Source organism: Paramisgurnus dabryanus, chromosome 20 (genome assembly GCF_030506205.2).
Source record: "Paramisgurnus dabryanus chromosome 20, PD_genome_1.1, whole genome shotgun sequence".
In the NCBI taxonomy this organism is placed as follows: domain Eukaryota; kingdom Metazoa; phylum Chordata; class Actinopteri; order Cypriniformes; family Cobitidae; genus Paramisgurnus; species Paramisgurnus dabryanus.
The window spans coordinates 27,051,665-27,315,808 of NC_133356.1; the positions used below are offsets into that span (position 1 = coordinate 27,051,665).

Below are 264,144 nucleotides of genomic sequence, written 5' to 3' on the forward strand. Positions count from 1 at the left end.
CTCTTTACCAGTATTTAAACAGCTGTTTGCTGGGTGTATGGTGGCTAGGACAGTTATTATTATTTATATATAATTTTCTCCTAAACCTTAAGAGTAAGGACTTTTCGGTGAATTATTTCTACTTGTGTGATTAATTTAAATCCTAAAATGATAAACACACAATGGTTCTGAAGCTCTGATGTTTATGTTTGTTCTGACAGGGGCTGAAGCCTGCGGTGCCATCTCAATCCCCTCCCATGATCTTTGCCATACCTACAAAGGTGGTTTCAGAAAAGGGACCAGCAGTCCACTACTTGGGAGTAAACAAAGTTCCTGAGCTGCAAAAGATCTTTCAGGTATTGCACAGTAACATTAACTACTTGTTGCTGTCATTGTTGAGCTGTTAATCTTTGTATCTAAGCAATTCTAGTCAATATTCTCAGATGTCAATATTTTGTGGCTTGGCAGGGCTCGAAAATGCGCCCTTATTTCTCAATGGTGCACCTTAAAAAAATATTAGTTTGCACCAGTGCGACCAGCCGTTCGACGGATTAAAAGTCTCTACAACTGTCTCTGAAAGTCTCCCTTTGGTTCAAAACAAGCACACATTAGGTCCATGTCGTGGTATAACCCAATCAGAGATAGTGAAGGGCGGACCCCTCCCTTTGATTGTCCGTTGTCCAGATATTCCTGTACGTGTGTGTTCTTTTAAAAATATGCGTGGCATGTTGCAGTCAAAAGTGCCAAGAAAGGCGAGTGGCCCATCCGATAAACAGAGTGGATGTAGCCGCAGATGTCAAGCCCCGGTCCCGGCATTAGGTAATGAACCACATACAATCGAGTCCGAGCCAGAGCGTAATTCTTATAAAGAAAAATGTCTTGAATGTAAACCCAAAGTACAGCAATGTTTTTCAATACATTGAAAAAAGTTTATACTTTTATACTCACAAATATCTATTCAGGGTTTTAATCCCTCATTTCGTTGTATTAAACGCCTTAATTTCAAAAAGAAGCTTAAGGTTACCTAAAAAGAAGCTTTACCAGTCGAAATTATTCCTAAAACATATTTCATATCTCCAGAGCATGTTTACAGCACATGTAACATTAATGTTATACAGTACAGCCAGTAACATGTTGGATTAGCCCCCCATTAAAACACGACAAATAAAGGGATTTATAATAAAACTTATTTTGAAACATCAAAAGTCGAGTGATTTTTAAAAAACCGTGTGTGATCTGGTGTGTCTTCTGATCACAAAATGATATGGAAAACTATTTTACAGAACTATTTTATGCTATTTATGCTCGGTTAGCATACCATTATAAATATACAGTATTGTTATAAAATACCCGACATAGCGTGAAGAACACAGATAAACCATATATCATCTCAATCGTGTTTATTGTCTCCATGCTTTAAAACATCACAACATCTTAATTTGCCTGTAAAGTGGCGATCTCTGCGTGACACTACGTCGTCTTCATTAAGTTGTCATAATGAGACTGTCTGTCACGAGCGCCCTCTAGCTTCACGTATGAATAAAACAGACAAACAGAGTGTGAATGGCTGTAGCCTTTGCTGTTTATGGAATAAATATGGATCAAATATTACTCAACCCTGCAGACATGTAAAGTAATTATTTAAAATGGAATAAATATTTCTCCAAATATGCACACTTTGAATAAAAAAGCCCCAAATGAACATTGAGTTGTTGAGTGCTTTCATGACAACTAGGGCTGCACGATTCAAGCTAAAATGTGAATCCCGATTTTTTCCATGGGAATTGAGATCCCGATTCTCTCACCCGATTCTCTTTATTTTAACAAAAACATTTATTATGCACTTAACTAAAAAATGTGCTACAGGACTTTCAGTTATAATAACGTTTCTTAAAAGTCTCTTTTTCTTATTTTAGACCCCTTAAAATTTAGAATAATTGAAAATTTGTTAGCTGTTAAATTGCACCTGTGCTTTTTGTACTATCAAACTGGCCAACCTTAAAACTTTAAAAACACTAACGTTAAACCTTTAAAAGACTAAAAGATCAACATTTTGTGGCATCAGAGAGAAACGCAGACATGTGTCAATGTTCCCCTCGTGCGAAAAACCCTTTCTAATGGGGAACGCACAGAGGCCGTTTCTCAATGTGAAGGCTGCAGCCTCTCTGGAGGTCGCATTTCTAAACTGCGCATCATAAAGACTGTCTAATTTCAGAGTATTAACAATTAACGTTATAAAGATGACTAATATTTTTAGTTAATAATAAATTGTTGAAGTATGTTAATGACTTGCGAATGTAATGCTCCGTTAACTCAAATGAACCAGGCTTGATGACGTATACAGCCTGCATGCGACCTCCTGAGGTTGCAGCCTTCCGATTTAGAAACGTCCGGAGCCTGAGGTAAATAATTTCCTTGCCTTTTTTCGAAACCAATGTTGTTGCATCTTCACTTTCTCCGTCGCCACCAGGATTTTCCACAGTGACACTCATTTATCCTCTCTTTTTTGTGAAAATTGCCGCTCCAGATCCACCAAGTAAACGACTGTGTTTAGGTCTGCCGCCTTGTTATACGTCACGCGAGTGACAGCGGAACACCGCAAATGAGATGAGAGAGAGGAGAGAAACGATCGGGTCTGATTGGTGAATGAATAGGGTTTGGTTTTACCCTGTATGAGTGTGTGTTAGCAAGTTTGACTGATATTCTTGGGTTGTTGTAATGTAAATACGTGAACACTTGAACGCAGAAACTGAATACAGGGAAATACTGTAAATGCAAGTGAATCGCCGTCATTTAAAATGAAGATCGCCTATATGTATGAATCGAGATCGTGATTCTTTTTCGATTAATCGTGCAGCCCTAATGACAACCATGCAGGAGGATTTTTCTCAATGACCGTGACTGAGGGTCATACTTAAAAATTAAATACAAATTCATACTCCTGACAAAAATTGAGACATTACTGTCACTAGAGGATTTTCTGAAAAAAGTAAAGGTCAAAAACTGAATCTTAAGTCTTTTTAATGCCATATAGTTTTTTGAGGTAAGTCCATTTAAACTAACTAACTAAATAAAGAACTCTTTAGAATGCCAGTGTCCTCGTGCGGGTTAACAGGGTTGGGTGCTTGTAAAACTGCGGCTTAAAATGGGATGAATAAAATTTAGGTGCACCTAACTTTTGTTCTGGTGCACCTAAGAAAATTAGGCACACCAGTGCAACCAGTGAAAAAAGTTAGTCTCGAGCCCTGCTTAAATAACAATGCGAGGTCTCTGTTTAAGTTTTTATTTTCCATAGTTGGGTAAGTGCAGCTTTCAGAATTGTCAAATCAATGACAGAGAAATATCACATCCATAACATTGTTTATTCCTCATAAATGCACACATGAAAATTAAAATGCAATTATTTGTTCTTTGAAGAACCATCTTTTCTCCATTTATTAGGTATTACTTATTCTGGTTTGTGCATTTTAATTCACATAATTCCTGCAAAGTATGTTTGTCTCCCAAAAACCTGTGTCACATACATAACGCGTGTATTTTTTATTTACCATTTATTACCAATATATTGAACCATCTCTGTTTATATTGTCCTAAACCCTTGATGATTCTTGATGAACAGATTTTCAACTGTTAAACTTCCACGAATAAAAAACGCATCCAAGTTACGTATTTTAATTTTCATTTAAATGGCATAAAACTTGACATCCTGATATTCATATATTCCTGTTCTCTACTTCAGAAAGCCGATGGAGCACCAGTTCACCTGAAGCGTGGAGTCATGGACAAAATGCTGTATAGGACCACAATGAGTTTGACAATCGGTGGAGCCCTCTACTGTTTAATGGCTCTCTACATTGCTGCACAACCCCGAAAAACACAGTGACCTGACCTGTCTGCCCCCTGGATAATTTAATGCAAAACTGTTTTATGTAGGACTGATGACATGGACTATTATAATTCTGCTCTCATAAGCACAGTCACAATTTTGTTTGATTGTCGTAATGCTTTCTCACGTCCCTTAAACCGCTTTTATTTATAATAATTACAATATTTTTGCCATTTCCTCCGTACATCTTGCCCAACTGTCATGTGTTTAGTCCAAAACTTTAATGCTGCGGTGTTCATTGTACACATGCATTCATTTTATAAGAGGGTTGTTTTGGTTTTACTGAACAATTTACAATATTTATTTACTTTGATAAACTGTTGGGAATAACTCAAATTGAACGTTAATAAAAAAACCATCTAACTAATAGATGTTGGCTACACCCTTTTAAATTTACCATGACTACAGCACAGCTGGATTAAATATTTGCATTCTTCCCCATTGAGTAAATCACAGGGAAAACAGCTGTATGTTTTCAGCCTGTAAATTATGTCCTTGTATTTAGGAGAATAAATATATTTTCTTTGTAAAAAGTGAGTGTCTTTAGTGTTGAACTTAAACAGTCTCTATGGTTCGTGTTATTATGTATCTGGCCTTTTTTTGTGTTGCCATACAGGATATGAGTACATAAAAGCATTTCAAAAGCTATGTTTCACTGAGATTAGATTATGTCCTTTGAATATAAGATTAGCAGTTGGGGACCAGAATCTCGAGTACTATCCGCTTGTTAAGTCTGACGTCATGTACCGCTTCCCGGCCATGTCAAAAGCTCATATCATTATGCAAACTACCAAAAACATCTTCATTTTTATCTCCATAAAAAAATCAGATAACCAGACATATATATCTGTTACACATAAAGGTCTTTAATGTAAAAACAGGTTCTTCAGATAATACAAATTTATGAAGAAAATGATTCTTAAGGAACCTTTGCTAAATGGTTCTTTGAGAAACCAAAAAAGGTTCTTCTGTAGCATGTGAAGATCCTTTAAAGCACCTTTATTTTTAAGAGTATATGAACCAGGTGGCTCTAAGTGATTACGCTACCAAGTAATGTATTCCACGTGATTTAATTATACTTGTTAAACAACGCATATATATATATTATGGTATGCCTCTGATTACATCATAGATCAGTGGTTCTCAAACTGGGGTCCGGGGCCCCCAGGGGGGCAGTGAGATGGTGCCAGGGGGGCCCCAGATTTATGACATTTTATAAAATACATTCATTTATCATGAATTCTGTGTAATTAAACCTAAAGAAAATAAGGCTACTAACCAACAGCACTACTTTTTATAACTTAATATGTTTTGTTTAATTGAAATGTTAAATTTTAGAACTGTTTTTTTGTCATAAATTTTCTTTGGGGGGGGCGCGAAGGAATGCACCATACACAAGGGGGCCGCATGCGGAAAAAGTTTGAGAACCACTGTCATAGGTGAAAGGACATACGGGTCACAAGACAATGAAAACATGGCGGACGCAATATGTCCAAAATGTTATCATACTGCACCCACACATACTATATAGAACATACTGTTTTGATGATAAAGCAGTTAATGCTTCATCTTATTCTCAGCACGCAATTTCAGATGCAGGCTATGACTGCATCTGACGGCTTATAAATGGTGCTGATGTTCCTGTGTTGGTTCTTGTGCTCAGTCGACTATAAACAAGATGCACAATAAATGTGATGACAGCGCAGTCTTTCATCTACCCAGAACTACAACTAAATCATTAACATACTTGTTTTAAATCCCTCGCTGACACAATGTTTACATTAACAGCTTGCATTAAACATAATGTGAACATCTACAGTATATGATTTGTTTCTATCTATGTATATGCATTATTAATATATTCACTCTCCAAACACATCAGACAGCCATCCTCTGTTCAAATAATGGTGTGGTGAAGAGAGCTGGTACTCAACATTGCTGCCACCTGCAGTGATTGAAGCCTGCTGGGTAATAACACAGCTAAGCCTGCTGTGATGGTCCCGTCTCTGCAGATAGCGATTACTGCGGGGCGGAGCACAATGCCCCGGTCACCAAGCCCTTTGTTGCCATTAACCAGAGAGCCTGAAACTAGACAGAAGTACCATTAGAGTTATTGAAACCATCTTATCTCTGTTTGCTATCGACCCATACAGCATAATTGCATATTTGTTAATGCCTATTAGACTAACAGATCATTTATTTGCTAAAGGATTAATGTGGCAGCGGTTCTCATAGCAACAGGGTGTGATAATGTGCATCACCACATATATATATATTGCCCATATAAAGACTTAGAGTGAAAAAGTAAAAGAAGTTTGAAGTTTTATATGAGAAATGTCTCCTTGGAGTCAGTACACAAGAGCCGTGTGCTTAAAGAGCTATGACCATCTTTGACAAAAAAGAGCATGCGGGTCATTGAAAGCCTACCAATAAAATCGCTTTAGTGCCTAAAGCTGCTCACGAGTGTTAAAGCTATATACCACCGAAAGATTAAACAATCCTGGGGTTAATGTAGCAAAACCCCTTTATCACCACAGAGCAGCTTAATATTCAAATCCCAGTCCCTAGAGTTGAGTCTTGTACTGGGCTTTCATTAAAACCTTTCCTGTACACCTGTTTAACGCAAATTTTTTAAAATCATTACTTTTGAATTGCGCTTCACACGCGTGCTTTCGTGTTGAAAACCTAAAGGGAATGATGCAACTTGATGACTTTTCATCTCCTGTGTTTAATTTTCGGAAAAACTCTCAGCCGTGTTCCAATAGCCTCGATGATGCCGCAAGGTGATGTGTTAAGCACATGGAGTTTGTCCTGAGGGGCTGTGAGTGACACGATCTTCAATGTTTAAAGTGTGTCTAAGTAAGTGCTCCTTGGAATAATTGTGTTTTGTGATTTTATAAAAGTTTCAACACAGTGTACTCAAACCATCTGCTGCAGAGTCAAATTAGCATCAAAATGAATAACAAAATGAAACACATGCATCATCCAAATTGACGTTCACTAAAACCAATTCTAACACAAAAGCAAAACATTGTTAACAAACACATTGTGATTTCTTGAGCACAGTGACATTAAAGGAATATATAATGCAATCATAGAGGTATATGATGTGTCAAAATTAATCGATTGTGCGATGCATCGCAATGCGGGGGTGGACGATTCTGCATCGATGCAGTAATAACCCATAATCGGTTATAGCCTGCTGACGTCATTCGTCGCGTACAGGTATGTGGCGGTAGAAAAAAAGGTGGAGTGTTGTGAGACATGAGTGATAAAAAAATGCACCGGGTATTTTAAAAGCCGATGTCTGGGCTCATTTCGGCTTCTATGAACATGCTGGTAAGCACGAACTGGACAAGACACGCTGTGTGTAAAGCCTGTCATGCACAAATAAAATATGTAGGCAATACAAGTAATTGAAGAAACCACGTTAACCATTTTCACCCCGAGCTGCTAAAGGATGCAAGTGTTGATAATGCTTTAATTGACAGTTTTATGCACTTTTAGTTTTTCCTTATGTTTTAGTTTTAAATGCTGCTGTTGTCTGCTGTTTACAGAATAAGTTTGTCTTGTTTCCTATTAAGTAGTATACTTTAGTATACTTCTAGAAGAAAACAAAATAAAAAGGAGTTCATATACTCAGGGGCGATTCCAGGATTTTATAAATGGGGGGGCACAGGGGGGACCAAGAACCAGTCAGGGGGGGCCAATCAAAAAATTCAAATGAAAATAAATACTGGTTTAGAAAATATTAAGCATGGTTCTTGTGCAATGCCACGTGCTCTAATATAGATGGTATTAATTTTTTGTATTTTGCATGGATTAAACAACAGTTCTGTTCCAGAATAGTTCACTTTAAATAAATTGTCATAATTTACTCATCCTAAAGTTATTTCACACCTGTATGAGTTTTTCTTCTGCTGAACACAAAATAAAATATTTTGAAGAATCTTAGTAGCCAGAAAGTTGATGAACCCCATTGACTGCATGTTATTTTGTTCCTACATATGAAGTCAATGGGATCCATCAACTGATTTTGGTTACAGACATTCTTAACTCTTTTCTTTTTTGTGTTCAGCAGAAGAAAGAAACTCATACAGGTTTGAAACAAGTTTATGTATATGACCATTTAAATTAAGTGAACTGTTCCTTTAAGTACATTGCGTGTAGCTGGTATTAGTTAACATTCTGACATATCAGGATTTTGTTTTTCTACTCTGTCTGATCTGACTTTCATTGTTTATTAGCCTATATTGTATTTTAACACAACTGAATGCTATTTTTTTACATATTATCTGTTCTGTTGTCAGACAACAAGAAAGAGTTTAAGCTAGTGACTAACACGACCCAATAACACCTCGTGTTTAATCCAACCAGCTGTTACTTTATACTGCTAAAATCCTAATTTAAATGTGACATTGTCTGATACAATTTACATTGAAGAGCTGATACGAGGTGATTTCGGATTACCTGTGTGTCTCATGCAAGGTTGCTCTTCTCATCTGATTGTGTTTATGAGCGCTTTTAATTTTAAATGCGAGTGATAGTTTTATTGTAGATCGCGCATAGCAATTCAGCGCAAATTCAAAAATATCAGAGAATACTGTTAAGCGTGCGCGCGCATAAAGCACCATAGGGAGGGAGAGAGAGTGCTCGTACACAGAGAACTGGTGTGTGTGTGTGTGGGGGAAAACACTAACCTTTCGTTAAGTCATAATACTCGATCAACCGTATTCTCTGTCAGTAACATCTGTTGGCTGTTAACTTTTACGTGAAAAGACAACAGAGGAACCCAGGTGGAAACACCGCCAACTTTTAACTCCCTCACTCAGTGTCAGAGAGGCACTGTCGAGGTTCCGCACGCAGCAGTGAGAAAGCGTGCACGCGAGAGAGAGAGAGAGAGAGAGGCGCTGCTGAGCGCTTGCAAAAGCACATGAAGCCGTTTTAAATAGTAAAATAAAATGTAAATGGTAATCATGGAAAATCTTTTTGATTTGTGCCAGTGTTGAGTCTGTGGCGGCTGTTGAGTCTGTGGCGGGGCGCCCTCCTTCTCGTTTTCACGAGTCTCAAATCAAACAGTTGTTGACAACTGGTCCAATTGTGCGGTGGGTGTCGTGGTGTCTTTTTCCTCCTGTTTTAAAAACGCGCAACTACTGTGCTCGCTTCGCCTTCGCGTTCGAGCGAGTCTCAAATCAAACAGTGATTGACAACTGGTCCAATGGTGTGGTGGGTGTCTGACAACTGGTCCAATGGTGTGGTTGGTGTCATGGTATCTCTTTCCTCCTGTTTTAAAAAGGCGCAACTACTCTGCTCGCTTCGTCTTCGCGTTCGCGCGAGTCTCAAATCAAACAGTGATTGACAGCTCTCTGGTCCAATGGTGCGGTGGGCATTTTCAGGTTGACAGTAAATCTAGCTGGCCCAATGAGATTGGAGGGGGGGCACCAGGGGGGGCCAATCATATTCCAAGGGGGGGCGGTGCCACCCCATGCCCCCCCTCTAGACACGCCCCTGCATATACTGTATCTGACTTCTTACATTCATCAATGTAATGTGCATTAATAAAAAAAGGATGCAATGCATCGTGATGCATCGTAACATCGAATTGAATCGAATCGTTAACTTAATAATCGGAATCGAATCGAATCGAGGAACCAGTGAAGATTCACACCTCTAGTATATGACTTTTTATAAAGAAAGAAACTTTCTTTCAGTTTTGGTTAGCTTTAATTCTGGGCTGAACTAATCCTCGAAAATCTCATTTGGACTCTAAAGGACACATTTTGGAGGAGTTAAAGCAATACTCGAGCCAAATATCAAAATTTCCCATATGATTTACTCCCCCTGAAGCCATCCGAGATGCATATGTCCATCATCTTTCAGACAACCACATTTGGAGTTATTTTAGTAAATGTCCTTGCTTTTCCTAGCTTTATAACAGTAGAAAACAGGTAGGCCTATCAGGGAAAAAATTCTGACTTTAAACCCCAAAAAAGTGCATTCATCCTGCACAAAAGTAATCCACATGGCTCCAATGGGTAAATAAAGGTCTTCTGCCGGTAATTGGTGCAATTTTGTAAGAAAAATATCCATATTTGAAACATTATTAACTATAATAACATTAACAACGCCATCTTGGACGATTTATGCAAGAGTTATTGCCGTAGTGAGTGACTCTTAAGAATCGCGTGAGTCCAAGATGCTAGTTATAATTGTTTATACAGTTTATGGAATTTTTTCTTACAATATCACATCAATTAGCCTACCTGCAAAAGAACCTTATTAACCCCTTGGAGCCGGATTACTTCTGTGAAAGATGGATGTACTTTTTGGCGAGTTTAAAGTCTGAAGTTGTTCCTTGATCCTGTTTTCTCCCATTATAAGCTTAGAAAAGCAAGGACATTTACTAAAATAACTCAAAATCAGACTGGACATCAAAGACCTATCCCCATTTCATGTATTTCATCCTACGCATTTATCTAAAAACATGGGCTATTTTTAAAAATTGTTCACTCGGTAAGGTAGTCCTACTACAGTATGACCTCCCACTTTTCATTCCCTGTGTAATTTTGCTGTCACATCTATCACTCACCCTCTGTGAAAATTAGAGTTACTAGACCACCCGAGAAGACACTTTGACGTTCCAATGCCTCATTAATTTCAATTTTGTGGTGTCTGAATAAATCCTGATTTGCATAAAATAAAATAAACAGCAGATGCTGTGACTGGCCATCTCATGAAAGGCTGATTAGAGATCTAAACGAAGATGTGAGGGGGAGGAGATCTCAGTGACAGTGAAATGCAGTCCCAAGAGACAGACAGTTACTGTAGGATGTACAGTATATTATGTCTACGAGTTTCACAAGAATGCTCAATGTGTGCTTTAGGAGAAGGAAGCTTCCAGTAAATTTCTGAGTCTGGAAACTATTCGCTAGCAGTCTTGATGTAAAAGTAGATAAGTCAGAAGAATAACCAAAAAAGTGCTGGTACAGGTCCGCTGTGTAGACCACTGTGACAAAATTAGGATGAGATTGTTATTCAGTCCATAGCTCACCCCTTCCTTTCGAAAGGCATAGAGAAGCTACAGTAGCCATGTCATCAGTACATGAACAGTAACCAAACGTCTCACTCTAAGGTAATAAAAACCATACAGTTTATTATGTAAGGTCTTTATACACCACATACAGTTGAAATGTGTTGATATTCTGGTAAGATAGACTCTATGTGCTGGGATATAAGTGATCTTGACATATCACGGCAGCTAACAGACAGAAGGTTAAGCAGATATTACACTGAACAAAATTATAAACACTTTTGTTTTTTCCCCCATCTAAGACTTGTATATGTACACAAAGGTCCTATTTCACTCAAAACATTTTCACAAATCTGTGTTAGAGAGCACTTCTTCTTTCCCGAGACATTCCATCCACCTCACATGTGTGGCATATCAGGACAGCATGATTATTTCAAAGGTGTGCCTTAGGCTGGCCACAATAGAAGGCCACTCTAAAATGTGCAGTTTTATCTCACAGCACAATGCCACAGATGTTTTGAGGGAGCTTGCAATTGGCATGCTGACTGCAGGAGTGTCCACCAGAGCTGTTGGCCTGTGAATTGAATGTTCATTTCTCTACCATCTCCTGTCTCCAAAGGCGTTTCAGAGAATTTGGCAGTACATCCAAGGGGCTTCACAACCGCAGACCACGTGTAACCACACCAGACCTCCACATCCAGCATCTTCACCTCCAAGGTCATCTGAAACCAGCCACCCATGCAGCTGCTGCAACAATCGGTTTGCATAACCAAATAATTTCTGCACAAACTTTCAGGGAAGCTCATCTGAATGCTCGTCATCCTTATCAGGGTCTCGACCAGACTGTAGTTCGTCGTTGTAACTGACTTCTGTGGGCAAATGCTCACATTCGATGTCGTCTGGCAATTTGGAGAGGTGTTCTCTTCACGGATGAATCCCGGTTTTCACTGTGCAGGTGAGATTGCAGACAGCGTTTATGGCGTTGTGTGGGTGAGCAGTTTGCTGATGTCAATGTTGTGGATCGAGTGACCCATGATGGCGGTGAGGTTATGGTATGGGCAGCTGTATGTTATGGACAACGAACACTGGTGATTTAATTGATGGCATTTTTAAGGAACAGAGATACCATGATGAGATCCTGAGGCCCATTGTTATGCCATTCATCCACAACCATCACCTCATGTTGCAGCATGATAATGCACGGCCCCATGTTGAAAGGATCTCTACACAATTCCTGAAAGCTGAAAACACCCCAGTTCTTGCATGGTCAGCATACTCACCGGACATGTCACCCATTGAGCATGTCTGGGATGCTCTGGATCGGCGTACACGACAGCGTGTTCCAGTTTCTGCCAATATCCAGCAACTTCACATAGCCATTGAAGAAGAGTAAACCAACATTCCCTAGGCCAAAATCAACCACCTGATCAACTGCGTAAGGCAAATGGTTTTGAATCCCCCCCGGACCCCCTCCCCAATACAGTAAAACTGCACATTTTAGAGTGACCTTTTATTGTGGCCAGCCTAAGGCACGCCTGTGCAATAATCATGCTGTCTAATCAGCGAGGTGGATGAATAATCTAGGCAAAGGAAAAGTGCTCACTAACACAGATTTAGACAGATTTAAGAACAATATTTGAAAGAAATAAGCCTTTTGTGTACATAGAAAAAGTCTTTGATCTAAAAATGGGGGCATAAACAAAAGTGTTGCACATTAGGTATAACATTAAAATGTTATACCTAGCACTTTAGCAGTCACATTGTTCTTTGATCTTTAAATAAAATTAGGTCAGTGTGACCTGGTCTGCATGGCCTCTCTCGCTGTAAGCATCATTCTGTAGAAGAGACCACAATGTCCTTGAGATGTCTGATTCTAAACTCTGAGACTATCCGTTTATAATTTTGTTCAGTGTACATTGCATTTCTCTCAAGAGATCCTTCTTCAAGTTACACAATGCAAAGGTGTAATTCACCCAAAAATTACAATTCTGTTGATAGCTACAATTTTCCTTGTTTTAGGAAAACATTTTCAGAAGTGTCCTCATTTGTCCAGATCACCTGCTGCAATGAAATGTTTCCTTTCGTATCATTTCAAGAGAACTAATTGTCTTTCTTTTTCGTTTGACTTTCCCCTTCGATTTCTCTCATGTTCTCTCACCTTCCTCTCTAAGCTTCAAAGCAGCAGATCCCTGGGTTGAGCCTCCATGCATTGTGGTCTCACAGATCTTCGGACGTGTTTGATAATGAAAGAAAATGGTGTGTTAACATTATACTGCATAGGTCTGTTAAAAAATTAGTTAAAGGGATAGTTCACCCAAAAATACAAATTCTGTCATCATTTATGTTTATATTGTGTATTTATCTGTTTCTTATATCTGTGCAGCACTTTGGTTGGCATGTGGCCATGTTTAAATGTGCTATAGAAATCTATGATGTTAGGTTTTGGATCAAAGCATGTAAGTTTGTTTCTTATCTGTCTGTATGCCTCACCTGTTTGTGTGTGGGTGTGTTTATTTCCTGAAAACAGGTTGTGTAGTTATCATCCCTCCTATCGATTCCTATTTCAAACTTCAAATGCTAGATACCTACATGGACCTATCCTGGTATATGAAGCCCACACAATCCTCACAATTCCTAGTAAAAAAATGTTTTACTGATTGCATATTCAGATTTGTTTAGTAATAAATACGTATAATGAAATGTACACTCTCAGAAATAAAGGTGCAAAAGTTGTCACTACATGGTACCTATTTTTGACAGTGTAAGCAGGTTATTCTCACAAAACCATTGAAACACCACGGCACTAATGATTTTAGCTATAAAATGTGTAATATAGTAATATTAAAAAGCATCAGAATTAACACAATACTGTGTTCTGTGTTCTACCTTCTACCTTCAACATAAGAATTTATAATTTGTCAATTTTATCTCATTTTCTGCTGAAATTCTCATTACCGCAATGTGTCCGGCTGTGTTTGAACATGCGTTATGTTGTAATTTAGAATAGTATTTAGAAAAAAAAATAAATGGATGTTTTGCTAGACTACTTTAGATGACTGAAAAATATTTACTGAATATTCATGTATAATAATAATGAAGAAAAATTAGGAAAATGATGTGTCCATGCCTGATGTTCTCATCCTCCGCAACACTTTTTGAGTACAGTTTAAGCACACATACAGAATTTTAATAAAGTTTGATTTTGAGTGACCAAGCACATGGACCAGTTACTTCAAGATGGCTACCAGGTAAGATCATTTTTTTACAGTTAATTTGAAATATTGTCTTGTCAGAATGCTTACACGACATTTTGACTATCATTACCGCAACAGATGCTTATTAAATGTTAATTTAAATAATAGAAGCATAATACTTTGATTTTAAATGCATGTGCAGAATCTCCATATTATGTTCTTTCAGGTTTGTCATGTCATTTTGAAAATATGTCAGTGTTGATGTTTTCTGACTGTTGCGGTAATGAGATTTTTTAGGACTCATTTTTTAAATTATGTTACAAAAAGTGTTAAATGATAAGTAAAAGTGTTTAAATTAATGTTCCCATTTTCTCCAGACTTTGTTTTTCAATGTCTGCTGGGAAAAAAAAGTAAATTTAAGCAATTTTTACATTTTCATGCTTGACATTTTTAAAACCAAGTTTTCGTGAGAATCACCCAAGCAGTATTTTTTAACACTAACTTTATACACTTATTATACACTATGCGACTGGATGACCTACTTACTACCTACATGATTTATTCAGTTTGCCACAATATTAGTATATGCTTTCATTTCAAATGAGTCACGCTTTGTATTTTTGTGTGAATCTGTGACCCCATTGAAAAATACAATGGGAATGTACCATGATTGTTCATGCATTAATGTTCAAAAGCGTGTCTATAAGTGGCAGGGTTCAGGAGAGTGGATATTTGTAGTAAGACAGTGATGCAAATGTAAATGACCCGAACTAGATTCTAATGGAGGATTGCCAGAGCTGCTGGGATGTAAATAAGCCCGGAGCTTTTAGGGCTTTTCCCGTCTGCATGAGTTCGGAATCACCTCACGGCTATTTTCAACCATCCGCTTTTATTGCCCGACACCACTGAGCTTTCACAACTTCATAGCGCTCAATTTATCTGAGATTTTTCCAAAACCTCATTTCAATGCAGCTCCGTGTGTGTTTGGAGAGCTCACATTAGGGCTTTGAAGCCGGCCTTGGAATGAGGTTGAGAGAAGAGGGAATAGAGCAAAGGGTTTCAGGATTTGTGAAAAGTAATAACAGATGTCTCTGATGAGAGACTAATAATCCTGGTAGGCTGCAATGGTCTGAATGAGCTCTCCTTGCTTTGTGCAGATGTGCACACACATACTTTATAGATCTTAAATTCGAGTCTCAAGGGTGCATCAACTGTTGCCATGGATACTGGTACAGTATTTGGTATTGTATGCTCAATAGTGACAAGAAAAATAAGCCAAGGTCACGGCATCAAATTCATCAAACATAACCTCTGTGCTTCAGAGACTTCAGATGAGTCAGTGTTATATTATTGAATGCAAGTTATTTTGGCGGTATGTTAAAGGGCACAAGTTTTTGATGGATTTTAATTTAAAGTGATGCATTTAAAAGGAGTCTGTATCTGTATAAGATTGCCCGTTGTTCTTTAAATAAAATTAGGTCGGTGTGACCTGGTCTGCATGGCCGCTCTCGCTGTAAGCATCATTTAGTCTGTAGAAAAGACCACAATGTCCTTGAGATGTCTGATTTGTAACTCTTATTCCTGAAAATATCAGTGCTAGTGCAGGTGCACATTTTAATTTTTAGTAGGCATGAATTTATGCATGGGATATGCATGTACTACATGTGCTCCGGGTGGTACTCGTGTGTTTTTAATTATGTAGAAGGGAACAGGAGCGTCATCCAACTTAATAACAACTTTCAGTGCAGTCTGTCCTTTGGTGGTGAAAGTTGAGACAGTTTTAGAGAAGTCTTATGACAATGAAACCACAGGGACTGATTTTAATTTTCTCCTCTGGAAGTAGGACAGCGGGATGGGGGCCGTGCTTTGGACTTTTCTGCATAATCAATGAACTCTCAGAAGCAGTCAAAAACTCCTTTAAAGTAGGTTAAAAACCGAAAGGTGACACGTTTTTATTTAGAATTGTGCACTCGTACCCGAAGGATAACCTCTGAGAGGCAGACAAAAACCTTGTCACGATGACTTTCTGTGGCAAACTGGAACATCTCTAAAGAGATCCAAATAGAAAGCTGGGTTATTTTCAACCCAGCGTTGGGTCAAAAAAGGACGAGCCCAGCAGCGATGTTGAAATTAACCTAGAAAATGTTTATATTTGATACAACAATGGGTTAAAACAACCTAGCATTTTGGGTTGAAACAACCCAGCATGTGTTAAATTACAACCTAGCGGGCTGGGCTCATCCCTTTTTGAACCAATGCAAAGTGTTTGAAGAATCCACAGAAATTCAATGAAGATCCCACAGAGCAAACTGAAATTAGTATTTTTCTTTATCGTAGAAATTATGTTTTTACTATTTACTGTTTCTTTAATGGTACACTGTAAAAAAAACTTGCTGCGTTAGGGGGCGTGCACACCAAAGTTTTTACGCCCGAGACCGGCGCATGTTTTTAATTGTTTCCAATGAAAGCTCTGCATTTTCAAAAAAGCCCGCAGCTAGCGGTTTTCTTCCGTGCTGAAAACCGGCGCTCTGCGATTTTTCCATGCTCAGCGCTGAGCTCCGAGTTTCAACTATGGGTGAAAAGCTCTGCTCGTCAATGTCAGTTCTTACACGGCCGTCCAATCACAGTGGAGCAGGGGCGGGACATTACCACAGCAACCAACTGGCTCACAGCTAAAGTATCACAGCTACCAAAGCGCTCAGCTAAAGAAAGCTGGCACTCAGCTAAAAAACAGCTGGCATTCAGCATCCTCCAGGCGTTTCAGCCGCGTTTGAAAGTTTTGGTGTGCACTCCCCTTTAAAGGAACAGTGTGTAGATTTTTAGGGTCATCTAGTGGTAAGACACAGCTCACCCCTCCCTTTCGAACCGCATAGAGAAGCTACAGTAGCTGCCACAGGACAAACAAGTCATCGTCTGAGACAACGGTGTGACAAAATGCACTCTGTTGTACAGTTTGTCTGTTTATGGCTACTGTAGAAACATGACTGTTAAAACATAACGGCACAAAACATCACTAAGTCTGTCAGATAAGAGAGACGTACAAAATGTGCAGAGCAGTGGGCCTCCAGGAACGGAGTTGAGAACCACTGCTCTACCCCACTGTTAAACGCTTTATTACTTTTAGTGTTGACACGCACTGGTGTTTCAGTCTGTTCTTTCAGTTATTTCAGGAGAGAAAGTGATAATGCTATTGACACTGTGCAAATACTGAACAGGTTTAGGAAACCAGCTAGACCACACGCATCAATGTTTTTGCAGCAGGGTAAGCAGAGCAAAGCAAAGCTGACAGTGCCCATGTGCATTTCATGGTAAATTATACTGTAATTATTATTCATCTACCAACCACCACTTATCCAATGTGGCAGTGAGTACAGGTATAAAACAGGGACTAATTTTAGGGGCAGCGGTGGCCGATGCTTTGGGCAAATCATTTAATTTTAACAGTCAAGCTTTTCTAGCAATTTTTTTAATGAAAATATGAATAGTTACCCATACTTGAAATGTGACTTCTGCATTGACCCATCCCAGTGAGTAGTTAAAACACATACACAGAGCAGTGTGTAGCTATCACTTTCGTGATGGGGTTAAAGGTGCCTTGCTCAAGCACACATCAGTTGTTGCCTGCCTGACTCACCAACCCCTAGGCCAGGGCCAATCAACTGGTGACCCATGGGCCAAATGGGGCCCTCCAATCATCTTTATTTGACCCGCCGGCCACCTCTGTCTGATTTTTTTAAATTAGCGTGGTTACTTTAAAACCACCTTGCCAATGTACATGACACATGATGGACAATAAACCGGAAGGAGAGTCGGAACAGGGCTGCGTGGGGTGCCAACCATCTGCTGGTGTGTAATTTTCGGATCCAATTTCAGTTTTGGATTGCAAAACACCAGGTGAAAATTATTAATCTTTTTCTTGTTCAACTTTATTAGTAATTAACACTTGAATCCTTTAAAAACTATCAATTACTGATAAGTAAATTATTAAATATAAAATATTCATAAATTAAAGGCACTGAATTGAGCTTCTCTTCCATGTTGACACGTATTTACGATTAAACAGAAATTTCATTACGACTGCCACTAGGGGGCGAATTTCGACAGTCACATCCGAATGTAATGTACAATGGAAAGGCGGTTTAGCCTATATATCTTTTTAAATATTATAAAAGATAACATGAAGTGCAATTTTAGTCATTAGGAGAACACCGGCTATATGTTTTAAATACTTTAAAAAAAAATAACAATTTATAAAAGTCAAACAGTTATAAACAAGAAGTTTAAGAGCTCAGCATTACAGTTAGTGCTATACAAAAATAGATGTGTTGATTAGTTACACTTGCACTTTTTAGTTATAAGTTTGGCCTGTATCATATTAATAACATGCAATGTTTCTTTTTCATACTAAAGCTTTTGTTTGCTCTTAGCTACATCTTTCATCTGAGATATCTAATAAAGTACGTACACTGTGCCAACCTCAGACAATTATCAGTATCTATTGCAGTACCAAGCCATCAATCTTGACTATGCACATAAACAAACAGACCGTGGGCATGTCACATGAGATGAATTGGTCAGTTGCTCAATAACTTTTTAAAAAGCCAAATGGGAATATTAATAAAACTCCTAAACATCTTTTCTTTAAAAAGGAAAGGCAACTCAAAAGCATCTGAAGTTTCATCATTCCATGTAAGAAGTGTTTGTGCCGATCTGTTCCTGCTAAACCTCTTTTGATGTACGAGATCTCATAAAAAGCACCATTCTCTGTCGTGTTCATAGCGTGTTTGACCTTTAATAAAAGCGAGTCATTGCCTATCTTCAGTCTGGCACAGCTGCTGTACACAGCTCCAACACTAAGTGAGAAAAAGAGCCAACGTTACTCGCGGACGCTCTCGGCTTATAAACACGGCTCTGGGAATTAATAACACATGGTGCTGAACCAGGAGAACCCTGGTAAACTGTTCTGCACGCTGGACAATCCTGCTGAGGGATTTGAAGTTTATTTGTGTAGGAAGCTTTAGAACTGTGATCAATGAAGAAGTTTTTATTAACAGGAGAAAGGGCGAGCGTTGGAGAGAATGACAGAGAAAGAGTTGAGAATAGGAATAGGTGGTCAGGACACTGATATGATCCATCCAAAGGGGTCAAGATTTGGGTGGTTAGCATGGATCAGATCTGCTGGTGTAACTGTAACTACATCTGCAGAAAAAATAATGGCATATACTGTATCTATTCTGACTAAATAAATCTTTTTAAAAGCAAAATATACAGTATATACAGTACATGCCAATTACTTCATATTATGGCACATTTGTTGTCATTTATTGATACTTGAAAGGCTTTCAATAGCGTAATATAGCACATTCAAGTAAATCACAGGGGTAGGCAACGTCAGTCCTGGAGTGCCGATTTCCTGCAGATTTTAGCGTCACGGAGTGACCAGACGGGGCGGAACCAAAATGAGAGCGAAGAGGTTCCGCCCGGACCGGTTTGTACAAACACCGACACTTCCGGGTTTCCCGGGAATCCCCGCAATCGCCGAAACAAGGCACTGCGTAAACAACGCGGTGCACGATGATTGGGCGAGTCATGCTATGGAGGAGTATAAAAAAGAGGGCCACCAGAAGTTACTCCTCAGTGTTCGGTTGCGTTGGATAGACGCCGTGAGTATCTGCTGGGTTGAGTCTTCTGACTGCTGGAGTACAACACTGTTAGAACGTTCTGGGATCTGTGGAGAGAGAGAGAACAGTCCAAAGTCAAGTAAGGGTGAGCACCGGAGTTGAATAAACGCATTGACATCTCTGTTACTGTTGTGTCTGCATGAAGGTCTGGGCGAGTCGTATTGAAGACGTTGTTTACATTGGAGAATGCCTAATGTAAACAACGAAGAAATAAGAAGAGAGAGATCGATTAGAGACTTTCCAGCCATGAGTAACAGTAAATCATTGGTGTATGTTGAACACTTACATTGTTAAAGGAGAGTGTAACCTGTTTATGAGCGGCCCCACCAGGTGTGTGTGATAGGTGGGCGAGCCGAAAGACGTGCATTGTGTCGACGCTGGACAGCGAGGGTTTCGAACCCGGTTGAGACACCGCACGACGTAGCGAAGTTAATCTCACTCCCTTACCCAGGCATAGTCCCGCCAGGAGAGGAGTACGGACCTTAACTTATTCACTGGAGTGTGTGCTGTGCAACGTGTGAGTGATCTATTTTGACGTGAGTACACAAAGCTTTTGTAGTGTTGTGCCGTGTCCTTGTTGTTTGTACTCACCTCAGGAGGGATTGGACCCCTGTAGAGACCATCGGGAGCCGCCACGACGGAGTACGCCCAGCCAAGCAAATTACGCCCTGTAACTGTGTCTGGCAGGAGTCTGACGGGACCACCAAGTGAGGTACTGTGAGGAATACCATAGTAATACCTGATCGCCTAGCAGCAGAGGAAGTGCTAAAGGAAATAGGGGATCTGGGCGCCTGTATGTACGCTGTGTGTGTGACAAGTGCATGATAAATACTGCCTTCTCGTCTAGATCTTCGCCTGCCCTAGGGAAGAGGACGTGTGGTCATCGCCTCTCTGAAATACTATCAAACTGGACGTTGTTACTTCGGCCACAGCTGAGTGCCAGAGAAGACCCCTCCCGCTCCCTGCTACGTCGGATGGTGATGGTGACGTATGGGTTCAGTTCTGTTGTATTCCTGTGCCTAGTTGACGACACGCTTACTTCATAGCCATAGAAAGCCTGTAAAGAGGAAGATACTTACGTCATATCAAGCTAAAGCTAACTTACCCAGCAGCGACTCTCAGCCCTAGAAAGCCTGTACAGAGGGAGATAGTTACGTTATATCCAGCTAAAGCTAACTTACCCAGCAACGACTCACCGCCCTAGCAAGCCTGTAAAGAGGAAGATACTTACGTCATCTCGAGCTAAAGCTAACTTACCCACCAACGACTCACAGCCCTAACAACCCACACAGCAAAAGGACTCCGTGGCGGATCAGTCGCGGAGGTATCGCGGCTTCCGGAACGGACCCGCGAAACGGACCCGGGTCGGCGTCCACTTGCGCGCAGTGACGGATCCGCAATGAAGGCGGATCGCGGACCCGCCGTGGCTTCGGGCTGCATACGCTCCGCATCCGTGGCGCAAATTCATTCATATATCCGCCGCGGACCCGCAACTGACTCATTAAAAGTCTGAAATAATCTCCGGGACGGATCCGCAACGGATGCAGACCGGAGATACTGACTCCGGAGCGGTTCCGTTACGAATCCGCTCCGGAGCTTATTGCTATCAGGACCGGGTCCGTTTTGGACCCGTTTATCTCACTTTCAAATTCAAAATCCCTTACTGTAGGATAAAATAGGATAAACTAAACTACAGGATAAAACCAAAACTATCACTAGGCCTGGCTACTGCAGCAATATAGAACCTTAAATCTGCATTGTCTTGTATTTTTAACCTAACAATATTGTAAATAGGCCTACCAGAAAAGTTTCACTAAAATATATCAATTTAATGTACAAAAGTAATTACTACTCAATGAAAATATAAAATTGCCATTTACATTTATGGACAGTTATAGCATATTCTGTTTTTGTTTAAAAATATTATTTTTGGGGTCAAAACCTAATTTAGTGCTTTATAGGTCAATGCAAACATAAAATACTTGATCTATTAGGCTACAACTTCAATGAAATGCTGCACTATGCACAGCTAAAACATCTGACAATAAATAACTGGAGAAAGACAAGTTGTACAACAAAAATGTTTTTTATTATTTAATCATTTCTCCCATTACACGTCTCCTTGTTGCCCGATCTGTTGCCAGGTTGAACACAGCACCTGTAATCAAACAGACAGATATGGTATGTATGCATCCAAAGTCAAGTATGCTTATCATAATAACACCACAGTAAAAGTACAGTTTTTTCACTAGAAATGTACTTGAGTAAATGTATCCTTAAAAATCACTTTAAAAGTACTAGTTACCCAAAACTGTAATTGGAATTCGTTACACACCTCTGGTTAAATCACCCTGTTAACAGCCGCTCAAAATAACAGAAGATTGTCTTTACCAACCACACAGTCGCTCTGAATGACACCTGCATTCATTTAGTCACTGACTGACACCTGCATTCATTTAGTCCCTGATTAGGTCACATGATGGCATCTTGCAGTGTGACCGTGAGTCTGAACCGAGTCAAACAATGATTAAATTGCCAAAGATTAATTTTCATTATAAAGATGGCAGATACACTACACCAAAATTGCCAACATGTAAACTTAATAATGCACAGTTGGGCTAAACCATTATCCACGAGTGAACATGCTAAAAGTTTCCTAATATCAACGTCATTCCAATCATTAGTATACAGGATATTTAAAAAACAATGTTTACTGCCACAATTATATCAATAAATCAAAACTTACTCAAAAGAGGGTTCAGCTCAACCGTGTCCCAGCAAAGAAAGTCGATTGACAGGTGTGCATAGTTAAACCGTTAAGTAAAGGCGCGTCCGAGGATCCGACATGGGTCCGTTCAGGATCCGCTGTTTGACAGAAGAATTTACGGCGCTACCGGAGGCGGAGCGGATCCTCTCTGCGGCTCGAAAACGAATGTGACAGTCACGCGGGTTTGGCGACTTGAACGCGGATCCGCATAGGAGTCTCCTGCTGTGTGGGAAGCCTGTAGAGAAGGAAATACTCACCTTTGTCCCGAGCTAAAGCTAAACTCACTCAGCAACGACTCGTAAACCCAGAAAGCCTGAAGAGAAGGAAATACTCACCTTTGTCCCGAGCTAAAGCTAAACTCACTCAGCAATGACTCGTAAACCCAGAAAAGCCTGTAGAGAAGGAAATACTCACCTTTGTCCCGAGCTAAAGCTAAACTCACTCAGCAACGACTCTTAAACCCAGAAAGCCTGAAGAGAAGAGAATACTCACCTTTTTCTCGAGCTAAAGCTAAACTCACGCTGCAACGACTCGTAAATCCAGAAAAGCCTGTAGAGAAAGAAATACCTACTTGTGTTGCGTAGTGTTCCCCCTGAGGGCGAGAAGCTATATTTTAGATTCCCTTCCCCATCTCCCTTGATTCTTTTAATTAAATTAAATAAAGTTACTGTTTTTATTATACTTATCTCTCGTTGTTTGGTCATTGGGGTGCCTTTGGGACCTCCTCGAGGTGGAACTTTGGGAGGAGCGTGACGCACACAGTCTGTGGTCCGCTCCGGCCTGTGACCAGTGCTGGACTGGTAATCTGGCATACCGGGCAAATGCCCGGTGGGCCGACGTCCTTGGGGGCCGGTGAATATAATATGATTATTTTTTTTATTGGCCAACGACCGGCCCATAAAGCAGGGACAGCGGCCCATTGGTTCATTTTCCATACTGACACTGGGCTTGCCCAATCATCTCTTAACAAGCTCCACCCCTCTGTTTCTTGTGTCAGATGGACAGAGCGATGATCTGACACAAGAAACAGAGAGCGAGTATCATACAGACGTAACATACATCTCACACTATTGTTGTCTGACCAGCCCATAACACTCGTACATCGCGCAACGCAGCCCGTTGCTTTCTTTCTTTGTTTTAATGTAATTCATTAATGGCGCTAAAAGGTGCGGTGGCAATGTATCGCATTTTCCAAAAAAGTTAGCGTAATATTTTTTTTCCGAACAGACCGGCCCAGGAGACACCTAATCAGCAGCCCATTGTTTCTTTTTTATTTGATATTTGGCTAGTCCAATCACAACTTTTAGGGCATTTTATGAAGCATGCAGCGTCAGTGTGCGTCTGTCAAAATAAGAGACTACTGAGTACCGAGTGGACGTGTGGTAAGCAGAACTGCATCTAAAACACTGTTGTTAGATATCCTCTTGATAAAACACAGTCAAAAACACAAGTGATAGACCAATTGCTGTTTGCAAAATGACTTTGATGATTACGCTGCAATAAAATACAGTGTGGGCAGAATTATTAGGTAGCTACATAAAACTTTTGATCACAGTTTTTATCAAACATATTTTACTAATTCCAAACCAAATTAATCTTAATAACTACCATTCATTTTGTAAATAAGGCATTTATAAGTAATACATTATTGTTAATGATGTCTGGCTGGAGAAAAAAACACCTTATATTCAAGTGTGCAGAATTATTAGGCACATTTTCTTTTCATTTAAAATGGGCAAAAAAAATTTAACACACACACTGGAAATTCATTATTTGATGTCCATAACAAAGATGCCATGCATGGAAATTGCAAAATTGAGGTATACAAGAAATCCTGATTCGGGCAGCAAGGGCATTAAATAGGATAAAAGGAAAAGATATATACAAAATTAATGTTGGTTATTAAAATTACCGTGTTTTGGAATTGGTAAAAGGTGTTCAGAAAAAAAGTGATCAAAATATTCTGCACACACTGTAATGGGACTCAGCCACGAGAGTGCGACTTCATTGTAACATTTATCAGGTCTTGGTTTTATCATAAGGTGTTCAGAATGGTTAGTTTAAACATTGTGCACTCACTGGCTAATACTATTATTTTTAAAACCTGCAAAGCCTTTTACAGCGCTTACATTTTTGTAATGTCACGTGTCAGCTCTTATACTTTTCTACTTAATCATTGTGTGGAGTTGGTAGTCAAGTTTGCACAGAGATTTGGGATCCTATGTAGTGCAATTTTTTGTCCCAGTCCAGCCCTGCCTGTGACATTAGCACCAACCCTTATAAAACCTTGGCTATAGTTTTCAGGTTACTTTTTAGACCTTGATTAGCTTGTTCAGGTGTGCTTGATTAGAGCTGGAGCTGGAGCTAAACTCTGCAGGACATCGGCACTCCAGAGCCGACGTTGCCTACCCCTGTCAGGTATAGAAACTCTTTCCAAAACTAAGTGCAAGGGATGTATCTTGGATTGGGAGATATTGGGTGCCCAGCCCAAAGTCATTTCTTAAAGGGGAAAATCTAACACTTTCCATTTTTTAAATGCTATAATTGGTTTGTAACTCAGGTTTGGTAAACCATTTTCTGCAAGTATATTATCAATATATCAATTATGAAAAAAATAGGTCATTGATATTTGGCTCCCCTTGTGATGTCAGATCATCTTATAATAATACCGTCCCTTAATCTTGCACCCACAAAGGCTGCTTTTCCTCGTGAATCTGACTCCCTCACCACACCCAATTTCAGCCTGCCGGGGAAGACAGACAAAGAAAAAACAAACTGTTCTCCGCTCATCCCTGGGAGCCCTGCAGTTCCTCCCTAGTACTCCTCCACTTCACATATGGTTGACTTCACATAGCATGTTATAATGCTTTCTTAAAAACAAATCATTAATAAAACATTCATTTATAAAAAACATAAGCTGTAAGATGAAAGTGATTATTATGTAAAACATATTTCAATATCATGACATCATTTCATTATTCGTAAAATTGGTTATATGAATAAGGCACACATTAACTTCTTCAGATAGATAAACACATATTAAATCTTTTACTGCAATACTACTTCTAAGCAAACACTTTAATCATTATTAAAAACCATCAGTTAGGAAAGAAAACACACACACACAAAGAACAAGCACAGGAGATTCTGTTCTTCAAGGTTGAGCTGCCATGCCCCCATTAGGTTATTCTGTATGCAACCTTCATTTCATTGGTTAATACAAATTTATAAAAGACAACATCTTATATTTATTACATCAATTATTCAATGATTAATACTGATTAAGTAAGAAATACATTGCATATTTTATCCTGTGAATATTAAAGCATTGGTTAATAACATGGTTGCCTGTTTACTTTTCCCCCTCAGGCCTCTTTTATCTTGATCATCTCCAGGCGTAAATTCCTCGCTAATCCTCCTTGCAGCTTTTTACACACACACAAAAGCTGGTAACTTTCCACTCTCAAACACAAACACCTCATTTCTACATAATAGCTCAGTGCATATATGAAACACACAATGTTTATAGAATAAAATGATTAATTAAAGAAATATAAAATGGAACAAAATCAATTTCCACAGTCCTTATTTGGATATCTTTGTAACTTTAACACTTTTAGCAATCAGCATGAAATGTAGGCAGTAAATATGTAAAACATAATTATTCAACAACACAACAGTACTCCATTGTTCATGAATTAGTTAAATGCATTCATTAGTTAAACATACTAATTTTCACTTTCTCTAAATATAACATAGTTATAAAGCAAACAACTTGTTTATTGAAACCATCTGTTCTGCGTGTTTTCCCTTCAGGGCTTCGTTATCAGCGTTTGCGGGTTTCTCCCCCAACCGAAACCACAGCCTCTCAACTTTACACACAGACAGCTTTCTTGTACTCAGCACAGGAACCATTATTGTAATAATACACATTAATTAAGATTATAAACAGCACGATTAGTAAAACAAAATCAAATCCCACATTATAAAACCAATTTCACAAGATAAGCAAACGTTTCGTAAAGAAATTAAAACAGGTCACACCACAATCCTAAATCCCGCCCATCTGTAACAGATCGTTTTATACAAAGCTCATTGTTGTGAGAAAGCGCTGTGTAAACGGGTGTGAACCGATTGGCTAGCTATCCAGTGCGTTATGATTGGCCGAATTACGTAAACAGAAATGTGACGTTCCTTACCATGCTTTGAAAAAAGAGCTCCCAAAGCAATAGTTAGAGCCAGGAGATACTATCATATTTACTAGCCTGTATGCAATGTGAGCATAACGTAACAAATTTGTAAGGTAAGGGTACTAAAACATAAAACCATGTCTGCATTTGTGATCGTAGAAACTACAAACAAGTGCTGCTCTGCACTGCACAAAACTCGTGTTTGAATCGTGAGTAGGAAATTAATTCAATATGAAAACATCGGCTACTTACAGGATGTCAGTCAGCAGAACCAGAGTGTAGTTGCAAAGTTGGAATTGCTCCACTTTTTAGCTGAAGCCTTTGCGTATATACAGCCTTGTAACTCCCCTGTGTTTAGAAAGTAGTCCTTTCGTAAAATGTGCAGCACACAATCAAACATTTGAGTTGTACGGTTCTGAAACAGTGTTGTAAATAAAATCTAACCATCTTAATGTTTACTCTATTTGAAGGCCAAATAAAGTCATTTGCCTTTCGCAGGGGAAAACGCAGCCTCTCCCAACATGGCGGCAGCAACAATACTACAGCGTGATTGAAAGTTACACCATCTATCTTTGCGTATACATTAAGGCGGTGTTATTTAAATGTTCAAACAAATATGACGTCTAACTGCATGGGCATGTTTGAACGAGACGTTTTGGGTAGGCGTGGATGAGGCTTCACTTTTAAAAAATAAGATCTCTTTGGATTTAAACTTAAATTTTTGCAACTTTAAAGATAATTTATGTGCACAGACATCCTTTAACTCTCAAAGAAAAACATGAAATCAGGTCATATGACTCCTTTAAGAACTTTTGACTGAAATGATCTTTGGAGAATCAAAATTTGATCTGGCATCGCTGGAAAGAACTCTTTTCAGCATCTTTATTTTTAACAGGGTACTGTTTCTCTAAACTTGGAGACAGGTAATGATTTGATGGTGGTGCAGTGATAAAGAAACTCAATAGAAAAATCTGTACTTCTGATGAATAGGCAAGGTAGTGGACAACATTCTCCACATACTGTATTACAAATGTCCTTGGATTAGTCGTACAACCTTTGTTGCGGCATTGATGTTGAATCTCATGACAACATTCCTGGGGACTGCATATATGATTGAAAGAGTCGGTTGATTACCTGCATTTAAGGTCAGATTTGGCTGCCATGTTTGATATTTCAATTCTTAGTATTTAAATCTCCTAAGAGATAGAAGCAAGCTGTTTTTAGTTTCTTTAGTTATTTTAGATTCTTCAGATAATAAAGGTTCTTTATGGAACCATACAGCCAGAGATGGTTCTTCTATTGCATTTTGTAGCATCTTGTTTTTTGAGAGTTTATTATTCATCATCATGCATTTGCATATCCCAGCGTCTAATTAGTCTTAAAATAATGATTAAATATATTTTTCCAGGTCAATCTGACTTTAACATAGTAAGGGCAACAGTTTGTAATCCAAGGTCACTGCTCCCTATCTGCACCACTCAGCTGGCTGATCCCAAATCACAGTTCGAGAGGATTTATAATTTAGGTTGACCTACAAATAGAAATCCTCTATCTCCCCTCTTCTCCTTTTCTAGCTACTCGTTCTCTTGAGCTTAAAAAACACAATCGTGTACGGCCTGACCACACAATATAAAGAAAAACAAGAAAAGGTTAATGAGAGAGAAAACAAACTGGTTGTGGGATGGAATAAGTCAGAGGACCTTTTCACCACTGACCTGTCAATTAACAGCAATTGCCCTAACAGACCTGGTCCTTAAAGGAGCATTTCACCCGTAGAAACATTAATCTCTATTGAAAGTGCATCATATTTGTAGTGTAAATGTATCATACATTTAGAATTTGGTGCCTATTTGAACGAGAAAAGGGGTGTTTGTAGTCTCACCCCCCTCAACAACAGGCATGAGAATCCCTCACCTTTCGGCGAAATTCGCCGTTTTGAAGCCAAAAAAGGTGACCCACGTGAATCGTGTAGATTCGATGAGAAAACATTTTTGGGGGGGAGGGGGGTATGCGCGGCGTTGTTTGTAGACGCGCCCCTCGCCGTCATCCAACATGTATACCAGACATTAGGTTGAGTTCGTGCTGCGCTGCAAAAACCGACAGGCAAGCAGGTGACATCAAAGTATCACGAGAGTGAACCGAGAAGTCATAAGGAAGTCTGCGTTCGAACGGCTCTCGCGCTACTGTGATGTCATCCGCATTTCTGTGTTCTTCGTCATACACGCTTGTTGAAGATGCGTAGAGCGACTGCCTTCGGGACGTAAAGTCAACACAAAACGCTGTAAAACTATCATTGTAGAATTCTAATTCGTCAATCAATTAAAACAACACATCTACACAGACTGACACTGCAAAGTGACCTGAAAGATTTTTTTGTTGGAATGGATTGGAACGAATTATGGACATACTCATCGCTTGTAAGTCACATTGGTTTACTAGTCTATGGCTGTAAGTACTTAAATGTAAATATGGTGAAACTGCTAAATATTGCATGAAATGCTGTAATAAGAACATACTGACATACTGTTACTAATACTGTTAATAAGAAAGTTTATCGTTTACTGTAACATTTAAGCGATTTTAGACTATTTGAGCCACAAAGATGCTAAAGTGAACTGTTTTCAGTGCGCATACACGCACAAACTCCAAAGCCCACGGACTGAAACGCGCGTTTCAAAAATCGCGCAAACACATAATCTTTTTGGCTTGACAGGAGATATACGCACAAACTATATTGTAATACCACAGTCTCTGCAAGTATTCTCATAAAAACAGTCGTTTATTTTACGTGAGCAGTTGATTATATGTGTCAGTGTATAGATCAGCGCTTCTCCACCGGTGTTAAAGGGACAGTTCCTCTTATAAGAAATGCTTATGTTTGTGTCACTACGTTAATCAAACTACAGAAGACAAAAGGAAAATCACCTTTACAGCTTAAAAAAGATCAATTATATTTAATTTATAGAATGAAAACAGTGTTATGTTAATTTGATACTGTTTCTCTACCTAATCAATACTGTTAGATCTTACTTTATTTGTAACTTTGTTCTTTTCTATTTTATATGCTTGTAATTTCTTGATTTGTTCTTATTTTATTTTCCCACATCACTTTTTTGCTTATCTGAAAATTATTCAACCCATGACTCAAAAACCATAATGTAATTCATTTAACCAGTACTATGTTGAAAAATTAATTCATTTTAAATTAGATGTAGGCATTCAGGTCCACCCTATTCCAAGGCCACCTTAAAATTGTATGGCCTAACGACTGATGGTCAGATTATGGCAAAATAAAATTATTGCAGATGTAAAAAGTTTAAGGGAATGCTACTTGTTACAGCTTTCCACATTTATCAATTCATTTAATTTAACATGGTTTCTGTTACTAGTCAAATGTTTACATTTTAAATTTGAAATCTAAATTGTCAGTCAGAATGAAATAATTGAAATAATGGTCATAATGTATTTTTTGCGTATGTTATTGTGTGCATTTTGTTTCGGCGCATGTGGAGGGATGTTGAGTTCCTTCCTTCTTTTTTGTCCTTAGCCAATCACATGCCTGAAGAATAAATAAGTTAGGGGCTGGACACACCAAAACTTTTAAACGCGGCTGAAAACGCCTTGAGGACGCCGAATGCCAGCTGTTTTTCAGCTGAGTGCCAGCTTTCTTCAGCTGAGCGCTTCGGTAGCTGTGATACTTCAGCTGCGAGCCGGTTGGTTGCTGTGGTAATGTCCCGCCCCTCCTCCACTGTGATTGGGCGGCCGTGTGAGAACTGACATTGACGAGCGGAGCTTTTCTCCCAAAGTTCAATCTCTTTCAACTCTCGATGCTCAGCGCCGAGCGCGTAAAAACCGCCGAGCGCCGGTTTTCAGCGCGGAAAAAACCCGCTAGCTGCTGGCTTATTTGAAAAACGCCGAGCTTCCATTGGAAACTATTGAAAACATGCGCCGGTCGCGGGCGTAAAAGTTTTGGTGTACACAACCCCTTAAGTCACAGCATGTTCCCTAATGAGGCCTTATATTTATTCTGGGGGGGTCCTCCCACCTCGCGGCCCCATCAGAGGCCACATCGCCTCTCGAGCACCCTTCTCACCTTTTTCACCCCTGACCCGTTTTCATGCCTGCAACAAAGATATTGCACTTCCTTCTTTCAATGATGCAAAATGATGATTTTTACATCATTGAAAGAAGGAAGTGCAACACTAAAATCTGTATTTCTCCTGTCTCAGCGGCAACTGAGAAAATGATGCATGACCATTCAAAAACATGACTGGGGTTCTAACTATACAAACCTTAATGCAAATGGGTGAAGTGTCCCTTTAAGATCCGGAGACAGGAGGAGTAATAGGACCCAGAAGGTCGCCGCTCACATCACATGAGTGTGTGTGTGTGACCTTGCTCCACATCACTGTCATGTGTTCGGTCAGGCAGCATTAACATTTAAACACAGGATCAAAGGGGACGACTCTCCGGGAACAAAAACGAATCGAACAGGACAGAATGCTAACAAAAACACAAACATCGACTGTACTGGAGCATGAAGCCCCGGAGAGGAACACACTGCCTGGCCACATCTCTCAAGCTCGGCTCTAGCTTTCACTTAGTTTCAATCCCAATGGGCTTTCAAAGCTCTCGAACCTCCGGTGCCACTCCTGGCGGTTCTCTTTATGGACCGTGAGTGGGTGAAGCATGTGTTCAGTGAACTGCTACATACAGACAAGACTTGAAAGGAATTATTTTTTAATGATGGCTAAAGGCGTCGTGAGGTTATCTTAAAAGTAAAATGGGTCATTTCCAAACGTCCACCAGGACCAAACAGATATGCACTGACTAAAGTGTTCATTGTACACAATTTAATACATGTTGGTGCCTGTGTGTACACTGCCCCGAGTCAAAAGAGCCCCTAGGGGTACATTGGCTCCAGTCATAATCTAATCTTTATGATATTCTGGTGCCACAACAGGCAGAGGGCAAACACAGAGCCTCAGGGGACCCATGAAAGGGATCACTACACTGCCTCCGAGGAGAAAGAGTCCACCTCCATCTCTCGGTAATATTCTGAAATATGGCTGAGAAGTGTCACTGTATTGTGGCTATAAAGGAAGGCCAAACAGTCAGTATGGTGTTTGTAAATGGCTTCTTATTGGTCTCAAAAGTCTAAAAAGGCCAAGTCTTTATGAAGTTTATGACCAACTACTCCTTCAGATCCATTTGAGTTGCTTCTCTGACTGAACGCCAGTGGGCAGAGTCAAAAATATGATGATGTGCTGTGTCTTTCTCTAGGGCCGGTCATATGAATTTTAATCTATTTATGCACATCGCTTATACAGACATTTTATATAGATTTTTTCTAGAGAATGATTACATAAATGCTTTTAAAATTGAAAAGGAGAGTGTTTTAAGCTAATAAACTGGCAGAATGTATTAATGATACCATGAAAGACCTGTCAAAAGATCAAGGAAAATATAATTCCTCATTTCATGGCCTCTTTAATACCGTAGCAGATGTAAATAGTGTTTATATCATCATTTATTTTTGTGTGTACCTACTTAATTATTTTTTGGGGCCAAATGTGTACCCAAAATTGAGCAAAGCCTGACAAACCTGAGCAAAACCGTCCTTTGAAGCCTTACTCATTTGTAAAAACTATATAAAAAAGCAAATAAAGGTTGTTTTGTTTTGTTTTTATTGTAAAAATACAGAAAGTTTTCTGTTATGCTCAATTCACACCAAATGCTGTAGAGTCGGTAAAAATGTGCTATTCGTGCGTAGTTGGACGCTTGAACATTTTGAGTTTACTTGCTTCCTTTTTTTCATGAAATCCGCGCCATTCCAGACATTCACGCAGAAATTTGCGTCATGGGAGGGACTTCCGCGACTCTGCTCACTTCCTGTAATCACTAGAGCAAGCTCCTGATTGGTTAACGCGGCACAATTTTCCACCAAAGTTCAGATTTTTCAACTGGTGAAATTAGATGGATTCGCGTGACCTCCAGAAGCCTGTACATGTGTCTTTACATAGATTTAACATTGAAATCATTCGCCCCAGATGCTCTATTCGCGTTTGGTGTAAATGCAGCATAAGGGTTAAACCAGTTGTCAAAAACATAGTGCCGGCCAAAGCACATTAAATGTTTTTTAAAATTGCACATTAAAAATTTTATTCATAGCCTTAATTTTCATATTTATTTATTAATAAAATAAAATAAAATAAAATAATAAAATAAAATTGTTTTGTCATTTTTGCCTATTTCACAAAAAGGTTGGCAACCCCTGGGTTTGAGTGTGGGTTAGGTCAGTGGTTCTCAAACTTTTTCCGCGTGCGGCCCCCCTTGTGTACAGTGCATTCCTTCACGCCCCCCCCCAAAGAAAAGTTATGACAAAAACTGTTCTAAAATGTAACATTTTAATTAAACAAAACATATTAAGTTATACAAAGTAGTGCTGTTGGTTAGTATCCTTATTTTTTTTTAGGTTTAATTACACAGAATTCATGATAAATGAATGTATTTTGTAAAATGTCATAAAACTGGGGCCCCCCTGGCACCATCTCCCGGCCCCCCTGGGGGCCCCGGACCCCAGTTTGAGAACCACTGGGTTAGGTTACAGTAAGTATATCTAGTGCTCTATATAAACAATAGAAGTCTATGAAAGTTCTCATTAACATAGAATAGATAAGTAAAAGTGTGCGGGTATCTATGCGTGTGTGTGAATGCGAGAAACTGTATGGTTGTGGCAATAGAGTAGAGGTCTACACGGGTCCAAAAATTCCTACCCGAACCCGATCAGACCCGCAAATGTGCTACACTGAACCGACCCGGACCCGTCTGTTGTTTTGAAAGCTGGACCCGGACCCGACCCGGACCCGTCTATTATTTAAAAGCTGGACCCGGATCCGACGAAGACCCGTCTATTATTTAAAATCTGGACCCGAACCCGTCCGGGAAGACACAGACCCGACCGGCAAATATTCTTAGCTAAATGTTATTAATAAGTCAATAAACAAGTAGCGAAAATTAAACTTTTTGTCTTACCCATAGAAGTTAGTCTTCTCCCTCCTTGTACCTGTCTGTGTGATGCACAATCCTTATTTCCAAGAAAGTTCCATCCATGTTATTCCTCTCTTGACGATTGAAATGTTTAATGCTTATTCCAGCTTTTAAAGTCCACTTTACAGTTATGGTGATAATCACGCAGTTTTACATCGGGTCAACTTGCTTAATAATGTTTGCCCATTTGGATTATAATAACGATTGCTCATTCAGTGCCATGGCTGCTTTCGTTGCTTCTTTGCTATCATCTCTGTGCTCTTTGAGTCGCGAAAACTTTAGATATAACAGCAAGACAGTCAATTTATAATATTATTATAAAAATAAGAGAAGTCAGTGCAAAATGCGCGGTACGGCGGAATAGGTCCCGCCTTCTAAATAAAAGAGCCAATTGTCAAAGTTAAAGTCATTGCGTCTCACTGCAGAAGCTCCTGACTGGTAGCCAGAGAAACATTACAAGAGCACATGCGCGTTAGCTGCCTGGTTGGAGCAACCAAATATAAACTTTTTAACGCAATTTTAGCGTCATAGAAAAAATGTATGCGACAGTTCATCTAAGTTTTTGTTGCTGATTTTGAAATATTTTATTTAGATGTGAGTGTGTGTTCTCTGAGTCCGATTGACCTCGGGTATTACCCACAATGTTAAACAGACCCGGGACCCGAAGTAATAGATTGAGACCCGACCCGGACCTGGCTGATCATTTAAAATATAGACCCGAACCCGTACGGGTCCCGGGTCGGGTCTTCGGCTCTCGGGTCTTCCGTGTAGACCTCTACAATAGAGAGAGAAAGGTAAAAAGAACAGACCATTGTTGTTTTTATTTCTGTAATATCAAATCATGATGCTGCCACAATCTAATAACAAGCAGGTAATGTGGACCCAAGAACGCCCGCTCTCATTCACAAGTTCACACTTACAAATAAGTTGGATAGATTAAATTTGTAAACGTATTTGTCATGCTGAGAGGGCTCTGAGCTCGGAAATGGGCCCGAACGCAGAGTATCCCCCCAGGTTTAGGGAGTAACCTGGTGAGTGAGAGGAAACGGGGTGGTGGAGGGATTCTGAAGACTGTAGAGAATCCTTAGGTGAGTTTGACTGTAATTATATATGGGCTTGCCTTCATGCTGATTAGGGAGATATGTTGATTACTGATAGTAGACAACTGGTGATACTAGAGTATTTGTCGATTACTGATTGTAGACAGCTGGAGGCACTTGAGAAGTTTATTTGACGTGTTCCTCCCGAACTACGTTAATAAAACATCATTAAAAGAACCATTTACAGTGTTCCTGGCAATGGACATGAAATTCACAAAGCTTTGACCTGTGCATTACACAGGGATTGTTATATATATGACAACAAACCTTCAACACACTTTAACAAGCAAACTCAAAATCTGTGTTAAGATTTATGTGCTTGCTGATTCAGCTATAGCCTTCACTTTTTGTTACACACACGCGCTTAACAACTTGTACTGAATGCATTAACAGCTGGTTTATTCTTCTTCCAACCTGGTCACACCTGTCTTTTTTGAACACGTTGGGATGCCAGGACCCACGCTGAAGTGTTTTTGAATTTATGTGTGCTCTTTGAAAATGAAACCCATGATCATGATGTTGGAAGCACTACACTTTAACTGTGCCACAGAACCCAGTCATATATCACTGTCATATGAACTGATGTAGCCCTCATACTGTCTTCGGAGAATTATCTTCATCACTTCATCATTACCAATGAAATGTCACGTCAGGGAACTCTGACATGTTCCTCAAGAAGAAAGTCAATCATATTAGAACAGCATCTTGAAGAAAAGAGATCCTGCAAAGGTCAGTCGTCAGTGTGGAAAAGACAATGGCTGTCAAAACTTCAAAATGCAAATTAAGACCATGTATCTAATCATTTGTGTGTGCTGAAGACATTTAAGGTTAAGTCTTCAATTAATGGAAATGTCCCATCTATCTGATTTTTAACATTTGGGGTTGGGTTAATTGTTCAACTTTATATTTTATCAGTATATTTTAGATAATTTACTTGTACAGTTAAGTATGTGTCTTGTTGTCCTAAAGACACTCCCAAAAGTATTTTGATTCCCGACCCTTGGGAAGAAGTCACCAGCCGCAACTGGTTTTACCACATATCACAACTTCAAGTTTATAAAAGTTTCATTTTTCAATCAAAAGTGCCCCTATTGAAAGAAACCCCCATTATGTACGCACACTGAGACGCACAAATGGAAAAATGCTTGTTGGACAGCCACACACACACTCACACATGTGAGTCCATACTACCCACCACCTCTCTCACACCTCGTGTGGTGTAAATTATTCACCAAAGCAACACAAACGAAGGCTGTGCGACTTTAGCACAGGAACAAACAGAGAGTGAGAAGCAGTGTGTGTTGAGGAGAGGCGTAGGAAAGACAGATGGATGTGAACGGGCGCACCTGTCGTTCTGTCGCTCTATCCTTCCTCTCCTCCTCTCTCTCAGTAACACATCAAAGTGTGCAGGGTCATAAAAGGCAGCACCAAAGAGAATTGACAGGTTTGTGATTAGTGTGGACTGAGGTTTAACCTCACGGGACCTCGCCTCTTTTTGCTCTATAGCCGCTTTATTTTGGTGCTATTTCTGACCATATTTTTCCTTTCAGAATACCTCTATAGGTAGGAGATGATTGCTCAAGCATTCTGCAGCTCTAAATTCCCTACCTTACGCCTAAGCTTAAACTGGTTGATGTGTTTTCAGAAATTGGTAATGTAGGTCATTTCAAGCGCATCTTTTTCTGCTTGACCAGCCACTATATTTCACATAAACAGCTTGACCACCATGGCATGACCAGCTGGTGATATGTTATAGGTCCAAGATGGTCTACTATTGTAGCTTATACCAACTGATTACCATCTTGGACCAGTAAATGACCAGCTAGAAACCCAACGACTGTGTTATTGTGCGAAACTTACGGTTCTCATTAAAAACAACAACAACGAAACCAAACCCCTAGCCTCGCCCCAACCCTGCACCTAACCCCAACCTCACAGGGGTCAAGGCAATTCCTACAAAAACTTAGGAATGTGGTCGTATGAATTAATACGAATTAGCCAACTTGTAAAATCTGTACGAATTCTTATGAGATAGCGTTGAAAACACAGCTACCATCATAAAGATACAATATGTATTTTTTGTACTACAAAGCAGGCACTACTGCACCGTCTGTAGCTAAATTTTGGTTCAACGTTTAAAAGTAAAGTGAACAATCGCATCTTACACTTATGATAGATACACTGAGTTTGTGTTATGGGATTGTGTGAGTCACCAAGTGTAGCTGAAAGATGACTGAAGTGTGATTCTCCACATTTCAGGGAATGAAACAGTACACATATTTTTATATCTGAACACTTATGAATGGGTAATAAACCCCAAGGTTACTATTAACTCTTGGTGATAGGAACTATTACTGTAACCAGTTGAGATATGGTAGAGTAACAAAAAATCTCATCCATGTTTATCTACTGTATTGATGAGACTGTCATCCAAAAATAACCACCTAATTGTTTGTGCAAGCACCCTAAAGGCCGTTTCACATGGTACGCGGCAACCGCGAGTGTTTAGTTCTTTTTCAATATGAGACTTGCGGAAAGCGGCAAAACGGGGGCGGTTACAGAGGTGAAGCGGAGTTGGTCCACACGCCTTGCTCGTGCACACAAAATCCTATTCCTTCTCCGGACATGGTACTTCATGACAGGCGCCTTTGAAGATAAACATATTTGCACTAAATGCTGCACAAAACGCTTCCAATACAAGAGAAAAGCTGAAGCCGCGCGGCGATTTTGCCGCTTACCGCGTACCATGTGAAACGGCCATAATACAATGTCAAGGTATGTGTAAAGAGATTACTGCAATCCAGCGGCCTGCAGCTTATACAACCTGTGGTTACGTTTGAATGTTTTTGCCTTATACGTCAGAGTAGATGCCTGTTGTTTTCTGCATTTGTAAATGTAGAAATGGCTTCATAAACATTTATGGTTTTAAAGATATTTTGGAGAATCTATCCCCACCCTTACCCTAAACCCAACCACTTCTCAACCATATATATCACAACATGCGTAATAGTACAGTCACGTGTATTTATTGCAAAAATTGACAAAAAAACACTATAGAAGTATTACAAACAATTTGCATTGCAAATCTTGCAAATATATTATGTGTCACCTATGTTGCCTAATTTAGTAAATGCATCTGTTGGTCGTAATTGGGGGAATAGATAAACGACCAATACAATTGTATGTTTTAGTAGATATGCTGGTTTTGATTATTGCTAACTAGTTGTGATTGGTACAATAGGACAGTCTGTTTGTGTCTTGTGCCTATTTATGTGGCTTCATGCTGTGTAGAGCCATCCACCACCATTAAATCAATTTAAACAAAACATATCATCTATCTTCTTGTTGGCTGTCCAGCATTTTGCTTTTTGCACAGACAGACAAGTTCAAGCATGGTTTGAAAATGGTTTAAGATCTAACTAGATGTCAGGGATGTGGCCTGTTTCAACCAGCCCAGGATCATTTTCGATGCTTTTGCAGAACAAGAAAAACTAAATTGTACTCATACTGTAATTATATACAGTAAGTACAGTACTCTTCAATCAAAGCATTAAAAACAGAAATCTCATATTGAAATATTCAACGCATACAGTGAAAGTTAACTGGACTTTTGTTATTTTTTTCTGGTAATGATGCACGTTTAGTTAATCACAAATGTTGTTCTTGTTGTTGTGTACAAACCAAGACAGTTTACAGATGATGAGAATGATTCAGCACCTGTATAATCAACACCTGCTCAGATCAGCACTCCTGGCCATCTTAAATAAAAACTATGAGAGGATCTGACTCACTTTTAGTTTTACTCAGAACCAATTCCCTCTGTGACGTGCTTCCACTTTATAAAACTAAAATGGTTTGGTTGTTACATCAGCCCATACAGGTACCGAAATTTCTCGAACAGCAAATACCTTGGAGCTGTACGACCCACAAACTCAATAAGATGCTTCACCTGTTTTTTTTTAAGATTCCACTTGCTCATAGGCATCTGTTATGTTTTAAAATATTGTTTATCATATGTATGTGATGATGACTCAAAATGAAATTTTTCTCATTGACCATCAAGTTCATACTTGAAAAACTGCCCATGTGATGGACAGCAAACTGAAAAAATTTAAAAACTCTTGAGTATCATTTGCAGCTCTTTAGTTTTTATATTCTAACTGAGGTAGGCTATTACACATCAAGCATATGGTTTTGGTGGGTGCTAAATATGATTTAATGTAAGCTTTGTAAAAGTAAATGGAAGAACAGTGTTGGTGTTTTTAAAGGGACACTCCACTTTTTGAAATATGCTGATTTTCCAGCTCCCCTAGAGTTAAATATTTGATTTTTACCGTTTTGGAATCCATTCAGCTGATCTCTGGGTCTACCACTTTTAGCATAGCTTAGCATAATCCATTGAATCTGATTAGACCATTAGCATCGCGCTCAAAAATGACAAAAAAATCGATATTTTTCCTATTTAAAACTTGACTCTTCTGTAGTTACATTGTGTACTAAGACAAACGAAAAATTAAAAGTTGAAAGACAAAGAAAATTCGGAAACAAATAATCTCACATTTTGAATTTAATGTAACAAAACATTAAGGTGCGGTTTCCTGAACAGGGATTAGTTTAAACCAGGACTAGACCTGAGTTTAATTGGGAAATATAACTAGTTTGAACAAACATGTCTTACTAAAAACATAACTTATGTGCATTTTGATGCAAATCAAAGGGCACTGATGTATTTTAAGATATGTCAGTGCAAGATGTTTTGAGTTTAGACAGCTCTTACATTTATTTTAGTCTAGGACTAGTCTAATCCCTGTCTGGGAAACCGCCCCTAAATGATCAATTGCTGTTGGTTAGTAAACTTATTTTTCTGATGTTTAATTACACAGAATTTATGATATATTTATGTTTCTTACAAAATGTCATACATCTTGTCCCCCCAAGGAGGGCCACCCCCCCCCCTCATGGTTATTTGCCAAATGATTTTTTTGTAATAGATAAAATGTTTTTTAAATGTTGCACAAAACATTTTGATTTCAGAAATATGCTATTGAGAAATTTTCATATAAAAGACCCATCTGAAAAACCTTGGCCTATTCAAGGATGTTCCAGTTCAGGCCACAGCCTTGGATTAAACATTGTCTTATCTAAAGCCACATTCATTACCAGGAACAATGTTCATTTACACCGTTCCAGTAAGGTAAAAAAGGGCTTTGACACAAATTAATTTAAGTCTGTATGAAAAACATCATTGCTGATTCTTTTGAGCTTTTTGGTTGCTATGGGAAGGGTCAAATCATGACATTGAAATGAATGTCATTCCATTAAGTAACATTTTGACATATGTCTGCGATGGATCCTTTTCAAATTTCATGGCCATTAACAGCTGTATTTTTGCTAACATGCAGGTATTATCATAAAAGCTTTTTTACCAATTATAGAAATCATTCTCTACTAGAAGTAGACCAATTTACCTAAAGGCTATAGCCTATTAAGCTGCAAACTCAACTTTGACAAGTTATTTCCTATACTACAGTACACTAAGCGACAAAGTAAATAGCTAGATAATATATATTTTTACTTTTAATTATATACATCTGCCTACAAAGAAACAAACTTATTATTTGAAATACTATTTCAAAAGCATCCACTATCCTGTTACTGAAAAAATTGGTTAGGTCAGTAATTTCACTACTTTTAATGATCACTGGAGCAGATGAAATAATGATTGAAATCATTGCAGGGTGCAACTTTAAATAACTCTCACTTTTTCATTAGCTATTGGTTCGATTACACAGTGCTGCCCAACTTTGTCCCCATTTAGGTTTCATTTGGACTCTGCTGGGCTCAGTGCCATGGTCTCAGATCTGGGTCTCCAACTTTTTGAATAGTCAGATGTCTTCTGTTCGTTGTTAATGGCACACCGTACATCTTCTCTGACGGGTGGATCGATGACTCAGGTAAAGTTAAGCACCAACAGCAGGATTAATTTTCGCCATCTGATAGGCAATTGAAAAGTATGTCTGCAGAGAGCGTGTGTGTGTCTCTCTCACACACAGCCCACTTCCATAAACAAAGTGTTAGCTGGCTATCTGAGCCCTAGCAGATAATCAAAGGGTTTTAGTTTGTTCAAGTTTGTTTGAGTTCCAGTAGGCCACATTTATCGATCACAGTCTCTGATCGCTTTTCTCTGGCACTGTTGCCTCACTGACTCATGGGATGTGTCAGTGGAAGAGAAACCAAAAAATGCTTTTTTGCACTACCTGCAATGTCATTCTAAAATCTTAAGCAATTTGGGTTATTAAAATGCTTCTATTTTGCATTTTCTCTATATATGAAGAGTTTAGATGCAAAACAGTCCATCTGAGATATTTTCTTGTAAATGAGCATTTTTATCAGGCTCTTATGTTTCGGTTCAGTAATTTCACTTTAATGGCAATGAAAATTTTGTTACTCAAGAATTTAAATGCCTTATTTTTCAAGTGTCACTTTAGTCATTAAATTGGCAATTAACAAATCTTTCGCTGCAAAACCCTTGAAGTGCATGCAAACTTTTTTTGCATGCAATATCCACTTCTTTGGACAAGACATACTGTAGAAAACAGTTGCAAAATCAGCAAAAAAGATGCAACTAAAAAATCTACAACGAATCCTCACCCCAACCAGTGTTGGGCATCTTCATTTATACTTCAAATATTTGTAACATTCGACCATTATAACATTATAACTTTTTTTAGTTAGTCTCTCTATAAAGTCTACTGTATACTTTACAGGTTCTCTTACAGTATAAGTTTATTGGTAGACCATAAGCAGTACTAAGGTCAGGAAATACTACCTTACAAGTTGTGTACCTTAAAAGAACTGCAAATTGCTCTGGATAAAGCATCAATGTAAACTCAAAGTAACTTTTCATATGTACTATGAGATTTTTTTCTTTTTTCAAGATGACAGGAAACAACTGGAAGTCATTCAAAACAATAGGATGGATAAATGTATGAACTGGCATCATCCACACCACAGTAACCAAAGTGAGTAAGAACATGTGTGCCAACTGCAAAGCCACAGCTCCTACATAAAACATGTAGTTTTATTGTACACGTACATGTACATTGTGATGCTGACAATTGGTGAAATCTGCACATGAAGTTCTTTACAGATGAACAGTTCAGTGAAGTTCCTCGCTCAAGTTTACCCAGCTTACAGTTTGATTGACAGTCATTAAAATGTCATTCTGCACGACGTGCTCATCTGAATGACCTCGTTTTAATTAACTAACATTCAACTGGCATTTATCATACAAACACAAAGAGGCAGTGTCCAATTACACAGATATTTTTACACAGCAGCCCAGCTGTCTGATAATACAATGAATTAATGAATTACTTCAAGCATGTATTCATAGATCTCACTAGAGCTCATTAAGTTTAAAGACTGAGAGAGGAAAGCAGAGAACTATTACAACCTTATTAATTATATTATAAATTACCATTGTTCTAATAATGGGAGAAGTACAGACAACGTTAATCAACAGAAATTATAATCAGCTCTAACCAGATGTACAACATTTAGCAAATGTGCTTCCGGCCAGTTGGATACAATATAATGCAATTCTGTATACTGTAATTGCAATAAAACACTAATTGAATCCTGCATCACTGCGCAGAAAAAGCAGCATCCGGACTGTTGAAAAGAGGATTTCATCAGCATGCTTTGCTTCGAGTGAAGCATCTCCCTGCCGATTTGGCTTTGTCTTTATGTTAGACACACACACACCTACATGATGTTTTGAAGCATGTTGAATCAGCCGATCAATGGTCGATTACTGCCAAGACAACAACATGTGCTTTCTTATCCTTTACCCTGCTGTATGAGGTTCACGGCATGAACTCATAAACGTTGTTGTAAATGTTTGCGAATGCACTGTTGGTTGGTTTCACTGAAAAAAGTGAAAGGTTCCCTTCATCTCAGTGGAATAAGATGTTGTAAATTTTCTACATTATCTGTTAATATTCATATAAAAAACTGGGCTTGATTCGTTTGTTCTGAAGATGTTAATTTTTTTGACAAAAGAGGTCCTTGGGGGTCAATATGACCCCAGTTTAATTTTTGTTCCACACAGAAAAGGTCTGGTACTAGAGCACAAATGCAATACAGAAAAGACATGTTCAATCACACAAACAGACACACACACAACAAATCCCTGCTGAAAAAACAGCATCAAACCATGGACCAGCATGCGAATTATGCTGGTCTATGCTGGTTTCATGCTGGTTTAGCTGGTGGTCACCATACCAGCACCAAAACACAACATATGCTGGTGTGATAGTGCTGGTTTGGTGCTGGTTTAGCTGGTGCTGATGCTGGTTTGGTGCTTGTTTAGCTGGTGTTCACTAGAAAACCAGCACCAAAACACAACTTATGCTGGTCTTGCTGGTATGCTTTTTTTCAGCAGGGATGACTGCCACAGATAGCATTTTTTACAGAATTTGGCAAAAATTCTGCTACAGATGCAAACAAAGATGTAAAGTGGTGGGCTCTAATGCTCACACAGGTGCAAGCATGCACACACACACATTCTGGTTTCCATGTTTTGTGGGGACATTCCATAGACGTAATGCATTTTATACTGTACTGGTATTCCTATCTTTTGGTCCCCACAATGTGATAATTAAAGGCGCAAAAGAGGATGTTTTTCGCCGACTGAGAATCCAAAAACGGTTACTGAGTTTTTTAAATGAGCGCATGCGTAAGAACAGCCTCTCTCCTTCACAGCTCATTTCTAGGGAACGCCTTCCAAAACTCGTGCACAAATATTTGAACACGAGTGTTTGTTTATCACCGGCATATGCTGTGTCGCGTGACTCGCGTCAGTGGATTCATTATGTGAAATGATGATAATAAACAAATAAGATGTTAAAACTTTAGATCATTCTACGCTACTCCCATTTCAACTAGCATGTAGCAGACTGGTCACTGCCTTACAACTACAGTACAAGAACAACGTCAATATACTTGAATAACAGTACAACAATAATTATTCCCCAAAGAAAGAATAATCAATGTTACCTGTCGGGAAGAATTTTGCGAACTGCGCGTCTGTCTTGACACCTCTCTGTTCCTTCATTGCTCTCCAGCGTTAAAATGTTTCTCCAATAACGACTCTGTTTACATTACGTTCTTCTGACAATTTTCTCCTATTCCCAGCGGCTTAAAAAAGTCTTTCTTTTGCGTCCTCCTTCGAGTTTCTTCTCTACCGTGGTGCAAATTCGAGGAGGAAAGCAGGATCGACAATGAAAACAAAACGAAACTTAAGACGGAGTTTCATGCGCTATGCGCATGCGTCGCCTGTGTTTAGTTACTGGAGCGCGCACGTCTCTCACAAGGATCGTAATGGCAGTGATTGACAAGCCAGATGGCCAATCGCTTATGCGATGACCGCATGAGCAATTGGCTGATGTTTTTAAGGCCCTATTTTGTGCACAGATGACGTATATTAATAATATTACTTTCAGTGCAGATAATAAATAGTCTTTTATCATTTAGTAAAGACAGTTTCAATAATATTGCAAAAGTGTATTAAACAAACATCCTCTTTTCCACCTTTAACAGGTACACACACACACAACATTTTGTAAAAAACGGACATTTAAAAATGCATCAAAAACTACAGAAAAATTACTATTTGAAATAATATTTATTTTTTTAATGGCCTTTCTAATGTACATAAATTCACAAAATGTATTACTAAAGTAGTGATGTGAGCAGTTGCGGAATTTAGTCGTAAACAGGTACAAAAAGTACTGTATCTCCCAAAACACAACATTAATGTATAGATGGGAAGTAAACAAAAAGTAGTATTTGTATCATTAAAAATGTATATATGTTTTGTAATCACTCTATCAATTTCTGGGGCCATTTTGACTCCCAAGCACCCTTAGTGTAAACAGGAAAATCTGGGTTAATGAAAGTAAATGCTTGAAGAGATTTCCACATCCCTAAATATGTAGTGGCACAAAACATAACCATGGTCGGTTGCTTTTTATGTCAGTCTAATGGCCTCTCGGGTGGTCCTTCTCATCCTTCTGTAATCAGGCTATGTAAGAGTATTGACATGAATACAGAACTTCCAGTAGATTTTTAAACATTGACTCATTGCAATGATGTATAGTTGATTTCAGGTGTCTGTTAACAAAGGGTATAAGCTTAAATAATAGCCAAACATGTTACATTTTTTGGCTTTTGGTTAAAAGGTTGGCAAATAAATGTGAAAAATAAACTGAATGGGAAAGCACACATTGAATGGTTTAAAAGGCCTTTTAAAAATCTTTTTACTGTAGAAGACATCATGTTAAAGTAAAAAATAAAGTTTTATTTATTTTGTCATGCACTGGACAGGTTTAGCACATGGTGCTATTTATTATTGCATTCACTGCCGACAACATCAAACCCACATTGTCCATTTAGGGCTTGAATTTGGTGTCTTTCTGTAGTAAGTGGGTCAGTGTAATGACACAATGTCCAGCAAAACTCTTCACTGTAATGACTCTCCAAAGAATTGCTTGTAATTTGGTGTGAATGAGGCATTTGTTGGAGGACACCTATTGTTGTTGTAAGTGCATCACGGCCTCTATTTCCATTTTTCCAACCTTCCTGGAATTCTTCCCACATTCCAATCGAAATCTTTTATTTTAGTAGAATGGGTGGTTAAAGGCACTGTTTCTATTTTTTAGGTCAATATATTGACATGACCTGAAAAAAACTTTTTAGAAAGAAAACGAGAGAGACAGCAAGAGAGATTGGAGGGAGGGAATTCGTACAGTATAAAAATAGAAAGACAGACTTGCAGTCTGTGTGAGGTGAACCCTTAAAAAGAAAAGTAACCTGTATTCAGATACTGTAGACATTTATAACATCATGTCGAAGCAAAAGTGCACTTAGTTTATCAGCGGCATAGCAAATGGATCCAGTAGTTTCAGGCTAGAAAATCATTTAAATTTTTTATCAGCGACTCCAAAACAAAGTGATTTATTTTGGGGGAAAAGTTCAGAGTAGCAAGTAACTCATTCAGTGAGGGTTGGCTTTAGATGAAGCTGTCTCTAATTCCTAACAAACAAGACTTCGCACTTGGGAAAAGCATTTTTCATGGTCATGTAGAAGCATGCCTTGAATCACCAGGAATTGATTGGAGTGATGCAAAACTCAACTCCATTGGACTAGGAAACTCATCTTCAAGCCTCACCATCTGGCAGTCAACAGACAAATTTGATTTTGGGAGTTGGCAAGAAAAGTGCTGCCTGCCCAAATGCACAGTGGCAACTCCAAAGTCTGGCAGAGTGGGAATAGTGGCCTAGATGATCAAAGTTTCTGGCAAGGCTGGCGGTAAATACCAGTGGACAGGGTGAGACCGCCAAAAAAATTTGCATGATAAGGTTCAAGATGTTTTCCCAACAGGTTGTCAATTGACTTGCAAAATCAAATTTTTTCAGTTACATCAATTATCATCCCATTTGTCACCTTTAGAAACAGATTTCTCTACAAAGCTTGCATACTGTAAACCTATATTGTATGTGATGAAGAATATTACATTACATAAGATCTGATTTACATTTTATTTGAACTCAAAGGAGCAGCTGAAATCTTGTGTGCTTTACCCAGACCTGCGCTGGCTTTCACATTCCTTTTAGAGGCTCACAGACTTAATCCCAGAAGATCAAGGACAAATAGATCAACATGTCTAAGTCAATTAGAAAAGCACAACAGAGCATGACCGTGACCTGAATGAATCTGCCAGCCAGTATTAGTGAACACACGTTCAACATCTCCCACTATTTCTGGAGGAGCTTTCTTTAGACCTGGCAATGGTTTCATCTAAAGGGTGCCAATAGCAAGTTGATCTTGAACATATGGTGATAGGTTCACACATGCAATACGTTTATTAACACTCACAGCTATACATTCCCTCTGATGGTAAAGAATATGACTTTCCTGGGTCAACGTATCTGGTAAGCTAATAAACCAGGTCAACCAAAACACCACTGTGCAAAACACAACCGTATGCTAGTGACCGCAATCCTGTCTAAAAGCGAACCCAACATGCTTAAAAACCCAGTAAAAAGGAGTGTTCTCATAAACATTTATCAGGAGTGTAGCACACACCTGTTTAATTCCACTCAACTGCAATTGCAGGCTCCTACTCGGCAGCAGAAGAAGAGCTGTTTAATTTAGGAAGAGAGGGGTGCATGGGAAAGAGCTCTTTTGGGTTTGTTGTTGATAAGCGTGTCTCCTCATTGAAGCAGGCTATTCCTGGAGTCCTGGCTGGAGAATCAATATGAATCAGTGTTAGAGAGGCTGTCTCGCTGCACTGTGAGGAGTGAAACAGCGGGAGACTTCTGTCCCTCACATTTTGATGTGTCTGTGCTTTCAGAAACACAGATACACAGCTAGTGAGATCACAGGCCAGACTTTCCTCTTGTTTTTGTATTTGTTGATTTTGACATCCTGTTATGTTCACGCAAAAAATAAAACACATGAGATGTTGCAAAAAATCTCCCTTGTTAACCCACTTCTTGTTTTAACCCAAATAAAAAAAGTACACTTAAAGGACAGGTTCGGTATTTTAAACTTAAAGCCCTGTTTTCAGATTGTTTATGATGAAATAGAACGGTTTTGACTGAAATTATGCACAAATTCCATGATTTCACTCATTCAACATGAAATTTTGGGTTGAATTAATTTATTTTAGCTTATTTAAATATCTGGATTTTAAAATTGTACCTATCATGCATGCAGCATGCATAAATTAACTGCTACTGTTATACAAGTTTTGCTTTGCTGTTTGCTGTCTTTGTTCATACTACTGCAGTTGTTATTGTTGTTGTTTTTATCATTGTTGCTTGATATTTTTGTGATGAAGTCAAGACAAGAGCTTATCTTTTCACTTCATGGGATTTGATTACAAGGCTGTAATCAAATCGCAAGGCTGCAGAGAACAGTTTACTATTGCAGATTTATGTAGGCTACTGAGGATTTAATTATATTATTTTGCACGAGTTGCATGCCGAGTTGCATGATACCCATTTCAGTTGCTTAACTTGTTCCTCCATAAGTGCGACCAACTTTTGCCGAATCCCATAGGAAGGACGGCAAAAACATCTTTCTGATCAGCAAATGCCTTGCTCGCATTTCTCTGTTCCTCTTTTAAAATCAATGCTCTGTCGATATCTTTTAGAACAGACTCAATGTCAGAATCCATACATCTGAATTCTACAGCGGCAGCCATTTTGTTCACACATGCTCTTTGGTGACGTGGTTGATTACGTTAATGTTGATCATCATCGTTTAAAGCCCACCCTGACAATTTGGTTGGTGCTAAGATAGGCTGGCACCCAGGCTAGCGCTTGATAGTGCATCCAGCAGCATTGAACTTCACTGCTCATTTACCTCGCAACGCTGGAGCTCAAGCCCAAGCCTGGCCCGAGCCCATGAAAAATGTTAAAAATGAAGCCTGAATCCGACCGAACCCGCGGGTCCCGACGGGTTCGGACAAAGTTCTTCATCTCTAGGTCTAATGCATAAAACTCCAGGGCTGAAAATAAGTCCCACTCCGGTCCTGTACAGTAACAACAAAATTGGCTCTTATTGGTTGCTTTACTTGTTGCTCAGATGTTCTTTACTAAGTAGCCAAACTAAACTACTGTAAAATATGCAGACTCATGTCTCTGGTCAAATCTTTTGGCTACACAAGATCAATCCATCTAATGACATTTAATTCAAATGATGACTTCTAGCTTTTAACCGTAAGTGAGATGACACACATATGTAATTACACTGATACATTTTTTTACTGACTGGGAGTTAAAGTTAACATTCATCTACATGTCACAAGAGGCACAGTAACATTCATCAACATGCTTAACAGAACAACATTAAATGAATAACAAATCTCTTTTGCCACGCTGGCCTGCACTCAGTCTAATGACTAAATTAAACTCTCATCTGTTCATTTTTCTGCCATCCGTATTGATTAGACTGAAACAGCTGTACCTATTTTTCCCCAATCAAATAACACCCAAACTATAGACCATCTGTTGCTACTAAACAAATAACTCACTTTGTGCTGAATTTCAGGTGTCCTGATGCGTTGCATGTGTGTGTGTTTATGAAATCTGAGATTAGGGTCAAGAGTAAGAATCATCAACACTGCTGTGACAAATATTCAATTCAATTCAATTTTATTTATATAGCGCTTTTCACAATTGTTAATTGTTGCAAAGCAGCTTTACATGAGTAGATGTAGAGGAGAACACAGAAAATCAATAGATAATATAAGAAGTAGAATATAGCGGCTAAGGTTAAACCGTACAAGCGAGCGTATTAGTAATGTAACGTTTACAGTAAAGTGCTAAGTTAAGCCAAAGTTGGCTGACTCTCCCTGGGACGAAAAAACCCCTAGGAGAAAACCCAGTGGGAAAAACTCCTAGAAGGACAAAAACCCTTGGGAGAAATTAATATATATTTATATATATAGATACGGTAGGGATAGGAAGTGGATAAGCAGATTAAACTGGTTCAGCCGGTGGTTCCAGACAGGCTAACTATTGCGGCAATAGTATATTACCCATATGAGGTATGTGAGTGCTTTGTTCTAGACAAAATAACTACTACGGGAAAAGTACATTATGAAAGGACATGGTGGATAAGTCGTCATCACTGCTAGTTTTATTCTTGAATCATTGTTTGTTCTGATATTATAAACAGACCTTACACTGTCAAAGTTTCAGTTTCTTAGCATTGCTTGGTTAAAGACCTTTGTCTGCTAAAATGTATATATACAAAAATGTACATTAATATTTATTATCTATATTTTTTATTTAATTGTACACTATTTTGCTATTAAACCACAAGCAAAACATTTTCTCATTCTAGCACATCATTCCTCATTGAGACATTAGGGGGTTGGGTCTTTATCTCCTCAGGTGTGAATCACATCAGCATTCGTGACCATTGACACTACAGTACATTGCATATTGCCTTTACACAACAAAAAGTGTCTTACAAAAGTTAATTTGATATATTATTTCATGTGAATCCCAATCAGTGGGTAAAATGGTTTTTACATCTTTTTGTAGCAAATTCGCAACTTTACAAGATCCAGTACTTTTTTGTTTGTGAGCCAATGTTTAATATGTTTTTCTTGGCCTTATTTCACCAATTTTTCAAATATTTTTTACTAATCATGCATAAACAAAATTTCCTTAAAAATACAAACATGTACACACATGTTACTCACATATTATTGTTTTTAAGGCTTAAAGGTGTAGCGGAGGAATTTCTCGAAGTTTAGAAAAGAACCGCCTTCTCCACTTTTAAAAAAAAAAATGCAATTGCGCAACACTCCTGATTGACAACTACGAGGACCAATAGTCTTGTTGATCCACCTGGAAAAAGAAAATCCTCCGCAATACCTTTAATAAAATTTATATGGATAAATTACAAAAAAAATCACTCCCCTCACAGTTGTCATGAAGGGTAAAACTAGCTATATACTGTAGACCAGAATCACTTTTTGTACCAGGCTGTAAACATATTATTTTCTACTGTAAAGTTGGGTAGCCTGACTACGTCAGACTTTGTACTTCCGCTAAATTTCATTACGCTTCTGTACTCAGTCTGAGATACCTCCCATTCAAACCGTTTTCCTCAGGTCTCAAAACAACCGGCGAATCAATGAACAGAGGGCGGGCTGAGAGCCGTGACGTAGACGCTAAGCGCCAAATGTACGGTTGTAGTTTGTAGTGGACATGGAGGCACAGAAAGCTATTTGCTCTGTTGTGGAGAATCGGCACTTGCCAACTTAATCCCGAACAAGAAAAGTGTTTGTTAAACATTTTGAATGGAGATTATGTTGTTGCCCTACTCCCGACAGGTTTTGGGAAAAGTTTAATTTATCAACTATTATCGATCGTCAGCGAGAAACTGTGTGCAGCACAGCTTGACGTGCACAACAATCGAGATATCATGGAAGGAAATTTCATTGTTCACAGTTAATGGTGGAGGACGCGTGGGCAAACATTCTTTGGTGACGTTCCTGATTAACCAGAAAAAAAGGTAGGAAGATTTAATTTACATATGGTTATGGCCGTCTGGTGGAAGAGTTTGAGAGGAGAGAGGGGCGTTCCTCCACTTAGACGTGAGTGGAAAGACACCGTAAGGATAGTGTTCAACTAGCTCTGGCCCGATTTACTTTACATAATCTGCAGAAGTCGTTCATAGCCATGTTAACTTCGGTATTTCGCTCGATGGGTTTGTTTTCACATCATGCGTGTGTTTTACAGCAGAAATTTGATGCGGCTGAGCTGGCGCATAACGCACATCATATCCAAACGTTATGTGATTGGCTTACGTTTAGACCAATGATTTTAAACTTCAGACAAGCCCCTCCCATGAGAAGGAAAACGATTGTCAATTATGCCCAGCCAGACTCTGTCTATGAAGCGAAGCAAAATATTTCTCATAATGGCACTGTTTTAACAGCTACAATGAAGACGCAAGATAAACAAAGCAAATAACAACAGCGGGTTATTAGTCATGGTTTGTCGTATAGCAAATGTATCTGTTGTTGATAAATAGCATGCAAACGCATAACAAGGGCTGCAGGTACAGTAATGGGTCATCAATATCTGCAAAACGAGATATGAAGTTACAAATTACTAAATCAAAAGAAAATTAATGAACAATAGCTCATTCGCAGTCATGAAACTCATATTTCATATGCAAATAGGAGATATATGACATGCGTTATCCCGTATTCTGCTAAATGTGATATATTTAGCTGTCAACCAAGAGTATTTTGTTTTAATGCTTCCAGGAGTTCATCTAAAATCTGCGTAATGTTTTTTAAGCCTATAATGTTTTAGGGACTTTTAAAAGTGATCATGTAATCAGCACAGTACAATACAAAGAGTTAACATATGTCCTGATTTACCAGTGCCAAATTTTGTTTTACGATTGTGCATTTCATACCAAGGAGGTGGAAACTAGGCATGGAAAAAGACACCCGTGTGATGTTGGAGGTTTTAGGGCTCTGGCATACAGACGCTGGGCTTGGTGTGAATGACGACACATTGATGGATGAACCAGAAAAGAGGTTCAGTCAGACACCAGGGTCCCAGGTGACTCACAGACTGTACATGGCTGTGGCAGACGGTCAGAGATCACAGCACCATTGCTGTTGTCATGTGATGTCAGTTTCATCATTCACACAAAGTGGAAAGAACACACAACCGATCTATTTTATACAACACACACCCATCTGCACAGTTTAACAGGAGGCTAAGTGGCATCTTATCAGAGATAAACCCCAGGTCTGTTTGGATGACAGGATTCTTGATGGCTGAAACGAAGCAATTAATCAAAGATATCACAGGTTACTTATTTAGTTACACCCAACACAGTGTTTATTAAAAGCCCATCTAGTCGTCCCAGAGTCAGTTCCCTAAATGTCTTTTCTCATCTGGTATTTAGATGAAATGGCAATAAAGGGGCCACTGAAGTTGCCTTCTAAGTCAGGTGTCCAGCATCTCTGATGGTCAATCCTCTTTCTCTACCATCTTTCTTTTATGGCTTCTCACATCTATGACCTCTTAATGCCCTTATGCATCAATCTGAGGTTAATGTCTCTTGTTATTCAAGCCACTCAATTACCGTCTCCATAAAAAACAGCCTCCACCAAATGTGTTTTATCAGCTAACGCTAGAAAATGTCTCCCTTCAGTTGTCTTATTTGAACCTGCATTAACGACGACAGTGGGGCTTTAGGCCTTAGTCAAACGGGTCTTCAGGTTTCATTTTCTCTTAAAGATCGGAAGGTGACCCTTATTTACCATATATACCCTCGCATTGGGCCCCCAATTTGCTAAATCCTCAACTGTGGATAACATAATTATGCCGCAATATTTAGTCTGTCTGGAACTAAGCTGAGTTAAACCACATCACTGTGTGACACTTCAATACATATGAACGGCCGCTACGCTAATACGATTTTGTTTTTCTCTCCCTGTCTCGTCCTCGACCCGAGGACGAGACAAACAGACCCAGTCCCGGTAGATGTGAAAGTCGGCACACCTCTGATCTACTGGCTGTCCTTCAACGTTATGCCCAGCTGATACCTGACCAACGATCACCGGCAGAACCGCTAAATCTCCATTTCCGTTCTCCCAAGGGTTTTTCCCTCCTAGGACTTATTTTTCCTCGGATAAAAGCCCGGGGTTTTTTTTTCTCCTAGGGGGTTTTTCACCCCGGGGAGGCAGCCTTTTTGGGCTTTACCTAGCTTCCTCTTCTATACGTTGCTTTAGTAATACGTGCAATTATAATATTGAGTCATAGCCGCAGCAAATTTAACTGCTCATGCTATCATGTATTCTGTTGTGCTATCTGTCGTTTTCTGTGCTTTTCACTGCTTCTATTTATGTAAAGCTGCTTTGAAACAATTGACTTTTGTGAAAAGCGCTATATAAATAAAATTGAATTGAATTGAATTGTATTAACTAAAGGAACAGTCGTATGCAATGCTCCCTAACAGAAGGCTTCTTGTGTCCAGGAACTAATTTAAGGGATAAGATAATGAGGACATAGCAAAGTTAATCCGGCACTTGTCCCATGGTTGATTGATACAGCGTGATGGTAGGATGGGGACCAAGCCTTATTTCCTCTGAGACTCACATATTGTATTTATATGGAAAATTCATGAATGCAGAGCTGAATGGCAGCGGGTATGGGACAGTGCACTCTGGATTAGCCGAAAAAGATTGGTGAAGAAGTGTTGGGTGCTGTGGAAGGTGCACAGAAGCTGTGTTATAACACTTAACGAGTTTGGCAAGAGTCCAGGCCACTTTGAAGATCGATTTGAATTACAGTGCAGTTAAAAGGCATTGCTGTACTGATGATCCTCAAATATTTCAGCAAAGGGTTTCTAAACCTCATACCTTGTCTTATACTGTAGTACCATAAAACATCACAGAAATAAGACGTGACAGTGTAGGTACAGTATCACACTGAAGGGGCTTATTTCATGATAACAACCGGCTGGTACATTATCTCGCTTATTACATGGCTATTTACCTCATGAGTAAGGTATGGAACAATACATCTTGATTTTAAATATTTTATTAGCTCATTTTTAATGTATGCAGACCCGTTTACTTTCGTTTTTAAGATAAGACAAGATGTTCAAATGTCACGAAAACACTATTTGGTTTAATCATTTGTAAATATAATGTCATATTGGGGCGGTTTCGCAGATATGGTAAATTAATTACAGGACTAGCCTTAGTTATATTAGGACATTTATGTAGTTTTTACAAACAAACCTTATAGAGAACATTACTGGTGTGATTCTTGAGACAAAACAATGGCGCTGATATATGTTAAGTTATGTCAGTGCAAGGTGTTTAAAAATTAAGGCAGCTAAAAAATGCATTTTAGTCTGGGACTAGAATAAACCCCATCCGGGAAACCACTCCGTAGGTTATTAAAAGACATATTTATATTTCATTTTTGTTTAATATTAAACTGCACCTGTCAAAATGATTGGCAGCATCAGGGTTATCATGTTGCTTTCTGGAAATAACAAACCTGCAAATGTCGCGACTGGCAAATCAGAATCAAGCATTCCAACGCATGTAATAAGACTTCACATTGCATTGAATGGTAATCGAATGCTAATCTTTTTTGGTTGAACTATGCCTTTAAACATGTTTTCTGGGTAATAAATTCAATCTTGGGTATGAAACCAATTTATGGCTTTATTCAAAATTAAATATGAATAATATAATTTTACATTACCTTAACAACATTTATAACATTCAAAAAACATACATTTTTAAAATTATAATACTGTATACTGAATTCTGATTGATTGATTTTTTGTATTAGTGTATCCATTAGGTACTGTGTATCACAGAAAAAGCTAAGCATTTTATGAATCCACAACAAAAGTAAACAAAAGCCAGTAAACCTAAATAAATGCAACTTTAACATTTAAGATTAGAGTGTATAATAGATATATTTTTAAATTGAAGTAAAAAGTTATCTGCAGTTTGCACAGCATGTGATTTTTCATCCATCCATCATTCTCCAAACTTGCTTGTTTTATTCAGGGTCACAGGAAGGCCGGAGCCATGCAGCATCTTAGGACACAGAAAGTGTACACACTGGATAGATGGCCAGGCCATAATGACCAGTGCATATACTTTCCAAATTTTCAATTTTTTTTGGAAATAAGCTTATTTTCCAGCTCCCCTAAAGTTAAACATTTGATTTTTACTATTTTGGAATCTATTCAGCTGATCTCCAGGTCTTGCGTTAGGACTTTTAGCATAGCTTAGCACAATCCATTGAATCTGATTAGACCATTAGCGTCGCGCAGTGCTTTAAGTGGGCCGGAAGCGCCGGTACTCAGTACCGCCACTTCTAAATATAGCTCTTGAGCGTACCACCACCTCTCTGTGCGCCCAGAACGTGCTTTTGGCGTACCGGAACGCTCATTTGCACATCTGTTTAATTTAATCCTTTGGCTGCGCTGAATGTACGCTTCCTAATTCGTCCCACCGAGAGCAGAGACTACATTACCCATATACCCTTGAGTTTACAAGTTAAAAGCGCATGCGCCGCTTTTGCTGCTGTCAGTCAGGTCTGGGGAGGTGTGTGTTTGTGTGGGAAACGCGCAACCATAGCTGCTCGGTTAAAATGAAAATACAAAGAACACTTAATATGCCCTCCTTGTTTTAGACTCTGAGTAGTAAAAGAACAAGGTCAGAATCAGAGGACTCACTGCCTGACATCCCACCAAGCCAGAATGATATCACTGCAGGTCAGACGCAAAGCTTTATCCAATACCATTTTGTAGGTACTGTACGTGATAATCTCCGCTGTCCCGGCTGTCAATTTGGTTCCCCTCTACGCAACTTCGGATTTTCTCAGGCGATGTGCAGGGTAAAAACATTCTTGAAATTGTTATAGACATTTAGTTTAATTTCTAAACTACAAGTGAACGAGATTTCAATGAATTTGAACGACATGCAAAGTAGTTTTACCACTCGCAAAATGGAAAACAATGGGACAAAATAAAGTCATAACTTTCTAGTTTCAAATGGCCAGTATTTTGTTATTCTTGAACCCATAGATCATGGTCTTGGTGTCATTTTAAAGTTTTTTTTAAGCTCTTTCTATCTGAACAACTAGTTTTAGCATTTAACCGTGCTGAAAATTTTACTCACATATCTACCTTTTGCACATTTTATTTATGTTCAATAATAGCTCTTTCTACAGTAGCTCTTTCTAAGGGTATTTTTTTCAAAATCCTTTTGCATATTTTATTTATGTTCAGTAGCTCTTTCTAGCTCAAGCAAATCCACAAACTTATAAAAGAATTTATTATGTTTTACAATGTCGTCTGTTGACTGCTGAATATATAAACCCCTTCAATATAGAAGTAGAGTCAGCAAAAAAAAAAAATATTGGAGTACCGGCACCTCTTTTGGCCCATTTAAAGCACTGGCGTCGCGCTAAAAAATAACCAAAGTGTTTCAATATTTTTCCTATTTAAAACTTGACTCTTCTGTAGTTACATCGTGCATTAAGACCGACAGAAAATTAAAAGTTGTGATTTTCTGGTCAGATATGGCTAGGAACTATACTCTCATTCTGGCGTAATATTCAAGGACTTTGCTGATGTAACATGGCTGCAGCAGGCGTTACACACTGCCCGAAAATAGTCCCCTGCTATTGAAAGTAACCAAATGACCAGAATCAAATGTTTAAATCTAGGGGAGTTGGAAAAAGAGAATATTTTCAAAAAAAGTGGAATGTCCCTTTAATGCAAGCCAATCATTTGTTGATATGCAGAAACAATGCTCAGCATAACAACACATAAAACATGAAGATGCAATTAATGCATGAATTGTGCATTGTTTTAATGAGATTCATATTTTTAAGTGTGGTACAGAATACAAGGACTTTTTGTCCCCGAAAATTGTAATTATTTCAAATGTTCGGGATTTGGCACTTGATGAATAACACAACAACAGACTGTTAGCAATACAGAACACCTAACATCAAGCATCTTTCATCTCTGTCAAGTACTATCAGTCCCTTTTCTCTTTATACACACCGCAGGTGTCCCATCTGTTTTAAGCTGAATAATTTGTTCTAAACTAAACTCATTTAAATCAAGCATCTCTCATCTTGCTCAACATCAGCATCATTTGCTTTGTGAGTTTGATCTAGTAATTATGTTATAAATGTTTTATTAGTGAGAGGTTCTTTGCCACCTACACACAATGTCTCTAAACACTTATAATATCTTACCTTATGTTTACTGATTATAGCCTGTGAAAACTTTCCCTCAGACTACACAAAGTTAAGCACAAGGTGTTAGCTATCAATACTGTACAAAACGAGTTATGAAGTTAAAGTAGATGGTGGTAAGGGTTTGGTCTTGTGCCATGTATATGTCTTTTATTTTGAAGTTCTAGTTTTCATGTTAATGTCTTTTATTTTGAAATTATGTCTTGCCATGTTGTCTCTTGTTTCCCAGTTCCCCTGTCATTTTCTGATTGTTTCTTTGTCTGTATAAATAACCCTTGTGTTCCCACTGTCCTTTGTCAAGCTTTGTTTATGTGTAGGTTCTGCTTTAAAGAGTTTTCATAGCCATTCCATGCCATTTGTTTGTTCTTGTTTTATGTGTTTATTAAAATGCTTTACATACCATGAACCCAGCAGTTAAACTACTGAGGCTACGCCAGGCCAACCAGCCCATTTTGGAATATGTGTGTAAATTCTTGGGTTTAAGCAACTAGAGTTTAATGATGTGGTACTCATGGATATCTTTCGGTTTGGACTTTATGAGACTTTGAGTCATTTAATGCGTAATACCTCACACTGGTCCTTAGAAAAGTATATTGACTATGCCTTATTGTTGAGTGGCTCTTCTTTAACTATGGGAACTCTGGATGAGGGGGCTCATAGTCCCACAGTCATAACCATGCCAGAGCCCTCTCATATCATGTCTGCTTTGCCACAGCTTGCTCATGTCATGCCTGTCTTGCCACAGCCTGCTCACATCATTCCTTCTATGCCCCAGCTTGCTCACATCAAGCCTGCCTTACCACAGCCTGCTCACATCAAGCCTACCTTACCACAGTCTGCTCACGTCATGCCTGCTATGCCACAGCCTACTCATGTCAAGCCTGCCATGCCACAGCCTGCTCAAATCATGCCTGCTATGCCACAGCCTGCTCACGCCATGGCCGGCCTTGCCACAGCCTGCTCACGTCATGCCTGCTATGCAACAGCCTGCTCACTTAAAGCCTGCCTTACCACAGCCTGCTCACGTCATGCCTGCTATGCCACAGCCTGCTCACTTAAAGCCTGCCTTACCACAGCCTGCTCACGTCATGCCTGCTATGCCACAGCCTGCTCACATCATGCCTGCTATGCCACAGCCTGCTCACTTCAAGCCTGCCTTATAGCAGCCTGCTCACATCATGCCGGCTATGCCACATCCTGCTCACGTAAAGCATGCCTCACCACAGCCTCCTCACATCATGTCTGCTATGCCACAGCCTACTCATGTCAAGCCTGCCTTGCCACAGCCTGATCAAATCATGCCTGCTATGCCACAGCCTGCTCACGCCATGGCCGGCCTTGCCACAGCCTGCTCACGTCATGCCTGCTATGCAACAGCCTGCTCACTTAAAGCCTGCCTTACCACAGCCTGCTCACGTCATGCCTGCTATGCCACAGCCTGCTCACATCATGCCTGCTATGCCACAGCCTGCTCACTTCAAGCCCGCCTTATAGCAGCCTGCTCACATCATGCCTGCTATACCACAGCCTGCTCACATCATGCCGGCTATGCCACATCCTGCTCAAGTCAAGCCTGCCTCACCACAGCCTGCTCACATCATGCCTGCTATGCCACAGCCTGCTCGCATCATGCCTGCCATGCCACAGCATGCTGACGTCAGGCCTGGCATGCACCCGCTTGCTCACATAATGCCTGCCAAACCAGAGTCTGTTCACTTCATGTCTGCTACACTAGATCACAAGTCAGGTATCTCCAGAGGCATCAGAGATCTATCCCTTGTATGTAGTGTTACTGTGGTGGCTACAGCGTTGTCATATGTTTGGGCCACACACTGCACTACAGTTCCAACGGAGTTCAATGCAGCCCATTTACCAGAGTCTCCTAAGCCACCTGCCAAACCCAAGATGGCCACCACTCCAGCGCCTGTTCCCAAGATAGCCACCCCCACATCTGAACTTGTTCCCAAGATGGCCTCACCCACGTCTGAACTGGTCTTTAATTTTGTAGTTCTAGTTTTCATGTTCATGCCTTTTGAAATCATGTCTTGCTATCTCTTGTTTCCCTGTTCCCTGATGTGTTCCCTTGGTTCTTTGTCTGTATAAATACCCCTTTATGTTCCTATTGTCCTTTGTCAAACTTTGTTTATCTGTAGGTTCTGCTATCTTGAGTTTTCATAGTCATGCCATGCCATGTGTTTTATTAAACTGCACTAGGGATCTCACTTCACTCGCCTTGCAGTGGAATCATTACAATGGCACTAAATCACAAAGGAAATAATAACTGTAGATCATTTTGACTACTCATATTTCAGATAAGGGCTATATTAGTTGATGCCCATATTTTGGCTGTCAACCAGAATTTATTTTGTTTTTCAAACAAGTGAGTCACAAACTATTGGGTTATTTTACCCATATAAGTGCAGCATGTGAATCTCCAGATCCGGTCGTAATTTGATTTTAAAGAAGAGTAATGCAAGGGTGTATTTATCAGTGTTTTAAGAAACACTATTTAACGGTATTAAGGGGGAGTTGTTAGCAACTAATATATTCAATTCCCTTTGGGACAATCCAATAAGATTGCTGAGCTTTACAGTCGAGTTGTGAATAATAATTACATTGTAATTTGTTTGTGTATTTGAGCAGTCAGGCATTTTCAGACCCAGATGAATGGGTGATTACAGGCTTCTGGTAGTTGACTTAGTCCAGTGGGTTTAAAAGTTAATCTCTTGGTTTTCTTCATGCCGGGTTTATGTTGCTGAGCCAGCAGCCCAGCAGTCACATTAGCTCTTTTTTTATTCAAAATAACAGGTGCATATTGCCCTGGCCAGAAATGGCTTTACCTCTGCAATTTTCAAACCTCGCAGGCAGTTGCTGGAAAAAGTTGGCTCAACGATTTATTAATACATCTGGTAGTGACTGTACAAAATTGGTTATAAAATATAATAGTTTGTTCTAATAATACACTGAAGAAATCTCCAGTTGCACATGATTGAATTAAAAATGATGTTTCTTAAAAACATTGTTGGATCTACGTTATTGGTAACACTTTATTTCGATAGTCCCCTTTAGACATTTTACTAATTATAAGTAACTTTGCAACTACATATCAACTACCAATCTTTAGAGTATTAGTAGACTGTCTGCTTAATATCTACTAACACTTTATTGTGATGATATCTCAACAGACATTCAACTGCCTATAAGTATCTTTGCAGGTGCATGTCAACTTATTCCACTAACCCAAACCTTTTCCCTAACCCCAACCCTTACAGTCTACTAATACACTAATGACAGTTAGTTGACATATAGTTGCAAATTATTGAAAGTTAGTTGACATGTAGTTGCAAAGTTATTTATAGTTAGTAGAATGTCTAAAGTGGACTATCAAAATAAAGTGTAACCACGTTATTTAACTATGTAAACCAGTTCAACATGATTGAATCAAGTTTTCTTAAAAAGTTTTTCTCTAAAAATCCCACCACTCCCTGACACACCCAATTGATGCCCCTGCTCAGCACAAGCAAAAAATGCCAAGCCATTCTTAAATGTGTAATCAGGATGCAAAAATATGTATTTTACTTGTTATTGTATTGTAATGTAAGAGATTTGCTTGATGACAGTGGCTTTCAATAAGAAAAAGCTTTTATAAAGTTCAAAGGTATCATAGGCATTTTAAACTCAAACACATTTTCAGTGTCAGGAGGTCAACTACAGACACCCACTCCTTGTACTTAAGTTATGTGAAGTAAGATCTGTAACCCTTGGTAGTAAATTATGTTTTTGAATTGACAACAGAATTTTGCTTCGGTGAGTAGGCGGGAAATGCCAAACAAATCTAAAATGAAAGATAAAGAGTAAGAGGAGATTTGGGGATAAAGTCGCAAACCAAATGCTGCAGCTTTCAGTAAATGTCACTCCCATAGTTCACAGTTAGAAATGTTCATGAGAAATGGCAATTACACTCAATGGTGATCGTTTCCAAGTGTTCTATGTTTCTTAAAATTCATTTGTCAGGGATTCGTACCTCCAGTACTGGCCTTTGTGCTCGGTATGAGGTTTGTGACTTGATCATGAAGTAAATGAATATTTGATGAAAAGCTTTTCTCTTCTTTCAAGGCTGAGAGTTTATTTGAGAGCAAAGACTCATTTCAAAGAAAACTTTCAAACAGGAAATCACAGGGCTCATGTTGAGAGCAGAGGTGGGTAGTAACGAATTACATTTACTTCGTTACATGTACTTGAGTACATTTTTTGTGTAACTAGTACTTTTAGAGTAAATTTAAGGATAGGTACTTTTTACTCTTACTCAAGTAGATTTCTAGTGAAAAAACTGTACTTTTACTTCGCTACATTCGGCGGCGTTACTGCGCTACTTTCAAATGGTAATAATTAATGAATATATATATTTTAAAGTTTATAGCGCGTGTTCGAAAGTTTCGCGAGACAGGCTGCGTCACCCTTTAGCGCGCGCGACCGCGCGGTCACCCTTTAGCGCGCGTGACCGCGCGTAGATGATAAGAGAAGCAGATGAGGGCGCGTGTGCGTTGTGCGAGATATCGGAGGCAGATCATGCATGGGGGCTTCAAGTTCGGTCTATGTTTTCACTCCAAGAGGTCAAAAAGAATAGTTTCATGATGCGATGCATGCTTTGTTCAATGAACGAGCTGACATCTCAGCTTACAGGAATTCAAGATCCAACCTGAAGTAAGTGTCACAGTATTGTCTATTTGAACACTATTAACGGTCATTTAACACACTGTCTGAGTTTTTTAGCCATATGCACTCTTGTGCAAGCGATGACAAAACCTAGTGTAAGTTAAACCATACAAACAGCACGTTCATCTGCACATTTCCGTATAATTTCCCCACAACTAAACAAACTGAACAGCAAAATGTAAGGACGTCTTGCATTTAAACACAAATCCGGACACCTCACTAATGTGTAGAAAATACATTCAAATAAAAACGGGATTGTATTTTATTTAAATCCTTCCTAAAGAATGAATGAATAAAAATAAAAGAATAAAGTTTGATTTTAAAGAAACATGTATTTTATATTATAATAAATGTAGAGTTGATTTGCACAAACAGATAAGTTCCATATGAAATTCTAAAATGACCATTTTTATTAAGCTCCTGTTAATGTTCAGTAATTGCACTTTAATGGAAATGAAAATAACCTATTCATATAAAAACATGATAACAAACAGACATACACGTTCTTTTTTGTTTACTGTTTGCATGTTTAAAGGCAGACGCTGACAAGTTTGTGTCGTGAACATGAAAATAAATACAGAGTTAACCGTCAGAAAAATATCTGTGTGTGTGTTTGAGATTTTTTATCAAATGACACGTTATGTGATGTTAATGTACCCATTGCAGGACTGAGATAGGCTGCTTTACTTGTATATAAGCAGAACAATGAGACTTTTAAGGAGAGGTTTGTGAAAACCCTCCAAGTAGTCTGAAATTCAGTGCTTTTGCGCTACTTCTCTATCAGATCGGAAGTAACGAGTAACTAACTACTTGAGTAGTTTTTTCATCTAATACTTTTTTATTCTTACTCAAGTAAATAATTAGATTGATACTTGTACTTTTACTTGAGTACAGATTTTGGGTACTCTACCCACCTCTGGTTGAGAGAGAAATTAGATTCTGCCTCTCATCCCACGTCTTCATTGACTTTACAAAATAAACTTCACTCATCACAAATCAGATAAAGAATAAAGAAAGGAAATAGATTTATATGTATATTTTAATGGCACAATATGTAACATAATATTTGCATTAGATCATTCAAAAATCACTGGCACTGTTCACGTGTATACTTACATTATCCCAAACAATGTTTGAATCCAGAAAAAATTCACAGTTTAGGACAATGTAGTGTATCTCCTCAAGGCATGCCATTCGTTGTGTCATGGCCTGATTATTATGGGTTTTCACTTTTAGGTGTGTTCAATTTTATGCAGTGCTGCACACACCGATTGGCATTTGACATCAAAGTATTGGAAGAGCGATTCGAAAAATGGACGCATCTCCATAGACTTCCATTGTAGATACAAGCACAAATCAGAAAAAGTTGGGACACTGTAGAAATTGTGAGTAAAAAAGCAATGGAATAATTTACAAATCTCATAAACTTGTAACAAATGTTGAAAGTAAGACATTTTGAAATGTCATGCCAAATTTTGGCTTATTTTGGATTTCATGAGAGCTACATTTTCCAAAAAAGTTGGGACAGGTAGCAATAAGAGGCCAGAAAAGTTAAATGTACATAAAAGGAACAGCTGAAGGACCAATTGCAACTTATTAGGTCAATTGGCAACATGATTGGGTATAAAAAGAGCCTCTCAGAGTGGCAAGTGTCTCTCAGAAATCAAGTTTTCTGATTTGGGGTTATAAATAAACCCGAAATCTTCCAAATGCAGATGATGTCATTTGGAGTCTGCACAGTACTGATCGTGAAGTGGAGCCATCAAGACCCTGCCTAAATTCCAGTTTGACTCAATCACAGATACACAAATAATTGTCGTCAAACCCCTTTTAAATTGAATCTTACAACTAACTTAAACCAAATTAATCGAAAAACTAACATTTAAATCTACACCAGCATAAAAAAATAACATAACAGAAACTCTCTCTGGGAAAAATTTATTTGAAGTGTAATTACATTTTTAGGTTTGGCTCACATCCTATTCGTTAAAGCAACACTATGTAGTTTTTTTTACCTTTAAATAATGTCTCTAAATTTATTTCAGTGATAGAACAACTTTTAACTGGACAAATTGTACTGTTGCTGCAACCTGAGCAGCCTCCTAGCTGCTACAAGCACACTCTGAAAGTGGCGGTGGAGGGTAGGAAACACAAACCCGCCTCTCCCCCTGCCTGCAGAAGAGTGTCTGATACCAGGCACTGTTGCACTTTTCAACCACATGGGGGAGCTGTAAGTCATTTTTACATGGAAACTACATAGTGTTGCTTTAACATAAAGAGGGCATCATTTTTACCTATACTGCAGCTAGCCATCAGGGGGTGATCGTATTTGTAGTGTCTAGCACATGGGTGGGCATTTCTGGTCCTGGAGGGCCACTGTCCTGCGAAGTTTAGCTCCAACCCTAATCAAACACACCTGAAAAATGGAATCAAAGGCTGCAGGATTGCTTGGAAATGACATTTAGGTGTGTTTGATTAGGGTTGGAGTTAACTTTGCAGGACGGTGGCCCTCCAGGACAATAAATGCATCCATCTGGTTTAGCACATTACTTTGTTGTCGTTTCTGTCAAGTGATTTTGTGAAACTTTATTTTATTACATCATCCATGAACAATATTTGTCAGTCTCATTCAATTGGTTTGCATCAGGAGTGAAGGTATATGCTGCTTAATGGTACATTCACACCGGGCGAAAGCATTAGCGCTTGACGGAAGCGAGGCCAACAGCCAATCACAGTGGCTGCAACACATGCCCTGGTCTTCCATAAACATAATTGGCTGGCTCTGCATAGGTTATTTGCATAAGGTGATCTGATTGGCTAATGAACGCGTTGCTGCTTGAAAAGTTGACAAATGTTCAACTTCTGCCGCGAGCAATGGCACTGACGTTGCGCTGAAGGATCCACAATTCAGTTCGGCAACGCATGACATTATCCATTAAAAGTGAATAGGAAGCATTAACACTTACACCCCGTGTAAATGTACCGTTACAGCCTAGCTACACCTTTGTTATTGTTTTGTGACCTCTAACAGATAAAATTTCATTTTGTGCCTTTAAGAAGGATTTGTCAACTGGTATGGTATAGGTAATAAAAAAAAGTAATTTACCTGTATATGTTAAAGTAAATACATTACATTACTACATTTACAAATTAACAACACCAATTATGTTTTCATGTTAAATCATATATTCAGTATATTCACATTTTTTTCTATAATTAATTTCTATAGCTCGTTTAGTAAAGCACTGCATTGGCAGCACAAAGGTCATGGGTTCGATTGCCCTGGAACACACACACTGATAAATGTATAATCTGTATGTAATTTACTTTAGATGAAAGTGTCTATCAAATATCAATTTGTAAGTTACTGTTGATTTTACAACCAAATAATAACACTAAACTTTGCAAAACTTGTTAAGGCAAAAATCTGTTTTGATATTTTCTTCTCATGTGGATGAAGGGACAGTAAGTTTTGTGCCCTTCAGCCTCCACCTGTCCTGCATGTCACATGAAAGCTTTTGATCTGAACCACAGCTGATCAAAAAACACAAGCAGCTGACGCAGGGAGAAAAGTCCCTTCATATGCATGTGTTTATAGGACAATCTCAGTGTTCCATCTAAATGCAAATACACTCTTGCCGAGTCAGATTCTTTCTTACACGCCTGCCCAGTGACCAAAGAGCAGCAGCACGTCTCTGCTAATCTCTATTAATCATTCAAATCCATTCTTTGGAGGAGAAACAGAGGAGGATAAGAGACAGAAAGAAAGAAAAATGACACAACATTACACAAAAAATTACCCATTGTTATGTTGTATGCTGCAGTTTTTACTTTGTAAAACACAAAGAAATAATTGTTTGTGTCTGTGTGAGAAGCAGACTGAAATTATTATTATCATTACTTTTGTGAGTACGCGATCAATAAAATGTTTTTGTTTGGCAAGAATAATGTTAACAATCTACAAAATGTTTTGTGTTCAACAGAATGACAGAATAACAAAGGAAATGCAGTCTTATTAAAAATACCAGCTGGTTTTAGCATAGTCTCCCAGCCTGGTTTTAGCTGGCCAAGCTGGTCTTATCTGGTCAGCTTAACCAGGCTTGGCAAACCAGCTTTAACCAGCTACTTCCATCCTAACCAGCAAAGACCAGCCAACCAGTTTAGCCAAGCGGGCCAAGGTTCCACCTGGACTTCTAGCCTGCACATTACGAAAGCCTTTGCCATTTGCACAGTTCTGAATTCAAATGAATTTAAATGAAATAACTAAGTTTTATGTAAGGAATAATTGACGACTGGCAGTCAATATAAATCAAAGAACCCGGAGGCAATCATTCTGCTTATACCACAGTTACCACAAACATTGCTAAGAGTATTAACACTTATTGGCATTTTAATGACAATTTCAATTTGTACCACTGTAGTTGAGGTCAAGAAAAATATTTATGATGCTGTTATAAAACTATTTGAAAGAGTAATAACACTTAATGACATTTTAATGACAGTTTAATGTAATGTTAACCCATAAAGCTAGTTAGTTTCTTAAGTTTGATAATTATTCTGCTATGTCATGTTTATGACAGATTTATAACAAGTTATGATGTATTGGTTTATGTCAAGTTATAATAAAGTCATCTCAAACATTGTCATATTTGCATTAAAAATGACATAATTGAACAAATGACACTTAATGACAGTTTTCATAAAAGTGCATAAAATCTCCTTCATGTTTATGTCATGATTATGAAGGTGTCATGTCAGTCTTATGCACACCTCTTCAAGTAAAGTGTTACCAATAAGGATATATATATATATATGTATATATATATATATATATATATATATATATATATATATATATATATATATATATATATATATATATATATATATATATACAGGGTCGGTTTCCCGGACATGGCTTATTCTAGTCCCAGACTAAAAAGCATGTTTGAGCTGCTTTAATTTAAAAACACCTTGTCCTGTTTAATTTTAACATATATCTGTGACATTGTTTTGTCTTAAGATGCACAACTGTAGTGTTTTTTGTAAGGTTTGTTGGTAAAAACTTAAATGACCTAATAAATAAGACCTAATCCTGGATTAATCTAAAGCCCGTCCGGGAAACCTCCCCATAATGATTTATTGGTGTGATCTCTTACTGTTAAGCCTTAAAAAGCCCACTGTTAGCATGGCCTGTTAGACACACCATTGTCTTGTTGATTTAAGTATTTATTTTTTCCATAAAAACAAGTCAAGACTTTATACTTTACGTCTACCTTTGACTAGACATAAGATTTAACTTACGTAGATGCTGCAACCAGGGCCTGAAGTTAACTTTTTTGACCACCAGCCACTGTGGCAGGTGGATTTAGAAATCCACCTGCCACAGAGACTTTTTACCAGCCAGTTTTTTTTTTTGCCCGAATAGTGAATTATAACACTGTCTTTATTGTATGAATTAAATATAATTTTTTTCAGAGCTACAAAAGTGAATTTCTCTTTGTCTTAGGTTGTTTGATTAACATTAATGACACAGACTTAAGTAGGTTAATTGAGGTTACTGTCTCTTTAAGACCAGCACAGACTGGTTTTTGACTCTCTATACATACACTTAAGACATAAAGAAATGTTTTATTAGAAAATGAATACTGTTGAGATCATTTTATTTATATGTGCCCTGTCAAGAGCAGAAAGATTTTATGTACGCATGCTTTTAGGAACGCATCTCTCCGATGTGCCCTATTGAGTCCCCTTAAACCCGCGCACGCACACAGAGACAGAGGGGGCACAAACTGCGCACATAAACGCCGCACATACGTTGTTTTTCATTACTATATTCGCAAAATGCATGTTACTATATTCGCAAAATGTATGTTAATGTACTACAGTATAAAGCATAGTAGCGAAACTCTCTCTAAAGTTTACACATCAAGAGTTCTGATCCATCACAGCAGCACTACACATCTGTGCAACTGTGATTGTACAGTAGCATATGTCAGCATTGCATTCTCATCCCATCTCACCAACAGTTTAATACTTACTCGCACATCCAAACGTAGTCAGGAAAGTGCCTCATCTTCTTTCCAATCGCATGAACGTTGAGAAACAGTCGCATCCTCTCAATGAATCACTCAATTTGCATCGGTGATATGTGCAGGTTGATAAGAAATGAGCGGGTGCCGGTTACGAGTCATCCAAAAATATTTTAATGATATTCAGGCCGCGGTCAGTCGGTCGAGTTTAAAAACTATTTTGAACAATTGCGGGCGGGGCGGGTTAGTTGAAAATGTCGGTCGGGAGTGGGTTGTTTATACAATGACCCGCGCATCACTGATTCGCATTGGCTACCCGCCAATGTGGCTGGTAGATTGACAGTGTTACCCGCCAATTGCAAAATCCACCCGCATTTGGCGCGTGGTCGGGTGTTAATTTCATGCCCTGGCTGCAACAGGTATAAATTCGACTTGAAAAATATTTTACATCCAGACTAGTCTTATGACCGGCCCGGGTGTATGCCCAGCTGGTGCAACACCCCAGTATGAGCCCAGCCTAAGCCTTTCTTAGAAAATTATAAATATATTTATAATGGGTTGTGCAAGCTAAAACAAGGCAAAATACATTCTTTAAAATCTCACATTGAAATGTTTAATATTATTAAGATACTGTAGACACTTTTAAGAATTCTCAGGTAAGATAAAGAACAATGGACGTGGAAGCTGTCTGAAGTGATTTAGAGTCAGTCTCTTTCCTTCATTCATCATTCATTTATCACGAAAACACACCAGGACCTAATGACTTTCACCAGTCGGATTCAACTTACTTACCATAGATACAGTATTACTTCTGCATGGCAATTCTAGTTTTTTATTTATTCTGATATTTTTACAGCTCATGTGCTATTCTGGGTCTCATTCTCCAACTCAATTTGTTTTCTGATTGGTATGGCCACAGGTCAGCCTCTGGGTTTATCAGAAGGAGATTTTCATTTCTGGGGATAATCCTATGCAGTCTCACAGAGAGAGTTTTGCAGAAACTTTAGCATAAAATCTTGTCCACACTGCAGCTTATTCTGGCCACCTTTTTTTTTTTTACAGAAAACCTGATAAACATGTACACTTATTAAATTATTTTATGCATCCACTAATTCAGTAAATCAGACATCTATAATAAAACAGTATTTGGTTGTACTGTCAGTGCTGGGCATGCAATCCCACACTATGTTTTCGTTTTAAAACGCATTTCTTGTGCTACGGTTACGCCTGGCATCCAGACTACTCCAGAGTTTTCGATCCTAATAAATTGAGTTTTATAAACGCTGCAGACAAGTGGAAGCTAGTAAAACATTTTTTGGAAAGGGCACAACAACCTGAAAATCATTTAATGGGACTAAAATCTTTTTTTAAACCGTAACATACAGTAGTACAAATTAAGGTATACTCTAAAAAAAATGGTCCTGGGGATCCATTTTACATCCATGTAGAACCTGTGTAGCACTATATTGTGCTATTTTAAATTATAACTAATGCTATAATCATGCTTTAGCACAACTTGCGGTTCTACAGAGGTGTTAACTCTTTCCCCACCATTGACGAGTTATCTCGTCAATTAAGAGAATATATTTGCAAGAAAAAAAGTGTTGCTAATGAGTTTTTATGTCAATCTGCAATACCGCAATTATCCACTTACCCAATTTATAAAAAAAACTATAAAAAATGTATTTACTTATTTTATGTGTATGCTTTGATAATAATTCTGAATTTGATCACTAACAAAAGTCCTTCACAAAAATTGTATTATTTCACCTTTTTGCTAAAAAAATATTTTTAAAGAAAATACTCATATTTAAGAGTTTATAAGCAGAGAAAAAATATAAAGAAAGGACGACACGGTTTTTTTCCTGTTTTGTTTGTTTGTTTGTTTATTGTTTGTTTGAAAGCAGAGGGTCTGTTCTTTCATTCGATATATTTGTATGTTTATGTATTTTTAGAAGAACATTTTCCTGTAAGGCATTTTGTAAAACTTGCAAAAAAAATGCTAGCGGGCAAGGCTGGCAGGGAATGAGTTAAATATGTGCTCTTTAGCGCTAAAAATGGTACAGACAAGGATTAAACGAAAATGGTCTAATGTAAACAGGGCTTCAGTGTTGTACCCTCCTATATATAGACCTATAGCAGGTTAGCGAGGTTAGCATATTATCTGTTATCATGCCATGGCAAGAATGCTTTAGTAGTTTTATGGAAATGTGCTTTGTAAATGGAAATTGTGCATTTTGGCAGAAATATGATCAATATTGCATGCACGTGTGAGAGCAGTTTTTTTCCATTGCACCTTGGACCTGTATAATTGCGGCATTAAAATGCAGGCTAAATAAAGTGGCTGACACCACCTTAAAGATTAATTAAAGTTTGTGGTCTCTTGTGTGATGACTGTTTCTAGGGAATTCATTGAAACCTTGAGTCCAAAAATCTTCATCTTTGTCATGTAACCCATGCGCATGCATTCATTATAAAAATTTAAAAGATTTGAGAAGGCTTTGTGTTTTCAATATTATAAATCTGAATAAAAATATACTGGAACCACTCAAATGCATTTCCTTTAAAGGTAAAACAGGAAATTATTCATAAGCTTTCATGAAACCAAGACTACTGCTTAGTTTAGATTACTCCTAGTAATGTACCCCTTTCTAAGTTGTGGAGAGACCATAATATGTCCAAACATTTCATCTGAACATTTTAAATATGTTTTACTTTTCAGAAATGCGATTGATGTTACCTATTGCGTTATTAAGGAGACAGCATTGGGAAACATATTTGTGAATAGATTGTCAAAGATGAAAAGCATGTTCATTTTCAAAAGAAAAATAAATTTTGATCAGACAAGCCTTTAAAATTTGCAAGATGATGATGGTAACTCAGTTTAAAGATAATTGTATTTCATGGACACAAAGTATTGCAAATATCTCCCCTGTGGGCAAACAAAGAGCTTCATTCAAATGAATGCCTGCCATTAAATTTCTGTGAGTCATATAAAGGCAAAAATCATGCCAAGAAAATAACATTTACTAGATTGTATCTCTACATTCAGATACACCATTTCTGAAAAAACTGAAACTCTCATTTAGTACAGACGTTGCACTGTTTACAGGCATAGCATTGGATAAGCATTGAAGCGATGGACAAGGTCATATTGTATAAATAATATACTTTTACAAATAGAGTGAGATTTATCTAACAGCAGGCATCGAACGAGCATGACCTCTTATAGATGGGATTGATGTGAATATTGAATGGGTATTTTTTTAAATGGCAATTTTTTGGAAGTCAACAGCAACAATGTAATGGAAAATGTTTTATTTTCACTGATGTTTGTGAGGGTACAAAACAGGAATGAAATGGCAATTTTTGGGGGGATGGTTATGGTTACTGGTCAGTAAAAGAATAATACTGTTATCAGTTTTGAAATGAAGCAAATTTTTTTTATTTTTTGCAACCATGATACCAAAAGTGAACGTTGACGTCAATGTCAAATATACTAGCTCACACTTTTACCCATCCCAGTGCAAGTCATGAACACACACACACACACACAGAGCAGTTGGCCAGCAACCTGCCGGCCTCTGGGAACTATGGCCCCCTTTGTAAGCCAAGGACCAAACAATCATGTTTTGCTTTGTGCTGCATCATGTTTAGGGGTTTGGAGCTGTCGCCACAATAACAGACTGGTGTGTCACCATCTTTCACAAACATCTCTAAAGTTTATAACAATTAATGGCAAACATGTTTAATACATTGCATACCTTTGAACATGGAGGCTTTATTCGATCTTGATGAAGCATATTGTCACCAATGTACAGTGGCGGATTTAGCAAATTTGGGGCCCAAGTCGAAGGTATGTATGGGGCCCCCCTATCCAATCTATAAAAGTTTTTTAAAAGTTTTATTAAAAAAATATACTCCAAAATGAAGATGGAAAGCAGAGAACACAAACCAATAGAGAATAAGTCAATGGGGCAAAAATGGCCCCGAACAGTAAATGAGGGAGAAAAAAATAAATCTGATGCTGCACAAAAACTCGCAATGCATCAAAGCCAATGTTGTTACTAATATTTCACATGCCCAAAACTGTGATAAAAGGTAAAAAAAATCCAGTCCACAATCACTTTTTGTATTGAAAATAAGTAATTGTATGTGTGTTTACCCAAATCAGTTTTGAGTAAATGTTTTATTAAACATTTAGCAGTTTTAATCAGGACTGAGGTTGATAAACAGATTTATGCAAAAAAAAATGAAACCAAATATTTATCTGATTTTTACAGCAGTTTAATATAGTGGATGTTTTCTTCACGAACATAACAGGTTGTGAATTTGCCCACGGTGTACTGTTGTTTTCCAAAATATGTGTGAAAATAATATTTGTCACCAAAAATCATTCCATTTGCTTAAACACAGAGAAAGTTGTGGCCAAATTAAGACTCAACAGCACCCCATAGTGGACAAAAACATCCCCAACATAACATCAGGGTTTTTTCTGTAGTAACGTTATTTACTTCACCACAAAATCATTTTTATCAGTGTAGGGCTAAGGCTATTACTAGCAGAACAAGGCGGTTGACCCCCATTAGCCCCATTTTCGCTTTACATTTGTCTTGATTCGTCTCTGCTCGTGTACTTTCCCAGTCCTCCTGTCACTCTGTTTTGTTTATCTTTCGCGCCGCGCAGTACGCACCGTTACGGAAACAATACGGACTAGTCCATTTCATTGTAAAAGAAAGGGGTGTATGTGTGACAGATAAACATGAACTGGACATTTTAACTACTATTTCAAAGTTTCAACTTATTTCTTAAGAATATTAACACAATTTATAATGCTTTTGAAGTGTTCATGATGATAAGGGTTTTATTTATTTATTAGTTAGTTTGGCTTGGGGCCCTCTAATGTGACCACTGGTATGGGGCCCCAAGCAGCCGCCTACCTATCCCTCCGCAAACATGAAAGCTTTTTTCTTCGATCAAACGATTTTTTCTTCGACGCAACGCATACATCTCCCGCAAATCCTGTATAATTCAACCAATCAGAGGACGACTTTGACTTTTGCTGAAGTGTTTCCAAAGAAAAAACAAACTAAGCCTGTCCTTCAGTCGGGTCGGACAGCGGAAGTCCACAAAAGAAGACTGACAGGCACACTGAAGCAAACACTTGTTAGTTTCTCTGTGAAAGGATCTGTGCACTTCTGCAGTATTTTACTGATTGTGACATTCTTTTCATCGACGTGTACCACTACACAAACATCACCCGAACAGTTTGAAAAAAACAAAGAAAACAAAGAACAAGAGAGCAGGCTGAGTTCAGCTTTTCACATAAAATTGGATAGACGACAGAATTGACCCTAGCTACACTGCCAGAGCGTGGCCTATTTAAATACTGCCAGGCCAGTCTCAATGAAAATGATCTAGTTTTTACATTTATGTATTTGGAAGATGTTTTTTTACATGTGCAACCGTGGCGTCAAGGCACAGCCTTCTTGATGGCATCACAAAGGTCATGGGGTTAATCCAAGGGAACACGTATGTATAAAATGTATATATTTGATCTGTGTGCTTCCTGGAAAATCGAACCCATGATCTTTGCAGGGCTAAATCATTAGAGCTAATGAAAACTGTGGTATTAATATAATGCTGCTATCTTAGTAATACGTGGCATCAAATAATAAATAATTCAAATAATATGGTTGCTGGCATAAACCACCCATCTCTTTATGAATATACATGCTTTTTGCCTTCATAATGGTGATTTACCAGCTGAGAGTACTTGCTGTGCTAAACAGCCCAACCCAGACCCTCTGTACTGATCGTAGTCAGGGTTCGTGCCATATTTATTTAGACACAAATGAAAACAAGGCTGTGAAGGACAGATGTTCAATCTGTTCAATAGTGTGTACTGTCACAAGATCTTCAGTCATGTTTTATTTTCACAACACACATTTACTGGATTTTTTGGAACGATTTTTCTTTTGCTTGCTGAGCAATTGACACCAAAGCACACAACAGTCCCATCTGGCGTCCTTCTGTCTCAGAAGAAAATGGATTTTGCATCTAGTGTCATTGACTTTTATTTAGGTCTGCACTCATTTCAAATAGTCCACATTTAGTGCAGATTTTGTTGCAGCTGTTGCAAATATAAACTGAACGAGATAGCACGGCTATTTTTTGCAGTCTCTTTTATATATATATATATATATATATATATATATATATATATATATATATATATATATATATATATATATATATATATAAAAGAAAGAGCGTTTTTAAGAAGAGAGTAAAATCTGAAGCTACAAAAATGTACGGTATATGGATTATAATGTGTCTTTTAACCATAAACCACGCGAACACATTGTATTATACTAAATACATGAAATAACGTCATTTTTAGCAATGAAATAGATGCTCTTTAAATCAGCTGCTTATATTTGAACAATTTTATTCATAAATTAAGATAAAGTAATATATTAAGTCATATTTTAATTGCAAATTTATAAAAGCTTTGTTTATTGTATACAAATTGATTTCTAAACAAATCACACATAGGTAGGATTCCAGGTTTAATATTTAACAGCATGTAAAGTGAATCATTATAGTGAAGGTCGTTTCATATTTCTTGACAAGTGAATACACGTCGTGTCTAAATAAAACCATGAGTTACTGACATTTATCATGCAAAAGACAAAAGCAGTTGGGTAGACTTTGTGCCAGCTGCAAGATTGTACAGTGATGTAAAAATGTCTTTGTGATGAAAAAAATGATTTCAAATGCGTGTCTGAGTATGCATGTTAAACAGGGGTGTAATTGATTTATTTCACTAAAAGGAGATCAGGCATATAGTAACAGATGGATGTATAGTACTACATACTGTACACAATCAAATGTAAAGTTTCTGTACACCTGCTCAATGGATTTTATATGTGTATACTATAGGACAATTACACATGTAAAAAGATTGCAACCGATGTATGGGTTGTTAGGATAGGACAATATTTGTCAGAGATATATGCCCAACTGTTTGAAAATCTGGAATTTAGGTGTGCAAAATTTTTTTTTTGAGAATATCGCCTTTAAAGTTATCCACATGAAGTCCTTAGCAACACATATTACTAATGATAAATGCATTTTTATGTATTTACCGTATAGGAAATGTACAAAAAAATCTTTATGGAATAAGATCTTTACTTCTTAATGATTCCTAATGTTTGGCATAAAAATCGACAGCTTTGACACATACAATGTATTGTTGGATATAGCTAAAATTATGCCTGTCCTACTTATGACTGCTTTTGTGGACCAGGGTCACAAATAATCTGTGAGGGTGGTTGAGGTGATAGACAAGCACGGCTGAAGCCAGTGAGGAGGTGGATTCAGCATCTAGCTGTTTATGGTTATCAACAAATTACATTTTCTAGGTTGTGACATTTGAATGCCCAATGTTGTGGCACGTGCACCCTCTAGTGGTAGAAAATGACATGACAACAGAGCAAAGATAGGAATTCAATGAAGTTTTGCTTCTTCAAAAACTGCTAATATATTTAATAGTGCTTATTGGTAGGGAGCATGTACTGTATAGCTACAGTAATAAATACTGTATGTGTTTCACATCATAGTGATTCTTTTATACTGTATTTTATCAGAACTGATATGCCTTTATTGACCAATTAGCAAACAGTTTTATTTATAAATATGTATATGAATTTTCATATTAAAAAGCACATGTTATGTTCACATATAAAGATGCATACAAAAAGTAATGATGCTAAATATTTAACATAATTATTATAATCAATTACATTACTTTTAATGCAAGCAGTACATTTGTTTGTCTGTTTACGGAGTAAAAGATGAAGCCTAAACCTGTATTTGACAGGAGCACCTGTTCTGACCCAAATACAAATCTATTAGAGCTAAAACCCAAAGATATAGATATCATTATAGGTGTTAGTCTATGAATCTGCCTTATATGACCTGTCTGTATGGATTTCTAGAACATACTATATATGTCATGCATCTTAAACCCATGCAAAACTAAAAGTAATTGTGAACAACAAGGAAAGTTATTTAGGGGACCAGTCAAGTCTGTACTGGATGAGCAGCATTCTTTAATGCAGTCTCTTCGAAACAACAGGTACTCAGCCAGTCAGGCACAGAGTTTGGCAAAACTTCGAAAAAGATTTCTCCAGCAATGGCTTCAGTGTCATTTCCAGAAGAGGATCTGATTTGTCCCGTGTGCTGTGATTTATTCACCGACCCAGTGGTTCTGGATTGCAGTCACAGCTTCTGCAGGTCATGCATGGAGCGCTTCTGGAGCAGTCAGCTGATAGACAAGAAAACATGTCCGGTTTGCAGGACTGAATGTTTTAATGAAAAGCTCCTGAGTAATCTGGTCCTCAGGAACGTAGTGGAGAGTGTTCGAGCGAGCAAACAAACAAGAGTAAAAGAGAAAAAACTAGAAGTTGTCAAAGCAAGAAGGCCGGAATCAACGCAGAAGACAGGAAAAAGAGATGACCTCTGTAGTCTTCATAGAGAAAAATTATTCTTCTTCTGTAAGGAGGACCAGGAGCTGTTGTGTATGGTTTGTCAGCGGTCTAAGAGGCACAAGGACCATCACATAAGTCCAGTGGAGGAAGCTGCCCAAGAACTTAAGGTTTGTAGAGTAATGCAGTGAATTTATTATTGGGTTAATAAAACACTGTATTTTCATGTTAGTAGGGTAAGAACTGCTAATAAATACTGTATAAACCATGCTATATTGCTAAGCAGCTAAGTAAAGACTGTGTTTCATGTCATGGTGATTCGTGTTTACTGTATTTTAGCACAACAGGTATGCCTTTACTGACCAATCAGCATACAGCAACAGTTTTATTTATAAAAATTGACAAATGGGCTGCTTTTTCATTTTAAAAGAACATAACATATATATATTAAGATGAACATAGGACATTACTACAGATCTAATAAGACTAACTGGTTTAGTTACAGTCAGTAATGAAACCAAAATTAAGGTCAGAAGGTATGAAACACACCCTGTAAATATTCAAAAGACAAACCAAACAGTGTATAAACAGTTTGTAAAAGGTTGTGAGTATAACACTAACAATACTTGTAGTTTCACTTGCGACGCCACACGATTAATTAAACCAGATCATCTCCGTTTACTACCTGGGGAACTAAACTAACTACTGTATGGTACACAATCAAGTCAACAATTACAAAAAGTTGTTAGATACCTGGTTAAATGTGCTGTTTGTAGATTTTAGCGGCATCTAGTGGTGAGACTGTGAATTGCAACCAACAGCTCAGTCCACAGCTCACCCTTCCCTTTCGAAACGCATAGAGAAGCTACGGTAGCCACCACAGGACAAACATGTCGTCTAAAACAACATAGTGACAAAACTCGCTTGTAGAGCATTTTGTCCATTTAGGGCTACTGTAGAAACATGACGGTGCAAAGCACATTAAATAATTATCTATAAAAAGTTGACAATGTAACTGGTCTGCTTAGCTTATTAAAGGCACACTGCAGAACTTTTTGGCCACTAGGGGTTGCTAGACATGTATTTTTCACATCTAGCGCCCCTAGAGGCCACAAGCGCCGCAGCACTGTCGCAAAGGAAAAGAAGCCAACTCTTTAGGTCACAAAGTGTGCCTTCCAACATGTCATATGAATATAATTTCATGGGTTTTATTTTTTTCAAACGCCAAAAGATTGCGACGCTCGCGTTTACAAGCCATTTGTAACGGTGGTCGCTTGGTTAAAGTTTATATAAAAATTATTGCCTTAAAGAGGAATCAAACCCAGATTGCCCGTGTCCTGGGCCCATGACGCCACCACGGCACCACAATGTCACATGATATATAAGTCTCTCTCTAAACTCTCTAAGTAGCCTCCAGTAAAATTCAGGTATAAAAGTGTTTGGGCACCAGACAGGACTTATATATGCAAGCAATTTAACATTACTTACTAATCCCAAAGCATGACGGCCAAGAATGAAAAACCATTTTTACCTTGTCTTTGTTGAATAATGGTAATCTACCCGCATTCACGAACATACAAAAAGTGCTAGACATGCTAAACATCTCAGTCTCATAGAACTTCCTCTTTTAGAAATGTCAGCCAGAAAACGGCCCAATCTGAAAAACTGATGCTTATGACATCACAGGCATCTCACTGCACCTCCACTTTAAAATAATTGGCTACATTTTTTGAGTGGCAGCAAAGTCAGCCAATCAGTAATGAGATTGCAAGTTAAGCCAGTAGGGGGAGCCAAATAGGTGCAAAACCACTTGTTTAAAATCCCCCACCCTAATAGAGCTATCTGAGAGAGGTTTTTAGGAAGCTTCTAAGGCATTACAGACCCATACAAAAACAATTTTGTCTAAATGTCACATCACAGAACAAGGATAAATACTCCGTTCAATCATTCTATGTCACCTTTAAAGAAACACGCACAGAAGAAGACAAATAGAAAAAAATGTTCCTTCAACATGTTAAAAATATGTATGTGTCTCTTCATTTAAGGTTTCAATTAATAAGCAAACCAGTTACATTTTCCACCTTTTTTTAACTTATTATTTAAAGGGGCCATGGCATGAATATCTGACTTTTTGCATGTTGAAGTGCTATAAGACATCTTTAAAAAGTCTTGTGACATGGCCCCTTTAATTTGCTTTGTGTTGTGTAACTTTTAGGATGATCTCTTGACAGAAATGCAATATAATCTACCTAACTATATTATCAGTGGTGTATAAAGACCTTATAAAATGAACTGTATTGTTTTTATTACCTTAGAATGAACCATTTTTATTTTCAAATTCACAATCTCACCACTAGATGCCGCTAAAAGCACATTACACCTTATAAACCTATAAAATAACACCAAAAACTCATGTAAAAAAACACCTTAAAAACACTAAATAGGTTTGAAACCAGACTAGAAAATATAAGAGAGCTGATATCATTAAAACCAATATATTTGTGAAGAAGGCAGAAATTAAACGTTGTACTTGGCAAAACTATATCATTATTATTTTTGTACTTTTTGCCTTTTCAGGAAAAGGTGCGACTCTCATTGGGGAAACTTTCAGAAGAACAAATGATCTCCATTGCCAAAAAGGACGAATGTCTCAAAACGACACACCACATCATGGTATACACTGATCTGGGCACAACAAACAACACTATAACATAGCTTTAGACTTTAAAAACCTATAAAACTCTTGACATAAAATGTTGAATAAAATATATATCCTCAGGATCAAAACCGTCTTACTAAGGCTCAGATCAAAAAAGACTTTGAGCAGTTACATCACTTCCTGCGGCTGGAGGAAACGGCTCGGATTTCAGCGCTGGAGGATGAAGCTGAGGTGAAAAATAACATCATGAAGAAGAAGCTTGAGGAGGTCAGCAAAACAGAAAAGTCAATCTCCAACACCATTCAAACTAAACGGGCAGACCTGGAACGAGATGATATTCAATTCCTTCAGGTAATCGATCAAAAAAGCAATAACAAATTTCTTTAAATTTTTTTGTCAGTCCTCCCCTAGATTAATTTTTGTCCTGATTTGTCTGTTTAGGCTTATAAAAGCTACAAAGACAGGTCAGTGAACATTATTTTATCTAGCTTATACTGTAGGTAATTCTTTAAATAATTGTATAACCCATTCTCTGTTACAGTGCATCACCTTGCAATCTGCATGATCCAGCGTTAGGATCAGATGCCCTTATAGATGTCGCTAAACATCTGGGAAACCTTAGGTTTAACATATGGCGCAACTTGCTGGGTCAAGTGCAGTACTGTAAGTGTTAAAAAAAAGCTTTTGGTATTTATACTGTCATCCAAAAAACTCAAAATGTGCACACATTTAATAATAAATCAATAGACTTTCATACATTTATGCTCATTTAAATCTATCCCATACAGACCCGATAATAATGGATCCAAACACAGCTGCTCCATGGCTAAAGCTGTCTGAAAATTTGACCAGCGTTCATTACACAGACTTGCAGGCAGAAATTCCTGATAACCCGGAGCGTTGTGACCTCTGTGTGTGCGTTCTGGGTGATGCAGCTCTGGATGCAGACACACACTGGTGGGAAGTGGAGGTTGGGAATAAGACTAAATGGGACATGGGTGTTATGATAGAGTCGTTGAGCCATAAAGGCATTCTGAACGTCAACTCCGAAAGTGGATTCTGGGCTTTGGCTTTGAGAGAAGGAGGCCAGTACAGCGCCTGCACAAAACCGTGGACCAGGCTCAACCTGAAAAGAAAACCTCATCGGATTCGAATCTGCTTGAACAATGTTAAAAACGAGTTATCGTTTTATGACCCACTAGATATGACAAATATCTACACCTTCGAGCATCTGCCCACCCGAAAGCTCGTTCCTTTTTTCTCTCCATGTGTGAGTGACCAGCGCAGTAATACAGAACCACTGAGGGTCCTCCCATTAAAGGTTGATGTAACCATCACTGCAGAAACAGCTCACTGAAATGACCCACTTCATAGAGTATCAGAGTTTGTACTGATTATCTGCTATTATAAATGTACCATAACATTAATGCTACACAAGGTGGAGCCAACTCATGAAATAAGAGGAAAAGTAAATATTTGTGTATACAACTTAGCAAAATAAAACTTGTAAACAAATAAAGCCTTTTATTAATGAAGTGTGTACACATGGCACACGTGACATCATCGAATAGAATTGCGAATACAGACAGGTTCTCAAACGGCAAGGTTTCCAGGAACACTCATCCTGTCTGCCAAACAAAGGCAGTTTTTGTGCCATCGGTCTGGGCTGAATCCGTAACCCTTAAACAAAGTTACAGTGTGTGTGAATGGTGTGGCATAACAGAAGCACACCTGCTGCTGACACATTTCTGACACTTTCGCGGAACTTTGACGTCATCCGACTGTCGGTTCTTGCGGCGCCGCATGAAGTCGAACAAACCTGAAAGCTGCATCGGTCAATGGTTAGTGGGTGGAGCTAATAACTCAGTTTCGTGCTGTGCATTCTGGTTAATTGAATTTCTTTTTTATCTCATGTAAAATGCAAAATGGACCTAAATTACCAGTGATAACAGGCAAAAAATGTCTAGGGTTCAATTCCCTTTGAAGGTGCAGTGTGTGAATTTTAGCGGCATCTAGTGATGAGGTTGCGAATTGCAACCAACGACTCAGTCCACGGCTAACCACTTGCTTTTGAAACGAATAGAGACGCAACTTTAACCACCGCAGGACAAACATGTCATCATCGGAGACACATGGTTAACAAAGTTTGTCTGTTAAGGGCTTCTGTAGAAACATGGCCGCACAAAATGCAACTTGCATGTAATATACGACTTGCACCTCGGTGTATATAGATAAAACGTCTCATTCTAAGGTAATAAAAACAATACAGTTCATTATGTAAGGTCTTTATACACCCCAGATAATATTAGTCCGATTAATTGCATACAAAATAAAAGTGTTTTTTTTTTTGTTGCATAATATATGTGCGTGTACTGTGTCTAATTATTATGTATATTTAACCACACGCACATTCATATATTCATTTCAGAATTGTTTTATTTATATATCAATTTTATTTATATTTAATATAGAATATATATATATAAATATATATATATATATATATATATATATATATATATATATATATATATATATATATATATATATATATATATATATATATATATATATATAAAGAGTTTGTTTCCAAAACGCAATAAATCCATTTTGACAAATTTCGGTAAAAACGTGTTTTCTATACCAAAAAAAGTGACAAGATGAAAACCACTATCTTCTGTTACAAACTTTCACATAGCATTTTTAGGTTATAAAAACTTAAAAAATTCAAATCCATAACTTGATTATTTTAAAGATTTATTTTAAAAATGAATTATTTTTTCACAAAATGCAAAAAAGTTTTTTTCTAAATTCTATAAATCTATTCAATCAATGTATAAATGTGCATTCATCTTTGCCATTTTATATTCATTTAGTTAAACAGTTGTACACAATGATAAAAAAATAAACATTAATGGCAATAATGAAAACACTTTTGATATTAGGAACACTGTCATTGCTGCGCGGTTATACTTGACGTAGTCGCTTAACATTTTTCACAGCGATCAGCTGTGATTTTCGTTGACTTTGAGTAAAATTATGGAAAGTTTTTCATAAGATCCCCTGTGTTCAATGTGTTAGCATGACAGAGCTTGATGCTGTCGGGAGAACAAGCGATCGTCTCCAGAGTGCCTCTCACGTAAATTATTAGATGTTGCTGGCTTACGTTTTTTCCCGTCACAGAAAACCAAGGTTTATCAATGCTATTAAAGTATTATTTCGTTTTTGTTTGTTTGTTAATCACGAAGTAACTAGATTCTGTGTACTCAACGCGCTGCCATTGTTTGTTTACATTGCGTGGAATGGTGCGCTGTAATTTCTGGAACGGATTTATGGCATTCTGTGGAAAAGGAGGAGTGGCGTTTATTGGGTTTTGGGAAAAAAGGGAGAAAAGATGACAGAATAACACGGCTAATATTGGATTTTGCGTAAATTTAAGAATTTACTTTTAAATACTGACCTGATATAATACTGATTTTGGCAGTAATTCATTTTTTTTCCAAAATGGCGTTTATTGCGTTTTGGAACCAAACTCTTCATTTATAAACATGTAAATGTTTCCTAAATACATACATGAATGTGTGTGTATTTATTTATACATAATAATTACACACAGCACTCATATATTATGCCAAAAATCACTTTAATTTTGTATGCAATTAATCTTTGCCCAGCACTAGATAATATATTTATGTATATTACATTGCATTTCTGTCAAGAGATCCTTTTTAAAGTTACACACTGCACCTTTAAGGACCAATTTTGTACCAGTTAAATGCTGGGGGTACAAAACATTTAACTGTACCTTTAAAGGCACACAGTCGGTACAGTAATGTACACAAAAAAAGGTGCAACATAGTTTTATGCTTTGTATACGGTGTCTGAGAAGTGCAAAACAAAATGACAACATGTAGGTGAGGCATGAGAAAGTCTAAAGCAAGCTCTGGCTGCAGGTATTATAGTGACTAGCTAGTGATAGTTTATTTGTTTATTTAGTTTTCTGATTTGTTATTTTTTCTTTGATTAGTCATTTTTGTGTTTTTAATTTGTTGTTTTGATTTTAGGTTTGTTGTTTTGTTTTGCACTTCTTGGCTACAGTAGTATACCCATAAAAGTGTCAACAGAACCTTAGGGTGCAACCACGTCAACAGAACATTTTTAAATATTTTTTTTGACTGTGTGGGATTAGTTGTCATGGAAACCTGGCAGATTTGCATGTTGGTTTCAAACAGGGTCAAAGACATGCAAATGCAGTAGATCCAACATGGAAAAACACAGGAACAAAAATAATAAGGCACACAAAAACCAGGAAACAGCAGAGGGTAGCTCTCAGTATGCTTTCTCGTCTCCTCACTACTATACATCCTGCATCCTATGACCTGGAAACCGATCGAGCTCTAACTCAAGTATGTATTGAACTTTATTTTTCTTGTTAAATATTTGCTGGTTTAATGCACTTGATAATTTGATAAAAGAGAATAAACGTTATACAGAGAATAAGGAAAGAGGATATCCCATTTCACTTAATACTCTATCCTCGCGTTTTTCTTCGCTTGCATCCTTGGAGGATGGAGCTAAGATGTGAGGAAAGGAAGCAAGGAAAGGAAAAGAGCATGCACAAATAAGAATTGAAAAGCACCCAGAGACTTCGATGCAATTAACCTCTCCTGACTGGCAACCAGATGGTCGGATGAATTTCTGACATGTTGGTCGCTCCTTGTAAGGGTTTCACGTAGTTGAAGCAAAGCTACAAACCGATTGCCCTAAATTTAGTGTTTTTGCTCTCACTGCACCTGCACGCTTTTCTTGATGCTTTACATATGATGAAACGTCTACTGCCACCTGTTATGCGGCCAGGGATTATTCAAGGAAAAGTTTTTCCCTTTCTTGGAAATCATGTGGTAAACACATACAAACTGCCTACACCTGTGTATATACACACACATATATAACTGACACTCCACTGAGAATCAAGTCCCGAGTGCACACGGTATCATCCGGCGCTGCACGCTCTATTGCACGCTTCATGGGACACAGAAAGCATAGGGCAGTTTTTTTTCATAGGGAGTCTTTACAAATTTATTTCAGACATGCATTGTGAGCAAGTCACAGCTCAGCGATCTGATAGTGTGAGTACAAAAATTATGAGCTTTGACTTTACATCACATGCTTGAAATCACAGTGTATGTCTGGCTTTAAAAAATGACTTTATTTGGTAAAAACCTAAAAAAAATATGTTTGTTCAACTTACATTTTCTTACTGTTGTCTAGCCACATAAAATAGTTAAAGGATTAGTCAATTTTCTTAAAAAAAAATTTTTTTTTACTTACCACCATGTCATCCAATATGTTTATGTCTTTCTTAATTCAGTGGAGAAGAAATTATGTTTTCTGAGGAAAACATTCCAGGATTTTTCTCATTTTAATGGACTTTAATGGACACCAACACGTAACAGTTTTAATGCAGTTTAAAATTGCAATTTCAAAGGACTCTAAACGATCCCAAACGAGGTATAAGGGTCTTATCTAGAAAAAAGATTGTCATTTTTGGCGAGAAAAATATGCACTTTTAAACTGGCTGTGTGTCAAGCTAGCGCGACCTCACGTAATTGCGTAATGACGTAGGGAGGTCACGTGTTACATATATAAAACGCACATTTGCGGACCATTTTAAACAATAAACTGACACAAAGACATAAATTAGTAACATTCCACATACAACAACGTCGGAACAGTCCTCTTTCAACATACTTGTAAACACTGGTAGTTTTGATACGTCATCCGTGACCTCTTGACGTGATGACGTATTAAAGTACGTAAGGTTGCGCTGGAGGAAGAAGAGAAGTTGTGGTTTAAAAGTGCATATATTTTATTTTTCTTGCCCAAAATGACAATCGTTTTGCTAGATAAGACCCTTATGCCTCGTTTGGGATCATTTAGAGTCCTTTGAAACTGCAATTTTTCACTGCATTAAAACTGTTAAGTGTTGGGGTCAATTAAAGTCCATTAAAATGAAAAAATCCTGGAATGTTTTCCTCAAAAAACATAATTATCTTCTCGACTGAACAAAGAAAGACATCAACATTTTGGATGACATGGTGGTAAGTAAATTATCTAGATTTTTTTTTTAAGAAAATGGATTAATCCTTTAAACTTCTTCTGCTTCTTTTTTTTGTATCCAACTCTTTATATAGCTTTCTACAGACCTTCAATATGGTTTAACTTAATTTGCGGACCTTTAAAGTATATCAAACTTCTGGAATTCCTGGAGTAACTTCTTAAAATGCCTAAATTCCCATACTTACACTAAAGTTTATCTTCAAATTTTAACTATATAGTCTTTTATTATCTCTAAACACTGTTCATGTAAAGTCATAAAATATCTTATAATACTAAGGACTGGTTTCACATATAAGGCTTAGCTAAAGCCAAGACTAGGAATTAGTTAAGCTGTTTAAGCAGCTTTTATAGAAAAAAAAATTATGTTAGTGGTAAAATCGTAAGACAAATCAATGCCACTGGCATATTTTAAGATCTGTCAGTGCATGTTCGTTTTTGTTGCGACAGCTCAAACATGTGTTGTTGTCTAGGACTATACCAGGTGTTCGTGTTTTAAACGCCTAAAGTTATTATTAACTGTTACCCATTTGTTCTCAAAACATATCTGTCATACTTTCACACAATTTCCAGTTTCAGCCAGCTTCCTATTGGTGCCACTCATGAAAACCTCACAAAGGATTCACATACATGGCACAGGACGTCCTTTATTTAAAGTGTCTCAAAGACACTGCATAAATTCTTCAACATTCTGTTCAGACAAGACACAGATGAACACAATGTTCTCACAATGATAATAGTGTTGATAATCTCAGCGTTGATTAAGATCATCCAGATCTGGCATCTTTTGGATCAGACCTCACAACGCTTCACACATGAAATCTCATATGACATTAAGGAAATATTTGAAACATGTTAGCTCTTGGACTTTTTGGTTATGAACTGCTTTACAGGATGTTTTGTGAAGCTTCTCAAAGTTTCTCAATGTTCATAGTGAACTTCTACAGCATTTATTAATTATGTTTTATTTATTTACTAATACATTTTTAACATCAAAAGTTTTAACTGTTTATCTTTGTCTACTTTTTTTCTTAAAAAACAAACAAACACTGTTGCACCTTCTTACAGATAGCATCTGATTCTTACAAATTAGTTAACCGAAGTGAAATGCAAACAGAAGAGTTCACAGAGACAGACGTTTATCGGTTATTTAGCAGTTAAAAATATGTAACTGACTTTATTTACAGTTCTCAAACCATGACTAATCAGTTTATACTGACTCGTTGAAAGAATATGTGGGTGTGGTTTGTTATAACTTTGACTCTGTGCCTTGAGGGGACACTCATTTCATAATATCTTTCTAGAAGAATCCCATGAGATAGGATTGTTTACATTTTGCACACGGTGTGTGCGTGTCTTTTGTGAGCATTTCAAGCACGTGATGCATGTTTCCTCTACAGTAGAGTATATATAAGAGCTCAGATACAGACATCTCAAAGTCGTCGATCATACAACAGTGAATTAACATCATAAAAATGATGAAGGCCTGGTTTGTTCTGTTACTGCTGTTGCCTATCTGCACGGGTGAGTTACTGCCTGTTTGTCTTAACCAAATCTTTTCAGATGATTAGTATTGTAGAATATGCAATATATGACCCAGTCTGTGAAACCCCATTTAAAGTCATTTTTTTGTGATTTACTGTTTTCTATAAAATCATACCACATAATATAAAGAACATACTGTGAAAATGTAACCTTAATATCTTTATTATTTACAGAGTAAGGTCATGTCAAAGATTGTAATTAATGTAAAATCAAACTTTGATGCTCAAAATTTTATGATTAGGAGACTTTAGCCTGGTTTTCAAAGACAATGTCACATTTGCTCAGAAGAACTATATTTTCAAAATATTTTTTTCTTATTTGTTTTTCTTAACTTATTGAATAAAAACATTACTACTTAATAAATGTAAATGTATATATTCTGATGTATGTTACATAAGCAATAATTGACAACAGGCCATTGAATTTGTAAGGAATAATTGACGATGGGCCGTTGAATTATAAGGAAGTAATGAACACCCAAGGTGGTAATGCGAGTGGGGTTACACCGCGGGTTTGCATTATTTTCGAATAATTCAAAGGACCGGAGTCAATTATTTCGCTTATACCACGGTTACCAAAAACATTGCTCTGGTGCTTATTTTTAAAGCATTTGACAAGTTAGCCAATTCAAGTTAGCCATTTGACAAGTTAACCAATCAGAATAAAGCATTCAACATTCCCGTGGTATAATTTGATGCACACCCAAGGTAGTAATGTGGCACAATGCGAAGCGAACCGCGGGTGTGCATTAATTTCAAATTATTTAAAGGACTGGAGTCAATTATTCCGCTTATACCTTGGTTACCACAAACATTCCTCTGGTGGTTATTTTAAAGAAAAACATCAGTTTTTCAATATTTGACTATGTTCTTACCTCAACTTAGACAAATTAATAAATTAATAAATATATATCTTTTTTCAATGCATGCACTTAATCTTTGTAAAGCATGTTGTAGATGTGTTAGCATTTAGCTTAGCACCAATCATTCCTTAAACGGGGATGAATTTAGAAACCACCAAACACTTCCATGTTTTCCCTATTTAAAGACTGTTACATGAGTAGTTACACTAGGAAGCAGTGCTTTAAGTGGCCCAAAAGAGGTGCCGGTACTCTGTTTTATTTTTTTTTATTTTTTGCTGACTCGACTCCTATATTGAAGGGGTTTTATATTCAGAAGTCAACAGACGACCTTGTAAAAAATAATAAATAATTTTATAAATTTGTGGATTTGCTTGAGCTAGAAAGAGCTACTGAACATAAATAAAATGTGCAAAAGGATTTTGAAAAAATACCATTAGAAAGAGCTACTGTAGAAAGAGCTTTTGAACATAAATAAAATGTGCAAAAGGTAGATATGTGAGTAAAATTTTCAGCATGGTTAAATGCTAAAACTTGTTGTTCAGATAGAAAGAGCTTGAAAAAAAAACTTTAAAATGACACCAAGACCATGTCTATGGGGTCAAGAATAACAAAATACTGGCCATTTGAAACTCTAAAATCATTTATTTTGTCCCATTGTTTTTCATTTTGCGTGTGGTAAAACTACTGTGCACGTCGTTCAAATTCATTGAAATTTCGTTTACTTGTAGTTTAGCAATTAAACTAAATGTATATTACAATTTCAAGAATGTTTTCTGCACATCGCCTGAGGAAATCCGAAGTTGCTTCGAGGGGAACCAAACTGACAGCCGCGACAGCGGAGATTATCACGTACCTACAAGGCTTGCGTCTGACCTGCAGCTATCATTCTGGCTTGGTGGGATGTCAGCGAGTCCTCTGATTCTGACCGTGTTCTTTTACTACTCAGAGTCTAAAACAAGGAGGGCATATTACGTGTTCATTGTATTTTCATTTTAACCGAGCAGCTATGGTTGCGCGTTTCACACACAAACACACACCTCTCCAGAGCACGTTGACACTGACTGACGGACGCATGCGCTTTTAACTTGTTAACGCAAGGGTGTATGGGTAATGTAGTCTCTGCTCGCGGTGGGACGAATTAGGAAGCGTACATTAAGGGCGCTCTGAAAAGCAGCAGCGCAGCCAAATTATTAAATTAAACCTCTGATTTTTAAACAGATGTGCAAATGAGCGTTCCGATACGCTAAAAGCACGTTCTGGGCGCACGGAGAGGTGGTGGTACGCTCAAGAGCTATTTTTAGAAGTGGCGGTACTGAGTACCGGGGCGTTCCGGCCCACTTAAAGCACTGCTAGGAAGTATGGTGGCACAAAATAAACGTGGCAATTTTAAAACGGATAAAAAATTTGATCTATATCGTATAGCGGAAGAGCACTTAGTTTGCAGCACTTCGACCTCAGGCGCAGTAAAATATTGAAAAACGATGGTGTTTTCCTTTAGAACTTTGACGGGTTGGTGTGCGTTTATCGAAAAATAATGCATACCCGTGGAACATTTCTCAACCAATCAGATTAAAGCATTAAACAGCCACGTGGTATAATACAGTGTAATAATGATGAAATTAATAACCATAACATTAAAAAAAAAAAAATAGCAGTGTGAATCAGTGGCTTTGCGGGCGGGGGTTGTGTTGTGTCAAAAGCTTCGATCTTTTGAGGATTGAAAACATTTTGGTTTACAAAGTAAATTGTTCTTATTATTTTCTACTTTCAAAAACCTGTCTGTTTGCGGTGGATCAGTGCGTATTTTACGCATTATTGATTCTGTTAAAACCGCTCGTTGTTGTGACGGGTTGTTAAACTGTGCAGTATCTCTTCCGGCCTGCAGGTGGCAATCTTGACAACATACACTTCACACAGTCATTCATTGAACATCGTCTTATATCAGGTAAAAAATAAAACAACTGTTCCGCCAAATCAACAACTTATTTAAAGGTTGTTTATACCTTTAAAGCCTAATAATATAATACAACTTACAATGATAATGTAAGTTACATACATATGTAAAAAGGAAATAACTTTAACCAATACAATAAAGTCCTACAGGAGAAATATAGCCTATAAATATAGCCTAACTTTGTTAGAGTAATGCCATTGAAGATATTACAACCTAACATTTATCCAGGTTAAAATAGCCTGGCAACAGAATTTAGAGAAAAATATCCAAAAAAGTAGGAATGCAATAAAAGAAGAACAGACACAGAGTTCATCAACAAGGAAAATGACAGCGGAAATGACAGAAGTGAGGTGAAAAAGAAAAAAAACACCATGAGAACAGAAAGACCAAAGATAAATACGGACAACTAAAACAATTTTTTTCACGCAAATATTTGCTGTGTTCGTGGGGTGATGTTCTCAGGGGCTTAGCCCCTCATCCCATCTGACCCCAGCAACACCCCTGGTGTGAATACTGGAAAGTGTGCTTAACATGAAACACATGTTGTTGTTTAACAATGATATCAAATACTGTATTAATACCATAGTACTTCTTTACGATATATCATAATGCATTAATTAGAGATTAAGCATTAATAAACATTGTACCAAGGTTCTTTACTGCTACACTACAGCAGATGTCCAGAAACTAAACATATTGTATTTGTGTGTGATCTAGCTGACTATTATATTGAATGCTATGGGGAGGATTTTCTGATGGTGAGGAACATGGTTCTTCAGTGCAGAAGTAAAGTTCCTCAAGCCTGTTACACCAGAGGTAAACATCTCCCAGACAGATCGCACGAAAAATCCTGTCATAGTCACGCAAAATTTAATTTATTATTGTGTGCATGGCACGAAAATTCAGCTTTTGTCTTACATTGAACTCAAAAAGCACAAATTTCTATAAACATTTCTTTACATAGTTTTGTGTCATTTCATGAATTGTTTTCTCCTATTTTCTTACCATTGTCGCTTGGGTTTAGAATCACTTTCTGTAACATTTCTAGACATCATAACCCAAACCCTACCTCCAAGCGAGAATAGTTTTAGAAGTGGAAGAAAAGCATGTAGAACCAATACATAAAAGTACATCCTAACCCAAACCCCAAATCTAACCCCAAGCGACAATGATTTAAAATTAGGAAAAAACAATACATTAAATGACATGAAAAACTGTTCATAGAAATTTGTGCGAGTGACATGAAAAAGGCATTTGTGCTCAAGCCAGGAAAAAAGCTGAATTCGTACCATGGACATGAATAAATGAAACAAATTTTGTATAACTATAACACGACTTTCTGTGAGATCATGTTGACATTTCCACACCCCTACACTAAATCATCCATAGTTCCAATACAAAAGCATAACCAGTTTATATTTACTGCTCAAACAAGCCGATAGATTCATTCGATTTCCATCTTCATGGTTGGGTGCATGGGTCAAAAAGGGACAAACCCAGCTGTTGAGATAAATTAATCCAGATCATGTTCAGCCTATATATGACCCAACAACACGTTGAAATAACCCTGCATACCTTGTTGACCCATCACTGGGTTGAACATATTTGATTTAAAAGCTTTTTTATATTCCTTATAAACAATCACATTTCTTGATAAGAGTTAAAACTTAACTTTAGCTTGAGTGAGTTTGTTACAAAAACCACTGTGTGTTTTGATGTTTCAAACCCTGATATCTGACCTGACTTTTTTCCTTAGAAACTGGAGAGAAAGGCTGTGTAAGCTTGGATTTCTGTGAAAGCAAAGGCTGGAAATGTTGCCAAGAGCACCACTGCAATGCTTAAAGTTTACATCAGTGAAAAAGCTGCTAAAGACCACGTGTTATGTCTCGATTGCCACTTTTAAATCTTTTAGTTTGATTTAAATGAAAGATTTGATTTCTCTATCTGATCAGCTTGTGATATAAAGGATGTGTTATCTTTAATACAACTGCAGAAATGGATGTTGTGTCTTCTTGTAGTCATACTATGTGTGAAAAAATTAAGAATTCTGTCAGAAATGGATGTGTTGACCTATTAACAAGTCTGCACAGCTAACACAGTTGGACAGATGAAGATGTTTATGTGTGTAAGACAGAACAAAGACTTTAGCCTAGTGAGTTATTTATTTGAAGAGTGAAAGAACAAGCAGCTTCACTGCGTCATAAAGTCATTGCCTCTCTCTATGAGGTATAGGGTCCACCAGTTCACTGCCAAATAACCTCTATGACTCTCTCTCTTTAACACACACAAACACAGACGTAATCAATAAAGAACATAAACACAATTCAAGGACAAGTTCAGCATCTGATATGTTGTTTGTTTACTGATCCAAACTTCAAGTGTACATAACTTCACATGGATGAACTTAACATGTAAGGGGTTTCACGGTTTGCTTTTTCATCTAATTTAGGCAGAGGCATCATGCAACATTTTTTTAAGGGGGCACAGTGTGCACAGCTCACAGAAAGTTGTGCATACACAGACATCAAACGAAATATTATAGAGCTTTCAGTCTTTTCCATGGCATTTACATTTCTAACAATCTGAACACCACTGCCTTCATGCAAAAACCTCCAAAATAAAAGTGTTGACTAACTTTTATATCAAAAACTATTCAATCCGAATAATTACATATTGGCATCATATTTACAATATTTTGTTTTATTTATTTACTTTTGTTTAATGACTTGTTTAATTGTGTCATTAATGCATTTTGCACAACAACTGCATTATCCTATAAAATTAATGTAATTTTAAACCCATAAAGTATATAAACAACGAAAATTACATAAGCTATAGCAACGTGATTGAGTTTAACGTTTAATAATGATAAAAAAATGTTTAGATAAAATAATTAGAGGAACACATTATTACATCAAATTTTACCTCATATGTGAGCATGTGTGATTCCGCGCCCCCGTGAACTCTGGCGAACTTTGGCGTTGTACCAAGAAGATGAATATAGAAATCTTTACTACGTTGAGATGGTCACATTTTAAACCATACATTTTCTACACAGAGGAGGTTAACTGCACATTACCGTACTGGGGTTTGGAAATGTTGTGAGCGTTTCTTACACGTTTTAATTCTCCTCAGATAGCAAAATGCAACAGCAGCAGCAAAGAGCTCGTGAGCGCACTCAGACGCTGATGACGTCTGCGACTGCGCTGACTGCAGAACCTGCCGCCAGAGTAATGTAACACGATTAAAACTCTCAGAATGGCAAAAATCTCTGAATAGTGACAAGGATGCAGCACGGAAATTGTAATATTGTGCATATTAAACAGATGAAAAGACAAATATTAGATTAATGGACGCTTCTTTGATTTTGAGTTTACAAGCAAAATCCATTCAGCTAAAAAATCCGCGGGGGGAAGTTAAGTCTAAAATTTCTTATTAACTGAAACACACAAAAATCCTTGTTTTCTTCGATGGATATATAAGACAAAATGGGTGAACAAGTCTATAACAAAAAATCACATGAATGTTTTTAAAATGTTTCTTTATTTTCGAAAATCTGCCCATTAACAGGAATGCATAAGAGACAGATTGGCTCAAACTTTGTCACAAGAAAGAAAGGGGGTTGCCTTTTTAATATTTAACATATTTTATCATTTGCATAATCAGGATCATCTTCATAGTTATTTTGGTTTCGTATTTCCATCATTCTTATCAAAAAAGCTAATATGGAAAATGAGCTTTATGTGATGGTGATTTGATGAAACGGCCTCAAAATGCAAAGCATTTGGAAGTCCGGAGATGTAGTCAAGCCTGATATTTCCACTAAATGCACTGTAGATACAATCACTGGCAAAGAATCAAAATATATATTTTTTCACTCGATGTTGGAAATCGCATCTCTCTACCGGTGTATGTGTTGGAAATTAGCTCTTGGATATAAACGGCAGTCTCTTTCTCCTCAGTTATGATCACTTATACATGGACAATCCATTGCTATCATTTTATTTGTGAAAGTGGGAAGCATCATCTGTTTTCAAATACCGAAATCTCTCACCTACTTCAACTAGGGCTGGGCGATACGGACCAAAAATCACATCTTGGTAATTTTGAGAAAAATGTGCAAAACATGTGAGCCGGTTGCAAAGGTTACATCTGACCTCAGTATACTGTAGATTTCTGTTGCAAAGTCATATCAGACCGCACTGATGTAGACGGTATTGTCTTATCCCGTATCCCACAATGAAAAAATACAAAAACTGGGTATACCGCCCAAGCCCTAACTTCAACAAAATGTTTTTAAACCAAAAACAATGTTACATTTCTGTATGTGGTGCTCATTTTGGCTAACCTGTCTTAGCTGAACAAGTTAAGAAACCACTGGTATGATCATTCTTTGAAGTGACACAAATCCACAGAAAATCCAATGACTTAATGTCCATGTAGAGCTGAACCAGGCATGGTGCGAAACATTTCCATGCCACAAGGCCACTATCCCTGCATCTGCAGGTTAAACAATCATTGAAGTTTTCTGATGTATGCAAAAATCTCCTCTTTGTTACTAACTGATGTAGAAGAAACATTCCCTCCTGTATTTTATAGTACCTCCCTCCCTCAATAAGAGTTACAGTATATACATACAGGTACATCAATATATACACAAAAAAAACAGCTCTGATCGTAACAACAAAGATGACAAAGAAGTTTTGTGAAGAGTAATACCACATAATCATGCCCCCTTGAACTAGCGTAAAGCTTTTGAGGGTTGCAGTATCAATGGATTCCTGTCGTTTGGAAAGGGATGGTGAATAAAGACTGAGATGTAAAATTACATGGAAATATGACAAGGCAATCAATGTGAAAACCTTCTTATTTGCTTAAAAAACTGGAGTGCTCCATAAAGCATCGTACATAAAAAGGTATAAAAAGTTAACTGCAGGCCAGCTGAGGGACACATTTTGGGGAAAATTCACAAAAAACTAAAAGCTCCTGCCATGCGGTGTCTATCTTTGCAGAATATAGCTGTAGCTGTATTCCTTCTGCAGTCGATTCACTTAAGAAAATACAACCCCAAAACAGAAAAAGTTGGGACACAGTAGAAATTGTGAGTTAAAAAAGAATGGAATAATTTACAAATCTCATAAACTTATATTTTATTCATAGTAGAATATAGATAACATATCAAATGTTGAAAGTAAGATATTTTGAAATGTCATGCCAAATAATGGCTCATTTTGGATTTCATGAGAGCTACACATTCCAAAAAAAGTTGGGACAGGTAGCAATAAGAGGCCAGAAAATTTAAATGTGCATATAAAGGAACAGCTGGAGGAGGACCAATGTTTAGGAATGGGAATGTTGTCCTATTCTTGTCTAATACAGACTTCTAGTTGCTCAACTGTCTTAGGTCTTCTTTGTCGCATCTTCCTCTTTATGATGCACCAAATCTTTTCTTTGGGTGAAAGATCTGGACTGCAGGCTGGCCATTTCAGTACTCAGATCCTTCTTCTATGCAGTCTTGATGTTGTAATTGATGCAGTATGTGATCTGGCATTGTCATGTTGGAAAATGCAAGGTCTTCCCTGAAAGAGACGACGTCTGAATGTGATCATATGTATCTAGAACTTGGATAAACCTTTCAGCATTGATGGTGCCTTTCCAGATGTGTAAGCTGACCATGCCACACGCACTCATGCAACCCCAAACCATCAGAGATGCAGGCTTCTGAAAAGAGCGCTAATAACAACTTGGGTTGTCATTGTCCTCTTTAGTCTGGATGAAATGGCATCCCAGTTTTTCAAAAAGAACTTCAAGTTTGGATTCGTTGGACCACAGAACAGTTTTCCACTTTGCCAAAGTCCATTTTAAATGAGCCTTGCCAAGGGAAAACGCCTGTGCTTCTGGATCATGTTTAGATATGGCTTCTTTTTTGACCTATAGAGTTTTAGCTGGCAACAGCGAATGACTCGGTGGATTGTGTTCACTGACAATGTGTTCTGGAAGTATTCCAGAGCCCATGTTGTGATTTCCATTACAGTAGCATTCCTGTATGTGATGCAGTGCCGTCTAAGAGCCCGAAGATCACGGGCATCAAGTATGGTTTTCCAGCCTTGACCCTTACGCACAGAGATTGTTCCAGATTCTCTGAATCTTTGAATGGTATTATGCACTGTAGATGATGATAACTTCAATCTCATTGCAATTTTTCTCTTAGAAACTCAGAAAACTATTTTTCGCTGCAGCATTGGGGGAATTGGTGATTCTCTGCCCATCTTGACCTCATAGAGACACTGCCACTCTGAAAGGCTCTTTTTATACTCAATCATGTTGCCAATTGACCTAATAAGTTGCAAATTGGTCTTTCAACTGTTCCTTATATGTACATTTAACTTTTCCAGCCTCTTATTGCTACCTGTCCCAACTTTTTTTGGAATGTGTAGCTCTCATGAAATCCAAAATGAGCCAATATTTGGCATGAGATTTCAAAATATCTCACTTTCAACATTTGATATGTTATCTATATTCTACTGTGAATAAAATATAAGTTTATGAGATTTGTAAATTGTTCCATTCCTTTTTTACTTACAATTTCTACAGTGTCCCAACTTTTTCTGTTTTGGGGTTGTACAAAACTTAGGTAATAGCAAGACCAAAAAGAGTGCTATCAAAAATTGGTGCAACCGTTTAGTGAATCTGCCGCAAATGTCACAAACATTATAGCACACACCAAGACCACATCAACAATCAAATATCTTTAAATTGATCTATCCAAACATCGCCAAAGTCAACTAGTCATCTATTATGACCATATCATGCACCTGAACCTACAAATCACACCTGGATCAGACTCATTTCCTCCAATACTGAGACTATCTGAATGCTGGTATTCAATTATACAAACATAATAATACAGAAGATTGTCATTCATTCACTATAAAAACAGGGAGAACAAAACCCAACCCATGTATCCGAACCAGATCTCAAAACCACACATCTTGGAAATTTCTTGGAAAATAAATCATGATTTCAGTCCCAGACAGCAGACGACTCAAGGCTGGATTCACACTGGAGCTGCCGTCTTCATCAGCTGTCTGCGGTATCTCATGCCTCACACACCAACAACCAAAACTGTAGCTGTGTTTCCATTAAAGATTTGCACAGAACTTTAGCATTATTTTCTAAAAGTCGACAAAAAAACAATTTCGAAATGACACCGTATTTTATTAACCAATGTTTTGCGACTTAAACAAAAAACATTGTCTTGCGATAAAAAAAACCTGCCGACAGTTGTGTTTGGCTTCCTATGGCGCTGTGCAGACCGACATGTGGACGACATTAAAATACAGTGAGATTGCTCTCACGGTAGTTTGATGTCATGCACTTCTTGCGACGCCACATAAACTCACATCTCTTTCGTCTTGTCCTCCAACCAAACATACAGCGTCACATTCAAATAGGCTTGTTTGTCTTCATACGGCATCGCAAGAACCGACAGGCGGATGACATCAAAGTTCTTACGGTACTTTGACGTCATCCACCTGTCAGTTCTTGTAGCCCACATGAAGTCAAACACATCCATTGATAATGTGACTTTTACGCACATCAGGTGACCTGTAACTGCGAATAAAACGGTTTCCTGTCCAGTTTTGCGATATATTCATTTGTTGAAATCCCTGAAAATACCTCACTAAAGCGTAAATAACTTTTTTGCGATATATGGCCGTTTATGCTAAATTGCTGTATTTCTATTGGCCGCATTGTCAATTTGTGCATTTGAAGAGTAATGGAAACAGCTAATGTGTTTTAGTAGTCTATAACAGCAGATCTAAGATCTGTGTTTATGTGGCGCTGCACTGCATAGGTCCATCATGTTTAAATTTTTTTCTCTTTCATCGTGATAGTTACTGCGGTAGTGCTAAAACTAGTAAATCATTGCAAATTTGTTGTTGATCAAAACATTTGCGGTTCTTCAATATTTAACTCAGCGGCCGTGCCCTTGTGTCTCTATAAACATCGACTCTTCTGAACCGATTCATCTCGTAATACTGAAGCATATAAGACAATCAATACTGAAAGGGCAGCAGAGGAGTAAATCTTCATCTTCAGGCAGAACTTTCACATATCCATCTCTCCAAGCAATGTTGAGGGAAACAAACTTCAGTGGTATTGCCTTATTAAAGGTGCAGTGTGGGAATTTTAGCAGCATCTAATGGTGAGATTGTGAATTGCAACCATCCGCTCAATCCACCCCTCACCCCTCCCTTTAAAAACGCATGGAGAAGCTACAGTAGCCGCCACGGGACAAACACGTCATCAACTGAGACAACCTTGTGACATAACACACTCTGTAGAGCAGTTTGTCCATTTAGGGCTACTGTAGAAACATGACAGTGACTTCCATGTCAGAGGATTCGTGGTTTATGTAGATAAAACGGCTCATTCTGAGGTAATAAAAACAATACAGTTCATTATGTAAGGTCTTTATACACCACTGATAATATCGTATTGCATTTCTGTCAATAGATCTTTCTAAAATCCCACACTGCACCTTTAAATGACGGTGGCGGTATCATGTGTAAATATATTTATATGATATGATTTTAGGATATTACAATGCAGAAAACATGGGGTTTAAGTTGGCCTGTAAACTTACTGTAGATAATATGGACCATTTCATCTCTAAATATCTAAAACTGATTCAGTTTACCTGAAATGATCCAAGGTACTTTCAGTATCATTTCACAAAACAACAACAACAACAACAACATGATAATAGTACTAATTTTCCAAACGTTACAGAAAGCGGGAAAAACATTATTCTTTATTCTTTCGATCGCTCTTCACAAAAAGTGATCCTGAGAAGATTTTGCGGAATGAAAAAGCGGCACCTCGTGCGCACGTACACACACACACACACACACACTCATACCCACACGCTCACATTTAAGACTTGTTTAATCGTTCTCTCTTAATTAATAAAAAAACAAGAACATCTCAGTCCAATAGACAAAATGACAAGAAAAACAGTCCCGAAATGAAAGCTTAAAACAATTCGGTCTCAGTGAGAGAACAGAATGATCTAAATCAAGAGTTAAAATGGATGCACAGCGGAGATCTCCAGTCCAACAGGGAAAACTACAGGAGATGTGAGGGTGGCATGGTATTTTCGACAGGAAGGTGAGGCGGCTTTGATCATATTTGTGTGTCATTTGAAACTAGGGCATATTGTACATACGGGCAGGCCGGTGCCATGCGGGTCCCATATTTAAGCAAACCAGGCTTTTTATAGGGTATCTGTGAAAAATATATATATGTGTTTGTGTGCTGTGCTCATGTTGAATGAGGTGAATTGCTGTTATTCTGTAAAGTATTAATAATCGTGCACTTCTCATGCAGTTAAAATTTAAGGTGAACCCAATTTCCACCAACAACGTTTATGGAGAGCGAGAGAATAGAAGAACTACATAAACCTACATAAAGACACAATTTTAATTTTCTATTTAGCTTAATGGTTTACTTATATAAGTGAGGAAAAGCCTCTGCAATTCCAGTTTGTTTTATCCCAAAATAATAAAAGTAAATAATAAAACAAATTTGATCCCTAAATAATAATTGCCCATTACTGCATCTGTAATGGCAAAAAAATCAAATCCATACGTCAACGTTTCACTATCTTGTACCTTTTGTGTGGCCTTGCATATGCAAAAATGTCTTCGAAGATAAAACTTCATTAAAAATTGTATTCATTATGACAAATTGGAATATGTGTGTGTGTACATAAGTATGTATTAGTGTTTGTGTGGTAGTGCTGAATCTTTCCAAAGGTTTTTTCACATTTCAAATCTCTCACCATTCAAGCCAAACCAATACCTCCACAATCACATCTTTTAAACATAATGTCAACACATAACAATAAGACACGAAACAAAAAGCTCGAAAGGATAAAAAAATGAGGAGACCCTGCTTTTGTACTCCAACAGAAAGGTTACAGTGTCATGCTGGTGCCTTGAGCAGGGTATCGAGCAGGCAAGAGAAGGGGCCGGACCTCCGTTACAATGACATCGCTCTCTTATAAAGGTGGATTAAAGGGTGTGCCCTCATCGCTGGGCGTGGCCGTATCATCGCTAGGCTCTAGGCTGTCCTTGGGGCTCAGGGTGCTGTCGGAAGGAGGCGTGGCCTCATCGGAAGGAGGCGGGGTTTCTGGCGAGTCATCCTGTTGTCCGTTAGGTGTGGCTGTGTCCAATGGTTCGGTGGGCGTGGGAGGGGGCGTGTTGGTGTCGGGCTGGGCGTTGATGGGTAGCGATGTTGGCACCGGCACAGGCTCAGGCTCAGTAGGAGTCTGGGGTACGCTGGGTATCGACGGCAGGCTGCGAGGTGTTGAGTTGTGCATCAGTGATTCGCTCAGGCCCAAGCTGGAGTCGCTATGCACCAGGGAAGAGGTCTTCTCCACCAGACGCCACTGCATGATGCTCGTGTCCTTGCCGCCGGTTGAAACCAGGTGAGCGTCGTTATGCATGAAGCTCACGTTTGTCACGTGACTGCTGTGGGCGCTGTACTTGTGGCTTGGGGCCTGCGTTTGAATTAAGCAAGAGAAAAATATCACTTATATACATTATATTTTATATTCAAATAATTTTGAGAAAGTTACTTTTGAAGCAAATTAGAAAGCATTGAATCATAATTTGAATCGATTCACTGACAACGTATGATTTTCTAAACAAATGCACATAATTTTAAATAAAGCTTTGTTATAATGTGATGTAATCATTCTGTGACTGACCTTGGGTCTTGAGCAAGGGTACTGGAAAAGATGCACTTTGCAGAAGTCATCAGCCAGAGCGATAACCTTTCTGTTGTGAGATCGCACCAGAGCATTGATATCTGTCCCATCTGAGCCTTCAGGCCAAACACCTGAGTAAACACAAATAAACAATAATCTACAACATCCCAAAGGCTGAGGGTAAACAAATAAGAAGCAGCAATGTCACGTGTCTCCTAAACACCCATACTTTATGAATTTTACACCTGAAACTCATACACCCGTATAGATAATTGAATCTATCCATTTAAACTCAATGACTTCTTTGACCTGTTACTCAATACTTAACCTTTAGTGATTAAAGGGGACATATCATGAAAATCTGACTTTTCCATGTTTAAGTGCTTTAATTGGGTGCTTCTATCAACATAGAAAATGTGAACAAGATCAACCCAGAAACTTAGTTTTGGTAAACCATTCTCTGCAGGAATGTGAAAAATAGGTCATTGAAATTTGCCTCCCCTAGTGATGTCAGAAGGGGATCTTATAATAATACCGTCTTATTCTGCACAATCTAACCATACATTTAGTGCAAAGATAGAGAAAATAATTGAGTTTTAATTTCAACAAACCACCATTATGGTGATCAGTGTTTGCATTTCATCAGCTCATTTGCATTTAAAAGGACACACACAAAAAAAACCCGCACATTTTTGCTCACACCTACAAGGGACAATTTTAACATGTTATAATAAATTATCTGTGGGGTATTTTGAGCTTAAACTTCAAATATGTACTCTGGGGACACCAAAGATGAATTTTACATCTTAAAAAAATATTGTGAAATGTCCCCTTTATATAATAAAGAATTACATAATTAAAGGAATATTCCACTTTCATTAAAAAAATCTGATATTTAATCATCCCCATGTCATATGTTTGTCTTTCTTTGTTCAGTTGAGAAGAATTTTTTTGAGGAAAATATTCCAGGATTTTTCTCCATATAGTGGACCTCAACAGTTTAAAGTTTCAGTGCAGCTTAAAAGGGCTCTAAAAGATCCCAACAGAGGCATAAAGGTCTCATCTAGCAAAACGATCATAATTTTCACCAAAACTATTTTAAAGTATATTTTTTAAAACTTCTCGTCTTGCACTAGCCTTGTGATGTGCCAGCACGACCTTATGTATTACGTAATCACGTCGAAACTCCCGCTTCAGTGTTTCCAAGTGTTGAGAAAAAGGACCGTTCCGATGTTGTTGTATGTGGAATGATACTAATTCATGTCTTTGTGTCAGTTTATTGTTTAAAATGGTCCGCAAGTGTGTGTTTCACATATGTAACACATGACCCTTTGACGTCATTACGTAATACCCAGGGTCGCACTAGCACATCACAAGGCGAGTGCAAGACAAGAAGTTGTGTTTTAAAAGTGCATATTTTTCTTTTCTTTTTTTGCGAAATTGACAATTGTTTTACTAGATAAGAACCTAATGCCTCAGTTGGGATCATTTAAAGGCCTTTGAAGCTGCATTGAAACTGCAATTTTAAACTGCATTGAAACTGTGGACTGTTGAGGTCCAGTAGAGTCCACAATATAGAGAAAAATCCTGGAATGTTTTTTTTTTTTTAAATTTTATTTCTTCTTGAGTGAAGAAAAAAGACATTAACATCTTGGATGACATGGGGGTGAGAAATTATCTGGAATTTTTTATGAAAGTGGAGTTATCCTTTTAATGTTGTTTATTGGTGTATATTTGACTTTTGACTGTTTTATGTTGGATTGACTTTAAGGGTCTTACATGTTTATTTAGAAGTATCAATATACAGTGGTGGCCAAAATGTGACTTCATTGCAATGGTTTACAATGAGCACCTTAAGTAGCTTTAAAAAGAAAGACATTTGTATTTGTGATGTCTCTTTTTCTATTCAAGAACAGACTCTGTGAATGGATCAGCAGTCATTAAAGGAATTACCAGCAGGAGGCAGAAGAACATTGTGTAAAGGACTCGCACTTAACCACACACACGCGCGCACACGTATAATGTAAAGTATGGGGTTTCTGGGGTTTTACTACCAGTACAAACATGCACGCACGCATCCAAACTGACAGACAGAAACACAGAAAGACAATTCGTTCTAGTTCATTTACAATCCAATAAACAGTTAGTAATACAATCCTCCAATTACAATTAAATCCTATAATAGGCCTATTTATGTATTTTTCTGTTGATTGTTTTTTTTGATACTTTTCTGTGTCTATGCATTTTATGGTTTTATGGTATGATCACCTAACGCTGGTGTTTTTTTTCAGGGATACACACACACACACACACACACACATACACCATTTCTTCTTTGTAGTAATGAAAGATTTTTTTTCAGAAAAGCACCGCTTTAATCTTTTGGCACAGTGCTGTCAGTTTAAACATTACTACCACATATTTATCGAGGCCAAAAAATTGCTGAAATATGTAGAGTTGTGGTCAAGAGTTGTGCTGGCTGCCTTCAAAGCAGCAGTGTGTGTGTGTGCGTGTGTGTGTGTGTGTGTGTGTGTGTGTGTGTGTGTGTGTGTGTGTGTGTGTGTGTGTGCGTGTGTGTGTGTGCGATCTTTGGTTTTCATAATCACTTTGTTAGGTTTGGCATGAGCTCTAGAAAGTCACTCAGAACTTAAATAACACAGAGACAGATGATAATTGTGAAAATTGTGCTATACAGACCAGAAATGACTGACTGACAATCAGACTTTATAATAAGGGTGATGGCCATCCATTATAACTGTATGTGTGAGAATCAGATTGAGAGAAACCCCCACACATACTAAACCACTGACAGAAAACCATTGTGAAATAGAGCAAAGAGTTCAAATAGCATTCACACATAAGGGAAAAAATCTAAACCACACATGCACACACACACACACGCACAAACAAAACAAAAAAATTGCCCATGTAGTGAATTCATTTACATTTCTATCTGTTACCCAACTATTAAAACATACAGTTTCTATTATCTTGCACTTCATTTGCTGCCACATTTTTAAAGTATTAGATGTGGATTTGATATTATAGGTACAGGCCAAAAATGTCGATGTAGCAGTTTATATACAGTAGGCCAAGGAAGCCCCTAAAGATCTGTTCACACGATAACTATAAAAATGTAGTTTTTCTGAGTTCATACCACAACTAATAAAAAAGAAAATAAGCAATGCTTTGCAGGGCTGTGCGTTCAACTGAGAGTGTACTCGAGTAAAAGACAAACTCTACTCCATGCTTAAGAGTCCATCTGCCTAAAATTTAAAGCACCCATTCGTAGTTTGGCTTTGTTTCCAGAAGGACCATTAAAGAAACTGACAACCATCTCCCTAAAACCCTGTACAACCCTATCAATCAGATGATGACTTTAAAATGAAGTCTTTCCAAATGTTTGTGCGCCCTGTGAATGAGACAGTCCGTGAGTGAGACATTTTAGGGTGACACTATAACTGTCTAGACTAAAATTGCCTGACTATTGGATTTAATTACTCCATTTGAAACATCTGTCATAAATGGACACCCGTACAAACCTTCAATTTCAGGCAGCTTATTGTTGCCCCTAAATATAGGCACTCATGAATATGAAAAATATCTCGCATACAGCATCTAGTCTTGATCATAGCTACAAATTCAAGCACCCACATCCTGAATCTGATCTTTTTAATGCTACATCATAAAGATGCAGATACTGACCAAAGACGTGAAATCCCAGCACACAGGTGTAGGTGGCCCAGTCGATGTCTTTGCATTCAGAGCGATTACGAATCAACTTGCAACCGTTTGGAATGTCCCCTGATAAAGAGAGACATAATGAGAGGTCAACCACAATGCAAAACATACTGTCCATTAGATACCTACACCGCAATGAAAATAATTAGATATTATGAATGTTTCTGGAAGAGAGAGAAAGAGATCAACTACTGTGCGAGTAAGCTGGAAGTTAACACGGTGCTCTATTCCCACATCTCATCAAATTATACAGCTGCGGTCAGACACTTACAGTAAAGGATTTCGTAGTCTCCTGAGTTAGACATGATGAACTTGTTGTCGGGGGACCAGTCAAGATGTGTAATGTAGCTGGAATGTCCCTGAGGAGAGAGATTCAAATGTAAAAAGTTAGAAAATGACAAAAGACAAAAACATTTCAATCACTATGTTAAGAATAATCTGAATGAATTATTCACAGCTGCCTGAATTTATTCAGAAAGTGAGAGGCGATGATATTTGTTCAATCATTATTGAGGTGCCGTGTCCCGATACACACAAGCACATCGGTATCATATTGATTACTTTTCCTTTTCAGACTTTGACACTGAATCAAAATCTTTTCGATTTTATGAAAATCCAACATTGCTTAGGCTACAAAGTAATAAATCATTTGTCACCAAAACATCTTGTAATCTGTTCAGTCAGCCTGAAATCATACTAGTCTAGTTTTTGCTAAATCAGTCTAACAGGCCTGGATAATGCAAATGTAGACTTCGTTTTGCATTTATATGTGTACTCAAGGAGGATCTAATACTGTGTTTCCATTGCAGATTTGCATAAAACTTTAGCGTTATTTTCTAAATGTTGACAAAAAACTGTTGCGAAATGATGCCGCAGTTATTAACTCTTTCCCCGCCATTGACGAGATATCTCATCAATTAAGAGAAAATGCTTCCCCGCCAATGACGAGTTTTTCCGTATTTCCGTAATACCGCTATTATCCACTCCGCCACTTTTTAAACCCGGAAGTATAGCCCTATGGCAAGCTGCTGCATGTCCGTGTCTGTTTTAAAGATCGCTCTGAATGGGATCTCTATGAAAAGTCCGTCACAAAAATGGAATTATCTCTGCTTTTTGCTCAAAATGTGGTGTTTTTGCAGAAACCTACCCATATTCAAAAGCTGATTACAAAAGAACTACTGAAGGTAGGATGAAACGGTTTTTTTTGTTTGAAAGCAGAGGGTCTGTTCTTTCATTTGGTATATTGTATGTTTATATATTTGAAGAAGAAAATTTTCTGGAAGACAATAAACTTTTGTGATAATCATGAAAAACGCTGGCCCTGGCTAGCAACTTTTTTTAAAAACGCTGGCGGTGAAAGAGTTAAATGATGATATTCGACTAAACATAGTTTTTCCTCTCGCGATAAGTGACTCCCAGCATCACGTTGACTGATGTTGGTAGGTTTACTAACATCACATCCACCGCACTAGGCATTATTTGTAATCGAAGGATACGTAAAAGTATTATCCAAATATTAATTCAAAGGAAAGCCCCAAATACTTAGGAACGGCAACGTATAGGTGTTTCTTGAAGGAAATAGTACATTATTTTAAATCAAAAGAAATGTAGGAGTGTTATCCAAACATTATAGGCAAGGAAAGCTTCTTATATTTGGTAGTTTGAGGTGTTTCTGTGAGGTTTTAGCACATACTGCATCATCTTACTTGCATCAAGTGACCTGAAAATGCAAATAAACTGTTTCCATTGCAGTTTTGCGAAATACACATTTTCCAAATTACCTGAAAAACCACCTTATGCTTGTGTAAAAACTTTATCTCGATATATGGGAGTTTCTGCAAAATGTATGCATTTCCACTGGCTGTATTTTCAATTCGCAATTTCAATGGAAATGCAACATATGAATGGTGTTAATCTCTCTGATCTTTAGGTTAGGTTGGAAATCTCTGTTTGTCTGACTTGTCCTTACACAACAGGCTAACAACCCTGTTGATCTCATTAACTCTTTCCCCGCCAGTGTTTAAAAAAAGTTGCCAGCCAGTGCCAGCATGATTTTAACAAAAGTTTCATGCCTTTCAGAAAATATACTTCTTTTAATATATAAACATAAAATATATCAAATGAAAGATGCTTTAAAAAAAAGTTGCATCCTACCTTTATTTGTTCTCTTTTTATGAACTCTCAAATATGGGTAGATTTCTTTAAAAGTACCAAATATTTCAGAACAAATCTTTTCAGAAAATTTCAGAACAATGCTCAAAACATACACAGAGTTCGCCCTAAGGGAATACTTCCAGGTTTTATAAGTTGGGTAAGAGTGCCACCTGGTTGATAATAGTGGAAATACATATTGCCGTTATTGACAGAGAAGTGTTTACTCTTAACTCGTCAATGGTGGGGAAAGGGTTAAAAACCCTTGCTATGAGTTTACATGATTTAATCTCTGTGTGTTCTTGATCAAAACATTACATTTGCTGTAGCATTTCTTTTTAAAGAAGTGAACAAATGTTAATGTATTTAAATGTTGTTAAGCCAAAAGTAAGCATGTTCTCAATGTAAAATCAAAAAGGGAAATGACAATCCGGAGGCTGTTGGCGCCATCTGCAGACATTTGTTATAATACATAATGTTTGGTTTTATTCCATATATTTTTATGTTTTTGTTGAATAAAGCCATATGTTTACTTGGTTTTGATACTTTATTTATTGCTCACTCAGGTATATTTTTATTACCCAAAAATATCAAATTACCAAAATAACTGTAATGACGGTCCTATTTTAGTTAAAACATTTCAAAATTATGTGATTTCAGTTGAATAAAAGACTTTCTGTATTTAAATGTTATCATTGAGGATTTCATAAGTGTAAAAATGTTGTGTAGGAGAGACATCACTAGTATGCAGTATACAAAAACATTACGAAATAAAGTGTCATGTATTTAGTGTAAGCTCCTCTTACACTTCAATAGCAGAAACCCACAGGATCTCTTAGAACTATAAATGAAATTAAATCCTAATTTCTAATGACTACTAAATCGAATGACTTCAAAATGTGTTTAGTTTGACAACAGTAGTATTTAAGTCAACACTAAATACTGACTTTTACCCGAAGAAGCAATTTTTTAGTTTTTTTACATTTTGTGTACATATTTCCTGTATTTTCTGATTGTTCTTAATAAAAAAAAGTGTAAAATAAAGCTGGTGGTGGCCAAAGACATTTGTACTGTATATTAGCATTTATAAAGCCAACTGGATGATGGTTTCTGTCATTCCAAGTGGTTTGTAATGTAGCTTAACAGTTCATCATCTGTTCATGAATTCCTGAATGTCTACACATACAGTGGAGTCCAAATGTATGAGACCACTAGTTTTTTTATTGTGTTATTTTACTATATAAGAATCCAAATAAAAAACTATTGCAAAAATGAATTTAAGAATGTATTGAAATTTTCTATTTAATGACGCCATGAATTAGACTTCCCAAGTTGGTTCATTCTTTCGGACCTCACCGTAAGTACTGATCTACACTTGTCTGTCTGCATGTTTATGAGTAACAGGGTGGACACATTTTTGCTAACAGACGGAGCAGTCTGTCAGCTTCAATAACATCACAGCCCAGATTTCCCATAATATCTGTACTCCCATTGGACTCAGTCAGGACTGCGTGCTGAAATAAAGATTTGCTTCTATTCCATCTACTATGAAAACACATCTTCACTCATCTCAAAACACTTATTCACTTATTGCATCTGTTCTTATTGTTGTAAAAGGCAAACCATCAAAAACACACACATATACAAACGCTCGCACATATAGACCTGACACCAACTCACCACGTGAAAATGATTTCACTTTTGCCAGTAATATCATAATTACTATAATCTATCACAGATGTTCAAGACATGAAACTATGGAGAAAGTGCAAAGCAAATGCACATTTTAAGGAAAAAAGATGAATTATAAACACAGTGGTTTGATTCAAATCATCTTGGTTAGGTCCAGAATAGACAAAGCTACAGAAATTCAGACAAAGACCCCCAGTGTTCAAATTCAGGGGGGACCTGCTATGTGCATTTGGGGAACCTTTTGAAGCACAAAAATATAAATTGGGGGGTCCCCTGGTTTTTATTCAAATTAAAATACTGTAATACTACAATAATTCTCATGCTGCACTGCCACAAAGCAATACTGTCCATTATTTGTCCAAATTACGCAAAATAAATGTATCCGAAAGATTTCTGTCTGAAATAAATGTAAACTCTCAAGTGCTCCTTACGCGGTTTTCTGTTTAAATATCCTCAATAATCTTTGACATAATTTAAACACTGTTGACCCCTCTGATCCAGAGCGATTTAAAGATTATAACTACAATTTATTATTTTTAGGTCAGTGACAAATATGTTTAGTATGCATGTGTTAACATACATCTTGAATATTGAAGATAATGCTACACTTTTTTTTATTTCCTTGAAACTTTCGTTATTGCTGTAATCTAATCTGCCGACATTTTTACACCACCGACACAATAAATGCATTTTAGCAATTGCAAACATTATATTTAAATTAAGTCGACAGGCGCAAAGCGACTTACAGTGCATTCAAGATATACGCAGTTTTCAGTATGTGTGTTCCTTGGGAATCGAACCCAGAGACCTTTGCATGGCTAATGCAATGTCATACGAAATGAGCAAGATCTCACACACATAAATCCCCATAACCTCAACAAATCACACACACATCAGGAGCTCACAGTTCACTGGAAAGTCAGTGAATAACTGTCTTATAAAATCACAAGTTCCTCTGATATCCTCAATGTCTTTAGTGGCCAAAAATAGCTGAGGTGTTTAAGCTTCTGCATTCCTTAAAAAAACACTTAAGGACTACAAAATCCCAAACTTCTCCTTTATAAGAGACTAGTAGCTGTAAAGAATAAGTATCCATGTGTCATGTATACATGCTCAGAAGATTGGGTGATGTAGATTAAGGAGGCGGAGCTTATCAAAGAGCCACTTACAGTGCATTTCCCATATCTGCTGTACTTGCGTCCCTTATCCGACACCGTGTAGAGGTAAATAAAGTTATCATGTGATCCCACCGCCAGCAGCGTTCCATCTGAGGAGAGCGAGGAACATGTTAACTCTTTCCCTGCAGGCTTTTTTTTAAGTTGCCAGCATTTTTGACCTAGGATGTTGTGTTTGTAGATAGCTGGCAAGATTTATAAAAACACAAACACACATCGCACTCACCGACAGAGTAGCGCATGACTGACAGCTGCTCGTTGCCATCCGTGTGAATGGCCACCAGGTCTCTCGTCTCTGCGTCCAGAACATACCACCTGAAACGCACACAAAATGACATCTGAGTCACAGGTAACCATTTTTAATGATAAATTCATGTACCATTAGATATGTCTCTAAAAAAAGTTGCAGAGATCACTTACTTCCCTGAGTGAGTACCAATAGCAATAACAGAACCACTCGGATGGAAGTCGGCACAGTGCCCGTGCTCCTAAAAACACAATGAACATCCCATCAATGCTGTCATAATTAAACTAAGGAACTCAGTTTATAAGTAATAATTAGGAACTCAATGAGATCAACTTTAATATACAAGCAGAATAGACTCTGTCATTGTAAATAAGCAGAAACACACAAACCTGTGATCACACATCAGTTTAATTTTATATTAATGCACAAAAGCGGACATAAAAGGTATTGGCTATTGCAGATCAATGCATATAAGCCAATTTCTTTTTCTTCCAGTGGGTGCTTGGCTTAGCAATGGTAACCGCTAGTGCACAATCACTTTGGAGAAAAGGTTGAAAGTGGCGCGTTTTTGGCATGTTTTTTATGCAGAATGTAAAGTGCTTCTTATTCAGATTATCCATCAGTGCATTGCAGATATTACAACTTGCGAGATCCATCAATCAGATGCATTTTGATTCAAATTAATTTTAAATAAATTTAATTAATAATTTAAATTAATTTTGGTGGGGCCCCTGAGCATCCGTGGGATTGGCACCTATGGATCAATGCATCCTCAGTGGACACAAGAACCAGTAGGAACTCTTTCTGAAGTAACTGAGAGTAATTTACAGTTTTATTTTGCTGTTAACTCTTTCCCCACCAGGTTGCCAGCCAATAGCAGCATATTATTTTATAATTTTCACAAAAGTTTCATGCCTTTCAGAAAACTATTTATTTTAAAATGAAAATATGTAAATATAAAAACATACAATATATAAACTGAAAGAAAAGACCCTTTGCTTTAAATTTATCACCTCTCAAATACGGTAGGTTTCTTCAAAAATACAAAATTTTGAGGAAAAAGCTGAGATCCATTTTTGTACAGGATTTTTGTAAGAGATCAGATTCAGAGCGTTCATCACAACATACACGAAGTTTCTACTGTTTTTGGATCAGTGGATGCTTAAGTGTTTTATAATTTGGATAAGAGCGTCACCTAGAGGATAATAGCGAAAATATTAATCACCGTAAAAATTAGCAATTTGCAGGGAATTGTTTCTCTTAATTGATGAGATAACTTGTCAATGGCAGGGAAAGTGTTAAATGCATAAGGTTTGCTTTAGATTATCAGTCCTTTTTGGAAGGGTTTGTAAACCATTGCACCTAATCTGGTATGGTTTTTTATGCTTATTTGTTATTTTGTGTTGTTTGCTTGATTGTGAAAGTTAACTTTGACCCATCACAGACAAGCAGAACACACATATTGCCGCTGTCATTCCAAAAGCTCGTATATCCACACTTTTCCACAATTTTGCTAATATTAACCAATAAAAAGTGCTTGTCAACTTTTAAAAGCACAGTGTTTCTTCGGTTTCTTGAAAAGAGTGAATTTGGACAAACAAGCTTTCGGAAGGACATAGATGAGATTTGTGTGTGTTTCTTGATGTTAGCAGAGTCCGTGTCCCTTACATCCAACAGTCTGGTCCATTCCAGCGCGTGGTCCATTGAGTTCCAAAGACACACCTGTCTGTCCTGAGCACAGGTGAGGAACAGGTCCTTGAAGGGATGGGCAGCCAGACCCCACAGTTCATCTGTATGTCCCTGTGAATACACACAGCCATGAAACTACAGCTCAGACAGCAAATGAACATCTGAAAACATGTTTAAAGGTCACATATGGTCAAAAGTGAAATTTTGTGGCTTTTTTCATGATAACTGAGGTCTAGGGGCTATGTAAGTACCATATAAGTTTCAAAACAGTCATTTAAGAGTCAAATTCACACAGCCTGCTTGAAGTAGCTGTGAGTTAAAACGGTTCGTTTGTACTTCCGTGAATTTGCTACGTCACCGAGAGACAGGAGACAGGGGTAGCTGCAGCTTGGAGCAATGGGCGTGGCAAGAGGTAGGGGCGTGGCAGGAGGTAGGGGCGTTGTAAGAGGTTTCTCATTGGTCAAAGGAGCTTCCTCCTGGCAACTGCGTTGGCCAATCAGCCGTAACCGTAGTTATACGTTATTCCTTTAGCTAAAAAGAAATCGTAATTTTCTTTTGAAGGAAAGAAGAACATGGATATAATACATGTGCGATATAATTTGATGGTCTCTTTGCTTGACGTCTTTCCAGCTTCAGGGATTATTTAATTGTTGTTGACAGATACATGTTACAGTGAGAAAAATTAATGACTGCATTTGCATCGAAGACATCCGAGTCGGCGATTTATGTCGATGTCCCTTCTGTGCTCTCAGTAGACCTTGTGAATATCGCAAGAAACAAAGCCATTAGCAAAGCCACAGATTTCGCGCGGTTCGCCATGAAGGGGGTCACTGTGCGTTCTATTTAGATAGAGAGTTTGATGGCTTCTGTTCGAAGGAATGAGTTTTGAACACAAGAACACAAGCCTTTGATGACAACTTCAATTGACGTTTCAAAAAAAAGTATTGTAAAAATGACTGAATAAATGTTTTTTTTATTAAATGGTGTTTGTTTTGCTTAATTGATTAATGTCACTTAAAAGAAGTTTATTAAACCGTTTTTACATAATTTAATAATTATATGGTGAGTGTTTGATCAAACACGTATATGCCTTTATACAGCCAAAACATTTGCTGTACCATTTTTATAAAAATAACTTTACTTTTAGTTTAGAGACATTTTTATCTTTAAAATAATAATTTGTTTTTTAATGATTTTTTATTTTATTATTTAGTTCAAATACAGACATTTCAAGTATAATGCAATAAAAAACGATGAATACAAAGCAATACAGCTCAAAATGTGTCAATCGGAGAATAACAAGTATAACATGAAAAATACAAATGAATACAAAAATAAAAGTTTATGAATCAAAGTAGTTATAGATATTTTCAAAAACTTTTTGTTTTGTGATCTCATGTTTGAAAGGGTTTCCAAGTATACTGCGAGGTCTTATAAAAGTTAATAAAGGAGGGTTTCTTTTATTTGTGTATTATGCATATAAAACGTCGACAAAATAATTTAATTATATAATTTTTTCCAGAAAAATATGGGTTTTGGAAACAAAGTAAAATGTCATGAGGTTCTAAATTCTAATACTGGGAAGTTCTATTTTAGGAATACCTATCTTGAAGTCAGTCCAAAATGAAATAGAAAAGGGGCAATACAAAAATAAATGTTTAATATCTTTAAGTGATGTTTTACAAAAAGTGCATTTATTATCACAAACATTATGAATGTTTTTAATGATTGATCCTGAAAAAAGTTGCGATGGTGATGACGTCATGTAACCCGCGTTATACAGAAGGTGTCGAAGGTAACGTACTTTTGAATGTATTCTCAATATCATTATTGTTATTTTTACAGTGAAAGAAATGTATTTTGTATAGTGTTATATATGCAGCTAAATGTTGTGCTATATGAAGAGTTGCCATTAGGTGGCAACAGTGTTCTATATTAGAGTGAGTTCTGTACTGAATAAAGCAGTAAAAGAAGTGAGTGAATCAGCAAACCGCGTGTGAGTGTTGCTCTGTGTGTTACGATAAAATTGTTTATATACATACATCAGCAAGCAACATAATATATAGTGATTAAGTTTATGGCTCGCTTTTATGTGGATCAGGAAGCTTTTCGCGTCCAATTGAAAAGACCTTACGGCACGCCCCATTCCTCGTGGCACGCCCCGTTTCTTTCCGACCTCTTGCCACGCCCATTGCTCCAGCCTGCAGTTACCTCTACTTGTCTCAAGTAGAGGTAACTGCAGGCTGGAGCAATGGGCGTGGCAAGAGGTCGGAAAGAAACGGGGCGTGCCACGAGGAATGGGGCGTGCCGTAAGGTCTTTTCAATTGGACGCGAAAAGCTTCCTGATCCACATAAAAGCGAGCCATAAACTTAATCACTATATATTATGTTGCTTGCTGATGTATGTATATAAACAATTTTATCGTAACACACAGAGCAACACTCACACGCGGTTTGCTGATTCACTCACTTCTTTTACTGCTTTATTCAGTACAGAACTCACTCTAATATAGAACACTGTTGCCACCTAATGGCAACTCTTCATATAGCACAACATTTAGCTGCATATATAACACTATACAAAATACATTTCTTTCACTGTAAAAATAACAATAATGATATTGAGAATACATTCAAAAGTACGTTACCTTCGACACCTTCTGTATAACGCGGGTTACATGACGTCATCACCATCGCAACTTTTTTCAGGATCAATCATTAAAAACATTCATAATGTTTGTGATAATAAATGCACTTTTTGTAAAACATCACTTAAAGATATTAAACATTTATTTTTGTATTGCCCCTTTTCTATTTCATTTTGGACTGACTTCAAGATAGGTATTCCTAAAATAGAACTTCCCAGTATTAGAATTTAGAACCTCATGACATTTTACTTTGTTTCCAAAACCCATATTTTTCTGGAAAAAATTATATAATTAAATTATTTTGTCGACGTTTTATATGCATAATACACAAATAAAAGAAACCCTCCTTTATTAACTTTTATAAGACCTCGCAGTATACTTGGAAACCCTTTCAAACATGAGATCACAAAACAAAAAGTTTTTGAAAATATCTATAACTACTTTGATTCATAAACTTTTATTTTTGTATTCATTTGTATTTTTCATGTTATACTTGTTATTCTCCGATTGACACATTTTGAGCTGTATTGCTTTGTATTCATCGTTTTTTATTGCATTATACTTGAAATGTCTGTATTTGAACTAAATAATAAAATAAAAAATCATTAAAAAACAAATTATTATTTTAAAGATAAAAATGTCTCTAAACTAAAAGTAAAGTTATTTTTATAAAAATGGTACAGCAAATGTTTTGGCTGTATAAAGGCATATACGTGTTTGATCAAACACTCACCATATAATTATTAAATTATGTAAAAACGGTTTAATAAACTTCTTTTAAGTGACATTAATCAATTAAGCAAAACAAACACCATTTAATAAAAAAAACATTTATTCAGTCATTTTTACAATACTTTTTTTTGAAACGTCAATTGAAGTTGTCATCAAAGGCTTGTGTTCTTGTGTTCAAAACTCATTCCTTCGAACAGAAGCCATCAAACTCTCTATCTAAATAGAACGCACAGTGACCCCCTTCATGGCGAACCGCGCGAAATCTGTGGCTTTGCAAATGGCTTTGTTTCTTGCGATATTCACAAGGTCTACTGAGAGCACAGAAGGGACATCGACATAAATCGCCGACTCGGATGTCTTCGATGCAAATGCAGTCATTAATTTTTCTCACTGTAACATGTATCTGTCAACAACAATTAAATAATCCCTGAAGCTGGAAAGACGTCAAGCAAAGAGACCATCAAATTATATCGCACATGTATTATATCCATGTTCTTCTTTCCTTCAAAAGAAAATTACGATTTCTTTTTAGCTAAAGGAATAACGTATAACTACGGTTACGGCTGATTGGCCAACGCAGTTGCCAGGAGGAAGCTCCTTTGACCAATGAGAAACCTCTTACAACGCCCCTACCTCCTGCCACGCCCCTACCTCTTGCCACGCCCATTGCTCCAAGCTGCAGCTACCCCTGTCTCACTTGAGAGACAGTCGCCGCCTTCAGTCTCCACCCCGAGCACTGTCCACCGTCCACTGCCCCACCCCCTTGTTGCTAAACAAACTCCATCACACCACGTGAGAAAATGCTGTTCAATTGATGGATGTCAGGAAACTAAATCATTGCAAAGGCTTCTGAAAACATTAATATACGAGAACAATGGCTAATATTCATTTAATTAGAAATTCCTCAATAATTAGTTCAACTTTAGCCGTCTGATCTAAACATTTCACAAGTGACTGCTTCGGTGTGGCAGTTCAATGCTGGTTTCTACATGAATCTACTCATCAAAGATGTTGCAGTCCTTTGTTGGATCCGACCTTAAATCCACAACCCGTAAGTAAACACATATTAAGCAGGGCTGCACGATAACTTGCACGCGATTGTCACGCGAATCTCGTCGTTAGTAAAGCGGCATCACCTGCTCTCAGAACCGGCTGCCGGTTGCCGCTTCTGAAAGCAGCTGATGGTGATTTACTACTAATCAATGAACCGGCTTTACTGAAGGGATGCACGAGACAATCGCATGCGAATTATCAGCAGTCCTAACTTTTAAATTACATTATGAAGCCAGAGAAAACTGAAATGATATATTGTAAACAATTATGCAACGCTAACGTGTTTGCTAACTAGATGCTAAAGTGTTGTTTTGTAACGTTAAAGTCTTTGGTAGCCACCGGTTTTGATAGAATATCTGTTGGAAATCAGACGTTGTTTGTTTTCTTAAGTTACAGACACAAGCCCTTTTGGTGTCTGTTTGTTTATTGAGTTAAACATGGTAAGGTTAAAATCTCTTAGTCTCTGTGTCTATTGGTTTACTAACCTAACATTTAGTGTCCAGAAACTAACACTTAGTGTAATTCCATGGGTAACTTTATTTCAACTGCGTATTTCACTCATAAAATAACAGGCCTATCAGAAGAGAGGCTCATGAATATTACTATTACATGCCAAAACGACTTGTTTTTAGCAGAGCTCCTGAAAGAGGAGCTGTAAAAAATATATAGAGATTGTTTTTGGTACTTAAACAGCAAATATATATTCTTAAGGACATCATAACTTAAAATAAAACTCTAGAAAGCCTAAAAATACGTGACCTTTAAAGGTGCCAAAGAATGCATTGAAATAATATGTTAGATTGATCTCTGATATCTACATATGTGGCTTTATTAAGTGCAAAAATTAGAGACAGTTTTCCATGTCCATTTACAACCCTAGGATTTGCCTTTAGAATGAAATGGTCTATTTTTACCTTATTTCAAAGGGGCATGAACAGTGTTGGGGGTAACGCATTACAACTAATGTGCATTACATAATAATATTACTTTTCTGAAGTAACGAGTAAAGTAACGTATTACTTTATAAAAGTACACATTATTATTTGAGTTACTTTTTCAAAAAAGTAATGCAAGTTACATTTTTAGTTTAATTAATTTGATAAAAAAATGATGTACTAAATTAAACTACACATAGGGCGTTTTCACATTAGCACTTTTGGTGCGCACCCGGGTTCGATTGACATCAGAGTTCGGTACATTTGGATGATGTGAATGCTGTCTTCCGAATTTGGCTGCGCACCCGCGAAACGTACTCGAGTCCGCTTAAAAAGGGTGGTCTGGGGTTCGTTTCATGTGAACTCCAGATCGGTTCGCTGCTAATGTGAGCGCAATCGTACCAAATCGCGGAAGTGAACCACTGTTAATTACGTATTATATGGAATTTCCCACCAAAACAGACGTGTGTGTTTGTGTGCGTGCACTTACCTTGACAACAAAATGCATAGAATGCTTGCTTGACTTTTGTTCTTATTTTTTTAAACCTTTGGTTTTGTTTTCAAAGAAATAATACAGAAACGCACTTGCGTCTGTCTGCCCCAAACATACTAAAGTCGTTTCGATGACAACGGGCTGTCCGCCAACGTCAGTTTTTGCAGAGGCATTCAGAAATCATCGCTGCGTCCAAAATCGCCTACTTCCATGCAAAGAGTACGAGAAGTAGTGCTTTTCGCCTACTATATAGTATGGAAGTATGCGGTTTGGGACGCAGCCCATCTTTTGTCGTCGTCTCGTTTGCAGCGGTTACCAAGCAACATGAGAACGCGCCGGCTGCAGCTTGATGATGCAAGCGTACCGCGGTTCGGATGCAAAAATAATATGTGAACACAGTCCATGGGGGGCATGGGGAGGGGGGAGCAATCGAACTCGGGTTCGGACCAGGCAATCGCACCAAATGTGAAACCGTCCATAGTCACATTATGCACTCTATGCGTACACTCCTGTATGGGAATAGTTTGAGTCAGAAACTGAGATGGCAGACCAAAGCTTGACATTTTTGTGATAAAATATGCAGAACTTTTCAGTCATAAAAAACACCTGCAAAGCCTGAAAGAGATCAAGCCTCAGACAAGAAAAAGTAACGTAAAAGTAACTAAAAAGTAACGTAAGCATTACTTTCCATTGAAAATGTAACTAAGTAATGCGATTAGTTACTTTTTTTGGGAGGAACTTAATATTGCAATGCATTACTTTCAAAAGTAACTTTCCCCAACACTGGTCATGAATAATAATGTTGAGCTCTGCTCTGATTGGCTGTTTCACAGAGCAGCTCTTTTGAGTAGCTCTGTGTGTGTGCTAACAGACCTATTATTTTTGAGCCTGTATCAGACGAAGGAATAATCATTTAGAAATTGTCAATGAATGTATCTGAGTGGTAAGTTTGTGGTTTTTTTTCAGTACAGACCTGTAAAACGTAACTGTAATGTCAATAGTAGAACTTCAGCCTAAACGCATTAATTAGCATACAGCGCCAACTCATAGATATGTACACTAGATGTCGCCTTGGCTAGGGCAGTTCATTGGAACGAATGCGTCAAATAGAGCCAAGGGGAGCCCTGTATCAGCGTCATTGTAGGCAAAAATATAAAATTGTCATGAATGCATTTTCATGTTTTTTTTTGTTTTGTTTTTTTTCGTACAGTCAGAAATGTATTTAGCATTGAGTCCAGAAAAAAATTAAGTTTTGCTATTATGAAAATCTACTTTTTCTAACAATAAGTAGGCCTAACATCCATACGCAGCACAAAACTCCAGTATGGTCCATGAATTCGAAGTACAGGCGAAGATAGTAGCATTACCTCACTACGTCTTATGACAAGACCCCTGTTTCAAGATGGCGGCGGTTTTTACGCATGATTAGAACCCCAATGCGACATCTAGTGTATATATCTATGGCGCTAACTCAGCAGTCACAACTTTGTTTTTAGCATTGTAACAACATTGTACTTAAATTATTGTGTAATTTAAGATGTTGTGGGTGTACATCTTGACTGTGAAATCACAGTCGGTGTTAGGTTGAGATTGGCCTGTTTTCCAGCAGTCTTTTGCATGCACAAGGTTTACATAAAGAGGAAACAATCGTGATGTGTCATTACCATGTACAGAACTCTTATTATTCATCTATGCCAAAATAAATACACTTTAACATTATATGGCACCTTTAATACAGTCTAGTTTTGTGTATGTTTGTATACGACCGCACAGTTCTGGCTTACCTGCACCTCCACCTGAAATCCATCGTTGAAGGTGCCCCTAAGGACAAAGTTGCGAGATGTGCCCACCAGAACCTGCTCGCATTTACCCTCAGCTACAGCTCGAATAGTTCCATACTGATCTGGGACCTAATGGAAAATACATTTTAGGATGTATTCATTCCCTATGAGAGGTTTTTTAAAATAATATCTCATGTAATGCACTAGATTCAGACATTCTCTTATGGACATTCAACAAAATAAAATACACAAAACAGAGACTCGATCAATATAACAAGTTGTTGAATCATGCATGTGTGTGTTCGTGTGAGCTTTGCCTCTATTTCTCTCTCTGGATTGAGGTCATGGTCCCACAAAATGATCTTGTGGTCTTTGCCGCCTCCTGTGAGCAGAGTCCCATTCCTCATCTGACACAGTGTAAACACGCTGCCATCATGAGCCTTAATCTGACGACTTATCTGAAACGCTCCTGTGGGGAGACGGGGGGTGTTAGTTAGACAGATGGAGAGTAACTTACACACAACTTCTGGGAAGAGAAAACCACAAATGTCTCTCTTGGTTAATGTGGTTTTTATGCCAGACTGTTTTGCCATTGGGGATGTGAGAGGGCTTTTAGGTTTGTGTGTGCGTAAAAGAAAAGCTTTGAGATATCTTTGCCAGTGAGGCCAGACGCCTATGTGTGTGTGTGTGATGGTGCATTCTGGGAATTCCTGTAGATTATCACTCCTCCTGCAATAATACTGATGGCTCTGCTGCTTGAAGAGAGAGCCAAACCGAGAGAAAAATAGATCTCAGGAGTGCTGAACCAGTCCCGAGACATACACACTTAATCGCACATCATTTCTCAAACAGAGATCTTTGGGTGTGTGCGTGTGTCGCTCGACATTCTGACATTACACACCGAATTTCAAGGGAACACACCTGCACGTCAACAGTTGCATGGTATCTGTAATGCACACAGATGCACAGACCGGATATGAACTAGACAAGGCCAGTTCAGAACACAACATATGCAAAATGATTTAAAGTAGAGAGAAAGACATGAATTTAAGAGGCGGTGAAGTGAACTGTGAGCATAGCAGTCAACATGTAAGATTTAACACAAGGGTTTGGGTTAAGTGTGAATTGGTAAGTACCTGCTTATCCTTCTTATTTTATTGAAGTGCCCTGTATGTATCCGGCATTAAGTCTCAAGTGGTCAGGGCTAAGTACAAACCGACCGCAAAACCACAAGTGTAAATGCTTAAACCATGTCGAAACCAGACTCATTACAATATGCAAAGGGTTCGTCCTCAGACTGAAGGTAAAACTGAGATGCAACATGACACAGTCACAGCTTATAAGAAAATAGTTGAATTTTGAACCAATCAGATGTCACCATGGGCAGGACTTTGACACTGTGTAAAAAAAAACTAATATAATCAAAGTCATTTGTTAATGCCTATTTCTGCTTTGGAAATAAATTGTGTAACACATGGAGGAGCTTTTATAGCTTGACGCTTTATCACGTCACATCTGGTTAAGACGCAGTGTAATCTTATCTGTGAGCATGACTCATGGGTGAATATCTGGCTGGAAATGTGTTAATGATTTAATCAAGCTGACATTAGAAATCAGCACTTTTTTTTCAACAAATTAAAAAAGCACTCCACAGGCCACAGCTGTCTTTATATTGTTCATTGTTTTTGGTTTAACATGTTATCTGTGAAGCTGCTTTGCATCAATGCACAAGTGCTACAGAGTTGCAAGGAAAACTTTGACATTGTAGTGCTTACATTATCCTGCAGGGGGTGCTATATTATGAAACTAAACAGGGCTTGCATGCACTGAAGGGGGTAAATAAAGGAGAAAATAAATAAACCAGCCGAACCTGGCAAGGTTTCAGCCTGTGGTAAAGCCAATCCAGTTCAACAGCATGCCAGTGAAAATCATTACCAGTCAGGATAAAACAATCTGTCAGTTGTGCACAGTTGCAGGCAAACACACACACACACTCATATGCAAACACACACACTCACATGCAAACGCACTTTCGCATGCAAACACATATATGCTTCAATGAAAACACACACACACACACACATATTCTAGTAAAACACACACAAATGCAAACACACACACACACACACTTGTATGCTAACAAACTTAAATAAAAATATGCACACAACTGCAAACACACGCACACACTTGCATGCAAACACAATTTAAGGCTCCGACTGCCAAGTCTTCATAATCACTCGCCATCACACTTAAAAAAAAATTCAATTTATTGTCCCTACTGTGCTTCTGTGACAGACACATTACTGAACACAATCAAGCTTACACATCCATCAAAAGAGTAGAAATACTAGTAATGATACCAGTCTTTCCACAGTATTATTACCACCAAGTATCGACAAGTATCTAACTGACAGAAGGTGCCCATCAAATGCTTGCAATGCATATTTGCGGTTCAAAAGCATGTGAGGTATTGATGTACACAGTTGGCTTTGTCTTAATTTAAATAATTTACATTTCAATTAATACCTTACTTTTTAAATAAAGCAGTCGGTTTCTGCTATAATATAATCAATTGTGTCATGACTCATATTTTATTACTATTGGTATCATCAAGTACTATAATTCTTTTGCACATGGTACATTTACTGTGTATAATGGATTACATCTAACCACAGAATGCTGAATATGATGGAAACAATGAGAGGAATGATAATGTGAAGGCAGGGCCTAAAACTAACTTTTTGCCACACCTGCTGACTTGAGAAAATTTACCAGCCATAAATATTTTTAACTAGCCATTAAACTGCTTTTTCAAACTAAATCTCCAATAACTAAACATATTAAAATAATTTGATGCAATAAGACAGATAATGATCAACTAACATTAACAAAGATTGTAAATTCATGCTAGCTAGGTTGATATACTGTATGCCCTTTAGTCACCCTCTTTTTTTTTACCACCATTCCTATTTCCAATCACCCTTCTCACGAATCTGTATTCACATACAAACCAGTCTCTCTAATTTATGTAGGCATTGACATTTCGAGCACTCTCGTGAGTTTGTAATGTCACACATTGTGTTTCCGTTTTGATGGAGTTTGAATTCTCGCAACGCTGCACAGATTGACCGGATTATGATGTGGAAGTACAGCGGGAGTGATTCATAAGCACTGTTCTCAAGTCGTTCTTTCTATACCGATTGGTCTGTGCAGCTTTTTTGGCATGTGTCAATTTTAGGCCCTGTGTGAAGTTATGCGGTAGTATGTGATTCTAGCATGATATCAGTGAAAATAATGTGGTCACATGTGTGATCTGATTTACCTTTGGGTCCTTTCCCTGGTGCTGGTTCAGCTGTGCTACGGGTCCATATCAACATTATTCCTCCTGAATCTCCAGTCAAAATGTCTCCATTATTGAGGAAAGCCAGGCACTGCACAAATTTTGGCTTCTCATATTTCTGTCATAAACACACAAAAAAGCAGGTTGGATAAATACTTTACTAGTATGAATCAGTTTGAACAGATTTGTATAATTAAAAAATGTGCCTCAAAGTTGTGATGCGATTAAAGTTTATATCACTGTTATTATTATACACTGAGTTTTGTCTTAAAGGGGACGTCACAATCATTTTTTAAGATGTCAAATAAATCTTTGGTGTCCCCAGAATATTCCTGTGAAGTTTTAGCTTAAAATACCATATAGATAATTTATTATAACATGTTACAATTGACACTTTGTAGGTGTGAGCAAAAATGTGCCGTTTTGGGTGTGTCCTTTAAAATGCAAATAAGCTGATGAAATTCAAACACTGATCACAATGATGGTAGTTTGATGCAATTCAAACTCAATTGTGCTTGTCAATTATTTCTTACTGTGGTTGGATAGTGCAGATTAAGGGGTGGTATTATTATAATAAGAGCTCCTTATGACATCAAAAGGAGAGCCAAATTTCAATTACTTAATTTTTTACGTGCTTGCAGAGAATGGTTTACCAAAACTAAGTTACAGAGTTCATCTTTTTCACATTTTCTGGGTTGATAAAAGCGCTGGGGACCCAAACATAGCACTTGAACATGGAAAAAGTCAGATTTTCATGCCATGACCCCTTTAATTGGTCATTTTGAACGTTGACAACATTTTAATATTTTGATGAAGTTTGTCAAGATATTCTAATGAACACTTGATTTACATTTTTGATGCCTTTATCCATATAAACACTAAAATTGTATTAAACATCTCCAGCTAGTTACTTGTCAAAGGCATAGTTTTGGGGTGACCTTGTATATGTGGTCGAATTAAACACAAAAATTATACACAACACGTGCAAAGTTTATAAAGATACAGCTTACGAAAACGACAACAAAAGACTATAACGATAAAAGATTAACAAATATTAATTGACTGATAAAATCGTAGTCAATATTTGCCTTTGTACTCGTGAGCATTTTGTGTCTCTATCAATTTTTTATATACATTCAAATAAAACTTGCATATATGCAATGGTTAGCTCTTTGCCAAATTAATTTGTGCAATAAATACCTTCAAAGTGTTTTATCCATTTTGTATCACACACCTCATATTTTGATGATTAAATCTCATCTGCTGGAGCTTTAAAAGCAAATACTGTACAAGGCCACTATTGTATACAAACGTGTGTTTGTCCTTACACCAAATATGCCTTGTTTGCGGGCAAGTGAGGAGCCGCTCCAGGTCCAGAAGAAGATATGAGACTTTCCACAAGTGACGATGGTGTTGGCGTCAGTGGGGTGAAACTCCACAGCTAAAACCACTTCATTAGTCGTCTGTAGCAACAGCCCATTAACAAATCCATTAAAACACAGAACAAAGCGGCAAAAGAGCAAGAGGTTATGTGAAAACAATACAATATGAAAACACATGAAATAGTGGAAAAAAAACTAAAATCAAAACTAGAAGAATAGTAGAATAGAAAATAAGACAAAGGAAGATAATGTATAAGTGTCCACGCACCTTAATTTCAGCAATTTTTGACTTTTTCTGCCAGTCCCATACAGTCAACATGTGTTCATTAGAGTCATCAATTACACTGAGGTGAGTGCCTGAATCCTGCACATACACAAAGAGCTTTGTTTATATGACATCTCATAGACTTTCATTAATTCATATTAAAATGATATATTCAAACCTAACCCTTAAAGAAACTGGTTGACTTAATTGGATTTTAAATAAATAAATAAAAAAAGTCTCTTTTTTGTACTAAGGACCACCTTTTTATATGTTTCATTATATATGCAAGGTCATTTAAAAGTATAGCCTGCATATTAAAATTCCTTAAAAGTAGGCCAGCATGATATTTGGGTAGACTTACATTGCAATATTTAGTTTTTGTATGTTGATTTATGAACATAATTGGACAATCTTGAATAGCTTGAATAGCTTTGTTTGAAAACAATTCACTTCTGCCTTGCAGTTCTTATGTAGCTGATTTCTTTCTGCCATTATTGAAATCGTTTTCATAAAGTGCAACACTGGCAAAAGCAACTGAAACAGTAAAAGATAAAAATGCTCTGTATGTTCTGCGATCGTGATGTCTATGCTGAAACTCAATATTGTGCAGCCCTACTTAAAAGAGACAAAAAATGGCACTTTAATTTGTTACATCACTGACGACTTTTTAGATACAGATTACAGATATGAATAAAATTATAAAATTCCACACTGGCATGCATTAAAACCTATTAGTACTTAGTTATGAAATATGTATCTTTCATCAACCATCTTTCATCAACCACTTATAGCAACTATGAGCTTCTTATACAGTAGACTAGGGTCTGCTTATTTAAGCAAGCGTATACAGTATGTGTGTTTATGTTTAAGCAGTACCAATGTGCAAGGAGAGACAGAATGTGCATGAATGAGGAACAGTCATTTCTTGCTGACTAGATGGTCAGTGGGACATTTTGTACCTAACTGAAACAATAGCAGTAAGACCCATAAACCTAATTTTACGAGTCTAATAATTACTGTACTAACACACACCCATACAGTTAACTGGAAGTGATGTATTTCCAGTTATAAAAAGGGTTGTCCAGTCCTTGATTCATAGCTGTTTTAATTTATGACAAACGTTAAACACAGCAATCCTGGGTTTCGAGACTCAAAAACCCTTGCCAAAAATGCAAAGACCATATGTAATAATGGACCACAAAACACGCATGGGTAAATTTTTAGCAACAATACATTGTATGGGTAAAAATTATAAATTTTTATGCGAAAAATCATTCAGATTTTAAGATCATTTTCCATGAAGATGTTTTGGACATTTTGTACCTTAAATAAATATAAATAAAAATTATTTATCATTAGTAATTTGTGCAGGACTTCATTGGACAACTTTAGAGGTGATTTTCTCAATATGTTTTGCACCCTCAGATTCCAGGTTTTCAAATAGTTTTATCATCTCGGCCAAAAATTGTCCTATCCTCACAAACCATACATCAATGGAAAGCTTATTTATTCAACTTCAAGTGCATTTATTTAACTATAAATCTCAATTAAATAAAATTGACTCTTATGACTGGTTTTGTGGTCCAGCATCAAATATTTATCTAAAGCAGGCAGTTTAGTCTAACAGTGTAAGATTTCGATGCTAAACGAATCTATGTATTTTAAATGTAGCTTAAGAGACAGAGGACTTACGGCTTTAGAGAACGCAAGGGATCCCACTCCTCTCTCAAAGGTACCGAGACCAATGATTTGCAATGTGGACAAACTCACAGAATCCCATACTCTCACATGAGGCTGAAGCGGCTGCAGGGATCACAGAAAAAGATCAGAAAAAAGACAACATTGTTTTACTGCTAGTTTTCTACACAAAACACGGAAACAAAAAGAGAAAATGTTTTAATATTGGGTTCTCTGAAATGCTTGATTCTGATTGGTCAGTTGTTCCGACATTCTAAATTTTGTTTTTCTCATTTCTTACACGGCACTGTAAAATGCTTGATTCTGATTGGTCAGTCGTGACATTCCAAGGTATGTTTTTCCAAGATAACAACTGCCTGAAACTAATAACACACAGTAACCCAGATGCTGCAAATCATTTTGACAAGAACAGTTTAAGATTAAAAAAAGATTAAATATAAATATGTTTTTTAATAACATATATGACATTATCTTTACAAATGATTCAACCAAATAGTGTGTTTGTCTTATCTTAAAACCGAAAGTAACCAGGTTTTTTAGCAAAAGGTCTGCATTCCTTAAAAATGAGTAAGTAAAATATTTCAAATCAATATTTACCTTACTTATGAGTTAAATGATAATAATGCACAGGCTGCCGGTTGTTATCACAAAATACACTGCAAAAACTGACTTTCTAACTTAGTATTTTTTTAGTAGAAATATCTAAAAATTCTTAAATTAAAATGCTTTTTCTTGATGAGCAAAATGACCTAAAAAAAATAAGTCTAGTTTTTAGACAAAACTAAAACAAGCAATAATATCTGCCAATGGGGTGAGAATAAAATCTTGAAAAAAGATTAATTTTTTCTTAAACACTTAATTCAAGCTAAATTTTCTCACCCCATTGGCAGATATTTTAAGCACAAATTCACTTAAATTGTATATTTTTGTCTAAAAACTAGACTTATTTTTTAAAGGTCATTTTGCTCATTAAGAAAATGCATCCTGATTTAAATTGTTTTAGATATTTTGACTGAAAACAAGACAAAAATACTAAGTTAGAAAGTCATTTTTTGCAGTGTAAGCCATTCAGTGAGATCAAACAGTCGGGGGTTATTTCTGCGACAACATCCCACTGCCTATACATTATCCCTTACATAACAACCACTAAAACTGATATCACACTGCTCAGCCTGGTACTTGTTACATCAAATCAATCATTTGTGTCTGATTATACTCATGTGTTAAGTATTTATGTAACAGGCACATCCAAGCAGGTTGTTATCATACAATAAATGCCAGAATATTACAAAATTCCTCCCCTTCACCTCGGGTTCAAGATCACCCTGTCTGTATTCATTTTGCGATAACGGCAAGCTGGATGGATACCTTACTTCACAAACAGCATTTTGTACAACTGTTTTCAAGGCAAATGTATTTGCAAGTAAAAACAATTCAAAATCAAAATGTAAAAATACTATTTAATTTAAAAAAAACATTATAATATGTCATTATATGCCACGAATTGAGCACAGTTTACTGGGAATAACAAGAAAAAATAATAAGGAAAAAAATACTCATATTTGAGTAAATAGCGTGAGAACTGAAAAAAACAAAAATTTTGCAGGGATTAGCCTTGTTTGACATAAATAATGGCAATTAAAAGATTATCAATGTTGTAGCCTGTTTACTGCACCTTAGCAAAATCAGACAAATTATTTAATAATTTATTTACCATTGAAAGAAAAGAACAATTCAAACACACACACACCTCTACATAATTGTATATGTTATCATTACACCTCATTAAACACAGTTTAGTGCTTTATCACATGCAGATTATATAAGAGTGTATTAGTAAAACTCACCCTCCCATCCTTATCCACACCCGCAATCTGTCCTGTAGCGATGCGAATCTTATCCGGATGAATAGCAAGACTACACAAGAAACAGACATAAAGATTAATGTGAGAATATACATTCTGTGTGAAACCCAGTACAGATTAAACTTTTTTTTTAAAGCATAGGGTCTGTTCTTTTGATATTTTGTATGTTTATTTATTTAAAGAAGAACATTTTCTAGAAGGCATTAAACTTTTGTGAAAATCATAAAAATGCTGGTTCTGGCTGGCAATTTTTTTTTAAACGCTGGCAAGGAAAGAGTTAAATAAGAGCAATGTCTTAGCAGTGTCTGTGTCTTAGCAGTGTCTGTGGTACCGTGGTATAAGCGGAATAATTGACTCCAGTCCTTTAAATTATTTGAAATTATACCACGGGTCTGTTGAATGCTTTATTCTGATTGGCTGAGAAATGTTCCATGGGTGTTGATTATTTTTCTGTAAACCACACACCTAACTTGTCAAATGTCTAGGCACCAGAGCAATGTTTTTGGTAACCGGGTTATAAGTGGAATAATTGACTCCGGTCCTTTGAATTACTTAAAAATAATGCACACCCGCAGTGTAACGGCACTCTTATTTTCTAATAATTCAACGGTCCATCATCAATAACCACCTTGGGGGTGCATTATTTTTAAATAATTCAATGGCTGTTGTCAATTATTCCTTACATATGTTTTATGTGAAAACCCCAAAAGCAGAAAATATTTGAAATCGTACCATTTAACACAGTCAGTGTGTCCCAAGTAGTGGCGCTGTGTCCTTTCCTCATAGTTGAACAGCACGACCACAGAGGCGATGAAATAAACAATCTCACCAGTTGGAAGCAAATAGACGTTTGCACGGCAGTCACGCCCCCTGTACCCATATCTATCCAACTGAGTCAAGATCAGTCAACACAATAAACAGCTTATCCATCTTAATTGACTGAAAATCTGACATAGGCTTACTGACTTTCTCTTCTTACTGAATTACTTGAAATGTGATTTCATCTTATTAATAACATGTTAATCTTGCCAGACAAAAGCATGTGACATGTGAAAGGATACACCCACTCCAGCTTAAGTCTCTCTGAGGGAAGTTCGGTACGGACATCATCGTAATTTTCTACATCTGATGGGATGAACATCGTGATGGGTCGTCCCCGCATAAACATTTTTATGTAGTCTCCCTCTGTGGAGAAGTCAAAGGATGTAAAAAACATCTAAAACCAAACCAAAACTATTTTGTGTGAAGTACACCCTACTAATAAAAACTGATTCATTTTGTGGTAAACTGGTTATTTGCTAAACAAAACAGTTTTTTTCATTATAATTGCTTAGAAAGGTAAAAGCTCTTAATAAAATATTTAAAGGAATGTTCCAGGTTCAATACAAGTTAAGCTCCATCAGTAGTATTTATAGTATTTTGTGGTAACAGTTAGACACTTACAATGGAAGTACACCAGAAAACATGAGACTAGCAAGATTGGTAAATCTTCATGATATCCACATGAATACCAGAAAGATATTTAGACAGTTTACATGCTTCTTTGAGAACGAATGATTAAAACAACAGCTCAATTAATAAACATGTTTAGTTACTGAATAATTCATATACCATAAATGCAAAAGCTTTACAGTACATATGGCTTTTTTCTGCCATTGAAAGTGCACTGAAAGTGCAGAGTCCTGTAATCAACAATATGCCACAAATGCTTTCCACAGAGTTTTAATTTATACTGAACACAGGACATTCCTTTCTCATAATGCATATTGCAAATGCAGCTCTTGAATGAGTTAGTAAAGTTCACATGCTCTGAGCTCATCCAAAAACTTAAGCAAATCAAGAAAATCAGAAGCTTTGAGAAGGAACGTGCAGAAGAGCTACAGCAGAAACATCAGGGCGGTGAAGAGATAGGGCGATGGAGATATCCATTGTCATTATGTGCCATAATTCGACAGCTACAACACTTTAAATAGTTAAAATATAATACTTGACATTTCTGTGGCCTTGACCACAGATAATAAAGCAGTTTAAGTGGCAAAAAAATCTATTTAGTTAAAGATGGGGTGTATGCTGCATTCCCACACAAGGTAAACACTATATTGGCCCTATCATACACCCGGTGCAATGCGCGACACAAGTGTCTTTTGCTAGTTTCAACCCAGCGCAATTATCATTTTCATGTTTAGCGCCACATTGTTTATATACCAAATGCATTTGCACCCATTTTTGCGACCATGGGGGTTCTGATCTAAAAATAAGGTGTGTTCAGGCGCATTGTTGGCGCGTTGCTATTTTAAGGCAACTAAAATAGACTACGCCATTGACAAACTAAAACCTGCTCTAAAGTCAATGGTCACTAGTGTTTTTGTTATTTAATGAGCTGGTTAGAAATATGCGCCTATAAACGGGATGACAACGCGTGTTTGCTTATCACATACATGAATGCACAGCAGCACAAAAACACTTAAATATAAAAGATTAAAGGATTGAATGTGAAAGATTATTATTGAGTCTCTTGGACATAAATGTCTATTTATGAGACGTTAGAAGGCAAAAAAAACTGCTTCACCTGCAGCCTGGTAAGTAAATAAATGCTTTGCTTTAAACAAATGCCTCTGTTTTTAAATGTTTTTTTTTTTTTAAATGCTACCTCACGGATTTATTGTATATGATGACTCTGTACCTGTGGATATGATGAGATGAGAAACATTTTAATGTAATGCTTAAAAAAAACTAATGACGCTGTCCAAGTGCTGAAACGTGCGGAGAGCCGTTTGTAAATTCTTTATCTCATGTTTGTTACAAATAAAGTATTTTTATAGTACAAACCTTTTCTTAAATACTTGTAAATAATTTTTTTATAATATTGGATAGCCATACATTTAAAGCAATTCAAAGCCTGCTTTTTTACTTCCATGACTAAAAGAAAACGTGTTTTAAAGGTTTTAATCCAAAAAATATCAATTTCAATACAAGTGAAAAACAACATTTATTTAACATTAACCTTAAACTGGGGATCTTCTTCCTCTGCTTAGTTTTTCAGTTTACAAAGTCTGTAATCTAAATAGGGATTAGACATAGCGCCGGCGCAACTGGCTTTTAAAGAGGATGCGAGCTGAGACTCTCATTGGTTTATTGCATGTTATGCCCAAAATACTCCCATTACTAATTAAAAGAATATGAACAATCCTTTTCAACCGTGCGCTTGGCACACAAACCACTTTTCCGGTCCTTAAATTAGCAAAAGTGGATACGGACATGCCCATTTAGACCGTGTGCTGTGTGCTTTAGACAATGCGCTTAGATGGTTAAAATATCGCCCCATGAGACGTCCAGGATATACATCATAAAAACATGTCCAGGTAAAATGTCATCCTAAAATGGAATAAAATTAGGGTTTTAGCATTATGGATGATGGCAAATCACATTTTATTAGATTTGTTTTACTTAAAAAATAAAAAATATTTAGTATTAGGGTATGGGTGTTAATTATCATGAAAATATGAAGAGTTCAGATGCAAAAATTGCTAAACGCCACCTCAGTCAAAAATTTGATAATGATATTAACTGAATGCTATGGCACGTATTATACATACATCAAATACTTTTGAATTAAATTCGCTTAATCCCGCCCTCAGCAGAAATACAGCTTTTTAGGCAGACTCTGACTTAAAAAAAATGCAAATTAATATGAAATATTGTCAGACGCACTAAGTGGGTTTTGAATCTGAGCTCTTCGTATGTTCTAATCCAAACAAAGGTCCTAAAATAGGCTTTTTCCTCTAATTCAAATAAAATTTTTGTTATTTACGCTTTGTATTGTGTGGAAATATTCCGGACAGGTTTGTAAAACTTGTATAGCTCCGATATTTCATTACTTTAAATTCATTATCTTATGCTTTATAAGTTGTGCAACTAGTGTTGTGTGCACACTAAAACCGAATGTAATTATTTGCATGAGTAGATTACATACTAAATCAATGCAAAGATGCCAATAGATGCAAATTTAAATGATGTGGCATAAATTATGTGAATTGGTAATCGTGATTCTGCAAAATATTTAACTCAATTGTGTCTTCCTCACAAGGTAAAAAAGTTTCAATTTGCATGACACGCTATGCGGGCCAATCAGTAAAGATGCTTCCGGTTTGAGACGTTCAGTTTGAAATGGATGAGAGCATTTTCATTCGTGCAAGTGATGCAAAATAAGTCAAAAAATGTGTTATGTGCATACTTGCTTCGCTTGTGGTGTGCACACTCTTAAAGTCATTTATTTCAACTGAGTTGTGTAAATCAAAAAATAAATGAGCAATATGTGTGTTCTTCATTAGGCTTAGTATTGTTAAAATAAATAAAGAGAGAGAGAGATCAGCAAAGCAGAAGAAGTGATTAATCATCAATCTCTTAGATTGATCAACATGTAAAAAAGTGGATTAGTGTAAAGCAGGTTTGGGAAAGGGTTAACACGCGTTCGGCGGGTTCAGCCCTTCAAGTGAGGAAGGCCTTACCTTGGCTGTTTTTTTCACGAGTTGACATTTTAGCTGGGAATGGGGACAAAAATAATAATCTCTCAACAACACAAAGATGACACACATGAAACAGCTCTACTGCACTGTAAACCCGAACAGTACAATGTACTCATTTAAAATGAGTGAACTGAACTCAATACTGTGAAAAAGTTTATTGAGCTTAAAATTTTTATGTGTTTTCAACAAGTTCGCCATTTTAAGTTCCACAAACTCAAATAAAATGAGTCAAAGAACTCAAAAAATTTATTTATTACTTCCAAACGGAGTCATTTCAATACCACAGCCTCATTGTAACAAACACTGCAAATAAGTACAAACTTTTGGTGATTGTGATCAGTTCAATTTGCCAGGTTAGCTAAGAAAGAGTCTGGCACTGCAAATTTACTTCAGTTTAAAGTTAAATCAACACGATTGGTTGAGGAGGTTCCAGTTCCCAGCATGCTTTGCATGAGCCTGCAATACGAGAGCATTTTTTGAAATTAAGTGCTATTTTATGTGTTTTTTAGTAAAGAGAAAGACTAAATGGTGTTAAACATTTATTTATGTTGGAGATTTAGAATAGTTTGCTATTTTTTAGTTTTGTGGTTACCATTGTTCAGAAGTGTAGTGCCTGTGCATAGGCTGTAGGTCGGATACATGTTGGTTTATCATATAAACTATGATGACTGTGTGAAAGTCTGCACTGAGTTCAGTCTCAACACACTTTCAGTCATGAGTCACACGATCTATTTCTGTGACTTGTGAACAAAATTTAATGGTAAAAAGAGGTTTTAAGTGCGGTATACAAAAAATATTTATCGTAAACAGTCCTTATAATGAACAGTAGTTTTATGTATATTGTACTTGAAGAATTAATAAAATGAAGCGTAAACTTTTAAATTTGGGTTAACTGAAATTTTTTAAGTTATCTTTACTTAAAATTTTTGATGTTGGCTTACTTAAAAAAATTTATGTAATCAGTTTCAACAAAATTTTTGAGTACTCTGAACTTGTCGGGTTTTACAGTGTGACTTCACAGGACTGTCAAGCGTTCTTAAGATGGGTGTGATATTAAAAAGGTTTGGATAAGTAGGAACCACATGACACAGGAATGTAGTTATGTGTATATATGTTATAAAACTTCCTTTTACACAAGAAATGGGTGTTGGGCTGAGTTGTAGTTAGCCCAGGGTTAAATCCAGCTCAAGATAGGTTGTTCAGTGGTAATCCTGAGCTGATAAGATGTGCCAATATGCAAATGCCTGTTTTATTTGTGCCTTACGGATGCATGCATGTTGGCTCCAGTGGCATAGTTAAAACGCCACTTCATTATATGTTAAAGAGGATTTCTGTGTGAAGGTTCATTATTGCAAATGGGATCAGGTTTTCTTGCACCACTGAGACACATAAAAGGAAAACACATAACATTATGTGTCATATAAAAAACAAAATATGGCTTTACCTTGACTGATGACAGGATCTCTGTGTCTAAAAGGAAACAAGGAAAATCAAAACATTAAAATAAGACAACCGGTTCATTCCAATGAGGTCATATACAGTATGTTCAACAATAGGACTGTGCATGTATATACTCTCGCATGAAAATGCGCAATTCAAGACTTTTATTATATGATGAAATATGCAGCTTTTTTAAGCATTTAAAAAAAATAGTACAAACTGTGTAGATTTTTTTTTACTTTGTTTTTAAAACGAAGCGGCAGTCACAATCCACACCCATTGTAAACAAAAAAGCAAATAGCTTTCTTAATAGCTTTAAGCATCAAAAGTTTCAAAACATCAAATTCTTTTGGAAAAACAGTAGTTCCCACAGAAGTGACATCATCAGTAAGACACGAGGGATGCAAGGAAGCCAACACGTACTTCTCTGCGTTCTTCACCACTTTGGCCAGGAGTTTGGAAGTGGAGGCAGCTTTCACCAGCTTATTCCTGTTTTCTTCCCCACTGTCCCATGTGCTGCTTTGAGAACGCTCCATTCCCCCACGCTTCGCACTGCTACCCCTGTTGGAGAACCAAATTATTAGAAACAACGCATGTACAGCATGCATGCCGTTCTGGAAAAAAGCAGAGATAGCTGAGAGGCTGAAAAAGAAGTCAGAGGTAGAGGTTTAAATTTGGAGGAGAGGTTTTGTAAACTTGGAGGTATAAAATCTATCTGAAGCCTTTATTTAATAACCCCATTACTAATATGTCATATATTCTATATATAATTTATTTATTTATAACCATTGATTCTTTACAAAGGAACAAATAACAGCATATAGGTCTGGAACGATATTAGGTTAAGTTATAGTTTTAACTTAATCACCCAATTGGATTGCTGACAAAGATTCCCTGAAGCAAAACTGCAAAGACTACATGCAAACCATATTCAGGTCCTCCAATCACAAATGACCACTCCTCCTCTTTGGTTAATTTCAAACCGTAAATCTGAAAACAAGCAGCGGCCCCTTCAAAGTCAAAGATGCAGTGTGGGTACGCGATCCCTCGGGTAAAGATCCATGCACACGCCAGCCAATCAAGCATAAACCATTCAATGGTTAGCTGAGGATTTGAAACCCAGTCCATTGGCGTAGAGCAGAAAGCAGGTGCCACGCGGCAAAGCTACAGGAGTAAGTATGTGAAAGTAAACACACGCTGGGGGAAGGTAGAAAGAAAGAAACATTTGAGATTTAGAAAGAGAAAGGAGCATAATCCTCACACGAAGCTGTGCGCAAAGAGAAAAAAATTACAAGGACCACCCCTACTACAATATACTTATAATTACAGAGAGTACACTAAGAGTTCTCCATTTCTCAGTTCTCTTTGTGTATCTCTCTTTGAAAGTAATACTGCACTTAGCTTGGGGTTTACAGCTTTGCACAAACGCTTAATGTTTATAGTTTGTTGCTTGCTTCTAATGGGACTTAAACCAGCAATCTTCTGGTCAGGGCATTAAACAATCCATGGCAGGGTACCACCCCTGTAAAAGCTAGGGACCATTTATCTAACAATGGTTATACTGTTGGGCGAACCAACCTATTTTGGGGGATATTTTCAATATGTTTTACAATTCGCCATCCCCCAGTAGGAGTGATCCAGAAATGTACATCTCAAAAGGCACACAAGGGGTAGTTACACAGGTCACAGTTGTAGCAAAGTATTTCCATCCTTGCCAGACAGAGGAGTTAGAGAAAGGGAAACGGTGGATGGTACCTGGGGCAGAGCAGACACACTTCTTACTGACTTATACTGAGTGTATAAAGCAAATTAAATGAAATCAGTCCATCGCACGTGTAAAAAAAGTTTAATTTGAATGTACAGTATGTTGCGAATACCACGGTATTCTTCTTCTTATTCACAGTATTTCTCGGTCGCCAATTTACTTGACAGCTTGGCAGCATCTACAGGTAACAAGCACGGACGGGACCATGAAATGACATTAAGGGAGCTAATTGGGTTTTCCACTTACGCTAATGGGAAAAGGGTCATATGAATAACTCGGCAGGCTGGTTCTTGTGTTATTAAGTACAGACTAGAAGGTCTGCTAATAGTATTGTAGTATGGTTGGTTAGCCTGATTATCCTGAAGCAAAAATGTCTTATTAAGCAAAGGCCAATGGTCTGAGCACAAAAGAGACATCTGCTTTCCATTAATTTCCTCTTCTGGGTGGACCGCTCTCAGCTATCCTAAGCATTACCGACACATTCACATCACTACTGTAGGCCTCGATGATTGAGCTATAGTTAATCAGGAATGAGGAACAAGCCAAATGTACGAAACTGGGTTCAGAGGTCAGGGTGAGAAACAGTGTACGGTACAGTATGATTTAAAGTAATTAAGAGGAAATCCTTTTAGACAATTTATTTTTTAAATAAGATTCAAGCACTTTCAATGACCTGTATCTACATGTATCTATATTTTCAAAAACTTCCCAGGGTCTTTTTTTAAATGATTTTTAAACATTTTTTTGCAAATGTGTTTACACTTCTTCAATATGATGGCAAAGAGAGCATTTAGTAAAGAGAGAATTTTAATATAATTTAAGGTAGGGTCAATATGTAGCAATGACATATAAAACATTAGTTACACTTTATAATAAGGGTTCATGAATCATAATGAACTAATACCTAAATTAATTCTTACTTAAACATGAACTAATGCGGAGTTAAGTCATGTATTAATCATAAATTAAGTATAAACTGACATGTTTTTCATTGTTAGTTCATTTATTAATTAACAATAAATACACGTGTTGAGTTATGAGTCATGTTGTAGTTAATGATGATTCCTATTTAGTTTATGTTTAGTACATGCCTTAAGGGTTTCCCGCAGCACATTTCAGTTCAGGTGGCCCGCCTAAGCTTGGACACCCTACCGCCTTAACTAGGTCATCCAAAAAAAATAATAATAATTCGCCGCACAAAAGGCCATCAAGTGCATCTCGGAGAATAGCGCGTATGCCCTTCACACCGCAAGCGTGGAGATAAAGACGTGGTCCGTCATGTCTGGAGGATAGAGAGTTGATAAAACGCGTGTCCGTGAGAACTGTTAGTGGACTTATGTTTTGGGGATATTTAAGCCTGTTATTGTATTAGTCTATAGTTCTTGCAAATTTAAAGTAAGTTAGCTGGTGATTTTGTTGTTTGAGCAACCTGCTAAGGTTTCACGTGCCTGTTGATAGATATAATTATTGAGCGCTCTTGCTCACTTTATTTATGTGCATTATTTACATGCTACAGTAGTTACACTCCTTTAAGATAATGTAATTAATAGTGGGAAATTATCAGTTTTTACCATTTTTGAACCATCTATCATCGTCCACCTGACGTTCTACAACATCTGCTTTAGTTTGTGTTTATTAACCCTTTAGTTTCACTTCATCACGCAGCTATTCCCATTAGAGGCATCTGTTAAAACATTTAATTCATTAAAAATCTAGTATGTGTTTATTTTCTGTCATAGTTACTTCAAAATTAAGTTTTATTTGAGTGTTTTAAATAAAAATATTTGATTGCCACACCCTCTGCCTCGCCCACTCGCCCAACCCTACCACCTTAACTAACACATTTTCTGCGGGAAACTCAGCATTACTTCAAATTTACGTAAGAATTAATTAAGGTATTAGTTCATCATGATTCATAGTCTATTATTATTAAGTGTTACCAAAACTTACATTTTACCAGTGAAAAATTCTCAGTAAAGATCTAAACTACCCCTCAAAATATCAAGATATTTTTAACAAATATTAAAGTATTGATTTTATACTTAAAATGAACAAATGTATGTAAATAGTTTTATATTGTACCAATAATTTGATTAAAACAAAAATTTTAATTCTGTCATCATTGACTCACCCTTAAGTTGCTTCTGCTGAACACAAAAGAAGATTTCTTAAGCAATGTGTGTAACAACCGTTTTAGAGCACCATTGACTTACATAGCATTTTTTCTTTCTGTGGAAGTCAATGGTGCTTCTGCATAAAATTTATTACAAATATCTTTCTTTGTGTTTGGAACAATTTGAGGGTGAATAAATGATGAAAAACTTTTCATTTTTGGGTTCGCAATGCTTCACGGATTTCTCATGACATTTTTTTGCGAGCAATTACAAAATATTATTCCATATAAGTTACATTTTTTGTCGTCCAGGAAAAATGACTGTGAAATGAAAATTTAGCCCGTTAAAAAAGTGGGTGGCACTATTGCACTCAGATATTGATCCAGATATTGATTAAAGAAGTATGTCGGCCCTGCCCCCTTGGATCTCAAGTAAACACATTGCGAAACCACAGCAAGCAGATGCCAAAACGTTGCTCGAACATTGCCAAAAGTTTATATGGCTGTTGGGAGGAACCTTTTGGCCGGGGTAGACCCCTTGCTCTCCGAGGCTTGTCTTTGGGGCTGTGGGGGGTGAGGGGAGGGGGGGTTGCTAGAGGGGGACGGTGCCTGAGGGGTACTGGGTGTTGAGGGGGGTTTATCATTAGCTTGTGCCGGCTCCTCTTTCTCCTGGATTTCCTCCATCTGAGCCTTGTCTTTTCTCCGCTCGCCGCCGACACCACTGCAAAAACAGCACGACGATCAACAGAGGACGATTACAAACACATAAAGGGATGAGAAGATCAACTCTGGGGTGAAAAATGTATCGTATTACACAGACAATTGGAGGTAGACACGAAAGGAAAATAGCTTGAATATTTCTTTAGACCAAAACATTAAACATACAAATAAATAAAAACAAAGTCATCAAGTAAGCTGAACATGCCAGTTTAGCTCAAGCTATCGAATCCTGCTCGATAGACAACTATATACTTTTTTCCTTCTTTTTAGACAGGACATAGTTATCAGAATTCTTCGGCATGGATATTGTTAACACATTTTACAATGCAGAAAACATCTATTAGAATGTACAATATGAATTAAGTACTGCAAAAATGTAATAAAATACCTCCATTCAGCAAATCTCAGATGTAAACACACCTCACTGTTACGAATTTGAATCACTGAGGTTTTAAAATAAGCCACTTAACAGTTTAAGTTAATAGGGTTGTTTTTAGCTCACTGTGTTGGTGTAGTTTTGCATGTGAGAGATGTTAAGAGTGTTACATTTGTCGAATCCATTTGCATGTAGTGCTTGTGTGGATGTATTACCTCTTGGCGGCAGAGGACAGCGTCTCTTTTCTGGCTACAGATACTGTTGAGCTGTCTCTCTGAGATTTGCGGCCGCTGGAACTGCCATTGGCAATACAGGACATAGAATAAGCCTCCCGCATCGAGGCTGGACCTGCAGAAAAGAAAACACGGATTGACTTAAATATCTCTCCTATTCCTTTCTGCAGAATGACTGAAACAGATCGAAAGGTTTAGCTCTGCAGCATTAGTGACTTTGCAGGAGCACTTTTTGTACTGTATAGACTTTTCATCAGGGTTCCAACACTTTTAAACCAATGAACAGGGTTCCCACACCTTAGTTAACTTCAAATTCAAGGACCTTTCAAGGACTTTCCAGGTCCAATACCCTCAAATTCAAGGACTAAATGTGGAGATACTGTTAAGATACATTGTTACAGTTCCCTTTCGAGGGAACTTGCGCTGCGTCACTGCGGTGACACTTTGGGGACGTCTCCAGGGGTAAGTGCGTCTGAATGTATATATGAAATTCAACCAATGGTGAGGCTTCAGACAAAGACAGGGTAATGCTGGAGCCATGAAGTATATCGCTATCTGAAATATTGCCAAAGACGGCATTACAAGGGCTCCGCGTCTCGTTCCCTTCTACATACGTAACCCTTGACGTTTTCATGTGCCAAACACAACTATGCAAAAAAGCATTTTGGTATAAATCAACATTCGCATACAGAAGATATAAACATTTACAACTAACAGTTTAGCATGTGTGCTTAAAAAGTCTAGAATTTTTATGATATTATCCTACACTACACAGGGAATAATATGGATTTTTTTCAAGAAAACTTCTTGCATAAAATAGATTCAAGCACTTTCAATGACCTGTATCTACATGTATCTATATTTTCAAAAACTTCCCAGGGTCTTGAATTTTTTTCCCCAGATTCACAAACTTTCAATGATTTCAATGACCCGTGGGAACCCTGTTATTTGCAAAAAAAAAATCGTATTGAAAAAGAAAACAAAAATACACAAGGTCTCATATATTTGGACCCCAATGTGTCCTATGGCAAAACAACATAACAGACGTGTTGGGCTCTTGCATCAATTTGGCGTTCTCACGCAGTGTCAAGAAGATTGCAATGGTTTGCATCAGCCACGCTATTTAAAACCCTCTGCATGTGGAAATGACTGGTTTAGGTGCCCGGCTCCTCATTGGTCATTTCTTTGACCCGTGTGTCTGAGAGTGATCAGAGTCGGTGTTACTATTGTCTTCATTAACCCTGCAGCTTTTGCATGTTGTATTGGATTAATTGTTTTCTCTCCAGGGCACGTGTCTGTTGTGTGTATTATCTCAGAGGGCGGTGAGGTTATGTCCGTGCCATGGCTGTGTTTCACGCTCCATTAGCCCACAACAAAACACACACACACGCGCACGCACGCACACACACAGTGTGTGGCAGCATCATGGTCTCATCAGACTGTGAAGTGTGTGTGTTTTTTTTCTAACAAATCTATATTGTGATTGTGTTACTGGTGAAATTATTGTCCATGTCAGAATTTCTCGTTCTGTTTCAGTATTTAATTTGAATATGTATCAATAAACCATGTCCGTAACCAAAGTCAAAATTATCCAGTTGTGCTAGTTTAGTATTTAAATCAAACTGGTTCCAGGTACAGAAGAATATGTAATAAATAAAATGTAGTTCGCCATAAAATAAAAATTATCCATAACTTACCTTTAATGCCATCCACAATCAGAGTTGAGTTAAATAATATTCTGGCTCTTTCAAGATTTGAAATGAATTTGAATGTTGGTGAGATTTTTGTTTTTGAGCTTATTTAGAGATCGATATGTTGAATTTTGTTAAGATACAAATCAGCATGGTAAATTCAAATACGATGGCATGAGTTTTACAATTTTTTATAAATCAATCAAACAGAAAGAACTGATTCACGATATCACATTTGTTGCCACTGAGACAATACTGCACTAAACCTCTTTCACACGGAGCGTTGATCAAAGAAAATCGCAATAAATTTCCCAAAGTGCCTTCTGTGTGAGCCCAAACACATCCTGGAATTAATCCCAGAATTAATCCCGGGATGGGGATCTTGCAACATTGCCGGGATCAGTCCAGAAATGCGTCCTGTGTGCACAAATGCAGAAACAATGCTGTAATGGGTGCGTCATAATTATGAGGCATCTGTAGTTATAAAAGTAGTTATCATTCAGCTCTTTCATTGGGGGTTTTAAATGCAGATCAACGTTCACTGCAAACTAGGAAGAAAAGCACAGATCAGGGAGCTCCTCTGCATTCGTGCCAAAGCAGAGATTGTTTTCCATCTTTAATGACACATAACTTTATGTAAAAGACTTTAATCTTTCTTAACAGTCTCTTATTTGCAAGAAGCTAGGGTACTGACAGACTCTTTTAAAAATGTAATGGCCAAAGAAAAAAGTTAAGCATAAGCTGACCTTCATCATGTATGTCTGCAGAGCAAGAACTGTAGTTTTGACAATAGTAGCATAATAACAATTAAAATACAATATTCTTCTGAGGTTTCTGATGTCTCTTGTGTTTTATTCAAATTATTATTTATATCTAAAAAAAAGATGCACTGCATGTATGTGGCGCGAGCGAGCTGCTGCACACAAGATTGCAACACATTTTGTTAGTCTGGTTGTTTAATGAGAAAATTTATTTTGTGATTTTTTTATTGTATAACAGTTATAATAGCAGTATGCGTTTTGGGCTGGTATTTTTTTTAAATACCAGTGGGTTTTAAGATGGAGTTGGGCTGGAAATCTTTAGTCTAATCTGGCAACGCTGTCACAGGTTCACTGCACTTTCTTTCTCGTATAAAATAATTTTTAATGAACCATCATTATGCTATTTTAAGGGCGCATGCTTGACCATAATGTATAGCGTGCACAACGCGCACACACTTTGCTTATCTAATCTACACAGATGCAACAGTTATTTTTGCAAATCATAAATTGTTACAATAAAAAATATTAACACATGAGATAAGGGGAATCATAGTGGTGAGCATTGTGGTGATAGTTTTTATTGATTGTGTGGCTGCGTTAAAAAAATCTCATGCAAATAACGATTAAAATATTTTCATAAGAAACCTTAATGTATATAAAACTTAATTTGTAAGAGTACTTTGGGGTTGGACCTTGCTTGCGTTTCTTGGGTCCGATTTCAAAGCCCCCAAACCCTTGAGCGGTGAGACTGGATGCAGCGATGTCCTCTGCTGGCGTCAGGTCCTGAGGCAGATCCACCTCCCGTTACACGGCGTGCCCGAATTTATGCTGGCAAGCTTGGGATTCCCCCGTCTCCTGACATCATTGTAGCGCTTGGCGCAACGATGGGGATGTCAGCTGATGAGACTGTGGCTATTTCCCCTCACGCCTGTTTAACCCACGCTGATTTGGGCGGGTTTCTCCCATCCCCATACAAAACAACTTCTCTGTCTTTGACTGCTCTTACAAGAACGTCGGTCTCCTCGGCTGTGAACCGCTCCTGGCGTGCGCCTGGTAAATCCGTCATAATAATAGCAACCCGCCATGGAACTTGTGCCCTCGCGTTTAAAGGGAATGTTGGCTAGCGTTCTGATTGGTTAATTTGACGTTACGCCCAAACCACACCTATGAATAATGAACCTACTTCAGACCAATCCCTTATTGATTTGCGCCTGGCGCAAGAGTTATTTCTCCCGCCGGGAAAATAGAAACAGCGCCCAAGATCCGCCCACAAACTCACTTGAGCATTGCGCTTCGCACTTGCGTTTCAGATCGTTAAAATAGGGCCCTATAAATATTATTGTATTCAATAGAGTTTGATGAAAGGAGTCATCTATCCAAGTATTGCTTCATATATCAGTGCAAAAACAAAGTATTTTTGTGGTGCTTTGACAAACAATGCCAGCTTTCTTAATGGCAAAGAGAGTTTGGGGTGGTTTAGATTTATGAAATATAATGCAAAATTAATATAAATGTTCAATAAATCAAAGCATTCACATTAGCTGTTTGTCACACGTATAGTAGACAATTTTTGTCGGTGGGTAATGATTTCCTTTTCTCCAGCTACTACCACCGCAAGTATATTTCATATCTGTGGGAAACAATGGTACGGTTTTGAAAATACACATGTATGTGTAGACAGGCCTTAGCTAAATAGCTAAATATCTTATTTTGGGAAACTGAAAACAAAACAAACACATGATAGTGCTAAATACAAATGTGAAGGCACATTAATAGCTTTAAATCTCACTGGTTCTTGCGAGTCTCGATATCATATGATAACTGTGCTGCTTATACAGATGAGGAAGTCCTATATATCTTGAATGGCATAGTGGTGTAAACTTTCATTTTTGGGTGAACTAATCCTTAAATAACAGACAAAACAAGCGCTTCCTTCTTCCTTGGCCTTATAGTCTATTTGCAGATATTTTCCTGATAGTAGCTGATTGCCGAAAAGGGCGTTTCAGGGAGCACTTGTGTGGAAAGAGTGAGAGTTAGGGAAAGATATTAGCGTGGGAGATGATGGGAAATTAGAGTGAATTCAAATAACTGTTAAAAATGCTTGAAACCACAGTGACCGTTCATTTCTGCCTCACACCAAGAAGAACCTAAGCATCTGTCTACAGATCCCAGAGCAGCAATACTGTCAGAATGTGCAGGTCAATAGAGGAATTAAGTCTTGCATAACAAACTTCACATCTGAGTTTATATTCTGCCAGATGAAGTTATAAAATATATCAAGTTGTGTTCATTTGTGCTACTGAACTATATTGTAAAGATAATTGTGATCTCCATTACCTCTAAATGCTTGAAAATAGATATATTTCCTCTTTAATGCACATAAAACAAATTTAAACCGTTCAATGGTTATAAACAACAGGATATTGGTGCTGTACATCTGATCTACGACTTCAGTTTCATATAAATTATATATTAATTATACCACAGGGCTGTTGAATGCTTTATTCTGATTGGTTGAAAAATGTTCCACAGGTATGCATTATATTATTATTATTATTATTTTTCGATATAACCTTATAATATGTATGTAAGCAATGTCTGTGGTAACCATGGTATAAGCGGAATAACTGACTCCTTTAATTATTTCAGTCACTTCGTGTCATGCTGCATTTTCCATGTTGGGTTTGCATTATTTCCGAATAACGGCCTGACATTAATTAAACATAAAAGGACCCGATCTGGTCCTTAATTCTGATTGGTTGAAACATGCTCTAAGCCAGGGGTGGGGAACCCTGGTCCTGGAGGGCCACTGTCCTGCAGAGTTTAGTTCCAACCCTAATTAAACACCCTCGAAAAATCTAATTAAAGTCTTCAGGATTACTTGGAAATGAAATTCAGTTGTGTTCGATTAGGGTTGGAACTAAACTCTGCAGGACAGTGGCCCTCCATGACCCAGGGTTCCCCACTCCTGCTCTAAGCCGTGAAAAAATACCCTGGTAACCCCACGGTTCAGACTGCATTACTTAAATATCACTGCGCCATAAAAATAAACACAAGTCTTTAATCATATTTAAAAAATTTCTACAATTGCACAATTAATGCCAATATTCAGATAAATGTCAATAAATATTGTTGAGTCATCTCGTCAGTAAAGAGAAAACATTCCCTGAGGAGTTCTTTAACCTCAAATCCATATTTCCGCTATTATCCGCTATTATCCACTAGGTGGCGATCTTACCAAACTTAAACACTGACGCATTCACTCAACATCGTGTAACATGCAAGTTTTGATCAGGCTCTGAATCGGATCTTTTAAAAAAAATCCTCACAAAAATGGAATTATCTCCGCTTTTAGCTGAAAATTTGAGAGGTGACAAGAGAATAAATGAAGGTTGGATGAAACCTTTTTTTTTTAAAGCGGAGGGTCTGTTCTTTCATTTGATATATTTTATGTTTATTTAAAGAAGATACATTTTCTGGAAGGCTTAAACTAAAACTGGGTGGCAACTTTTTTTAAACGCTGACGGGGAAAGAGTTAAGCATGCTTCCAAGCATATTTGATCATCACTTCAACAGGTGCAAGATATAAATGTTAATGTAAAAATTAGATGAATTTTGATTTATAAAAATAAACACCAGAGTCTTTAAAAATATTTTCATTGTGTCTTTGCTGCGTCTGTGTTGCTTGGGTACTTCGCACTGTTGCAGCCACACTTGATTCTGGGCAACTACTTTGTTTAACGGAAGATACATATTTGTATTAATATAATTACAACTTATTTGCTGTGTTTTATTTAATGAAATCCTGTATTGCATATGAAGTAACCGTTTTATAAAAGCAATAAGCCCCCCGAAGCAGTGGTGTTACAGTGCATTTTATAACAGCTAAGGGACGTTGTTAGGCACAACGTAAAGCGGAGTAACCCACTGCTTCTTGGGGCTTATTGCTTTATTTTACAACACTTTACTTTTCTAACTGAACACTTTTTTTACTGTAATTACGAGACATAGAAAAGTGAATAAAGTCAATAAAAATTTCTACAGCAAATATGAACAAATTGAATATTTGCAATTTAATATAGACTTGCAGCTTATTTGAGTTGACACATCCAACCAGGCGGATGGTTGAATAATGGGTTTCGGATGCGAAGTTAAAAAATGCAGTGCACACCGCCACACACAGACGTCTGCATGCGTGCCTGGCATTTTTGTAACTTTGTGCGCAGCTCCGCTATAAAAAATGAGAATGCAAAAGAATGAGCGTCAAAGCTTAAATAAGCGGTCAGCGGCAACTGATGCCACAGGTGTTAGTACAGAACCATCATGTGAAAGAGAGGTAGTGGAAAAACACGATGTCCAGAAATCTATTTGTGGCTGTCAATTTTATCTGTTGTAATCTTAAATGTATGGGAAACACTGAGGTCATACCACACTTGATTTTTGTTCACAAAGACGAAACCCTACTCCAGAAAATGTCTCGGCTTTCTTGCATGTGGGTGCCTATGAATGTAAGTAAATAAAACACTTATGTCTTATGTGACCACACCTTCATTTGGTGCTTTCTCTCACACACACTGTATTGCCATCAACAGACAAATCCCACAGAGAAAAGGAAACGAGTGGGCAATGAATGGACACAGGATAAGTGTCAGATTTTCCAGGTCTTCAATCGCTCATGGCCTACACTAAACCATATTTCATTCTTGTTTCTCATGGTTTATTGAAAGCAGAAGCATATAGGCCAGAACGTAAGGGGCAGTGAGTTCACACATTAAAAACAAAGCATGTAAGCATGCACTGGAGGAATCAAACAATAATTGCATACTAAAAATACTATAATTACCATTTTTGGAGCTTTAGCATGTTGAGCCCCATATAAAGAAGTAACATGACAGCATTTTAATATTAATATTAAAGTCATATAAATCTGAAATGGCATAATAGTGAATCATCTGAATTTTTAATTTTGGGTGAACTATTCCTTAAAGTTGTGTGGCGAATGGAGCCAGTGTGATTTATGCAGCGTGCTACACAGAGAACAAAGTAAAGTCAGTTTAAATGGTCCAACATAAAAAATGCTTTCCCTCGAGCAGCACATTGCGCAGTCTCACAAACAAGCATTCGCACAGTAACACACACGCAGCTGCTTGTCAAATGGAAACGTTGTGTGCCATGGGTCAAGGCTGGATTCAGACTGTTAACAGATCCTGCCCTGGCATCTCTCCTACACTTCCTGCATGTAAACAGTGTTAGGATCACTGAAGGCAAACACACACAGCGCTCAGTTACCTTTGCCGCTTTGCTGTTTCTTGACGGCGGCGGCCGTGTCCTCGGACAGAGCCAGACGTCTGAGCACGTCCGCCAGCGCGGCCTTCATCACCGTCAGCTCATCCTCCTGCTGTTGAACCCGCAGCTCCAGGGACGACAGGCGATCCTGCACGTCTGACGTGCTCGCGGCAGAGATACTGTCATCTGAGATCAAAGAGAGACAGAAATGGTTTACAAACTTTACATTCGAATACAATATAGCAAATATGCACCAATATAGACTTGATCTAATATATAATATTTGTTTTAAGGGGCGCATATTCATTTAAATCACATGCAGGACATGTGAAGAAATACTGATGCCCGACAGTATGCCCAACAAATGGTTGTGTGTTTGATTTCCAGAGGACACCCATACAACATAATCTATATCACACTTTACGTTGCTTTAAATACAAACCATTGCCAAATGTGTAAATGTACATGTAAAAGCTTTTCATCGCCACAGAGTAATCTGAGAATATAAGTGTGGACATCTGGAGGGGCATTTGATTCTCAGTACTGTAGTACAGCAGCCTGCTGCCAGACGTGACTGCGGTTGGGGTTTTGATTTCTGGACCGGTTCCCTGAACGAGGAGGCCCTGCATTCTGAGTTGTGGTAAGCAAAAGGCCATAAATACCATATCCTTAAACAACTTAAACCCTCATACAGTACACACCAACACATCTCTGATACAAGCTTGAATCTAGATCGTAGGACATGCTTATTATCATTGAAAGTACTGACTGTCTCTTGTTCAGCCTACACAAAAGCGAGAAGCCTATTACCACATCATACATTCATGTCTTGAAAAATCAGCAAGTTCCCCAAATAGTCCTAATGAGCAAGAGATAAGAGTGACTCCAGTCTTAAGGTCAGAGCGATGTGTAGGGGGAGTGTCAGAAATGCACTGTCTGGCACACACTCGCACTACTTACAGATGAAACACACACACACCATAGCAGACTCAGAAAGTCGATAAATACATCAATGACCGAACAAAGAGGCTTTCTTTGGACCCTAACCCAAAATACATTAGACATGAAGCAAACCACATCATATCAAACCATATCGCAAATATGCATATCACAATGGTCTGCGATAACTTAATAATTTAAAACTTAAAAAAAAGTACAGTATGGTCAAAGTTTTAGGTTGATGCAGATGGCAGAGAGACTGTTGAGACCGAGAGAGTGATGCTTTCTTTTCCCAGAAAGAATGTGAAACATATTTTTATATATTTTATTAGAATTTAAAAAGATTTTTACAAAAACAAACCATTACCGTGCAGCAAATATTGCATTATTTATGCATTTTTATCACAATACCGTGCGGGCAGCACTGTGGCTTAGTGGGTATCAGTGTTGCCTCAGGATGTTCGATTATGGGCAAAATCATAATCACAGTTATTTTGGTAAAAATCCTAATCATAATGATTATTTAAGAGGATTACTCATTGACTTTGAAATCATGCATTTATTTAACCTTTTTAAGTGTTGCAATAGGCTACACGTGTCAAAGCGTGTTGTGACTTGTAAGTGCCTTACAAACACATCGGTCCAACAGCACGCAATTTATATTTTAATTGCACAATAATTGTTTTAACTCGATTATCTTGTTTGAATCAAAAATCGAAACTGAAAAAAAAAAACTATTTATTGCACAGCCCTACTTTTGCCTTACAGCAAGAAGGTCCCCGGGTTCGAGCCCTGGCTAGGTCAGGTGGCCTTTCTGTGTGAAGTTTGCATGTTGTCCCTGTGTACCTCCAGGTACTCCGGTTTCCTCCCACAGACCAAAAACATGCAGTTTAAGTGAACCGGAGATGTCAAATTGCCATTTCCCTTAACGTGTGTGTGTGGATTAACTTCTGAATAGACTTCACTGTGCCATAGACATAGATGCTGGAATGGCGTTATGAATGAATAAACAAACAAAAAACACAACTTTACCACTAGCTTTGCCAGATTATGGCAAAAAGCCAATTTTTTTGTGTCTTTTTGATGCTGTTTTTCCATTTAAAACTTTTGGTAATCGTTTATCAATGCACTTACAGTTCAAAGAAATCAATGGAAGATGATAATGAGAGGATAAATGATGAATTATAACTAGACATACAAGTGTTCAAGGTTTAGGTTCACGTGAGTAAAACTTTCTCCTGACCTTACAAACTGTTTGATCTGAAAGTGCATGCTTAAATGTTTGAAATTAGTTTTAGTAGACAAATATATAACCTTGCAAACATATTAGTTTACTTCATAAACTTACGTTTTTGTAAAAAAAATTTTTTTTGAAATGAATGACTTTCATATTGAATAATGAATAAAAAGGCAGCCAGTCTAAAATAGCTGGAAACTATTTCAATATTGTTTAAAAAGAAACCCAGACTGAGACGTCAAAAAATGCCAAGAGAACATTTTAACATATTAAAGCATGACCACAATGAAGACATAACAAACTAAAATATTACAAGCTTTGATTTATTTTGGATTTATGTTTGGTACATTATGTTATGCCAATATTGTATTACTATTACTATGCTTTAATTTTACCCTAAAATGTGTTTAAAAAAAAACATTAATAAGTAACTAAAGGGCTTTTCACACTTGAAATAGTTAAGCTCTGGTTATTCTAAACCCTAAGTTATAGGAATCCTGGGTTATCTGTTTTTCAATGTTTGTACTTAACCAGGGGTAAAGAGATAACCCTGGGTATTCATAATCTGAAGTTTATACATTGTGCATTCCTAAGTCCAACAAACTACGTTTTTCATTTGTATATTTGCAATGTCAACATTCATGATTGGATAAAAAGCGATGTCAAACTGACTGAATTAAAACAGCACGCTGTCGCTTTCAATAACCGATTGTCTTGCGCTATAAGCGGGGTTTATACAAGGTTAACCTAGGGTTAAGTGCAGTGTGAAAAGCCCGTAAGTGATCCTAAACTTTTGAATTGCAGTGTTTATCTAAACGAGCAGCATCCTTCAAGATCCTGGATCACAGTGTTGGGTTTATTTACAGTGCCTAACAAAGTCTCAGTGGCATCCCAAATCATTGTAGTGAGCTAACTCCACAACAACCTGTAAACTAAACAACTATCCATTGCAAAACTGGAAGCAACCTGGGGTCTGTTTGGACAATAACTGTTACGGTGCATAAGACTTAATAAAATATGTTTGGCCGCTTTAGGGTTGACGGTTCTTGGACAGAGCAAGTAAAGCGGACCAGACTGAAGTGGCAACTCTGCAGGTCACATCCAACTTCAAGATAGTATGAAATTACATTCCCATGAATCTACTGAATTTAAATTGCATCAGAGCAAAAAAAAAGTAAACCATCTAGTGTCAATGGGACTTAGTCAATAAGATAAACAGTGCCCATTCATTTCAACTACAACAAATTATGTTTCATCTTAACCAAAGAAAACATCTCAAGGTTGCAGAAGTCAGAATCCAGTAAGTCTGGAAAGCTGTGAAATTCTGAAATAATTAATTTTCTTTATCTGCCTTCAGTTTCCTCCCTGTCTGCAGGGCCTTCCGTTCAAGCCATCTTATCTAAGCGGCCCACGGACACATGGAGCGGGCAGTAGTTTATAAAACAATGCCTTTCTTTCAGAGGAAATCAGTTTGGGAGGTTTTCGGATACTGGCAATGCATACGGAAAGAAAACAAGGCAGTGGACAAGCAAAATCTAAAATGAATAAGGGAGAAATAAATGGTGTAGGGTGATACGGTATCCGCAGGTAACCTCTTACGAAATAAATTGTGTTCACATAAAAGGCAGGATTTATACCCAGGTCTTACCGCACTCGAAACGAAGACTAAACCTCTACAAAGTCTTACACTTTAGTAACAACTTTTACTGGTTTTCCTTGGTGCTCCCTCAAAAAAGCCTTAAGTCCTTAAATCGAGCTGACCACCTCCCTTCCCATGATTCCTTGCAGCCTAAGAGGAAGGAAGGCCTCTGCACATGTCATATTTCACAATGGCTTGCTAAATTCTTTGGTTTTCTCCCCCACCCCTACTGCACGTACACCTAAACACACACACACACACACACACACACCTCCAACCTAACACACACACTACTGTAATCTAAAGCAGATTTTACCTCTAAACACGTAAAAGCTTCATAAACCTCCATGCACAGAACAAACTCAAAGAAATACTTAAACACACAGCCCTAGACTTGAAGCAGGACAATCCCTTGGCACACAACCAGATAGCATGCTTGTAACTAAGACTTGATTTTGGCATGCTTGATTTTGACTGGAGGTCTATGGAGGAAGTCCTCAGGGTTAGATAGCGGATTTACAGCTGAGATAAGATGGTGCAATCAGCTTTATTCAGGCGCCCAGTCACACAAACATCTAAGCACTGAATGATGGGTCTTGTTAATGTTCACTATTTGCAACACTTTTAACAAACAATCCTGATATTCACCCATTGTGCTGATAGGACTGCAGATCTGAGAACAGTTGTGCACTTCCTTACTATGAGATAAGGATAAGACTGCAGTAAGAACTTGACTGGACACTCATTAAACCACAGAGACCTCTCACTGCAAAAAAATGACTCTCTTACTTAGTATTTTTGTCTATTTTTTAGGGCTGAAACGATTCATCAAGTTACTCGATTAACTCGATTCAAAAAAATTCCTTGAGGCAAAAATTCTGCCTCGAAGCCTCGTTAAATTCCTATCAGGGCTCCAGACTAACTTTTTTCACTAGGAGCACAGTGGCCGCCAACTGAAAATTTTAGGGGCGCAACCAGAAAATTTAGGGGCACATACCGTAAATCAAATACCAAATATTCACATTTCTATTATTTTACACTGTATTACTAATAAATACTTTGATGATAGATGCAGAAAGTAAAATGTGCTGTTTCAAATTCAGTGTCACATAACAAAAAGAAGGCAAATTTACTGGTACACTAGATGTAAAATTCAGTTATCTTATTTTCTTAGATAATTTTGCTCATCAAGAAAAAGCATCTTAATTTAATAATTTTTAGATATTTCTACTGAAAACAAGACAAAAACACCAAGTCATTTTTGCAGTGCTTTATCTCAACATATCTGCAAGAAAAAAAATAAGTCACGCTGTCATCATTAAAATGCTCTGCACACTTGTAAACTGGAGTACAAGGCGGCACATGCCTTAACTGGTTTGCTGTCTGTGTTATATGGTTACAGCACAAACATTCAACTATTATAGACATATAATTAAGGGTTTAGTGAACACTTACAAAAAAGTACAATGGTATCTTTTACAATGATAATTCCATATTTCTTTTTGTTAGATAGTGAAAGCAGGAAAATGGAAATGGACAGGCCAGTCCATTACAAGGCTTGGAAATTTACTCACTAATTTATTCACCCCCATATCTTCCAAGATGTTTATGTCTTTATTTGTTCAGTCGAGAAGAAATTAAGTTTTTAGCTAATTAAACAGTTTCAAAGGGCTCTAAACAATCCCAACGGAGGCATAAGGGTCTTATCTAGCAAAACTAGTTCGTCATTTTTGCTAAAAACAAAAATATTTACTTTTAAACCACAACTTCTCATCTTGCACTAGCCATGTGACACACCAAGTATTACGTAATCACGTCAAAAGGTCAAGCGTAATGCTTGTGAAACGCACACTTGTGGACCATTTTAATCAATAAACTGACACAAAAACATAAATTATGGAGTGATAGTATAGCATACATCATGCATGACCTTTCGACGTGATTACGTAATACGTAAGGTCACGCTGGCGCATCACATGGCTAGTGCAAGATAAGAAGTTGTGGTTAAAAAGTACATATTTATTATTTTTTGGTAAAAATGACAATCGTTTTGCTAGATGAGATCCTCATGCATCCTCATGAGAAAAATCCTGGAATGTTTCCCCCCCCCAAAAAACTTAATTATTTCTTTTAGACTGAACAAAGAAAGACATAACCAACTTGGATGACATGGGGGTGAGTAAATTATCAGATTTTTTTAACGAAAGTGAAAAATTCCTTAAAATTCTTACAAGATACCATGATGGTATAAATATAACATCAAAGATCTGACACCATCTGCACAGTAGGGGAAGCTGATTAGCTTAAAACAGTATTTAACCAGGATGACGTCCAGCAAGTTTACTGGAACATGAAAAAAGTGTATAATTTACTCACTTCCAGGCCATCCAAGAGGAGACATTGCTTCTTCAGTAGAAAAATAAAGAGGAGTTTTAGCTAAAATGATGGTCTTCAGTTATGTGTACAACTTAAGAGATGACTCAACCAGTCTGAACAAGATGAATGTTATTTATACAATTTTTACTAGTAACTGTCCCAGCCAAATGCCGCTAGCATGTCTGAAACTCTGGACGAACTGCAATCGCTTCCATGTGACCTACTCACTTAAGCCTAAAGTTTACTTTAACCATCCACGCTCGTGCCGCATCCACATGATGTATTTTTAGTCATCAGGAGGGTCTGCCTCGGTCTTTCTTTATCTGAGGCTAACTTTAGTGTGGCTTCCCCATCCCTCTGTGGCTTTCAAGAGTGCAAAAACATCATTTGAAATGTGCCATTTTGCCACATTCATGACATATACGTGGACCGCTTAAGCTATTTAAGCGATAGATTACTGGTGATAATATTACAACTAATGTTCATTTTCTTGCACAAAGCAGTTGTTTTGCTTCATAAGACGTCAATATATTACTAAGAGCGGAGGATATTGGATATATATATTTATTTTGCTTTTTCAAGGGCCAGGATTTTTAGCATCTTGCATGGCCTGTGGGGGAGCGAATTACCAGCAACTTTTCATTTTTAACACTTTAAGTAAGTAGTTCAGAGCAAAGTGCACTGCAAACACTTCCTTAACGAAACCATTAATGGTCAACAAGTGACTAATAAAGGCGGGAAAGCCAAAGTGTGCATGGAGGTCTGTGTCATTTCCAGAGGTGAGCTCATACAGGAAGTGACCTCAGAGATGTGGCTAAAAAGAATGAAAGTTCTGATATCAATTGATGTGTTTCTCTAAATGACTAGCAGCGGCATGCCTCCAACAAATATGTCATGTTTCCATGTAGTAGTAGAGCTGCATGATTATGATTATATTGTTATATTATTATATCATAGATCTTAGCACTGAGCTTATCCACCGTGTAATCTCTCATTTCAAGTGCATGTTCACTTGAAGTTCAAATAAATTTAATTTGCTGTCAATGAATGGTTTATCTTTATCAGTGTCACCCTGGACTCAGAGGTCTATACCTAAAGCACCTGTATGTTGCACAGACTGCAGACTACATTGTGCCTTGTGTTTTCTTTTTAAAACCATGCTTCAAATCTCCGAACAAAAAGTACATCCTATAATCCCTGACATAATTCAAGAAAAAGCATTTCAAAAAGTGCTGCTTATACAGATCACCATCTAATTCCATGAGCCAACATGATACAGCATCATGAATGGGATTTGTCTGCCGTCACCAAACATTAGCAGGCATGTAACAGACATGATGAACTACACAGCAGGTTAATGATTTGTAGTTATAGCCTGCAGCATGACACACAGACTCCTTTACACAAAGCCACACAGTCTTAAATCTGTGGGGTCTGCGTCTGAGATAAGATAATAAGTGGGGCAGAGCAATGCAGTGACATGCATTTTCACCACCTATACTTATGAATGGATTGTACTGTTGAAGACAAAACACAAGCCTGCATGCTTGTAGATTTGCGAGCACAACAATTCACTGTGTACCAAAACAAGGCAAAAAAGCCAAATGCGTAAAATGTAGGAAATGACGGCACTATTTAAAGTAAAGGTGCTTAAGAGTTTTCACAGCGATGACATAGAAGAACCATTTATGGTTCCCCCAACTTAACCATCTTTAAATTACTATTTCTGAACTTTTATAGTTTCTGCGAATGTAAAGGTCCTTTATGGAACCATACAGCCGTTAATGGTTCTTCAATACCATACTATTCTTTGCATAGTATGCATATTTTATTCTACTTAAATACTCAGTAAATAGTTCAATTTTTGAATGCACAAGATGAATTACTGCAGTTGCCAAAATGTGCACAATTTACAGCAAAGCATTCAGCTTGAAATACCATATTCGTGTGACTAATGAACTGCAAGTAACATCAGCCACTACTTTTATTGCATACTTTTGACTTATTATTTGATCGGACTGCCAAGAGACCTTGGCTGTGTTCAGACTAGCATACAACAATGCTAACACTTTTTTGCTACTGTAAATAAAATAGCATTTAGAACTTTTGCAGTGTTTCTAAATCATTACACAATGCATATAATGTATACTGCATCAATAACAATGTGTTTCTACAAAGTGCTAATTATTGCATACTAGCTGCATCCAACCTACACACAGCAGCTTCGAAATGTTTAACACATGTGGTGACATGTTTGTTTAAAGACATTAGGCGGCACGACCGCCGGGCCAACTATGTATGCAGAGCCAGCGGAGAGACGGGGTAATGCAGCGGCCTGCTCGGTGATGGATGAGTAAGATTATCACCCACAGTTGCACAGAGAGCACCATATCCTTTCTACAACCCTCCATAGTGATTCAGGCTACTTTACTTAATAGAAAAATATGCTCAAAGGTACGGAGGCGGTGATAAACCAGTGACATGTATTTTGGAAACCGAAGCATGTGTGGCTGTGATTTAGATCAGAAGGGTCTGAGACTGCCCATGTTCCCATGGTGCAATCGGCCAATCACGTCATGACCATAAGTCAGATGGCATTTACGACTTGGGTGTTGGCTCAAAAATATATCAAGGAACAAATAGCCATTTGCAAAGATGATACGCAAGTATGCAAGCAGGTTGCAAATTTACAGGGTGCCCTCTTGTTATCAATTTGTAATAGCCATGATACTGATATATAATGATTAGCATATCTAGGTATTATTGTAATTACACAATATCCCAGCATACGTCAATAAATACCATGGCACTAACGTAGTAAATGGCCAAAGACCATAGTATTAGCATGATATACTGTACGGTGTTGTGCAAAAGTCTTAGTCCAAAGTTTTAATGACCATTCATCCATATATTTGCTCACCGTATTAGCATACAAACAGTAAAGACAGGAAATAATGTACACAAAATGTAACAAATCCACAATTGTCAGGACAAAATAGCTTCTTCTGGCTCTCTAACTCTAAAAGTCATTTAATTAGAATTGAAATATGGATTTTATTTGATTTAGGTTTAAGGGATCCTGCAGCTTCTTGCTATTGCTGAAATTTAAGAGGAGCTCACACTACCCTACATTAAATACTGCAAACAATTATTCTGTGGTTGTATTCTAATAAAGAGAATTATAATAATTATATATGGTCACTAGTATACATTTGCAAAAACAACCAATTTAATGGTGACATGACATCAATATGGTAGCCTACACCATAGATTGACGCGCACCTCTCCAAAAAATGTAACGTGTCAGTGCAACGCGGACCGCAAGCACTGTGATTGGTCTGCTAGAACCCCTCCCACGTAACGCCCATCTTTTAATTTCCACCAAAGCGCTTATTTTCGCTTATTTTTATGTGTTAGTGTCAGCAAGTAAATGCAATGCAGCAACAAAGCAGTTGTAGCAGTGAAAACACAATGAAAGATGCAGAAGACACTGTGAGTGCTAACGGACGCAAATTGTGGGTTTGGAAAGATTTTGTATTTGGAACATGGATTGGATAAACAGATTGGCAGGACACCTTTGCCAGCAACAGCTGAAACACTTTGACTGTTGCCATTATTAGCTTGATTTTATGTGACATTACTTCCCTTGCTATTTATTTTTCTTTATTAAAAAAAATTGTTTGTTGTTGTAAATGTCCCAATTGGGACAGACACTGCGCAATTTTCAAAGAGTTTAATTAAGGCTACGTTTACACGGAAACGTTCTGAAAAGAAAATGCAAAAGTGGCGTTGCGTTATCACTTTTTATTCTGCGTTTATACGAGCGTTTTGAGAAGGAAATCAATGTGCATATGGTGACGCAAAAGTGTGTGATATTCGATGTAGTATGCACTCCAGGCGGCTAGATGGCAATGTGAAGCACTGACACACAACACCACCGCGCGCCTGCGTACAACCCTCTTCCTTGTTCTCCCAGGTCTCGTTCAAAGCCGTCTGGTTTGCCTCCGACAAATTGGCGCATCAACAATTTGATGGAGATAAATAATGTACCTTCCCTGATCAGAAATACTAGCTGTGAATATTTCGTACAACTGCTGGAAAGACTCTTGTATATTTATCATAGCTAGCTGCTATGGTATGCTGGAAATAATCCTGTAAAAATGCCTGTGACGTAAACGCGTACGGGACGAGAGCCACTGTGAGCAGACTTTTGCGTTTTTACGCGAGGTTAGATTGTTTTTAAGGTTTCCTCTCTGGAGTGGGGTTTCATTTTTTGTGTTTTTAAGCTCCAAAAACCCTGTCACCGTGTAAACGAAAGGCACATCCGATAAAATATTTTTACGTTTTCACCGTCGAGCGTTCTCGTGTAAACAGGGCCTAAATGTTCATGTTATATATTTTGGTCGTGACTGAAACTGCTTAACTCTTTCCCCGCCATTGACGAGATATCTCGTCAATCATGAGAAAACGCTTCCCCACCAATGACGAGATTTTCCGTCTTTCCGCAATACCGCTATTATCCACAACTTTTTTAAACCGGAAGTATTGACCTATGGCAAGCTGCTGCATGTCCGTGTCTGTTTTAAAGATCGCTCTGAATGGTATCTCTATGAAAAGTCCATCACAAAAATTGAATTATCTCTGCTTTTTGCTCAAAATGTGGTGTTTTTGCAGAAACCTACCCATATTCAAAAGCTTATCACAAAAGAACTACTCAAGGTAGGATGAAACGTTTTTTTTGTTTGAAAGCAGAGGGTCTGTTCTTTCATTTGGTATATTGTATGTTTATATATTTGAATAAGAACATTTTCTGGAAGGCATTAAACTTTTGTGAAAATCATGAAAAACGCTGGCTGGCAACTTTTTTTAAAAAACGTTAACTAAAGTTAACTAGGCATGTAATATTAAAATAACGATAATTAATCGAATCAAATAAAATTTCTATGTATCGTCAAATATGGCATCACTGGCAAAGATAATTCACACTGTTTAGTATCGCAATGAACTGTCCGATTTACACCTCTAATGCAGAAGAATAAATCGCACTTAAGGCTTAAATTTAGGTATCTGCTGCACAACCCCCAACAAATTTCTCAATGCCAGATAAACTTAAGACACACCAATACATCCTACAAACACATCAGACAAAAGTCGTCCACTTGTAAAAGCTGTCTGAATATAGGGCTTTTCTCTGCTGGAATCTGGCCTGACACACATCAACTCCAGTGCCAAATACAAGCAGACAGTCATCATTACAGCACCTGTGTGTGTAGATATAGGCTGTACTTACCAAATGTTCAAAAAAACATATTTTTGTAAAAAAAAAAATGTTCAAAATACAATATTGTATTATAGGAAACTCCAACTAGTGAGGACATTTTCTTATCATGTTTACCCCAAATATAAGCTTATGAAAGATCTTTCTATTTTAAAGAAAGATTAGTCTTTGGTATTATAATCGTAATCAACTACAACTCTGTTACATAACTCATTTCATTACTTATTGTAATTAAAGGTAAACTGTGTTTTCTTAAACACTCCCTTGACCAGTTAAACAGAGAGCTTTGTTGCAACCTGCAGCATTGTTTGAGCAGTTATTACCATGTCATATCGGTCAGAAAGTCAAACAAACACTAAATAAACAAATACTCTCTAGGAAAAGTCATCACAGTTCTGCAGCAATGTCTGTAACACCTCCATGCAGCTATTGCTATCAAACAAGACCAAGTTTCATGTACTTTAATAGCGGAAAACCAATATCTTACAATCATTGCTAGGGTCACAATAGTAGTGCTGCCACTAACGACTAATTTTCTAACGACTAATCTTTCGACTAATTTTTCGAATAGTCGACTATTCTAAACGACTAATAAAAAAAAACTCAAGTGTTTGTTATTTCATTGTGTCCATTTTATTTTGAACCCACCGGTGTCATAAACAATATGAATAACTTAAATGTTACCAAATAAAAAATTACAATGTAAACAATATAAATAATAATAAAAACTTCCAGTGCAAAGTAGATGCTTAACAGAAATATGAAATGTTTCACTTCTACTCTTTGATCTTATATTGCATTTTAACACAACTGAATGCTATTTTACATATTATCTGTTCTGTTGTAGCCTATAAAATAGTGACTAAACATGACCCATCACCTCGTTTTTATCCAACCAGCTGTTTCTTTAACTGCTGCTAAAATCCTAATTTAGATATGCAAAAATCACCATACATATACATTGTAGCTTTACTGCTGTTGCTCTTCTCATAATTGTTGTTGTGTTTTGAGCCATTTCTTGATTTTAAATGCGAGTGATATAGCGCAGACAATTCGGTGCAAATTCAGAAATATAAGAGAATACACTGTTGTTGTTACATAGACTACAGAACACGGCATACAGCATCATAGGGAGGGAGAAAGCTCGCACACAGACTCACACTACTGCTAATCTTTCTTCAAGTCATGTTAACTCGATCAGTCGTCTTTGTCAGAGACATCTGTGAATGTTGACGTTTACGCAAAAAAGAAAGTACATTAAAAACACTGCCACCTTTTCACTGTCACGTAAGAGAGAGGCGCGCGCGGTCGAGGCGCTGCAAGCAACATGAGTGAGAGAGAGAGAGAGAGAGAGAGAGAGAGAGAGAGAGAGAGAGAGAGAGAGAGAGAGAGAGAGAGAGAGAGAGACGCGCAACAATGAATTGAGCCGTTTAAAATAGTAAAATAAAAATGTAAATGGGAATCATGAAAAATCTATTTGTTGCGTCCAGTGTTGATTCCGTGGCGGAATCACGAGCAAACATAGCCTTTAACATCCAAATACAGAGTCATTGTACTTCTCAAAAGAGTTAATAAAACAGTACTGACTAGCTCGCCATTTCATTAATAATCATATAACAGTTACTTACGTTGTCCTATTCTCTGTGGGTGTATCGTCAATAACTCCCGAGTGTTTTCGTTTGAGATGCTCGTGCATTGTCGTTGTGCTCCCGTGATAAGCCAGCGACGTTTGGCACGGTGTAACAGACCACTCTTTTATCACAACTTGGCTTAAAATACTTTCATACTTCGGAAGCTTTCCGACTCATAATTCCATAGACTCACCTGCCACCGCCAATTTTTCAAAATTAAAGCAGTGAAGGCAGGGGAGAGGGAAGAAAGATGATAGCGTAGCAGATTAACCAGCAGGGCGCGCACAGCGCACAGACTGGTGTGGAGGTGAATTACATTGAGCCATTTGAGACATGAGACAGAATTACAGTGGGCCGTTTGAGACGGAAAAAAATAAATATGCGACTCCTCGACTAAAAAAATTGCCGTCGACAAATTTTCATCGTCGATTACGTCGACTACGTCGACTATTCGCGGCAGCACTACACAATAGCACAATATATTTCTGACCAGCAATAATTAAACCAGACAACTGTGCCATAAACTTTGTTCCTTACGGTCAAATTTTGCTAAAAATAGTTAATGCACAAATGTTAGCAAGCACTTCACAACACTCTCTACATCCAAAATCTAGTAGGCAAAAATCAGTATAAGCTAGTATGTCGGAATTCATAGTATTCAAAAAACAGTAGGCGAAAAAAGTACATTTTCAATTGTGCATTCAGTAAAAATAGCTACAAAAATACCTCAACTTCACAAAATTGACCTTTATGACCGGTTTTGTGGTCCGGGGTCACAAACACATATCAGACTGGTTAGAAATTTTGAAGGTGCCAAAGAATGCATTGAAATAATATGTTAGATTTTTCTCTGATATCTACATACAAGGTATGTTCAAAAATGATCCAAAAACTTTTTTACCTGTCCATTTACAACCCTATGATTTGCCCTCAAAATGAAATGGTCTATTATTATCTTATTTGAAAGGGTCATGAATAATAATAATAATGAGCTGCGCTCTGATTGGCTGTCAGTCACTAGCTGGTAGCTCTCAAAGCCCTTATATGTTTGAGCCTGTATCAGACAAAGATACAGATTTTGAGGAATAATCGATTGTTTGGAGATTGTTGATGGACATTTCTTAGTGTTAAGTTTGGCCCTGTCCCAAATAGCACACTCCAGACTTATGGACCTCCTCAGAGTCCACACTTGGATGACATCATGTATTGCAGACCTTAGGGACCCTTGACAAGAGTCCAAGAGGGCGCATCGGAGTCGTATTTTGGGACAGAATCGAGCGCCACGCCGGAAATAGGAAGATTTCTTTCTGATTTCTTTGATTGCTCTTTCGCAAGGACTTCTGGGTTGGTAAAGTGCGCAAAGCCTGCTTCAGTGCGAGCTTCGCCCAAGACCGCATCAAGGGTGCAAAGGGGGCGCTGATGAGCACACTTCGGAGCATAAAAATGACAGATGGAACACCCTACGGACTCGTAGACTAAGCGAGCACACGCAATTTAACTCTTTCACCGCCAGCGTTTTCAAAAAAAGTTGCCAGCCAGCGCCAGCGTTTTTCATGATTTTCACCAAAGTTTAATGCCTTCCAGAAAATGTTCTTCTTTAAATATATAAACATACAATATACCAAATGAAAGAACAGACCCTCTGATTTCAAACAAAAAAAAACGTTTCATCCTACCTTCAGTGGTTCTTTTGCAATCAGTTTTTGAATATGGGTAGGTTTTTGCAAAAACACCATATTTTGAGCAAAAAGCAGAGATAATTCAATTTTTATGACGGACTTTTCATAGAGATCCCATTCAGAGCGATCTTTAAAACAGACACGGACATGCAGCAGCTTGCCATAGGGCAATACTTCCGGTTTTAAAAAGTTGCGGAAGGGCGGATAATAGCGGTATTGCGGAAAGACGGAAAATCTCGTCATTGGCGGGGAAGCGTTTTCTCTTAATTGACGAGATATCTCGTCAATGGCGGGGAAAGAGTTAAGGCCACAAGACTGAAAGTCCGCACAGGGCAATTATGTTTTTTTTCAGTATGGAACTACAAAAAGTAAGTTAATATCCGTAGCAGAACTTGTAGAACTAGCCTAAACGCTAACATTTATCATTAACTAGCATATAGTGCCAACTCAGCAGTCAAAGCTTTATTTTTAGCACTTTAACAACTTAATTTGAAGTGTAATTTAATGTTGAGGGCGCACATCTCGACTGTAACCGTTGGTGTTATGTTGAGATTGGACTCTTTTTCTGTGGACTTTTGCATGCACAAAGTTTACATGAGGAGGAAACAATCGCGTTTAAAGCTCACGATATGTCTTAATATTCATCTATGCAGTTTCCATTCTATGGCACCTTTAAAACAAAACTACATTTAACAATAACAAACCCCAGAAACATCCCTTCATAGGTTCAGTTTATGTACCATATCATTGCAAACCACGCAATTGCAATGAAAGCTAGCTGACCATATAAACATTAAGTCAGGTTCACATGTGGCACGAGCACTTAGACACACACACACACACACACACACACACACACACAGGTTAATCGTTAATCAAATTTTATCTTCCGTAACAAACGTTTATTACAAAGAAGGGAAGTAACACCCTGAACAGGGGCAGAATACAGTCCATGTGTGTATTTCTGCTTCACATCTTTAGTGTTAACCCACACTCACAATTACACACTTTTACAATGAGGACTCACATATGCTCCCCCCAGGCCAGTTTGCTATGAATGAACCACAAACAGACTCTATGTACAGACGTGGCATTTCAAGAAAGCCACAAAACAGATGCACCTACACACATGCAGTACAATTTTGACCATAAGAATTCGAAATTGCTCACCAATGCAAACACCAATGCAAACTTTAGACATGAGAACAAGCCTCGAAACAATGTATATTTCAAAGTGAGCTATACTTAAGTAAATGTGAATTAAACTGAAATTGAATATTGACTAAACTGGCCTTGAAGTTCTAACAGACCGACAGAGATCAACATTTAGATAAAATGCATTGATAGAGAGATAAGATAGATGGACCGGATTTTTACAATAACAGTATCCTGGCTTTGTCAAAGCCAAAGTCATTCAAACCACACGCAAAACCGTTCAATGATGTGGTGACCATTCACGATCACTCTAACAGCCGAAACAAACATTTAAATGAGCGGAGGTCAGAGCGTTACACACTACTTCCTCTCCATGTGGTGTGCAGAGGGGAACCTCTGAATGACAAAATGAAAGAAGGCTCATGCTAATATATTACGACCACACACACACATGCATGTCCTTCACAAACCCATTACTCTTCCCACAATCCCTCACTCTCCCATACTGTATTACCAGTGCAGTTGTGGTTCAGCATAGCCGTGGAGTTACAGACAGGAGCTAAACCTGTCGGGCTGTCTTCCATTCTGTCCTCGTGTGCGTACGTCTACGATCTTCACGGTTGAGTGTCTGCTTCTACCAAAGCTCTGAATTCCTCTGTTTGTGTATATATTCATGCGATCCTGCTGCGGTCTCTCGTCGCGTCTGTCTCACGCGTGCATTCTTTCTCGGTGCCGCTCACACAAAAGCCAGGGCGAGCGAGTGAGCGCGAGGGTGAGAGAGAACAAGGGAAACTAGAGTAGGAGGAGATAAAGGGATAAAAAAAGAAAATCTTGGTTGGCTGAGGGAGTGGCCAGAGCTCCTCGGCTCACACGTCTTTAACCTCTGCAGTTCCAGAGAGACAGACACACATGTCTGTGTTGTTTTAGTGTGCGCTGGGACGGCAGGGGGAGGGTAGGAGTGGGAAATGGGCGGAGACCACGTGGAGGTGTCAAAGCTTTAAAATGAATGTCCAGAGAAGAATGATGGTGTGCACTGTTTGTTTGAAGCAAACATGGTGAAATATGATTCTGCATACACAGAATAGGTTTCCTTGTCACGTGATAGTAGTAAACCAGATGCAATCTGGAATTGTAAATGCTTATTCTTCATAATTCCTGAAACTATTCCTGCTAACAGACTGCTTTTCACTTCCTGTTCCTTGTAATAGCAGTCTTGAGTTCCAGTGTGCATACTACCTAATAGTACCTGTCCTATTTAAAAATGGTCCCTAGCTGTCACTGGGGCAGTATACCTTTGCACCTTAAGAGGCCATATAGTACCAAACTGGTAACAAGGAGTGCATATTAGGGGCTGTTTACACTTGGTATTAAGATGCGTTTTGGTCGATCGGATTACGATTGGACGACGCTAAATAAAGGTGTAAACTGTGTTCGAAACGTTTTGAGCTCGTCCACTTTCGACCACATTCAGAGGTAGACTTTTTGCACTGAAAACACTAGATTGCTTTTGTGGAGTAAACGCGCATTTGGTCGAATGCGTACAAACAGCCACCAGAGACAGCCAACTCTCTAATGTGATGTACCGAGCACAATGATTTACATCGTTTCTGACTTCTAATGTGAACACGATGTGCACAGCGCTATCTTTAGGCTTTTCTTGATAAAACCAAAGCGGCTGATCTCCACGTCTTTCATTAGTTTCATTTTGAGAATGTGTGAAAGTTCATCGAGTTTATTTCATCAATTTCGTTGAAATAACAGAGAAAGTTCTTACATATACATGTACAAAACTCTGTGCAGCATGTTTACCAACAACACAAGCAGTGGACTCTGACAAAATATTTGTTTGTGTCAATTTAAATCCGTAATATCTCCCGCTCGCATTTAAACAAAAGCAGAGGGACTCGCCCACAGTCTCCACAGACCACCCCTTTAAATTATCAGGACAGAAACGGTCGAAAGTGGACAAAAGAGACAGATAAAAACATCAGGTGTAAAGGGAATGTGGCTCTCTTGTCCACTTGTGATTCTATCGACGAAAACACATCTTCATACAGGTGTAAACAGACTCTAAATGGTACATAGGAACTTTTTAAAGGACGCTGCCCAAGTGACAGCTTGGGACCATTTTTTTACCATGACAATGTACACTAATGCCGCTTTTCCATTGCATAGTACCCCCCAGTTTGGTTTGGGTCAGGTCGGGTCAGCTCACCTCACTTTGGCTTGGTTTATCATTTCAATTGAGTTTAGTAACACTTCAGAGTGTGAGGGATTATAGACGTGTCATTATATTTGCGCTGCCTACTGCTGTGACATCATCATCAAGTGAGAGCGTTGTTGGAATGCAATATATCCCTATACATTCAATTATTTCTCAGTCCACCACAAAATTAAAATTGGTCACCACAAATAGATGTTTGAACATTGCGTTTATCACTACTGTCTCACATACAAACACCTGTGGCGTCAGCCGAAGTACTCCACAGAGCCTAATTTTAGCTGCATTTAAGCATATATGCAGACGTGCACGTCACAAATGTGCCGCCACAAACTGCAAGTCTGTAAAAAAAACTTTTATGGTGTTCCTGATTCTCAAGCTGTGGATGTTTTTCATTGCTAAAAGGGAATTTGGGAACTTACATCAAAGCACAGATGACAACAGGTTTACTCGAGACATCTAATCTTTTACATTATAGCAATGATGCTGGTAGTGACGATTCTTTCAGACCAATCAGTGATCTACGGTGTTTTCGCATCACGTTTTGGTATCAGCTTGGGGCGCTTGGAACCCCAACCGAGGTGGTATTAAAAAAATTATTGACTACTACGTACTGCATTAAGTGGAAAAGCCCCCAAAAGTAAGCTCCCCTGACTACTATACAATGGAAAAGCATAATTACATTCCCATTCATCTCAATAGCAATTGTTCCATTGCTCAACATGCACCACACTTATTAACAACCTGTATTGTGCTGTCTTTGCATGTGAGCACTCGATTACTGAAAGATGTTTCATAGGGCTGAGTGGTATTGAAATGCAATACGAAATAACTTGCTAAGCAATCCCATATACGGTATGCAATACGATATTTACACGTTTACATTTTAATACAATATATTTTTCCCATTCTTTCTGAGAAAAGAAAGCGTTACACTTTCTGTCTCGCTATTTGCTCTCATATGTGTGCATCAACCTAAAATTCTGACTATACACAAGTTACTGGAATATTAAAATCCTTCAGTTATTGCAAACCACTTTGATACATGTATTTCCATGTGTTTTTGAAATATCTTGCGACCCTAGTTTGTCATGCGACTAATTACCCAATAATATAAAGTTACTTGCTACGATTAAATGATGTCATGACAATAGACAATACCAACCCCTGAACTATAACAACTATACTGTTCTCAAGATATCTGCACCGAATACTTGGCAACCAAAACTTTTCGGCCAAAAAATACAAAAAAGCATTTCAGTGTTCAAAAAAATAAGTGAAAAAACTAATAAAATTTTACTAAACAATAACGGTTTTGATGATAATCAAATAGCAACCAGTATATAGTTAGAGATGCGCATGCTTTATAAATGCAGCAAACTTGTCAGCATTTTCAAGTGTCTGAGAAAGATTTTTGGAATTTCGATTGCAGAACATTTGTTGCATTCCTAATATCTGTACCAGGATCAACCAATAAACACCTCAAGTGTGCATTCAAGGGTGCTTTTTGGCTAATATTGGACATAATGCATAAGCAAAAGAGGGATTCTGTGGATTTTAACATAAATATACCGTAAATATATTTACTGAATAGTGAATATCATGTCTCGCTATAATTGCTTGTATTATTACGTACAAGAATGATTTAAAATTCAGTCGCAGCATAGGAACAAACTTTCAAAAGTCGAAATTGCACTGCATAATGTGAAATGGGTAAAGCTGTCTTTTTTAATGTGTGGTAAAGTCAATAGTCATCCCATGACTGGCCTGTTCACAAAACGACCCAAGTGAATGCATGGGTGCAGATTTAGGAGTACGGTCTGCAAATCATTGCGAGACTTTGTGTCTTAGTATGTGTAAAATGTGTTTTGTAGGCATACACTGCTGTCTTACAGTGTTAACTGTTAACCATTTAAAAAGTCTGTTTATTAATGTTAGACCTGAGGAGAGGGAGTGTATTATGGCAGCAGTGGTTAAAAAAAAAGTTTAATTATCCCACGTTTGTAAAGGGGCCAGCCTTGTCGGTGGGGAAAGCTTTAAAACAAAAAAAACTAAAGAAAGAGAGAGAGAGAGAGGGTAAGAGAGCATTCCTCTGGCGGACAGCTGCCAAGCTGGAAGAAAGAACAACAACAGACAGCGACCGTGAAAAGCAGTGAAAAATCCAGAGGGAAAGCCAAAGATGGGGAGGACAGAGGAAAGCAAGGATGTTTTGGCCACGTCGGCCGCAATCTTTAGCGCACAGATGTCTGCAAACCTGAAGACGAGGGATTAAGAAGATATTTACTAAACAAGTCGTCTTGTGATGGGACCCGGGTGTCACACTGACACAATTACAGTCGAATGAATGGAAAGTAGGTCAAAGGCCAAACGTAGGAACTCCCAACCTCCCACTTTTAACTCTCGTACTTTCGCATGCACATTTGCGTGCATAAATACATCCATGCTTTATGACTGTAAGACTGTGCCTGGTTTCTGTTAGCTTGCAATGAAATGAAGAACCGAGATCACAAAGTGTTTCTCTATGTTTAAACAATAAAAACAGGCAGGCAAAAAGATACATATGTATTTGACCAGAGGCAGGTAATGGAAGACAAACATTTCATTCACATCAGCATTTTGCATATACGCATGCATATCAGATTATACATACCAGTTCCTGTTATACTAATGTAAGTTAATTCCAGCCCTGTAATATATCCTGTATCCATCCTGTTGCTTTACTCAGAAACACAGCGCATTCAGTTATTGTAGTAAAATCGTATGGCAGTACTCATATTGTTGCCTCTGTAAGATGAATCACTGGTCACATTAGGTGTCCTAACTACTGTGTACTTGCATAAGAAAAATTGTATACATTGCACTTGTTATGTAAATTAGTTAAATGTAGGTTAAGAGTTGAATGGAGAGTTTAGGAGAGCTGTTGAATACTTTATTATGATTGGTTAAAAAACAATACGTGTATGCATTATTTTTCCATAACCGCACACCTAACCTGTCAAATGTCTTGAAATAACCACCAGTTTGTTGTAACAGTGCTATAAGCGGAATAATTGACTCTGGTCCTTTGAATTATGTAGGGAATTATGCTCCGATTGATGCTTGTGGCTGATGATGCTTGATATGCTTCTTAATTTAATACGGTGAAATGCCGCTACATCCAAAAGCCAGAGGGCGCTCTCGTGCAGAAACTTAATATGCGCTGCAGACGAAGAACCATACACACACAGCTATGACACGCAGCTTCAGCAAATGGCTTAAAGATATATTTATATTGCTGTTCTTTAAACCTTTTCAGGTATATTCATGATTATAAAGAATAAATATAATGATTATGTTTGACGAGTGTTGTTTTTTCAAACGCATTTTATAAACGACTCAAACTAACAGTGATTTTAGATCGATAAGGACTTACTGATCAAATAATATAGGTTGTGCGATTCAGAATAGTTATCGGCCATGTATTATTAGTGTATATTGGCATTTATCAGAGCACCCCTAAAATTATGTAAGGAATAATTAACAGCGGCCGTTGAATTATTCGAAAATAATGCACACCCAAGGTAATGCGGCAAGACCATGGGTCTGCTTTTTTATAATTCAAGGACCGGAGTGAAATATTTAATATTATACCACAGTTACCACTAACATTGCTAAGACTTTGCTCTATTGGTTATTTTAAAGGGACAATCCATTTTTTTTTAAAATAGGCTAATTTTCCAGCTCCCCTAGAGGTACACAATTGAGTTTTACCGTTTTGGGTGCAGAAGGCGCAAAGATATTACGCAGCATCCGAAAATATTCCCCTTGGTAACTTTCAATGCTTGCACACATGGTACGGATTATTACGCCGGAATAATAGTATAGTTCCTAGCCATATCGTCCTAGAAAATGACAACTTTTAATTTTCTGACGTTCTTAGTCAAGTTTTAAATACGAAAAAATATTGAAACTCTCTTATGCTAAACTATGCGTAAAGTGGTACCGCAAGACCCAGAGATCGGCTAAATGCATTCCAAAACAGTAAAACTCAATTTATGCGCCATATCAAAGCAGCAGAGAGAAGCTGACGCATTCTTTTAATGCGAGGTTTGACAAAAAGACAAGAAAGAGCCACTACAGTAAAAGTGAGAGGGAGACAGACTTACAAATATAACATGACATAATACATGGCATAATAATCATAATTAAATTGAAACGTAAGACCAATGGCAATTCACAAACCTATTAAACAACTTATAAAGTGTGAACGAATCGCTTTATTGTTTTCTTCGACTGCTTTGAATAAACGCATCTGCTATTTGCCTAAATAAATATAAATGTAAAACTGATTGTGAAAGGTGTCTCATGTTTACTTAAAGCACTATATTGAATAAGATATTGCCTTTAGCAGTAGAAGCACATGCACGATGTGAAAACTTTCGAGTAATGTAGTTGCTTTCATGTCACAGTAGTATCATTTAGAAGAGAACGGCATTTGTTAAGGGTAAACTTTGGTGAAACTTTTGGTCTAATAATTATTTTTACAGCAGTAGATTAACTGGTTATATGAGTTGGGTCAAGCTGGGTGTGTTAATGTGTGTGTTTCAGACCCTAAGGCAAGTTTAACATGGGGAAAAATGCTGTAAATAGGTGTGCAGCAGATCTGTTTCCAAGTAAGTGATTAAGTTAAGGTGCAAAATATAATTTTTTTATAGTTGAGTTGTCATTTTCTCATTTTTGTTTAAATTTTTGAGCCCAAGCAGGGCTCGAAATTGCGACTGTTTTGGTCGCATTTGCGACCGAAATTTAAGCTGTGTGACCTTAAAATATGTTTGAGAGAATTTTTGCGACTGCCTATTTTGTTGTGGTGTGACTTGATTTAGATTGTGTATGCTGTGTGCTGTTCCAGGTTCAGCGTTCTCTCCAACATTACATAATCAATCAAATTTCACCATTAAGTTCTTGCGTTTAATGAAGAGCGCAGATTAGCTAATATGAATGTCAATCATTCCTTGTTGCCGTGCTACAACTGTTACAACTGTAATTAATGACAACGATCCGGATTTAAATGCAACTTCACCATGTTTTTAAAAACATTGCCTATTTAGTAGTAATAGCATCCTGGTAATGCAGTTATCAATACCAATATATATTAGCCTTCTATATTAGGGTCACTTTTGTAATGTTACAATTAATCAGTGGTTTACGTGTTTGCTAGATTTTCTATTGTAATCATAATTATGTTACCTGTAATTGTTAAATTATTATTGCTGCTATATTATTTAAACAGCATTTGGGTATTATTTTAGGAATTTATGCAGCAAAAAAGACCAACTTTCAAATCCTGGCCATAGGATGTGTAAAGCCCAGTTGTGGTGTTTAATTTTTAATAAAAATAAAATCTATTAACTTTTACATTGTAGTTGTGGTGCTTCATAATTTTTGAACGAGTGCGCCTACATTTTTGCGGGTGCTCCTGACTCTTTAAAGTTGGGAGCACCAGTGCTACCAAATAAAAAAGTTAATTTTGAGCCCTGCCAGGTGACATTTCTTTCACAAATACTTTAATCAAATCTTATTAACATAATACAACTCGCATGATGCATGTTCCATCTCCCAGCATGTCTCGAGAGTGCGACTCAGTGTCGCGTGGCCCAACCGCTGAGCGGTGGTCACACTCATCTCGAGAAAGAAAAGTGTGACTCGTAGGAGGCCCATAGACCTCTTGCTAAAATAGAGACGACAGGAAGGCAGCCGGTGGCAGACAGGAAAGAGAGAATGCACACAGGGCAAAAGCAGAATGGCATGCTTTCAGAGCAACATCTGCAAGAACAAACCGACGCCTTCCCAGAAACGCTGTTACCACATAAGTGCTGCAGCGATATCACAGACTCCAGCAGTTTATATGAATAGTGCGGTGTGGAAAAGCACCAGGTCTTTGATAATGACAAAGAAGCACTTATGAGTAAGCAAGCAGTCATTTTATAGCGCTTCCTGACCCTGCAGTCCCCTTAAAGGAACACATTTCAAAATGTCTCTTATATCATTTATTTTCAGCAACTTCAACTTATCTAAATTTGATTTATTTTGCATATTAAATTATTACAAGGACCATGCAACTTAGAGTTTTGATTAATTGCTCATGGTGGACCAGCACTGTGCTGTAACCAATAGGCAACAACATTCAGACGAACCGTGAGTTAGATCTTTAAACGTGACCTACTGCATTTAAAATGATAAAATCTGATGTCAGAAAATGTGGTGTAAAGGTGATGAAATCCTCAATGTCTTGAGCAAAACTTTACCGATGACTCATTAGAGCCGCTGAAGCCAGACAAAAGAAAAGAAATTCACGGGTGCATTCCTAAAGATTTCCTTGGTTTTGACAGTTGTGATATATATAGATATGGTTGACTTGAGCATGTTTACACATGAAACTTATATTGATTATGACATGCCGAACATATTTGAAGAGCTATAATTTGCATGTCAATTACACAAGCTAGCTTTTTTAAACGTTAAAAGCCTCTCTTTTATCATATTTAAAGGGGACATGTCATGAAAATCAATGTTTAAGTGCTATAATTGGGTCCCCAGTGCTACTATCAACCTAGAAAATGTGAAAAATCAACTCGGTAACCAAGTTTTGGTAAACCATTATCTGCAAGCATGGGAAAAATAGCTAATTGAAATTTGGCTCCCCTTGTGATGTCAGAAGGGGATAATACCGCCCCTTAATCTGCACTATCCAACCACAACACTGTCTTTTAGTGCAGAGATCAGCCCATTTGCATTTTAAGGACACAAACAAAACGACACACACCTACAAAGTGGCTTAAATAAATAAATAAATTATCGTATTTTGAGCTAAAACTTCACATACGTATTCACTAAAGATTTATTTTACATCTTAAAAAGTCTTGTGAAATGTCCTCTTTAAATAAATAAATTATTCTTATTTAACTTAACCTTTTTTTCATTTCTTATATATTTCCTAACATTTTTCCCCTGCATACCTTACAATGAGGCTAATGGTTTTAGACATGACATACTCGGGCATGTCTCAACTGCAGAGTTCATGCTTACACAATATATAAAATCAACACACTGCGGTGGCAGCATGATGAATTACCAATGTCAGTTTTGACTTCTCTGTTGGAAGGAAAAGGTGTCTGAATCATACACTAAAGTTTTAAGAGCTTGAATCAGAGAATCATACATGCTGTAAACTTCATCCTAAAACAAAGAGAACAGTGACAATCATTTTCAAGTCTAAGATGCACAACAACTTTTACACCAAAAACAGGAGAGGAATGCATTTTTGTTTATTTGTTTACACCAGTGGTCCCAACAAGTAAAACAAATTTTTTTGAGTAGACTATAATAAAAATTAGCACTTCAGATTGTTTTATCCATCCATTGTGGTAGCCCTTGCTCACAAAAAGGTTGGAGACCCCTGTTTTACACAATAGCTGCATTTTGGGGTCCTGAAAATGACACATTTGGTTTTATTGATTCAAATGCAATGTGTCATTTAAAGAGTCAAGGTTTCAAAACCACTACCATTTTCTGTAATACCATACCATACCAGGTATGAGCTGGGTTTACACAAAATTTATAAAATCATTAAGTCGTGTAATTTACATTTAATATATATTACAAAAATATTTTTTTGAAAGAAAATTATTTTTTCACCCAGCATACATGTTGTGTTACTTAAATATCAAATTCAATTAAAAACTTGTTGTTTGTATACGTCTGAAAATAAATTTTTGTGTTGCAATGGCAAAAGCGCAATACTGTGACATCATGTGTGTTTATTCAGTCTATAGGCAGGCACAAGTATGACCACATAAACAATGGTGGCCTACAGGACTGTATCTGTGCTGCTGAAGATACTGAGTTCAATAACGTTTCTCCAACAAAGTTTGCTGTTTTTATAGTCCAGCGTGACTTGTAGTGCCTCATCATCCGTCTAAACAAAACTGCTCGTTGCCATCTTGAATGTTTGTATTTATTGCTTTGTAAAAGAATATGCATGTGCACAGACATGTAGTGTTTCTTTATAAAGTAACATCACCATCTACTGGCCTGGCACGTACAATACAGCTTTTGAATACAGTATAAGATAATGGGATACATCAACAACCCCTTTGCTTTACAGATTTAGGGGTTCATTAAAATGGCCAAAGTTTGGGAGGTCAATGGCTTCATATTTTTAAAACACATTTATACTTTTAAGGGTGTTTTCAGACCTATGGGTCGAAACCAGGGGTTAAATGGCTACAATGTTGTAATTTTTTCTTGGTTCGGTTCGCATTCACAAGGCAATATTTTCAAACAGACCAAACTTTGCTAATACAAGTTAAATCATGCTAGTAAACTCGTCTTTAATTGGTCAGAGTGCATCTGTTTGTCATCTGTCGGGATGGACAGACAGCAGTTTTGCTTTTTGGTTCCTCAGTCCTCCCAGAAAAACAACAGTTTTTTGTTATTATTGCGGGCAAAAATCCTTGATCTTGCGGCATGTTTTATTAAAAAATGCGATGGAATATGCGGGATATTCATGCAATTTTATGCGATGAAATTGCGTGAACTTGCAAAAACTGCGTGAACTTGCAAAAACTGCGTGAACTTGCAAAAACTGCGTGAACTTGCAAAAACTGCGTGAACTTGCAAAAACTGCGTGAACTTGCAAAAACTGCGTGAACTTGCAAAAACTGCGTGAACTTGCAAAAACTGCGTGAACTTGCAGCTTTTGAATGATGCTCACGTCACATAATCACGTCACTTTATAGCGTTCCCATGGCAACAGGGGACGTCTGCGCTTGTTGAAAAACATTTTCAACTTTCTGCTAAAATATATGTGATTTTTTGCTACGAAAATGGGGGATTATGAAATCATGCAAGCCCAACATATTTTGCGAACGGAAATTTGCAATTTATGCTGCGAAAGTGTGGCGAATTAGAAAAAATGCAGCCCCTGCATAAATATGGGGCTTTGGCTGATTTGTGTTGAACCATGCGATCACATAATCGCGTTTTTGTGGAGTTTGTATTACTTCATTATTTCTAGCAGGATTCAAAACTTAGGTGAGACAACATTCTTACCATGTATCTATTGTGGAGAAGAGCAATAAGAAGACATTTTAAAAGATAAAGGCTTTGCAGTTTGGTTTTGAATGGCGTTGACGTGCTCGAATTTGTCAACAAATTCTTTGTGGGCATCATCGATTTAAGATGTCTTCACTTCTGAACATCACGTAACATCTAAACAAACTGTAGTGAACCTTGCCAGCTTAAGCTACAATGTGGACCAGACAATCAAAAGTCTGATTCATTGAGAACATCAGAATAATGTATGGCCGTCCATGATGAATAGCACTTTAATTGTAAAAGCCAATAAATTATCAGTTGCCGTTTGTTTGTTTGTGTGTGTGATAAAAGAAAAATCAGAAAACAGAACAGAGGCGAATATTAAATATCCTAAATAAGACCAGATTCTCAGTAATAACATTTAAAGCTCTCAGATCTTCACAGCCTCTTCTCTGTGATGAAAGTGGTTTGTTCAGCTTCGCTAAATTAGAACAAGAAAGGCCATAAATACACCAGCACACATACATGAATATGCACAGCTGGCCCCGTACAGAGTGAAAAGGACACACGAGGTCATATCGCTCGAGAGAGACCGGCAGCCATGAGCAGAGGGAGATTTAGCCTAAAACTGAGCCAGACACATAATGTGGATGACAGAAAAGAAGAGATAAATAGAAAAACAGAAACCACGATGGGGTAAGTCTGACAAAACGAGACGCTCTACATACGGCCGTCACACGCAAACTAGCATTTCGGGAAATGCCCCCCACATCAAACTAGTCTTGCACAGCCAGCCTTTTATCTCTCAGCATGCAATCTGCAATACACTGCTGCTTATTCTGACCAAGAGACAGTTATTTAACCCCCGCTCTACGATTTAAACCATGATTGTGCCATCCGAAACATTTCAGGCATCATAAAAGTTTTCTCATGGCATGTAATGTCTTGATCGCATAGCTAGAAGTATAGTTCTGTTTTCACGCAAACGCGAAGGTCTGCGAACAGTGTGCGTGATGCAAATTTTGTCATCAAAATAGTATGCGCTATTTTTTGTAACTGTATAATACTTTGTATGCGTAGGCCGTGCATGCACGCGTACAGGAGAATGTTGTATTTAGCCCAGGACATGCTTTGCAGTTTGTCACAACGAGTCAAATAAACTATGCTTTGCAAAACTGTACATTCAACCGTACACATTAGGGGTGTGACGAGATCTCGCAAGATTAAAAACGTCTCGCGATATTTCTTGTGGAGGTGAAATGCTGGCCGTTTCTCAAATAAAAGACTACATCCTTCGGAGGTCGGATTTTTAAACTGCATTTACTTCATAAAGACGGTCTTATTAGAGACTACTAACAATTATAAAGTTTACTAATTATTTAGTTAATCGCAAATTGTTGTAATTTGCTCACAACTTGCGAATGTAATGCTCAGTTAATGATCTGAAATAAACCTTAATGATGTATGCAGCCTGCATATGTGACCTCCGGAGGATGCAGCCTTCTGTTTGACCCTTTTACAACCCATGCATTATATTCTGCGTTTGCTTTTTTGTTTGGGTTTCCAATAATGTTCGTTTGGGAACTCGTGTGAAGTCTGAGACGCGTTGTGTTTGTCTGTTGATCAGTGTCAGATGTGAAGTCTCAGCCGATTAAACCCTCACTCAGAGTTCATGATTTAATGTCTGCATGTTCTTGCTAAAAAATGACAGTGGCTTTATCATTTCTAGTGTAAAGAAATGGACATATATTAAATATTAAAATGGTTTTAATCATTGTTTGGCTAAAAATAAGCGTTTCTCTCTTTCGAAAGTGAAAGTGAAGATAGCGTCCGCGAGACGAGTCCACTATCGCCCCCTGCAGGCATTTGTTATAATGCATACATAATGCTTTTTATTTATAGGCCACAAATGTAATGTGTTTGTTAATGTTGTTTAATGTAACTTGGTTTTAATACTTTATTTGAACCAATTATTATTGCATATTCGTTATTATGTAATTTTAAAGGCTACTGCTCACCAAAAATAACAAATTACTTCATTATCAGTTAGCAAAACAATTGTTAGGGACAGTCCTTGATTAGTTAAAACTTTTTAAAATAACATGATTTCAGTTTCTTATTCATTTATTTAATCATTGAGGATTTCTTAAAAAGTGTTAAAATATCGTCTCGTCTCGTTCTCTTGAACCCAATCTCGTGTCTCGTCTCACGCATTAAGTGTCTCGTCACACCCCTAGTACACATCCATTCACGTACATGTAAAAAAAACTCGACTCCAGGGTTTAGTGTGACCGATTGGTGTTTAATTGCCAATACAGCAGTGTGCTTCACTTTTTATGTGAACATGAGGGTCAGCGTTAAGTCCGTGTGACGCAAATGTCGTCATCTGAATAGCATGCGCGTACTGCGTGTGCTCCGCCAGATTTTTCCATGTCGTGCATACCCTTACAAGAGTATGTAGGCCAGGGGAGGTATTGAAATTTGTCGAAATGAGTCGAATATCTGCGTACTTTTCCATTGTATTCGTTTTTTTCTACTAAGGTCAAATGGGTACCGTTAACTGTTTGGTTACCATCATTTTTTTCATTTTCTTGTGTTCAACAGAATAAAGAAACTCATCATACATGCTTAAAACAACATAAGGGTGAGTAAATAATAAAATAATATTTCTTTTTGGGTGAACTAACATAGGATGTGGCTGTCTGATTGAAAATGTCAATCACTTTCTTCCATTTTTAAGTACGTTGAAAATAGTAATAATCCAAAACGTTATTTGAACTAACTTTGAAATCAGTTTATGTACACAAGCACTGTACTTTAGCATTGGCATGGGGCCATTATAACAGCAGGTAGCAGCAATTCTAAATCCACACCTAATTAAGCCTCTTTGTTATCACTAAGCCACACAAATTGTTTTTTAAAGCCACAGTACGTCAGTCTAATTGAAGAATCATTGACGCACAATTTCTGCCCCCCTGCGGCACCCCTGCAAATGGGTTTGTGTACGTGGGTGCAGATTTGGCCGCCCACCCCTGCACCCTTCAGCTGCATTCCTTGCATCCCTGTTTCCAATTAGCCTGGAAGAGGACCGCAGAACTATAAGCCGTGAGACCTGAGCTGAACAAAACTATGTTGCACCGTGTTCCAGGCAATATTCACTTTACGCCTGGATTTGTTGTGAACCGGAAAAAGTTGGCTGTACATTTTTTGCTTGTATTTTTATTAGCCCTCAAAGAAAAATGAGCTGCTACTACACATATTTATAACGGCGACTGCGTATGTGAGCTTATCAGTCAAATGTACAAGTGAATATTTGCGTGCGGTGCCGAACCCAAAATACCACCAGATTTACATGTGTATACAGCGCATTAGCCTTTGATCTTTGGACATTCCCAAAAATCTTGAGAATCATAAAGTTTAGGATGGAATATCCCAAACCCATCTAAAGTTTAAATGTCATGATCCAACAAATCTCATTCAAAGTAAACACTTTGTGTTGTGGTGCCATGAATCATAAATTTAACTCTGTGGTGCCTTTGCCTTTGTGGCCTTGCATGCTGTTCATAAAATCATACAACAAATTAAATCCCACAAAATATGTTAGTGAACAGGCCATAAAACACTTATCTTACTTATCATAGCACTAGTATCTGGGGTTGTAAACATCAATGTTCACAGAATATGAAAAGCAGAAAGGCCCAGTCTCAAACAAATAGGGCTGTGCAACATATTCAAACCAAGTATCGCATTTGTGCATTTGCAATAAATTAGCAATTCAATTTAATACTTCAAAAAGTAACGTATGGTCAAAGTTTTAGGTCGATGTGGATAATATAGCATCTGGCACGTGGAGGTTAGTTGGGATATGCATGGCATGGCAAATATTGCATTATGTAGCATGCTAGCACATATCGCATTGTCAATATCACATAAACAAATATTCAAATGGTTGCATCAATTCTGGGGGGTATTTATACTGAACATGTACTGATCGGGTATAGCTATCATGAAAAACCGGTGCAAATGCTAGATCCATTTCAGATGGTTAGTAATCCAATAACTTAAACCACCTCAGGAGAAGGAGTGGGAATCTGCAGAGACCAGAATATGAAACTATATACTCTGAATATCTGGGTCACAATACAATAACACACTGTCAGAAAAAAATGGTCAAAACAAGGTCCTTAGCTATCACTGGGGCAGTACCCTTTAAAAACATTTTCACCTAAAGAATGCATATTAGTACCAAAGAGTGCATATTAGTACCCCAGTGGTACATAGTGCTGCACAATTATGACAAAAATCATAATTATTAAGTGTGCTTGCAAAAGCACACTTATTGTTCTTCTTAAGTTTTATTATTCTTATTATTATTCCCGGGTAGATTTTTTGTGTCAGCTCTAGCAACCAGACCGTTTGACGCAGAGACACCGTTCAAACTTTAAAATGTTCAGGCAGTACCGGTGTAAGTTGCTTGAGAAGATGAAGTCACAGATCCATGTCGTTCTTCCACCATATTGGATAGAACACAAAACCTTAAAAAAGTTTCACAGGTCACAAATTTTGTCGAAGCTTCATGAAATTCCACGTACACGATCCTTGGACCAAGCCTCACAAAAGTTACTAGAAGGATTTTTGATTTTCGGAAGCATTTGCCCATCACAGCTCAAAATACACCTATGGCGTAGTGGCCAAACAGGAAGTAGTATATATCTCAGGCTCTATTTAACATTTATAAACCAATTTTTTTATATGAACCATGGACTCCAATATGAAGATGCCCAAGATAAAAAAACATTCCAGTAACATGTCTATATTATGTTATTTTCCACTTTAAAATGTCCAATGGAAACCAATGTAAATAGGAAAAAGCAAGGCTTCTTCACCACTAGAGGGCAGCCTTTACGTTCAAACGTGTTTTTTTTTACACAGAATGTAAAGATAGTCTGTCAGCCATCTTTAGAAGCTAAGCTAACAGGCTATTGCTCCGTGGAAAAGTTGAATAACAATGGCGGAATGTAGTTTTAAGCTTAAAATGGCAAAATGAAATTTAGAAGAGCTGTTGACAGAATCGGGTGTTCCTTTAAGAGCCACAAAACTGCAAATGGATTTTATATTCTGAATACTTGAATCAACGCGAGCTCTCTGGAGTTTCACATACAGGTAGGAATTATGATTCAGACATCTTTTAATCCCTTTGTTTTATTTCAGTGATATATGGCACGACAAGTTTAATTCCCTTTTTCATCAATGTAATACATTGTAAACGTATTAGTTTGCGCGCGTCAGTATCGCGTCCTCGCTCGCGTGATCGTTTGGCGTCGGCTCTATGACAGCTGCATGATTTAAATGATTGTGAATTGACGCGAAAAAGTGTCACTTTACCTTAAATCATGCATGTGATGCCAAGTGTATTTAAACAGTCATGACTTTCAGAAATGTATGACACATTTAAAAACACAGCTTTTGCCAGAAGACTGCGTATATGCCATTTACATAATCTTCAGGTAAGAAGATACATATATCAAAATCGTATGCTTAGCTACTGTTGAACGGGAACACGATTGATTGCATTATGCTGTCAATCACTGAGTGAAATATTTTCTTTTATCATTAATTTCACAGTCTGGGTCGACAGAGGCGCAGGCGCCACAAACTCTTTATTTTTCAATCACTCCGCAAAGAGACTTAGATAACTCTGCTGATTTTGGACTTACAGATATGATTTATACATCATTTAAAACGTTAAAGTGTCTAGTGTTTTTTCTGTCCACTCCCAGAAACGCGTCAGAAAAATGAGCTGTAACTTAGCGAATTGTTGTCATAGAAACAAAAGATGAATGTCTACATAATGCTTGGAATGTCTGCTTTTAAATGGTGTAAGTGAAATCGAAAACAAATATTGTAATTCGTTGTTTACTGTATTAAAAGAGGGAGATGTACCGTCTCTCATGTTACTGCATTATTTATAAAGAGCCACGCCCCGCTCCATTGAAGAGAAGAACAGAGATCATCCATATTTATTAGTCAACGCCACAGTCAATGGAGACTCCGTCTCTGCAGCCATAGTGTTGAGTTTTAATCCGAGTGCTGAAAACATCACATCTACTTGTTTACTCGGGACTGTAACTACAGTTATCTCCAGACGCGAATGTTTTCTCTGTGCTTGCTCATACAGCAAAGGCTCAAATATTATGCGAGTCATCGTTCTCACACAAGAATGCAATTTAAACGAGTAAGTCAATCGCCCATCGCTCACAGCCCAGCACCTGCACCACTGTATGCGTATCGCGCTGACAAACATACACCTGATTTTACTGCCCTGATGAAATCTAAAAGTATAATTTCTATTATTAGAAGCTAGCCTTATGTTTGCCAGTTATTAAGATGGCGGTTGTAGTTTAAATAGAGGTCGTGAAATAATTAGCATTGACAAAAAACTGCATAAAACAATTTTATGTTCCATATTATAAACTTTTGGTTATGTGTACTTAAGTGAGTAAATAAGTTAAATTCTCAATGAGTGTGATATGGCTCTTATTTAACCCTTTAAATGTAGAATAAAGCTTACTCGGGTATCTTACAATGCACTTATGTTGTTATGCAGTTTTAAAATACAAAATACGAACATGTCTGGATGTAGATAAAGCCTACTTGGTCATATTACAATGCACAAGTTTTGTTGTATGCAGTTTGAAAATACATGTTTGTAGAAAAGTATATTGTACAATGCACAGATTTTGTTGTTATGCAGTTTCAAACTACAACATGAGTATGTTTAAATGTATATGTAGTCATCATAACTGATATATCTCTGGCCCCCATGACAAACTAATTGAATAGCCCTGTCGTAGACGCTCAACACACGATCATATTCATAAATAGTAAAGAAATCCAATGATATTAGGCTATCAGTGCTGCTGTCGCTCTTTCCTATCGCTTATTTTAAAAATGAGCTTATGATCAATAAAATGCAGCTTATATCTGCTGCTTTTGGTGACGTGAAGTCTGGCCTACATTAAAGGTGCAGTGTGTAATTTTTAGAAGGATCTCTTGACAGAAATGCAAAATAATATACAAAACTATATTATCAGGGGTGTATAAAGACCTTTCATATGGGTCTTATATGGCCGTTATGTTTTCATTACTTTAGAATGAGATGTTTTTATCTACATACACAGAGGGTCCCCTTACATGGAAGTCGCCATTTTGTGCCACCATGTTTCTACAGTCTTAAAGGAATAGTCTACTCATTTTCAATATTAAACTATGTTATTACCTTAACTAAGAATTGTTGATACATCCCTCTATCATCTGTGTGCGTGCACGTAAGCGCTGGAGCGCGCTGCGACGCTTCGATAGCATTTAGCTTAGCCCCATTCATTCAATTGTACCATTTAGAGATAAAGTTAGAAGTGACCAAACACATCAACGTTTTTCCTATTTAAGACGAGTAGTTATACGAGCAAGTTTGGTGGTACAAAATAAAACGTAGCGCTTTTCTAAGCGGATTTAAAACGGGAACTATATTTTATGGCGTAATAGCACTTTTGGGAGTACTTTGACTCGGCGCAGTAACACCCTCCCTCTCCCATTATGAGAGTGAGAAGGGGAGCGGACTTTTCAGGCGAGTCGAAGTACTCCTAAAGGTGCTATTCACAAATCACGTTAATGATCGCACCAGAGCAAGCACACTTTTGCGGTTCCTCCGGAAGTGCATTTTCTAGTTGACCATTAATCACCTTAAGGCTGTGTGGAGTCACAAATACTGTAGCCTTTCTTGCAATTTTCTTCACTACACATGCAATCTATATCACTTTTAGGTTGTTCAAGTTGTCGGTTATCTGCAAGTGATGCGCTGTGACGCATGGCCAAGATGGTGACGACAGGCACCGCCTACTATTGGATTAAAAAAAGCTCTTCACAAACATATGGGTGACATCACGGACACTACGTCCAAATTTTTTACAGTCTATGGTTCAAACAGGATTTAGATGCCTGAATTACATACACCATAATTACCCAATCAAATCTGTGAGATATTCCTTCCTATAAGTCAAAATAGCCCGACAGGCAGGGTGGAGATGCATTTTAGTAGCCCGACTGGAAGGCAGAATAGCACAGGGACGGCTAGTGATTTTGCAAGCCCTGTACTATCAACCTAGAAAATGTGAAAAACATCAACCCAGTAACTTAGTTTTGGTAATTCATTCTCTGCAAGCATGTGTAAAAATAGGTAATTGAAATTTGGCTCCCCTTGTGATGTCAGAACTGTTAAGCGTCGCCGTCCCGAATACGGGACACCTAAGTTTTTCATCAATATTATTGATATATAGTTTGTAGTGATAGATTAAAATTTACATCGTTGGAAAGGTCTAAGCATCCAGAATAGACATTTCAACAGTGTTTTTTTTTAAATAAATTATGCAGGGAGAGTAATTGATTCATTTATGAAGAGAGTGCCTTAAAACATTTATATCCTGCTAAATGTCACTATCCCACCAGCAGGACCCCTACATTTACTTCAATGTTTGCATGTGAATTCTTTTTTAATCATGACAAACTGTATATTGTTTGAAAGTTCCAAAAGGAAAATGTAAGAAAATGTGTTAGTTAAGGTGGTAGGGTTGGGAGAGTGGGCGGGGCTATTGCGGGGTATGTGTCATGTTGAAAATTAAAATATTTTATTTAAAACACTCAAATAAAACTTAATTTTGAAGAAAATGAACACATACTAGATTATTAATGAATTAAATGTTTTTAACAGATAGGTCTAATGGGAATAGCTGCATGATGAAGTGAAACTAAAGGGTTAATAAACACAAACTAAAGCAGATGTTGAAGAACGTCTGGCGAACGATGATAGATGGTTAAAAAATGGTAAAAACTGATTATTTCCCACTATTAAAGGAATAGTATACTCATTTTCAATATTAAACTATGTTATTACCTTAACTAAGAAGAGTTGATACATCCCTCTATCATCTTAGTGCGTACAAATAAGCGCTGGGGCGCGCTGCGACACTTCGATAGCATTTAGCTTAGCCCCATTCATTCAATGGTACCACTCAGAGATAAAGTTAGAAGTGACCAAACACATCAACGTTTAAGACGAGTAGTTATACGAGCAAGTTTGGTGGTACAAAATAAAACGTAGTGCTTTTCTAAGCGGATTTAAAAGAGGAACTATATTGTATGGCGGAACAGCACTTTTGGGAGTACTTCGACTCGGCGCAGTAACACTCTTCCTCTCCCATTATGAGAGGGAGAAGGGGAGCGGATTTTTCAGGGGAGTTGAAGTACTCCTAAAAGTGCTGTTCCGCCATACAATATAGTTCCTCTTTTAAATCCGCTTAGAAAAGCGCTACGTTTTATTTTGTACCACCAAACTTGCTCGTATAACTACTCGTCTTAAATAGGAAAAACGTTGATGTGTTTGGTCACTTCTAACTTTATCTCTGAGGGGTACCATTGAATGAATGGGGCTAAGCTAAATGCTATCGAAGTGTCGCAGCACGCCCCAGCCCTTACGTGCACGCACACAAATGATAGAGGGATGTATCAACTCTTCTTAGTTAAGGTAATAACATATTTTAATATTGAAAATGAGTAGACTATTCCTTTAATTACATTATCTTAAAGGAATGTAACTACTGTAGCATGTAAATAATGCACATAAATAAAGTGAGCCATTGCGCTCAACAATTATATCTAATCATCAGGCATGTGAAACCTAGCTAGCAGGTTGCTCAAACAACAAAATCACCAGCTAACTTATTTAAATTTGCAAGAACTGTAGACTAATACAATAACAGGCTTAAATAAACCCAAAACATAAGTCCACTAACAGTTCTCACAGACACGGTCTGGCTATCCTCCAGACATAACGGACCACGTCTTTATCTAATTTCGGCCGTGTGGCACGCGTGCACGCTCGCGGTGTGAAGCGTGTCCGTGCTATTCTCCGAGATGCACCTCCTCATGGCCTTTTGTGCAGCGAATGTTTTTTTTTCTTGGATGATCTAGTTAAAGCAGTAGGGTTTCCAACCTTAGGCGGGCCGCCTGAACTGAAATGTGCTGCGGAAAACCCTGGATAATTTATTATAACATTTTAAAATTGACACTTTGTAGGTGTGAGCAGTAATGTGCAGTTTATGGGTATGTCCTTTAAAATGCACTAAATGGCAGTGCCATGCTTGGATAGTGCAGATTAAGGGGCAGTGTTATGGCTGGCCAGTTGGAGTATACAAAAAGCACAGGTGCCATTTATTTTAATTCTTTTAAGTTATTAATGTTAACATTCTACTGTTTATGTTTAAAAACTTACAGATTTTAAGTTAGTCATCTTAAGGGGTCTCAATATAGGAAAAGAGACTTTATGACTTTTTTTAAATGAGAATCGTGTGAGAGAATCGTTTCCCATAGAGAAACAACGTGATTCACATTTAAGCAAAAATCATGCAGCCCTAATTAACCTTGATATTTTAATTGCAATTATTATTGTTGGTTAATAGATTTTACATTAAAGTTTTGACATAACAAAATAATTATGGGAGTTATATTGTTAGTAAAAAAAATCCAAACTTATTTATTCAACTTATCTATTTTAAAATCTCTGAAACTGCCGAAATGCAGAGAAATTATTAAGTAATTGTTTCACCTGCAATTGTAATCACGATTCGTTTTTCGATTTATTGCACTGCAGCCCTAGTGGTACATATTGTTACCAAATGTAAATAAATAAATAAATATATATTTGTACTAAATGGTACATATTATGACCTTATAAAGGTTACCGTCCCAGTGACAGCTTGGGATCATCTTTTAATCCTTTTTTTCTGAAAGTGTATTGTGATTATTCTCTACATTAAAGTTCAGTGTTTTAAACAAGAATATTACATACAGTACTGCTGAGACATTACAGTGCATACACATACAGTATACATTATACTATAAGGAGGTTAGAGACAAGAAAACAGTTCAATGAAAGAAAGGCAATATGAAACTACGTTATTTGCTGAATAGGTTCCTGTCTATGAATGGACCTTCTTTATATTACATGAGAAAGTTAATCATCTACCATAACCATGGGTAATAAACACCGTTCTCATGTTATAAATAATAGGTTGGGCACTGATAAATGATTCCTAACAGCCACACATAGCAAACAGCTTTCAATCATAAGGTCCTCTAACTGCATGAGCACACACTTTAAATTAAGTAAATGAACATTACTTGTGTTCGACCAGTGCACAGACATGTATAGCAGCACACAGTGCACATATCCTGCAGTAATGAAATCCATATTGTCAGTTGAATAATAGCAGACGGATCGGGTGTATGAGAACTGAACAGCAGTGGAGACCTGTACATGTTTGTGCACCATCTGTGCTTGGAAAAGTAATGATGCCTCATATTTGCTTGATGAGGAGAGGTACGCTAATGCTTTTATAAGCAAATGGTTTACAATTTATACCAAGCCAGTGGATGATAAAACTGGCACAAAATATCCCAAGAAGGATATATATGATAATAAAGATTTGTGGGGTGGGCTTTTGTGACTTACAGTAAGACATCAAGCAACCCTAGAAACCACCTGCCATGCAACTAAAATGAAATGGCAACCTAAAGATGCCCTCAAGATTGCATTGGTACTGGTAGCATGACAAGAATGTCTGTAAGTGTTGCAATATCTGCAAGTGTTTGATCATATAATGTATGTGCTCATATGTACTGTATGTGCCTGCATGTACTATGAGCACGTAGGCACAGCGCTGCAGGGTTCCTGGAGAACAAATACACCACCAGACCCGACACTTATTGACAAGTTCACACTTGTCTCACTGACTGAAGTACTACTGTCAGCATCTTCTCCTCTTTATTCCTGAACATATGGTATTTGAGCTTTACCATAAGAGGAATCTTGAGTTGACAGTAGTGCTGATTGATACGTATAAAATAACATAAAGATAAACATTGTAATTATTTTATGTTTTAATGTGATATTTCATAAAGCATCATAAAAGTGGTTTATAATCGAGAACTTAAAAGAGGTAGATATTAGCATCTGGTTAAACTTCAACGGCAAAAGTGCGCTTAGATTTACTAAAGTTCGATTCATTAAAGTGAATCAGTTTAAAGGGTAGCTGTGTGTTCAAACCACCGCCAGCGAGTCAATGAGATGAGAGCCAGCGGCAAGCTCTGGATGGTGTGAGCGTCGAGGAGAGTTGATATCAGAGCCGTTTCTCAAAACCAAGTACGCCGAACTCGGACTTGTGTCCTTCGTAGTTCGAACTTGCAAGTTCAGACTCGGAAGAACGAACTCCTGACGCGAAATGCATTCTGGGAAACTTCGCTGTCATAAGTCCACACAAGTCTCCTCTGATGCATCCTCGATAAAATGGGCGGATCAAGAACACATCCGGGGATTTTATGTGAACTTGGGCTTGATGCGAACTTTGAATTGGAACAGTACTTGGGCCGCGACTGATGACGTTTCACAAGTCCACAAGAACACAAGTACAGACAAGAACGCATATTGAGAAACGGCTCAGGTCAAACTTTATGGTAATGAGCTTTGACGTGATTCGGCGGAAACCAATCGGAAGACGGAAAACAATACAACTAATCCACTTGGGATTCATATGTGGTTCTTCTTCATTTATTTCTTTACGCCATTCCCGCATCTATGGCTATATTCATGGCGAGAACAGTTAATCCATACACAAGTTTTATTCAGACAAGTTGTTCGATACACAGGTTGGGGGAGGGACAATTTGGCATCTCCAATTGCCTAACTTGCATGTTTTTGGCCTTATTAAACCCACACTGCAGATGCAAACTCTGAAAACACAGAAAGGTGACCTGCCCTAGCCAGGGCTCGAACTGGGACCTTCTTGCTGTGTGGCAACAGTGTTACCCACTGGGCCAATGTGCCACTGTCACCCCCCCCCCCCCCATTTTCGCATCATTAAACTTCACAACACACTGCGCTTCATATGACGTCACATCGTCTTCTGTGCATGCGGGGTCAATTCATATATGGTTCACACGTAAGCCTGATGGCAGTCGCATTTAAATGATAATGTGAACAACACCACAAAAAAAACTGATTAGATAAGACCTGCAGTGTGAGCTAAGCCTAAGAGTCAGCGAATTGGTTCAAACCTCTGAATCAAAACATTGCCCTAGTAGCTGATGTGTGTGATGGCAAGTTTGTTGAAATGTTCACAAATCATCATCATTTTCATATATTAAAATGTTTAGTACAAATTTTTATGTGGTTATTATATTTTCAAATTGGCTCATATAAACTCGCATATCGTCGCTGTCTGATGAAAACCACGTATGTCCATTTTGCCGATTTTGAGATTTTTCGACGGATTAAATGTCCAGGTTCATTTTCGTATACAGTATGCTTCACATATCTAAATGGCCAATGAAAAGTTGTGAAATCATGTCATCTGATTTTCACGTATATCCATTTGGTGTCAAAGCTGTCAATCATGCCGCGTATCTCCCGCCCTGTGGAAGCATCCCGCTGGTCTCGTTAAGTTTCATCAAGCTCAGCACTGAATAAGTGAACAAACATAGCCTGGTGAGACAACGACTTTCCTTCATCGAGGTAAACGTTTCCCCCCTGACGCCAGACATTCGTCTAGGAGTGACAAAATTACGGTAGGACTGTGCAAAAAAAGTATCTGTCTACCATGTCAGTGTATTGATTCATTGTCCCTTCATAGTTTGCAAGAGACATTTAATAAATGTATAATTAATATTAAATAAACTAAGCGTATTTAATAAACTAAGACGTAGGCTATTTAATAAACTGAGCGTATTCATCTATCAATATGAAACGCGACTTGGCCATTCTAATTAATGATCGGAAGAACGCGTATTGACCACCGTTACTGTAAAATATGCACGTCAAATGTGGATTATATCATTACACTGGCAAGAATATGGTTACATGTAAAGATGCCGTACCAAGTATGACAACGCTACATTCAACTGCTTTTGAAATACGGTGTTTTTTTTCACTTCCTAAAAAGTAACCATTTTGAACATACGTGAGTTTCATCGAGCAGCGACGATATATTTCTTTTATACTGCATATTATTTATAGCCTGGCTAACACCAGACCAGTCTCATAGAGAATGAGACGTGGTCTGGGAACCATCTGTATTTTCTCGTACAGTATTTGAGGCGTCGTTTACGAATGCCCAGAGCCGTTTATATATGTCTATCAAATGCGTCTGTACATAGCTCATATCCAATTGTTTCAATTATACCAGATGACATTTGTAGAGCGACTTAAATTCAAACGTAAACAGCTTTTATTGGTACTTGTGCACACAGCTGAAAGCTATGCAACTTAACTGGTAGCTGTATATTGATACTGAAAAGCAACACAATTTAGTGGCACTGTGACAACCACAGTACAGGCATAATAACAATATGATATTAATAAATACCACTTACAATTTATAAGTTAATTGTACTTCGTCTACAACGATGCCTAGCAGGTTGGTCCTATAAAACTCAGTGGCTGTCATGTCTTGCCATATCCAAACATCCTTCTTGGATATGAAATTGTTTAACGGCAAAAGTTGCTCTTTTAAAAAAAAAAAACCTTAGAGTTCTAAGTAGTTTTGAACGCATCTAAGGCTGGATTAAAAAGTAACTTCACGTCTGCTCCTGGGTTGGATAAACAAAACTGCTTCGGTGTGTCGCATAGACGTCGTCATCGTCTTGCTGCCCCCTCCCCGTTCTGTGATTGGTTCCCTATTTCAGGGGCAAAAAAGATCCATAGTTTCCATGCTAGACTTGCAGCATGGGGAAACCCAGGCTATATTATTTATGTGCGTTAAACATTTTGAAACTACTTTGCAATGGCCGTACCCACCATTGAGGTCCCCAAGGTCCGGACCTCGGTAATCTTCTGACGCTCGTCTTATTTGACTCAATTCTCACCACTCATTTGGCTTCTTGCGGCGCCGTGCAGACCGATCGGCATGTGGCGTCTTAGCACCACAAAACCGATTCAACAGTAAATGACTCAGTATGCTTTTAAATTGATCTTGCGGTAGTGTGATGTCACAGGCCAACAGGTCTTCGCTGCGCCCCATGAAGTAAGATCAATTCAAAATGATTCCAAGATGACCAATCAAATCAAACCAGGCAGACAGCGGTGTAACTTAAAAGAGGACAGGTGCGCGATATACCTCAGTTAGTGGAAGAAAGATGTAAAATATCAAACGCTGACTATTATACAGCAGTTTAATGAGGAGAAATATGAAACCGCAGTGACTGTTAAGGTGACAAGACAGGAAACATTACTGCAGCTAAGCCAGGTGGGTGTCTAAATTTAATGCGCTGCTTTCTTTCCCTCCAGATATTCACTTCCCTCTATTCAGTGTGTTTATTAACTTTTTTTTACTTTATTAGCAGACAGTAAATCAATTTAAAAAAGCCTTGCATTATGTTTATATCTTACAGTTAACATAATGCATGCAGTATGGCAAGATGAATATTTATCCAAAGTAATCACAGATTCATTCATGCTTTTTAAATAATTACACATAGTTTTCTTTCATGGGATATGGACCCCCCTAAAGTAGACTAGCCTTGGTCAAGTCAACCCATTTATAAAATTTTAGTTTTGCCTCTGTCTCTCTTTTACATTTGTGTCTTCTCTTTCACTCACTTTCTCTCGCTATCAATCTTTGTTGCCATTTAGCTGGAAGTGCTTACTTACACAAGTTTTCAAATGCATTCAACAAAGATCAAAATGAAATGTTAGGGGAAGTACAATCACTTAAACACCAGTGTGGTACTTACTGGAATTAGTGAGTACTAGAATGAAACGGTTCCAAAAAGTAAAAATGAACCGTACAGTCTGGTACATATTTGCTCATCTCTACTTGCAGTTAAAGTACGGCTGAAACACTATTACACTGTTACAGTACTCACCAGAGATATGAACTCATCATGTATCGTGCATTACAACATTAAGACTTCCCTCAAATGCTTCATTAATAGAGAATTTGTGTTTAAAACCAAAACATGATTGTGAACAAATCAATGAATGACTTCTGACTGGAGCAAGTTCTGGTGTGTGTTAAACCTTCGCTCGGTGACATCATGAATATAAATCTGTTCAAATCTGTTCTTTATCAATACAAATAAATCTTTATATTTTAGTTAAATATCTGAACTTTTTGTTGCAGCCTAAGGCTTGTCAAAGTAAGAGCCCTAATATGATAAGAAATAGATCATTAGTTAATGACAGATTATAAAAATGTTATTTCCGCTTAATGTATTTATTACTGATTTATGATCTGTTGAATAATGCATACTTTGCTGAGTCTGCACTATGTCTAGGTTACTGTCTATATACTGCATTACATCACCACAGTCAGTGTACTTGAAAGAAAACCTCAGGGGTTTGACACTATTTGGGACAGCTAATGCAACATTGGTTTTAGACTTTACACTTGTTGCAGCATTATGTGTAAAAAAAAATTCTCTGTATTAGTCTTCATTTATTTCTTTAACAACTACAGTGCGTTCCAGATTTTTATGCACATGCCATTTTTGTTTATTTTTCCAATACAGTCAGAGGTTTACAAATTTTATTTTACTCTTAACAGCACAACTTTAAGTTAACATATTGAAGTGTTGTGTTAAAGGAATATTCCATTTTCTTAAAAGAAAAATCCAGATAATTTACTCACCACCATGTCATCCAAAATGTTGATGTCTTTCTTTGTTCAGTCGAGAAGAAATTATGTTTTTGAGGAAAACATTGCAGGATTTTTCTCATTTTAATGGACTTTAATAGAGCCCAACATTTAATACTTAACTCAACACTTAACAGTTTTTTTCAACAGAGTTTCAAAGGACTATAAACGATCCCAAACGAGGCATAAGGGTCTTATCTAGCAAAACGATTGTCATTTTTGACAATAGAAATAACAAATATACACTTTTAAAGCACAACTTCTCGTCTAAATCCGGTCCAGCGCGACCTAACTAAATGCGTAGTGCCCTAGGGAGGTCACGTGTTACATATATGAAACGCACATTTGCGGACCATTGTAAACAATAAACTGACACAAAGACATTAATTAGTATCAGTTGACATACAACAACGTAGGAACGGTCCTCGTTCTCAACACTTGTAAACACTGGGGCGGAGTTTCGCGTTCGTCCTCTGTGACCTCTTGACATCATGACGTATTGCGTGGGGTCACATTCGCGCATCACGACCGGATTTAAACGAGAAGTTGTGCTTTAAAAGTGTATATTTGTTATTTTTCTTGTCAAAAATGACAATCGTTTTGCTAGATAAGACCCTTATGCCTCGTTTGGGATCATTTAGAGTCCTTTGAAACTCCGTTGAAAAAAACTGTTAAGTGTTGAGTTAAGTATTAAATGTTGGGCTCTATTAAAGTCCATTAAAATGAGAAAAATCCTGGAATGTTTTCCTCAAAAAACATAATTTCTTCTCGACTGAACAAAGAAAGGCATCAACATTTTGGATGACATGGTGGTAAGTAAATTATCTGGATTTTTCTTTTAAGAAAATGGAATATTCCTTTAAGCAAAACACACATAAAAAAGGAATAAACATACCCTTTCCTTTTCATATACCCTTTAAAACTTGTTGGCTACAGCACCCCCTGTCTGCAAGTTACTCACATTCATAAACAAACTTTCTTTCTTTCTCTTTCTTTCTTTCTTTCTTTCTCTCTTTCTTTCTCTCTTTATTTCTCTCTCTCTTTCTTTCTTTGGCTATATTCATGATAAAAATCAGTTTATCTATACAGAAGCTGACTTTCACACACATGTTGGGCGAAGAGCAATTTTACATCTCCAATTTACCTAACATGCATGCTTTGTGCTGTGGGAGGAAACCAGAGTACCAGGAGTAAACCCATGATGACACAGGGGCTGACAACATGCTAGCTCCACACAATAAGACCACCTGACCCATCCGGGGCTCAAACAGGGAACCTTCCTTCTGTGAGGCAACAGTGGTATCAACTGGGCCGCCTTATAAACAAACTTAAAACCTCAGCACCGACTCCTACTGCTGTGCACCTGGTCACCATCAGAATGCTTTTTCCAGACATGTTTGTGCAGAATGCCATGGAAAACTACCAGAGAACGTTGGATAGACTGCAGTGGGTTGCTTATATCCACATCCGCAGCCTGAAAAAGCAAAGTCATCAGTCCTGCACCTTCTGCTGCACTGCAGTGAGAGAATGACACCACCTGGCTGCCGGACAGACACGATTATGTGGAGCATAATATCTGCAGTGTAACTGCACTTGCTGACCTCATAGTGTGAATGCCTCATTTATTTATACAGAGAGATTAGCAAAACACGCAAGACTAACATGTGCGTGTTAAAGAAAAACTTGAATGTGTCAACTACTTAATCTGGCAAAATATATGCATTTCTTTCATGAGACCATTAAAGGCAGGGTCCATAATCTCTGAAAGCCAATGTTGATATTTGAAATCACCTAAACAAACGCGCCCCTACCCCCAATAGAATTTTTGACCTTCTTTTGATAGACCCCCCCACACACACGCGCAACCCAGGCAACAATGTTGTTTAGTAGACACTAGACACGCACCTTACTGCTGATTGGCAGTAAGGAAAAAGTTTTGGAAAGTGTGTTTTCCAAAGCGTTTTCAGATATTGTGCACTCCGCTTTTAATTGACACACAACTTTTTTATTAATTTCATATTAAAGTAATTTTCTACTACACAATGGGTGAAATAAATGTTGTCCAAATTATCCTTTTATGGTCTAATTTTTTTTCAGATTTACATGATTTGTATTTTTGTGTAATGTAATACTACTCTATAGGTAGAGGTGAGCGGGGCACAAACTAACACGAGGTTAATTGTAACACGTCAGCTACTTTAAATATTTATACATGGCCGAACAATCTTTGCTTGTCTTTCTCCCTTACTGTCATAAGATGATTTCTTGAATTTGTTTTGATCTGTTTTGGTTAAGATATTGAACAAAGAGTGTTTTGGAGGCATGTTCATTTTTATGTTTTTTTAGATTTCTGAGTGGGTGTGTAAGTCCCCAAATCCAACCCTATATTATTTTAATCACTGTCTTTTTACGTAAAACATAAACACCATTTCGAAACCTGTCAGCAACTCCTAGTAACTGATAGCTGGGATTGACAACATTTTACACAGTGGGGTTAGTTGTCACACAGTGTTACATTTTAACCTCGGGTATACAATGATAATGAAAAGAAAACAACGTAAGTCCTATTCATCAAAATGATATTTGTTAATATAATATCAGATAAATAAACTCACAATTATGATTTTTTGTCTTAGTTGTGCAGCCCTTTCAAAACATCTATTTATATGCATTGATGCATAATATACAAGGATGGTTAGATGAAGTATCATGGATGGATGAATGTGTGGATATCTATCTATTGTAGGAACAGGGTTTCCCACAGCACTTTTCAGTTCGGGCGGCCCACCTAAGCTGGGATACCCTACCACCTTAACAAGGTCGTCCCAAAAAAAATAAATAAAATAAAAAAAAAATCGCTGCACAAAAGGCCGTCAAGTCCATCTCGGAGAATAGCGTGGACGCGCTTCACACTGCGAGCGGGCACGCGCCACATGGCCGAAATGAGAGAAAGACATGGTCTGTTAATGTATAGAGAATAACTAGCCTGTTGATTAAACATTTAATTCATTAATAATCTAGTATATGTTCATTTTCTGTCATAATTTCTTCAAAATTGAGTTTTATTTGAGTGTTATAAATAAAATATTTTCATCATGACGCGTATGCCCCGCCTCTTTGATTGCCACGCCCCCGGCCCGCCCACCTGCACGCTTAACTAACAAATTTTCTGCTGGAAACCCTGAGGAAGATATATAAACAATATAGTATATGGACATAATTTATTGAATTATTTGTGTTTAACCCTAATAACAACCTTGGGGTCAATCTTACCCCAAGCCACTTTTCTTTAGTTAAAAAACATGATTCCCTTCATCTTAGTGGAATAAGATTTTGTGACTTTCTAGACTATCTGTCAATATTCATTTAAAAAAAACCTGGGCTTTATTCGGTCGTCTAATCTAAGAATGTGTAAAAAAAAAATTACCAAAAGAGGCCCTTTGGGGGTAAAAATGACCCCAATTGAAATGAATGGGAAATGGTATTTGTCAAAAAAATCAATGCATCTAGAATAAATCTTTCAACACAGAAAAGTAGGCCCGGTACTAGAGCCCAAATGCAATATAGAAAAGACATGCTCAAATCAAACACACACACACAAACAGACACACACAAAGGTTTGACTGCCTTTTACAAAATTTGGCAAAAAACAGCCACAGATGCAAAACAAAGATATAAATTGGTGGGCTCTAATGCTCACACACACACACACACACACACACACACACACACACACACACACACACACACACACACACACACACACACACACCAGGGAACTACACTAACCTTTTCCACTGGTGGCACTTGCGCTACCAACTTTTTCAGTTACTGGCGCAAAATATGATTTGGTCGCACATATTTTTTTCAAGTTATATTAAGGCGCTCTGGATAATAATGAACAATAATGAAACTGTATTGCATACAGATATGCTTTTTATTTTACTTGCCATCTTTTAAACCACATGCCACCTTGTTTTCTTAAACGTTGCAGTGTTTCCCACAGATCTGAAATTTACTTGGTGGTGGTAGCCGGTGAAAAGGGCAATTATTACCCACTGACAAATAATGGTCTACTATACATGTGATGTAGAACTAATAATGTGTGACACAACACAATAATTTGATTCATTGAAAATTAATATTAATTTCACATTAAATTTCATCAATCTAACCACCCCAAACTTTCTTTGCCATTAACAAAGCTGACACTGTTTGTCAAAGCACCACGAAAAGACTTACTGTTTTTGCACTGATATATGAAGCAATTAGACCCCTTTTATCAAACTCAATATAATACAATACTATGTATAGTATATTAATAGACAGTGCAGGTCTATAGATTATAAATGTGACTGATGTTATAATGGTTATAATTTCTATTAGAAAGGCACTTTTACTGCCTCTGCTCTATCTTTCTATTTCTCTCTTGCCGATTTAAAAAGCTTAATCCACTCATTATTTCAGATTTAAAAGTCTACTTGCTGTCCCGGTGACAGACTTTACATTGCTTTTCTCGTTCAGTGCAATTGGCTTGACACTAGCATTGCTTTTTGCTACAATCTCTGTCCAAACTTAATATGGATATGGTTTAAGAAAAGATATGGTTAATTAATAATAAGATTATTAAAAAAATGTGAGAAAGAAAATGCAGCGCGTGGTCGTAACAAGAACCATCGCCATAGAAACCGGAGGCACGCTGAAACTGCACTCGAGCTTTAGCGCGGTAGCGCTCATGGACGTTTTCCGATCGACTCGGGTTATAAACACAACATTAATCAGACTTGGGACCCAAAGTAATTAAACTAGGACCTAACCGGACCCGACAGACCATTTAAAATATAAACCCGGAACCATACGAGTCCCGCGTCCTCAGTGAAGAAAGCCTCTGCTCAAGTTCAGAAACATGGAAGACACTGCGCTTGCGTCGCGTCCCACCCAATTCATTGAGAAACAGCTGAGCACGCAAACGCACACTGATAGGGAGAGACACGACGTGCTTTCACGCAAAATGAAGCCAACGTGTTGATGGCTCAGAGCACGTTATAAAACGTATTCTTAAGATCCACATTTCTGTTTTAATAAATGCTCATAGTAAATCATAGCATATTGTCTAAAACATTAGGTAGCACATTTGCGACCCATTAAAAATTAGGGTCGCAACGGCAGTTCAAAAGGTCGCATATGCGACCATTTTGGTCGCAGTGTAGCTCCCTGCACACACACACACACACACATTCTGGTTCCCATACGTAATGCATTTTATACTTTACAAACTGTATATTCTATTCCCCTACCCTAACCTAACCCATTCCCTAACCCTAACCCCAACCATCACAGGAACCTTTCTCCTCCTTCACATTTTCAAGATACATCATTTTGTTTGATTTATAAGCTTGTTTCATAATAAAATGTTGATAATTACCAGGTACACACACGCGCGCCCACGTACACACACAAAGACACAGACACACACATGACGCATTTATTTAGAAAATGATTTCACAAAATCCAAGCTGAAGAACAGACATTTAATCTGGAAAGGCAAGTTATTCAACTAAACAACAATAGCAAAGAACAGCAGGCTGAATAGGTGTCCGTATGTTAACATAACATTATCAGTTAATTTACACGATACACAATAGCATACAAAACATACCTGGGAGGCTGAATAGGCTAAATTTACACACAATCAAGTTCAAATAGGTCCCGAAATCATTCCACGTCACTGAATCCATTAAATTACATTAATACAGGAGCAGCATAGAACTTCCATTAGGACTTCCATCATAATGATCACTGCATATCCCCCATTCAAAGCACTAGCAGTGCCCAATCTTGTTATATCGATTATCTTTGAGAAGACCCACTGGAGTCACAAATTTCTTTTATGATGGATGTGTCTTTTAGGAGCTTTGGCATGTTGACAATCATACAAGATGATAACAAAACAACACTTTATTATAAAATGACTAGTTTGTTTCACTGAAGAAAGGAAGTCATATACATTTGGGATTCCTTTAAAGAACCTATGAATTCAAAAGTGGATTTAATGGCTTTGAAGCCATCTTTTGAGTTGCTAATAGTTAACCAAACGAACCCTGATAAACCAATGACAAAATAAATCTACAAAATAAAGCTAATTGGAAGGAGCTTTGTGGTCAGTTAAGCTGGCATGTCTATAGCAGTACATCTGATACTGATCCAGCTCACGCTGAGCACACACCTGTCTCTTGCAATGTCAGGACTGGAATGTACACTTGTGAACGTGTGTACGCGTGTAGATCAACAACATTGTAAACAACTGTAACTTTTCATGCACTGCTCTGTTTATCATGACGTTTGTTTGGAGCCCCCATAGTATGACTTGGGTTTATACATAATTTATGGAGTCATAACCACATCACACATAAACCAGATGCTATTTTTCATGAGCTTGTGTTTCTTGAACTACTGAGATTCAACTGAGTTTAAAGAGTATGATTGGGTTCCACTGGTGAGGGTGCCTTAAAACCTCATTGAAGACCTACGTTCAGCCCAACTATTAACTTAATCCATTCTGAACCACTTTAACATATGGGCTATCCTACTCTACAGTATGGATTTCGCTCCACCCTCAGATTAGTGCTCACACACGTCAGCGATGATTGTACATCCCGAATAATCCTGATTAAGGCTAGAAAACAGCCAATACAAAATCCACCCTGCCTATGTTCTTCATCTCTGTCCTTCTGTACGCCCCAGTCTTCCTCAACTCAAGAGAAGAAGAGAAAAACAGTTCTTAAATTAGCTTGATTTAATTCTCAGTTTCACTTTGCACCGCTGGCCCTGGGGCCTGAACTCATAAATCAGTCAAGTCTCATGTTTTCGGTTGCCATTCTGTACGTGAACTTCTAGAATGAAGCGGGTTGGCTGACATACTGAAAATGCATGATACATTTGTGATGACTTTTTTGGCTAAATAAATTAAGCAACATCATAAACAATGTGAGGATTTTAACGTGCTTTTTATTTGACCTTTACGTTTCGCTAAAGCGCTTGACTAGATTTGCAATCCTTCAGGCTCTTAGGGGTTGTGTACACCAAAACGTTTATGCCCGCGGCCGGCGCATGTTTTCAATTGTTTCCTGAGCGTCGAGAGTTGAAAGAGATTCAACTTTGGGAGAAAAGCTCCGCTCGTCAATGTCAGTTCTCACACGGCCGCCCAATCATAGTGGAGGAGGGGCGGGACATTACCACAGCAACCAACCGGCTCGCAGCTGAAGTATCACAGCTACCAAAGCGCTCAGCTGAAAAACAGCTGGCATTCGGCGTCCTCACGGCGTTTTCAGCCGCGTTTAAAAGTTTTGGTGTGTCCAGCCCCTTATGGTATGAGAGTGTTAAAACAGATGTTATAATAGTGTCGAATTTTAACTAAATGGAATTAAAGTCTTTACGTTTATCTGTCACAGCAATCTCTGCCTTGCATTTTCCTATAAAATTAAATATTTTAAAAATATACGTATTACGTACCAAGCTAATTTTTAATTAAATTTATTTAAAATTACTTATTTACATGTATATGAGTTATATAATAAAAAACAGACAACAGAAATGGTTGACTAGCTATATCATACCCTGCATGATTCTTCCAGTGAACCCTGAGAAAACCTGGCACAGTTTACAGGAAATTAACAAACAAATGAAAGCAATAAGAGAGAGAGCGAGAAAGACAAAAACAAAGTGGGATTCTAGGAAAAGTTCCAACCCATCCCTCCCTTTTTCTCTCTCCATCATCTGCCCTAATCAGATGATCTGGCCCTTGTCTGAGGTAATGTTGGCATACAGAAGCCTATGGCTCAAGAGCATGCATTACAGACACACATAAATACATATAAATATTCACGCATCCTGTGTGGTACATAAAAACAGGTCAACTACATTTTACCGAATTTGCTAAAAATTAATATTAGAAAATAATAAAATGTTCCCATTTTTATTTATTTATATTAACCTCTTATGAAACAGCTGAAATTCCATGTTTTTTGTCTAAATGACATACCCAAATTAAAAGTAGTACAGCTCCCTCCCATAAAAGGATGTAACGATTCAATCGCGTGTCCTATTAAAAATGCCTGTCTGAAATCAATTTTTAATCGCAAGGCTGCGATTCTTTGTTTCATGCACAGCTTGTGCGTGTGCTAAGGCTCTGTGATCAGTAGGAAGTCCTTTTAAATCTAAAATCATTATGAGTCGGAGTCGTTAATAACGTGGAATTAAAAAAGCAACACTCGTTAAATAAAAATCATCAAATATTCTTTATTATCATGAAAATCCCTTAAACAATTTGAAGAACCGCGAAAAAAATTCCTGTAGACATTTCCTGGAATATCGTTTGTAATACTACTTCTTCTATGGCACAAAGGGAGTTTCTGCACAAGAGCGCAGATGTGCTTCGTTCGGATGTGCCGGGATTTCACCGTAATTCATTCAAATTCATTCTTTGAGAAAACACGCATTTGCACGGTTAATCGTTACACCCCTACTCCCACATACGGTGCCCGGTAGTGAACTATTGTTTACAGTTTTTATATCATAATTCGGTCAGAAACGTCAAGATTGTGAGGCGAACAAATCGTTTTGATTTTGGCTTGGATATTCAATTTCCTTGGACTCTTGGGGATTTATGAAAACTTTTGGACAATTTCACCAAAGTGGACAAAGGGAAGAATTTGAAGGTAAAATTCAGAATCTAAAAAACTTAATCTGCGCTGCCAGGTTCAGGTAACTAACAACCAGATTACAGTTTTATGACTGCTATAAATCATCTTATGCTTTGTATGTGGTCTTAATGGAATCCTAGCAGTTTCTCAATGTCAAGGAAGGATCCTCAGAAGCCAGAATTTCGAGGAAAGACTGTTCCAATGTCGAGGGTCCTCGGAATTTCAACCAAGGACTGAGTCCTTTTCACTGACGTAATGACGCAATGATGCAATGATGTGCATTTGCTAGCCTGTTCCATTTACGTGTTCTCCGAATTCTAAAGAGGAGCCTCGCCAAGCCTCTGAAGGAAGGGACTTGGAAGGATCAGTCCTGCCAAGGAAGTATCCTTGACATTAAGAAACACCTCCTGGCAGGGCTCGAAATTGCGACTGTTTTGGTCGCATATGCGACCGAAATTTAATCTGTGCGACCTTAAAATATATTTGGGAGCATTTTTGCGACTGCCTATTTTGTTGTGGTGTGACTTGATTTAGATTGTGTATGCTGTGTGTGCTGTTCCAGGTTCAGCATTCTCTCCAACATTACATAACCAATCAAATTTCACCATTAAGTTCTTGCGTTTAATGAAGAGCGCAGATTGGCTAATATAAATGTCAATCATTCCTTGTTGCCGTGCTACGTTGGTACGCAAAGCACGAAAATGTGAAAAAAACGAACCGCGAGCATGAAGAGAACGAGCCGACTACAGCCAATGTTACTGTATTAATTCATAACGACGGTCCGGATTTAAATGCAACTTAACCACCGGAAAATAAGGCTTGACGTTAAACCTTTCGGAGAGAGTGGCTTAAAGATCACGAGTGGCTCCGCTATAAAAATGGCTCGATGTTACTGTGTTTACTGTAAATCCTGTGAATCGGAGGTTGCATGTAAAAGCGGCGTTGGTGGCGGAATCCACACATTTTAAGCGCGAGACCTTGCTTAAACATGGCGAAAGTGCCAAAAACACAAGAAGTGTCGTGACAAATGTGTTCATTGTTGATGGAGACACCGACCTGTCTATCAAATAGTGTTTAATGATATATGTGCGCATCCTGCTTGAGGGACATCCGACAGACATCCTTGTATTCCATGTTGAGGTAAAACACGACAATGCTTATGGTATGTTTTTAAAAAAATTGCCTATTTAGGAGTAATATCATCCTGGTAATGCAGTTATCAATACCAATATATATTAGCCTTCTATGTTAGGGTCACTTAATGTCACTATTAATCAGTGTTTTACGTGTTTGCTAAATTTTCTATTGTAATCATAATTATGTTACCTGTATTGTTAAATTATTATTGCTGCTATATTAAGTAAACAGCTTTTGGGTATTATTTTAGGAATCTATGCAGCAAAAAAGACCACATTTCAAATCCTGGCCATAGGATGTGTAAAGCCCAGTTGTGGTGTTTAATTTTTAATAAAATAAATCTATTAACTTATACATTGTAGTTGTGGTGCTTCATAATTTGTGGATGAGTGCGCCTAAATTTTTGCTGATGCTCCTAACTCTTTAAAGTTGGGAGCACCAGTGCTACCAAATAAAAAGTTAATTTTGAGCCCTGCCTGGGAATCTAAGCTTTCAAACGATGTGCTGCATGACTGTATATTTTGAAGATTTAATGGAGTAATGACGTTTATGCAGCCTCACTTCCGAGGAGGGGTGTGTCGTTATTGCACAGTGTTTCCTATAAGGTTAATACGTTTTGCATAGTTAACAAGTGTCCAGCATATATGGAAAGAAACTCTTAAAGAGTTAAAGAGCCTCCCAGAATGCACATCTTAATTAACCTGTAATCTAGGCAAAGGGTGACAAGAATATACAATAGTTTTGACAATATCATCCTGATTTTGGCACGATTCGTTTGACTTAAGTCAGTGGTACCAGGTTGCCCGCATGGAGTCTGTGATTTTTTTATATAAGCTTGGCTTTTATGCATATTCAATTTTAAACAATGATAAAACACACCAATTAAGTAAATAAAAAATATTAAGTAAAATAAAATATAATCAACAAATAAAAGAAAAATGTTTGGGTAGACTAGTAGACCTCCTGATTGTTTTATCCATTGTGGTATCCCTTGCTCACAAAAAGATTAAAGACCCATGAAGCAAGGTGTTGTGGTGATTCGTAATGCAAGTATCATTAATTTAATTTTGTGGTGTATCCATTTTTTTTATTGATAACAATATGTCAACATATAGGGAAGCACAGTTACAATACAAAAGAAAAAAAATAGTACTGTAACTTTATAGACGTTTCACAATATCTCATAGTGTTAGTGTTAAAGGGACAATTCACGCTTTTTCCAAAAAATACAGTTTTGAAATCCATTCAGCCGATCTCCGGGTCTGGTGGTACCACTTTTAGCATAGCTTAGCATAATCCATTGAATTTGATTAGACCATTAGCATCACGCTCAAAAACAACCAAAGATTTTCTATATTTTTCCTATTTAAAACTTCACTCATCTGTAGTTACATCGTGTACTAAGACTGACGGAAAATTAAAAGTTGCAATTTTCTAGGCTAGGAACTATACTCTCATTCCGGCATAATAATCAAGGTCGCAAGGATATTATACAGTGCCCAAAAATAGTCCCCTTGGTAACTTTCAATAGCTGGGGACTATTTTCAGACACCCATGGTACGGCGGAAAAGTTGAAAAAATCCAGAATAGGTTGAATTTTAACCCAACAAGTTGGGTTTGTTCCTTTATGACCCAGCACTGGGTTGAAAATAACCCAGCTGCATTTTTTAGGGTGATGAAACCGCTGCTCAGTGTCTCTGCAATTCATCAGACTGAGAATCCACCAATATTCACACAAAATATTTCTCTTACTCCAGCTGTAATCTCATCCATTGTTATGAGGGAAGAAGGGAATAAGGAATGCACAAAGCTGGGAGGCAACATTCCAGCATCTGGAAGCGCTCGGACTCACGTGTGTCCCTTTCCGGATCTCTCCCTCCTTTTGGCTCTCTCTTTTAGTCTCACTCTCTAACTTTCCCTGCGTCTCCTGTGTTTCCCTCTTCTTGTCTTTCAAAGGAGGAATTTTGTAATCTGATCCTCGTCTTGTCTTTCCAAGTTCAATTCGGCTCCTTCACACACTAACATAAACTTAACTGCTGACACATGCAATTTCCAAATGCACATGAAAAACCCACAATGCCGGAATAGACCACAACACAGATCATTTAGAGTCAAAACAATAAGATTACTCCAAAACAAGCTCATGCATGAAACAGAATACGACACATAACAAATTAACCGTGAGTCAGGTTTTTCAACAGTGATACAGCCTTCACATTACATAAAAAATTCCAAGAAAGCCGCCACAAAAACGTCCATCTGCCCTTTGGGTGAAAAACAGACTAAACTTTTAAGGAAGAATTTCATTCAAAGCCCATTTTTTAGGAAAATGATTTTTTTTTTTATATTAAAAAAGCAGAAAGCCATCCAGCACGCTGGTGCTTCCAGACCCAGAAAACCACTGGTCATTTAGCAGATACAATTTCCCAACTTCCCAAGACAATTTTCAATATACATTGTTATACACATAAAGCCATTTTAATCATTTAAGGTCACATAAAAGCTAAGTGGCGATACTGAAGGTCATACTAGGCATTCCCTAGCATTTATGGACATAATATGCATATAATATGGGCATAACTGGACATAGGTTTTGCTTTTGGCTAGGGTTGAGAAAAAAATATTGATTCTGCCATTTTACTCAATCTTCAATTTAACAAAACAATATCAATTCGGGAAATCACTGATTCAATTTTTATGTGCATGCTTTCCTTTAATGGCAGAGCTTGACCACAAGGAATGCGACACAACATCACGAAGGTTCATCATTTGCACGGGTAAGGCCTTGCTAATTTAAGTATTTAAGTAAAGAACATGTGAAACAGATCTACTACTCTGTTTGAGAAGTTTTTTGCATGTGTGCCACATCAAAGCATGTGCCCAGAATGGGTTCAGATTTCCTTGCGCTTGACATATTTACACAAAAATTTGCTGCGGTTATCCTCCCAAATATAGTCTGATGTGTGAATGTGAACAATTCGAAAAGAAAATGCATGTGTAACAGAATATTGCATCTGTACATTACATGTATGTCTTAAAGTGACAAATAATTTTAATGTCTGCAAAACAAAAAAAAATTATCCAATATTGATAACTACTCTGAATCTAAATCTACTGAAATCAAAATCATATAAAAAAAAAGAATTACACCAAATTGCAATACCCAGCTTTACTTGCAGCAGTGCATCACATGAGGTTGCCTAACCACTACAAATGCAGAGACAGTCCTGTGTATTGGTTTAATAGCTTATATGGGAATGGAACTAGCAACCTTCTGGTTACCCAGCTTAAGCTTCCAGCCACTAAACCAACCAACAGCATGAAGAGCTGAAAATGCACCCCGCAGATGTGCGGAATGGAGCAGTGGAGGTGGGGAATGCACCTGGCTAAATAAAACAGGGGTGGATGCTATTTATACGTCGGGTTTGACACCTCAGCACTATGCACACTTGAGGTCTACATGGAGACCTTTTACAGTGTTGAAGCCATGAGCTAGACCCTACACATACTCACTGTAACACATCAACAGAGCATGCGAACACATGCACGCACCTTAAAAGGCAGTACGAAGCTCACAGGTCAACCTACTGACCTACACTTAAGAGCGCATAACTCCAACAGGCATGTTCCAAAACAGTTAACTAGTAGGTCAATACCCAACGACAGGTCGCAGGTTTGTTTTGCAGGGGTTGCAGACAGGAAGAAAAGGCAAGGCTAAATGCAAATGCTAAGAGGCAACCATATTTATACATGATGGGTACACAATAGCAAAAAAAAGCTTGGCATATTTTTGTCAACGTCGATATCTACATTTTTGTCACTTAGTAGAAACTAGCCAAGCCAGGCAGATACCAACATTGACAGATGCCCTACTTATAAAATATAAAAAAATTACATTTAAAAAGACTGCAATAAAAACCAGTCACTGTCGATTGAAACTAAACTCAGGACCACCGTTAAATAGCCGCCTTGTTCTATTCTCGCATTTTACATGCCCATATATTTTAGGTTCGTTATTTTGGTGTTTGTCGTCATGACCAATGCCACATAATACATTGTCAAAAACCACATCGACATCTTCCAAGAACCATAACAGAGTGAAACAGGTCCACGCGTCATACAGAAAACCTTGAAAGAATGAAAGAAAAGCTTTAAAGTTCGGAAGTTTCCACGAGTGACGCAGAAACACACCTCAAAGCTTTACGCAAAGGTAGCGTGTGGCTGATTCTGCGGTCTGTCACTGCCGGATGAACCTGTGCTGTTGCTTTGTACAAAAGTGATACAACATTTGATTTTATACATGCGTAATGCTCTTTTATCAGAGTATTACACCTTCATCTTTGATATTAGAAAAGGGAAAAGATTTCATGTATTAATTGTCTAAAAACTTAGTTCATTTACAATCACAGACATTAAAACATTAGATATTATTATGTTAAATATAGTGGTTAAAGTTCTTCCCTGTGAACACTTATTTGACGTGATTTGTAAAGCACAAGTTTTGATACCAAATTTTGATAAAATTATGTGCAATTATATTTCTGATTTGAATTATGTTATTGGATGTTCATCTTTACATGTTTCTGACAAATTTTCCTGGGCAAAGAGCAAAGACATCATGTCTAGAGATTCTGCTGAGAATATGTAGGACAGGACAGTACAGTGAGACTGCGAGCATGCACGCACACACAAGCACGCACACACAAGCACGCACACACAGCAATTTAGTAGTCACGTCCAATAATTCAGACCGCAACCTAATGTCGTGCTGCATTTTTTTAAAAGTACCAAATAGCTTGCTTAGTCATATTTACTGTATGCTGTGCTGTACAAAATTCGACTAACTGACAAGTGTACTGGACTGGTACTTGAACTTCATATACCATCCCTGCCAGACACTGCATCATCACCACGGCAACTCAGACTAGGACAAATCGAGTGCTCATCCCTCCTCTGCAACTAAGCAACAGAATGGAGTTATATAACCAATACTGTGTTTCATTGAACGCTGGTTATATGATAAGACAGCCACGGTGATTGACTTCATATTTCAAGTCAACAATTACAGGGCAACATCCTACATCAATAAAGCATCCAAATGTTACAGCATTTTGAAATTAGATAAACTTATTTTATAACTGTTAAAAATGTTAAAAGAAGAGATAATGATACAAACTGATCAAAAACTATATTCAATACAAATGTATTAAATATGAGTAATAATTTAATATTTTATGTAAAATACTAATAAATATTTATTTAAATAAAAATAGTCAATATTATAAAATTACTGCTTAGTTTTGATATGACATTATTTATATAAAAAAGCAAGATAAAAGGAAATCCTGTTCTTATATTTTATTATACACATTGCAGGTTTCACCACACACGTAAGTGGTTCATATGGGGAGCAATCTATGGTGGTCCTGTCCCTCTCTTCTGCATTTAAACACATTCAATCCATTAAGCAATTAAACTTTTCATCTGCAGCAGTGTGAAAACCTCAGACTGTCCAGCACAACCCTTCAGACTGAATGAACAGATCTGCACAGTGAGCACAAGACCCCAAGTGACCCTAAATGAAATTACATCACTAGATAAATACAAAGTTTTTTTCACAAAGTGCCAGTGTGACATATCCATGTCTCCGTGCAGAAATATCTGTCTGAAAAACTATGAATAATATCATTCAACAATCGGACGTGTGATGCGCCTGGAATCCTAAACCACACCACATTCATTCATAGGCCGGAGCCCAGAGGAGAACTGATCCCTCGACTGATCTCAGTTTCGTCCTAGGTTTTTTCTCTATTGCTGTCGGCTGATGAAGTTTGGTTCCTTGCCACTGTCGTCTTTGGCTTACTTTTCAAGGGTTTAAGAGACACTTAATATTCAATAATATCAATTTGACAATAATACACGGTAGGATCATAGGATGACTATGATAACTGGATAGAGCTGGATGATGGCATCATTGATCTCTGTACATTTGACACATTTTTCAACATTGACACTGCAAATGAGCTGAATTTAATCAATATTTAAACTTATTCAAGCTGAATATCGACATCATTGTGTGTTGTCTTGAAAAGTAACCACTGAGTACACACGACTGAGTGTCCAATGTTTATACATAAATATTTACTTTACTGTAAACTTTACTGTAATGCTACATATTTATATAGTCTAGTGTGAGAATAAGTAAAGGTGATAAAGAGCAGAGACTGCAGACCAATGACATTATTTAATGCACACTTTCTCTCTGACATTTGAGTTGCATACTAAATTGTGTTTGTGCTTTCATTATGCTAATAATATGCATATAGCATACCTTATAATATTTGACATTACAACGCGATGCACAGAAACGTGATTATTCGCTCTCGCCACTGACTTGAGTGTCATGACAACCGCAAAGCGGATCTGACGCGGCTTTACATTTAGAAGGAACCAAATCCTTAAACCAAAGCTTAACCACTGTTCATGCGCTGCTGTGCTATCACCAGTAGTGAAATGTAAATCTAGTTTACAATGTGTGTCATGTATTGATGGCATTTTCCAATGGGCTTTACGGAAATAAACACTGGTGTAAAGATATACGGCATCGTGAAGCGAGGTATGAGAGAGCCTCTTGACACATTGCAGTTTACACTGCAGCTTTCCTTTTCTAAAACCACCCATGCACACGAATGCAACATCGGCTGCAATGTTTACACCGAGAATATATCGTTGACACGTGTATAACAGCAAACATTCGCTGCATGCCCCTGCATGTCTATATTCGCCATGCATGCAGAAGACGCAACTATAAATAGTAAACATTTCAGATCACAGACACACTCACCTAAACTACCGGCGAAACCGTCCATTTTTGGGGGTAAAAATCCAGGGAGATATTCCTGTGGGATTCGCCTCGTGGTCCTATATGAGGAAAATGTGTAGATTTATAATATCACCAGTCCTTTTTTTTTGCACTGAAGAACAAGGGGACGAGCGACACGCGCTTGCTTCTGCGTCCGGAATATGCAGCGCTTTTCTGGGGCACTCGATCACGGCTGCTCCATGAGCTGCTCCACCACGATCGTTTACACCTCCGGCGGGGAAGGGAGGGAGTATAAGGAGCCCTGGGCTTTCGCGTTTCCGACTCCGCCCGCTTTGGAACCGCTAGCTTCCCTTCAGTCGCGGGGCCAAGCCCGACTGCGCCACAGTCTGGCTGCGTTCTGCATCTTTTGCGGCTGCGCAAAGCGATCGGCATATGATATCAAAGTACCGCGAGAGCGATTCGAAAAGACTTCCTCTCGCTATAGTTTGACGTCATACGCCGAGCCCTTGACAGCTTTAGCGCTGAATAGTGCTGTACTTGGGTAAAAGAAACAATTATCATCTTTAATAATCGGGTACAGTTTTCTAGGCAAAGGCAATTCTTCCAAAATAAATGTGACATAATATATATATATATATTTTTTTTTTTTGACATAATATAATAATAGCTATGCTTTTGCTTTGTAATATATGGTCATTTTTATAAATTGTGTACAGTATGATAATAATTAAGTGCTTGGTGTCCCACCGTTAAGTCGTCTTTACACAGTGGTTGGGGTTTAGTGAAGACTAGAAAATGTAAAAAAAAAAAGTAGTTGGCGTTATACATCTGGTTTCACAATTTGTGAAACTGAGACATGAACAGGTGTTTTCTTTTTGGCCCCCCTGCCAACAGCTTAAACCAGTCTAAGCTGGTTGGCTGGTTTCCCAGCCTGGTTTTGGACACTTTTTAACTGATCAGGCTGGAAGACCAGCTTTCCCTGCTGAAAAAAGCATCAAACAAGCATTTCACCGGCATACCAGCACCAAAACACAACATATGCTGATCTTGCTGGTATGACGAGCATGGGATGCTGGTGCTAATGCTGGTTTGGAGCTGGTGCTAATGCTGATGCTGGTTTAGCTGGTGCTAATGCTGGTGCTGATGCTGGTTTAGCTGATGTTCACTAGCAAACCAGCACCAAAACACAACCTATGCTGGTATTCTGTTTTTTTCAGCAGGGTTACCAAACTAGGAGGACCAGCTTAACCAGCTACTTCCATCTTAAACCACTCAAGACCAGCCAACCAGTCAGTCAAAATAGTATATTTCATAAACCACTTGTTAAGTCTGACATCACACCACTGGCACCACTTCCGGGTCCAAACTCTCTATGGAACATCTTAAGCCAGTGGTTCTCAAACTGGGTGCGGCCCCCCCTTGCGGGGTATGATATGGTGCCAAAATACATTCATTTATCATCAATTATGTGTTATTAAGCCTCATCGACACCATTAAATTGTTTAATTTAATGGGGCGGTTTCACGGACAGTGATTAGACTAGTCCTATCCCTAAAATAAATGTAAGAGCTGTCCAAACCGAAAACAACTTGCACTGACATAATAAAATACATCAGTGCCCTTTGTTTTGCCTCAAAATACACAAAAGTAATGTTTTTAGTAAGGCATGTTTGTTAAAACTATATATACATATATATATATATATATATATATATATATATATATATATATATATATATATATATATATATATATATACATATATATATATATATATATATATATATACATATATATATATATATATATATATATATACATATATATATATATATATATATATATATATATATATATATATATATACATATATATATATATATATATATACATATATATATATACATATATATACATATACATATACATACATATACATATACATATACATATATATACATATATACATATATATATATATATATATATATATATATATATATATATATATATATATATATATATACATATATATATATATACACATATACATATACATATACATATACATATACATATATATATATATATATATATATATATATATATATATATATATATATATATATATATATATATATATATATATACATATACATATACATATACATATATATATATATATATATATATATATATATATATATATATATATATATTTATATACTAGTTATATTTACTAATTTAACTTAGGCTAAGGCCTAGTCCTGGTTTAAGCTAATCCCTGTTCGGAAAACCACCCCAATATGTTCTAATTCTAATTTTGAGATTGTTTCCTGTCATACATTTTTTCTGGGGGGCACGCGAAGAGATGAGAACCACTGCCTTAAGCAAACAACAAACAATAGTAATTACATTCACTGTGTGCTGTAAAACTTCCAGAAAATCATTAACCCTACCTTTGTCTCTATACCGAAATTCCAGATGGCCATAAAGTAATGCATCTTTTATGAATTGTTAAAATATTGGTTTCCGGGATGCCGTTAAGCACGCACTGTGAGTTTATACACTTGCAGAAAAGAAAAAAAAAAGTAAAAAATGGTCCCTATGGGGCAGCACCTTTTTAAAAGGTCTTAATATTGTATGTACCATTTAGATATGTGTAAATTTAGCACCAATATGTACCCCTGGTACTAATATGAACTATTTTGGTGCAAAGGTGTACTTTTTAACCACAGTTTTTTTTTTTTGACAATGTTTTTTTCTGAAAATGTGAAAACCTGTATGTAAAATGGCAGCACACATTAACAACTGTTGTGATTGTAGTATCATATGATACAGTATTCCTTAAGTCAAAACTTAACAAGTGGATACAAAGGTATTATTTGAAGTAGCTTGCAGAATAATGAATAAATATCACATGAATAAAAAGTACCTTGCTTGGAGTACCATGATACTACAATGTTTTTGGACATGTCTGTTCTATGAAAATCATACTTACCTAGTGCCATAATATGTACCCAATCATATCTGAACTAAACTATAACTATACAGTGTTTTTTATAATGAATGGCTAAAATATGTTTGGGGACGACATCTGTCCCACACATGTCCAGTGTTTGCCTTTACCACATTGCATTAAGATTTAGACAATGAAGGTGCAGGAAAGGAAAATCCAGACCAAGAATTGCAAATAAACTGCAGTGCGGCTGCAAATTTTGCATCCCAAGGGATATTTTGCACGGAGGATAACGATTTAAGCTTTATGTGTTCATAAAGTGGAATGTGAGGATTTGAAAATCAATTGATTAAGCATATGTGGAAGGCGCCAGAAACAATTTTCATGGCATCGTGACGTCTGGCCACTCAGCACAGGACACATTAGAAGTAAATAGAACAGGGTTTTAGCCACAGATTAAAATACCAAAGGTTAAGGCCATTGTGTGATCATAATGATAGTCTCTGTGTGGCCGCTGCATGGTTCTGCTCTGTTGGTCTTGGTGCCAGCTGCTGAGTTTTTCTATTTTCAAGAACTCATTGTTGAAGACCAAGTGAACTGAATCTGGACAGAGACAAGATTGTCCGTGACATTGACCCTTAAATCAGCTGCATGAGCTCTTCTATGAGAGATTAGCATTGTGTGTATGGGAAAGAAACATCAGTTCATCAGGATAAGTCACACTAGTATGCACTATAGCTTGATGGCCCACCGCATACCCCCTCCCATTGACTTCCCGGCAGGGTCTGACCTCTCACTCCAAAAAGTGTAAGAAACAGACAAAGCCCTCTTTATTTTTCACCCCTGAAGAAAGAGGCGGGCAAAGAAATATGGACTGGGGAAATCTTTCCCTTTCACGTGGTTTTTCTCTCTTTCTGGGCCAGTGAAGAAAATGACACATAGGCTGAAATCTGTGGTTTTTTACTTTGCAGTAGCTATTTCTTTCTTCTTCTTTGAGGATGATGAATCACTAAAACTCTAGCCAATATGGTGTACATTAATAATTCATCAAATAACCGTGGGAGAACCTTAAAGTGTAACTAAACCCCTGGTCAGAGCCTGACTCCACCCACTGGCAATATTTGAAAAATGCAAGAAAAGTGGGCAGATCCCAAGGAGATAGAGGGGACGAACTAAGTGTGTGGTGAGATCGTAACAAGGGCGTGGTGATTTGAACCTGCTTACGTCACGAGTCATTTTTTGGACCCACCATCCAATAGGAAAATTCAACTGCAGTAGCCACCGTTCAACCTGAAGAGGGCAGCACTCAGACGTTTTTACAACATATATTGTAGTATTAAAAACACTTTACATCCAAATGTCAAAAAACTTACTAAAATCAATCAACAGCACTAATAAAGCATCATTCTTACAGATCATTAACTAAAAAAAGTTGGTTTAGGGTTTAGTTACTCTTTAAACATTTTGTAATGAGTCATCTCATAGTTAAATGATTCCTCCTAGCTTTTTCCTAACCCGTTTCTTTTGCAAATAGTACACGGTTAAAGCTGCTTTCAGGCGGTCCAATCCAGGTGTGAACAAAGCATTGTTTGGCCAACTTGGGCCTATTTAAATCTTATCCTAACTGTTGGGGGGATACAAATAAATCCAAGTAAAATACAATGTACAGTACCTGTCAGATTTGAAATATTGAATATTTAACAAAAACGTGCCTGTAGGGCATGCTTGATCTATTTCGACTGGAATAAAAGATTATATTTGCCATGTTAAAATACTTTCTGATATCTGCAGTATTGTGTGTGTGTGGGTGCATACGCGCATGGAACCACACTCCAATCGGTCCATGCAGCATTAAAAACCTCCTGCTCACGGCTTGCGGAAAAAGCCTGCGCGTGGTGCTGGTGGTCTGACTGACTGCAATTATTTGAGTTTAATTATTTTAACGAAGCGTTAATGATAAATGAATTAAAAGCATGAGTTTACACGTTAACGCTGCCAGCCCTAATATTTATTTTTGATTTGTGTGTAATATTAAGCTATACCTGTCAAAATGACTTGCACTACCTGCTGAAAAAACCAGACCAGCATCATTCCCCTGCTGGTCCATGCTGGTTTGGTGCTAGGTGGTGGTCACCACCATACCAGCACCAAAACACAACATATGCTGGTCTTGCTGGAACAACATGGGATGCTGGTGCTGGTATGCTGATAACCATCAGCTAAACCAGCACCAAATCAGCATGGACCATCGTGGGAATTATGCTGGTCTTTGCTGGTGGTCACCAGCAAACCAGCATCAAAACACAACATATGCTGGTCTTGCTGGTATACTGTTTTTTTTCTAGCAGGGGACCCTGTGGTATTATCGTAATAACCATACAATTGTGAGTATTCATCAGACTATAATCGTACTAACAAAATCTATAATTGTTGCATACCTCATGGAGACCTATAGGTTGTCTGACTGCAGTAAGAAAGTAAACAAGGCAAACGGGGTATATGATGACTTTTTTGAGAGCTGGTTGAGGGGAAAACGACACACATAGTTCAACTTATAGCCACCAGGGGCACTGTAAATATTTACTTCAAAAAGAAATTAAATAAAAAAGAAGTCAAATGTTGCAACAAAAACTATGAAGGAGGATAGGCCAAGCTTAAATAAAAAAATAAAACCATCTCGAGATTAAAGTCATTAAAATGCGAGAATAAAGTCATTATTTAACAAGAAAAAAGTCAGAATAAATATAATTTCGAGAATAAAGTCGTTATTTAACGAAAATATACAATAAAGTTGTAATATTTTGATAATAATGTCATATTTTTACATTAACGTGTTTGGAGTGATGTGAACAAGCAGATCTGCAAAGCAGATACCAAATTATACCTGTCTTATTAATAAAACAATATGAGGGAGATAATTGCTCAGAAAGGCAATTTAAGGAATCTCCCTCATTTAAAAGGCAATATGGGGGAGATAATGTGAACGAACAAAATTCGGTGCACAACTTAATAAAACAGACATGCAATAAACAGAAAATCGTGATGAATAATGGGTTTTGATAAAAGGTAAAGTATACGCACATGGAGGAGGCGCACCTAAATGTATGTGCACAGGTGATGGGGAGTATTAATCGTATGGCCAAGGGAAGAATGGAAAGACTCTGCGCTTTGTGAAATAACAATTGAGATAAATGCAACGAGTAGGCTACGTTTCACTTTAGGCTTGTTCTTATGAAAGCAACAATATAAAAGCTTTATGTTAAGTGCAGACCCTTATAAAACCCTAAAAGACAACATTGGCTTAATGCATCTACACAGTAATAATAAAACACAATATTCAGCAAACATTTTATTAATAAAAACATTCTGTGTACAGGCAAGCAGAAGATCCCAGAATAACAACACAAACCGCTAAAGGGCACGTTTGTTTCCTTCAATGAAAACGAGCACATTCTGGGCTTTTCTGCTTGACCTTACATATAATATATTGTGTGTAGTTATATACCTGTCTTAATGCAATAAACAACGTAAGGAATAAGACTTCTCGAAATTTTAGGACTTTATTCTTGTTAAATAACGACTTTATTCTCGTTTAATAACAACTTTATTCTCGAAGTTATATTTATTCTGACTAAGTTTTGTTAAATAATGACTTTATCCTCGCATTTTAATGACTCAAATCTCGAGATGGTTTTTTTTATTTTAGCTTGGCCCTAATCCTCCTTCGTAGAAAACAAAAGAAAAAAATAGTAAAATATTAATAAAAGAAAGCATTAAAGACTTGCATGAAGGGTGAAACATATGATCATTTATGATCAAGCAAATAAATGCATGTGTCTTCAATTTTGATTCATGCTTCTAAATGGATTGTGATTTTAAGTAATTAAATGTGTGTAATGATGCCCCATCAATACTACAAAAATGAAGGTGCTAAACAGCACTTAAAGTGGGTCCCCTATGATAACAAGCCAGTGAACCACTTTTAGTGCTATTTAGCACCAGTGTATGTTTCATTTTACAGGAAAAGTAAATAAGTGATAACCTGATTGGGCGCGCGTGTAGTTTTATGTATAAAAAAGACATAAAAGTTATTTTTGTCTATTAAAAAAAAAAAACACCAGTATAAGCAATGACATGGTCTAAAAGTTAACAGACACAGACAGCCACCAAACCTACAGTATATTGATGCAGTTTTTTAACACTGGTATAGACCCCATTCACAGTTCACGTCACAGGCGGTTCCCATTGCGCATGTCGGGGTCAGAAAAGTAGTTACAGCAGATTGAGTTGCGTATTACTCGGTATTGTCAAAAATGCCTAGTTGCCTCGTGGGCTTTGAAATTCGCACCAGGTCTACCGTTAAGTTTTTCTACAGAATCTCAAAAAAAAAAAAAAAAAAAAAAACAACATATGTGGCTGCAAACAATTAAATGTGCAGACGGGGCAACGCAAACATCAAAGAGGCTTTTGCAGTGCTCAATTCATTTCAGGTAAGTCATTATTTTTCAGCCCTGTTAGATTTTGTCTGGTCTACACCTCCCTCTGGTGGCTGAGGTGAGACATTACATCTGTGTGCAGTTATAAAGGAAATGCTGTGTAGGTTTGCCAACAGGAAGAAGCTAAGCAGTGTTCTAAGCTCTGCAGGGCACGGGCTCTCCAGGGTTGGATGTGAAGACACTGAGCTAAAGCATGCTTGGGTTGCTAGATGACGTCATGCTAATTAGCATATCCTCAACTTCGCCCCATCATATTTACATTCATGCAAGTGTCAGACTGTCTATTTCTCTTTTCTCGCTCTCTGTACTATCACCAGCGTTCTTTTTCGAGGATGCATGATGCGAAGCTCGCCAAAACATTATATTTGTGTATTTAGCCCGTCATGTGTCTGACTCGTCATGTCAAAATATGTGTCCATCACATCATGTGAACCATTTGCATCATGCGTCGTGTCAAAATAAGTGCCTGCTGCAGACACATCTTATGGGTTTATGGTAAAAGAGACGCTTGTGTTTGCCAGATACTCGCTTAATCTCACGTGGTATCAGAGTTTAGTGTTAAGTTAGTGTTTTGAGAGCTGGCAGCCATCTGTGTGCTTCTGCTGACAGACAAGTATGTATGATGGTGGCCAATTAGCCATGTTTTCATGACCCCATTAAAACTCAATTCTATGTTGTGTTTTACACTAATTGACCACACTTGTGGTGAGGGTGTAAAATCATTTCGCATGCTATTACTGCCACCTATGGAACCTGTACATTAACCACTCTTAAATCCTGGGTGTCGTCACAACACATGTTTCGAATGCACATTTCTATTTTATGTCAGGTTTTGTCCAAAGTTAGCTATTCCATATTTAACAATGCAGTATGCATATATCCCAGATCACTATATCTGCCATGTTTGCATCATGAATGCATCATTCATAATGTGTCCTGTATGTTCTTTCACCTGTGATGTCAAAATAATTAACTCAGATGTTGTTAAACAAGTTACATTTAAGCATGAGGAATACATTTACTGGTACATATGTAATGTACACTTGAAAACTTTGAGATGAATCTGTGCAGTATGTACATGCATTTGTTATATTTGACTTTTGGCACAGTAAAGCATTAGGCCAGGTTTCCTATTCCCAGCGTCCCACTTCCACCGCAAACTCCACTAACCTAAACTTTCATTAACTCTCCAGACACCCCCGCTATACCTCATTACTTCATATACCCCCCCCCCCCCCTTGAAAACACAGTCACACTCATCACCACCGAAAGATGGACAATCCCGAGTTTTGAATGTGTGTGCATGCGTTCTTGAACACTCTGCAAAAAGATATTTATTTGTGTGACCCTTACCACATCTCTCTCTCGCTTTTCACTCTAATGCCTTTTGAATTCTCACACCCTGAGTTTTTCACGAGCCGTGTGAGCCTGTGGAGAGATGGAGGGAAGATAAACGGCTGTGAGGTGGAGCGGTGTCATTAACAGCGTGTTGATGGAGGGATTCAGAATTATGGAGAAGGTAGAAGAGAACAGAAATAAGACGCCCGGCTAGGGACCCTCTTTACACTTTAGCCGATTCTGTTTATGTGTGGGCTTTAGAAGGCGCCTACGCTTTTAACACGACCGCTCATATGAATGAACAATTCACTCCTTGTCTGCACACGTTGACTTTCATCAAATACCACCAGGACTGAAACCTTTTATTAGTTCTGAGCCGCAAAGAAGACGGGCGTTGCTTAAAATGGCTTCTGCACATGGGCGGATTGGGATGTCAGGCCTGCGGTTTTCTCTCAAGCAGTTATATCAATACTACGAATGGGTGTTAGCCTATTTTTATGACAAATTTAAGGAAAATGCTCTTGAAGCCAGCACAGACATTTGACAGAATGTTCACAAAAGAAAAGGCGAATCGTATTCATATTTAAAGCTAAAGTGGCCATGTTTACATTAACAAAATTTTGTCAATCTGACTGAATTTAATCCGATTGCAAGTTATGACAGTACAGTTTATATATACCCTAAACATTGCAATCTGATTAAAATGTTTGTTTACATATAATCCGAACCAGAGCCAGGGTTGCCAGATTTGCATATCAAAACCATCCAAATAGACATTTAAAACTAGCCAAATGACTCTTCACAGCCCAAATACCATTATCTAATAAACGAAAGAATTTCATCTTTAACCTGCAGAAAAATCAGCTCGCTGAAAAAGTTTAAAAGTAGCCCAAATCTAAAGTTCGCAAAAAACCTAAGACTTGCCAACGCAGCGCACGTCATCTCTCTTCGAGTTCATCTCTCGCTTTATCTCTGGATAAATGTACAAAGCTGACTTAGAGAAAGTTGTTCTTAAGAATTTTCAGATTCAGAACACACAATGCTTTTTTATTGCTTTATGTAATGTTATGAAAGACATGAACGCTAAAGAATGTACATAATGTGACCCCATTACCTTAATATCAAATGTGCGAACTTCATTACCGCAGGGTGTCCCATTTGTCATTTAAGGTTTCAAAAGGGTCCACATGGGTGCCGCCTTTTCAGTTATGTGCTGTCAAAGCGTTATGTTACGAAGTGTGGGCTTTTCGAAAGACCATGTGTGTTTAGGGTGCAGAGCCGATCCGCCCTATAAGCAGGCTATGCGAGCTGCGTAGGGCCCCACACCACTAGGGGGCCCCCCCCCGGTTCTTAACTTCATGCAGTGCTGCACAGACCAGCTGGCGAGTGACATCATTGTGCCACGGGAGCCATTGAAATTATAACAAGCACTCTGATCTCACGATACTTTAATACAGTTGTCAGACCATCTATGCAGCTCCGCATGGGGTTGACGCGCCTATTAACATGTGTCTTCATTCGGATATTAAAGCTATCTGCCAGGAGCAGGAAAGACCATAGACTATAAAAAAATATGGACGTAGTGTCCGTGACGTCACCCATTGGTTTGTGAAGATCGTTTTTGAAGCTTAAAGTAGGCGTTGCCTGCCGTCGCCATCTTGGCCGCGCGTCACAGCGAATCACTCGCGGAAAACCGAAAATGGGTAAAGAAGCGGGACATGGGTGAAGCTGAAGTAAAACCTAGCGCGAGTCTAGTGACAGCAGTGGCTGTTCAACCGTCACTCAAGCGGCCACGCCCTTAATTATGCAGAAGTTTAAGGCTTAATATAATTTAAATGGATAAGTTACAAAAAAATGAACCCCCCTCACAGTTGTCATGAAGGGCAAAATGACCTATATAGACCAAAAACACTTTTTGTACCAGGCTGTAAACAGATTATTTTCTACTGTAAATTTGGGCTTTTTTAACATGGTGGTCTATGGAAATTCACTTCCTTTTGGAGCTAGACTCTAGTGGCCAGTCGATGAATTGCAGTTTAAGTCACTTCCGTATTGGCTTCATATCGGAAGTTTGCCCCTCGGGAAAGACAAGCGCCATGAAGGTGAAGTAAAAAGATTAAGAACACAATTGCTTGATTGAATAGTGCAGATTAAGGGGTGGGATTACCCCCTCTGACATCACAAGGGGAGCTAAATTTTAATGACCGATTTTTTCTCATGCTTGCAGAGAACGGTTTACTGGGTTGTTCTTTTTTTTTAAATTTTTAGTTGATAGAAGCACTGGAGACCCAATTATAGCACTTAAACATTAAACAAGATTTTCATGATATGTCCCCTTTAAAGTAAAACAAAAACTTAGGTTGATATAATTCCCAGCAAGCAGTAGCCGTCATTTCACCGTCTAGGTTAACTACAGGTTTGATTCAGTCCGGATATGAGTAACTAACACTTCTAGCCAAAATAATCTTGAATTTGGTTACTTGAATGTCATTTTTGTCAAAATAACTTGTGAGAGGTTTCATAATGTAAGCAAAGTCAACAGTGATTACAAGGTGTTTAATTTAATTTAATTTAATTTAATTTAATTTTTAATTTAATTTTTAATTTAATTTAATTTTAAATTTTAAATTTTATTTTATTTTATTTTATTTTATTTTATTCATTTTGGGCTATAGTTAAATATTCAAATATAGTTAAATATATTCATATTATATATTAAATCTTCACTAACAGCCCAAAATTTAGCTTTGTTTTGGTCTACACATCTGGGTTATGTTTGGATGTCTATTAGACGTCTTTGAAAAATTGCTTGCTGGGTTACTACAAACATTTTCTTTCCAGAAAGAAAACAATTTACAACAAATAATGATGTTTTAATATGAAATCAAAATTTGACCCTGTCCTTGATCATACTGTAAATTATAACTTCAAAAGAAAAGAAAACAATACTTGATCAGATAAAATAACTATTGTTCTCAATACTCCTTCTGTATAGAGAAGCGCACAAGCAACCATAGCACTTCGTTGATATTATTCATATAAATATTTACTGAACTATTGTTATGGAACATACCAAAGTTTATTCATCTTTAAATAAAATAAACAAGACCAACAGTGGTCAAAGCATAAGAGGACTATAAGGATAAATGTTGCCACTAGGGGGCGAGAGGTGTCTGTTTTCCTTTGATGGAAACTCTTTTAGGTCTCCATCATGTTACAGCTTTGCTATGTGGAATGAAACGATCATGTTTGTGATGATAGTAATATCAACCGCTGCCCTTTAAGAGAGTTTTCTCAGCACATAGTTTTTCTCATCCCTCTATTTCACAGATCCTGCCCTGCCATTTTCTTTCTCCCCAAAATCCACACACCGAGCCGCAGTCCAAAAAGTCCATTGCCAGGCAATTCATACTCAAGTGCCAACGTTTTATTTCTTCTTTTAAACTGGAAAATGTACTTTTACACCACAAGCATGCCTAGATTTAACTGATCCCATCTGTCTCGTACGTTACACTGTCCAGCAAAGCTTTAGTTTTGACAAGTGGCTGAATGGAGGAAAATGAGCAAGCAAGCCTGTTTATAAATTAAAGATGTGACCCCTAAAAAAAGAGAGCTGCCAGGAATCATAGTAAAGTGCATGCAGGGTTCGAAATTAACACGCGAGGCTTTGGCAAGTAAATAAAATCCAGTCCTCCAGTAAATTTATTAGGAACTTTAACATTGTGTGGTTTAGGCGATAGTCCTTATATGATCATTCAAATCAAAGACATGCAAACATCTACAGCAGAAAACATCTGTTGTTTCTAACAACTTTACCTCAGTGGAAACTTTGCCATCATATGTTTATCTAATCTTGTTTCCAGACATGTAAAATAATCCTTGTGTTATACAGGTAGGTAAAGTTTTTTTTTAATCCACACACATAAATTGTCCATATTACCAAATGGATATAATGGAAATTAGTGTTAAACATCAAAACACTAATCAGACGGGCGACCTACGTTTTTAGCCAATCAGAAACTGTTTTGCATGCTAAAATGTTTCTGTATGTTTCCATTAGCACATTTTTGGGTAAATTTGAGCAAGCATTTTCAAATAATTTCTTTGTTAAAGGAACACACCAACTTTTTTGGATTTTAGCTTATTCACCGTATCCCCCAGAGTTAGATAACTCAATACATACCCTTTCCATCTCTGTGCGTACCGTAACTCTGTCTAACGCACCCACTGCTAACCTAGCTTAGCACACAGACTATAAGTAAATGGCTCCAGCTAGCATTCTGCTCCCGATAAGTGACAAAATAACGCCAACATTTTCCTATTTATATGTTGTGATTTGTATAGTCACAGCGTGTACGAATAACAAGTTCATATGAGACACAGCCATCTTTTAACCGTATACATACTGGGAACTATATTCTCAGAAGGCGAAGCACTGCTACTTGGGCGGAGTGATTTGCTCGCAGCACCTGAGAAGCCTAGAGTTTTTGCAAGTGTTACGCTAATCACTCAGCCCAAATAGCAGTGCTTTGCCTTCTGAGAATATGGTTCAAATCACAACATATAAATAGGAAAACGTTGGCGTTATTTTGTCACTTATTGGGAGCAGTATGCTACCTAGAGCCATTTACTTCAAGTCTTTGTGCTAAGCTAGGCTAGCAGTGGGTGCGTCAGACAGAGTTACGGGATGCACGGAGTTGAAAAGGGTATGTATGGACTTATCTAACTCTGTGGGATACAGTGAATATGCTAAAGGCCCCCCCCCAAAAAAACGCTGTGTTCCTTTAACTTTACCGAATAATGATAATTCTGTCAACATTTACTTACCCTCATGTTGGTACAAACCCGTATACATTTCGTTGTTCTGCTTAAACACAAAGATATTTTAAAAATGTATAACCACAGGGGCACCATTCACTTCCATAGTATTATTTTCCTACTATGGAAGTCAATTGTGCCCAGATCTGCTTGGTTAACTTATGTGAAAGCTAGTGCTATGCTTTTAAAGGAACTGCAGACTCAAAAATGAACACGAGACCTTCTTTCCATCATGATCAAACTTCAGGAAGTTAGCCACAGTAGGATGTGGTCCAGGACATGACCCAAACTCTAAAGGGCATTTGAGCAGCACTGTGGGACCCTCAGGGGCCAGAGGCCCTTCAGTGCCCCCTTCTATCACCTCAATCCCTGCAAAAGCTCTGATCAAAGCCTTTCCTTACCCTGTTCACCATCACAGAGTGCCCCTCAACATAAACAGGAAAGTCGGTTAATGTAAAAACACTGAATCATTTTTCATTTTTCTCACTGAACAACGGCCAGTCTATTATAAACACCCATGTAGGGTCTCTGTAGAGGACAATATCCAAACTTCACTCAGGTCAGCTTCACATATGGTCCGACATAATAACAATGTCATCCCAAACTCTAACATGTTGATGGTATCTGTTAATTGCTTTATTCAAACAAACAGTTCCACCAAAAATGAAAATTCTCATTGTATGGTGTTCATTTCCTTTCTTTAACTTTTCAGACTGTTAACTATATCATTGCTAACTGCAAAACGTTTACCTGTGTATTAACAGGAGGGGATAAAGTAAGATCTTATAGAGGTTCTTACAGTCTTTAAAAGGAAGTTGTCAAACGTGTACATTTGCACTTCTCAGCATCAGATCAGATGTACGCAAGTTCAGGAAAACTTAGTGTCAACAGCATAAAAGAGAATAAGCAGAGTCTGCTGGTGATCAGGTTTCCTTTAATAGGACCAGAACTACTGTATAATTTCTTCATCCTAACACAGCCACCAATGGCGGTATGGGTGGAAGAAATCAGACCCAAATCCACAAACAATTTGGCTGCCTCGCCATAAACCACCAGCTTAAGATCAAATGTAATTTTGTGTAACGGGCGAGAGTAGCATTATGTCAAAGTTGTTGGTCGGATTTGTTGTGCTAATCGATGCAGGTGACTTCAATAGGAGAAACTCTGACAGGGTTCTTGCTGCAATGCTTGGATGTGGCTTTTTGGGTCTGCTGTGTGTTGGGGTTTATACGTCTCTTGGCTTTTGGATAAAGAACCTTGAAGTGATCTTGCAGACGGGGTGGTACAAAAGAGCAGAGATTGTTAAAGTAATGCACATAATCATATTGCATTTATTGCAGTGCTATAGGCACCCACACAACGATCTGGAGCCTGGTCTAGTTAAACTCTTTCACAGGGAGCTGATGTTTAATGCTTTCAGCAGACATAAAAAGTTTTCATCTTTTTGTTAAGACTGCAAACAAAACTGCATTCTGTCTGTCTGTCTGTTTTAGGTCTGCCTGTTTTACAGTCAGTTTGTCTATTTTACTGTTTGTCTGTCTGTTTTATTGTCTTTCTGTCTGTCAGTTTTACTGTCTGTGTTTCTTTCTCTTTGTCTGTTTTATTGTCTTTCTGTCTGTCAGTTTTACTGTCTGTGTTTCTCTCTCTTTGTCTGTTTTACTGTCTTTTTGTCTGTCAGTTTTACTGTCTATGTTTCTCTCTCTTTGTCTGTTTTACTGTCTTTCTATCTGTCAGTTTTACTGTCTGTGTTTCTCTCTCTTTGTCTGTTTTACTGTCTTTTTGTCTGTCAGTTTTACTGTCTATGTTTCTCTCTCTTTGTCTGTTTTACTGTCTTTCTATCTGTCAGTTTTACTGTCTGTGTTTCTCTCTCTTTGTCTGTTTCACTGTCTTTTTGTCTGTCCGTTTTACTGTCTATGTTTCTCTCTCTTTGTCTGTTTTATTGTCTTTCTGTCTGTCAGTTTTACTGTCTGTGTTTTACTGTCTTTCTGTCTGTCAGTTTAACTGTCTGTGTTTCTTTCTCTTTGTCTGTTTTACTGTCTTTCTTTCTGTCAGTTTTACTGTCTGTGTTTCTCTCTCTCTGTCTGTTTTACTGTCTTTCTGTCTGTCAGTTTAACTGTCTGTGTTTCTTTCTCTTTGTCTGTTTTACTGTCTTTCTATCTGTCAGTTTTACTGTCTGTGTTTCTCTCTCTTTGTCTGTTTTACTGTCTTTTTGTCTGTCAGTTTTACTGTCTATGTTTCTCTCTCTTTGTCTGTTTTACTGTCTTTCTATCTGTCAGTTTTACTGTCTGTGTTTCTCTCTCTTTGTCTGTTTTACTGTCTTTTTGTCTGTCCGTTTTACTGTCTATGTTTCTCTCTCTTTGTCTGTTTTATTGTCTTTCTGTCTGTCAGTTTTACTGTCTGTGTTTTACTGTCTTTCTGTCTGTCAGTTTAACTGTCTGTGTTTCTTTCTCTTTGTCTGTTTTACTGTCTTTCTTTCTGTCAGTTTTACTGTCTGTGTTTCTCTCTCTTTCTGTCTGTTTTACTGTCTTTTTGTCTGTCAGTTTTACTGTCTGTGTTTCTTTCTCTTTGTCTGTTTTAGTGTCTTTCTGTCTGTCAGTTTTACTGTCTGTGTTTCACTCTCTTTGTCTGTTACTGTCTTTCTGTCTGTCAGTTTTACTGTCTGTGTTTTACTGTCTTTCTGTCTGTCAGTTTTACTGTCTGTGTTTCTCTCTCTTTGTCTGTTTTACTGTCTTTCTGTCTGTCAGTTTAACTGTCTGTGTTTCTTTCTCTTTGTCTGTTTTACTGTCTTTCTTTCTGTCAGTTTTACTGTCTGTGTTTCTCTCTCTTTGTCTGTTTTACTGTCTTTTTGTCTGTCAGTTTTACTGTCTGTGTTTCTCTCTCTCTCTGTCTGTTTTACTGTCTGTCTGTCTGTTTTACTGTCTGTCTGTCTGTCTGTCTGTCTGTCTGTCTGTCTGTCTGTCTGTTTTACTGTCTGTCTGTCTGTTTTACAGTCTGTGTTTTTACAGTCTGTCTGTTTCTATCTGTGTGTCTTTCTATCTGTCAGTTTTACTGTCTGTGTTTCTCTCTGTCTGTCTGTTTTACTATCTGTGTTTTTGTCTGTTTTACTGTCTGTCTGTCTGTGTGTCTGTCTGTTTTACTGTCTGTCTGTCTGTTTCACTGTCCACCTGTTTTACTATCTGCCTGTTTATTGTCTTTCTGTTTGCCTGTAAGTTTTACTGTTTGTGTTTCTGTCTGTCTGTCTGTCTGTTTTACTATTTTTCTGTCTGTCTGTTTAACTGTATGTGTTTCTGTCTGTTTTAGTGTCTGTGTTTCTGTTTTGTTTACTGTCTGTCTTTTTTACTGTTGGCCGGTCGGTCTGTCTGTCTGTTTTACTGTCTGTGTTTCTCTCTGTCTGTCTGTTTTTCTGTCAGTTTGACGTTTTTTCTGTCTCTCTGTTTTACTGTTTGGGTTTCTCTCTGTCTGTCTGTTTTATAGTCTATGTTTGTCTAACTGTCTGTCTCTGTCGGTGTTTCTGTCTGTCTGTCTGTCTGTCTGTCTGGAATAAGGGTAAGTTATAAGAGTAAGAGTAAATTATGAGATACATTTTATTGCTGGGAACTAGGAGAGTTTACTAAATGAGATTAAATCTCCTGGTTTTAATATTTGTGTTAAATGTTTTTGCATGAATGATGCATAATGATTTAAACATGTCATATTATGCTTTTCCCCTTTTTTATTTTCAGTTAGTGTGTAATTTTGATGATTGACCATAAAGTAGATCTGCTAAATTACAACGCTCAAAGTCCCATCCAATGGAAGATTTTCTCTTTAAAGGAAATTGCTTTTTCAGCAATACAAAATTGTAAATTATTGGTCTCTGTCACTGGGGTGGTACTCTTTTAAAATGTACACCTTTTTCAGCTAAAGAGTTCACATTAGTACCTCAAAGGTACGTGGGACCAAATGCATACATATCTGTACCTAAAGAATAGAAATCAGGACCTTTATAAATGGTACTGTCGAAGTGACAGCTTGGGACCATTTTTACCTTTTTTTTTGTCAAGGTATAAAATTATTTTAACATTCTTTACCACATTATTTTTGTCTCTTGCTCCGCCTAAGAACACAACTTTCACAGACAAATGGGATCATTATTAATTTCTGAATAAAGACAGACATCCAGACAGATCTGAAGATGACTCATTATACCATGGAAAATGTGAACAAATTCCTGCAGTGTCTTCCCATCTGGCTCAAACAGGAAATATGGACTCCAATTCATAACCAGTGTTGGCTCGATGGAGAGACTCAACTGCGACAAAAACATTTTAAAATGAGTTTACCCTAATTCCCGTAGATATATGTCAAGATCTTTGGTTGCCAGACACCTGAAAGACTTTCAGTGTTATTGATGATGTTGATGTATTCGATGTTGAGTAGTCTCCTAAGCAATAAAAGTGCAACCACTAAGCTTCTCTTCTGGGAATCTAGTTATGCGTGTCGTTTTTGCAGGATTTATGAATCGAATGTTCTTGTCTGGTTTGTGGTGTTCTAGATATTGATAATTTCATTAGCTTCACTTTAAGCCAGATCTGATCTCCACTGATCTCATTCAAGGACTTGGTCACATGACTTTCACAGTAGATACTGTAAAAAAAACACATAGCACATACGTTAAAATTTCACTATATAAAAACACTGAAATAGCCACATTTTAAGCAGGTCGTCTTGTGTTTAGGATTCGACAGACTTAAACACAAGGGAAAATACAAGGATTTCGTGGCGTTTTAAATACCTCCCTTTAAACATTCACACCACAGAGGATTTATTAGTAGGAAGCTCCAGGTCTGACAGGTTTACATTGACAGGATCTTAAACATGTCTCCTGTCCTTACCTGATCAATTTCAATTTCAATTTCAATTTCAATTTAAAGAACTTCATTGGCATGATTGTGTCACTTACAATATTGCCAAAGCATTATACATAAAACGAGAAACATACAATAACACAATATTTACAAACATTAAGGTGCTATTAAGCTAAGGTGCTGGGTGATGGATGAAGTACTACTGCAAAATAAAATAGAATCAGAGTATATTTACAATATAAAGTAGACTTTGAAATATAAACATATGAAGTATACAAATGTACATTTATGGAGGCACATGAGAGGTAAAATAAAAGTACTGTACAAGATCAGGGCTGTGGATTATTTCTGATGGTGTGTAACTGATAAATGAATTTAGCAGCAACTGATGGGTGTCTGTCTTCCCCCAGTAACATCTTCATTTGATCTGAGTCTGAAGATTTATGAAACTCTGGTATGAGCTTTGAGATTTTGTCAAAGTGTTTTTCTCTAAGCTCTTTATATTTACCACAGTAAAGGAGAAAGTGTGTCTCTGTTTCGATCTCACCACTGTCACAATGGACACAGATTCGCTCTTCTTTTGGGAGCCATGTTTGTCTATGTCGGCCTTTCTCTATTGCCAGACTGTGATCACTGAGTCTGTATTTAGTGAGGATTCGTCTCTGCTTTACATCTCTAACTGTGGAGAGATATTCTGACAGACTGTATTTTCTGTTTAGTGCCCGATAACATTCTAGTTTACTTTGGTTTTTACTTTCATTATCCCAATGATCCAAATATAAAGTTTGACTTTCTTTAATGATTTGGTTTATTGTGGTTTGTTTGCGTTCATTAGTGCTGGTCTGGAGTTTTAGAGCCAGTTGACAGATGGGACTGGTTTTAGGTCTCTTCTCTTGAGTTTTAAGGGCTTCATATTGAAGTGTGTTCGGGGGACTTGAGTTTAAGTGTGACCAGAATTTAAGGGAGCGTTTTTGGATGTGTATTATTAGGGGATATCTGCCTAATTCAGCCCTGCATGCATTAGTAGGTGTTCTTCTCTGAACTCTTAAAATATTTCTACAGAATTCAGCATGCAGGGATTCCATTGGATGTTTGTCCCATTTGGAGTAATCTGTTAGGCATTGTGGACCCCAAACCTCACAAGTTTACATTGACAGGATCTTAAACATGTCTCCTGTCCTTACCTGATCTCTCTTTTGATTTTCTGTACAGTGGGCGATGCCTGGTCTACCACGCTCATTAAAGGTTTTATGCAACATCCCACAATGCATTGCATGTGTTATCGCTGTGCATTTTTTGCCGGCGAGTGTATTTCCTCTTGTGGTCCAGGCAAGTCTGTCATTTAGGAATGGAAAAAAAAGAAAATAGCAAGGATGTAAACAAACCCTTCAAACCAAGGCTTCATTCCCTTTCAAGCTTTGTTTTTGTTTACAAACTTAAATATTCTCATTTAATGGGTCTTGTTCATTGTGTTCCTAAACTATTTCTTGTTTTCTAATGTTGATGAATCTGGATTATTTTGAATGAAGGACACTACTCAAAGTTAGAAAATTAGCATAATACACACCCTAATCCCTTCCATATAAGGGCTTTCCTCACAACCTCACCTATACAGCCATTTCCTACAGCCATTTCCATGTAAAGATTCACTTTTGAAAGCACACGCAGAAAGATCTCAGGGTAAAGCCAATCACGTGCCATTTTCCGAACTTGTTGAAACATAATAAACACCTTTTATATTGGTCTAGACCACATGTTGTGATCAGGTTTCAGGTCAGTCGGTTGCCAGCTGTGCATGTGTGTGACCCTGTTTGTGAAATCTAGGCTAAAGACAATCATATCAATTTTTGACATGACCTTACTCAGTCAATATTAAAGATATCAAGGCGACTTGATGCATTTAATGATGAAGATTGAATGATGCATTTTTACTTATCCCACACTGAGCTATCACACAAATAGTTTATATTCAGTTTAGTTAAGACACCTGAAGAGTTCATTAATACCTTAAAGGTATGGTACCAAACATATCTTGTACCTAAACAGGGAATATAGGACCTTTTAAATGGGACATTTCGCAAGACTTATTCAAGATGTAAAATAAATATTTGGTGGCCCCAGAGTACGTATGTGAAGAAATAAAATATCATATAGATAAATTATTACAGCATGATAAAATTGACACTTTGAATGTGTAAGCAAAAATATTAATTTTTGGGGTGTGTCTTTTAAAATGCAAATGAGCTGATCTCTGCACTAAATGGAAGTGCCGTGGTTGGATAGTGCAGATTAAGGGGCGGTGTTATCCCCTTCTGACATCACAAGGGGAGCCAAATTTCAATGACCTATTTTTTCACATGCTTCAAGAGAATGGTTACCAAAACTAAGTTACTGGGTTGATCTTTTCCACATTTTCTAGGTTGACGGAAGCCCTGTGGACACAATTATAGCACTTAAACATGGAAAAAGTCAGATTTTCATGATATGGCCCCTTTAAAGGGTACTGCCTCAGTGACAGCTAGAGACCATTTTTTGACAATTTTTCAGACAGTGTGTGGTTTCAGTTAAATTGATTGCAAACATAGAAACAATGTAAACAATGTAAGTCTTTCACACACACGTTTCAAACACAACTACATTCTCACACGGTTAAAGAATGAGACCCATTATAGACAATTTTACACTCAACATCAATCAGTTTCAGTGTTTGGTTTTTGGAAACACAGTGTTGATATTTTTAGGGTCTAAGCTGAGCAGAAAAGCCTGTGAACATACTTCAGTGGCAGATAGGAAGAATTAGGCTGGTCTCTTTGGAGCCGTACTGTTACTTTTGAAAGAGCTGCTTTTGGTAACATCAAATCATGAGGATCTTCTCTGTGGCTTCTCCCGATATACAAGACATTTGAACCTCCGTTACCAAAATGAATGGTCAACGCTGAACATAAAAGCTGCACATAGCTTCTCTCTATATAATGAAGAATTGCGTCATCTTTCCTATGAACTTTGAAAAGTGTCCCTCCCTCAGGCTTTCGTGTAGGGTCATTAACTGCTGTATTTTTTCAGCTGGTTTCAGTGCATACTGTATATGAGTTTGTGTGCATGTCTCTGTGTGTGTTTGTCCCATCTAGTATTGTGAAGAGAAATCGAGTGTGTCTTCAAATACAACATGGTTGTAATTAGTGAAAATAGTGCTGGGATTTCATCGTACTGAGATGTCGTGCTTGTGCCAAACGCTCTTTGGTTTCAGCTGCTCTCCAAGTCTCAATCCGCAAGAAAATGACATCTTTCATGTGGACTCTCCAATCCTTGCCGACGTGTAACCGCCACTATAAAGAATGTAGAAGTGTGTCCATATATTCAGTACAGATGTCATAAAGTTTAGTCTCAACATGAGCTCTCAAAACCTAGTGAACTGTCTTGCTTTTTGCTCTCTACATAAACAGCTTACTTCTAAAGCAGCATGATAACCATCGTGCAACTTCATAATCTTGATTTGGAAAATCAAAAGGTCAACTTGCATCGTACAAATATCATTCCTCATGTAAAGTGTACAGTAAAATCTTGGCAACAACATGATATCGTTATAAGCGCAAATGTACAAAGCATATTCATATTTTGTAAATAGTCCATTCTATTAAATTTAATTAAAATAAGTTAAATGGTAAAAAATGCTAGCTAGGTATACTTAGTACCCCAGAGGTACATATCGGTACCAAAGAATGCACGTTAGTTCCTTGGAGGTACATGTTGGTACCAAAGAGTGTATGTTAGTACCTCAAGGTAGATGTCAGTGCCAAAGACTGCACGTTAGTACCTCAGAGGTACATTTCGGTGCCAAAGAGTGCACTTGAAGCCCTCTGAGGTACATGTTGGTGCTAAAGAGTGCACGTTAGTACCTCGGAGGTACATGTGGGTATCAATGAGTGCAGGTTAGTACCTCTGAGGTACATGTTGGTACCAAAGAGTGCATGTTAGTACCTCGGAGATACATGTGGGTGCCAAAGAGTGCACGTAAGTACCTCGGAGGTACATGTCGGTGCCAAAGAGTGCACTTTAAGCCCTCTGAGGTACATGTAAGTGCCAAAGAGTGCACGTTAGTACCTCTGAGGTACATGTGGGTGCCAAAGAGTGCACGTTAGTACCTCGGAGATACATGTGGGTGCCAAAGAGTGCACGTTAGTACCTCTGAGGTACATGTCGGTGCCAAAGAGTGCACTTTAAGCCCTCTGAGGTACATGTAAGTGCCAAAGAGTGCACGTTAGTACCTCGGAGATACATGTGGGTGCCAAAAAGTGCACGTAAGTACCTCGGAGGTACATGTTGGTACCAAAGAGTGCATGTTAGTTCCTTGGAGGTACATGTTGGTACCAAAGAGTGCATGTTAGTACCGTACATGTTGGTACCAAAGAGTGCACGTTAGTACCTCTGAGGTACATGTCGTTGCCAAAGACTGCACGTTAGTACCTCAGAGGTACATGTGGCTACCAAAGAGTGCACGTTAGTACCTCTGAGGTACATGTTGGTACCAAAGAGTGCATGTTAGTACCTCAAGGTACATGTGGGTCCCAAAGAGTGCACGTTAGTACCTCTGAGGTACATGTGGGTGCCAAAGAGTGCACGTTAGTACCTCTGAGGTACATGTGGCTACCAAAGAGTGCACGTTAGTACCTCTGAGGTACATGTGGCTGCCAAAGAGTGCACGTTAGTACCTCTGAGGTACATGTTGGTACCAAAGAGTGCTCGTTAGTACCTCAGAGATACATGTGGGTGCCAAAGAGTGCACGTAAGTACCTCGGAGGTACATGTTGGTACCAAAGAGTGCACGTTAGTACCTCAGAGATACATGTGGGTGCCAAAGAGTGCACGTAAGTACCTCGGAGGTACATGTTGGTACCAAAGAGTGCATGTTAGTTCCTTGAAAGTACATGTTGGTACCAAAGAGTGCATGTTAGTACCGTACCTATTGGTACCAAAGAGTGCACGTTAGTACCTCTGAGGTACATTTCGTTGCCAAAGACTGCACGTTAGTACCTCAGAGGTACATGTGGGTACCAAAGAGTGCACGTTAGTACCTCTGAGGTACATGTTGGTACCAAAAAGTGCATTTTAGTACCTCAAGGTACATGTGGGTGCCAAAGAGTGCACGTTAGTACCTCTGAAGTACATGTGGGTGCCAAAGAGTGCACGTTAGTACCTCTGAGGTACATGTGGGTACCAAAGAGTGCACGTTAGTACCTCTGAAGTACATGTGGGTGCCAAAGAGTGCACGTTAGTACCTCTGAGGTACATGTGGCAACCAAAGAGTGCATGTTAGTACCTCTGAGGTACATGTGGGTACCAAAGAGTGCACGTTAGTTCCTCTGAGGTACATGTGGGTGCCAAAGATTGCACGTTTGTACCTCGGAGATACATGTGGGTGCCAAAGGGTGCACGTAAGTACCTCGGAGGTACATGTTGGTACCAAAGAGTGCATGTTAGTACCTCAAGGTGCATGTCAGTGCCAAAGAGTGCACGTTAGTTCCTTGGAGGTACATGTTGGTACCAAAGAGTGCATGTTAGTACCTTAAGGTACATGTCAGTGCCAAAGAGTGCACGTTAGTACCTCGGAGGTACATGTCGGTGCCAAAGGGTGCATGTCAGTACTTCAGAGGTACATGTCGGTGCAAAAGAGTGCACTTTAGTCCCTCTCAGGTACATGTTGGTGCCAAAGAGTACACGTTAGTACCTTGGAGGTACATGTCGGTACCAAAGACTGCACTTTAGTACCTCAGAGGTACATGTGGGTGCCAAAGAGTGCACGTTAGTACCTCAGAGGTACATGTCGGTACCAAAGAGTGCACGTTAGTACCTCGGAGGTACATGTCAGTGCACGTTAGCACCTCAGAGGTATATATTGGTACCAAATGTATACATCTCTCTACCTAAATGATACATGTTAGGAACCTTTTAAATGGTACTGCTCCAGTGACAGCTAGGGACCATTTTTGACAATTTTCAAGCTTTTTGAAATGCATTATGGGATTGTTTTAAGCATTAAAAATGCTTGAGATGCATCTTTAGAATTTCACTAAAAGAAAACATTCTAACTTTACTGAACAGTCTTAACATCAGACACATTAATATGATGGCATAATTCAGCTTACACAGAGTTTCAGGTTGAAGAACAGAGAACAGTGTGTGTATCGCTTTATGGCACTTTCATTATAAACAAACAGTCAATATGTCTGTCACAGCTCAACTGTGATGTGCCGAATTGCAGGGGGGCAAATGTGAAAGCGTGTTTCATATAGCAGACTCGCACTTGTAGCAGTGTGTACTAACATATGCCTTAAATACCACCGACTCATACATCACTGTCAAAACGTACAAATGGCTTTATATGCTAGTTCCCTTGGGCGGGGCAATGTGCAGTCAATCTGTTTCAAATCAAAATGAGATGAAAAGCGAGAATTGATAATAACGAGCCACAAAATATTGAATTTCAGAATAGTTTCATAATAACCCCCGAGGTAAGTAATGAAAAAGATTGTAAACAAAAGCAAACATTCAGTTTCTTTCTACTTCTGTGTGATCATCAGCTTTGACTTCAGGCAGAATGGGGACTTCATAGGAAAGTGTAAGACTTTGGTAATGTGATGCCGACCACACACACCTGCCTGTATGCCTGTAAGCTTTATCAGACCACATGATTCATTTTTAAAACACATAGTTTTGACTTTAAATTCCAATGGCAATATACACATACCCATGCACACATACACTTATGTGAGCCAGACTGTGAAAACCCAGCAAAAAGTCATTTTGTTGTGATTTACAGTTTTCTACATAATGTAAAGATCATTCTGTGAAAATATAACCTTGATATCTTTAATATATTGACTGAGTATGGTCATGTGAAAAATCAACATGAAATAAATAACTAAAATCAAACTTTGGCAACTAGTCAATCAGATCAGAACTCAAACATTTTTATTCCGATTAAAGGCAGATATGATCCCATTTCAGATAGGAAATTGCTTTTCCTTTCCGAACCTTGCCTGCTAATCCTGTTTATTTTAGTTTAGCTTCATATTAATTTCAGATTAATGTATCAGACCTCACAAACATGTCTGGTAATGCTTTGTTCTGCAATGCATTAAATGGTATTTACTATTAAAACAAACACAACATTAAGGATATCATGGGGACCTAGACCATACGGTTTGCTTAGGATTATGAGATATTTATAAACAAAGAGCTATTTACAGTATTCCCACAGTATTCCTAAGCATCCAAGTGAAATGGATTACTGTACTTCATCATTTGACATGACCCACCTTGTCCTAACCCTTCTATTACTGTATGCTCTTTCATGCTACAATGCACATGCAGGAATATTTTTTTGACAGATGTTCTGTATTCAGGCATGGCAGAGGCGCAACAGTGCTGTTCTTCTTCATCACCCTGCCACAACCACCTGCCTCTTAACCCATGGTTAGGTCAAATATGGACAAACCCATCTGTTGTGTTATATTAACCCAAATGCTGGATTGTTTCAACCATGGTTGGGGAACAACAACCCAGCATATTTGACTCATATTTGAGCCAACCCATCATTTTAGCGTGTAGTTTTGTTATACTCCCTTAATGGGCCTTAATAAAACCTTCAATTAATATGAATAATGAGTAATTTACAGGTAAAACGGACCTTTGCAAAAACTTTCCTCTGGATTCATGAATATCTCATAACCGTCAAAATTGATAGTAAAAATTGTGCATGTTAATGAATTCCAATAATTTGTAAACTGGGTGTGCATTTACAATTAGCATAATCCCTGCCTATGCACTACAGCTACGCAAATTACGTATCTAGAAATGCTGTAATCCTCTGGACTCCATTCTCTGGTTTGGCTACATTATATTGCATAAATGCATAAGAGACTAATAAGCTAAATGCCTACAAATAAATTCATAAATTAATCTGTGTTTACCAAAGCAAAGCATTTTAAGCAAGCTAAAATAATACCTGGTGCTTTTCTGAAAATGACCTGCATGTGGCGCTTTGAAAGCACTGTGCAGTTTTCCCAAGATGGGATTTGGAATATCCACAACAGTTACATGTTATCAACATGTTTTTTTTTTTTTTTTTTTGAAGAATATTATTAAATATAAAATGTATATGCACTTTTCTATTTTTAGAGTTGTACAGCACTCTAAAAATGGCTGGGTTATTTTTTACATATTCTGGGTAAATATTGGACAGAACACAGGCTGGGTTAAAAGTGACCCAATATTGGGTCAATTTTAACCCATAGGTGTGTTCTGTCCAATATTTACCCAGCATGGTTAAAAAAAATAAGCCAGCTGCTTTTAGAATGAAGTATGATGGTTGGTCAATGTAGTGTTTGTCCCGTCCGTCCTCCAATGTGATCGCATAGCTGTGTTAAAAAGCACAGTGACAAGCTTTGCATTTTTCCCAAAGTTAAAGAGTTAAAAATTCGACAGGGCAAAAGAACTTGGGAAATATCATTATTATACATAATGCATCAAAACCATGAGTTAAAACATCCCAGCATTGCAATGAACCAGCCCAGCATAGGTTTATTTATTAACCCAACATGTGTTTTGTCCAATATTTACCCAGCATTTGGGGTTTAAAAATAGCCCGGCAGAATTTAGAGTGAATGTTTTATGCACAATTTCACGTGGTAGGGTGCAGGTGTGCATTTTTTTGTATCAACGAAGATTTTGAAAATACAAACATTTTCATAAATCCGAAAAATGTATATCAGAACGACTTTAAAAACTATTTAAACACAATCGTTCTGCTCGTGTTTCTGCATGAGGCCCACTGTGGGTAAAAAAAACTCGGAATGTGTCTATAATTCAGTATTCTCTTTTAACTGTATTAAATTACAGTGATAAAACCTGATTAGGATAACCATTAATAACAATGAAAGTTACAGGACTACATAAAAGTTTTATGAATCTTACAGTGCTAAAAGTTTTTAATGGATTTTGAAATGACTATTTGGAACATGTTTTTTTTAGGAACATGCCCAGATTTTGGGAATTTAGCTTATTCACCGTATCCCCCAGAGTTAGATAAGTCCATACATACATTTTTCATCTCCGTGCGTGCTGTAACTCTGTCTGACGGAGCCCCCGCTAGCTTAGCACAAAGACTGGAAGTGAATGGCTCAGCCCAAGTAGCAGTGGTTCGCCTTCTGAGAATAAAGTTCCCAGTATGTATACTGTTAAAAGATGGCTGTGTCTCATATGACCTTGTTATTTGTACACGGTGTGACTATACAAATCACAACACATAAATAGGAAAATGTTCGCGTTATTTTGTCACTTATTGGGAGGAGTATGCTAGCTAAAGCCATTCACTTCCAGTCTTTGTGCTAAACTAAGTTAGCGGGGGCTGCGTCATACAGAGTTACAGGGGGGATACGGTGAATAAGCTAAATTCCCAAAATCTGGGGGTGTTCCTTTAAATATATAATGTAATAAAAAGCAGCATAAATTTAATTATGCAAGTCAATTTAACCTACTTCTTTAAAGGGAAATCAGGCAAGTCTGCGTAATATTTCTCTACGAGCTCCCCCTAGTGTCTGAAAGTAAATGCTTTCAAACACACTGTCGTAAAACAAACTGTTGTCCCTCCCCCCTCGGAACCAAGTTTATCAGCTTATTTCCAATCCAGTTATGTTTCCCTTCCGTCAAGGGTTTTCGATGCTTCTTCCCCGGCTCTGCCATTTGCAACAATCGCTAGCCGTGTTTAGCACGCCTGTCTCTGTGTTGTTTGCTGTAAAGTGATCCTGCTTCTCGCGATATCTGAGACTTTGCGAGACTGAAGGACACCGGGTTGGATACAGCGAACTTGCAAGTGGGGTATTCTTCCTACAGACGGTAGGGGCGGGCGAGAGAGTCTTCATTCGTCCAGTAATGAGTCATTTAACCATATACCGACTTACGAAGATGATTTATTAACATAAAAATGCTGCCTTGTGTCCCTTTAAGTTTTTACTTAATATAAGTTAGAAGTTGACATAACTTAGAAAAACAAGTTGAAATTGTTTAACTTAATATGTCAAGTTAAAATAAGATAAAATATATGTTGATATTATATCCCTTTTACAGTGTAAGAGATTCTTGGAGGACATGCGGTCAGTAAGATGTGTTGTGAAAAGCTGATGGTGCAGCTGTGAATGAAATGATGAGATTTTTATGAGATGTTAAAGATTAGACCTCAATGTGGTGTAGGTCACGCTCAGAGATTCTAGCGCTGGGAGTAAGAACTGCTAATCTGCTCCGGTTAAAAGAGGAATATAAAGAGGAGCAGCTGGAGTGCGAAAGGAGTTTTACAGAAGTAATGCAGATGTCTCTGTATTTAATTCCCTTGCACAATATAGTTAATAGTGTTTTCTTGCGTGAGACACAAAAACAGAGAGAAGCCTGGCTTACGCAAACCTACCACAAAAACAAACTCTATCTGAACAGCAGTCATTCATGTGATCAAGCATAACTAATCTGTGGGTGAATTTCCTGTTACAAATAAAATGTATTTTTTCTCCCAATGGCCTTTTCTATAGAACTTACATACTTTTATTTTACGGTTACTGTACATGTTAATATCATTTTTATTAATTTATGTATGGATTTAACTGGTTCCCCCCCATATATATATAGCCTTAAGAATCAATAAATAAATCAAGTTAAAACCATGTTTAGCCGAAACTATGTTAAATAGCAGTGTAAATTTTGGTAGTGTTATGCACTGAAAACAGATGCTGTGGTGTTGTAACATGCTCTGTTTCTATGGTTGCGAGTGGTCTTGGCCTTTGTGGGCACTCTGATCTCTGAAGCTGTGTTTGTAAGCAGTCCTCTGGGTCTCATCCGGCCGCAGTGAGTGTTGGATGATGTGTCTGCAGTAGCTGACAGTGACATCTCCACCGTCTCAAGCTGCCTCATCCTTTGAAGTCTATCCTCAGTTGCCATAGCAACCACATCATAGTGCCTGCACATGTCTGGATCAGTGGATCTCCTTCAGCTCATAGTCAATTACAGGGTCTCTCCTTATGTCTCTCTCTAAATCATTTGTCATTGTCTAGTTAATGCTGCACTATATAACATGGGCCTCTTTATATCCATCTGTGGTTAAAACAAAACTGCAAGTTGCATTGCACTTCTAATGTTTGGAAGCATATGGATATTACCGCAAAGCATGCATGATATTTTCATAGCAGATTTGAAACATTGATGAGATCTCTATTTGAGAAGCAGGACTTTATTTACTCTTAAATTGTGATATTAAAGATATTATTCACGCTTTCTAGTTCTCTACCTCCATGCTTTCATGTCTCTCTGTATAGACTCGAACAGGGCCGCTGGCTGGAGCTGCATGTCTGTTCTTCCTCCAGCTGTCAGGCGGTCAACAGTACCTGGACTGTCCTGGGGGTTTGGTGCAAATAAACAAACTGATGAAGGTGCACAAGAGCGTGGAAATGTGTGCCGTTCGCCATACCGCGGTCAGCTCTACGATAAATGACCCATTAAATGCACATTTGGCTAATATTTCATCTTACACAAAGTGTTGGTTGTTTTATGACAGTATGTGTGTTTCATTGAGGTGACTGGTGTGAATGGCTCAGACAACAAAAAATACTGATACTACAAGTTTAACATTATAGTTCACCGTAGAAAATGTAAATGTACAGTACATGTAGCACGGTACTTTTGCTTTCCAAATACTGTCAAAGTGGCATCTTATACATTGCACGTGTGCAAGCTCTCTCTAATCTATGTGTGCTGATCGTATAGGCGAGAGGTGATACACTGCACAGACCCCGTGTGCTAACAAAGACCCCTCCAGCACTTACTCTGTTTGCCCCCTCTGTAACCAGAGCAAAGCCTGATGGGACGTCAGTGGTCTTTACTCTTACAGTGAACAGAGCCCTGCACTGTGGAACAAAAGGCCTATGAGATGACTTTCTGCACCAGGTGTGTGTATGCGATAATATCTCTCATCTGTCAAAACCGGCTGAAAGCCAGATAACTAATAACTCATATAGATTGAGAAAAACCAGGCACTGATGCACCATCATACTGTATGACCAGAAAACACTCCATAAATATATCATTTCTGTATCGCATCAAATTGCAACAATGACGTGAACTCATAAAATGGGCAATAGATTTATTTAAAATGGTCCTGAATAAAAGTGCACAAAGTTGATTGCGATATAACAATGATATCATCCAATTATGCTCGTTTTTGATTGGTCATTTTTTTATAATACCACTAAACTATTATTTTCATTGCGTTATGTCTCTCTAATTCTCTTTTTTATCACATGATCAAATAGGCAGAGTCAGCACAATGGATTTCATTATAGTTAAGTATGTGGCAGGTGCATTTGATCTCATCCAAAGCTGTGCAGACCGACTAGTGTATGACATTTAAGTAACACAAGAGCGATTCGATAGACTGTTCCGAATGCTTTTAAATCTTTCTCTTGGTTATTTAATATCATAAACTAATTGGTGTGCACAGCACCGCATTAAAGGGACACTACACTTTTTTTGACAATTTGCTCATTTTCCAGCTCCCCTAGAGTGAAAGATTAGATTTTTACTGTTTTGGAATCCATTCAGCTGATCTCCGGGTCTGGCGCTAGCACTTTTAGCATAGCTTAGCATAATCCATTAAATCCGATTAGACCATAAGCATTGCGCTAAAAATAACTAAAGAGTTTTGATATTTTTCCTAGATAAAACTTGACTCTTCTGTAGTTACATCGTGTACTTAGACCGACAGAAATTAAAAGTTGTGATTTCTACGCAGATATGGTTAGGAACTATACTGGCGTAACAATCAAATACTTTGCTGATGTAACATGGCTGCAGCAGGTGTAGTGATATTACGCACTGCCCAAAAATAGTCCCCTGCCATTGAAAGTAACCAAGGGGACTATTTTCGGGCAGTGCGAAATATCACTACGCCTGCTCCAGCCTTGTTAAATCAGCAAAGTCCTTGATTATTACGCCAGAATGAGAGTATAGTTCCTAGCCATATCTGCCTAGAAAATCACAACCTTTAATTTTCTGTCGGTCTTAGTACACGATGAAAACTACAGAAGAGTCAAGTTTTAAATAGAAAAAAATATAGAAACTCTTTGGTTGTTGTTTAGCCCGATGCTAATGGTCTAATCAGATTCAATGGATTGTGCTAAGCCATGCTAAAAGTGCTAGCGCCAGACCCATAGATCAGCTGAAAATGGTAAGAATCAAAGGTTTAACTCTAGGGGATCTGGAAAATTATATATAAAAAAAAGTGGAATGTCCCTTTAAGTTAAGGACAACTATTATTTGGGGGCTTTTGAGTCGCAGTGATGAGCGGCTGCACATGTCAGAAGAGTTTTCTAAAGTTTAGGGAGGGTATAAACATTTGCAAAATTGACTTAAAGCTTTCAGATCACACTATTGCACCCCGCAACAAACCTAAACTGAACCACCTCTGCAAGTGTACCACACCCTGGTAGAGTATGAGCACATTCGTACGTTTTAGTTTTTCTAATAACTGTACATTTTCGTATGATTCACTTCATGCAAATTATTACAAATTAGCCAGCTCGTAAAACATCAACCCATTCTCACCCCATTTCGTCAATATTTGACGACACTTGACCATTCGTCATATGTTGACGTTAAGGGTATACCTTTCGCGTCATTTTTTGACGAACTGGGGACTTCAATACTATTACGTCCGTTGCATTCTCTTTCCTATTTTATTACCATTTGCGCGTCGGTTTAGGGTTAGATTTACATAATGACATCCCTACCCAAACCTAACTCTAACCCCAACGCCAGGTGACAACTGTTTCTAACCCCAACGCCAGGTGACAACTGTTTAATTTCGCGTACACTGTTTAATTTCGCGTACACTGTTTAATTTTGCGTAATCTAACCCTAAACCGACGCGCAAATGGTAATAAAATAGGAAAGAGAATGCAACGGACGTAATAGTATTGAAGTCCCCAGTTCGTCAAAAAATGACGCGAAAGGTATACCCTTAACGTCAACATATGACGAATGGTCAAGTGTCGTCAAATATTGACGAAATGGGGTGAGAATGTGTTGAAAACATGTATGAATTCCTATGAGATCATGCTGGTAGTTCTGGTTTATATTCTTGAAAGCAGTAACGTGGTCTTTTCCTGTGTGCCAATTAACTCGGTGTATTGCTCAGCCCATCTGTCAGGATACAGCTCACGTAACTATAAGGCCTGAAGGAAGGAAGTCTGTTCTGGCAATGGACTGGAACCCACAATGTAGTTGTGCACGGCTGGGCAGGGGCGTGAACCCTCTGACCTCTGCTTAGATTTACTCAAGAAGCTTTATGAATGATGTGGGTAGGGTCAGTTATATAGTAGATGGAATCCGTATGGTTTAACAAATGCACCAGTTTTTTGTCAATCCAAGATAAACCCCCATCAACCTTCTGCTCCGTGAAAAGATGGATGAGTGCTCACATTCTGCTTGTGGTTACCAGACAGACTATTTTTCTTTTGTTTTATACAGAGATAGTATGTTAAAAGCGCGCTTTGATTTGTGTTCGTGGTGTCTCTGGGAGGCGCAGGTGGGTGCACTTGGATGTTCTTGGGATTTTCTTGGGAGGTGCTGGAGGTTGGTATATTGAGTGCAGAATTGGTGCACGGGGGTGGAGTGCTTTGGGTGCATTGTGGGAGTGCAATACTTTTTCATCTGGGTTAAGGACTTATTATAGTTATGTCTATGGGGTAGCCTCGATGCATCTGTTTTTATATATACTTCTGCGCCGTTGTCCGCGTCGACGTGCAGGCCACTAGTAGGCAGTATCACACAAAAGTGAAAGAAGCAGCTTGCTGTTTATGATTTGATGTAATGGAGGTAAATAGACAGCGACTTTTGTTGCAGTTTGAGTTAAATCACTCCTCAACTTGGCCCATCTTTGTTCTTACAATTGCAAGCAGAAATGCTTATGAAGCATTTGGTGAAACCCTGTTTGAATTCACTCATAAATCTGCTGCACATATGATTCAAATATACACAAAAAACATGACCACATTTCCGTGTACAAATACATAAACAGATAAAGACCAATTGCAGCTCAGTATGCCAAATACAACAACGTTTTCACTGTTGTGTTTTGAAAGTTATAATCGGAGAACTTCAATTTGCATTTCTTAAAAATTCTAAACTATAATAGTGAAAACAGATCATTCACCTGAAGCTGAAATGATGTATAAACAATATCTGAATAGTCTGTACTTAAAAATATACATTAGGGCAGGGGTGGGCATTCCTGGTGCTGTAGGGCCACTGTCCTGCAAAGTTTAGCTCCAACCTAATCAAACACACCTGAAAAATCTAATCAAAGGCTGCAGGATTGCTTGGAAATAACATACAGGTGTGTTTGAATAAGGTCGGAGCTACCTTTGCAGGACAGTGGCCTTCCAGGACCAGGAATGCCTATCTGCATTAGGGGGTTAAAAATCGTAAACAGAATGAGGTCTATCAATACTGTGCTGATTCACATATTGATAAGATCAAATTTGAACAGACTGTAAAAATGTTAAAGATTAAACCTTTACTTAGACTTCCAGCTTCCAGCTCAAATAAATTTTTTTTTTGTCTTTTATATGATATATTACTGTCACTGGTTTGGTTTGGACAAGCACTGTAGGCCTGTAAAGTTTTTTGCATTTGATTTTAGCATGGGCTTGTAAAAATACAAGACGTTCTTCTTTGTCCAAGACAGACAACACTACAACTTATTAAATCATCATCTCTGCTCTTCCCAAAGTCATTTTTAATAGACATTTATGACTCAAAAGCTTTGCACAAGTGCCAATCTCTGCCTGTTCATGTATATATATATATATATATATATATATAAATGATCTTACAGTAATACAGTCAATGACAAAAAAGTATTAAAACGTTTCCAACTGGCCCAGTTTAAACCAAGACTGAAAGCCAAACTCAGAGTTATCTTTCTTTTGTCTCAGTTGAGTGCAGTTGTTAGGTGTTATGACTGAACTGGGTGCATGTGAATGGGTGTATGGTGGATGAGTAACTCTGGGGTGTTGTGGGGTGTGGGCTGCGCTTCAGGACAGCTGTTCCCTGTTTGGGCTGTGATTTATGTTGGCTTGTTAAAGAACTCAGTACTGCTGGAGAAGAAACTGAACTGCTCACTTCACTGCTGTAAATCTCACATATCCAACTTCCACAGCTTAACTTCAACCCAATCTCATCATCTAACCATCACCGCTTTAACGTCCCTGATACTGTTGTCTTGGAGATACAAATTCAAAACTAACCAAGGTTATTTTCAATAATAAGAACTTGCAAAGACAAAGCTTAGTATAGGTTCAGATACTGTAAATAGCATCACAATAATAAACCAGAGAGCAGCCAAGTGACGACTACACACAAAAAAATTATGCTTTAATCAACAATTTAAATCAAACAGGAATTGTAAACCAAAATTCAAAATGAAATAAATTAAATAATAAATGCTGGGTTAATTTTCAAATACGAGTTAAAAGTAGGTTGAAAATAAACTAGAGTGTATGCATGGAAACAACAATAATGTTGATCTTAAAGGAAAACACCTTTGGTTATCAATATTTTACTATGTTCTTCCCTTAACTTAGACAAATTAATACATAACTATATTTTTTTAATGCGTGCACTTAATCTTTGTACAGCACGTTGTGCATGTGTTAGCATTTACCCTAGCCCCATTCATTCCTAAGGTTCCAGAGATGAATTTAGAAGCCACCAAACACTTCCTTGTTTTCTCTATTTAAAGACTGTTACATGAGTATTTACACGAGTAAGTATGGGGGCACAAAACAAAACGTGGCAATTTTCTAAGCGGCTAAAAAATGTGAACTATATTGTATGGCGGAAGAGCACTTAGTTTGCAGCACTTCGACCTCAGGCACAGTAACATCCTCACTCCTGACTACTCCCCATCTCGCTTAAACTTCCGAAGTCAGGAGTTATGATATTATTGCTTATTATTATCTCATGTTAATCTTGAATACCTATAGAGTAGTATTACATCCTTCATATATCTAGTTATCAAATTTATAAAAAACAGATAAACTGTACAGATTCTTTCTGAATAAACCCGATCCCCTCGAGGCGTACCGCGGGCGGAGCGAGTCACGAGCATACAACACACACAAAATATTATTCCACTTTCTCTGGATAACTTATAATTTACTACATGTTCGTATTGTTTCCGTAATATGCATTTATGCACCAATTGCCAACTAAACACTGACATTTGATGTAGTTTTACTTATCGCCTGTGACTCATGACCCGGTTGGGGCCGCCCTATTTCAACAAAATCCAGCGTTAAACCAACACACATGCATAACTCCACTGCTAAACCTGTATAAACAAACTATATCCATTGTTTCCGCAATGCTGGGTTCTTTGAACAAGCTTCAATTTCCATCACAAATCAACTTTGGTGATTTTGTGTCAGCTCTTGATTGGTGTGTGTGTGTGTGTGCGCTATTCCGTTTAAAGTGCCCATATAAGGACTTCCACTGTACTTCCTGCACTGAAATTGCCTATAAAAGAAATAAAGCAATATTGTCACGTATAAATATTTCATGTTAAAAAAAAACTTTATGAAAACAAACCCTGGCGAAGTGCATTTGGCACAGAAATACTCCGTCATACGTCCAACTGCTTTTTTGACACTTTGCCTGTGTTTAGCATAAGGAATCCAACTCTTAATCAGTGTTAATAAGTCAGAATGCATGAAATAGCTTTACACCCCTCCTTTAAACTGTCAATAAAAAGCAGACCAGGTGCTCAATGTGAAATTTAATGTCATTATGTAACACTTAATTGGCTGTGGCTTTGAGCTTCATGAATGCTGTGTGTTATGTGTTCACATACCGGTGCAAGTCTCCATATAGTCTGTGACTATGCACCTGGCCCGAACCCAGTTTGTCTGTGAGTCCTCATAGCTTCATGCCCATCTCTCTGCACCCATGGTCTGTTATCGACCCTTGCCAACTCGGCTTCACACTCATGTGCCAGGGGTGGAGGGGCTTTGGCCCGCTGCCCGGCCAACTGTGATCCAGAGTCCATGTCATCACGCGGGGTGTCGGGTTCTCCCACATACCCAGAGTGCTTAACAAGACATAAAGTCAAATGAAACGAAACAGATGTGAGCCTGAGAAGAGAAGATAGCGTATGCGAGTCGGCCGAGTTTGTTTATTTGTCAATTGCACAACTTACACAGTGTTTGCTGGTCATTGAAAAGCTCATGGCGAGGCTCGGGTTGCAGAACACTGACAGTACAGTCAACTGTGCAAGCAAACACAGACGCAAATGCATTGTGTGCAAACAAACACAGACAATGTATACAAACACAAATGTAAATATAACAAGTACATATACTGTATTATGAAAAACAGCCACCATGGATCAAATGAAACCAACTATCCTAAAAAATAAGATTCATCAGAGAAGCCATTGTTATTGTGACTGTCAGAAGTTTGATTAACAGGGGTTTTATTGGGAGAACGTTCTGCTGAATTGTACGGGTGCAGTTTCTGTGTGGGCCTGTACGGTAGTGATAACTCATACACCATCTGTCTCCACATGCCATGTGTATTCTATGAACATCAGCATGCGAATTATCCTCCGTGCACACATCCACCTCATATATCAGTGCTACACTTTCTCTTACAAAAGCTGTAACCGAAGCCAGGAGGTTATGGTGCTGAGAGATTGGTTGAGAACTGCAGTAGGACAAATCTGATCTGATCCGTTGCTGTACAGTAGAGATTCGAGAGCATTTTACCCGAGGGTCGATGGGCAGGTGTGGAAGAGCTGTAGACAGAAGTGTTATAAGAGAGCAGCTGTCAGTTTTGTAAGAGGAAACACTTCCTGTACCCCTGGGTCCTGTACCCCTGTTCCCTGGGGCTCTTTATTTAGTTACATGCTTAAACTAGCAGACAGTTTAGGTTGTTTGTCTATTTCCCAAATACGACCCAGGTGTTTAATTAATTAGCGCCTCTACTGGCAGCAGGGGAAACTTAATATACTGGGGTATGAAATGATATATTGGGGTATAGTTTTGCAATGATGACATGTATTGGGATTTGATTTTCAATTTAACTTGGATTAATAGTATTTACGTTACATATTACACTATAGACGGTTTCATCGGACGCACGTGATACACGTCTGGATCCGAACTTTACTTCCGGTTTTGTTTCTTTAATGGTCTGACTAGTTGCTAAACTGATCTCTTGAACAAATGCCTCGTCGAAAATAACAAATGTTTTGATTTCCTAGGTAATCTATGTGTTGTTGTTTTTTGCTTGTTATATAAATAAAGTACGTTTAAAGTACTTTGTGGTTATTTATTATTAGCGGAGTTAACGGAAGTAACGTGCGGACCGCGACAGCCGCTTGTTTATGTTGTTACTGCTGAAACCGTCTATACAGGCATTTTTAACAAATAAAATTTATTTATTATATATTATAAAACAATACAGTCAATCAAAAACAATCACGATTTTCTATTTTCCAAAAGTACAAATATTCCAAGTGCACTGAGGTCAAACTATCGAATTATATGAGGAAAACGTGCAAAAGCGTATTGATGATTTATGTTCCTATTGCAAAAGTGAGAAGGAGTGGCTGACTCATTTTTTTATTATTGCAAAATTATCCCAAAAAAATTGTTAGTATTGGCAGACTTGGTTTTAAAATTCGTTCAAATATTATTTTACATTAAAGGATGTTATTATGTATTATGAAAACAATACTAACGAAGATCTTAAATAAATAGTTAATTTACTAATATTGCTGGCAATTTTTATATACATAAGCAAAAATGATTAAACTCATCCCCAATGTTTTTGTTGTTTATTGAACTTGACAGCTTTATGTCGCCTGAAATGTTAAATGACAAAAAAATTCATTGACGTGCTTAACACCCTATGATATAATCTTTGGATCCCCTGTTGAAAATGAATGTAATATATGTATTACGCACGACTCTCTCAGTTGTTTTGTAAATGTTATTCTCAATACAAAAATTAAAAGCATGTAAATCTCATATCTGGTGTGTACACGCGTTCAAAACTGCCTCCATAAGAAGCGATACATCACCCCGGATTTCCACCGACTGCGGAACGGCTGCGGATCCGCTGCAGAACGGCGGCGGAGTCAATCGGTTTCCATTCAAGTCAATGTGTGTATTTCCACTGACTGCGCTCCGAATCCGTCACAGCTCCGGCCATCCGCAGCCCTCCGGCACAAATACGCAGAGCTTCTATTTTTGACGGATGCCGGACAGCTCCACAGGGCGGAGCCATGACTTTATCGCGTGATCATACCTGAATTCACGAGAACTCGTGTTTTTTTATTAAATCTTTGCAATGCAAACATTACAAACACATACAAATAAAGTCATTAATACAGAAACAACAAATAATAGACAGGAACAGAGCCAGGGGGAGTTTCAAATAAATACATTAAAGATAGATCATATATAAATGTTTTAGCAGCCTTCTTATTTTTTAAATTTTGGATGGATTTGATGTACTGCTCTGTCTACGCGACATCTCGTGTTGTGATCTGGGCTGGTTTGTAAAAACGTCATAATTCAACGACATAATGGGCAGAGACAGAACTAGGTATCGCGCGATCATCACGTGAATTTGCGAGACCTCATGGGTCCTCGTCACTTCAGCACGCAGCCGCTCTGCAACAAAAACGGAACTGGTAGTATGGCGTTTAATCAGACCCAAAAGTCGCGCGCACAAAAACCACGCGTGAGCGCGAGATACGTGCGCGCAGAACACTATTCGCGCGCGGACAAGCGTCCTCGCGAGCGCGCAGAACTATGGGAAGCCGAACTCCTCAAAAGAAGGACGAAACTGCGCCACTCGATTGATCCGGGCTGCGCGGACCAATTATATGCGCGGCCCAATGGACAGAGCCGCGCAACTATCTGGATAGCGCAGAGATGAGTTGTTTACTTGCGCCACCCGTTGGATAGCGCAGCGCTGATCAGTTTCATCAGAGCAGCGCGACCCATTGGGAAGCGCAGCGCGACTCTGATGGAATAGACTCGATTTACCCACAATTCTCTGCTAGTGGGACAAAACAGTGTTAATGCTGTCAAAAAATTATTAAATATTAAAGATAAAAAAATTAAGGTATAATTATTCGACTGTTTATTTATTGGCAGGCAACTTGTGCGAATTCCACTCCCCCTCTCAAAGAAGCAACTTAAACCATTTTGCAAGATGTAAACAACGCTGGTCCAGAAACACTTCCTGTCTCAGTTTGTAACCGTTTTCTTTATTTCACATATATCTTAAAGATGTTTGTTTAACTTTTTGATTCAGATCTATATGTTCTTTTGGTTGTTGTATTTTATCCCAACGTGTTAAAAAACTGAAACACGAAGAGCTTCGACCAATTGTTTACGACTTGCAAAATGGTCTATATATGGTTATTGGGAACAGTTGAGATATTAACAAATACAGCTTATGTCACTTTATCAGTGCGGGACTAGCAAACCAAAGTAACTTGCAAACCCACATTTATTTCCTGATATGTCAAGAAATGCAGCTGGCACTACTAGAAAAATATATGCAAAACAATTGCATAATGCTATAATGTCATTATTAAATAATTAAAAATTATTACAAAAATAAAATAATAAAATAAATGTAACTGCAATGCATAAAGTATACAAATGACGAAGCAAAGCAGCATCAGAAGTGTGTTTAAACGGACTCAGAACACCATATAAGATATTATAAATATAAAACGAGCACTCAAGGTAGATTAAAAAATCGTTGATCATTGCCATTCATATTGTAATTATTTTTATTAATGTCAAATAACAGAATAGTAGAATTCGTGCATATCTTTAACACAAAATAAAAAAATAATAATAAACAGAGATAATTTACGTCAGACGTGTGGTAACCTCTATTAAATTAACTACCAAGAGGAAGAAATTGTTATTTATGGTTACCCGATTATACCAATCAAGCTGATAAGTGTTATAGATGCTGTTTTAACTTATGCAGCATTAGTAAATTAAGTTGTCCTGTGGCAAAATAAACAAAATGGTTATTTAAACCGGAAATAAATTGTATACTAGCAGAGAATTGTGGGTAAATCGAGTCTATTCCATCAGAGTCGCGCTCAGGGGGGCAGGGTTTCATATTTTATTGAAGCTTCCCTGGACGCCGCCATTGCTTAGCGAACACCCATCTGCTGTTAGCATCCCATTGACTCCCATTCATTTTGGCGTCACTTTGACAGCGAATAACTTTACATCTGAGGCGTTTAAAGACTCCATTTGTCCATTAATTATTTCTAAAGAAACACGAAAATGTATAAAAGGCTCCATTACCATGTATCTTACGTTAGGTCCCAGTAGAAGCAGTTTTTGTAAAAATAGGCTAACGATTGCGTCATAACCTGCGACTTTCTGTCGCACAGTAGAGAAATTACTGTATGGACTGGTAGAGAAGCTCACAGGCAATCTTTTACTGACTATGAGGCAATCGGGTGGACGTGAAGGCATAAAGTCAAGGGAGATTATTAATCAGAATACTAACCAAAATGTGCTCCTGTTCACGCTCGCCGTCTCTGCAAGATTCAGTAGGTGATTCAGATTTCCCGTGGCACGGCTATTAGAAGACTTACAATTGCCAGACAGGTTGCTCACGTGACATCCACGTCATTGAGCTCAGTTTGAGTCTGCGCAGTACGCTCGACACCCAGGAAGTGCGTGCTTCTAATTGACTTCACTTGTCTCCGTTGAATCCAATGGGGTCGCTGTGTCCATTTCTTTTACTGTCTATGGTCGCGCTGCGCTTCCCAGTGGGTCGCGCTGCTCTGATGAAACTGGTCAGCGCTGCGCTATCCATCGGGTGGCGCAAGTAAACAACTCATCTCTGCGCTATCCAGATAGTCGCGCGGCTCTGTCCATTGGGTCGGGCATATAATTGGTCCGCGCAGCGCGGATCACTCGAGTGGCGCAGTTTCGTCCTTCTTTTGAGGAGTTCGGCTTCCCATACAGAACACTATCCGCGCGCGGAAAAGCGTCCCCGCGAGCGCGCAGAATACAGTTCACGCATGGAAAAGCGTCCTCGCGAGAGGGCACCTCCGCTCAGCGCGCACAAATGTAGTCACGCGAGCAAAGGCTTGGATGAGCGCTCGCTCGACTCTCTCTATGCTCTCACAGCTGCACCACACGCGCTCGCTCGATCAAGATGACTTTTGGGACTTTGGGGGCGGGACATTGACTGATGTCTCCGCTTCTGTGATTGGTTGTTTGATTTGATTAGTGACACGCATGATCTCTTGTTCCACTATCCGTATCCAGTCAATCTAGGTAGAGAAGACACGTTTATATGACCATTATGTCGGAGCACGTAATTTTAATGATTGCAAAACCAAACAACATTGCCAATTTTATTATGTTTACTGTTTATCATCTTGCATATATACTGTAGGCTACTGACATTGTCAGGTCACATAGTTGGTTCGGACTTAGCATTAGCAAACTTTAGTATAGTCCTGTACAAAACTTTATAAAAAAAGGTGATATTATCTAACAATTAAAATTTTAGTGTACCTTATCAGCATGACAAAGACTGTACATGTATAGCATTTTCAGTTGGGCTGTGTACAAATAAAAGAAATAAATGTAAGATAGTTAAAAATGTCAAATGGAACAGTAAGATATTTTTAAATATACAAATCAAAATAGTATAGTGTAAAGAATATGTAAATAAAGATTACCAGAAATGATACATACAAACACCAACTCAATATAAAGAAATTATGGACTGCAGTGTTGGTGTGTATAAATATGTATGTGTATATGTTTATATAAAAAAAACTAAAAAACTAGATACTAGTTTTGTTTAATATATTTTATTCTGTATCTTTTCAGGGTCAAAATAGCATTTAATTTTACTTTGTTGTTGTATTTGAGTTTCCCAATGAGTTTCATTTGCCATAATATGGTTGTTAAATGATCTACATATTAAACAACAAACAAAATGAATACTTTAAAATGAGCATTATTGTTTGGTTATGTTTCGACCCTTAATAAAATTAACCATGGTTTTATTGTAGTAAAAGTGTAGTAACCATGTTTTTTGGTGTATTGATTACTATCAGCAACCCCATGGTTTTACTACACTTACCATGGTTTAACTATTTAAAAACCATGGTTATCAAAACCATGGTTATTTTGTGGTTACCATGGTTTTACTACAGTAACCATGTTTTTTTTTTTTTTTTTAACTGTAGTAAAACCATGATTCATTTTTGTAAGGGGAGCTTATTGCATGGTTTAAACAAGACTAATGTTTTAACATAAATTACCTACTCCGACATAATGGTCATATTAAAACATGTTTTCTCTACCTAGATTGACTGGATACGGATAGTGGAACAAGAGATCATGCGTGTCACTAATCAAATCAAACAACCAATCACAGAAGCGGAGACATCAGTCAATGTCCCGCCCCCAAAGTCCCAAAAGTCATCTTGATTGAGCGAGCGCGTGTGGTGCAGCTGTGAGAGCATAGAGAGAGTCGAGCAAGTGCTCATCCAAGCCTTTGCTCGCGTGACTACATTTGTGCGCGCTGAGCGGAGGTGCCCTCTCGCGAGTACGCTTTTCCATGCGTGAACTGTATTCTGCGCGCTCGCGAGGACGCTTTTCCATGCGCAAACTGTATTCTGCGCGCTCGCGGGGACGCTTTTCCGCGCGCGGATAGTGTTCTGCGCGCTCGCGGGGACGCTTGTCCGCGCGCGAATAGTGTTCGTATCTCGCGCTCGCGCGTGGTTTTTGTGCGCGCGACTTTTGGGTCTGATTAAACGCCATATGGTGGGTATTGGCGGACGGCAGAGTGCGGAGACGTAACGCAGCGAGCTGATCTGCAGCCGCTCCGCAGTCGGTGGAAATCCGGGGTCATCTTTGTTTGTGAAATAGTATTGGCTCTCATGTGTCTCATGACCGATTGCATAATTGCATTAAGTTGCAATGTAAAACGATATTGGCCCTTGTGACCGATTGCGGAGTACTTCACGTGAAGTGATCTTACGGCTTCAGTTCGCAAAGTTTGCAATGCATGATGTTTGTAATACTTTATACTGTTGTTTATTGGTCGATTTATGAAATAAAAACACATGACTGTACTTTGACTTGCATGTTGTGTTTTATATTGTTGAGAAGTTGTTGGGTTTAGTGTAGGGCCGGGGTTAGATGCTTCAAAATCTGTAAAAAAAATCTTTATGAAACCATTTTAACTTTTACAAATGCAGAAAATGAAATGCGGATAAGGCAACCCTTGAAACATTACCACAGGTCGTATTAAGCTGCTGGCCCCTAGAGGGCGCCTATCCCTAAAACGTAACTGTATGACGTAATAAGCTGCTTGCACAAACGACCTGCGGGGTTGTTATTTTTGGAGGATAGTCTCGCAATTTGATACATTTCTGATAAAAGTGCAGTACATTTAAAGGGGACATTTCACAAGAGTTTTTTAAGATGTAAAATAAATCTTTGGTGTTCCCAGAGTACATATGTAAAGATTTAGCTCAAACACACCCCACAGATAATTTCTTATCTGTGGTGTTAAAATTGCCACTTTGTAGGTGTGAGCAAAAATGTGGCATTTCGACTGTATCCTTTTAAATTCCATATAGTAGTTTGATTAAGGGGCAGTGTTATTATAATAAGATCCTCTTTTGACATCACTATCTCATTTCAATGTCTTATTTTTTTACATGCTTGCAGAGAATGGTTTACATAAACTAAGTTACTGGGTTGATCTTTTTAAATTTTTCTAGGTTGATAGAAGCACTGGAGAACCATTTATGGCAAACATGGAAAAGTCAGATTTTCATAAAATGTCCCCTTTAATCGTTTTTAGAAATCATGAATTGGGATTAGACATGCATGAATGCATACAACATGCATGAGACAAATTTTATGATAATATTTGGTTTATTTTGGATAATCAATCTTGTTGCGTCAAGAGTTGTATCAGTCAAACAACACAATATACATTATTCTTTAAAATATTTCGTATTGTGTTCCACAGAGGGGCAAACACATGAACAACATGAGGTTAGTAAATGATGACATAATGAATGTTCAGTTCTGTCTCAGAGTTTCCCATCAAGTATAAAAACAGATTCACATTACCCATCAAGCAGTAGAGGACTAATAGCCAGTCATTTGTCATTTCAGTGACACTTTTATCCAAAGCAGCTTGTAAAACACGTATTAAAGCCACAGTCTCCCTGAAGCAGGCTCTGGGGTTAAGTGTCTACCCCAAGTCCACAATACAATAGCTCATGGATCACACTTTATGGGATTTGAACTTATAACCCTTTGCTTATCAGCCCAGAGCTAAAGCCCCAGGCGACACAACTCCAGAACGCTTCTGAGCACCATAAAAACACTGCAGTTCGATACTGAATTTCACTTGAGGAGCCTCAGCGGTCACCTGACAGCCCAGATGAAAGGCAGCCATTCATCATTCATGACATTTCTCAAAAAAAAATTTGGGGGCCTAATGAGAATCATCCTTCCTGGTAATGCCGTCTGTCATCTAAACCCAACCCCCCTCCCTTCTTTAAACACTTCCTGCTGACCATACATCTCCTTCCTTCTTTATTCCCTATATATGTAATCCATTACATTACATTAGTGAACAATCAAACAATACGCTTATCAGAAATTTCTAGTTTGTTTTGTAGTAGTTGTTATTTTTTGTATGGGATATTTTATACAAATATTCAAGACGTAGGAAAACAAACATTTCCAGCTGTATTTGTTTGTAAGATACAAACAAACCTTTAGTTTTAGCTTACTTGTTTGAAACCAGACAGTCAAAACATTACTGAGCTTCTCAAGCTCCTGTGCAGAATATTTTCAGTGCTCTATTTATACTATTTTACTTTCTTTTCAGCCTATTTTCTCACCATTTTCATCTTGCTGCAGCAATTTAATCTTTAATGCCAAGACACTGGAAACATAATTTGAGATGAATATTCTAGAACTGTGTTTTGACCTTGAAATGTGATTTCCTCATGCAAATACTTCCAACAGAAGGAGAAAGATTTTAGCAAAAACCTTGACTAAAATCGAGTAGTTTGAATGAACCAGGCACATCTGGGTTGTTCAAACCCAGGGGCAGCAGCATCATGCGTAGCTTTGAACTTTCCACAACTTAAAACTTCCCCACACTGCGGTGTGGGTCCACTCCGTGTGAAAATATATAAAAGACAAGATTAACCCTGGAAGGAAAGTTTACGGTTTGAGGGTAATCCTTTGTAATCTTCTGAGACCTTGTAGTCCACGACGTTCTCTCTGAAATGCTGGTTTCCTAGCGACAGCATGCTAACAACACTTCATTTCATTTGGAGAGGTGCAGGAATCACATTTCTTGGACCGTAAGTGTGAAGCAGAGGAAAAAATGAGTGCACGAGAAAATTTTTTTGCTTCTGTTTCTGCCATCAACACTAACCAGAGGCATGGAACTGAGAGAGCGTGGAAGTACTTGAAGCGAAAAAGCCAAATTACAACTTGTGTCAATAATTGATTCCTTTCCATTTACAGTCAAGTGATGTGGCAGCACATAACAGTATCCCAACAAACACACATGCCTATATGGAAAAGTTGGCGTAGGTGCCAGGATACAAATGTTTGTAATGGAGCCTCTGGATTGTGATGTGTGAGCCGACTGGCAGTGCTGACGTAGGCCGTTGCAGCACCATGTGAATAATGGCCATCGGTGAGCCCAGGCCCAGCTGCAGATGTGAGCGTGGCTAAATGGCCTCGACGCACAGAGGGCCAGAGCTTTCAGAACCCAATCCATCATACCGTGAGCTCTGTGTACCGGCCCAGTGACACCAGCACACACACTTAACATTGCAGTTAGAAACAAATCACACTCACAAATGCCTGAGTGAACTAAAGGGCATTTGGTGGTTCTGCGGTATGGAATGAAGTCCATCTATATAGACTTGGAAATCTATCTATATGTCAACAATATTTCGCAAGTGTCAACCAAGAACACAGGAACCATTACACCTGTTTTGACCAGATGGCAGTATGTGACAAGTCTTTTCTATTAATGTGATGTGGACAGCACCGTCCACACAAAGATCCCATTTGATGGAAGTTCTACATATCATGAATATTAAAACTCACAATGAAAGCAATAGATCATTTAATATTGAAAATAAATGATAGAAAACACAAAGGTTTAAACTGTACAAAGATTGTATTTTAGTCACTATTATTATTATGTGATATGTTTATGTGTTTGTTTTGTTTTGTTTTCATTCCCATTATGAACTGCTCGTCCATTTATGAATACAGAGGACCACAATGGAAATAAGCCTAAGGGTTTTTTATTTATCTTATCCTCGACAGTTTATTTAAAATGTGTATGAATTGGTATTTTGGGCTTGATTGTACTTGTTTTAACGTTTATTGTCAAATAAAAAAACAACACTGCGTATGTATTTTTCTATTGTTACATTTTTAATTATTGTTACCCATTTTTTATTTATGGAATGGCAAGTGGTCAAAATTATGGGAATTTTAATACATGAATAACACGTTGACAATACGTTGTTAAATTGTTATCATGTCAACATGTTGTTTGTGCATTGTCAATGTACTATTTAAAGGGATAGTTCGGCCAAAAATGATATTAAACCCATGATTTACTCACCCCCAAGCTGTCCGAGTTGCATATGTCCATCGTTTTTCAGACAAACACATTTTCGGATATTTTAGAAAATATTTTAGATCTTTCAGTTGATTAAATGTAATGTTACGGGTTCCCCCCTGTCCAAAAAAAGTGCGTCCATCCTTCACAAATTAAATCCAAACGGCTCCAGGATGATAAACAAAGGCCTTCTGAGGGTAATCCACGCGGTGTTGTTGTAGAAAATCCATATTTAAAACTTTATTAACGAAAATAAATACCTTCCGGTAGCGCCGCCATCTTAGACTCCTCTGTATTCAGGAGAGAGTATTAGCGTAGTGTACGCACTTTTCTTAGTGACGTATGACAAATTCGGAGGGCGGGGGCACAGAGCAGCACCAGAGTAGCCTCCGTAGGCTGCGTAAGCTCTCATCCTGAATGCGTGTCTGTTTAAATATACATAATAATTACACACAGCACACACACATATATTATGCAAAAATTTACTTTTATTTTGTATGCGATTAATCACGATTAATCTTTGCACAGCACTAAAAAAAATGTAACTTGGCATTCTATTACAGACAAACGAAAACCCCTCCTGAAAAATTAAGTTGCAATTATCAAAAAAAAAGGAAAAATATATTTTTTTTCTCTTTTGAAAATCTTTTGAAAATATGTGATTTATTGGAATCTGACAAAAATGACAGAAATGTTTGATAGGGTCAGCTTAAGGGGTGATTCACATTTTGCATCTTTTGGGCTCTCAAGTTCGTTATTTCAAATGTAGGCGCGTGGTATGCGCAGTCAAATTGGAAGCGAGGTGGTCGTGACAGGCATGCAGTGCGACGCGCTCGTTTTTTTCAGGCATGTCCACACCGCATCGAGTTAAATACATTTAAACTTTCTAGAATGCCACAAGCGCACAGCAGGTCATGTGACAAGAACCAACAGACCGTTGTGTTTTCCGCGCGGATTTAGACGTCAAATGTGAACCTCCCCTACGTCAATTTTGAGAAAAATCGAGTTAAAGATTTTTGTAGGTTAAAAGAAATTCACCTGAACCATACCATGAAACACTGGTAATACTAATACATAAGTCAAAACCAATTTTGATATTCTTTCTTTTATTGTTTACTGTTTTTTTTTTAAGATCAACTGTACTGTAAGGACTGTACTGTAGTTTTTTTGTGTGCTAAAGCCAATCGCCTGGGATTAGGTAGTTACAGTCATTGGATAAATTCAGTTCCACACGTTATTAAAGAAATTGTTATATCAAAGTATATGACTAAATGAAGCTCTCCAATTTAATTTATGTCTGTTAGGAAAACTGGAGGGGGACACAAATTTCTTCTGGGGACCATGCCCTCCTTTGACCTCCGTGGCACCGGGCCTGGACATGACGTCATAACTACCAAAATACTCATGATGAAACTACAGTGCGTTTGCCACCAAGTATCTAGCTGGCCAACATACTAGATTAGGTTGAAAAGTAAAATCCGGTAAATTTGACATGTTATTGTATCAAAGGATTGCTTATAAATGTATAGCTGTCTCATAGTTGTAGCTGTCACTGTAGCTGTAAAAGTTTGGTTTACATTTTACAGTAAATGTATTATTAAGTATGATTAATGCTCAGGGGTGGAGTGGGACCAAAAAATCTACTGGGAAATTTCGTATACCAACGGCCCTCCATGGTAAAAAAAAGGTCTCGTAGCCTATTTTTCATAATAATAATAAAATCATTTTCGTAAATGAGTAGCCTAACTATATAAAATGATACCTGTTTGAAAGACGGAGATGCGCACCTGTCAATCAGCTATTACATTATGTGATATTTATTGCCATATGAGACATCATTGCCGTTATAAACTCTCTTCTAATATTCAAATCATATGCGGAATAATGTGTGCATCTTTAAATTACTGTAAGAATAGCCTACAGTTCCTTTGAAAATTATTTTTGTCAAAGTTTTGAGAAATAATAATGTTGTGAGGATATTTATTGCCATATTGCAGTTGAATACTCTAGTCTATAATATGGAAATCACATTGTAGGAAATAGGCTATATAATGTGATACTGCAAAATTACCCTTCTAAATTTTATTTATGATATAGCCATATGGAGATCAACATTTGCAAATGTGCTGATTTGATTCATTCATGTACTGACCACCAGGCTAGAGATTTTAAACAAAACTTAATCCACACTTACTGTCAAATAGTCTATCCGCTTGATGGATCAATCTGACTGCATATGTGTTATGATCCTGTTCTGTGTTTCCCCTGTGTTGGCTCTTAGTTTGAAGTTCTGTCTGTGTCTGCCATGTTTTGTAGTTCTTTGTAGTTCTTTTGTTTCATTGGTCTGTGTGCTGATTGTTCCCCCAGGTGTTTCTCATTTCCCTCTGTATTTAACCCCAGTGTTTGCCTTGTCTGAGGTCGGTGATTGTTTACTATATGTTAGTGTAATGCTCTGTTCGCTCTGTTCACCTGTGCCTGTTTTTGGATTATGCGTTGTACCTGTTTGTTTGCATTTACTTTTATTAAATATACTGCACTTGGATCCTCTGCTTCTGACTGCTTAATGCACCAGCATTACAGAATCACCGACCACTATGGATCCAGCAGAGATATTGTTTCGTTTGCACCAGGAAGACAGCTCCATTGAAGAGTATGTAGACATTTTTCTAAGCCTGTGTAACCAGGTGGATTTTGGAGAGGTAGCTTTAAAGGACATTTTCCGCCATGGACTAGAGGACAATTTACATTATTTGATGCCCTATGGCCGTGAAGTGGGGTCCTTCACTGAGTTTGTAAACTTGGCATTGCTGTTGAGCGGGTCCTCTCTCACCGTGAGTAGGGTAGAGGTGAACGCCGCTTCTAAATATTTTTTGGGGGGGGGCAGTAGGCATCAGGCTCCGTGGGCTGAGGAGCCAGATCAGCCACGGATGCCTGAATGCTCTGCGGTAACTCTGTCCAGTCCTGTCCTTAGTATGCCTGCTCCCGAGCCAGTCCACGAGATGACTTCCGTCGTGCTTGAGCCTGTGCATGCGTCGTTAGGTGATCCGGTTCATCCCGTGAGGACCCGGGTTGGCTGTTTGATCTCCAGTTTGGCAGAAACCCAGCTGATGACCGTCCGAGCGGCCAGGATCTCTGGATCGCTCATTTCCTCGAACGAAGCAGAGCCGAGTGAATCATCAGAGCCGAGTGAATCATCAGAGCCGAGTGAATCATCAGAGCCGAGTGAATCATCTGAGCCGAGTGAATCATCTGAGCCGAGTGAATCATCAGAGCCGAGTGAATCATCAGAGCCGAGTGAATCATCAGAGCCGAGTGAATCATCAGAGCCGAGTGAATCATCAGAGCCGAGTGAATCATCAGAGCCGAGTGAATCATCAGAGCCGAGTGAATCATCAGAGCCGAGTGAATCATCAGAGCCGAGTGAATCATCTTGGTGTGAGCCATTTTCAAGTGAGGCATTTCTGAGTGATTCTTTAATAATTAGTGATTCTGTGGAACTGTTTGAGACCTCAGAAATAATCAGACTGTCTGTACCACTTGAACTAGCCAAGTCTTCTGCGTTTTATGAACTTGATAAGCTCTATGAATCATCTATGGTTGCTCTGGCATTGTGCTGTGTGTGGTCTGTTTTTTGCACATCTGCTCCACAGGACATCACTCAAACTCACAAGCGTGAGTCTCCTGAACATCCACTCATGGTTCACTCTGAACTGTCTGTCCCGTCTGAAATGGCCAGTTTTGAACTCTGTGGCGGTCTCAAGATGGCTGTCCCCGAGCTTGATGAACTCTCTGCCTGGCACCACTGGCCCCGAGTTCCCCCAGCACCATCATGGGTTGTGACTCCTCCCTGGTCCTGGCTCCCTGCTCTGCCGGCTCCGCCCTGGCTCCCTGCTCTGCCGGCTCCGCCCTGGCTCCCTGCTCTGCCGGCTCCGCCCTGGCTCCCTGCTCTGCCGGCTCCGCCCTGGCTCCCTGCTCTGCCGGCTCCGCCCTGGCTCCCTGCTCTGCCGGCTCCGCCCTGGCTCCCTGCTCTGCCGGCTCCGCCCTGGCTCCCTGCTCTGCCGGCTCCGCCCTGGCTCCCTGCTCTGCCGGCTCCGCCCTGGCTCCCTGCTCTGCCGGCTCCGCCCTGGCTCCCTGCTCTGCCGGCTCCGCCCTTGCTCCCTGCTCTCCTGGCACCGCCCTGGCTCCAGCCTCCGCCTGCGGCACCGCCCTGGCTCCAGCCTCCGCCCGCAGCACCGCCCTGGCTCCAGCCTCCGCCAGCGGCACCGCCCTGGCTCCAGCCTCCGCCCGCGGCTCCTCCCTGGCTCCAGCCTCTGCCCGTGGCTCCGCCCTGGCTCCAGCCTCCGCCCACGGCTCCGCCCTGGCTCCAGCCTCCGCCCGCGGCTCCTCCCTATCTCCAGCCTCCGCCCGTGGCTCCGTCCTGGCTCCAGCCTCCGCCCGCGGCTCCTCCCTATCTCCAGCCTCTGCCCGTGGCTCCGTCCTGGCTCCAGCCTCCGCCCACGGCTCCGCCCTGGCTCCAGCCTCCGCCCATGGCTCCGCCCTGGCTGGTTTCATGGACCTGGACTTTATTGTGGACTCTCGGCGAGCGTCTAGAAGCCGCTCTTAGGGGTGGGGCTATGTTATGATCCTGTTCTGTGTTTCCCCTGTGTTGGCTCTTAGTTTGAAGTTCTGTCTGTGTCTGCCATGTTTTGTAGTTCTTTGTAGTTCTTTTGTTTCATTGGTCTGTGTGCTGATTGTTCCCCCAGGTGTTTCTCATTTCCCTCTGTATTTAACCCCAGTGTTTGCCTTGTCTGAGGTCGGTGATTGTTTACTATATGTTAGTGTAATGCTCTGTTCGCTCTGTTCACCTGTGCCTGTTTTTGGATTATGCGTTGTACCTGTTTGTTTGCATTTACTTTTATTAAATATACTGCACTTGGATCCTCTGCTTCTGACTGCTTAATGCACCAGCATTACAATATGTAATGCAATAAACAGGCATTCAAAGGCCGACAGGCTATGCCATTTGGGGAGGGGCCGTTCAATGATCCCCCTATATTTAAAAAATCCTAGACATGGTTGGACCTGCCGAACAGGTTGAGCACTTTTATGTTGAGCAAAGAGGCTCCACAGTTTGACCAGAGGAAAGCAGCCGCATATCACGCCGCCAGACAGGGTTGCTATATAACTAGCAATGTATAACTATTATCAGACCGGCCCTCGCAGCCTCAAAACACTACCGGCCCACAGGGAAATGTCCCGACTCTCCCAATGGCCACTCCGATACTGTTAATGCTTACATGTAATTTGCTTAAAATAAAGGCAAATTTCAAACACATACATTTTTTAACTACTAACCTTCCTGAAATGTCTACCTGGTGATTATTAACCAACGTTTGCATTTCAGCAAACCAAGTGGGCCGGTTCCTCTGGTCCTGGTGTCAAGTAATCATGTGATGTTGACTTCCCATCAGGCCTCGCTCTGCATGAGGGCACATCTTAATCTCTTTCTCTGCATGTGAGTTTGAGTTGAGACACTCTATAAAGACAGTCCCACACAGAGCACAATGTTGACTCTTGTCTGCGCAGGCAGGCCTGACCACGGCCAGTGAAAGAGGAGCAGTAATGGGGAATTTCACGCTCGCTATGGGACTTGCATCACTGAAAGGCCTGGGCTGTTTGAAGAGCACAAGCCATTTGGGGGGTCACTATTGTTGAGCAAGAACGACACAGTGGGTTATGGCAGCATTATTAAACTGGCATGAGATGTTCAGCTGTCAGTTCCTCCTACAATCTACAGGCACGCATGACCCTGATAAATGCTTTCCTTTTAAAGTCAGATTTGATTTATATATAAATGACTCATGATTTGACGGTGTAAGCCACAGATGATTGGTTTTATCAATGCATCCAGGCCGCTAACAGTAAAGCATGGGAGGACCATTTGAGTAATGTTCACTAATTTGTGCATTCTTTTTAATTCATCCATCAAATTCACTTTGGTTGTCCATCAAGTATGCACATTCCTCGGTTTGTTTAACTTTTACCGGGCTGTGGAATACACTGGATACATGAATTGTGTTATGGCAGGCCATTAAATGTGAGCTGTATGCTTTGTAAGTCGAAGGAATGTGCCTCTGTGAAATGCCTCGACCTGACAAAGACCAGGATCATCGCTGCATTGAGATCTCAGAGTAGACTGGAATAACATTGTTTATTCAACGCTATCTCATGGAAATTCATACGTTTTTCATGAGGTGGCTAATTTGTATTAATTTGTATGACCACATTCGTACATTTTTGTACAATTTGCCTTGACCCCTGTGACCAGAGTCCTCATTCAAACTGAGGAACTTGAGGTTTTTTTTGAGCCAAATGGATTTTGCATGCAACCTCAAAATCAAAGAAGCGTCCATTAATCTGTTATTTGTATTTTAATCTGTTTAATATGCACAATATTATCAATTCTGTGCTGCATCCTTGTCATTTTTCGGAGATTTTCGCATTACTTTACTCTGGTGGCAGGCGCTGCAGTCAGCGCAGTTGCAGACGTCATCAGCATCTGAGCGGGCTCACAAGCTTTGCTGTTGCTGCTGCATTTTGCTATCGGAGGAAATAAAACGTGTAAGAAACGCTCACAACATTTCCAAACCCCAGTACGGTAATGTGCAGTTAACCTCCTCTGTGTAGAAACTTTATGGTTTAAAATGTGACCGTCTCGACGTTATATTAGTAGATTTCTAGATTCATCTTCTTGGTACAAAGCCAAAGTTCGCCAGAGTTTACAGTGGCGCAAAATCACACATGCTCACATATGAGGTAAAATTTGATGCAATAATGTGTTCCTCTAATAATTTTATCTACACATTTTTAAATCATTATTGAACATTAAAATCAATCACCTGGCTTATTTCATTTTCGCTGTTTATATACTTTATGTGTTTAAAATTACATTAATTTTATAGGATAATGCAGTTGTTGTGCAAAATGCATTAATGACACAATTAAACAAGTCATTTAATAAAACTTAAATAAGTAAAACATGCCGTTTCAGATGTAAATATGATACCAATATGTCATTATTCCGGTTAAATAATATTTGATATGAAAGTTAGTCAACACTTTTATTTTGGAGGTTTTTGCATGAAAGCAGGAGTGTTCAGATTGTTAGGAATGTAACCTCTATAATATTTCGTTTGATGTCTGTGTATGCACAAATTTCTGTGAGCTGTGCACACTGTGCCCCCTAAAAAATATTGGTGCATGACGCTCCTGCCTCTGACCTTGGGGTTAGGGGCGGGATTTCGTATGTTTTTGCACAATTCATTTCATTTAAATTCATACGATATTTTACCAACTCGTAAAATCTGTACAAATTCTCGTGAGATCAGGCTGGTTTATTACATGTAATGGTGTTTAGAAATGTAGCTTAATGGGTAAAACATACTGACATACTGATAAAAGATATGTATAGTAAGCTTTGTAACTTTGGATAAAAGAGTCATAAATTCATAATGTGAATTTCGATGCTTTATTGATCAATGCATAACCATCAAAGACTTGTTTCTTGCACTTTTTTTGAGATACGCTCAATGATTTCATAGCACTTTGTTAAAGCTGTCATGGTCTTCTTCTAGTTTCTGCCATTTGAAGGTTGACTACAGACCATAAAGCAAAATTTTTGCAAACAGTTTGCAGATTTTAAACAGGTTCATTGTTTGAAACGGCTGCATGCAGTGAACCAAAATAAAGGTCAGACTATTCTGGTTCCACTAGCGTGTGAAAGGACGCGGAACGAGATGATCAAACGTCGACATGAATAAGCTTTCAGGCCACTTTTGTCCTTTCGCCTTGTACAAACACAGACCCTTCAAAACCTTTCAAACTCTGTAGAGAGGAAAGCTTGCATGTTAAGTCATGAGAAAGAGAAATACTATCTAGGGTAGCTGTTCAAATATTAACCACTGGGAAAAGCAAATCATTTTCATATTTTTTTTCACAAATTTAGTAAGCGTTAATAAAAATGTGCTTTAAAATCTACACCAGTGGTTCTCAAACTTTTTCGGTGTGTGGCCTCCCTTGGGTACAGTGTATCCCTTTGCGGGCCCCCTCCCTCCAAAAAATTTATGACATAAAACATTCTTAAATGTAATAATTTTATTTAAACAAAACATATTAAATTATACAACGTATTGCTGTTGGTTAGTTATTTTTCTGATGTTCTTTACACAGAATTTATGATAAATTAATGTATTTCATAAAACTGGGGCCACCCTGGCACCATCTTGAGAACCACTGATCTAGACCAATGAACAAAACGTCTCCTGTCATACACAGATTCTGGTACCACCAGACGTATTTGTTCTGCCACATCTGTGTAAATGTTGGCAAGCCTGCACAAGTATGTGACTTTTTTTCACACCGTCCGCATATGTGTGTGAATGTACATGATACAGTAGACTGCCTGATGACTGAGACGTTCCAGAGGCCAGAACCGAGTCAGTCTGTTCTCCGGCCACGAGAGAAGTGTGGACTTTGTGAATTGTTCCCCTGGATAAATTACCGTACTGATGGATGAGCGTACGCTTATCTGCCAATGTCTGAAAGCAAGGGACTGTGGATTACAGCAGCCAGTGGTGATGTAATGTTGGCTCCTCACCAGCCAAATGTCTGGAGAAATAAAGCAGAATTAAAACGAAATAACTAAATCAATCTCGTACATGTACAGAGAAAATGTCTTTTCAATAGCAAACCTCAGAAGATATACACTTAGGCTCTGTTTCAAACCAATTGAACTACTTTGCAGCCTTGACATGAACCTTTATAAGAGACCTAAAGCTAATAACATGCAAAAATACATGACGCACACAAATATTGCACAAATAATGGCAGCTCGTGAATGCTCATCCAAGGGGCGCAAATTCAAAATAAGTGTTCGGAGTGTCATGTGTGTTGCTTGCGTTTTCAAAATATGTGTTTGTTGCGTTACGAGAACCATGTGCATCACGTGTTTTGACAAAATAAGTGCCTGCTGCACACGCGTCAAAACCGTTTATGATAAAAGAGACGCTCACGTTCACAAAATACACGCAAGACACTTCCTTAACAGTAAACTCTGATTACGCATGAGATTATGCGAGTATCTGGCAAGCGCGAGCGTCTCTTTTATCATAAACCCTTTAGACGCATCTGCAGCTGGCACTTATTTTGACAATGCGCACAGGATCTCTCGAAGGGCAGAACACATATTTTGAAATAAGGAACCACACACATGACGGGCTACATACATGTTATGACGAACTTCGCATCGAGCGCCACTGCTAGCAACATAAAAGCCAAAAAAGGCAGTCATGCAATTCCAAGCGTTTAAAAGGCCTTTGGTGTGATCAGCCCCTTACAAAAGTGACCTTGTCGTGTAGGTCTGTGCTCACACTCTCTTAAGAGTGTGATCAAGGTAGATAAACACAGGTTTAAGAGAGGTCAATTAGACTTACGAAGACACACACACCATCTCACAACCTTTGACCTTTAGCATTTCTGACCTAACCGACACACATTCCCCATATAATGCAGAGAAGATAAGGGGGTCAAGAGGTGGTGTCCGGAGAGATTGCCCGATGTGTTATCACTAAATTCGGGTCTTTCCAGGACAGGGGGAATTTATCATAGCTGTCAGTGTGGATTGTCAGAACATAGTGCTTCAGTTGCAGAACCACTTGGTAACACATGTAAGGTCTGTCTGTGCCTTTGCAATGTTTAGATACAGGTGATGAGCAGCCAATCACACACTTGTGATAGTAAAACAAACCTCCACTGACTTCTATTGTTTTTATATCCAGCTAATTACACTTTTAAACAATAGTGAGTGAGAGACTATACTGGGCTGGCTGACCCATAATGTACTTGATTTCTGGCTCCAATAATGTAGACCAAACCTGATGTACTTATTTATAAAAATGCAGAATATTTAATTTATGCACCATGAATTTTAAATGAGGATGTCACCTAAGGTCCCCAAAAGAAGGGTGTGCCAGATTTTTGGGAGCAATTTTTTTCTCTACCTTAAGTAATCTCACCCACACACAC

The 264,144-nt window shown here is 38.0% G+C and overlaps 4 protein-coding genes and 1 long non-coding RNA gene across 9 annotated transcripts in view; 3 read left to right on the top strand and 2 right to left on the bottom strand.

The window, feature by feature from the left end:
- Positions 1-4,398, top strand: part of LOC135733330 (cytochrome c oxidase subunit 7A2-like, mitochondrial) — a 5,143-nt gene extending 745 nt beyond the window's left edge. The window contains exons 2-3 of the mRNA XM_065251781.1: positions 201-335; positions 3,719-4,398. Coding sequence (XP_065107853.1) covers positions 201-335; positions 3,719-3,862 — 279 coding nt within the window. The 3' untranslated portion in view covers positions 3,863-4,398. The remainder of the gene's footprint in view (positions 1-200; positions 336-3,718) is intronic.
- On the bottom strand, positions 4,111-27,104 carry LOC141281320 (uncharacterized). Its single transcript, XR_012335550.1, has 2 exons — positions 26,980-27,104; positions 4,111-5,953 (listed from the first exon to the last, which is right to left on the bottom strand). It is a non-coding gene; the product is annotated as an uncharacterized lncRNA (long non-coding RNA).
- Positions 27,105-76,075: 48,971 nt separating this feature from the next.
- Positions 76,076-81,437, top strand: LOC135733321 (zinc-binding protein A33-like). The gene is made up of 6 exons (XM_065251771.2): positions 76,076-76,645; positions 79,053-79,148; positions 79,255-79,485; positions 79,576-79,598; positions 79,676-79,797; positions 79,923-81,437. The coding sequence occupies exons 1-6, from the start codon at positions 76,184-76,186 to the stop codon at positions 80,489-80,491; spliced, it is 1,503 nt and encodes a 500-aa protein (XP_065107843.1). The 5' UTR covers positions 76,076-76,183; the 3' UTR covers positions 80,492-81,437.
- A 5,195-nt stretch (positions 81,438-86,632) lies between these two features.
- On the top strand, positions 86,633-91,612 carry LOC135733310 (uncharacterized). 2 transcript variants are annotated; one of them, XM_065251748.1, is made up of 4 exons: positions 86,642-86,775; positions 89,544-89,603; positions 90,330-90,428; positions 91,369-91,612. In XM_065251748.1, exons 1-4 carry the CDS (start codon positions 86,727-86,729, stop codon positions 91,452-91,454), a joined length of 294 nt encoding a protein of 97 aa, XP_065107820.1. In that variant the 5' UTR covers positions 86,642-86,726; the 3' UTR covers positions 91,455-91,612. The 2 variants fall into 2 exon arrangements, with proteins under 2 accessions (XP_065107829.1, XP_065107820.1); XM_065251757.1 differs by lacking the exon at positions 89,544-89,603 and having other exon boundaries at positions 86,633-86,775.
- Positions 91,613-98,546: 6,934 nt separating this feature from the next.
- LOC135733287 (echinoderm microtubule-associated protein-like 4) lies at positions 98,547-207,100 on the bottom strand. Of its 4 annotated transcripts, none has more exons than XM_065251728.2 (24): positions 206,843-207,100; positions 146,191-146,373; positions 138,432-138,564; positions 137,638-137,841; positions 133,666-133,803; positions 133,247-133,272; positions 131,785-131,817; positions 128,338-128,461; positions 128,009-128,158; positions 127,259-127,328; positions 125,406-125,516; positions 123,717-123,812; positions 123,395-123,529; positions 122,049-122,184; positions 119,044-119,195; positions 118,730-118,855; positions 111,064-111,195; positions 109,569-109,636; positions 109,375-109,463; positions 109,143-109,240; positions 104,402-104,489; positions 104,095-104,193; positions 100,390-100,520; positions 98,547-100,179 (listed from the first exon to the last, which is right to left on the bottom strand). In XM_065251728.2, exons 1-24 carry the CDS (start codon positions 206,865-206,867, stop codon positions 99,679-99,681), a joined length of 3,048 nt encoding a protein of 1,015 aa, XP_065107800.1. In that variant the 5' UTR covers positions 206,868-207,100; the 3' UTR covers positions 98,547-99,678. The 4 variants fall into 4 exon arrangements, with proteins under 4 accessions (XP_065107800.1, XP_065107783.1, XP_065107792.1 ...); XM_065251711.2 differs by lacking the exon at positions 206,843-207,100 and adding an exon at positions 162,636-162,975; XM_065251720.2 differs by lacking the exons at positions 131,785-131,817; positions 206,843-207,100 and adding an exon at positions 162,636-162,978.
- Positions 207,101-264,144: the final 57,044 nt, after the last annotated feature.

Coding starts and splice junctions, on each gene's coding strand:
- LOC135733321 (XM_065251771.2), top strand. CDS start 76,184: ATGGCTTCAGTGTCATTTCCAGAAGAGGATCTGATTTGTCCCGTGTGC. Junction 76,646..79,052: donor AAGCTGCCCAAGAACTTAAG/GTTTGTAGAGTA, acceptor TTGCCTTTTCAG/GAAAAGGTGCGACTCTCATT. Junction 79,798..79,922: donor GCTGGGTCAAGTGCAGTACT/GTAAGTGTTAAA, acceptor TATCCCATACAG/ACCCGATAATAATGGATCCA.
- LOC135733310 (XM_065251748.1), top strand. CDS start 86,727: ATGATGAAGGCCTGGTTTGTTCTGTTACTGCTGTTGCCTATCTGCACG. Junction 89,604..90,329: donor TGAACATCGTCTTATATCAG/GTAAAAAATAAA, acceptor TGTGTGATCTAG/CTGACTATTATATTGAATGC. Junction 90,429..91,368: donor TCAAGCCTGTTACACCAGAG/GTAAACATCTCC, acceptor TTTTTTCCTTAG/AAACTGGAGAGAAAGGCTGT.
- LOC135733287 (XM_065251711.2), bottom strand. CDS start 162,705: ATGGAAGACAGCCCGACAGGTTTAGCTCCTGTCTGTAACTCCACGGCT. Junction 146,374..162,635: donor GCTGAACCACAACTGCACTG/GTAATACAGTAT, acceptor CTTTGATCTCAG/ATGACAGTATCTCTGCCGCG. Junction 109,637..111,063: donor AATGGACCAGACTGTTGGAT/GTAAGGGACACG, acceptor TTGTGTTTTTAG/GAGCACGGGCACTGTGCCGA.